Raw genomic sequence first — 271749 nt, forward strand, 5'->3', positions numbered from 1 at the left:
CGATGTTTCTCGGAGACAGCGACTCGAATGGTAAATACGCATTTCTCAAGTCGGCGATTTAAAATAACAAACTACCTAATCACACATGCAACGATTCTGCATCATTGAGATGAGTATTGGATATGATGGTCGAGTTTGGGGAACTGTATCGATATCCCACATGTATGAGTGTTTGCTAGATAGAATACTCTTGTTAAAATGATTGAACTTGCACACCGTCGCAGAAAAGTAAGTGTAGAATATGATGTTTCATGAATCTGCTGTATGGAAAGTACTATTTGGGTCTATGTATTCTGGATTACTAGGTATGGTTTCGATGGGTGGTGGTGTAGGGTAACAATGCAAGAAGCGTAGTTAATACGAGCGATACAAATGGGATTTTCACGAGGAAAATATGACATGGAGTGATTTCCATATTGACACTGATGGTGTAAGAAGACGCCACGAACGGGATTTCGCCCCCTCATCCTCTGGCAAAAAAATCATTCTCGCTACAACAAGAATTCAAGACTCTGTCTCCTTGATTTTTACCTAGCCCCTTTCTCATGAATCGGCTAACACTGTGAATAATAGCTGTTTTTAATACGATAAGCTCCCTCTACACACTACTCATGAGTTCCCCCACCTTAGCTCCCGCCGTAAGTCTCGAGTAACACGAAGGTCCGCGACAATTCAAATCAAAATAATCAATCACCACACTCTCATTCGTCGGAATATTATGCGTCACCCCCTTCGCACTCGTGGCTCTGAATTTCGCCCCATAGTCCCACGTCGTCCAATTCGCATCCGGCCAATTCGATTTCGTCGTGAGAGGAGTCTTCGACTGACCCAGTACCGTCGTCCACTCTTTGATTTCCTCCTGGAGATTCTGTGGATAAAGTACCGCATCGTCTGTGCCATGTAACACCCACATCTTTGGTCTAAATCCCTTGTAGCCCGGATACGCAGCCTGAACAATACTCTTCCATTGCGAACCTGTCTTGATTATTTGGCCCGTCGCGCAGTCGTTAGACCAAAGATCTACGGCACTGCTATTTGCGGCAAAACATCCTAATGCCACACCAGCCCATGCAGAGCCCGCAGCGAAAATATCAGGGTAAACGCCCACGAGTACATTCGTCATCATTGCTCCGGACGAAGTGCCCATCGAGAACACGCGATTGGGATCAGCTTTGTAGGTCTTGAGTACATATTTGACCATATTCACAATGGCCAAAGAATCTCCTCCGCCATTGTGCGTAAGTGACGCTTTGGAAGAAACGTCCCAGCATTGATCTACGGCATTTGGAGAGTTGGGAAAAATCATAATGTAGCCGTAGGTATCGGCTAGCGTTGCGAATTGTGTGCCGGCAAACGCATCTTGCGCCGTTCCATGGCACCAATGTGGATTGACGAATATTGGAGGGTTAGGAGCGAGTTTGGTTGGAACATAGAGATGCATTGTAACATTTGAGGGATTGTAGCCAAAATTGGAGACCACGGTTAAATTATTGGCGGCACCTGAAGCTGCAGGTATCATGTAGACGGTAGCAGCGAAGGCAACTAGGCCTCTCCGCAACAGGTTGAAAAACACCATGGTGAATTAAGTCGGTAAAAGAAATCAATGCACATACAGAGAAGTTGCCAAACTGGGGGATAAGCCACATATATATAGACCTTGGCTTGGTATGACGACAAAATAAAGGCTAATCCTGATTGCCACTTGACAGCTCATAGGTCGTAACTCCGGTGTAGAAACTCTTATTCCATTCCTAGGCTCGCTAGGTATATAATCCCTCAATAAGAGATGTAGAAATCTTATCGGACATCCAGATTATGCACCATATTAGCCATTAGAATTTCCGGCACCAAAGTACCCCGCAATTCATCCCCGGCTGTTGTAGCCGAAGTATTTATCCGCGTGAAATGCATCACATGGCCGTTTTCGATGACTAGGAGCGAGGTACTATCATACTGAAGCCAATTGGAATTCGAGGGAACATATTGCATCCCACTTGAAGATTCTGGAAGTCGACTTGCATGGCCTTGAGGTTTGCAAGTTGGATGGATGTAGGTTTATAGCCACATATCAAAATGATATAAATGATGGGTATTCTTAGCTACTGCAGCCAATGGAAGCAAAGCGTAGAATGGAGGTTACAATTCATAAGCTTCGTTATCTCTGCCTACTTGCAATGCTAACTTATAAACCCAACCAAATGAACAAAATCAATTAACAAGAACTAGTGACAGAAGAGAAGAGAATAGAAGACAGACATAAGACATACACCACAGCCACAGGCCCAGATCCTTCGATTCACAAAAAGATTCATCAAAACCATATCCCATGCCGAGCTAAAATCAAACACCATCACCACAAGCCAACAAGAAATGAAATCGTAACCCATCCATTCAAGTGTGCCTTCGTTTCTGAGCCTTCAAATTCAATAGTAATCCACCACAAGAATCCTCGATCCCGAAAACCCATGTAAGTAGAAAGCCTCTAAAGACAATTCTTCGCCCTCCTCACTGTCGTCTCTCAATGTAAACATTCACTCTTCTTTCACTGTATCCCCATGGTGTGTTATTACTCGGCGGACCGGGCAGTGATCTCTCAGCACCGATGAACTTCCTGCAAAAAAGGTAGGATTAACAAAAGTCCAGCCCGCCATCTCATAGTACATCTTCATCACTAATTTTCAAGTCCAACTCCATCCATTCAAAACATAGGTATCAACAGATACCAGCAGCAAGAAAAGCACTCACCAATTAGCAAACTCTCTATTCATCAACGTCGTCAATTTATCCTGCACCAAGCTTTGCAAATTGTTCCTACCGACTACCCCGCTAGTCGGAAGATCTGTCACCATGCCCCGATTCGAGTGACGAAAGCGCCGAACATAAGGTAGATTATAGTCTTTATGATAGCTCCTGTGGTCCAAAGATGCGTAGCGGATAGTTAGACAACGAACTTCCGCTTGTGGAGGCGAAGACAGGTGCTGTCTTGGAGGGGGTCGATGTTTGGGTTCGGACCCGCGGTGAGGGGTTTGACGATGATGAGAATGATGACCTGGCATGCTGGATCTGTTTCAAAGACGTGATAGCAAGAGGACTTGGTGCTGTTTGATTTTTCAGTTTTCTGACACTAGGAATTTTTTGTTGTATCGAGCTTAACCTATCGAAGAAGAAGAAACACGCGATGTCAACAAGAACTCCATGGAGCAGAAAAGCAGATACATATATATATTCCTAGCATGCCACAGCCTTACTCGTAATCTTAAGCAACTCACATTTATCTTCAGCCACGACTGGATATGACTTCATCGTCTGGAAACAAATCGCTAAAAGATGTGACAGAGATAAATATCAGTTAGGTATGATGCTTATGAAGAGTATTGCACATGTGCACCAGTTATTGTGACTGCAAGTCTGCCTCATGATGCGCATGGAAATATCCATTGGATTATAGATGACGAGAAAGTAGTCGACCCATGTAGCGACCCTAGCTGTGGGGGCTATTTGATAAAAACCATGCTTTATCCCAGCAGTGGCTTAGCAAGAATCCTGCTAATACATGTCGAATGTAGAGCATCTGAGGCTGAATGTACACGCCTCTGTAAGAAGAGGTGTTCTGGAAAAGATATAAGATGCGTTGGGGAAATATTCAATAAGTTAAGGTTAACTGAAACGACAGCGCGACACATATAGTATTAATCAACTGCTATCAGCCGAAATCCATTTTCATACTAAAAATCGGCTTTTTACTATATTTTCAAATACAAAAATCTTTATTATTTATAATTCAAATTATCTGAAAATTTATTTTTGGAAAGTTTTTATAATGATAATTGATATTTTCAAAATTTTAAATCTTTTAAAAATTTACATTGTGAAAATTTATATAATTAAATTAAAATATCAAAAAAATTGCTTGATTTTTGCTTATTTTATTAATAAATCAAATTATTTTGAAAATACTCTAATTTTCAATCTATATTATATAATCAAAAAAAAATCAAAAAAATAATCAATCTTATTTTTATTAAATTTCAATTAAAAATAAATTAACAAATACAAAAAAAGATTTATTTATATTAATATTAAATAGGAAAATTTAGGATTATAAATGATAAGTTTTGGTGTGAAAACACATTTCGGCTGATAGCAGTTGGCACTTACTGTAAGGCCGGCGGCACAACAAGCCGTCCGCTATCGAACCTATTCGTGTAACGGTAAGCTTTATATTTGCTTGCATCCAGCCTCTTCAATGGTCAATAATTGAACTGCGAAGACACAGAATTATAAAACTGAATTTCTATCTGAGTTATGGATGCATGATTAGGAGCCGCAATATTTCACAGCCTCCTGCATCAATTCGCTAGCGTCTGCCTGTAACGGTTAAGCAAATGAAGCATGTGACATGACACAATTATTATTATGATTGGCGTACTTCTCAAAAAAGGGTATCGCGTGCATGCAAACGGATATAGATATATCATGGCTAAAAAATTAAATTCGATGTCTGCCTGTAAAAGATGTGAGGCATACTAAAAATTACAACCATCTTCACGCTCTGAAGTCCCTTGTATATCCTTTATAAATGTTACTAAGAAAATTACATGATCAACTGAGGACCATGATATTTGGTCTCTTCCTTCACTTTCTTTGCAGAAGCAGCACTAACGCTTTCCAGAGTTCTCTTTGGGAATCCCTCAAAAGAAGCCGCATAAGTAGCAACCGAATGAGCGATGAGTTGGGTGTTGACTAACCAAGCATCAAGAGCAAGGTTTGAAAGATCATCACAAAGTTGATGGTAACAAGGATCATACCAATCTCCAGCCTTACCACCAAACATTTCAACTTCAGCGGCAGTCTTGACACCTTCAGCACCAGTTGCGATTCCACCACCTGGAATACCGTTCTTGATGAAAGCATCATAGTCGCTTCGACCATCGAATGGGATATATGTGTAGTTGAGTTGATGAGATTTGTACCACTTTGTATACAAGTTTCTCAATGCTTCGGATCCATCAGGATTGGCGGCATCAGTGGCGTTGTACACCTGATAAGCATAGTTTGGAGAAGCCATCATGTCGTAATCCATGAAAAGGCGGATTTTTAAATTCTCCTCGTCGGAAAGTTGGGAAACATAGTAGTCTGAACCGAGAAGTCCCTCCTCCTCACCGGCCCACCAGCCAAATCGAACACAATTGTTGACTTTATACTTGGTCAACTGTGTAGCAACCTCAAGCAGAGATATAGTGCCAGTTCCATCGTCATTGATACCCGGTCCTGCCTCAACACTGTCTGAATGTCCTCCCAACATTACACAGTTATTTGCATCGCCTCCTTTGGTCTGAGCGATGATATTTGTGGTGTTGATTTCTTCAACCAATGCATCAACAAATGCAGATCCATCAATGGATTCCCCATTCTTCAATTTCTCGACATATGGAGCTGCTTCTTCGTCTGATATACCGAAAGTGGCGATATGATCTGCATTTGGTGCTCCCAGTGTTCCACTGAGAGATCCGTTTGCATTATTGTAGACAACTGCGGCAATGGCACCTGCTTTACCGGCATTCGCAGATTTGTCTCCAAATGAACAAGTTCCACGGAGGATCAAAGCGATAGAGCCCGCCACCTCTGCGGGATAGTCGGACGCATCACAACCACTGTTGCTAACCAATACTAGTGGGCCGAAAACCGCATCTTTGTTGGCTGTTGGAGGTGTGAGACTCATGGGGGTAGCAGTCTTTGGAACGGCATCGCCCAGTACGAGTCGATAGTCGAAGATGTTGCCCACTACTGCAGGAAATGATTGGTTGGAGATATCATAGTAGTCGCCGAGAGACGCAATAGAAGAGTAGATGTAATCAACAGTTGATTCGTGGCCTGTTACACAGAGTGAGTCAGAAAATGTCTTGAGCAGCTGAGGAGATGAAGGAATGGGAACATACCTTTAGACCCGATAACTCTCGTTGGGTGATTATACTCAGGAATACTTTCCTCTGCAATTTTGTAAAGCTGATTCGCCCGTTTGAGAAGGTTTTTTGTCTTTATATCGTTTTGGAGGGAAGAAGATTTGATCAATGGTTTATGTTTTTCATTGATGAGAGATTGAGAGCTGGGTTCCGCAATGGGTTGTTGAATAACTGCACCTGTAGCTAGAGATGCCGCTGCAAGAAATAGAGTAGAACGTAACATAATGAAGGGAATCGTGGAAGTTTACCACGGATTTGTTATTGAATTGATTTAATGATGTTTGTTGTTTTGAAGGATCAGAGATAGAGAGGTTGGGAATGACTGAAGCTTTAAGACTGAAGCTTAAAGCTACTCAGCTCAGATAGCGTATGCACGACGATATCGGCAAGCAAATTGATTGGCCAAATTTTGGGCGGTGAACTTTGGGTGATTCAGTTACCCCTTGCCCCTGTCACCCTCGATTGTTGTACTCCAGACCTGGTGACCTTGCCCCCGTTTCGGTTCTACCTTATTGATCGCTCATCTTCACGCCGAGGATGGATAAAGACATGACTCGGCACACGTGCTATCAGTAGATCTTGGAAGTTAATTTATATGTCTTGAGTCAATGCATGTCTGACACACTAGATAAGGACTCAGGCACGCCAGGCACGCCAGGTACCAGTTGCAATCACAATTCATGATGTTCGTCTAAAAATCTAACCCCCTTTAACCGTTCAAGTACGCCAAGATCTCTGCCGGAGCACCTGCATCTGCGGGGTTTCTCTACAACATTCCGGATTAGGTAGGTAGTCTCTAGCACCTAAGTCTTGGACTCGGCACGTCAGAAACTAATTCCCACAAAATTTATGATATTCGTTTAACAACTCTAACCCCCCTTTATCCGTTATCTATATATATGCTCGATCAGGCAGGTAGTCTCTAGAAACTCTTTTATCAATCAGTGCCAAGGTATAATACAATCATTTCACATCATCAATCCAATCCAGTCTCAATCCCAAGTCCCTTCTTATCCATTCTCCAAGGAATCGCCCGATACTACTATCAAAATACGCCATTTGGACCACCCAAAGAACCGTGAATATCCGTTTCAACAGACAAACTTCTGCGCCATTCACAGAACCAAGGCCGGTTCTTCACAGTTCCCCCACTACAACAGCCTCAGTTCCAACAGATTCGGTGTCCACATGCAACAATGAGACCACAATATGATCAGTGTGGACCAGCTGTTTCTGAATTCCCATCCCCACCATCTAGATCGCCGTCTCTCGATCCCCCATCCTGTGACCAAGTAGAATCCTCGTTTATCATGACAACGGCAGAATCGGCAGAATCATTTTTGCTATGTTTGCCATCAGAACTCGAGGCCCCCAGACTTGCAAGTTCTCGGACATCTATTGTTTTTTGTGCCCAGTATATCAGCGTTTCCTCCAACCTTTCCTTCTCAACTGGTTTACTCAAGTATCCATCCATTCCCGCCTCGAGGCACTTTTCTTGGTCTCCTTGGATCGCACTAGCCGTCATAGCTATCACTGGAAGATCTTTTAGTCTACTTTTCGTTTTGGTTTGTGTCTTGCCAGTCGGACTCCCCATTTCCGATCCATTCAGATTTGAGTGTCTCGCGGTGGCCAATTTTTTGGCTGTTTCTAACGGCCGTATATCATGCTCTAAATACCTTTCATATTCTTTATTCGTCCTTAGAATTTTCGTTGCTTCATAACCATCCATAATTGGCATCTGGACATCCATCAAGATGATATCTGGTCTCGGATTAGATGGCCCAGGATTGCTCAAGTAATTCAATGCTTCGCGTCCGTTCCAAACGGCTGTTGCTTGAAATCCTAGATTTCGGACAGTTTTCAATGCGATGGTTTGATTAATGGCACTATACTTGGTAAGCAAGAAATTAAAGGATGTGCTTATAATAGATCTGTCCAGCTTACTTATCCTCGACAACTAGAACAAGGATCTCGCCTCGTTCTTCCAGTGGAAGTTTTGGCCCATTATTTTTGTACTTGTCTCCGTTTCTTAGATATGGAGGGAGGACATGATTGGTTTCACTAGTCGAGATTTGTTGATTTATAAGTTGTTGTTTTACCTGCCCTCGGTGAGAGCTTGGTCGAAGAGCCAGTGGCGTACTCGGCAAAGATTGTGAATCAGAGTTATTGTTGGCGAAAGAAAAGTCAAGCTTAGCCGGAGTGTTGGAACGTCGGGGGTAACGGCAATAGGATGATATCTTCAATGGTATTGTGAATGTGGCCGTGCTCCCAACTCCTTCTTCTGAATCAAGAGCAATCGTTCCAGACATCAGAGTTGCAAGCTAGTCTTAGAATCAGTATCTCGAAGTAGGAATTTCAATAAATAAAGTGAGGTTCTCTGGTGGACAGGCATTGGAAGAATAGAAGAAGATACTTACATTCCTCGATATTGTCAGACCTAGACCCGTCCCACCATATAATCTCGCGGTTGAAGAATCCCCCTGGCTAAAGGGTCTGAACAACTTATCCAAGGTTGTTTTGGATATTCCAATCCCGGTATCTCTAATCACGAAACTGACCTCAATTGTATCTTTTCCAATGTTGCCTGGATCCGTTATTCTTTTTCCTTTCGCGCTTATTGTTATAGATCCATTTTCCGTAAATTTAAGCGAATTTGTTAAAAGGTTAGATAGGACTTGTCTGATTCGCCCAGGGTCTCCCAGGACTTCGAGGCTTTCGTCAACCTCATTCTCGTAATTGAATACCAAATTCTTCTGGTTAGCAAAAACGCATAACAATTTACATAGCTCTCCTACAATGGAACAAAGATTGAATGGAACTTCTTCGATGTCGAGACGACCAGATTCGATTTTCGAAAAGTCGAGGATGTCATTCACAATGGTCAGGAGTGCTCTTCCCGAAAGTTGGATGCTAGAAACATATTCGCGTTGCGAAGAAGTTAAGGTTGGGTCTTCGTCTAGTAAGTCCACCATGCCAATCACGCCCTAATACCAACACGTTAGCACAATAATCTTTTAACTTGGGCAAAAAATATGAGGGGGAAGACTCACCGCCGTCGGGGTGCGCATTTCATGCGACATCTTTACAAATCTTGTTAGCGTTCTGGAAGTCTTCACGAGGTACCAATAACTCACATTTGCTAAGAATTGACTTTTCATCTTGGATGAATCTTTGGCTGCTTGTTCTTCAATCATCAACCTCGTATTATCCATCTCTAATTGCGCCCGTTTTTCCATATCCGTAATATCAATACTCAAGCCCAAGCATCCGATGACCTTTGGTGCTTGTCCTCCGTCATCGCTGCTATGCTCGAGATCTGCCACCAATCGTGTTCGGTAACTTTTGTCTCCTATCTTCTCTTCGCATGTTGCCATTTCGACCTTTCCAGATAATATTTCCAGGACAGAATTTTCGTGACCTAGAAATTTGGAACATATTAGTAACGTGGGGTTATTCTCACAGAGGAATGGATGAGATAAACGAACCCGGTATACCCCCTGCCTGCGTACTTTGCATATGCTCAATAATATTTTTCCCAATCAAGTTTTCCTTACTTTGACACGTTTGCTCAGTTTTGGTACCCCATAGCATGGCTCCTTCCGCCATTGTCACTAGTCGATTTTTATCAACACAAAACATGTTGACTTCGGCATGAGCCAGAACTGTCAACATTTGATGCTTGTTCCTCTTGGCCTCAATTCGTGACATCACAGTATCCGTGATATCTGTATTTGTGCCATACCACTTCAGAACTTCTCCATTGTCGTCAAGTAGTGGGCAAGCTCTCGTGTGCATCCATCTGTATACCCCATCATGCCTTCGATACCGTACCTCAACCTCGCCATCTTTGCCATTTGCCAGTCCATAAGCCCAAGCTTCTCTAAGAATATTCAAATCTTCCGGATGAATCACTTTCTCATACCCGGTGCCAACGCTTTCCTCCTTAGACATGCCAGTGTATTCGTACCACTACGGCGCAGGTTAGTTTCTTATGAATTGTGAGCAGTTACTAGAATACATCCTCACCCGCCTAGAGTACCAATCGCAATATCCATCCGGTCTTGTAGTCCACACTAGATGTGGCATCAAATCGCAGATAGTTTCATGGCTTCGTAGTAACTTGTGTTGTTTCTCAACCAGGTATTGTTCGTATTCCTGTATATCTTCGCACCAGCAGATCGCTCCTAAGTAGATCCCAGCTTCGTCATAAAGGCATTCTCCAGAAATTAAACTTGTCAATCGATCTCCATTTATGGGGTTTATGAATCCAGATCTTTGATTCGCAAACGGCTGTCGAGTTCTTGCCAAGACTGTTCCAAAATATTCATCGGGTGGTAACTGACGAGTGTATCCCTCATCCCATATCTGTAGGGCGTCTCGGAACATATCCCCTCCACAGCCATTATCTCCCCCCATAGACTTTCCTAAGACATCTCGAACTTTGCGGTTCGATAGGTAATATTCACCATCTGCAGTTATCATGAATGCGGGGGTGTCAACATTGTCGAAAATTGCTTTTCGAAGAGAACAAAAAATGTCATCCCTTATGAAGGCTGGCTTATGTTGAGGCTCTTTTACTTTATTTGGCCACGATATTGAGCCTGGCCCGGAGTTGATGGGATTCCCATGCAAGAATATCGGAGATTCGAAGGTAAGAATGAAATGAAGGCCACGGTCCTCATTCAAAGCATCAATACAAGCCCGAAATCGTCTTTCCTTCTGATCATTCGACCTAGATGAATTGTTGACCACTACCTGGAACCCATCAAAAAAGCTCGAATCTTCATCATTTGGTGAGGTACCGCCACGTCGAAGATACTCTATCTCACTTAGAACCGGTGCCCATGATCGATTATCTAGTAATGTGACACCCAATTCATCTAAGTCCTTTCCGATCAATGCGCTCTCATCATTCCTACAAGAATCTGTGCTACCCAACAAAGCTTCTGCTTTCCAGTTTGACCATAGCACTTTCCGATACTGATCCAGGACTAGCACAGGCGTAGGCAAATGTTTCAATATAGATAATGGAAGGTCCATTTTATTCGGACTCGGATCCGGCGACCGAGATCCATTGGCGTGGTTTCTACCGTACATCATGTCCCACGTTGAAGTTGCCGGCATTGTTGAGATGGCCTCGAGATCAAGTGTTTGGGTTTCTCAGCTTCCTGTTGAGATACATTCTTCAGCATAACATTTATGGTATCAAGAAAGGTGCAAGTTGTAAAAGACAAGAAGTCAAGGTCAAGCACGCGATTGTATTTGGAATGGATCGAAAGGAAACTCACGCATGGACTCCCGGTTCACTGTCGATGGCGTGGGTGGGACACGCCTCTTACGTAGCTCTTTATATCTTTCGTCACTTCAAACTTACTGTTCCATTTTATTCTGGAGCTTTTGAGGTGAATTTTGTCCTTGTAATATTGATGAATTTCGATCAATGAACTGGAAACAGATTTGAGAACAAACAGACTTAGAAAACAAAAACAAACGGTCTACTTCTGGGTTTTCCACATCATATAAGATCGCCACTCTCGCAACTTTCTTCTGGAAATATCGTTGATCAACTAGCAACTAAGATATATGAATATGAATTGAGTTCTGGACTTCGCACAACTAGTCTTGAAATAAGAAAAAAATTCCAGTGGATTGCCCCTATCAGAAGTATACTAGTATTCATAAGGCATTGGAAATTTGAGGCACTATAAACTATTGTAGTATCAACACTTGATCTATAAAGAGTGTTTATTGGCTACCAGTACTCTGGTCTCTCCATTTCGGGGCATTTAGACCCTCAAGACCCTCAAGACCCTCAAGAGTCAAGACCCTCAAGATCCCGTGAGACTGGGGAATCGAGATAATCCACTAGTTTGATCTGCCTGGTATGGATTGAAATTGGTTCCACGTCTGATATCTACTATCTAGTCAGAAACGTATTGATGTATGACTCGGTATGAGCAAGGCCATAGGTAAGGCCAACTAGTCTCTGGCTGGTAACACACATAGGGACTCGCCACTCATGAGGGAGTAGAATCGAACAATCGAAAGGATCACACTTGATTTGAAGATCATCAAAAACAAATGTCAAAGCACAATCAATTCTTCGCCTGGGTTAGTGAAATAGACTTTAAGAAAATGAGACGGCGTGTTCTGCAAGGTCAAGAGATGCCGTCTTGGTGGGTGTGTCCTATTCCCCGAAGTTTAAGCGTGTCCAGGTGTATTCAGCTTCCCGAGGTCGATGATGAAAGTGTTGTGGCTGTGGCTGTGGCTGTGGCTGATCGCTAACTTCTCCCGAACCTCTCAATTTATCACAACAACCTGGAATCCATAGACAATAGTTGGTAAGTCAAAGCTCTTCCGTAGCATTGTATCTTTGAAAACTAATCAATAACTTCACGCAGTTAAACACTCCAATCTCCCACCCCCGTCTAAATCTAAGATTAGCACGCTATGGGCCTTTTCTCATCCTCAACCCCAGCTTCCTTACCACCCCCCAAAATTGGCGCGGATGGTGCGCCTATAGCCCCGGACCGCACACAAAGATCTAGGTGCTGGGAAGCTAGGGATGCTTATTTTAAATGTTTGGACAAAGCAGAAATCATCGATAGTATTACGGAGAAGGACAAGGCGGAGAAAGCATGTGCAGCAGAGAGCAAAGGATTTGAAAGTAATTGTGCTACGAGTTGGGTAAGTTTTCTTCATTGGGAGCTGAGTATGGGCCGGAGTACCTAGGAAAGAATGTACATGAGGGAATATTTGAGCTGACTTGGCGGTGGTGTAGGTCCAATACTTCAAAAAGCGAAGAGTTATGGAATACCAGCGCGATCAAACTTTGCAAAGACTTAAAGCCGAAGGAGCGCAGGAGATGCCAGGCCAAATAGGACCTCCAGGTCCAGGGCAAAGACCATGATGATATGAGGAAATGTAATAATTGTATAACAGCACATGGGTGGAGTAATTGGTTTACAAAAGGGATCGAATCACGACAACGACCATCTCCTAATTTACATCACCACCTTGAGTTTCAATCGCGTGCAGCAGTGGCGTATTTCGTCGAAGATTTCGCAAAGAAGTTTGTGTATTGGGACATGCAAGTGACAGACAGAATTGGGCCAATTCGGAATGTACACTGCAAATTTGTTAGGCATTTCCTCCAGGTCGTCGCAACAATCGGGCACTGGGCTCATGTCCCCAAGTTTCTATGTGCCCAATCAAACGTGCTCTTGCTGTCATAATGCTTGTTGAAATTGTGTCTCCATTCTGTCAACTCGTGGCGGCGTGGGGGACCTTCCAATTTAATGCCTGGCGACGCTGCACTGCATGTATACAGCCTTTGCATCCTGTATGTGGCACCATAATTGCGTGAATGAAGGACGTACCAGGGACCTCGTGACAGACTTTATATTAAACAGAAGGGCCCAGAATGACTTGATGGAAGAGAAGATTTGACCTTACTGTTCGAATCAGTCTTCATAAAGAGTAAACAGTATATTCCAGATGCATCAAACATGCGCAAAATAACAGGAACCTCTTCCCCTAAATGCTTTAAGTTTCGGGATCATAATACGAGCAGAAAGGCTTGAGACACGTACCTTTTAAACTTCCGTGTCATGTTCGTTCCCCGGATCTGCACTTCACATGTGTGAAACATTTTTATATTCGAGTTTCACGCCCAGACATCTTGTTTCGGTCTCTTTTAAATCTTCTCCTCCCCCCAAATATAAACACCGTATTTTTCAAATAAAGACTCGGATGAACGATAATTCAGATACCATTGCTACAATTCCTATTCACATCTAGAAGTCAGCTTAGTCACTCTAGATCTTTACCGCTTCCAAAATCACCCCCCTTCATCGGCAGAATAATCGTAATCTTAAACAACATCACACTCACTCGACTATCATGACCATATCCGCACCCCAGCGACCTCCTCCTCTCCAAACAGGCTCAACGCCACCAGCCTCCACGCACAAATCTCAGATTCGTGAAAAGGTTTGGGAAGAATTACGCCATGTAGCTATCCCAGACTCGAGATTCGACCACGACTACTCTTCATTCATATGCGATTTCGTGGGTTCCAATGATGCAGGTCGTCACTTAATTAATTTAGACTGTTATATGTCTGCCGAAACGATATTTATTGCTCCCGACAATTGTCTGCAAGAACTGCGATGCCAGGCGCTGAAAGATGGGAAGATTGTCATTTGTACAACGTATGGGATTAGAAGGGGATTTTTCCTGCTGAATCCTAAGGAAATTCCGGAACGCAAATGGGAGGTTGCGAGTTATTTGGATGGAATGGAAAGATATGGGAGACATGTTACATTGACTGCGATACGAAGCGAAGGATTAAGAATACCATTGATGGTAACCGGAACCGGCGCCATAAATTACAAAGGTCTTCGATTTGGAAAGGGTCATGGATTTTTCGATTTAGAATGGGGAATGTTATACTCGATAGGGGCTGTGAATAAGGATACGAGAATAATAGCGCTGGTTCATGAATGTCAGGTATTGGAGGAAGAATTCAAAGGCGATCAATGGGATACGGGATGCGACTATGTGATTACGAATAAAAGAGTGATTACTGTTGCTGGAGCGGCAAAACCGGGTTATGGCATTATATGGGATAAATTGGATAGAGGGATGCTGGAGGATATCGAGTCGCTGAGAGAGTTGAAGAATATCATCTCGCCGCCGGAATTGAAATCTCCGCAGGAGCATATGGATTTCTCGGAAGAGGCGAGGTTGTATATGGATTACGCAAGTTTTGATTTTTAGAGCGAGGAGTGGGATGGGAATACATATTGGGCAATTTGGGGTCAACGGGTGGCAATTCATTCATGCCAGATTTGCTTCGATATATTGCTTGAATGGCTACACTACTTCTATACAATATTCTCAATGTGAATGCTGATAGCAAGCGCTCGCTTATGAAGGTCTAGAAACTTCATATCTTTATATCACTGCTATTCATACACTTTCCCAGGGTATCCAAAGTCCAAAACTAGCAATCGAATACAGAAATCAAAAGCTTCTGATCGCAAGAGTGAAGTCCAGCCTATCAAAACTCCTACATTACCTTGAACCAACACAAAGCTTGACCATCATATTCCTCCTCAAATCCCAGTTCCTGCCTTGTCAAAAACCATGTAAATGCGCATTTCCCCAGAGCGCGAATGCCCGGCCCAGCGTCCCATCTCCTCTCCCCTCGTCGGTGTCAAAAACAAAAATGATTTACCCCTTGAACAATATAAATATACTTCCTCTCTACGCCATCCGGTGCTTAATCTAGGTAATCCTCCTTCCTAACCAGTAACACATGCGGCATCTAAATCCCCGTCGCCGCATTCCTAATACTTTCATTCGCCTTCCAGCATGACCAGGGACTCCCCTTACGCATTGTAGCCTTTTCCGGATTTAGAATTGAAGAACGAGATTTGGATAAATGTGGCGCAACTTTATATACTCTAGATAAAATCTCTTCAGCTTCCGCTGCCAATGATTGACCCCGACAAGCAGTTTTCTCAAGATCTCCATCTCATTCGTATATAATTTCTGTGTATATCTCATAGCCGCATCACACGTAGCATTTTTAGTACTCCTATGAAAAAGCTGTGGCTCGAGCCTTGATATTGTAATGAGTTGTGGTAGGTAGGTAGGTAAGCATCGAGGTTTGATTGTCGTTAAAGAGGGAATCGATGATCAAACATTAGAATGAGAATATCATCAGGCGACAGCACTGTACAGTTTGGTGTCTTGAAACTTGATGGTTAAAGACGTGTTGATGCACCAGTCATTTACGCGTCAAAACAAATACGGAAAGAAGTGTTGAAGGGCGGAGAACTCAAAATTTAAATTTCACATTCTGGGTTTGAGGAAAAGTAAAGGTGAATATTCTTAAAATTGCAAAATGAGAAATTGGGTACTGTCAATACATAGGTAGCCACGGCAAGGTGTCATGAATGATTGAATTCAGGATCGGCCAAAAATAACATTTCATATGTCTTCTATAGTTCACCAAATAACACCTGCCTGCAACGTCACCTTCGACATAATCCATAATTACAATGAAATCGAATCTCCAACGTCTCGAGTTCGAAAGCGAAGCCGAATTCAAGGAAATGATGAAAGCTTGTTGGGAAGCCTTTGAGAACCCTTTCAATTCCTATCTTCGAATAGTCTATTATCTCAAAGATAGCTCCCCGCAGGAACGAGAGCGATCTATTCAGATAGCCACAGAATCTGCAATAAGACACCATGCACAGAGATCTCCTAATAGTTATTGGATGAAAATCATTGAGCCTACGCATGGAAAGCTGATCGGAGCTGCCAATTGGATTTATTTCGAAGCGGTTGCAGACACTGTCAATAATGCAGACCCGGTCGTTGCTCTTTGGTGGCCAGAGGGAATCGGTCGAGAATATGCCAACAATTTCATTCGACAAATTGAGGCCCATAAGTATTACCTACATTGTAATCGACCATACTTGCGTAAGTATAAGCGTATCTGATGTTATACTCGCCGGAAACACAAGATCCATGCTAAAATCGCAATACCGCAGTCTTAAACATCGCGTTCACCATTCCGAAATTTCGTAGGAAAGGTGCTATGAAATTGGTGATGGATTGGGGTGTCGAAAGAGCTGATGAACTAGGTGTCGATGCATATGTAGAGGCGACCGAGACGGGAAGATTACTATACGAAGAGTATGGATTCATGACATACTACGAGGTGGTGGTTAACATCAGTATTGAAAATTCAAGTACGACTTGGAAAAATCTGGAGGAAACACTGTCTCCTGAGCCTCAGTGAGCACTACTCGGAATCTCGATTGTGTATGGGCAATGACTGATGTCGACAGGTACTTTATGTGGCGGCCCATTAAAGGAAAATCCGAGGTTGGAAAAACATGGCTACCATGGGGGACTGAGCCTTTTATTCCATTGGTTTATGAGACACTGAAATGAGCCGGAGAGACGTCCATTGACACTTTGCAAACAATTCTGCACAAACTATTGGCATGAGCAATTTGTATTTCATAAGAATACAAGACATCTCTGGGTAGTCACTCTGTGGCCAATACTAAGTAAGAACATCCCCTTACCAGAAACTAGAACCCATCGATGCACTTGTATTCGTCACACTTCGCTGATTTAAAATCCATAGGAAAGATTCTTTACATGGAGTGATCAACATAGACATAGTCAAGCTTCTCAGAATGTGAATCTTTACATTTAGTTTGATGTGTCTTGCTTGATGCCACCACGTCCCTCAACCCTATGAGTTTTGCTTCGCAGATATTGTATCGGTTTGCAAGTAACAAAGTCGTAATGTCAATGTCTTTGTGAGTAACTACTATCGTTGAATATCAGATGCCGCAGAGTTTCGCGAGAGCATATTTAGTTAAATACGAGCTGGAGTCTTGGCTCTAGGAGAGACAGAAATCTTCCGGCCCTCTTTCCCTGAACAAATACGTCTTCATTTGTCATGGAATCTCAAATGGTTTCTCGTATTTCGATTTGCTTTATATAAAGAGAGTACTGGTAGACAACGTCGAGAAGATTGTCGTTGGGCAGGCTCATCTATTCATGGTATGAAAGCGCGTATAGCCGTTTCATATTGAAGCTAACCTTATGGGCACATGTCGTGCGAGGAAACTTCGGATTACTTTCGCGCTTAATTGTGATCCAATTGCTACTCGTAGAGCCACCTGAGTTAAGATCTCTCTGAAAATAATTGTCATGGTAGCAAGGTTCCGCTTTTTGTCAATATGCCAATGCATGAATATCCCAATAATTGGAGATGATGAAAAAATGAACAAAATGAGCTCCGTACACCCAAATTAATAACGTATTTCCAAAAAAAATAAGCGATTTTTTCTACCTTATTAATTTTGAAATTTAATTTCAATTACTTCTAGACTTATCAATATATCTTCAAATTGAATAAACTCTTCAGAATAATTAATATCTTAATTAAAGGAATCAATAAATAGTTTTATAAATATATTAAATAAATAATTATAAAGTTGAAAATGAATAAAATATAAATTCGATTTTGAGATTGAAAATTAATATATTTTCAAACTATTTTCAAACTTTCGTTTTGAAATTTCTAATTCGATTAATAACGATTTAAAATAATCAAAAATTGTATAAATAATACAATTCATTATTCTCTATCATTTAATTAAATTTTCAATTGAATTAAATCACAATTAATAAAGATATTATAGATTGAAATTGGAAAATCTAATATTTAAGTGTTTTTGATAAAGTACTGAAATTTAAGGTTTTGGAAACACGTTATTAAATTGAGTGTAATCATTTTACGGATTAATATTTCACCGGTGTAATTTAAAGGCCCTCAAAATAAAGTCTTGAACACTGTAATAGCTCTTTTAGCCGCTAGTCTACCTTTAATTAGAACTTTAACCGTTCTAAATATATTTAATCCAGCGAGGTCGCTCTTTTGGATGACTATTGTATTAAGATATCTCTTTATCTTTTATACCCGATTTAATAACGTATGTTCAAAACCTTAAATTTTAGTGTTTTTTATAAAACACCTCAAAAAGTCGTAATATACATTTATAATCTATTTATTCTATTAAGAACTTCACAATTAGGCATTCAATTACTATAGTAAGTATATCAAATTAAAACTAGAGCTTGATTCTATTATTTAATTATATACAAAGTCTTTATAATACCCTTCTAACTTGATTTCTTCGATTCAAAGGTAATTGATTATATATTAATATATCGGGAAAGATTCATTACTTCTAATTATTACAAAATAATTGCTTTAATTTATAAAACATTTATATAAACAGTTAGAAAATATCTAAATCGTATTAGAAAGGGAAAGCCTAAGAAACAGCTATCAAAAGATCCTATTAATATTATTATATCTAAAACAAATAAAGTTGTAAAAAAGATTTATAACAAACTACTATAATTATATCAAAACAAAATTAAAGACTTTTTTTTATAAGATTTTTGATATAGATATATACAAAGTAATGATATATAATATATTCAAAAGAATTGATTTTACTTATAAGCAATTAGCTGTAGAGATAATTTAAAAAAATACTGAATTTAAAAACAATTGGATAAATAAAATATAGCTTTTTCAATAAAATCAGATTATATATATCAACAAGTCTGATAATATTAAATACACAAATAATTGGAAATATAGATATAACAAAAAAGGAATTAAAACAAAAATAAAAAGGTAATTGATAGATTATATAGGAGTTTCTATATTACCAATATATATAATTAAAAAATATATTATATCAATTATTTTTTTAGATATATTTAATACTATTCTTTTTTTTTGATTTTATTATTGAAAATATTCTATCTCTTTATAATCTATATCCTAATCCAAGATTTGTTATTTTAATAGATAATACATTTATATATTATACTTTTGCAAATAAAATTAAAGAGATAATAATAGAATATAGCATTCTAATTCAATACCTCCTACTATATTCTCCCAATTTATATTCAATTGAATTAAGTTTTGGAAATTTGAAAAGCTTTATTTATTATTATTACTATACTAAACACTCAAAATACTATACTTATCAACAGTTTTTTAAATAAGCTATTAAAAGAGTTATACAGATATAAAAACAATTATAAAGATAAGGGTATACTTCTTGAATTATAAAATATATCCATAATATTGTTTTTATTATTTAAAGTCTTTAAAAGCTTATTTTATACAATTATTAATTATTAAATTATTATTTTTAAATTATTATAAAATATGAATATTTATTATTTATTAATTATTAAATTATTAATCTTTTAATTTTAGAAAAACATTATTTGTTTCTTTTTATTATACTTTTTTATAATATATTTTAAAAATATTAATATCCTCTTTAATATTTATTATAATTTTAATTAGAATATCAGAAAGAAGTATAACATTAATAATCTTTAATTACTTTAAAATAAGAAATTCTTTACAAACTAGTTTTATTATATTCTCAATCGTTTTTCTTCAATTAAAATCTATTATTTTAGTATTTAATTATTGTTAGGGTTGATCCACTTTACCACTAACCCACAAAAGCATAAAGTATTCCGAATACTTTCGGAATAGTGAATCTATTATATAAACTCTATCAGATGGTTGCTTTCTGATATTTATTTCTGTTTTGTATAGACCTATATGGTATGTGCCAATTAGGAAGGAGCTGGTCTTATAAACATAGATCTATAAACATAGAATTATATTAGAAATATATATAGTTACAACTGAATCAATCATCGAGATTGAATTCAAAGTATAATTATCCTTGTTTAGATTTGCTTAGTGAATAAGAAGCTTAGAATAAGATACCTTTGTATTCGGAATATAATATTAGAATTGATTTATTTTATTATTAACTTACAAAAGTGTGAAGTGTTCTGAATGCTTTCGGAATAGTGGATCTACTATATAAACTCTGTCAGGTGGTTGCTCCCTGACAATTATTTATTATATTCTTATAAAATTTGAAAATCTTCTTGTATATATAAAGGTAATAAAATAAATATTAATATTATTTGAAAAAATAATAAAGTTATAAATTGATTACTGAATATTTGATTGAATATTTGTAAATATAATAATAGCATTTGAAAAGAAGGTGTTTATTGATAGTAAGTCTAAAGCAAAAAATATAATTGTTATAACAGTAAAGAAAGTTAATAAATATTGATAATAGATTATAATATCGGAATAAGAACGAAAACAGACTTTTCTTTTTCTTTCTTTTTATTATTATACAATTTAAACTTACAACAATTTTATTTAACAGTCTATTCCATAATCCATATATATGAAAAGAAATTAATAGTTATATTATTAGTTTTTTTAATAATATACTTTGCCTATTCAAGTTGTTTATTAATAAATATTATATAATAATTCTTAATATTAAAAATCTAATAATAACGATTAGTATTAGAATATTTGTATTTTAAATATTTCTAATATTTTGAAATCTTTTTTTAAAGCTTCTTTATCTTCGGATTATTTTTTCTTTAAGTATTTATTTTTTTCAATTATTTCTTTATTATAATATTATACTCTATATACTCCTTATTATTTGACTCGACCTCTAATTCATTATTATTATTATTATTCTTATTTTCATTTGAACTTGAATTTAGCTTTATATATTAAACATATTTCTTTTTAGAATCTAAATCCTTATTAATAAAAGAAATAGAAATACATTTTTCAAAATAAGTATAATAAACCTTTACTCTAATAATATTTTAATACTTTTTATTAAAGTATTCTTGTATATAAAGATTACAAAGAATATTCTTTTATTTTTTTTTATTAAAGATATTATTAAATTTGTTTTTATTCTTTTTTACTAATTCTATATAAACCATTTATTATTATAGAATTGATTTGTTTTCTATAAATATATATTTAATATCTATCCATTTATCTATTTTTTCTTATATATTGTTTGAAAATTTATCAAAATTCTTTTGAAAAAAATTATTGATATTGAAAATCTTATAAATTATAGAGATTATTCTTTTATTGATGTATTATTTGAAGGAGAATCGATAGAATATATTATATATTATATTTTCTATTTCAGAATTGAAAGCAGACTTGTATAGAGAAGATTTATTTTGTAATATTGATATACTAAATAAAAAAGAACTAATCTTAAAAAGCTTTAAAAAAAAATTATAGAAAAAGCAAAACTAGTAATGAAAATAATAGAAGCTTTTTTACTCTTTAATATACTTTTCTAATGTTTTACAATCTTTGAAAAAGATTCCTTAAGCTTTTTAGGTAATAGAATAGTAATATTTGATTTAGAAATAAGCGTTTACTTTATATCTGAAATTTTTTTAATTAATTTAAAGATTCTAATAAATCTTTTGAAAAAAGAAATAAATAAATCTTCCTACTCAATAAGACGTTTAGATTCTTTAATCTTTATAATCATTTTATATTAATTAATTATTAAGTTGGAATATTGATAATAGAGACATAAATAAAACAATATATATTACAGGGTATATATATAGTAGTAAGCTGTCAGGACTTCGATCCCTGATACTGTACCTTTTGTGGACAGATTGCGTGCGTGGCGTAGTGGTAAAGCTTACAACTCCTATTGTGTCCGCTTACGTAACAATATATATTAAAAAATTATATTGTATGTTTGAGCAGAAATCACACAAGCATTAAAATTTAAGGTTTTGGACACACGTTATTAAATCGGGTGTAAGATCATCCGAGACACTGCGCCGCCAACATACATTACACATGTCTCTGCCCTAGATCTTTGTATATTACTTGCAATTGCTTGCAATGAGCTTCTTTTACTAGAAAGAAAAGTTCCATCACACTACAATTCATTAATCCGGTCATTCCGAGTTTTGCTCCGGAAATTCTCTTTTGGTAAAGTTACCAAAGAATGAGGCAAACTCGTGCACTCGCTACTTTTGGCGCAATCGTTTTTATAGCTTTGATCGCTAGTCTTTCTCATTTAAACTCTGACGACTTATCGAGTTATATTCCGCAGAAAGCTCAGAATTATTTTCATTACGAGACACCACCAGATTCAGAAGAAATCTCAAGGTTGAATGGAATCTTGGAGCAGTTTTTATCACGCCCGGTTCTATCTTACGATGACGCTGTCTCATTAAATTCCCAAACCTGCCCGGTTAATGGAACTAATTATGACCGAGGTGCTGTTGACGGAAATGTGAAAACATGGGCAGATATACCTTCATCTCAGATTTATGCGTGGCGCAAAGGGATCACAACGAATTTACGTCGCAAACAAATTGAGGCGATAGGAAAAACGAGCTCATCATCATCTTCTAGCGCCGATGTGCCAGGAATAGAGAAGAAGATCAAAAGAGGAATTGTAATGGCCGCGGGAGATCGTCACGCCCTGATTCGTGCGCGAACTTCTCTTAGGCTTCTAAAATCTTACAACTGCAAGTTGCCAGTCGAAATATTTCATTTCGACTCCGAATTATCCGCACCTGCTCTTAGTAGTATTCTCTCCGATCTAAAAGAGTTGCAGAACTCTGATTCCGGTCCTAGCGGCATTAATGTTACAATGCGCGTAGTAGGAGACGTATCAAAAGGGTCGGGGTGGAAAGATTTTCAAATAAAGGGAGCCGCTATTCAGCAGTCTTCATTTGATGATATCTTGTATCTAGATACAGATTCTTATCCTCTGCGGAATCCCGAATATCTGTTTGAAGGAAGAGAATGGAGAGATACAGGACTTTTATTGTGGCCTGATTATTCAAAATCTCATCCCACCAATCCGATGTGGCGTTTGTTGGGTCAGCCATGTCGGAATGAATACGAGGGAGAATCTGGACAGGTCATGATATCTCGAACTCGTCATCAGGATATCCTATGGCTGATTGAGTATTTTGCACTTCATCATGAAGAATTCTATGGATTTATGGGAGGTGATCGGGATTCGTTTCGGGCGGCTGCACTTCTTCTTGGAAAGTCATGGACCGGCCCAGGAAGAATGAACGCTGTTGGCGCTGCCAAAATTCCCGGAAGTTCTCAATCGGGAGGACATACGATGCTTCAAGCAGATCCCTATGGAAAGTGGATGTTCGTACATGCGAATCTGATTAAGCATTCTCATTTCGAGAGGCCGCTTTGGTCGCAGGTTCATAGAATCCGCGATGATTCTTTCAAGGAAGGTACCACGTATGGTAATATTGATTCGCCAAATGATAGGATTGGGGAGGGTGTAAAATTAGATGTAGCGGTCAACCCTAGATTGGTAACGAGTATGTCTACTTTTGATGGATATGATGAAGATTTGGTGGTCGTTGAAGATTGGGATTCATACGACGAATTGAAAGGATTCGAAGAGAAGTGGTTTGGTTTTGGTGGTGTACATTAATTATATATAAGTGGTGCTTTGGATTTCTTGATTTCTGTGTATTCCCAATCGGGGACGAACAGGTACGCTGGGACAGATTGTATATAAAACGCACATATTGGATTCGGAGCGACGGGTAGCAATATAATTTCTTATCCAAACTCGGAAATCGATCGTATTGAACGTCATTTTTGGATATCCTTTCACTGAGAGTCCTACAATTAAGATTGAATCTATTCTGAATCTTGAACTGCGTACAGATAATGGGAGCTTTTAATTGTCAGATTGTAATCCGGACCATTGGCGATTGGAAACACTGTTCAGGACCCATCTATGTAAAATGACTAATAAGGCTCTTCAGGCGTGCATCAGTCTTATACGTCTCCAAAGCACTCTTCTTCAATGCGAATCGGCTGCATTTCCCCCTCTTCCCCCAAACGATTTCAATATCGCATTTTCTAGCGGTAAAACATTTTCTCATTCTAGGTCCAGAACCTGTCCTCATAAACACCTCCGCGTTCTTTCATCATTCACGCTATATAGATCAGAGAAGCCTCTTTTCTGCATTACAGCAACCATCACAAGATCATCGCCACTCCAAAATGAATTACTCTACTCAAGGTGATTACATCTACTGTGACCAGTACTTACCAGAAAGCTTCACGTTGAGACACAACAGTGCGCCTGGCGAGTTCGTTCCTCACCAAGTCCAGAACAGGACCATGGTCGAAAATCTAATCTATGCATCACACTCTCTCATGATCATTCATTCTGCCGCTTATCGACCAAGTTTTCCCTGCTCGTCGATCCTAGAACGCTGGCTGCATTAAAACGTAAGATTACTTTGCCAATTCTCGCTTTTGCCAAAATCGATATCGTGAGACGTGTTTTCTTCTTGTCTAGGTAGCTTTAGTTTTGCTCATGGAGTATAGATACATCTTACTTCTTTATAGCTAAGCTAAATCTCTACTATCGATTACAATGACATCAGTATGTTTGATTGGTTGTACGTGTAAGATGAATTTGCCAAAAAAAATAAAAATAGAAATAAAACAAGTCAGAAGTGTTCATTTGAGATGCCAGATTCAGATTAGATATAACTCATAAAAGCGGTTATAATCTTCAAACCTAGGGAGACGATTCAGAAGCCTTACTTCCATGATTGTCTTGATATGATTAGAGAATCATTTTGAAGATCTGTTGCATATCTGGATAGGTAATAAGAAGAATCAGCTTCAAGATAGATATCTCGAAGGCATGAGATAATGCTTCCTAAGCTCGCTTACTTGGTTAGTATACTTGAGCGTTTAGGGGATTGTAATATCTGGATTTGTTGCGCGTCTAGATAAGAGATGAGGATGATTAGTTTCGAATGAGTAACTGATATGCAGAAGGTCTATGATGTAATGTTGTGAGGTAGGTTTCGAGGTAGGATTTCGCAATTTTGGAAGTAGGAAGCTTAGCGGATTATCATTTTCTGTTAGGTAGAATGGCATTAGAGATAGTGCAGGATGAGCGATTCGTTCAGTCTTATTTTTAGAATAACTGATGATTTTTATTGGTCATACCTCGTTGTTTGATCATGCCATCGCCATGATATTGAAAATTATCATTGGAGAAGAAAAGTGTTGAGCACCTGAAACTTGGGCTCATCAAGTCTCGAATTCAAATCACTTTTCCTTAGCTTGTTCATTCAAATCACTCCCCTATTCAATCGAAAAGAATTGCAAATCATGTCTGGATGAACCAGCTCCATTAATCAGCTATTCATTTATGGATATACAAAGGACCAACAAACATAGACATCGTATATCTCAACCCCCAAGCCAACACTCACAAACCCGGGTATCGATCCTCAAACCCACATTCACTAAAAGAATAAGCCTTGAAATCTGCAGGAAACAAATCAAGATGAGACCTGACGAAGACTATTTCGTCCCATCCATTCCTCCCATATAGCAGTACAAATACAACAATCCTATCTCACTCTACCCGACACCATCTCAAGGATAGAAAGCATGGAAACCATAAAAGCAATCCATGCATTCCATGCATTTCACCAGAACCCAGAAAGAGATTCTCAAAACTCAAACTCCTCAAATTAAAACAAGAACAAGTTCGTTAAACACACCACTCCCAATACCACAAATGAAATCCTCACTTTATCCGAATCCGCCGAAATGGTAGTTTGTTGCGCCCCCGTTGTCCCGTTAATTCCCGTAGCGTCACTTGCTATTCCCGTGCTGGAAGGTGGATTGATGTAAAGTGTCGATTTAGACGTACTTCCCGAAGCAGGAGTCGCAGTGCTGAATGATAAGACGGAGGTATCATAGGCACCTGCAGTGGTCATGGCTGAAGATTCCAAAGCTGCAGTTCCTGTTTTTGTCTTGGTCGAGTTATTGTAAGGGCCGACTAAAGTCCCGGTTCCATAGTAGCCTGTGCCTGCTGAATAACCGGATCCGTAACCGGTGGCGTATGCGCTGCCAGTGGAGGCATCGCATGTCACAACGGTGAGCCATCCGGTCGTAGTGGTCCATACTGTAGACCCACTGGTCTTGGTTTGGACGGTGGAGGTGGAGTAAGTTGTGAGAGTGACTGATTGATCAGAGGTAATGTGGATGGTAGTGTGGGAGGTCATGTCGGAGGCATATGTTGGAACAATGGGGGCCGACGTTACAGCGGTTCCCCATGTGTATTTAGAGGAGGTCTTGGCTCCCGTTCCCCATGCTGCGGCACTGGTCCAGCTGGAAGCTAAGGATGTATATGCATGAGTAGATGAAGCTACACCAGAGGCAGCTGAATAAGTTTTAGTGGGTAAGTTTGAAAGAGAGGATGTGGGCAAAAATACCTGTTTCTGATGCTGGAGGCCACCACATAGAATTTGATGAAGTTGAACTAGCTACTTCGGATCCAACAGAAGCACCGCAATCTCCAGTCACAGTCTTGGTAACGGTTACAGCAGAGCCCTCTGCTGCTGGAGCTGTATATGCTGCAGGAGCTGAAGATGCTACCCAACTTGATGCTTTAGATGTGACTTCCGATGCCACGCTTGGAGTAGATGTCACACCAGCCGCATAACCGGAAGCGGTAGTTTTTCCTGGACAATTCGTCACAGTATCTGCGCAAGAAATTATGGTTGATGTATCCGTGATTGATACTACATCAGTGACCACTTGTGCTAAAGAAGGTGTCAATTGACCAAGGATAATCGTCCCAAGTCCAAGTATATGTGTAGCTCGAGCCATTCTTGTGACTTTCTTGAGGCTAACTATAGTATAACTGAAGAAGTATATTTGCAATTTGTTACTTCAATTTCGACGTATAAGAAGGAAGACAAAAGGAAAAGAGGAAAAGGAGCGTGGGAAGATACCAAAGTTTGTTAAAAGCAAGAGCTTGAGTATACTTGACAAACAGGTTATCTAAAGAAGCCTTTCAAGGCTTTGATGATACGATGAAGACAAACAAACGAAATGTTGGTGGTAGGATATAATAACAATGCTAAATAAAGACAGAAAATGGAGGCTTGTAAATGAGTGGCACGAGTAAGTCAGAACAAACTTATGCAAACAAAAAAGCAAGGCAGACGCAACGAATGTTGGCTTGTAATATGTAGACATACTTATGTTAGTTGGAGGTCTAGAATATGGAACAGTGATCCTACAAGTTAAAACCTTGATGAGGACACGAATTTGGTGGAGATTTGAGGTCTAACAACCCTTATATCATACGCCTCAGCCATAAGGTCTATCTGCCTTTCCGACGTTGTTCATCTACTTCTTCTTTGTATGATGTCTTTAAGGTCGGGGTCCGATAAGAAGGAATCACAGCCCTATTTAGGCGCCCGAATTGAGATATGAACCAATTATTTGTTTCTTCTTTAACAGGACGATGTATGACGAAAGATTACAATCTTCGCATTCGATACTAATATATAAAGATGAATTATTATCGTAGCCAGCATCATAGTTTTTGAGAAGAATTCTCCACTCTACAGAGCAGATTCTCCATACTAGCTGCCTGCGTAAGAGCAATTGGACGATCCACACCCTACTCCATCGGTCGTTTCAATATCTCGGAGGCTGCAGACAAAACATATCATGCTCCAATTAAAAGAATAAGTACTTATATGAATATGATGAAAACGTTGGTCTCAAATATCTCATATCTATAGAAATGTGGGTTTTCATGATCACGACAAGGTGCGGCTGTGAGGTCCTTTGAAGTAGGCATTGCAGCCGCGCGTTTGCAAACTAACCCAACCGGATATACCTCGCAGTGACCGATTATAATATTCCTACAGCGGGGAACTTCTTTTGACTGGAGTCGAATAATCATTATAAAACCGGGATTGCGAATAAATTATCGCAAGGGTTTTCAGGACATCTGTTGATTCATCATTCCTGTGAGTTCAATGTAAAAAGTGAATTGGTTCGAAAGTAGCCACAGAGGAGAAAACATAATGAAGAACACAAAAGTACAGGTAATTTGAATCAATTAGGGTCGCAAGTTGGGCCGGTGTTGGATTCGGCAAAATCCTTCGGTACATCACCAATGGCTACCCGCGAAATATAAATTGCTACAGCTGCACACACCTCGAACAGAAAATGTGAGGAGTCGTCTAATTGACAGCAAGTCATCTACCTAGCGAGCTAGCTTGGCCAGTAGTCGAGTGATATATGAAAAAATGCGAAAATCAACCCGGCGCGGTGTGATGAGATAAATGAATGATGAACAGAAAAAGTCTTCATGAACTTTACCGAAAAATGAAGAGATGAGTAGATTTAATAACTCGGCGTCAATTGATTTTCTACCAGAATCCGGACTTCGATTTTCTTGTCTCTTTCATGCCACTTGCAAGGGGATTACCTCAACGAATGTCTAATATTGCATCAAGCAAAATCAAAGGTGAACATATCAATGAGGAAGATGTGAATCGATGAGTGAAGCAAACTTATCTCAGTCCTATGACCATTATGTCAAAGTGGATTCTTCGCATCGCATAATTGGAATCGGTTGTTGATCATTCTTGACACTGGTCTATTTAATGGTCTGATTCCAAAGATTCAGAGTGGTCGATGTTGTGCAGTACCATGTATCAACAATATATATTCGTGAACATGATCTTTCCGCGTGTTGCCAAAATGAACTTCCTCAAAGAAACAGAAGAAGCGAAGGCTTTGAATTTCCTAAAATTCCAGTAAGTTCATAGTTGTTGAAACAACCCACTGAGAGCTACCATGGCTCTAGAGACAGCTATTGGAAACGTGACTTTAGAGCTCGTCGCAGAACGGTACCGATATTCAATATAGACAGCAAGACGTTCGAGATATACCATAGAACAGAATGAGAAGGGAAAAGCAAAATTTCTCTAGCCCACAAGGATTATGACTAATATGGGGAAGAAGTTGAGAAGACAGGATAAACAAATGTAACGGGAGAAATTTGCATCCAAATCACATACATGCATGCACATGCATGCTAAGCACATGCATTTCTACTACATCAAGTCCCTCAATCTGCATCCAGGTCGACCCGACGATTCGTAATCTTCCCACCTCAGCATAAACCCAGCTTCACATGCTGACTTCAGCATGCGGTAAGATACACTCACATGTATATCGGGTCCTTCACTCATTGCTGCTGAGCCAGACCCAGGACAAAACTGCATCGACGTTTGCAACAAAAGTCAATGAGTCCCTGGCATGAGATAAAGCTATACCCGTCGTATTATTCCTTGCGACTTTGAGGATTTCGCAAAGGAACTTCCCGTGTATCATGGCAAGACCCTTTGCATCCTCAATCTCATCTCATTCTAAGTTTCCACCGCCACGCCGATGAGTTTGCGAACCTTGCTCTGGGCCGCGTATTCCACGTTTCGTACATGAATCGAACAAAAGTCAAACCCCAACATTAAGAAAGACCCCTATTGAAAGTGAGGTGGGTCAAAGACCCCGAGATGCAATGCATTCCCTGCTGCATACTGCATGCACTATTGACATCTTCCACGTCGACAAGCCATCTCAATAAATCGTTTCAATATTCCGCCTTTGAGATATATATAATCCCCAGCCGTTGGAATTAGAAGCTATTACCAACGCCACGAGGTCCCTTCATGCATTGCACCACGCAGGTCCCGGATCCACATCTATATCCATATCCACCTTGATCGCCCCTCTTATCCCCCTCCCCTCTCTCCACGCGATGGAAGATTGAGATAACTCATACACTAAGATCATTTCCTAAACATGTTTAAGCCTGGAAGGGTATATGACTCCAAATCCGAGTTTGATCATCGGAGAGTACTATGAGGTACCTAGATTGTGATTTTTCCCAAAATCCAAATCTCAAGGTCCATTTCAATATTGGATACAAATTCTAAAATTAGAACTCGTTCAAGGCTAAAATAAAAGTCTGTTTAATCCTGAATATAGATTCGAGCATTGAAGAATGCTACGAGGCCTAGACAGTGAGTATTTTCGATCTCAATGTGCGGCATGCTTCGTCTGTCCGTCGCGCGCCATCTTCCTCTTTCACGCTGAGGAGTATCTTCCTAGAATTGGACCCTAATCTCGACTCTCAATCTAATTTAAGGTTCTTCCAGGTTCACACAGACTTCGAGTCTACCCTTTACCCACGTTGCCTGCTCCACCCTACCCGGATTATGTCTCAACTATTTTCTCACCCTTCCGCTTTCAAATTTGATCCACAACCCCCGATTCATAATTCGCAATCACCAATCCCTTACTCTACACTAACCTAGCTCAGCCTACCCTTTATCTATTTCATTTCCCTTTCCGTTTCGGTTTGGTTTATATCTCGGCCCGGTGCGGCGCGTGTAATTCTAGGCACCTATCAGCTCTCACGTAGCATTGTACTCGGGCCATACCCGCTCACCCTACCCGCATTTTTATATCCGCATGTATCCCCTACCAACCCTATATACCTAGATACCAGGCACCCTCTTCCAAGCCGTAACATAAGCTGACATGACATCGACGGCTTCAATTTATGCAGGGTCTGAGCATGAAGCCGTGCAATATATTTTGTCACATTTCGGGGGAAGCTTGCCGAATAAGGCAGGTTTCTGCACTCGCAAGTTGGGAATTTTTCAAAACCCAAAATCTGAAGGTGAAGGATATTTGATTGTCAGATTTGCATTTGGATACTGCAAGCTTCTGACTGTTGGCACAAATTTGTATGTTGTAATCCATTCAAACGGTGAATAGCAATAGCGAAATGTAGTGAGATACTTGAGAACTCGATTTTGGGATTCTGCTTCTCCCATCTGCGAGTCACCATCGGCAACATCACTTTTGCAAACATGCAATTGACACAATGAATCATGTAATCATACAACACGCGGAAAAATTGACGGTCTATTTTACAGCTTTGATTTTGATCTATCAAATCTTCCGCCGATCATTCATCACTCATCCTGCCTTCCATACCACCATAACTAAGTTTTTTCCTTTCCTCATCACAACGTTCAAAATACAGCTCGCCCAGGCCCACATGCTAAGGGACAAAAGAATAACGAGGAAATGACCATGATTTTATTTTAGCTATTTGATTTAGACGAAGCTCTTGGTGAAAGAGGTGACAACGTCCTTCAACTTAGCCTCAAGGTCCTTGCTGAGAGCACCCTCCTTATCAATTGTTGCCAACAAGTCTGACTCGTTGGTCTTAAGATGTGAGATGAAGTCAGCCTCCCATTGGAGAATCTTGTTGACTGGGACGGAGTCAAGATGACCGTTGACACCAGCGTAGATAAGAGGAACCATTTCGTTAACGGCCATAGGAGAGTATTGCTTTTGCTTGAGGAGCTCAGTCAACTATAAAAAAATTATTGTTAGCTTATGTACTTTGTATGATTTGTTCATGTATGAAAAACGAAGGATTAATGTACGACCATGAGCCGAACAATGATAAGTGAATCAATATACGAAAACAAGTCAAACAATAAGTAAATCAAAGTTCGAAAATAAATCGAACAATGATAAGTAAATCAATGTTCGAAAATGAATTAAACAATCATAGGCAAACCAATGTTTGAAAATGAGTCAAACAATGATAAGCGAACCAAAGTACGACAATTAGTCGAACAATCATGAGCAGATCAATGTACGACAACAAGTTGAACAATTGTGAGCAGACCAATGTATGATAATAAGTCAAACAATGGCAAGTATGGGGATGTGGTTTGGAATGCGAATGCGAATGGAAAACTTACTCTTTCACCACGGTTAAGAGTTTGCTTGGTAGCAGCATCCAAATCGGAACCGAATTGTGCGAATGCAGCAACTTCACGGTATTGAGCCAAGAAAAGCTTCAAGGAACCAGCGACTTGCTTCATTGCCTTAAGTTGGGCAGCTGATCCGACACGGGACACAGAAAGACCGACGTTGATGGCTGGACGAATACCCTTGTAGAAAAGTTCGGCCTCCAAGAAAATTTGTCCATCAGTGATAGAAATAACGTTAGTTGGGATATAAGCTGATACATCACCACCTTGAGTTTCAATGATGGGTAGAGCAGTCAAGGATCCACCACCAAGTTTGTCGTTCATCTTAGCGGCACGCTCGAGGAGACGGGAACTATCGAAAATGTTAGATTTTTTTGAATTTTTTGTTAACGACGGGAAAGGAAGCCTTGCTGTAAATAAAATACATCACCTGGGTAGGCTTCACGTCCTGGAGGTCTTCGAAGAAGAAGAGACATCTGACGATATGCAACAGCTTGCTTGGAAAGATCGTCGAAAATGATGAGAGCATGCTTGCCATTATCTCTGAAGTATTCACCAATCGATGTACCAGTGAAAGGAGCGATGTATTGAAGAGGAGCAGCCTCAGAAGCAGTAGCTGCAACAACAATGGAGTACTTCATGGCGTCGTTCTCCTCGAGGGTCTTGACCAATTGGGCAACAGTGGATCTCTTTTGACCGACGGCGACATAGACACAGTAGAGCTTCTTAGTCTCATCGTTTCCATCGTTCCAACGCTTTTGGTTAAGCATGGCATCGAGAGCAACAGCAGTCTTTCCGGTTTGACGATCACCAATGATCAACTCACGTTGACCACGTCCAATGGGTACCATTGCGTCGACGGACTTAAGACCGGTTTGGACTGGCTGGTTGACGGATTGACGTGGGAGAATACCAGGAGCCTTGAGTTGCGCACGGCGCTTCTCAGTAGTCTTGATAGGTCCCTTGCCATCGATTGGGTTTCCGAGAGCATCAATGACACGGCCGAGCATCTCCATTCCGACGGGAACATCGACAATCTCTCCGGTACGCTTGACGGTCTCGCCCTCCTTGACCAAACGATCAGAACCGAAAAGCACAACACCGACTTGGCCAGCTTCCAAGTTCATGCACATGCCCTTGACACCGGATGCGAACCTTTTTTTCCATCAGTACCCCAGATAATGATTGTCGAATTTCATAAACTTACTCGACAAGTTCCTCGGCTTGGACATTGCTCATACCATGTACACGAGCGATACCATCACTGTCATAACACAAATCAGCACTGCGCCCAAATAATCCATAATCCCGAATATCCATATCGACGTAATATGACTGCAGCGTTTTGGACCCGAGTATAAGAATATTGTTGGGGGAACCTACCCAACGGACAAAACACGTCCAGTCTCGGCGAGACCGGACTCCTCTTGAACACCTCTAATTCTTTGCTCAAGAATAGAAGAGACTTCGGTGGGGGATGCCTTAGCATCAGATGCGTAGCTTCGAACTGATCTTGATGCTGCGTTGAAAGTTGCTGGAACAGCAGTTCGCTGTGGTGCAAAAAACGTTTACGTTAGCCGAAGTCCGAAAAATCCTCGTCAACAAAGCTGGCAAAGCTTGCTAGAAGCTCAAAAGCCTCAACACCATGGCATCGCAATGTCAATTGACACTATGGACAATATCTAAGTAGATAGATATTGATAGCGGCGAAGTATGATAGTGACATAGTGACGTGAGAAATTTTGTTTTGTTGACGTACCGTGGCAATTCTACCGGAAGCAGAAATTGCGCCCACCGTCCTGCTGGACTGCTTAAGAGCGTTTCTGAACATCTTGACCAGCGTCTATATGTCAAAGGGTATTAAGGAGAATCAATTGCTGCAGATGTGCAACTGATGGAGAGGAGATTTAAAATGGTGGAGGTAGAGTGGGTGGTATCAAGACCTTGCTGGAGGAAATTGGTGATTAGACAGAGTACTCTCAAACAATCAGGAAAACTGAACTAGCGCGAAAAATCACGTGGCATTTGTCTATTCAGCCCACCATCCGTGTTATTTCGGTGTCGGGAGAAACCGTGGGAGCGTGGGTGAATAATAATGGAGTAATGGAGCTTTGGTAAGAAGAAATGCTGACATTGATATCAACCACCCAACGAGCCAATCAACCTACCAACGTCTTCACATATACTGACTGGATGGGATAGGGTCGAGGGCAGTGGGTTCGAACTCTCATCTGCTCAAAAGAGTGGTGGTGACCTCCAGCTACCCCAAGTACTCAAGTACCCAAGTAGCAAAAAGTATCCCTCAACCCAAGTATCAGAGTACCCACAACACAAGTAGTATACTCCTCGTATGTCCCGGGACTTCATCTCTTTTCAGACTCTTCCTTCATACCTACTTACCCACATATACATATACGTTCATCATGCTACTACAGATATCAAGAACCTCTCCTTTTTTGGTACGACTGTATATCAAAATCCCCCCTTGATTCTTTCGTACGTACATCATACTTTGAAACATTCTCAGACGGACCCGAATACTAACATTTATTAAACTCTTTCTTCAATTAATTCTTGAAAATATCACACTTTTTCATGAATTCATGAAACTTTTAGATCCCCTGGCCTCGGAGGGATCATCTGGGGTCATCTGATGAACGTCTGATAGGTAGCAAGATAGCAAGGGTAGAAAACTACTTTCTGCTTTCTGCACTATTGCTGCTGTCATCGCACATGTAACTGCTTCGTACAGCTTCCACAAAACGAGGACCAAGCGGGCCGTGGCTGTTGCCAAGGTGCAGAATCGGATGAAGATTGCACCCATGGAGACATTCAAATCTACCTACCTTACTCTTTTCTGCTTTCCAACAATATGGTCCATCAAGCCTCAAACTGGAGCTTATTCACGAAAGAAGTTGTCAATACTTCGGAACTACCTAATTGGGGGCGATTTGCATGTTCTATTCTACCATTTGAAGCCAGGTACAATGTTGATTTTATTTTTCATTGGTTCTACTCCACAAAGCACCTGTATCTCGTCAATTATCCAAGAAAAATGATGAGATAAGATGAATCCTTTCCATGCATATACCGTATTTTAATATTCTTAATTTATACTCCCTATTGAGATTTTTTTTCTGTACTACTCGGGGCTTGCTTTAAGTACAAGCATTATGCGAAGTATCATGCGAATACCATGACCCATCCAAAATTATCGTAAGTGTGCTGTTGAAAAGTGGCGGATCTTTCAATATCGCCGATAAACGTTTAGAAGTCCTTCAACGTCGAAAATTTAAGTGCTGACGCCTTTGAAATTCTATCATTTTAGTGAAATGAGAGACTACCCAATGCAGTAGCACATGCAGCTATCTTGTCGAAACAGGTGCAGTACCTCGTCGCCATGCCGCCTCATCCACATAAAGTAATCGGTAAAAATTGGAGGCTTGAAGCTGATCCTTCCTCCGCTGTTCCCAATTGAGGGTGGAAGCTTGTTCCTTCTGTTGGTTACTACCATGTAATTGAACGCAATTATATTTCCGAAGGCTAGAATTGCAATAACCATGTTCATCTTATTACGAGGTGGGAGAAAGCAACAGTGTGGTGGCTTTGGTAGGCGGTAATATTGTTTAGTGCAAATGTTGGTATTAAAGTTGAGCAATATCCTCTTGGAAATCTTGTTCTGATGGAAGTTGTCAATGATCGCCCTTGTTTGCGTGTTTTTATGCAGTTGCAGGTGTCGGGACGCTCCTCATTTGCTACCAGGGCATGATTCGCGCTTGCAAAGGTTGTACAGCATTGCATTCAACACTCACCTTTTTTTCTAGAATCGCCAATATCGATTTGTCCAATAAGGTCGTCCTAATTATCCAACAGACAACATAACTCACTGCAGCCGGCTTTACCTCCGCACGCATCACAACTTCCCCGGCCGGAGGCCCAAACTGCTGGGAAGATATCTTTGCACATATTGGAAAGTCGAGGCACGAATTTCATATCGACTGACCTCGAAGAGTCTGCTAGACTGTACGACCAACGACATCTCTTGCATCAGTCACATCTACGCACTTACGAATAAACGCATGCACAGTTCGATAGGCAACACTGTAGTGGGTCCTGAACTCCAGAAACTTTCCTATTCTCCTGGGTATTTCACCAATCAAGGGCGTCTCACGTCACATACTCATAAACTGTCCAACGTGCTCCTCTTTAGAGCCAATCTTCCTGTTCAATTGGGTCAGCTGGTCGTTCGAGGCTCCGAGCATAAATACCCCCCTTGGGTAGTTATATTTTCGAGTACAGCATAGCAGCACAGCTTTTGGGGAGAGAGACCTGCATTTAATATAATTGCTTGCTTCCAACATTTCGCCTCGTCACCTGACCTTGCAATCAGTCCATAATTTTGATTCACCTTTGTGTGCGTGGATTATCTTTTACATCGAGATAACAGTATTGTCTCGAATTAGAAAAATACGAGCTTGTGAGTATTCATCAACTTTCATACGCAGTACAACCTTGGTGGATGTTTGCCTCCGTGTGAAGCACCCCCAACAGATTCCTTCAGTTGCCTTGACTGTTCTCTATAAAAACCACCACTTTCAAGTCTATCCTCGCAATTACTGATCAATTACAGAACTCAATTAACTTTCACAAGCACTTTTCTGACTTGGAAGTCACATTTCAAAATGCTTGGAGGAATATCACGGACAAAATTTGCCCCAGCGGCGAAAAGCTGCCCCTTTATTTTCACAAGATCAGCAGGGGTGAAGAGTGATGCAGTACCTCGGAAATGCTTTCACGTCGCTGCACGAAACTTATCTTTGAAGCCTAAAGTACCTCTTATCTCAACAAGGCAATTTCGATCAAATGCGTCAGGTCGAGCAGCAGTAACCGACCTTCCTATGTTCCATGATGGACCTGTCCCAGCACCATACGAGCCTCCAAATACAGCAAAAGTACCTGGATTACCAGTCTATGATGCTTCCCTTACTGACAGGGCCGCGTACTGGCAAAAGATTCCTCGCTGGGCAAATGTCACAGAAGCCCAATTCTTAAAATACAAGTTTCATGTAAGTACCTCAGCCCTATGGCTATGTAGGGGTTGCCAATACTGATATATTTCTGCAGACAATCCATACCATATCCACTATAATGCAGTTAGAAGTTTTTATGTTGGAAGTTTTGCCCCCAGTCCTTCGAAGACACCCCGATTTTCCCGGAATTGTCACTCGCGAGGACTTCATCGAGGACGTCAAGGAAGGGATCAAGTTGGCACCTATGTCGATTCGCTTACCACCTCATGTTCTCAGTATCATCGACTGGGAAAATCCGTTTGAAGATCCCATTCGTCGCCAGTTTATACCTATGAAGTCAAGTAAGCTTGAAGATCATCCCAAAGTTGAGTTGGACTCATTGCATGAGTCTGATGACTCTCCGGTGGAAGGCTTCGTTCATAGGTACTATGATAAAGCTTTATTCTTAGGCAAGTCTTCTTTAGTTTTATGGTATTTATTATGACACTAACTTTTTCCTAGCAACATCAACCTGTCCTCTATACTGTCGTTTTTGTACTCGTTCATGGTCTATCGGGCCTGATATGCAAAACGTTAAGAAAACCACATTTAAGCCTCAACGAAAACGTTGGGAAGACATTTTCACTTACATTGAAGACACCCCTCAACTCCAAGATATAGTTGTTTCTGGCGGAGACTGCTATATCTTAACCGCTGATAATCTTCGTCTAATCGGCGAACGACTTATTTCTATTCCTCATATCAAACGATTTAGATTTGCCACGAAAGGTCTTGCTGTTTCTCCTGCGCGGATCCTTGACGATAGCGATGGATGGGCAGCTGAGATGATTAGACTCTCAGCATTGGCTAAGAAGGCCGGAAAGAGTATGGCTATTCATACACATTTCAATCATCCCAAGGAGATGACCTGGGTTTCAAAAATGGCACTCCAAAAATTACACGAGAACAATGTTACCGTGAGAAACCAAACTGTCCTACTCAAGGGTGTCAACGATGATGTGGCCACCATGAGTAGCCTCATTAAAACTGTGGCCGACAACAACGTCATTCCCGTATGTATATCTTACCTAGCTCATCTTTTCCAAGCCGGGGTACATGCTAACATTACCTAGTACTATGTCTATCAAGCTGACATGGTGCAATACGTGGAAGATCTCCGGACACCACTCTCCACAATTCTTCAACTCGAACGTCATATCCGCGGTTCTATTGGTGGTTTCGTAACACCCAACTTCGTCGTTGATCTTCCTGGTGGTGGCGGTAAACGTCTTGCCGCATCATACGATACCTACGATCCCATTACTGGGCGCTCAACCTTCACTGCACCCGCAGTCACCGGTAAAAACAAAGAAAACAGAGTCTACGAATACTGGGATCCATTACATTCTCTCCCAAAATCAACCTCGTCCTCCTAGAGAATAAAACAATCTCATCAAGTAAGGTGATGGCTGGTAGATAGATAGTTATTTACTTTGGTGGCACCCACGGAGTTATCATTTCGCTCGTTGGTACTTGGTACATATACCAAGTTTTCGAACTCTTCGCGAACGCATGCTTTACAGTCTAAAATTTTCTGTATCTGGTTATTATCCTGATTTGGTTTTATATGAGCGCGCGAATATAGATACTGGCTCTATTTTTGTTGTTGTTCTCTGTTATGTTTGTTATTCGGTGGCACGTTTGGCACTTTTGGGACATATGGCAACTTCACAGTACATGCTTCTTTTTTGAATGCGGATTTGATTCGTTTTTGCTTGTGCACGAATTCTGAGTAATTAATTAGGCTTGGTTTCTGGGGTGTTGGATGGTTGTGAATGATATAAGAGTGGTTGGAAGGGAGGAAGGGAAATACAGCGATACCAGCTCGAATAGGGCAAAGAATTGATACTGAGTCACTTTGTGATTTTTCCTGACTCTATCTTTAATGGTTCATATGGGTGGAGACCTTTGCTTGAGAGGAATTGACGAGAGGGGACGTAAATATCCGGTCATTAGTTGCCTTACCTACTCGTTTGAATGAGAATCAAAAGTTATTATTTCTTCCAATATCTTACGGTGATCATGAAGCTATCTTGTACTACGCAGTAAGATCCGAGCCTACCTGCCAGCGTAAACTTGAAGCGGCAGCATCATCGAATGTCGAATCTGGAGTCTCCTCCGATGTACTGGCTGCGCATTTAGCCGGCCGTGCCAGCCGTACACTATACACCACACATACATGCCAAGTTTCGCCAACCTCGTTTACCCTATAATCGATATTCGTAATCGCTAGATCTCAATGCCAGATCAGACGAATGACACAATACATCTTTCAAAAGAATTAAAAATTTCTTGGCGCCTCTTGCGCCCTTATTCGCTTTTCTGCTTACCTCCCTCCATCGAGGCTCAAAATGTTAAGTCTCAGACTGCACTTATGAAGATCCGATGACCCATCCATCGGGATCTAGGCACGTCGACTCGATGTAAGATTACGTTATGAGGATAGCCGTTTCGCATTCTCATTCTCGTCTCGCGTGCCGTTCTTATCAATATTTGGGGACCCCAATATCTCAGACGAGAATAGTAGACGGAATAACATTTATTATTTCGCGAGCCGCAGTCTGCGGGATAACTACTTCGGGTTGGATAAAATGTTGAAATCCACAATATTGTACGGAATATATCTTGGAGAATGAGAATTTAGTAGGAATAAGTGGCTTAAGACGTCTGAGATGTGTCCGATTCCGTATCATTGCATTTGGCGGAGGAGATGTGATTAACATATGATGCCGAGCATGACGCTTTATCTTTTCTGGAGAGGGGTTATTGGTGGGTTAGTGCCAACAGCATTGAAGTTATGGAATTTTATAGATGTGATTTGAATGGTTGAGAGCAACTTGAAATTCAATATGCGCGCTTACGGTATCCACCCTCCAAATGGACGAAAAAAGCCGTACACTCAATTACCCAAATGGATCCATACGTTGAGAACACTTATCTTGCAGTTTGTTTTTCCATACTATCTCTCTCTTTACTTTGAGATCTAAATGATTCAAACAGTATATTGTATAATAGCTTATCGATATATATGTTCAATCTTTGTATCAGAACAATAATTATCCGAGTTGGTATCGAATATTGAAAAGAGTAACTTGTCCAGTTTTCCGTCCTGCTGAAGCCACCTTGGGCAGCAACTTCGGACCAATTTTTACATATATACAAGAGAGTTATTTGCTACACATTCATTACTACTAGCCTCAAATGCCGTAGTATGAGATTTCTGGCGTGCGTGGTGAATGATACAAAATCGCTACGGAAGATTGTAAGATAGGGTTGCAATCACAATTTTGAGGAGGATATGGAGGGTTTCATCGGCGAGACGCAACTGATATCGTTATGTATGACTGCAGTGATAAGGTTTCGGCACGTACATATTGATTTACGGTGCATGATTTGCGGCTTCACAGCTTTGCAGGGCATCATGTGTACAGTCGTTTTGCTCGATGATGTATGTATAAAGTTTTGTGTGTGTGTGTGTGTGTGTGTGTGTGTGTGTTAGGGGTCTCGATAGCGGAGGAAAGGAAAGCACATCTGGAGGTTTGGATGTGGTTACGTTGATAGGCTTTGGTTAAGCATTGCCAAGATGTCAGATGGATATATGGATTATTTTGGAGGGAGTTCCTTGTTTGTTATACGACGAATACGCTGGATTGAATGCTTGGAATGGGCGAAGTTCTTCGGTTCTTTGACTGAAAGTATTAACGTTCATATCTACTTAGTCAGTACAACCTCTCAATCTCAAGACGACTTCACGCCATTCAACTGTTGGTTGCAACCTTCATTGATGTTTTATATTTTACTAAATATACCTTTCCCGCCCATTCACTCTTTCGCTCATGATGGAAGCCCCAGGAAATCGATATTGGCATTCGCCAATATAGCAACGGGAAGGTTCAAGGAACCAAATCAATCAATCACGAGACAAAATATATACCGAGGAACTGGATGCACTACAGATACCTAGCTAGCACAGCGTAGTTCGAAATTTCACGGGAAGGAATCCGAGAGAATCCTTCGCGACGTGTCTGTACAGTACCAAGATTTTGAGCGGATTTTTGACTTTGCATGGTAATTTATGTCTAACAGTTGGAACAGTCAGAACTAAGAGTTTAAATGTTGAGTTTGTGGAATTTGGAAAGATAGAGGGCTTGGAACTTGGAACTAAAACACGAGATAGAACATCTGGCAATGGAAGGAAGTTATGGAACCAGTGACGGCGATGACCGAGGAGGGGCTCGAGCACCTTATTTTGTTTGTTTGTTTATATTTGTTTTCTACGAATCTCACGTTCCAAAATTCATTCCATGGTACGCGTTTGAACTTTGAAAACATTGTTGTCTGAGATTACAATATACAGCAAAACCTCTCCATAAGGATCCCCCCTATAAGGATAACCTCTATTATCCTTAAATTTTTTTGGTCCCAAAAATTTTCAGGGCTAAAAAAGGCCTATATCCTTAAAACCTCTCTATTAGGATATCCTTATATTTCTCGGTCCCAAAATCACGTGAATATCCTTATTGAACCAGTAGAATCATCAGGATTAGCTATCACATGATAAATATACTGAGGTTTTTAAGAGATTCAATTGAAACTCTAAAAAATGTCACGGAAATGGCCCGATCGGGACTAATCGGAAATCAATTACTACCGGGTCGGGATTAGTCGGATACCTCTATACAAGGATACCTCTATATATCCTTAAAAAAGTCTACAAAAACCGGTATCCTTATGGAGAGGTTTTGCTGTACCGACGATCGATCATGATGCACTCACTTCGTGTATAGTGAGTACTGTACATTGTACAGCCACGATAGTGCACAGTATAATTTCAAGAAAGGAGATGATACGGTTGTCACGGCTAATTCGAGGAGCGGTGCTGGGATAAAGTGACACAAAGACAAAGATCAGAATATTTTTAGGAAGGTTTGGAGTGAGAGAAGAAGGTTCGGCTGGATCGAGTAAAGCGAGCGAAATGAAGGGGTAGATATTCGTGGACTTGTAAATTGGCGGTGATGACCTTGGTCAGATATCTTAGGGTATGGAATAAGATTTTCGATGAGGGGATGGACCTGGTAATCCGAGGAATCGCTCTTTGAGTTATACTGAGTATGGACGTTCTGCACAATCTATGAAGTTTAGCTACGCTCGTTCGGAGTCGTTGTATGCTGCTCTTTTCTTCTTTCGCTTCGGAAATCTTTTTACCAATGTCATTCGGAAATTTAAAACGCCCATATTTCTTTTTGACGTTTGGACGCCCCAATTTCAGCAAGGAATCCCGCTTGACACTGAGGCCATAGTCACTTGATTTCGTGAAGTTTCCGCGTTTTATATTCAATTATCAGAGTCTCTATCGCTAGCCGTGGGGAAGCAAGCGGGCGGAAGGATCTGACCGCTCCTCTCCTCGCCGCTGGAGGCTGGATCATTCCACACAACGCCCCTCTCCTGTACATCAACGATTCCACACCGACAGCAAGGACAATCCTATTTGTACATGACCTTACGTGAAACATTCTATTTACAGCGTACGAGTCTATTTTCGACAGATCGGATGATAATTGCCTGCTTGCGCGATTCTGGATACTTTCCACAATTTCCACGAACTCAATCGAATGCAAGGGGAGATTTATTTTCAGCTTCGACAGAGGGGAAATTTTTATATTCGCCCAACCGGCCTATCCTTGCTGCAGCACGCCTCTCGATTGCTTTGGGATCACAACCCACGAGGCTGACATTGCGTTGACGGCGTGTGTTTGCTGTGTCACATAAATAAAGGTGCATTACAAGTTGGGTGCGGCGCGGCAGGTACAGTTGGGTCAGTACAGAGTTGGGCCACCTTCATGAGCATGGCCTGAATAAATGGCGTGTTTGCATATACGTACATATGTACAAATTGCAATCATATCACAAGTATTCAATGTTACAGAATAACTGTTGTATAACGGGTTTATGTCCGTTATCCGTGAGAGCAATATGCTGTGCACAATATGTACTCTATATACGTACAATATGTCTTGTCTAACATTGGAAAAAAAGAGAGGAGACGAAAGACATACATACGAAGTACAAGGAGAAACAACTATTTCGGATTTGAGCATGAACAACTAAAAAATGGAATATCCAAAGAATTCGCCAAGGATTTTCCCTTTCTCGAGCAACAATATAAATGCCTGTATGTATGGTGGTTCTTTGCGAATCCGGTGAGCAGCCATTTGTTTGCTATATTGCTATGATCAAGACCTGGTCTATGTCTCTTAGAATCCTCTTCTTGTGGTCTTTTGTGCACTGGATCAAGTAAGGATCTTCCATGGATATCGCAAACAAGGTCGATTCATTGGTGAGAGCTCGTGCCTGCATACTAGGAATATCAAGACCCTTGAATCAAACCCCTTGTGCTTCCAGAATGGACGTGGAGATCTCTAGGCAAATCAAGAATCAATATTGATAATTTTGATTCATGACGATTAAAAAATACATAATGGGTTAACAACCGTACCTTACCTCAATGGAGGAAAAATGGACAAAGAGAGACAGCGAAAGAGAGGGACCCAGGGCCGGCGGTTACTGTGATCAGCGAAAGCAACGGGTCTCAATATCATTGATCAGAATCATCAGATGAACCTCTTGGGTCTTTCCAATCCTTCTGCTTTCTCTCCACATGTTCTCTGAACCGCTTTCTCCAGTCTTTCGAATTGCTCTTAATTGTGCAATATAATTTGTTCGATTCGACTGTTCGTCTGTTCGTCATCTCATATGCCAAGTAAGTCATAACGAAATCAAGTTACCTTACTTTTCTATGCCCATATCGATCCATAAGATCCATAGAACCATACCCATACCGTACCAAACTTTTGAGCTACCTGGTCGATTCAGGTCCGGGGTTGCACACACCATACGCGGCAAGAACCCAATAGCCTTTATATCTGGAGTCCCGTCGTAAGGAGATTCGTTCGGATCGTGTTGCATGATGCATTAGTTGGAGACAACAAATCTGAAAGAGCCACTCCAGTCTTACCATCTTCTGAATCCTTCTGGACTTGATATTCAGTCATGGCGTCCAATATGAAGGAACGAAACTTGAACATCACTCCCATCTACTCTCTCCCAGCTCCATCACACAATTCGACTTCGAATATCTTCTCACCGACTGCTCTTTCGAAACCGTCTTTCGATATTCGTCCCGAATCTTCGCCGGCTCTTCCATCGTCAAGTCTATATCGCAGGAATCACAAGGAAATGGCATTGTGCGGGGAATACTTTACAACTCATGAAGAGTTTCATGCTCTTCCACCTGCTCTAAAACGAAAGGTATATATATCACTTTCGCTGTTATACTTTACCACGGTCATCACAATTTAAAAAACAAGGTTGGGGGTTTCATTTCGTATTTCAGGGTTGAGCTATTGAAAAAAGTAAAGAGATGTAGTTTAGCCCGTGCCAACGAGACGCCGTCGAAAGTTAGGTCTCTCATTAGTACATTTAGTGGTGTCTTCCCGCGTGAATCTACGCTAGATCCTTCCATTCATACTGGCGGCGGGATCAGCAAACGCTATGAACACATTTATATGCAGGTACAAGAGACGGTGGTTTTGCAATTCTTCTCATGCGGTTGTCGACGGTATTATTGTTAAAAGATGGGTGCTAACCGGGCCCTTTCGCAGTATTTCTCAACTCTGGAGCGTCTTCGATTCGCACAAAGCTCGAGGTCAAATGCCCTCAATGATCTTCCCACACAGAATACCCGTAGAACTTCTATTGCCGACCGACGTGGCTTGAAGATTTCAGAGCTCGAGCCCCGACGCAGACCTTCGAGACGATTAAAAAAGAAGAAGGAACATTCAATATCCAATAGTAATGATAGATCTTGGTTTTTAAGCAATTACGAAACATTTCCGGAGACAATCAAAAGAAAACAATTCTCGAGCGAAGAACAAGCATTATTAGCAAGCAGGATACGTGAAGCAGTTATATTGGATGCGGCGGACGAAAATCTCATAATACGAAGACGATCTCGTCGCATGGCGTCAGATCCACCGGTATTATCTCCAAGCGTTAGAGGTTCTGTTTTCAGTGGAAAAACTAGCGGGACTCGAAGGAGAGCCTCGATGTCTAGTATGGCCGATACGTTTCTTGACAGTTTCCAATGGATCGACGATGAGTCTAAGTTAGATCTTCATTTGGATGATTATCATGCTTCAATATTTCCTTCTCTAAAAAGCGACCGGAAGCCATCATTTCGACGACAAATGTCGATTTCAAAGCTTCCTTTCGGGCGAAGCTCGATATCTTCTATCACACCCAAATCTCCGAATCCCACATCACCTGCCTTCAGCACACATTCCCGCTCGGCTACATCAATAACAGGACCAAGGCATGCCGCAAAACACAAAGTTAATTCATCGCTCTCGTCGATAGACCCTAATGCCACCTATTACCAAGACCCGGAAGCACGACTAAAGCTAAGAGTATACTTAGCGTCACCGCAAAAATTCGATGAGATAATCGAGTTTGGATTTCCATCCATGGATGCAGCGATGGGTGCATCAGAGAAGGAAAATAAACCCTCAAGATTAATATCGAAACGTTCGTCGAGAGATATGTTGAGGCGGAAGGCATCGAGTCCAGCATTTGAACATTCATTCTTTAATGACGATACTGCTTCACTATTCGAAGACGACAAATCGATGGCTGATTCTGAAGCACCCATAACACCCCTGGAATATGAAAGCGGATATCCACTACAGCGATCTCCATTTTATTATACTGGCAAGCCTCTTGCGGATTTTCAATCTGGGCCCAATAAACTACCTAGCAAACAACAAGACCCTTATACACAAGTTATGGCAGGAAATCGAGAACCTACGTTAAGAATGACGCTTACACGGCAGGATCTGAGAGATGAGAGCGCAATATATGGATGGCAATCGAAGGAGCCGCTTGTAATGGAGGATCTAGAGAATCATAGGTATCCGCGGGGACCTATGGGTGGAGCGGATGGTTGGGGGCCACCGGTCGAGAAGGAAAATGGGGTGGTAAAGAGGTTTTGGAAGAGGGTGAAGAGTCAGCGAAAGACTTCGTGATATGGTATCTAGAACAGAAGAAAAGGGAATCTTTGCAGATGGAGTTATTTAGCGGGCGAGCTTGTATCTTTAAAGAAGCGTTTGCTTTGTATTTACCTCTCTTTTGTTGGAGGCTCGCGTGCATGGCAGGCTGGTTTTGCATAGCGATTGAATGGATACTAGGGATTTTAAATCAATAATTGAGAACAAAAGTCTTGAATTGAAAGATTGTATCGTTTGGAATGATGTGAATGTTTGTGTATGTGCCATGCAATTCGCCTTCTTTACCTCGCCCATCAGTTGGATTGTCGATCAAGTTTGAAGTCGACATAATGTTCGAAATGGGCATAGCAAAGATCCATTCGCTGATGAAAATTGAATTGTGCTTTGACTTGTGGGAGGAAGTAAACAATTTATAATACCATCGATCACACCGTCATAGCGGCAAGGAGGCAAAGAGGCAAAGAAGGAATCATTAGTATTAGCCGCTGCTGTGATGTGACTGATGGTTGGTCAATTTTGTGCTTGACAAAGAACATTCCTTCCTATATCGTAGACGTTCACGGCAACCGTCATCATTCCATTCCTATTCCGTAGTGATGGTCGACGCCAGATAATGAAGTGAATATAAGAGAGTTGCCTGCTATTGATACTGTGAATAATAAGTGTTGAGAGGATTTCCAAGGTTATCAACATACAAATTTGAGTTGAAGAATCAATGAATGTTCTCCGTCCTGTCTCTGTTCTCTGTTCTCCCTCTGCTCCTCCTGCTCCTTCTCCATCTCCATCTCCACAGAAATTAATTCATCATACCAGAAATAGATTTTAACCCCCAACCAATAACCAATCGAGTCAATCCAACATTCAAGCGCGGAAAGTGCTGCTGGGTTTGGCGTGGGATCTGAGTGCTCTTGCTTGCTCAAGGTTATCATTGATAGGTCCGAGTTGTGAGGCACAGGTGTGGCGCAAAAGTGCCCTGAAACGAGTAGCTGTACCTACCTACCGGGCTAGGCTCACTATCATCATCATTGTTTCCAAAAGACACGCAATCCATTTACAATCTTTGCTTCTTCAAACCCTTTCCATTATCGATTCTGCCAAAAGTAACAACATCTAAACTATCACTACCATCGTCGAGTCGCCACTTGGTGATCCTTATCGAAGCTTCATGCGCTGCGGTATCACAACCAACCCGCGAAGATGAGGCTACGGAGCTCGGAGACAGGATGGCGGTGCCTCCTAATATCAACACTTCTCTATACTAGCGCGTGGGCAAAGAAAGATGCGCCTGGAGTTAGCTATGCCAAATTAAAAAATATCCCACACAATCTGCAGTACTTCGATGATTCCGATGTGTTGCTGTATGAGGATAGAGACGATGCGGTTGTTTACAGATCAGTGGATGCAGGAGAGACGTGGAAGAAAATCACCGCCGTTCCTGAAGGCAAAATGTTGGAGATTTCGATGCATCCATTCGATTCGAAAAGGGCATATATCATAACGTCGGGGAAGAGTCATTGGGCAACCAATGATAGAGGAGAGCACTGGGAGGAATTCTATACGGACAATCAAGCTAGTGTATTCAGACCGGCGCTGAGTTATCATGCAAAAGATCCAAATAGGATTATCTTCAATGCAATGGATTGCACGGGCATTTTCTGCGAAGAGTTGGTAAGAGGAGTGATAGTTCCTGCTGGGCGATTCAAATGCTAACTATTCTCACAACAGTCTATGTACACTACTAACGGATTTGACGAAACTACCAAGTTCCTACGTTCCGATACTGTGGGCTGCCGCTGGGCAGTCTCGTCACCGGAGTTTACAACTGGCCAGAAGGACCTTGACAAAGACAGGATTCTCTGTGTGGCTAAAGGCAGATATTCTGTATGGAGGTCAGACTACCGGCTCGTTGTCTCTGACGATTTCTTTGCTTCAGACGGTGAGGATATACAAGAATTTGAGCCCGAACTGGAGCCAGGTCGAACGGTCAAGGGAATTGTTGAAATCGCACCCCAGAAGAAGTTCTTGATCACAGCCGCGGGTGCTGACCGCACTGACGAGATGGCATTATATGTGTCTGATGATGCCATTAAATGGCACCGAGCCGAATTTCCACACGACCATAAATTGACCCAGGAGGCATATACCATCTTGGAAGGAACTAATTACAGTATTCAAATCGACGTTTTGAACACGCGCCCACTCAATGCTATGGGGGTCATGTTCACCAGTAATTCGAACGGAACGTATTTCACTCGGAACATCGAGCACACAAATCGAGATATGGGTGGTTTGGTTGATTTCGAGAAGATGGCGGGAGTGCAGGGAATTGTGATGGTTAACGTGGTTGATAACTTTGAAAAGGTCGAGAAAAGTTTCATGGAAGTGAAGAAGAAGAAGTCCAAAATCAGTTTTGATGATGGACGAACTTGGCAACCTCTCAAGGTCAAAGACAAAGATCTTCACCTCCATTCCGTCACAGAGTTGGACAATTCTGGTCGGGTCTTCTCTAGTCCGGCTCCAGGTTTGGTAATGGGAAATGGTAATACGGGAGACTACTTGGGGGAATGGGATAAATCTAACCTTTATGTATCTGATGATGCGGGAGTTACTTGGCATCATGCCCTCGACGGACCACACAAGTACGAATTTGGAGATCAGGGATCTGTTCTTGTGGCTGTACATGATGGTAATACAAAGGTGGTTAAGTACTCACTTAACCACGGCAAAGATTGGAAGGAACTCGAACTCAAGGGTAAAATCCGCCCGCTACAATTGGTCACAACCTCCGATTCAACAAGTCTTAAATTCCTTATGATTGGGGTGGATGAGTCGGACAAGAAGCAGACTTTCTACATGATTGCACTTAACTTTGACGAAATGCATGAAAGACAATGCAAAAAGGATGATGATTTGGAAAAGTGGTACGCAAGGCTGGATGATGACGGTAAACCAGCTTGTCTTATGGGCCACACCCAATATTATATGCGCCGCAAAGCCGACGCAGATTGCTTCATGAAACAAGAATTCAAAGACCCAGTTGTTCAAACAGACGATTGCGCTTGTACAGACGCCGATTTCGAGTGCGATTATAACTTTATCAGAAGTGATGATCTTAAGGAATGCATACAAAAAGGTGCTTTGATCGTTCCGGAAGGTCAATGCAAAGCATTTGGTCCCGATGACACATTTAAAGGATCTTCCGGGTGGCGTCTAATTCCAGGAAATACTTGTAAGCGAGACAGTGGCAAGCAGAAGGACGATTTAGTCGAACACAAATGCTCGACTTCCGCAGCGCCTCCTGCTTCGGGTAAAGGAAACTCGACTGATTTCAAATTCAAGGGCCAAGCATTCCTGGATAAACAATACCTTGAGAGAACTGGCGTTAGCACCCAAGTGGACGAAACAATCGTATTACAAACCGACCAGGAAACAGTCTGGCTCACTCACGATCATGGAAAAACGTGGAAGCAAATCTTGAAAGATGAGAAAATCGTTCGAATTTACGCCAATCAGTACTTTAATGATGTTGTATTCTTCTTGACAAAGACCGAAACTGTATTTTACTCTGTCGATCGTGGGGAGAATATCAGAAGCTTCAAAGCTCCCCATCCACCAAGTCGTGAAGCTCTCGCAATGAACTTCCACCCTAGAAACAAGGACTGGTTTATATGGATGGGTGAGAAGTGCGATGGTCCTGGTAACTGTCACACCGTAGCTTCACTCACCCAAGACCGAGGAGATAGCACCTGGAAAACGCTCCAGCGATATGTCCGAAAGTGCGAGTTCATCAAAGAAGCCGCAAACCAACAACGTGATGATAAATTGATTTATTGCGAAGTCAAAGAACGTGAAAACAACGACGCTAACAATCCGTGGCAACTTGTCTCGAGTACGGACTTCTTTAGTGAGCCGGCTAAAGTGCATTTCACCAACGTAGTTGATTTCGCTACAATGTCCGAGTTCATTGTTGTTGCAACAAAAGATAATGAGCACCAAACTTTGAAAGTCGATGCAAGTTTTGATGCGGTCAACTTTGCCGATGCCAAGTTCCCTCATGGTTTCAAGATGGATCATCAAGTTGGTTACACTGTGCTTGATAGCTCTACTCATTCTGTTTTTCTTCATGTTACAACGAACAATGAGAAGGGCAAGGAATTTGGAACCATCATTAAGAGTAATTCTAACGGTACTTCATATGTTCTAAGTTTGAATGCTGTGGATAGAGACAGCGCTGGTTATGTGGACTTCGAGAAGATGTTCGGAATCGAAGGAGTTGCCATGGTCAACGTTGTTGCAAATGCAGAATCGAAGAACTACAAGAAGGAGAATAAGAAGCTCAAGACCATGATCACCCACAATGATGGTGCAGAATGGGCTCCAATAAGAGCTCCTGCACAAGGTCCAGATGGAAAGAAGTGGGGATGCAGTGGTTCGGAGGAAAAGTGCTCATTGAATCTTCATAGTTATACCGAGAGAGTTGATAAAAGCCATACATTCTCTTCTCAATCGGCAATTGGTTTGATGATGGGCGTTGGAAATGTTGGCGAATTCCTCACAGATTACAAAGATGCCGACACCTTCATTTCCACGGATGCTGGCATAAACTGGAAGTGGGTCAAAAAGGGACCTTACATGTGGAGGTTTGGAGATCAAGGCTCAATCATCGTCATCGTGAAAGAACGCGCATCGGTTAATGAAGTTCACTATTCTCTAGATGAGGGAGATACTTGGATTCCATACAAATTCTCCGATGCGGAAATGAAGGTTGAGGATCTCACTACGGTTCCAAGTGACAACGCTCGAAATTTTCTCCTTTGGGGTACGGTCGATGGTGCCCTCACAGCTATCAATCTTGATTTCTCAGGTTTGAGAGATAGACAGTGTGATCTTGATGAGAAGGACGTTGAAGGTGGAGATTATTATCTTTGGCAACCAAAACATCCTCTGCAAAATGATGACTGTCTCTTTGGACATGTCTCGCAATACCATCGAAAGAGAACTGATGCCGAATGTTATAATGGAAGGTTGATTCCTTCGCTTCATAATATCGCCAGGAATTGCAGTTGTACTAGGCGAGATTTCGAGTGGTAAGTTCTATTTTCTGATATTAAATTTACAAAAACTAACACAAAATCAGTGATCTTAACTACGAGCGCCAAGGCGATGGATCATGTGTCCTCGTTAAAGGTTACTCACCACCAGACCATTCCGAAATCTGTCGCATCGATGAAAACGTCGTGGAATACTTTAAACCTACAGGATACCGTCGTCTTCCCCTCACAACATGCCAAGGTGGTAGAGAAATGGATATTAGTGATGAAGCACATTCTTGCGCGGGTCATGAAGATGAATTCAATAGGAAACATGCAGCTTCAGGTTGGGCCATCTTCTTTGCGGTTATGATTCCTATTGGTATTGCGGCTGCGGTTGGTACTTGGGTTTGGAGAAACTGGACTGGCAAATTCGGTCAGATTAGGTTGGGTGAACAAGGTATGTTTTTATCTCTCCCTCCTCCCCTTACTTTTCTCATCCCTCTTTCCCAATCTTGCCCGAGAATTTCCTACTAACACACCTCACAGCATCATTCAATGACGAAGCTCCATACATTAAATACCCAGTCATGGCCGTAGCAGCAGCAGTAGCAATCGCCCAAGCAATCCCACTCCTTGCATCGTCACTATGGCGCTCAGCTTCGGGGGCTTTGGGGAGAAATGTGCCGAATAGGAGATTCACGACTAGAGACAGTTTTGCGAGAGGCAGAGGAGATTATGCGGTTGTGGATGAGGATGAGGGGGAGTTGCTCGGGGAAGATAGCGATGAGGAGGTTTAGTTTTTTTTTTTTTGAAAGGAGGTGCGTGGAAAGAAAAGGGAGCGGAGAATCGAATGGTAGTATTGTTAGTGTCGTAAGATGGGAGTTTGAAGGAAGCTCAGGGGGGGTCTTGCAAGGGAGGAAGGGGGAGAAAAGGAATTGTATGAGTTAGATATAGGCATAGGAGTAGGAATTGGAATTGGGTATTTTAGACGATTGGAATTCATATGAATGTGCGAGGAGAGAAATGGAGATGGACGGATGGAAGGAAGGAAGGAAGCTAAAAGGAAGAAAGAAAGAAAGAAAGCAAGGGAGGGAGGAAGAGTTTGTATATTATGAACGCGAACGAGCGAGGGAACGAATGCATAGCGATGAAAAACGAGGATTATGAAATTTGTATTGTATTGTTTATCGTATTACATTGCATTGCACTGCTTCTTTAATATGAGTTTGGTTTTATTCATTTTTGGCTTTGTTGAATGAAGTCTACGTGATAATAAGATGGCAGGACAGGGCAGGGCAGGGCAGGGCAGGAAAAGAAATGATCGAGGAGGAAAGCAAAGCGAACATATCTAACTCTCATTCTATAGCACAGCATGGCACATTGAAGTTCACAGTCATTCGTTTATTCATTCATTCGCTCATTCGTGCATTCATTTTAAATAAATTAACTTTTCATTCCCGATGATTCTCTCCTATCTACCTAATAACTGGCAAATAGCCCACTCATCCATCATGTCATATATCAATCCACATGCAACGCATATCCACCAATGACTGCCATTCATCAGCTTCAACACAAAAAACATGCTCAGTAAATGACAACAGCAGACGACCGATCCGACTACGAGATTCCATGCATGCATCAATCCATATCAAGCAATGGAGATGTAAAATAAAGTAAAGAGATCAGCAAATCTGGAATCCTCTACAGAGATTGCCAACCATTTTCGAGACCTTTGTAGCTGCTTTTTGTCAAGTTTCGCCATACCTGTAACTACCGCCACATCATTTGCCTAGAAGCCTGTCATAGGTACCATATTTAAATTCCCATCCACTCCTTCATTCACTTCCCACAACGCCGAGCTTGGTATCTTTTTGGTTCATCCCCACCCTTTTTTCTTCACTCTATTGAGAGTTGGCTTTGTTCAGAGGTGGTAAAATTCGATTTAGTTGCCAATCAAATCATCAAATTGCGCTTTTCCTCAGAATTGCCTATCCTTCCATGTAAACAACAACGCCGTCGTGGATCCTCATAACTCAATAGTAGTCTTTTTAACAAAAGAAAATCAGTAAAAGAAATTGTATGCATTTGCAGAAAAAGACCGTATATGTGATGTCCATTTGAAAATATGTGAAGTCGAAATTTGAGTAACTTTTTATCGAAAGCCCGGCTGAAAAGTGAGCCAACGATGCTTTGAACATTATAAACACCGAGTGGCCAATCAATGAAGATCAGATTCAACGTAAACAAGTTTCTCTTGATGTCTGAAGCATTTTTCAGGAGATTGACCAGATCAAAAAGAGGAATGCTTGCTGTAATTTGAAGTTGAGCGTCTACTATAGTAGATCTGGCCAACTTCAGTAGCACCAATAATTGTTGGGGTACCCTTTCTTGGCGCCTTCTGCTTTGCAAGCAATTGAGTTTCTACATCTGTAATATCAAGATTAAAGAGAATAACTGTCATTGAAGTAGCTGCACAGTCTAATGCATGTGTATCCACCTCAGTTGGCTGAAGATTGTTATGAGACGACGCATTCGCCTTCCTAAACATGGCGTACACAATACCATGATCACGAGATCTGGTCTGGTGAACGGGGCAAAGTGGCATTAAAATACCGAACTTCAACTGAGCTCCCTCTTCTTGAGTTTGTGGTGCCTCGTCTGGAGTCCAGGTGTAGCGTAACTCATTGGTGCGCAAGCCTTTCAAGAAAGCTGCTTTCAAAGGTAAATTGTTGTTAAGCTCAGACTCATAGCCGCAAGGTAGACCATAAGATGCCAAGATTTTCAATTTAAGACCATTCGGTCCCAAAAGATCTCTATCCGACATACCGGGGTACGGACAATCAACTTGAACAGCATATACTTGATCAAAACCAAATTTACTGCCATTGAAGGCGCATGAGAAAACTGCTTCTGCCATATTTGACCAAGGAGCGTTGGGAGGAGTAACCTCATCGCCTTGATTAGGTCCACCAATCCTGCTGGAAAGAGTGGTTCCAATTGAGGTTGAACTCATTGATGAAAATGGTCTGGAGAGCAAGGTGCTTGGCGTTGCAGGTTCTTGTTCTGATAGCTCCTGTTGATAAGTACTTCCTACCATGCTATCATTCTCCATATACAAACGACCAAAGCTATTATTCAAGGAGACTCCGCTGGTTGATGGACCAAGGTTACGATAGATTGTATTTGGGAAGACAAACTTCGGTTGCTTGGGAGTCGCTGGTCCATCAAGGTCAAATTGGTGACTGTAACTATCTTCAGAATTGAAAGTGTCATTGAAAGTGTCGTTGAAAGTGTCATTTGGAGTGTTGTTTCGCGGCATATCCATTGATGTCAGGTCGCTTGTAGAATAAGGACGGCTATCAGGGTCCTCCGAAGCTGGGAGATTTTGAGGTCGGGGAGGGGTCAGATACTGGCGGAAAGCCTCTGGCGAATTCTGGGTAGGAAACGCGGACTCCGCAGAAATGCTTCGGTAATGTCCTGGAGCGGCCATATAAAGTATTTCAGAATCACGAATCGAGGATTCAGGAGACACGTTCCCAGAAACATCCTCTCCCTCTCTTAAGGAATCTGTTTGCTTCGCCAAAGGATTTGGGTGTTGAAATTGAAGTCCCATGGGAAAGTAAGCAGGCTGAGTGACCAGAGGAGACATTTGCCTCTGAAGTTGAAGTGGATTTGGAAGCAAATTCATCTTTGTATCCCTTCTTGATGAAACAACAGGAGAACGACGCAAATCTGGGTCAGACATACGTTCACTATGTAAACAGATATCCTTGACAGAAAGAGCTGCAAATTCAGCTAGCTCTTTTCGGTCCCCTCGAGCGAACTCATTTCTAGGGTTTTTGCTGAAAATTGAAAAGACCCCAATGATTTCACCAGAATCTGAGATCAGAGGTGCTCCAGCAAAAAATCGGATGTGAGGTGGACCAGTAACCCAAGGGCTTCTGGCAAAACGCCAATCCTAAACCAACATTAGCATTAAGGTTAACATGTAACAGCAAGCAGAGCAACAAACCTGATGTGTGTCCAAGATGACGAAGACGTCCTCTGAATAGAGAGCATGAGCTGAAATGCTTGTGGTGCGCTCCAGTGTCATGAGATTGTACCCAACTTCAACTTTCAATATCTCATGACGTTCATCAAAAATACTGACAGAAGCACTATTGAGGCGAAATCTCTTTGCTGCTGCTTCCATCAGAGCAATAGTCTTTCCACCTAATTCCGGAGTCCAGGGCACATTTATGGTATAGTGCTTTGCAATTCTCGTTTCTTCGTCATGTGGATATATGGCTGGCAGAAAATCAAACCTCGCGTTACGTGGGGGTGGAGCTGGGGGCTTTGAGATATTGAAAGAACCCTACAAATAAATTAGCTCGATCCAAATAGGATGTGGAGGAGAGAACTCAATAATTCACAAATCAGAAAATTGAGAGTGATTGCTTACGCTAGAGTATGACTTGATGTAGTTGATCCATTCAGCAATAGCAGCATCATCACCAGTTGGTGCTGATGCTATGGCTACATATTCATATTGCTCTTCAAGGTTGTTCATCACATTGGATTCACGAGAAGTTTCATCATAGAAAGATGATGAATCAGCTCTTGCGGACTCTTCCTCATCACCAGCATTAGTAGTTTGCCAATCAGACTCCGACACCCCAGCATTAGTAGTTTGCCAATCAGACTCTGATACCTCAGAAATCGACTCAGTCAGTCTGGCCGCAGCCCTGGCCCTGGCTCTTCCAATTTGTGTATTTGCAAGTGGGCTCAATGTCGCTTTATAAAGTGCATTTGGCTCTCTTCGAGGAATGAGTCTTTGGCCTGGTAGAGGACGAATGAAAGCTGGTGTTGGCAAGACACCCATTTCATCCATTGGATCGAATGGCTCGGCATCTGCCCCAGATTGAGAACGATCTTCACTACGACTATACAAGGTCTTTCCTCGACCGGGAAGATCCTCAATACTTCTTGCACCATCAGATCTTGAGTCTTTCTTAAAAAGCCGAAAGAAACCACCAGATTTCTTTGTACTTGTGGAAGCATCGCTGACGCCAGTGTGAAAGTTACTACTGTCGAATGAGCCTGCTGTTTGCAGTGATGGGGTTGATGGTAGTGGAGGGGTCTGAGAAGATTGGTGAACTTGTGCATTGATATATCCACTGAAGACACTTGATGATGAACCGGGTGTCGATGGGGTAGGTATCGAATTTTGTGTTGAAGCTCCGGGTATTGTTGCACCTCTTGCATGAGACTTCGGCTTCTTTGGTTTTGGTGTTGCTTGGTCTGTTTGAGTTAAAATTCGAACACGTCCAGGGAATATTTTCAGAGAACAGTGAGAGGATAATAAAGTGTGGAAATCAAGTGATTTTGATAAGAGAATATTGACAGGTCTATGGTGAGGTTGTGCTCGAGGATGGAATTTGAGAGTGTTGGTGCTCGGGGAATGATGGTGAGAGTATTGCAGTGCTCGGATTGCGGTGCCCGGGTAATGATGGTGATCAGAATTGTGAAAAGAGAAGTAATATTTATGACTGGATGCTAAGCAGAGCCATAAATCAAGTGACTATAGGTGCCAAAAACATAATTTAATGACACAATAAACTTACATGTCATGGGTCCAACTCCTAACATCTTGGCAGAATTTCAAATGAACTTTTGCTATGAGTGGTGAATCTGCAGATTGTTAGCTATCTTGTCAAGTGACAACAGATATGCTGCAGATACCAGGTGGCAAGAGCATGTTTCATTTGGTATGTAACTTACAGTGGCTCTGAGTCTTATCGTTTTTGCAGAAATTCGTAGGAAGGTGTTGGAGACTTGATTGTGTCAAAGGTGGCAGATTGTAGGAGGTCTACTAAAGTAAATCAAAGAGATCAGTATCAAGAATACTTCTCATTCATGCTTGTTATTTTCTGAAAGGATGACCGCAGTTAGCAGTTATAATGAAATGCGACTCACAGTTTTAACTTCTTAAAACAAGGCGCAGCTTGAGGGATTCTCGAGCAGCTTTGACTTGACAACTTCAAGAGAATTGTACAAGATTATGGTGTAATATTGCAATGCATGAACTTATAGCATCATTCCATGCTATGAGGAAGGATCTGATCAAATTAACAGTTGCTTCTCATAAGCTTTAAAATAGTTGTGTGTCGAGGAGAGAAAGATCAAAGTTTGAAATTGAGAAATTCAAATTGTTGAAGAAGAGGAGTGAGGAGTTCGACGCTAAGGTGGGTGGTGGGGAGAGAAAGTGAATCTCGGAATGTTCCTATTGGAATATTTCATAGATGGCTTACCTTTTGCTCAAACTCTTTATTTATTAGGACGCGTTCGTCAACAGTGAATTACTCTTGGTTCGAGCTGACTGAAAGAGGATGTAGATTAGGTTTGGTGATCAAGTCAAGGAGCGATAGTCTGAAATTATGTTAGCAATAATTTTGGGCATGCTGTAATAGGATGTATCCCCCAAAGACAGAAGAGGGGATGAATGAGATGTTTATTTGCCTTTTCTCCAAAAACCTCATAAAAGAGATAATGATCAAGGCAGGAGGATATTCAATCTCATCTGTATGATGAAGAGAGAGTATGAACACTTCAAGAATTACTTACTATGAGTGGATGTGCTTCCTTAGAGAATACTTTATCAACAATCTTTCAAATCATAGTTCCTTTGAGAAGTATTATGTGAAATCTTCAAGTTGAAGCAAACAATAAGCAGGGTTGCTATAGTGGAGTTCCCGTCTGAAGAGCAGGAGAACAACTCGGCTCGGAGAATCTTCAAGGCCGAGCTTGTTGACGATTTTGTTGATGAATGATTCAATCTTCACTTAAAGCACCCAGTCAATCCAATCCATCCAGTTGATTGTGTTGAATTTCAAAATTCGTGGATTTACAACTTTTCCCAGTCACCCTTGGAGAAAGAGAGCAAAGACTTCTAGATGCGCCAAATTTCTCGGACCACAAGTCAAGTCAATCTAACCATTTGACACAATGGCCTGTAGAGAATGAAGATTTATCTCTCCTTATATCGGTTTAGGAAATGCGGAAAAGGCTCCAATAACTCTGATAAGGCTCCGAGCAAGAATCGTGATGCTTCAAGTATCTAGACAAGAGATCGATTTCCAGTGCGAATATCGATCAGATCCTATTCCAATATTGCTGAGTTAAATGCATGAAAAATGCAAGTCCCTGATCCTTATCTTGGAATAAGCAAAATGGAACAGTATAATGCTTTTTTGGAAGTTCCAAGAGTCAAATCTTATGTAACGGCGTTTGCTTCCTAACTCGAGAATTTGACTGCAGTGCTACTTGGGTTCTTGGAGAGTTTGCCGACTGCTGTTTTTTGCTGCATCATGTATTTAGTACCGGCAGTGTAATGTGGGAAGAACTCTGAGGGGTGATTTTGAGTAACGTGGGGTTATGGAAATGTTGTGCATACAAGATGGTACAAGTACTCGTAAGTGGGTTCGAAGGGTATTCTATGAAACGATGGATATGAAGTCGAATTGAACGTCGAAGTCTCGAAGTATCAATGTATTGAGTACAGAGATGATGTTCTTCTCGATGGGATTCAATGTAAATAGAGAGGGTTTGGATATCGAAACGAATGTGTGAAAGCAGAAAAGTCTAGAATTTCGAGGGTATGAGAAGTTGATGAAAAGTTGATGAAGGGGAAATGGAAAGAAGCAAACGAGCACAAGAGCGATATGCATATGATGGATGATTAAGAACTTTCGAGCAAGTAAGACTTCTTTCTTTCTGCATGTATTTCATGAATAACGCCGAGAACACCAATGTAGAGACTTGGTTATTGTTTACTTTGCGATTCTTATGGTCGATAAAAGGAAGGATCCCATATCATCGTGACTTCTTCATTTGGGAGTCGAGACGGCAATATATCATGAGCATCCGCATCAGCGTCAGCATCAGATTAGAATCGGCATAAAACCTTAAATTTCGTGGTCCTCCGATCAACTATTGTTTCTTCCCCATTTCCCTGATTCAAGCTTTTTCTGTCAATACGATTGAAAGTATTATTAGTCCTCTAGGTATATAAGGAAGAGATGACTTCGTAGCGAGGGATGTTTGCCGGTCATTGATCACATAGTGAGACTGGAGTTGAGTGCATCCTCTTTTTGTATCCCTTGCCTCGCGGATCATTCTCCACCAACCCCATACCGGATACCGTCCATATCTATGCACAAATTGCAGCTCGGACGACCTACTATTGATTTGGGCAAGAGATGTCTCAAGATTCCTGGTACACTCGAGCTGGGTATGAGCTTTCCTCTGCCTAGCTAGGTAGGTAATTGCTGATAAGAGCAAAGAGAAGGGCAGAAGATTAGATTTGGTGACAGGTTTTCAAATACTGTACATAGATGTTTAACACTTAGGTAGATAGATAGGAAGGTAGGTAGGTAGGTCGTTCTAATTAATTACCGTGCTTAATTAGACAACTAGTTAGTTCGTTCTAATTATAATTTTTGATAGTCAAAACCCAATGAAATCCATTTATTCATGGAGACTTTCCATAAAATCGTCATTTTATCCAATCATTACATCCACTATACATCCGACTATATTGACAGCTGAAAGGGACAAAAATGATCCATGAAGGTGTGAAAGGTGGTACAAAACGATGTCTTGGCATGGTTGGATCTGCAGCTTCCACTTTACGATAATGTACCTCTTGAAATAACCTCGAGCTCAACGTCCAGCTTCCACCGCTCCTTCTGTACAACGTCTCTTGGGAATGCTCTCATCCATATGCCATCCGTTGGATTGGATTCAATCGTTCGGTCGTTCGTTCGTTCGTTCTTGCCTGGTCAGCTCTCTATTGATTTGTGTGTGCATTTTTCTGTCCGTTCAATCAGCCTACGGTTATCAATCGTTTCCTGTTATGTATCCATGTCTCATGGCAGTTTGACATCTCACATTTTGACTATCATCAAGATTACGAAGTATTTCAATATGTGGGTTTTTGGGGCCTTCAATGTCTGGCGCGTACATTCTTTCTGAATTGATAAATGCATCCTTGCCCCTCTCATTAGCAGCAGTCATGTCGCCTTGCGCCGGATACTGTACAATATCAATTGGTGCATAATCTGCATTTTGGCTCGAGTATTCCATGGAACGGAACGGACGTTGTGTTGTTCAAGATGAAAAATCTTCCGAGGAGAGCTTTACTCGACGCTACTTCGGAGGTCACCGAATCAACAGCTTGCTTCAATCAAGAATTGTTTCAGTGCCATGTTTCTCTCAAAGTAGCCGTTTTATTCTTTGCTCTTCTCTCTCATCACTGCTTTTCATTTTGTCAGCTGGCACAACAGCAAATCCTCCTCTTTGTGGCCATCCTTATATGCTGTAAGAACTTAAGCAGAAGATTCACTACATATCAAACAAACCCACCTTGTGTTTGTACTTCCACCATAGGGCTTACACAAATATCTGCCCTCTCAGCATCTGTTTCTCAGCCCTCCGATGATCGCCCATCATTTGTACAACTCATCTTATCTGGACATACGATACTTCTCCATCTAGCCCATGCAGCCAGCCGTCTATCGGGCTCTTGAACCAGAACGTAGGCACCTGCAATAACCCGGCATCAATCATGTGCCAAAGCAGCCTCATACTACTCCATGGACTATGATTTCCACAGATGATTCTCACACAATGTTTCAGATAGCTGTGGAAAGTTTCACACATCATAGGGCAGAGATGGTTCCATTCATTTCACGTCCAATCATGAACATCGCTTTAGCAAGTGATGACGTATCATTACCATGTCAATTATCACCTACCTTAGTTTCTCTAAATTATGGATTCAGATCAAATACATCGATAAGGATACCAAGGCAGGTTGCCTTTATTTTCACTGGGACAGAACAAGAATTGGCTGAAGTCTGAATGGGAGTCTTTGCCAAATTAACTAAGCTGCACACAAGAACGTATACATGAGTTGTCTTTCTTGAGGCAAAGCATTGTTTGCTTGGATATTTGAGCTATTTTTTCCCCCAGACTATACTGCTGAAGGATCTTTTGACTTCGATTTCAAGAGGCTCCATCAATGACTTGACAAATCACGAGAGTATCAACCTTTCTCTCTAGTTGAGGGTTAACAATGTATTTTCAATCTCTGGAGTGGCCATTCAACAAAAATCTATGCGAACGAAATGATATTATGAACTCATTTATTCATAAAAATTAGATGATTGCACCTTGGCATATTTATCCTTCCATTCTTTACTCGCTCTTCTATAACCTTCAAACCCGAATCCAAGAAAATTATATCAAGCAAGCCCTCTTTCCAAGCCCTTACCCATTTCACCATTCCACCTGATCCAATCAAAACTAAAAAATGAATTATCACAGTCTTTCATTCTCAACACTTCTTATCGTCCGCTCACCTTTGTTTTTCTTTTCCCAAGGATTGATCAACAAGTAGATTTCGACACCAAGTGGATCCTTTGACTACACTATACTAATGCACATACTAGATATCAAGAGAGAGGCTTGTCATTCTTCAAAAGTGGAAACTGGATGTAGGGAGAGTTGCTAAACTGTTTCCAAATTGTTTTTGTTTTTCTACTTTGGAACTCAGATTACTTATAACTCAAGCTTGTGAGATATCACCGATGGACCTTGAGTGGATGTTTATAAACAAAACAGAAATCGATCTTTATAATCATTGATGATGGATTAAATTGCTAAATTATTTCTATCGTTTCTATATTCTTAAAAAATTCCACATATCTTTGATATCATACCGAAATATCCAACCCGATTTTTTGACTGTAGAACAATCTTAACTTTCATGAAGCTATTCCGCCGCTGGAGCAGCAGTCTGTTCGGCGGAGCTTCCTCCGGTCACTGAAGCACCCGGAGGTCCCGATGATGGAGCTACATCATCATATGAAATAGCCATATACTTTCCAGGATAGTATTTAGCCACCCACATTTCTGCAAGCATACTCTTTGAAATATCTTTCAAGTAGTAATTGATCGGGACACCTGAAGTACCTTCTGCAGCTTTCTTGAGATAATCTTCAAATGCAGTCATCATAGAATTGATATCGATAATCGTATTCGAATCATCATCTATCTCCGCCAGAGTCGGAGGGAGGATTTAACATCGCTGGCTTTCATGGACATCATTTGGGCACCTGTGCGCGCTGCCTCTGCCGCCTGCGAAACTGTGCCTTGATTGGCTTGGGTAGCGTTTTGTAGGGCTGCTAGTCGGTCAAGACTTGATTGAGGATCAAATTTGGCAAATTTTTCAACACCCGGTTTGACGCCGTTGGACACCGTAGAGGGAATAGCTCCCATGCAGACCATGGTCACGCGAGAATTTATATTCTGGGAACTGAGCAGACTTTTGACGCTGTTTGCCATAGACGAGTTTGCGCCAAACAAACCCGCCAGCTTGACCTTCGTAGAACTTGGGAAGATCCATTTGTTGTTGAAGCGGTTTCACCACGCTGTTCATCTTGTCACTGGCCGGCCATCGTGCTTGTACTATTCAAGATATGCACCATACCCATGAAACTGGATCCAAACGACGTTCCTGAAATGATGCTGAATTTCTTAGCATCGGGAGAATTGGATTCGTCCTGTTGAGCAATTTGCAACATATTGCTTGTGCTAGTCGGGACAATCTTGTCGTCTTTAAAAAGATGATTCCAGACTTTAATTGCTCTGTCGACATTGAGCGCGAAAGGAGTTAGAACGGATGCATTCTTATGCGTACAAGAAACGGGAATCACACGAGTACCCGAAATACTATGTTTGGATACTTGATCACTAATCCGATTTGCAGCAGCTCGAGTCATCTGCGCCGCAACATCGTTGCCAAGCCATTTCATCGTGGCCGATACATATGCGGAGACATAACTCGCCAGCGATTTCGACTCTTGACTATTCGTATCATTGGTAAAATTCCGGACATCCATGTTTATCGAATCGGAAGCCAACGGCATGCTTTTGATTTGCGTTTTGACCTCGTCTACTGGATTTTCCATATTCACATGCACGCTTCTGATTTGTGCGCGAAGCGGCTGGATCTTCTCTTTGGAGTTTAGTTTTCTCCTCTGCGTATTTGGATGCGGCGTTTGCGAATCGATGCGGGAGTCGAGTTTCTCGATTGAGTGGCTGATGTTGCTGGTGTCGATGTCGAGATTCATTAGATTAGTTTTGTGCGGGACATTTCGAGACTGTGTTTGGCGGTTGAGAGGGTATTCAGTTCTTCTTGAGCGGCGTCGATGGGAGCTTGGAAGACGCAGATTTGAGATGCGATTTGGAGAGCTTTGTTGCTGATTATGTTGGCCATTACTAGTGATGGATCGTAGGGGATTGAAGAAGGGATTTTGGAGGATGGTTCTTTGGATTGTTCTTTGGATTGGTAGAGGGAGAGGAAATAGGAAAGAAAGCCAATTGCTTTGATGATGGAGATAGGGAGCTGTTTGTTTGTTATGCTTATTTAGAAGCTGTTCATCTAGTGGTGATGGTTTTGATCGTTGTGGGTTTTTGGGGGAGATTGTTGGAGGGAATGTGCGAGTCTCGAGGTAGGTAGTCTATATACTTTCGTTTCAGAGTGTTCGTTTTACATACTCACTTCAATGTTCGTGTCTTGGGTCTCCAGATGCTGTCATGAAATGAAAAATGTGCAGGCTGGCTGATTAGAATCGTCATCGGAAGCTGAAGGTAACGCTTACCTAGGTACTCCTAAGATGACGATCAGATTTCTCAGAGAGAACCTCTTTTGTTTATTCTCGTCAGATTTGGATTCCCTCTCATGTGTTTTTTTGACTGAATAAATTAGGGGGTGGAATTAACGATAGCAAATTCATAGAAAGAGAGTACTCAGCTTATTTGGAAAGTCACTCTCGAGACGGGATCTACCATGCATCTCACCATCTACTCTACCCTCACTATTCCCACCAAAGACTTTGATTACTACGAAGAATATCTCAGTATCTAATCTTTTTATATAATAACCAACAATCCTACGTTCCTTGATTCGACAATTTGTTCTATGAACCCGTAGTATATTTATATCGTTCGCTAAGTCTAGGCGTATGAGGCTGCTCATCATGATCACACGATAGACCCATGCGTAAGAGGCTACTCATCACTCGATAGACCTATCTATTCGTTTGAGTTGCTATAGTCGAAAGAAAGTCGCGTGTGAAAATAAGCGTGCTGGCAATTGTTGGGATGTTGGCTGGTTGTTTGTTTCACTGCTGTGGTTGCTGATGTGTATATATATATATATATATATATATATATATATTGGAGAGAAGAGGGCGTTGTGGTAAGAGGAGAGAAAAATTAAGGTTCTTAGCGTTTATTGGGGGGCTTACTGGGACTGAGATCAGGATTGAAGAGAGGAAAGTCTATATTTTCTTGTATCGGGTGGGATGGGTTATAGATGAGGCTTGATTCTTGAATGGGATTATATCGTTAAGTATTATAGTATTTTCGGATAGGAATAGTTTAGGAAATAGAAGAGGAGAAGTGAGAGCTATGGGTTTGGATTTGAGTTTAAAGTTAGGACTGATTGGTTTTTTTTAGTTGGAAGTGGTGGCAGTATAATTTAACGTGGTGAGGAGAATATTATGGGTCGGGCAATAGATGAGTTGAAGAATGATGAGAGGAGACTGTTGGTGTAAGTTATAAGGAAGATGGGACGGCTGGATGAATAGCAAGATAATGTGATGGGAGTGAAGTTATGCTACGCGGTATTCAGAGTTTTCTATATACTTGGGTATGTCAGGAACTTTGGATCATTTGTATTATCTCTCGTGATTCTCTCGGAATGGGGTTCTGTATAGTGAGAACTGAATGGGCTGAGGAAGTGAGGATTGAGTAGGTCAAGGAAGAACATCATGCAATATCCCTTCGAGGGTGTATAAAGCATTGAAGACAACATCAACCCTCTCCTCGAAAGTAAACGTTCGCCATGACATCGAATCGTGTCTCTCAATGTCCCAAGAGTACCACAGCTCTAGAAATTCTCTGAGACTCAGCATTCCACGAAATATATATATATGTGCTTTCGCCTCTCAAAATACTATGCAGTTCTGATACTTTTCAGATCACATAGTTACTACACCAAACCCTCACCTCGTCCAACAATATAACCCAGTAGTTCCAGCTAGGTTTTTCAAAGTACCTAGCTCATGAGAAGAAGATTGTTCTCTTTCTATAGCGAAGATTGAGAATTTGCATCACTCTCGACATCTCACGCGATGAAACTATTTCCGAAGTCCAATAGATCAGAGTACAAGTTACTCTACGGAGCTAAATAAGTATCGGGAAGAGAAACAGAACAATCGAAGACTTCAACACCAGGTTTTTCCTATTGCTAAAAGATTCAGAAAGTATGGATGGCCTTGTAACCACGTTGAAAAGAGTAGAAAGCTCTTCCTCAGAACACTGTGTATATTCATCAGGTAACACATCAAGTTCCAACTTTGATAGTTGTCTATATGTAAAATCTTACCTATCTGGATATTGTATAGATAGGTAGGAATCTAACATAACAGTGTTGAGTGAAGACATTATCGCGTTGAAGATATGAGATGCAAGTTCTTGTCAAGGAAGTCTGGAATGACATTTAGTATTTAGTCGTTGTATATGTATACAGATTCTGCATTCTTATCATCTGCTGAGGTTTCGAGTTGCGATTCTTTATTTGTTTTTTTATTCATTTTCTCATGCTTTCATATAAATATTCTTACAGTCGTTAATAATATATCTACCACAATTCACGTTTGTATCTTATACTTCCTTCCTGGATAAACTGTACACTCCCCTTCGCACAATTCACGATCTCAATCCATTCCAACCTATCCCCTCCCACCAGTTTCTTCTCTCCTCTCTCCTCCCCCTCTCCCTATCCCATCCACCACCCTGCAACCCCCCCCCCCCTCCCCCAAAAAACAAATCAATCCACCTACCAAGCAAACACACACCCCAGAAAATCCTCTCCAATCTACACACTAAAATCAAACATACTCACAATTTTCCATCTCATCCCCATCTCATCCATCTCTCACTTCTTTCTATATATCCGCACTATAAATCCCCCTCCCTCCCCATTCCTCTCCACCTCCCATTCAACCCCCCATCACCCCCCGCATTTTATGCTAAAATCCCGGATAAATGATAAATGATAAATGATAAATAAATCCCATCCCTAATTTTCCAATTCTCTCGACCTTCCTTTTCAAACTCCAAGTTTGGTTTATTTACTAATATAAGATTACATAGGTACTCAAATATCATATCATACCATACATACCGTACAAACTAAGAATGTAGATAGATAGATACATCATTACCTAGAATTACCTATAATCGTCACATTTATTTTCCTATTTTCCTATTTTCTATTTCCCATTTCCACATCCCCATTTCACTAAAACCAAAAACCAAAAGAAAAATCAAATCTACCTAGACACCTACCATACAAGGAGAAAAGGAAAGCGATCCTGCGGTCCTGAATCCCGAGAGTCGATAAATACCACCACACCACACCACACCACACCACACCACACCACACCACACCACACCACACGACATATCACACCCCATATATCCCGGAGAATTATACCTTTAGGTACCTACTCTATGTAGACTCGTGTGATGGGACATGCATTTAAGCATTCTAGATTTTAAGAATGATATTGTGATCTGGGGTGCATAGGCTAAATAGAATTTGGATGGGGTAACCTTACTCCGTAGAATGTCATTATTGCATTGCATTGCGTGGGGTACCTAGGCTAGGGTAGCGATAGATGAGTGTTAAGGTTACTGCGGGGTGTGATTTCTGTAACCGGTACACTGGTATGGATTTAGAATTGGGAGATAGGTGGAGATTTAAATGTAGATTGAGATTGAGATTGGAGAACTATGTACAATAGAGGAGGTAGAAGAGAAGAGAAGAGAAGAGAAAAGAAAAGAAAAGAAAAGAAAAGAAAAGAAAAGAAAAGAAAAGAAGCGGAAATGTAAACTATAAACTTCGTATCTGCCACGATTTCTCCTAGTCTTCCTCGTGCATCTCCTCATCTATTTCCAGGAATTTAGAGACACTGTGTGATGGGTTTGTTAGTCAAGAAACCTCATCGCATCACACACAAAGCAGAAAGGAAAACAATAGTTCAAACTTACCTGCCAGTAATATGAATTCCCAACCATACACTTATAAGGCGCGGCACACGAACCACCCTTCGTATAATCGAAACTCAGACCTCCGCATTGTGCGTATCGCGGAAGCGCTTTGAGTGCTGGTAATGCGAGGATTTTCTGGCTTGCGTGTTCGGCTGCGATGACTATGAGAGAGGAGGGGTTTGTGGAGGGCATGCCGGGGAAGATTGATGCGTCTGAATTGATTAGTGGATATTTACTCATGGAGAAAATTGGGGATTTGCTCTGTGGGAAAGACGAAAGAGATGGGGAGGAATAGGATACATACCAAGCACATGAATATTATCCGTGCCATAAACAAGCGCGTTGAGGTCAACCACAGAAGTACCTCCTGCTAATCCCGAATCCGTTCCCATCTTCGCAGTTCCTAGCCAATGGTTTGCTCTTCTCGCCCCAATATTCGCATATGTAAGCGGTACACTCGCCACGTACTGTGCGCCCGTCATCCCCGGTTTTGGATAGATAAATGTGAGATTCTTGACTGTTGAAAGTGCGGCTACCACATGATCAATAGCTGTAGCTACTGCTGCGAGATCATATGTATTTCCCCAAGGCATGGTAGAAACGGACATTGTGAGGCCCTTGCTGATTGTTGTACGTCCTCGTGGACCGACTTGGCCACGGCCAAGATAAGAGGAGAGAGTCATGGCGGTGGGAATGTCGCCTTCGACGCGAGCAGTCCACTGGATGGCGCGGGGAATTCCGTCGCCGGGAGTTACTTGGTCCCAGAATATGGGGCCGATGTCGGGAGCTGCTTGGGCGAGAGGACCGGTGCGTTTGGTGAGGTAGGAGGTAGCGTCTGCACTTATAGGTGTATTCCATGCTGCAACCCAATCATAATAGGAGATATTCGGATGCGAGATTTGTGTATCGGTATTGAGATGATCGTCGAGGTTATAACCGACTGGCAGGTTGTACCAGTAGCTGGAGTTTATCATTGTTGGTCCGTCGGTAGAGGTAAGGACCACATTTAGCTGATCTGTGGGACCTATTCCACTTCTGAAAAGGAGCTTGGGAGTTCCGAAAGCACCGGCTGATATTATGACTCGACCTGTGACTGGAGTCAGGCTGACTACTCCTTGTCTGCCTCCATTGTTTGTGGCTTCCACTTCTATACCAGTTGCATGTCCTCCATCACGAACAATTCTCTTGACACTAGTATTGAGCCACATGTGAAAGTTCGAGCGTTTGTTTGCATCCACTAGATAAGTTGCTAGTGGACCACCACGCTCTCCATTGATATACATGTATGGTGCATATGCAAATGTTCGATTCTTCTGAGCCGGTACACTGTTCGCCGTAACATTTGTCCAGCCAGCATTTTTGAGACCACCTGCGACAACATTATATCCTGATTGAACATATAGTTTACCATCCATTGAGGGATGATCCGTGCCGGGAATCGTGCTGAAGACTCTCGAGGTGGCGGCTGCTACATCTTTTGATTGCCACCCAGGGGGGAAGTTGTAATCCCAATCTGATGGATCTGGATTCCACCATAACCCTGCATTGACGGCAGTACCTCCACCTAAAACGCATCCAGCCATTTGATCGATATCATCACAGGCGACGCCAACACTTCCGCCGTGCCAGATCCTATTGCATTCTCCCGGAACATCAAACCACGTAAGATTACTTCCAGAAAGCCAACCACTTTCCGGTCGAATTGCTAAGCATTGTTAGCGGATGCAATACTGAGATTATCCTAGTACTTACTCCCACCCCATCTGGCTGAAGAAGCGACCCCCTTTTCGATCAAGAGCACGGACTTTCCACTTTGCGCAAGTTTATCTGCCATCGGTACACCTCCAGCCTAGAGCAAACAATTTCAGTATGCACATTTCCAATATTCGCACAAAAAAATGACGACATGAGAGCTAGTCCAAGAACCCATAAGAAAATGAAATCTTATGACTTCTCTCTTCAATGACGAGAAAGTACTGGGAAAAGTAGCCATACGTACCCCTCCGCCAACGACAATATAATCGTAGGATGTGGAAGTCGGTATCGGTGATGTAGAATAAGTGGCTGTCGCAGTGGCTGTACCGGTGGTTGCTGTGATAGTGGCGGTCATCGTAGCCCAGTTTGAATAGGATGACTGGGTTGCAGAAGCCACCTTGATGGAAAACTCGCCCATGCCATTATTGTGCTCTGCAGCTATTAGTAAATATATAGCAAAAGGTAGCTTTCAGAGGAAACTGTATTGTATGTGCCACCAAATGCACGCAACTATTGTTGATAATTCCAAAAGATGTCAAATTAAACAAAATTCTTACGATATAAAACCGCATTAGCAGGATCGGAAGGGTTATCTGGAGCGCCAATGTTTTGAGCCCACCCGTACTCGAAGCCACCTGCCGATGTGCTAACATTGTATGCTGTTTGAGTTGGATCATCGAACTTGAAGCAGTTTGTACATTTGTAAACGAGAACCCAGTGTGTGGAATTTATCGAGGTGTAAAGCTGTGTTACGCTTGCAGACCCGCCATATAGCACGGGTGTGGCATATGAACTATTCAAGATCTATTAGCTTATTGCATGCGATGGATGTGGATATGAAAGTACATAAAAGGACTTACCCATAACGGAATGAAGTAATTATTTTGCCATTATAAGGCCAAGCAATCAACAGCAAATGTCCAGGCATTGCAGCACTGAGTTGTTGACCATGAACAACACCACTCCATCCTGTACCATTTGGAAGTGATCCAATCTTGTTTCAATTAGCTGTTGGACCATTGAGGCAATGTATGGAACTTACAATCAAGCCAATGTAATCATAGGAGTCTGTAGTGAGTGCACTGGGTGGCAATGCCATTCCAAAGGTGTAACCCCCTTGTGAAACCAAAGAGAACTCCCCATCACCCACGATCGTGCCATTAGCTTCGGTACTTGTGTAGAATGTAATGCCAGTATTCGGCTCGGTATAATAGCCATGCGCCGCGAAATCTTGACTTGATACCTCACGAACGGCTAGAAGTTATTAGAATGTGTGTGTGAGTATTATATTTTGGGGTATAAAACCAACCATAAGAAGCAATGGCAACAATGCCATAGAGTAGACCCGAGAGCCGCATATTGGTACCTTTTCACAAAACTTTCCTGGAAATGTACATAGGGAGTGATCTCAGAGAAGGCGTTCTAACATGGGCAGACGATCCTACCTATATACAGGTTCAAGAAGAGCATGCCTAGTAGCCATTCAAAATTTCGTGATAAGTGCCGGATGAATTAAATCAAACTACTCGGCGGGAAATGGAGAAGTATGCATTTTTGGGAGACAAAAGGAAGGAGCCAAGATTTCTCCGGTTTTTGAAGGACAGGCAGGCCATTATCCGTTTGGTCGGTTGAGCAATATTTCTTACTATTGTAAATTATACGGATGGTCTTCCCGGAGAACGTGATACATGAAGGATGGAATTTTATTAAATCCCAATATATTTTGATATAAGTCGGCAGCGTACAGACTTTCTGCCGGTATTCATCCTGTTCATCACATACTCTCGAAATGACCACGAGGTACTCTGCCGGCAAAACTGTGGGGAAGGAGGCTTGACATCTTATAACTTGTGATATATACAAGGGAGTTTCAACCTCATTGCCACAAGTGAAAAGAAGGATTGCATCAGACTGAAGTGCCAAGAAAATATCAAATTATCCATCTAGTGCGCTGCATGTTGCCGAATGCTGGGGCATGAAACAACCACAACATATTTTGTACCACTCAGATCATCTCAAATATATGGTTCCAGAAGCACACATATATGATATATAATGGTAACGTGCAGGTTTACCGTCTAGATGAGACTTCAAGAGAGCATCCATGTGAATGAAGGCACTGTGCAGATCATATATATGTATATATATATGAAATGTTGCTCTATGGAGCTTGTCCCCATGAATAGAAATGAATCAAACGATTGGAATGACGCTCCGCTAGCCCTCCGGGAGCCACTGCCGTGGAGGCAGAATAATTGGCAAATATGGCATTGATTTGTTACCTACCGTTTTATGCTACAGTTAGTATTGTATGAGAAAACTGTAGCAGAATTCTTCTGGGAAAAGCGGCAAAAACTAATTCCGGTGTTTGATAAAACCACTTGGTATCCTCCTTGTTGAAGAGGTCCATTCTGAAGGCGACTACAGCTCGATGCTTCAGATCCAGATGCTAGCTGTCATGATGTCGATGTTCGGAAGCTTACAAATATCAAGATAAAGTATGATGTTGGTGGTATAAGAGGCGAAACTGTCTTGTTGATGTTACTCGAGGATACCTTGGGGGAAGTTCTCCACTTCAGGTGAGGGTCTTGCCGGTTTTTCCTTGCCCCATTCCCGAATACGAAATTTGCCTAGATGTGCAAAGGCCAAAACCATAAAACCATATCGATCTTCTGTGTGGAAATTGATGACAATCCAACCATTCAATATTTTTGGTTGAAAGTTGGATGAGACGATTCCTTTCCTCTTGATATAGAAGTAAGGGTGATCATGAAGATATTGGGCTCTTGACAGAATTATCACAACGGATTCAACCCAAGGGCTTCCTAATAACGTTGCAGTTTGGCAGATTCTGGTGTACGTTTTTTCCCGGCTTTCGGCTACTCGTGGTCGGAACGTTCAATGACCAGAATTGGAAATAGATTTCTCTGATTGGTTCGATTGATTAAAATTCCTGACTAAGCGAGCATCGAGCCATCATCGTTATGGTTTAATCCCGAATTTGAAGATTTGGAAACGCCCTTGGACTAACCTGAGTTGCCTCCATTGCCATTCTCTAAAAAGGTCCATAGTAGAGAAAGAGAAAGATATTAATTCTGGTGTTGCACACTCTTCTCCCCTCTTCTTTCTATCCATAATAATTCTACACAATGTCTTCATTTGCTATGCGTAGATTCACATCTGGTCCTTCGGTATGTTCCATTCTCTAACCTCGGGCCCCGCGTTCGTGGTAAGAACAGAAGAAGAAAAGAAGAATAACAATGCTGATCTGTTGACCATGATTGCAGTTCTCGAGGGCACTGAAGAATCAAACTAGATCCTTCTCATCGACGAGACCTGCAGGTAGATCTGCCACAACTCTCAATATTCAGACCATTGGCTAATATCCAATCTGCAGCTCGAATCATTACACATGCGCCACTAAGAGCAAAGGAAGCCTCGCCTTTCGTGAGCAATAAATACCCGGTCGTTGTACGTATCTCGAATTTTTCAGTGAAGGGTTGTCTGATTATTTGGCGCAGGATCACGAATATGATGCTATTGTCATCGGTGCTGGAGGAGCAGGTTTAAGAGCAGCATTCGGTCTTGCCGAGGCTGGTTTCAACACTGCATGCATATCAAAGCTTTTCCCAACTCGATCACATACGGTAGCCGCGCAAGGAGGTATCAATGCTGCTCTGGGTAACATGCACGAGGACGATTGGAGATGGCACATGTACGATACCGTCAAGGGTTCGGATTGGTTGGGAGATCAGGATGCTATTCATTACATGACAAGAGAAGCGCCAGCATCTGTCATTGAGTTGGAGAACTACGGTTGCCCATTCTCAAGAACCGATGACGGCAAGATGTAAGAATGACTCTGGTAGCTCATTTGTGGTATTTTACTAACAATGTCTATCTAGTTATCAACGTGCTTTCGGTGGTCAATCACAAAAATTCGGAAAGGGTGGACAAGCATACAGATGTTGCGCAGCTGCTGACAGAACTGGACATGCACTTCTCCACACTCTCTATGGTCAATCCTTAAGGCATAACACCAACTACTTCATCGAATACTTCGCGCTCGACTTGATCATGGAGGATGGAGAATGTAAGGGTGTTATTGCATACAACCAAGAAGATGGTACCCTCCACAGATTCCGCGCACACAACACTGTCTTGGCCACCGGTGGTTACGGACGTGCCTACTTCAGTTGTACATCCGCACACACTTGTACTGGTGATGGAATGGCTATGGTTGCTCGTGCCGGGTTACCTAACCAGGATCTTGAATTCGTTCAATTCCATCCTACTGGTATTTATGGCGCTGGTTGCTTGATTACTGAGGGTGCTCGTGGTGAGGGTGGATATCTCCTTAACTCACAGGGTGAAAGATTTATGGAACGTTACGCACCAACCGCCAAGGATTTGGCGTCCCGTGACGTTGTTTCTAGATCAATGACCATGGAAATCAGGGAGGGACGTGGTGTTGGTCCAGAAAAGGATCACATCTATCTTCAACTCAGTCATCTTCCACCTGATGTTCTCCATGAACGTCTCCCAGGTATCTCTGAAACCGCATCCATTTTCTCCGGCGTCGATGTTACAAAGCAACCTATCCCAGTTCTTCCAACCGTCCATTACAACATGGGTGGTATCCCAACCAAGTACACTGGTGAGGTTCTCACTGTTGACGCTGAGGGTAAGGATAAGGTCGTACCAGGTCTTTTCGCATGTGGTGAAGCTGCTTGTGTTTCCGTACACGGTGCCAACCGTCTCGGAGCTAACTCACTTCTCGATTTGATCGTTTTCGGTCGTGCTGTATCCCACACCATTCGCGATAACTTCGAACCAGGAATGCCACACAAGGAGATCAGCGCTGACGCTGGTGCTGAATCTATCAGTGTCCTTGACCAAATTAGAACTGCTGATGGTACCAAGAGCACACACGAAGTCCGTCTCGCCATGCAAAAGACCATGCAGACAGACGTCAGTGTGTTCAGAACTCAAGAGAGCTTGGATGAAGGTGTCACAAAGATTAACGCTGTTGATCAAACATTCAAGGATATTAAGACTCAAGACAGAAGCATGATCTGGAACTCGGATTTGGTTGAGACTTTAGAATTGAGAAACTTGTTGACTTGCGCGTAAGTTTTCCCTGCGTATATTTCCGGAACTTACCGAATTATATACTAATTTTATACAGTGTTCAAACCGCCGAGGCAGCTGCCGCTAGAAAGGAATCTCGTGGAGCACATGCTCGTGAAGATTACCCAGAGAGAGATGATAAGGAATGGATGAAGCATTCTTTGACCTTCCAAAAGAAGCCACAAGGAAAGACCGATTTGACCTACAGAGCTGTTGTAGGCCACACCTTGGATGAGAATGAGTGCAAGGCTGTCCCACCATTCAAGCGTGTATACTAGATGTTCAGATTTGCACATGGAGTAATGGCTTAGGATCTGGCTAGGGGTTAAAGAGGTGCTTATACGACAAGCGACCGAGAAAAGGAAAGGCAAAGGTCGCGAGAGGAGAAGATCATTAAAGATGAACATGGATATGACTCCAAGATCAGGAATGATCTATGAATCTTTGAGCTGGACATGAAGGGGCGTGGATTGTAGCATAGCCGGTTGGGAATTGGAGTGGATTAGTATGATATTTGTTGTTGTCGTCTGCGGTTTTTTGGCGTGCCAAGTTGTAGTACCCGTTTATAAGGTGTCGTTGTGGTTGTTGAATAAAAATATCTTTATTTGAATTTTGCTATGACTACTGGCCAATGTGCTTGAATGTTTGACGTTTAGATCATAATTCCATTTGTTCATCGGTAGTTTAAGGGGTCGAGTGATAGATTCTTTGACATTTGTGTGCGACTTCCTCTCCAATTTACATGTCCTTTGTTGTAACGAGAGCCAAGAGTCAAGAGCACAGTCACATGTCAGATGTCAGATGGCGGATGATCGAACGAGGTAGTTTCAACCGAGGAGATGTGGTGGGGGGCAATTTCTGGAATGCGGGATTGTTCGGTAATGGATTAGGCTAGAGGGAAGAGAATCAATGGGGGATGATGATGATATACGGAGGGGAGCTAAATACTAGGTAATTAAGTAATCGTCTAGAGTATTAATGACAACTACGATATTTATGTTGAGTGAACATTGTTGTGTTTTGGTTTTTCGATTGATTGATCGATTCTGTGATATTGATTTATTAAAGAACCTTGGAAAGAATCGTATACTTGTGTGTATGGTTTGATTTATCTAGTTATATCGGATGATATAAGATTATTAAATTATACCATCTCATCACATCATATCATTTTATTCAAACAACACATCGATAATTAAATATCATATCCTTATTATCTCAACACCGGAAAACATCACATCATGACCTCAAGCGATCCACAAGGGAAAGGGAAAGGAAAGGCTCCCAATCCATCTCCCGCTTCTGCTTCTACTTCCTCTACATCTGTACCTCCAGCGCAAATAACTTCAAACGATACTCCCAGTCGACTAGATGAACAACCTACTCCCTCTCTTCTCAACCGTATTGGTGCTTCGGCAGCAGGATTGGGTCGAGATGTTTTTGCGGGGGGAGCTGGTGTTGGAGGAGAGTCATTGAGGAGAGATGCGCAGGGGTTACTTGTAGCGGCTGGGAATGGGAAGGGGGGAAGCACGAGTGCGATTGCGAGGGGAAATGGAAATGGAGATGTAGGGTACACGCCAATGCACAGGGGAAATCCTAGGTTAACGGATGGATCATCTTCGATGTCTCGGGGTGTTGGGGATACTCTTGGGATGAGGAGCGCGGGGAATGTGGGGACTAGTGGGAGTGGTTTTCAGGGAGCTGGAGGGAGTGGAGACTCGAATGGGAATGCCGTTGGAGGGGATGAAAGAGCGAGATGGATACAGCAGAATGAGCATGCATTTTCTGAGTTTTTGGATGGGCTTCCTTCTCTTACTCCTGCGGGTGATTCGGGCTTTGGGGATGGTGTTTCGGGATCTTCCTATGGGATGTATGAGAGTATTCCGTACGGCGCTCCTTCGAATACAGTGGGGAAACAAGCTCTCGAAGACTCGTGGGCTCGATCTGCACAACGAGGCAACGATCAACGTGAGGGTTATTATGGGTCTCGCGCTGTAAATGCACGAGAACCAACGATCTACCATTTCGAGCCATTGCCGGCCTTTCATCCAGATAAAATGACGGCGGCGGAACATCGTCGAGAAGTTGTGAATGCGATTTCTCATAGAGATGCTGGGTATATGAATACCGATCACCACGATATATCCGTGCAAGAACAGGAAAGTAGAGATGGAGATGAAGTGCGCGATTTGTTATCGAGAATTGGAGGGGCATCTTTTGATGAGGAGATTGCTGGGATGGATCGGGGAATGAGCGAGATGGAGATAGAGGGAGAGGATATGAAAGTCTATGAGAGAGAATGGATGGGTATGAGTTCTGTGGAACGGGATAGGATTATACAGGCTACGAGGGGTTTGTTTCCGGAGGAGGTGAAGAATGGAGGGGGGGTGGTACATGGAGGTGTTGATGTGGAGAATTCGCTGAATTTGTTTCCGGAGTATGAGAGGGAAGCCGAGGAGAGATGGAGAGGAGAGAGAGAAAGAGAAATGCACAGAGAAGAAGAAGATGATGATGATGAGTTTGAAGGCGAAGTGTTAAATTTCCAGGGAATAGAATGGAGAGTGAGGAAAGAAAAGAAACATGGGGACACAAAAAAAGGGATAAGAGGAAAGGCGAAAGAAGAGTGGAAAAGTGATTGGGAGGGTGTACTGAAAGGGTATACTGATGAAGTATGGGGGGGGTTAATACCGCTAGTCCGAGAAGCGAGAGAGGAATTGCAAATCGAAGAGGAAAAGGGTGATGGGGGAGAGGGGAACGAGAAGGGGAATTTAAAAGCGCTGAGGAGATTGGGTGCTGTGTTGGGACATTTGAGAGGGTTGGATGGGAGTGGGAAGTAAGGATGAGGATGTTGATTTGGTGTGAGATAATTTGATGGGTAACTTCTGGATGAGATTTTATAATTGGAGGTTTTTTTATTACATGTATAGAGATCTCCGAACATCTGGAAGGAAATCCGAGGATTAATCAACTCTTTTATCAGATTAAGAAAATCCACATCATCAAAATCGAATCCATCAAAGTCTCACCATCATCTAGATGTCAATAATATTACTCCAAGAGGACAGCTCTCCACATCAATTATTCTATCAAGATCCATCCATGACAAGGTTCCTTTACTGCTTTGCTCCGAGTAGAATGAGTGAAATGAGGTATACATATAGAAGAATCAGCTAGATATTTCTCAATCCATGTAATCTTACTACACACAATAAAGCAGCAGCACACAAAATTCACAATCCCAAAACCGTGTGTATAAAAACCAACGCATCAAATTAGACCGACTATCAAAAACTACGAATATTAATCATATACAAGTCCTTTTCCACCCCCATACCCCAAAAGACATACCCCATAACCCAGGAGGAGAGCCCCATTTTGCAGTCCCACCTCCGTTTGCACCTCCCGCTTCGTCTCCTGTTTGATTCAGTCACTTCACCTATGCTCTTCTCTCCCTTTTCCTTCCCATTTCCTTTCCTTTCCCATTTTGACCCCGCTCTCACCCATACCCCGAATGCATATTTCTCGCCAGCGAACTCACTACCCGCTACCCGCAAAACGCTACGTTCACTCATTCCCCATCCCTCCCCATTCCAAGTCCCTTTTGTATGTTGAAAGAAATGTTAAAAAAATAGAAAAATGAAAAGTCATGTCTTGCAAATTTGGATATCCAGTAAGTGAGTATCCACTAGTAGACGAAACACCCCACTGTTTCATTGTAAATAGGATGAATAGCTTGAATAAATAGGAAATGCTGCGTGCCGCCGACGTTAATGATAAAATAAAATGTTAATGAAGAACACCATCCTCACCCGATGATGAAGAATGGAAATGCAAAGCAAAGTATGAGAACTAAAGAAGCAACGAGATTCCCTCCATTTTGATTAAAAAAAAAGTCGTGTATCGTGTCGCTGAAGTCATCTCCCTCCATTGACTGTTCTCTTTTTTTTGTTGTTTTGTTTCTCTCTTTTTCTCGTTTTTCTCTTTCTCATCAATCCTCCTTTCTCGTGTCCAAACTATGTATGTATAGTACACTACGTCTCATGTCTCATCAAGTTTCCGAGAAGGTGCCCAATTGCACTTCGTAAAACACACCGATAATGATTCACTCCACCCATCAGTCCACCTCTTCATCCCACCCCCAGTACACCTATATGAACTTTTGACCCTCCACCTTACTCTTTTTCGTGACCTGTACCCAGGAACCAATCTCCTCAACAGCCTTTCTAGGCGCCTTTTTCCTTGTCAAAAGGAATCCTTGAACCTCAGCTGGACTGAACATATAGTCCTCGATATGTTCCGAAAACTGCTTTGCTAACATCTTAAGTTCCCCCTCTTCCAATGTTTCTTCTTCAACATTTTTCTCAATATCAGCTATTGTGAGGGTCTTCTTTCCCGCAGGAGTAGTAGCTTCTGTTTCAGTTCCAGTGGCACAAGTTTCACTTATAATGGCGATAGGAGTATCTGGTGGAGTAAGAGGACGACTTCCCGCAAGTGGATTTGAAATCAAATTTGCATATGTCTTCTCCGACTCTGGGGTTGTGGTATCTGAAGTTGGGGTGAGAAGAGGGATTTTTTCTTCTTCTCTTTCAAGAGGAACTTGTGTTTTTTGGATAATGGGCTCAGTAGCTGGTGAGGTAGTAGCGATAAGTTTCTCCCGTGGCGGGTCTTTAGAGTACATCCGCTCGAAAATTTCTTTGATTTGATGACGAGTGGCATTTGTGAATGCAACCTGACAATCTACGCGGCCTGGTCGGATGAGAGCTTCGTCTAGCTTTTCGGGGTGGTTGGTAGTCATCACCAAGACACGACCTTCGTGCGAGGCTACACCATCAATAATCTATAAATACAGTCAGATTCTCAGACTCCTCAATGCGTGAAGAACTGTGGGAACTTACATTCAAGAGACCGGATAATGAGATTCCTTTCTTTTCACCATCATCTTTCTTACCTTTCTTGCCTTTCTTGCTTCGTTTACCCTTGCTCCGTCTACTCTTGCTCTTGCTCTTGCCCTTTCTTCGTGATTTTTTAGTGATCAGTTCGTCTTCATCTTCGCTGCTGCTGCTCTCGGAACTAGATTCATCCGACGACTCAACTTTATCTTCATTGACACGCGTTAGACCTGCGGTGTCGATATCCTCCAATAGTACAATGCATCTAGGTGGCAAGTTGGTAAAGAGATTCCCGAGTTCCTCTTCCGTAAGTGTAGGCTCTAGCAAGCTAACAACGTAGATATTCACCCCAAAAACGCCAGCAAGGGCAAAGGTCAAAGAAGTTTTACCGGTTCCTGGAGGTCCATGAAAGAGATACCCTCTGCGATAAGGTATACCACGAATGGCATACCAACGAGCAGTAGAAGGATTCAAGTATTCGTTAATGTCACGCAGTACTTTAGTTTTCATAACCTCATCCAAGACAACAGTTCTCATTGGACGACAAGGTCTTCTCGCCACCTCAATCCAAGAGCTTCGACCTCCCCATGCTCGACGCTCCTTGTTTGCAGGTCGACGAATGACAGTCTTTGCACTGTGATTTCTGTTTGAATAATCTTTAGCTTCTTGAAGAAATTCCTTGATAGGTGTTGTGCTACGACCATAACAAGAGATGAGCAGCACTTGTTGGTCAGATACTGGGTTGCCATACGAAGAGGACGAAAAGACCATTTTTTCCGATCGCCTGACCATGAAGTATCTACCATTATGCCAAAAAGTATGACTAGCTCCCATAGACGGTGTAAATTGCGGCTTAGTCTTGGAATCTTGATCAGCAAAATTGAGCCATTGTATAATACCGGTTCCGTCAAGCTGTGTCAAGGTGACTGAGTCCTCATTATCTAAGTCCCAATATCCCCGTCGTGCTGTTTCTGCCTGAAGAGAGCGAGAAGATTTCATTTGGTACTTGTGTGCCAGGAATTCTATAACTTCGTCGTGAATTTCATCTCTGCTACTGATAGAGATATCAGACATCCAGTATGATCTCACGAATGACCATGCCCATGAATATAATACATCGAAAGCCTTGTTTCCCAGCCATAAAGCAGCCCAGAGAGAAACAAGGACCGTGATATCAAAACCAACGGTTTGTAAAACAATCTTGTGAATGTAGCCATATCCGGGAACGAGATTTTCTAGAAGGGTAGTTGGTAGGAGTCCGCCGAGTAAAGCTGCCGTTGTGCTTGTGTTAGAAGATGACGCAGATGAATTCTGGTGCAGAGCTTCTAAAACCGCATCGAGATCCATGTCGTTCAATCTCTTCTCTTTATTTGATGGAGATCTTGTAGATTGAACGAACGAATGGAGAATTTGTCTGAGGGAATGGGATGGCGGAGGGGAGTGAAGAACGTGAACGCCTCAAGAAATGGTGATGAGTGTTGTGTAGAAGTGATCTGCAAGTTGTATGGTGGATCTTTGTTGGGCGTCAAGTATGTGTAATATTCGACAAGCAAGGTCAATAGTTTCTGTGTTAAGCTCTAAAGAAACACAAATCATAATTCAGAGGAGGGAAAGAGCGCATATGCAGTGTCCACAATTGGACCACGCGGCACGGTACAAACGGCGTGAATGGCGTGTAGTTGCCTCTTCTGATTCACTGGCTTAAATAGAACCCATATTACAATGTGATGTGTATGTAATATGGTAAGTTTAATTTTAAAGACAACCGGTACCATGTCACTGGGATATCGTCTGGGAACTTCCTGCGAATAGGACAACGAAATCGAGAGCCGCACCTTTCTCTTTGAATACCAAGCAACGAATGGGCGACCACAACGATCCCTTTTGTAGCTGGACAGCTTAACTTTCAAATGTTACTAGTGGGGCATGGGAGATTTTAAGAGAAAGTTCTGACATAAAAGTAGGCAACAGACGCGGAGTAACTTGCTGACTACCTTGTAGTTATTCTAGGCTCTAGTGAGATATAAGGAACCCGATACAAATGTGATGAGTGTAAAAGGAAACAGACAACAAACCCATGTGATTTGCCGCACTAGCTTGTTAAATTCCGACGCTGGTACCCGTCTGACAAAAACAGATGCAAGCAATTGTACCATCTGTACGAGTAGCTGGACCCAAAAACCAGGCTGAAGAGAGTTACGTCAAATATGTGGCAATGAATCAAAGGTGTGGAATAATGCAAGGAGTTGAAGAGGCGCTGGCCACGTTGTCCTGGGAAAATAGACCGGATGAAAAGAAAATAGCAGACACAAAGTATGAAGGAGTTTACATGGAAGAGTCATAAAAACGTCAAAGTTCGCATCAGGTCCAAATGCTTGGGATTTTGTTGAAGTCTCTTGTCAGCATATCTTTGGTTGGAGAATACGAGCTTATTGAAATTGTCGAACTAATTTCCAATATCTCAACAGTTGGACTTTCCAAAAAGGTTGGTGGTATCAAAAACTGCTAGACCATGGCTTCTTGGGTTGCCTTTAATGCAGTTGGTGAAATTGGCTCGTAGTGGTAATGCAGAAAATGCAGTCTACCGCCACAAAGAATCGATGGGAGAAGAGAATTGGGGGAGCTAATCAGAATGACTGCCAACCCACTCTCAATGCATTCTTATAGCACATCTTGTAACATTTCTCTTTTGATTCGCTGTCGCTGCTGCTTGTATTCCCCACCATTTCTGCAAGCAACATACATTTGCCTCTTTGCCTTATTTGTGTCTCATTGGAAACCTTGGTATGTTCACATGATGACGGGATTGGAGAGACGAAGATGATGGGAGGGTTGAAGAATAAAACTTCATTGGTTTCCATGTTTATCATAAACAGGCTGAAGAGTCCATTGGCTCTTGACCTACCCGGGTCACACGCCGTATGTAGGAGGAGATTCGAGTTTTTGCGTTGTGAAGATTCTAAGAAGATGCGTATACGACGAATGATGAGGGAGGTAAGACGGACGAGACGAGATATCGGACATTGTTACCGCTAACGGCGAAATATTGATGAATTTCCGTGCATATGTAAGCAAAATGTGGATTGTACTCAGCCCTTCGTACTAGGTAGTGTAGGTAGTTACTGATAGCTTCATGATTCATCAATCGTTGATCTGTCAGCCTTGTCATCAAAAACGTCCCAATCCCGGATATCAATATCACTCACTGCAGGATCCATCTTATCTGTTCTTTATTTATGCATACCATTCTACCTTAACTAAGCGCTTTGTCTCATAGCAGCCTATCGATTGATCCAATTCGTGAGCCGTATATCACTTCTGTGTCGATAAATCTGGTAGCTCGCCCTGTTGTGGAGAGCTCCTCGTATAAACAAGTTGCGGCTCAACCGACTATCGTTACATCAGTGTCTTAGATTTCGATTACATAAAGACAACATTGCCCGTGGAGTAGGCAATCGGCATTTGCGGCTTTGAGCTGCTCAATACTTTTTGAGAAAACTCTCGTTCAAGATGATGTCCGCTACGAATGAAGATGATCCTTTTCTCCAAGTACAAGCGTAAGTCTTTCTAGCCTTCTTCTGGGTCTCATTACCCTGCAGCTTTACCCCTCTGGGGGACCTCTGGGGATTGTTAGTTTTTCCGCAGTCTGCCTTACCCCTCATACATCACACCCACTCTCTTCGCGCAAGAGGCCTAGGCCTGCAATCTTCCTCTACGACCACATGTATGCAATGCATGCACATTTAGCCCTCTACTCTCCTCACTTCCCAATCATTTCGCGTGAACTTATCTTATGATCTCACGCGCATACTTCCTCCCCCGCATATGCTTCAGAACCGCGCATACTCTACTGTTCAATATATTCCGATTCGGCATAATTCATTACAATTCCCTCACACCCTCAACTAACACAACCCTCTAGCGATGTACACCACCAACTATCCCTTACACGCCCCCTCTTTACCTCCTACCTGCGTATCCACTCTCTAACCAAATCTCCGCATCCAACTCCTGAACTCCTCTCCGCCCGCTCCGACCTAACCACCTCTCTCTCCCTATTAACCGACGACCTGCAGGACCTTCGCGATTCCATATCCGCAATTCAAGCCGACCCCTACAAATATGGGCTACAGATCGAAGAGGTATCTCGTCGGGTACGGATGATAGAGGAGATCGGAGGTGAGGTAGATGACATGCGGGAAGAGCTTGAAAAAACTATGGGTGCTGCATCCAATTCCGGGGCTGGGGGAAATGCATATAATGATGACAATACCGGCTCACCTCTAGACGATGACTACGCCGCGGAATTCGAACATCAACAACAAATGCAAATGCTAAAGCAACAAGATGAGCAACTCGACAGTGTATTTCATACCGTAGGGAACCTCCGTCAACAAGCCGATGACATGGGCAGAGAGTTAGAAGAACAAACAGGAATGTTACAAGAAGTAGAAACGGTAACCGATCGAGTGAGCGGGAGACTTCAAGGAGGAATGAAGAGGATGAATAAATTAGTCAAAGAGAACGAGGATGGACTGAGTAGTTGTTGCATTGGGGTGTTAATTTTCGTGCTGATTTTGTTGTTGGTGCTTGTGCTTATTTTGTGAAGGAGGCGGGAAGGCAACGGGCAGGCGGAAGGAGAGGAGTACTTTTCCCTTTGAATTCATCTCATCTAATTTTTCATTTCCTGTCTATCTTTCTTTCGGTAACCAGAACAAGCATCGGAGTTCAGGCGTTGGATAGAGGTGTAATACACAGGGAGCTCAAAAGCTGATCAAAACCGATCAGGTCAGAAAGGACGGCAAGGCAAGGCAAGGAAAGGAGAATAATAAACTGAAATTTCGAAAGCAAGCGGCAAACAAAAATCTCAACAATCTTCAGAAACTCAAGAAGCTTTAGAAGCTCAAAACGAGCGCATGCATATAGAGGGAGATCAAAGATAAGAAAAAGAACAAATACAGTATCAAGACTTGCGCTTTAAATGAAACACCAAATCATAAATTCAACAGAGTGCCCAACATCGAGGTAGGTTGGGATCTTATTTTTGTACTTCCACTTTGTGTCCTGCACATTCGTAGCCATATTCACAACGGATCCAGAAGTCAGCATACCCATCACACACTCCCACAAAGCCAAATCAACACTCCAAAAGGATACTAATCAGCCATTCATATCTACTTTTTATTTATAACTCGTTCTCATTGATTTACTTTCATGCTAGTACTGATGAAATGCACTACCAATGCACTACTCCTTCCTAAAAGTTTTGCAATCCCAAGCCCATTCCATGCACGCATGTAGACATACATACATGCTTATATTCCTGTTTATTTTCCTATCAAAAGCATCCCATCCTACTACTGTGCATCCACAACACTCATCTTCTGCTTCAAGTCCTTTTTTCTCCCTGTCCCATAGCCACAACCAATATCAACCATCCATAGATATCACACCAATTCAGCCACACCAATCCCAACCTAACAAAATTAATCTGCATAATCCGACCATTTTTCTTCCATCCGTAACCTCAAGAGAGAAGACTAGCCTGGTCGTCGATAAAAGAACGATCGCTCGTTTCTGGGTCACCATCCAATCCCTTTTTCGGTACCGTTGAGGTCGATGACGAAACAAGTCCGACAACTGCGGTTGTAGAGGTGCCACTCACGGAACGATTAGCATGCGTGTCGAAATCGAAATCGAGACCCGACATGGAATTGCTCTGAAAATGTATTTCGTCAACGAATGGACTCTGAGCAGACGAGACCAAACGAGACTAAACAAGAAAGAGTTATGTGTAGGTATAGGGATGAACAAACATGCTTGCAGGCGAGAGGATTAACGGACGGAAAGACGAAGAGGACGAAGATTATGAAGACAAGGTACGCGTGAGCCAACAATTCTAATCAGGACAAATGACAACTCCTCACTCCCCCAGCAAGGCTCCTTGAAAGCAGAAACAAAGCGGCATGGTACTAACAACAATCATCGCTGACTTCTGGAAGATCCTACCGAGTTTTGTCGATCGTGATTGGGTCTTCGCTCTCGACGATCTCCATCTTGAAGTTTCAAGGAGTCTAGCCTCTTCTGATTGTCCTCTGTCATCGGATCCACATCATCTGCTCGTAAAGGGGTTGTTTTGGTTCTAGAAGGAGAAGCTGGACCTGTAGGTAAGGCGGCTCCATTAGTCTTCGACCTTCCTGCTTGTTCCTCCAAAGCCTTCCATTTGTTTCCTCTGGCTTGTTCTCTAGCTTCAGCATTATTCTGATGCTCAGTGTAGTCGTGAGAGCAATCATCAAAAAGTTGAGGGTTGATCTCCATGAATAGCTTCATTGCATTGTAAACCATGCCGTGGATCGTTCTAGATTAAATGGATTAGCTTGAGACAGCTTTTCATATAGTTTCTGAAAGTTTCTCACCTGTTCCAATGACCTTTGGAATTCTCATATAATGGTGCGAACATAATTGGTAAGATTATCTCGACATTGTCGCTGACCAGATTGCAAAAGTATTCGTTATTCCAGAAGTATAACGCACGTTCTGCAACTTGAAAATGTGGGCTCGCAACTGATTTTGCCAGTTGATGGAAGAGAGGCTCCTGAACTTTAGCGAATTCTGCTGGGTCCATTACCTCGAAAATATCCTCCACTTCGTTTAGGAACATGACTTCTTTCGTGCTGTTCACCTTGGGCCAGTAGCGGAGCAAGCCCAAAACGACCTAAAATTGTGAGTAAATCGAATCTTCAATAATGGTGCTAGACATACCTCTTCTGTTAAGGCTGCATCCTTTTCTAGGAATTGGACAATGCAGTAGGCAAGTTGAGGATGATACATGCTCAGACTCTTGACTTTATGTAATGGTATTAAGACTCTCGTCAAAAACAGTTTGTGCTCTTCCTTTAATGGCAGAGCAAAACCGTTAATGATAGACCCAAGAATCTCCAATAGCTCAGCAATGCCATTGAAACGTTCCGTCTCATAAACGAATTGAAAGAATACGTTGTTAATAGATCTTCTAATGTATGACCGGAGGTTGAGAAATTTTCCATATATTCTGTGAAGGGTTGTCTTTAAGAAATCTCGCTCGCGAGGGTCTTCAGAATCAAAGAGTTCAAGTAACTGTAATACAAAACTGTGATCTATGAATGCCTTCGCAATATTGGTGTTAAAGTCTTGACTCTCAATAAATCTCAAGAAGAATTCATATACGACTTGAATATGCGGCCAAGCAACTTCAAGAACTGGTTCATCTTCCTCGGGGTCGAACGCTTCACCTTGAGGGTTCATAGGAGGTGGTATGGGGCGGAAAAGATTTTTACTGAACATCTCGACAACCTTTGGATACATAGCCTCAGTGATGACTTGTCTATTGTTGGCAACGTAATCGAGAAGTTCATGGAGAGCCAATCGTTTGATTTCCTTGGACTTCATATCCGCGCTTGCATCGTTGAAATCAAATATGACATTGCATTGATCAATCTTTTGCATGAAGAGATCTTGGCGGCGATTGGGAGGTACCTCGTGGAAACCTGGCAGCTTTTCCAATTCGCGGAGAGGAGAAATATCAAATCTTGAAGAGTGTTGTCGCTTTGGTGTTCTGATGCCTTCTGGGACATCTTTTGGAGTTGTTTGTAACCGGTCGAACATTGATGACTTCGCACCAGCCTTGGGGGGGGCGAGGTCATGCGGCATTGTTTCTGCGGCACCTGGAGGAGGGATGTGCTGAAAGAATGACATTAGTATACAGAAGATGACCCAAGTGTGTGGCATAACTTACTGGTGCACTTGGACTGATAACGACACTAGGAGGAAGTGCCCCATGACGATTTGGTGTCCCAGGACTGGGGGAACCTCCTCCTGTGTTGAATCGATCCGGAGCAGACATTGCACCAAGAGCTGCCGGGTTCAAAGGCGGTTGTACAACTACACCACTTGAGGATGTACCATCATTAGGAGGCAGTGGTTTATTCCGCAAGTCATTAAGTGTGGTGCTCGAAGATGAGGGTGTTACTGCAGGCGATTGTCCCGCTCCCTGCGAATTTGATTGCGAAGGTGAAGATGTGCCATCTTTTGATGATTCCCCCTTCTTAGATTTTGTTTTGTTTGGATCTTTTGAGCGCGAAAGCTGCTCATGCTGAATGGGTTAGCAGATGATCACTTTCAAGATGGTACGGTTGCTATATGGAGAGTATTCAGCATCAAAATGACTTACAACCCTCTGTCTGAAACCTTTCATCTTGGACAACTACTCTCTGGAAGATGTAAAAGACACAAAATCTCGATTATTTGATACTCTTTGGATATTGCCGGTTTGCGAAACCTCTTGTTCTTGTCCACCAACGCTTCCAATTTCAAAGTAAAAAGGTCGCGTCACTTAAGATTGCTGTTGTGAATGTGCCGATCCTATCCTTGATGAGGCTCTAAAGACTGCGGTAAATTACTCGATAGCAGTGGCTTAACTCCCGTTTGTCGCTGAATGGCACCAAATACAAAATGGATATTCAACTGCAACGATTTGTTGATACGCAGATGGAAACCTCCAATAGCACCCTACTGGTGTAGCTTGAATTCCTTGCTTGTAAATTGATAGTGCGATGTTGGTAGGTTTTCATAAAAGATAATGGGAATTGCCAATGGTTTCTATTTGATCTGCCGAAGTTCTGTATCCCAAAGGTTCGTGAGGGGCTAGCCCCGGTTGTTGACTTGTTGCGCAAGCGTAGGTAAACAAGTTCTACCAGAACGATATCTGTCAGTGCGAGTTGGGAGAAGATAGGGAGAGTAGGATAGGTTTAAACACACAAACGAGCCAACAATGACGATTGACATACACGGTCGATCGTACAGCGGCAGCGGCTGTTGAAGTAGGTCGAGGCTGATCCCGGCGGTGAATATGGTACTCCTCTACGCCGAAGCACAAGCTATCAAATTATTGAAGAAGGCCAACGCGTTTGGGCGCTTTTCTATGGACAGCAAATAAATTGGCAGATGGATAATAATTGGTCGGGTATTAAAGATCTTGGAATGAGTTGTTAAACTCCTTCAAGTAGAATGGTTAATTAGGAGAGTTTTATTTATTTGACCTTCATTTCAAAGAGTCTTAAACAACACAGCAGCAGTATCAACAAGTGCGAGTGGTCCCCTCAGTAGATGGAATTAGCGCAAGTCAATGATAACCTAAATTCTAAGGCAATTCAATCAAATCTAATTGACTTTGGGGCTTTCACATTTTCACGCTTTCACTACCTAGGTAGGTACTACGTAGGTTCGGAGATTTCTTTGCTGCTGTCCGCGCCCCGGTGACGTGAAAGACTCGAAATTACGGCTCAAGGTTAAAAGCCATCATCCAAGCTTTAACAGAGGGAAAAAAATCATCTAAAAGTCGTCAACGGCCAAACGAGAAGATAGGATATCTGTCTGGGTATTGATTGGTCCAAGCCAAAATTAAACATTCCCCATATTGAGTACTAGACCTCGGTGGTCCGAAGAAAAGTCATCTACCAAATTCACGGGATTTGATAGAAGACATAAAGAATTCTCTAGTACTGGGTCGCTGGCTCGTTGAGGTTATTCGCATAAACCATTTAACGAGTCCAAGAGAAGGGTAATAACAGGATGGTCGAATATCGGCATTGAATCAAAGACAATTCAAGGATCCAAAATAAAAAAGACCCATTTTGCTTTACAATCCCGGTAACTTTTCATCTACTTACAAAAATATGGAAGAGTACGAAGATATGGATTCTGAGGAGGACGTTGAGGTTGGAGGGGAGGATGATGATGAGTATGAAGAGGCAGAAGACATGGAAGTGATTGAGGAAAATGATGAAGAGGAAGATAGAGATTTTGACTACGAAGAAGAAGACCAATCTGCTCCGGTGTATACAATCCCGCCAAGGGAAATTGTCGCTGTCGAGCATCCATTGATCGTTAAGAATCTTGAAAATGGTATCAAAACTTTTGGACGTCAACCACAATGGAATAAGGTACGTGGAAACCATTTTTCATGCGCTATACAACTTCACCATTCTTCTATTACTTGACAAGTAAATCTCATCTCATGATAGCTATGAAATCACAATCTTGATATCAACTATGGACTAACAACTTCAACAGATTCTTGAGGGCACTGAAGATGAATGTATTCCTCTTTTTCTTCGAATCAAGGATCCCACATGCGAACCAATTCTATCTTACAATAGCATCACCAACAATGTTCTCCTCAAGATCACCGTACCAAAACGTACTGGTAGAAAGCGCAAGCGTGGATCTCAGGACCCTTATACTGACGATGGGCATTCAACATCTCAGAATACCAGTGAAAAGAATTCGTTCGGTGAAAATCAATCCCACTCTTTGAATGACAAACCCAATAGTATTCTGAGAAAGCTTCGAGACAATGTTGGCAAATATACTGTCGAGGCTGCAGGAGCCATAGAACAGAGTCATCGCTATAGAGGTAGTGACCTTCTTCCCTTATGTTTGCAATACATTAACAAGATCCAGGACTTTCTGATTATCATCAATCTACATCTAGTGCAACTTTTATGTCACATTTCAAAGAAACTGCATTCTCTGCCAATTGTAAGTCCTCATATAAGTCATATTTCCATGATATCGCTAACTTTCATCAGGGGGCAAGATGCGAGAATTCAAGCTCGGTACTGACAAAGGCTGGAAACCAAATGAAGAAATTGTTCCTCCACCCACATTCACTCACCATCCATTACCATTCAACTGGGGATATCGACAAAATCCTTTAATCTCAACCGAAGTGGATGCCGAGACAGGAGAGACAAGCATAGTGAACCGTTCGAAAATGCCAAAGCTCGAGATGCAGTATGTACATTGCGACGAAGACGAAGATGTCCCCACAAAGCCATTTCGTGAAGTTCCAGATGATCCTGTTCTCAAAGACTTCGTAGCCGCACTTCAACTAGCCATGAACGAACGTCCAATTTGGACTCGTCGTGCGTTGCAAAATCGTCTCGCCAACGAGCCAGGATATTATCTGATGAAACCTGCACTTCAGTATGTGGGTTACCAATTCCGAAGCGGTCCTTGGCGTGATGCACTCATAAGATATGGAGTTGATCCCCGCAAAGATCCATCTTGTCGGATTTATCAAACAATTTTCTTCAAGTTATACGAAGAAGATGAGCGTGCTCCTGATGGTCAATGGAAAGATATGCGGAGTCAATACACAAGACATCAAGTTTTCGGCACGGGAGATTGTCCTTCACACATGTTCAATGGTACTTCTTTAACTCTCGACGGTAAAGTGTGGCAAATTTGCGATATTACAGATCCTCTTCTTGCTCCTCTTATACAAAATGCACCAATGGCTAAGCAATACGACAACAACCATGATGGCTATTACAATAATGGGACTCTCGCCAAGATCCGAGCCATCATGAAAACAAAGTTGATTGCCATTCGCAGCAAGAAAGTAATTCCCGAAAATGCATTCGATGTAGCGCTCAGCATACCTGATTTCGTAGAGGGAAAAGACGGAAAGAAAGTCCATGTGCCAGTACCAGATATGCGATTGACAGAAGAAGAAATCGAAAAATTAAGAGAAAAGGGTATTATTAGTGGAATGAGTGGAAAGGGAGTGAGACATCTTGATTCAAGGACAAAGAGGAAACAATATAGAAAGGGCGGAAAGTTACCAATAAAAGCTAAGAGAGCGAAGCAATATGGAATGATGAAGGGACCGTCAACATCGAAACCTAAAACTTCGACCGCGGCAGCGAAACCGAAAAATAAGAAGACAGCTGGGCCTTCCGAAAAGGATGAAGATGCCACGCCAGATATTGCTGCTGTGCGTGTACAGGGAGATATCTCGACGGAAGATACCATCAAGATGATGGATGCAGAGGGAGAAGAAGATGAGATAGAAGTCGATGCTGAGAGAGAATATGACGATGAAGAAGCAGAAGAAAACGAAGAGGAAGAATTAGTCGATGCGGAACTGGGATCTGAAGACGAAAGTACAGACTCGGAAGATGAATCAGAGGCGGAAAAGGAAAAGGAAATGTTTATTAAGAATTACGAGGCGAGGATGGGGGCTGGGAATGGTTCAAATGAGTAGTATGTAGGCTGTCTAGATAGGTTTTATCAGCCAGATTGATACCGGGGAGGAGATTGTATGATTTTGGGGGCTCTCTGCCGCATAATCTAATATCACATTGTCAATTCAAGCAATCGAGTTATATGGCTTGATCAGGCTTCACGTAGATCGCATCAACAATTCACTGTCACTTTTTATTGTCGAGTCATTTGATGGACCGACGCGCACGATGTTAAAGATATCAAAAAGACGAGCAATCTGTAATCAGGGGGTCCCTAATGAACGAATTAATGGCCAATAAAGAAGTCTCTGGGCGAGTTTGCTCCCTACAAACAAATTGTTTTAGGAGTATCCGACAAACCTGATACTATCTCTAGAACCAGACCACATGGCTAGATGCTCTAAACCATAAATGAGATAAACAAAATAGGTAGCCCTGACGCATCCACAGCTTTCTCATTGTGACTTTGAAACGGAACTATAATTATCCTCCCGCACCCCAACATTTGCAAGGCTACTTTACTACCGTCTATGTCCGGCACTCTTCTCTTAGTGAAAAGAAGAAAGCGGGCAATACGATCCTTCATATATTCGTCACATGGTTTTATGCTTTGTTAAATGGCCCCGTATGTTTGGAAATCGGGATAGGATGATCCATTTCCAAACAATTGGAAAAGGGTTTCCAATGGATAGGAAATCATTTTGTTATATCTACGCAATCACTGCTCACGCGGTGTTTCCAGGCGCTCAGATCACTTGATTCAAGGTCCTTGTGGGAGGACTATTTCAAGAGTTTTATTACTATGCAAATGTAGATGCGTTAGGACATTATATTCAGACGCTCTTGTGATATTCACGTAATGCCGCTCCGCTGGGCCACTGCCGTGGGGGCTTTTTCGCTTCGCTCGAGCTCTAGAAGGGGACGGAGAAGAAAAGGAGAAATGATTTGATAGATCGGATAGATCGAGCGTAGCGAGGATGGCGGGTTTGGGGGCTTGTCTTGTCCCCATAGAAGATAGAGAAATTCAGGTATGTTGATGTTTAAAAGCTATTGGACAAGATAAGATGAAGAGGGCTTTCGTGGGTACCTGTTATGGCGAAGAATGAGTAGGCTGAGCGTGTGAAGTGAGGGAGCATCATGTTCTTAGGGTTAGAGATTACTATCTTGACTTATAGACGAAGGGAGAAAGGAGAAAGGGGAGATAGATTGATCGTATTACAATCATCTCTTCATCATTGAGCATAGATCAGGAGTCACCGATAAAAAAGTTTACAACTCGGTAGCTAGCACCGCACCTAGAGGCTGGCACATGTTTGCAAAATAGTTGGAATAAATCTAGGTTTTAGTTTCTGGTAGCATGAGTAATAGGTTTCAAGGCTGATTGGACTCCAATTTTTTCCCGCATATTCCGTATTTTCTTTTTGCTTGATACCTTCCTTATAGTTCCTTATAGTTGAAGTATGGAGGGGCGAAGCTGAATCAGTATCATAAAGAAGACGAACTAGACACGCGAGACACGTACACTGAGAGATGATGGGAGTATTATATAAGCAGCAACACATGTTTCTTTGCTTACCTAATGAGACAACCCGAGTTCTTTCATGCCCGCATTTGGGTCATCATCGATTGAATGAATGAATGAACATCTTGTGTCGGTAGGATTCAGGAACGACCTTTTCTACTTCCCAAATTCTCTATATTCTTCAAAGAAGAGTGCCTAGATCTCGATGAAGATGATAATCAACAGCTTCTTATTTATCTTCCTTACAATTAGAATACAAATATAATATAATAAACCTCTTGGGAAATTCACATTGCCTTCACAATTATCATCAATCTATGGTATGGGCAAATGCATGATACTCGATCGTATTAAAGAAAATAGATTTTGAAAGCCTTAATTTTGTCATCAGATGGGAAGGAAAACCTTAAATTTCTTGATTTATTAACAGCAGCGCGGGCCTCACCTCAAGATTGTGGTGCATCATCTCATAGGTACCCGTGGACTCTCGTACTGTACCAGGTAATCAATCTCATAACGAAGGTTCAACCCCACGAATTTCGATAAATAAACGTACAACCTCACTCAGCCTACAACCTTCAATCCCAAAAACCCTTACCATACCATACCACCACCCCTTCGACCACCACCCCCCCCTCCAACACGAACAACAAACAGTCTTCTTGAAAAACCCAATAACAGGATTGATTCTCCAATATTCAATCTTGTCGCTTTCTTTATCTTGCCACCTATCAAGTGTTTTTATAGCTTGATTTATCTCGTACCTTGGGTAGTCTTGCCGCACACACCGTCGATAATACTTGATTACAATTTACAATTTACAACCTTTTTACAACTCCACCACCATCACCTACCCTAGCACGCACAGGATACCTCAGCCTTCCTTGCATCACAGATCGGCCGGAAAGTCAAACTTATACATTTTGACGCGATCGAGTTATCCTTTCAATATCGACTGCCTTTACCAAATAGCCCGCAATAGGAAGAGGATATAATCTCCTCCGCACAGCTCGTAAAAGATGGTAGAAGGGGAACCGAACTCTCCAACTTGGAAGTTCACTCAGTTAGTATACTCCTGCCATTGTACTCTTGTTTATCTGCCACTCGGGAATCCATGGATGAGGGGTTCTCAATGTGTTTGGTGGATTGATTGCACTACCGCTTTGAAATCAATGCTAACAAATTGTTATCAGATGTTTTGGTGATAAAGGCGATGTCGAAGATATAACAGAAGGTATGCCAATTTATTGATCCGTATCTTGATGGCGCTTTTCGCTTTCTGCGGATAGTGCAAACTTCTTTCTACAATTGCTAACACGACGGGTTACAGCGGATATCATATCGACAGTCGAATTCGATCACACCGGAAATTACCTTGCTACGGGAGACAAAGGTGGACGTGTTGTTCTTTTTGAAAGGAATGAGACGGTACGAATTTCAATCTCTGGTCTAGACCGTGCAAGTCGCCGAAATGCTGACGCTATCATAGAAAAAAACATGCGAGTACAAATTCCACACAGAATTTCAATCTCACGAGCCCGAGTTCGATTACCTCAAGTCATTAGAGATAGAAGAGAAGATCAACAAGATCAAATGGTGCAAACGACAAAACGCCTCTCATTACCTACTCTCAACGAACGATAAGACTATAAAGTTATGGAAAGTGTTTGAGAAGTCACTGAAAGTTGTTGCAGAGAACAATCTTTCCCACGATTTGACTCCAGGAAATCCTGCAGGAGGTGGTGGAGGTGTTCGACCCATATCAAACGTTCACTTCAACAGTGCTCACGACCTGAAATTACCCCGCCTTACTCATCACGACACTGTTGTTGCCGCAGTACCACGTCGAACATATGCAAATGCACATGCATACCATATCAACAGCATTTCAGTGAACAGTGACGGGGAAACATTCATTAGCAGTGATGATTTGCGAATAAACTTATGGAACTTGAATATTCAAGACCAAAGCTTCAATATCGTAGATATCAAGCCCGCCAACATGGAGGAGCTTACTGAAGTCATCACGGCTGCAGAGTTCCACCCCCAAAGTTGTAACTGGTTCATGTACGCAAGTTCAAAAGGAACAATCAAGCTTGCAGATATGAGAGAGAGCGCTCTCTGCGACCAACACGCAAAGCGTAAGTTTCATGTCGTTGTCCTTTGAATTCAACTTTGCTTACACCGTCTTTAGAATTTGAACAGGAAGAAGATCCCTCTGCTCGATCGTTTTTCTCGGAAATCATTTCATCCATTTCTGACGTCCGATTCTCTCATGATGGTCGATACATCCTTTCACGTGATTATCTCACTGTCAAAATCTGGGATGTTAACATGGAGAGACAACCTGTCAAGACTATTCCGATCCATGAGCATCTTCGACCACGTCTTTGCGATACTTATGAAAATGATAGTATCTTTGACAAGTTTGAGGTAGTGTTCTCTGGTGACGCTAAGAATGTCATGACTGGTAGTTATAACAATAACTTCATGATCTATCCATCAGATCCCGATAAGGAAGTGGAGGTGGTTCTCCAAGCCGATAAATCGGCTTTCAAGGCTAAGAAGGTTGGTGTTCCAACACCAATCAACCCATCTGGTAGCCCAACCGCCGCGAATGGTAAAAAGGGCAACTCTAGGGCAGGTAGTCCAGCTGCTGGTGTCGGTGGTCAAGGTGGAAGGATGAAGAAAGAAACAGACGCAGACCAAATCGACTTCAATAAAAAGATATTACATATGAGTTGGCATCCTTTCGAAGACAGCATTGCCATTGCTGCAACGAACAACGTAAGTAGTAAATATTCGATCACCCTAAGCATCTACTAACTATCTATTTAGCTTTTCGTTTTCTCCGCATTGTAGAAATTGGCAACACGCGGAAGCTGTCTTCAGGTCATATTCCATTTGCGTTTTAAGTGTGTACTGGCTACAGCAACCAGCCCAGCGTTGTCCTTGAGACCTATTCATATTCGTGGCATAGTTAATTTTATGTCACGAAGAAAGTATTATCATTGAGTAGCGAGACTGCTACACTCCATAAGTGTTGCAATAGAGGGTGACGCAGAAATAAGCGGGGGCTGGTGAGTTATCTTTTGGAGACTGTTTCTTTCTCCAATTACCTGAAGCTCTTACAATAGTTTTCAGGTTAAGTTGTTCAAGGCAATGGTGTGAGATGTGCCTAGAAGCAACTTTTTGATGATCGAAGTAGCCTAGTGTAGCCTAGTCTAAATCACAAATGAATAATACATGAAGTTCTGAATTAAACATATGTTTGTCAAGCTGATGGCTAGACCGGGTTTCCTTTCAGTCCACGATCACAACATGCCCCCCCTCCTGTTCTACGGTCAAAGTGATAGACAGTAGAGTGAACGCGCCAGAGCCGAACCGAATTCATATGTCACGTGATAATCCCCGCTAAACCCACCCGTACAACGGAACGGATCAATCCTTACCAAAAAAAAAGTTCGTCAAGAAATTTAATCCACAGAAGCTTCAGACCTCCAACCTTCAACCACCGACAATCCACACAACTCCAAGTCTCAATCCCGTATGTATGTTCCCTAATCACTTCAATCGCCCTGGCCATTTTCTCTATTGATCTCTCCTGTGCAATTGATTTTCTATCGCGCACGCGCTAACAATTGACCATCAGATTTTACCTCGACTCCCCGAAAACTCAGCACCCGCACCAAACGTAGAAACTCTCATCAAAATGCATCTTATGTACACCCTCGACGCAGCTGGAAAGCGCAAGTATACTTTGAAGAAAGTGATTGGAGGCGAGGTTACCAAGAGTGCGCATCCAGCCAGATTCAGCCCGGATGATAAGTATTCGAGACATAGAGTTACGTTGAAGAAGAGATATGGATTGCTTTTGGTGCAGCAGAGTGAGTGGTGTTTTTTTTAGTTATTGTGTTTTGTGTTTGGGGTTTGGGGTTGGGGTTTGGGGTTGGGGTTGGGATTGCGATCGCGATTGGAGGATTTCGGGGGTTATGGGGGAAGGGGAAGAGAAGGGAGATGGGAGATGGGATCGGAGATGCAATTGGAGGTAGAATTGGATGAAAGGAGCAATTGCTAATACGTGCGCAATCAGAGGATCTCAAGGTTTTGGGCCAATAAATATCTCTCACCACTTCTTGAGGTACAGATGGGGGGCTACCTACTTGACATGAGTAGCAGGCGAAGCGAGAGAAGAAGGGGAAAATGACAAATATGTGCATAACGCGCGCTGTGTCCAATCGACAAAATGTGTAGGAAGGGAAAGGCAGGGCTGAATTGAATAATTGGCTGCGAGAATGCTCAAGCTAGTGGATGGAATGGAATGGGTGGTTGAAAGGGAATGTGCGGAGTATACTGGCGTTTCTGGACGAGGGATTCTTGTATCTATCTTTCGGTTCTTCGTGCGCAAGAGAAAGAGGGAGAGAAAGTTCAATCTCTGTTAGTGGTAGTAGGGGACGAAGGAATTGCAATTCCACGCCCCTCTTCACTCGCTATAGAGATGAAATTGTTTTTCTAGCCCCAAATCGAGGAATTTCACAATTTCAAAAGCATGCTTGTTATGAATCTATAAAAACTGTGTTTGGTGCGAGTACTCGAGTCAATTTTGGGGGGGAATCAATTTTGAGATTACTTTTACTAATTCTATTCTATCTAATGTCGTTTCCTTGAATTGACATTCTTGCCCGCTCCAACTTTTGGTCTTCCACCAGCTCTTCCACGATCTCCCGTCAAGATACTAGGTAGATAATCTTCATCCATAAGATCCTTTTCCTTGCGCCTCTTCTCCGTCGCCATTTCCCTCACGTATTCTTTTTGATCCTCCGCCAATATCAAATCATTACCCCATCCTCCCTTGCCACCTCCTTTGATATTCTTTCCATTCGCCGTCCCGGCAACTGGCTTTGGGACACTGTATACATTTCCTCTGTTATTCCACTGCATATTTTTCTTGAGATGGATTTTCACCACTCCGTCTTTATCTGTTGAGCAGGAGGTACGGAGGAGAGTAGGTTTGCCGCAGCGGGAACAGAATTGTCGGGTCATTTCTCGAGTGATGGAGAAACAGGCGTGGCATCTTAGAACCCAGGTTTTGAGCTGGCGAATGCGTTGGAGAGAGGGGGAGAGGAGGTTGAGGTTCATGCGTAACATGACGTTTTGCATGGCGTAATCGGTGGTGATGGTTGCTACTTGGATGGTTTTGGATTCTTCTTGGGGGGAGAACGAGGAGTTTGTGTCTTTTTGTTGGTGCTTCTTTAGGTTGGAGGGGGTGATCCAGCCTTCGCCGTCGGATTCGGCGTCGGATTCGGAGGCGGGAACTTCTTCTATTGTTTCTGGAATGGTTTCGGGCTCTGTTGTGGAAGTTGGTTCTTGGGTTTGTTCCTCTGTGACTCCGTCTTTGGTCGATGCTTCTGTGACTGCGTCCTCTGCTGGTTCCTCTGCGCTCTTTGCATCATCGGCTGTTGATATATGGGTAGCCTCTAATGCTTCCTCAATGGGCTGTGTCTCCACTTTAGATTCTTCTGTTGCTTGAGGTATTGATGTTCCCCATGCGCCTCTGGTTTCGATTGCTGGTTGCGCCGCGGCATCTGTAGATGTTTGTGGTGCCTCTGTGACATCGGCAGGTCTTTCGCCACTCAATGATGCGGGAGGTGCTCCATTTAATCTCTTCTGTCCTGGTACACTTCGTAATCTCCAATCTCCATGATTTCGTTCACATTCAAGCTCATATGCTAAAGCCATCAAATGAATATCTTGTCTGCTGAGTACTTCCAAATCACCCGTTTTCCGCGCGAATTCAGTTATAACTTTAATGCTAGCTGATCTAGGCGCTCTTAATTTGAGAAAAGGTAATAATGTGGTCTCGAATCTGGCTCTTGTAACGGCATCTTTGATTTCGTCGATAACGAGGGGGATAGTATAAAGGTTTTCTGCTTGGCCAAGAAGCGTTGACACTGAAGGGTCATTCTTAATAATTGGTCCCGCGTCAATGATAAGACTATGTATGGGTTTGGTAGTATTTGTAGCCATTTTGAAGTCTACAATCTCGAGGATGCTGATTCTCTGTGTAATGCAATGCAATTGTCATGGCGGGGTGTGCGATAAAGATTATCGAAAAAAAAATAAGATACTGCCGGGCGGTATCGATAAGCGAAAAAGATATCGAGGCACGTGATGTAATTCCCTTCTCTAGTGTTTGAGCGGAAAATTTTGTTCATCTTGAAAATTTATTCAAGAAGATTTCCTCAACTTCAACTCCAATTTTTGATATTTTTGATATTCATAGACCGTGGAGTATTTCTCTCTTTAACTACGAACTCCAAAAAATTTAATTTTGAATCCAAATCCAACAATTTCGATTCCCAAACCCCACATTTTCAACCTTCAAAATGTTCTCCAACAACTGGCGCGTTAAGCAAGACACTCCTCAAAGCCCAAGCGGCGAAGAGAGAGTATCTCCTTGGTCCTCTTCAAGAAATCGTGGAGTTGGTGGTAAGGATGGTGGTGATCGACCATCTCAAGGCCAGGGGAGATTTTCTCGAAACGAGGCAGGTGACTCGCCAAGAAAATCTTCACAACTCACAGAGTCGGACAAGGCTATTGAGGAAGGTCGTCGCATTTACGTTGGTAACTTAAGTTACGATACCACCCCAGAGGACATTGAAACCATTTTCCAAGATGTTCCACGTGAATCTCGAACTGTTCATATGTCCATCGATTCCATGACAAAGCGCAACCCTGGTTACTGTTTCGTTACTTTCACCACCAAGGATATGGCTGAGGAGGCTTTGAATCGTTATGACGGTCAAGAATTCAAAAACCGTACACTCAGAGTTAAGCCTGGTGTGAGATCAGACCGTGAGTGAATCTCCAAGCATTGAATTTTTACCTGTCACCAAATTTATACCGCAACTCCTTAAAACTGTCACTAACAAAACACAGGTAGCACTCGTCCACAAGGAACCTCGTCAGAGACTCCTCTTTACACAAACGACCGCTGGAAGAGCTCTGACAGAGAAACTTCCCAGCGTCCAGAACGTCAAGTAGACTCTTCTTCTCAGGATGGTCGAAGACTTTACGTTGGAGGACTACCAAGAATTGATGATCAAGAAACAGCAAACCGCAAGATCAGAGAAATCTTTGAAGGTTTTGATGTTGAAGTTGTTAGCAAGTTGATCTCTCCACACCCTTCCAAGGTTGAGGAAGGTGGCAACCACTATTACTGTTTCGTTGATCTTGCCAACAATACTCAAGTCAATGATGCAGTTAAGATGTTCGATGGCAATGAGTGGGGTCTTAAGGTCAGTCGTGCGTCCGGAGGAGCCTCAGGAAAAGTTGTTGAGAAGCAAAGAATCTATGTCGGTGGTTTACCAGATTTCGGAGACGAGGCCGCAACCGAGGCAGAGATTAGAGAGCTTTTCAGCGAGTATACTGTTAAGTGGGTCAGCAAGTTGTGCTCCCCAAGAGAACCAAGAGAGGGCAATAGCCATTTCTGCTTCGTTGAATTACAAGATAGTCAAGAAGCTGATGGAGCTATCGTCAATTTGGATTGGTCTGAGAAATGGGGTGGAAAGATCAGAGTCAAGCCTAGTTTGTCCAACGCTCAATCCAAACAAGGAGAAACTCCAACCAGAGGATGGAGAGGAAAGAGTGACAGAGAGTAAGCATGATATGGTATCATCCAATCAGATATACCAACCTTAAATAGTTTGCATACCTCGCGCTTCAGTTATGATATGTATTAGCGATTTGCATACATCAGACTGCTAATGGGACATTTGATGTCATATCCACATTTCTTGAGTAACAAGATCTGTCAATGGCTACGATACACTTGCATAAATATTAGTTTCATACCCAGCTGCGGCTGTAATTTGCTGGATGCAAATAGGCTAGCAGGCGATACCCAATCTGAATACAAATATATTCAAATTACTTTCCTGTGCTATGTGTTCTGAAGATGACAATGTGTTAGATTAATAACACCGTCTCATGCATGATTGAAAAGGTACCTTCGTAGTTCCTTCACATTCTTGAACACCATTTCCTTGACGAGTGTTGATTTCATCCAGTCTCACGTGGGTAATTTTGGAACTTTATATAGTGGGAATACAAATCTCTTGCCAAGTCACGTTCTTTTCACAGTTCTGGTTTTCCAATACTTCAAGTTGTTCCAAGGAAGAACATTGCATTTTCAACTTTCAAGGTGGTGGATGCCTCACTGGATTGTTACGGGAGGAAAAGAGTTGAGCGACTCCTGCCTTGTATAGGTAATAGAAGGTTGTTTCCCCATACACACATGTATGGCAACCCATCTCAATGATCAACTATCATTTTAGTTTCTCCATACCAAATTCGTACTCCAAATATCAAGATTATTTCCAACTGTGTATCCCCACTCTCAAGATTCTTGTAATCGCCAATCGGAAATGATTTACGAGCACGTATTGGATCACCTTCAGCTTTCTTCAATCGGCAGGAAATTTACGTGCGATTATTTTCTTCCTCTTTTTTTTTGTGGATATGGCGTTCCTCAAAGTCTTGATCGAGTTAATCAAAATTTACTCTTGGGTTTTCACCAGGTTCGAGATCAAGCCCAAGGGCGGAGGCACCTTGACAAAGAATCTCCATCAACTAACGAATCCGGATTTGATTTTCAGGGTATTGTAAACAGCAATGGACCTCGACTAAGATATCCCACTGGTCACAGTCTAAACAAGTGAAACATACTGTCCTACATACGAAATTAGTTATCCAGATCACAACGACCTTTCAAACTCACATTTTAAAGCGATCGAAGCTGAATATCTTCAACGCCTTGCATTGGCGTCCGCAGATTATATAGAGCAATATTACATGCAATATTACATTACCACCATTAGGACAGTCTCCATCAACGTGTGCATTTGCAAACTCATTTGCCAGTACACCTAGTTCTTCGGCAAAATTAGGGGACCTAGAGAAAGTACGTTCAGAAATAAATCGCCCTAAGGCAATTACTTGATACACTTAGCCTTTGACTTTACGTCTGCTATCTCCAATAATTCCATTACGAAGACACGATCGGAAATCACTTATTTCGAGATCATAGATCTGTTGCCCAACCTTTCTACCAGCACTTATAATAATTCTTTCATAATTCCATTATAGTAAGACAATTGCCTCACAAACCCAACACTTTAAAATCTCACCTTTCATTCATGAATTCAGGGAGACTCAGTCCCTGGCTGGGAGAGTTCCTTGATTCTGCAGTCACAGAAACTTTAGACGACCGACCAGTTATTACTATTGTATGACTAATTCTGAGCAGAAATCTCGATGATGAGCATAGGTTAGTAATGACCGAGATACATGCTCCTAAGTTATGCCTTTTATTCGTTTCATCTGCAAAATGGTGCGTTGCAGTAGTTTCTTAGGAACATCAATGATTCGCTTGTTTTTGATCAGTGATTGGCATTATTTAGCGATGTATATGTAACTTCCTTTGTGTATATTTGAAAAGTACCACAGCAGTGGAAATATTTAGCTTAGAAATAAGATATTTCTCCTCCAGCAGTATCCGGAATACACAATTCTCTATTACGTATACAATACTAAAAAAAATCATGATATTCCTCCCAGTCTCCGAGGTTTGAAGTAACCAGCCAGCAGAAGTACCAATGTACACACTATCTTAAACACCCAAGCCTGAATAAAGAATCACAAAATGCCTCATCACAAAACATAACCCCAGGTTAGCAAACAAACTCCTCTACAATATCCAGGCACCCTTTTTGGCGATATCCCAACTGTTGATCTGTAGTCAAAAATGGACATACCGAGCGCTATCAATTGAATTAGATCAACGTACAGTCTTCAATACAACTTCGCTTCAGTGGGTGTATAGAATATAGAAACTGTGTCGCTCTGGTACTATTCTGTGGGGGTGACATCACATGGGAATGATCGAGCTGCTGTCTCCAGAGCATTTGGGTTGGCTTGGAGGGTGTTCATTAGCATGAGCATGAGAATCATCGGGAGGAATCATAATTAGGGTTATAGTTCCACTTCTGTCGGAGTGTCGAATACCTCAGATTATCATCTTCAAAATCACAATTCATGCATGCTTCACAAATTGTCTTCAAAAGAGGCAGTTAATAGTAATGTTTTCTGGTGCAGTCATTATATGTCATACTTCATATTCATAACACGTATCTTAAAACCTCATAAGTATGCATCTAGCTCAACCTGCAAAGAATTCCTTGTGCCGCAAATATTTGAGATAGCGATCATTTCGCAAACTGAATTGTGATGTGACTCTCTTCTTCCGTTCCTGACTCCCATCCCGATTTTTTCGTTCCTATCTAAACCCCTCCCAGACGTTGTGTTTTCCCATTTTACCTATCATAAATTCACAACCTTAATTAGCCTCCATCCCCTCCTTCGCAACCCCCAAAACATCCCACACCAAGCCAGATAGCTCCCTCAGCCCCATCCCCAACCTCTCCGCATAAACCTCGCCCAATCCACTAGCATCCTTTCCCCTAGCCGATGTTTTCAACGTCCTCCCTACCTCTCCATCTCCCCTCTTCTCCTGAATACTCTCCACATCCGTAATATCCACCTCCACTCCCCTCATAACCCCACTTTGTTTTCCCCAGCATCTGTTTCCTGTCTCTCTTAATCCATACATAACCAACTGACACGTACTAATCCAGTCGATATTCTTTAGACTCCCTCGCCTTCCTTTGTTCAGGTTCTCCGTCTCCCATTTCCCGAACTCTTCTGGGTCCAAGCTTGCAAGGAATTTACACAATCGTTGTAATGCTAGTATCCTAGTAACACGTTGCGGATGATATGGACTTGGGTAATTAAAGGGATCAGCTTGAATGATCAAAAAAATTAGTACGATAAGCGCAGAGATATAGTCCTCTTTTTCTAGATAAATAAGATAGATTTCATTAAGGACTGTTGGTAAAGGTTGTTGCGCGTAACGCTGTAAGAGGATGAAATCATTTAAATTCCTTAAAGCTTTATTGAAAAACTCTAGACGTCGGTCAATATTCTGGTAGATTTTATGAGCATTTGAGATCGTAACTTCGATATGTCGTAATACATGGAGTAGAGAGAAGAGCCTGGTGATTGTCTCTGGATTTTCGTCTGCTACTCTAGCCTTTGCAAACTTGTAAGTTTCTTGGAAATTGACGAGCTTATCAAGTACAGGCGTTGAAACCATGGGATAATCTACGAGATCACCATATATACTTTGGAATATTGTGCAGCGAGAACAAAGGCATTGAAAAAACCAAGTTTTCGCCAAGGCTTCTCGTCGAACTTCTCGTCGTTGTGTTTCGTCGATATAGGATATGAATATTTGCTCTCCTTTTGCGATAGGAGAAAGAGCTCGGAGGGTAGCACGCTTTCCATCGAATGTTATAGCTGAGTTTGGGTGACAGCGATGATTAGCGCGTGCCAGCAGGGGATCAAGACATAGTCCAATTGGACCATTGCCAATATTAGATTCGACACGAAACCCATTAGTAGAGAGCTGCAGGTCTGTTTTAGCAGAGATAAAATCAAATATGGAGGGTTGTACTTACCCGACAGAGAGACTCAAGAGCATATTTGACAAATTCTGGTTTCCGTTGAAGAAGATTCACTACACCATGGGCTTGTAATGATATATCATCCCATTTTGATTGGACGCTTCTGAGGTCGTCCTCGTGAGATTCAAGGTCCATTAAAGGTGAATCTTTTGCCAATACTGCCGGGTTGCTAACCAATTGGATGGTACCACGCACAGCTGTAGGAAGCATCTTGTTTAAAGAGTTCCCAAGACTTTGCGATTGGATGGCCTTGCATTGTTTCTCATGATGTGAGCGGTCTAGGTCTTCGCATTTTTTACCGCAGTAATTCACTGCCTTGCAGCCAATACAGTTCAAGGTTGCTTTTTTCAACCGACAATTTGAATAAGCACAGGCAGTATTTGTTACGGCTTGAGCGCTGATCTGTGATCTAGAATGTTCAAATGGCTTTCTTGATTTGAAAAGGTCACATTCTGCTCCGTGGGAACCCTCGGAATTCAGTGACAACTTTTCGCAATCACCACAACAAAAATTGACAACACCGCAACTCGAGCAGGGCTGTAGCTCCACTCCTTCTCCTGCTTCTAGAAAACAATTGGCGCACACTCGATGCAGTGCCTGATTCTCGGCAATCAATAAAAGGGGTTTTTGTATGACAATGATAGAATCTCCAGAATTTAAATCGACTGTTGAAAAGAGGCCATTTCCCAGGTCTTTTGCCGTGCCAATTATTGTATAGTCTATGTCCATTTGACTGGATTGTGTTTTTTTATGGGGTACGGTTCTTGAAGGACTTGGGTGTGCTTTTTGAATGATGGTGGAATCTGGCTGACCTATTTTGACCTTTAATCTAGTCTAGATACGGTTTGGTGCTTCCGATCTAAACCCCGCAACTGCATAGAGAAAGATCTAACAATTCCTCATCAAGAATCCTGAAGACATGGCGTTGAACAGATTCACCGTCCATGGCCGACTTTCATTCTTTTACCATGATAGACCACAATTCTCGGCCTTCATTTAAAGGGCCAGTGAATGTTCTAAGAAGTGAAATTCTCGAAAGGAATTACCTAGGCTAGGATTGAATAAATTGTATTTACCTTATCGCTTAGATAACAAAACAAATGATTGGTTGACTGCAATATACAATACTACAACTTTGGAAATCATTGTACATTCGTCACCTCAACTTTTTGAAAAGGCAATTGGAACTCTCAAAGTCGGCAAAAGGCCAATGTTAAGCAGAGTTGGAGTTGGCGTTGGAGTTTGGAAGCCCTCGCCGTTAGTTTGGGAATCAATTAGGCATTCTTCAACGTTCCTGTCTTATTCTTTTCTGAATTGTAGCAACTGAGTATTTGGCAGCGATCTCTTCTTTAGCATCACACTGACACTTGTTTGTATCTTCTCATCAGAGTTAACCAGGCCCGGTTGTAAAAGAGCAAGAGCTGATTGAGTAGTTAAAACATATATATAAAGGAAGCCATATTCAGTTCATTAGCCAACACATGATCTGATCTAACCAAGTACTTCATGGACTTTCTTGAGTTGCAATGACCTTGCGGATACATCACCCAGTATTCAATCTACCCTTCGTATTAGACAGATTCAGATGTATCTATTGCAGTGAAAGAACAGCCTGGCTTTACAGTGATACTTGCTGCTCAGTTCCGGACCTGGATATGGAACATTCAACTGCTGCCCATTGGACTCGCGATTGTGGAAGTAATATCTGGAAAGATATGGTGGCTCATGAGCTGTTCAAAGGATCAAAGTATTCAAAAACAGATTGCAGTTGCATACATGAGATATGCATTCCAGTATCATCTTCGACTTCAAGAGACATATCACCGCGGATGATAATGATGAAAACCACAAAATAGATATGGAAAATGAAAGAAAAGAGAGACCACTTACTTCCTGTCGATAAATTGATTGTTTTCATCCTTTCAACCACCTCCACTCCTGCTATGTAAGGTATATACAGCAAGTACAGCAAGTACAGTCAGTCAATGTTTTATGTTATCGAGACTCGAGTATCATGGATTGATTGAATCTGAAATCATGCGGGGGTGGACTGAGCTCTAAAAAGCAACAGGGTAGCGCTAAACCCATTCTGTACAAGCTTATCGAAGAAACAAAAATCGAAATAATATTTTTGGCCATCAAACTCAACATCACAACAATCTTCATTTTTGCCCCTCATTAAATAGAAATCTCTCATTAACCCGATTTCTCCTAACAAATCCGCAAATATGTAAGTTCACATGTAGCAATTTCATTATTTACAACTCAAAACTAATGATTGCTGAAGGCATTTCGTCCGTCGTGCCGCTCTCAGAGCTGCTTCCAACGCCTCTTTCGTTTCTAAACCTCGCACCATCAACACTACTTCCCCATTCGTTGTCAGAGCATCAAACGAGAGAATATCAACAGCAGTATTCCGAAGATTTGCAAGTGATGATGCACATGCCAGAGAAGAGAACGAAGATGCACAAGAGGAAGGAGCCGTCCGATCAGCTATCAATTCCGCCGCAGAGACCGTCTCAGAGTATGCCTCAGAGGCCAAGGAAACCGTTGCTCAAGCAACTGGATTCGGATCCAGAAGCGTTGGCTTTGGTAACAGGGACATAAACGTAGATCGTCTTAACATTGAGCCTAACAATGGTGTCTACATTGGTAACTTGTTGTTCGACATTACCGAAGAGGATCTTAAGAAGGAATTCGAGCACTTCGGAACCATTACCGATGTTAGAGTCACTAGAGATGCTAGAGGTTTGAGCAAGGGGTAAGTACTCGATATGTTGCTACTTTTTATAAACTATAATTAACAATATCTTCAGATTTGCCTACATTGACTTCGCAGATGTTCAGTCCGCAACTGCAGCCATTGAAGGCAAGAACCAAACTATCTTTGAGGGCCGAAGACTTGTTGTCAACTACGTCAACAGAACACCAAAGATCAGAGATCAAAACCCACCTTCCAAGTGCCTCTTCATCGGAAACCTCGCCTTCGAGATGTCTGATGCCGATTTGAACAGCTTGTTCCGCGAGGTTAGAAATGTCATTGACGTTCGTGTTGCTATTGATAGACGCACTGGACAGCCAAGAGGTTTCGCCCACGCAGACTTTGTTGATGTTGATAGCGCCATGAAGGCTCTTGAACAATTACAAGGAAAGGAGGTCTTCAACCGAAAACTGAGAGTTGATTACAGTCTTGGCGAGAGAAGCGCTGGAGGCCGTGAGCGCAACGACCGTGGATTCGGCAACAATGACCGTGGTGGACGTGGATCATACGGTGGTGGACGTGGAGGATATGGTGGTGACCGTGGTGACCGTGGAGGATATGGTGGTGACCGCGGTGGAAGAAGCTCATCATTCTAAGGAGAAGGCTGAATATTTGGGTGTTATGTTGACTAACGGGCGAATCGATTAACGAATGATCGAATGAATACTTTGTATGACGAGTTTGGGTAGGCGTTAGTCATCTATTAGAGGTGTATGGGAAGTCTCAAAAGTTGCTGGACCTTCTATGCAGCTTTACTTTTATGGACGCTTCCTCTTTTTCCACCTTGTATTATAACCCTCAGAAGCTTATTCGGTCGTAATATAAAGGCTTTGATCTGATCAGGCATGACGACTTGAAGATCTGAATCACAGTAAGAAATTATACAAAATTCCACTCAGTGCATCTTACAGAGTGTAACTCTTTTTATTCAATATATACAATTTTATGCCTCTCGCCACTTGCTACATACCTCAGCACCGCATATCTTATTAGTATGTGATATATATTATGTGATATCTGTTGATGCTATATGTTGCCTACTTAATAATCGTTTTCCGATTCAACTCCAAAGGCCAAAGTTACTTTGATCCAATACATACCTATTCAGTCAGCCCAACTCGTTTGTATACAGAAAGATCTCGAAAAAGAATTGAAAAAACAAAACATGTGACCCCTCACGATACAACAGTACAGAGCTGCACTCTAATCGGTGTTTGTGTTGTTCAACCGAGGTGGTCCGATTGAATTTCTAATGTACCGCGACCCCACAGTTCATCCACGTTCTCATGCATGTTAAGTATTCTCCTGCATCCACTCGACCATACCAGTCACGAAAACAATTATTAAACATCCACCTGGTGATCTATCATAATTACAAAGAATCTTAATTCCTTCTTGTATAATATATTCCTGTCTAATTACATTCCCATCAGAAGTCATCTCTTGAATAGTAGACGAAACTTTTAGCATTACGATCACTAAATAAAGTGACAACGCAAACGGCAAAGAGCGAACCTATCATTACGAGTTACAAGAGATATAAAATCGATTTTAATCAGCCATGTCTTTCATGGGCGGTGCAGAATGCTCGACAGCAGGAAACCCTCTCAGTCAATTCACCAAACATGTTCAGGATGACAAGAGTTTACAGAGAGATAGATTGGTCGGTAGAGCGCCTGGAGGCGGTATGCAGGGCATGCGCTCCGGTATGAACATGAACGGAAGTCAAGATCATGTAGGTAATTCAGGATAATACACCTTTGTCACCGCGGTGTATCTCTCGAGGATGTTGTTTACTGATTTGCAAATTGGCAGATGATGAACGATTTTATGCAACAGAATGGTCAACTCCCACCAGAAGCTTTCGCTATGCAACATGATCTTCATCAGAACGCGCAAATGAGAAATGGATCTCAATCTCCAGCTGTTGGAGGATGGGCTCAGGAGTTCAATCCTGGAATGCCAGAGCAGGCAATGATGGAGGCGGCGTTCCAAGCTCCCAAAGGTACAGCATTCAGTCCTGCGGATTTTGCTAGATTTCAACAGATGGGCCAATCAAGCTCCGCGCGTTCTGCGAGTCCTATGGCACAAAATATGTCGAATGGTTACTCATATCAAGGTCCTCAAATGGGTATGGGCATGGGTATGGGAATGATGGGCATGAACAGGATGGGTATGGGCATGAATATGATGAATCAACCACAGTATCAACAACCTGCGCAGGATTTACAACAAGACAAAGGAAAGGGGAAGATGGTTGAGCTCGACGATCAAAATTGGGAAGAGCAATTCAAGCAGATTGATTTGCAAGGAAAGGAGCTCGAAGAGAGTTTGGCGGCGGAAGGAGAATTAAATGAAATGGATAGGTCAGTCCTTGAATCCGAAACCAATGAATTTGGGGATTTTGAATCTATTTGGAAGGGCATACAAGCTGAAAATGCTGCTGCTAGGGAAATGGCCGGCGAACAAAGCCTAAACGGTATGAACATCAGCGAATTCGATCAATGGGACGGATTTGATGCTGTAGGAACACATCAATCACCATTCCGCGACCCACAACTCGGAGATTATATGTTTGAAAACGAGAACCTGTTTAAAGATATCTCCAACCCATTCGATGAGGGTGTGCGGATAATGCACGAGGGAGGTAACTTATCTCTCGCTGCACTAGCTTTTGAGGCCGCCGTACAAAAGGATCCCCAGCACGTCGATGCATGGGTATTATTAGGTTCAGCACAAGCCCAAAATGAAAAGGAAACACCGGCAATTCGAGCGTTAGAACAGGCTTTGAAAGTTGATCCTATGAATCTTACAGCCCTTATGGGCCTAGCAGTTTCCTACACAAACGAAGGTTACGATAGTACCGCTTATCGTACACTTGAGCGTTGGCTCTCCATCAAATATCCATCTATCATTGAACCAGGCGCCCTGTCTTCTGAGAATGACATCGGCTTCACTGACCGACATCAACTTCATGAAAAGGTTACTGATTTATTCATTCGCGCCGCTCAGCTTTCACCAGATGGCGAACACATGGATCCAGATGTGCAAGTAGGTCTCGGAGTACTTTTCTACGGTGCTGAAGAGTACGATAAAGCAGTCGATTGTTTCACCGCTGCTCTAGCCTCCACCGAATCTGGAACCTCGAATCAAAGAGACCAAGTTCATCTCTTATGGAATCGTCTTGGTGCCACCCTGGCGAACTCAGGCCGCAGCGAAGAAGCTATCGCCGCCTACGAAAAAGCACTCACGCTTCGCATCAATTTCGTACGAGCCCGCTACAACCTTGGTGTTTCTTGCATCAATATCGGGTGTTTTGACGAAGCTGCTTCTCATCTTCTAGGTGCATTAGCTATGCATAAGATTGTAGAGAATGAAGGTAGAGAAAAGGCAAGAGATGTACTGGGTGGTGGAAGTGTTAGTGAAGCGGATCTCGAGAGGATGATCTCGCAAAATCAAAGCACTAATTTGTATGATACGTTGCGAAGAGTTTTTAGTCAGATGGGGAGAAGAGATTTATCGGAACGCGTTGTGGCGGGGATGGATGTGGAGAGTTTTAGAGGGGAGTTTGATTTTTAATTGTGATGTTTGTGGAGGAGTGATGCTTGGGATGTACATGATGGATGAATTAGCAGGAGTCGGTTCTCGTTGAGTAAATACATGGGATGTAGTTGATTGGAATCTGAAAATGAAACTGATGATATGATATGATATATAATTGTGGATGTAAACAAAATAGCAAAATAGCAAAATAGCGTTGAATCGAATTGAGTCGGTTAAATTTAGGATCGGAAATGGGTATTTAGGCAGCGAATGAACGAATAGATAATGTTTGAAGGGGTTAATGAACTATCGATATGATGAAATATGATGAGATATTTAGAACGTAGTAAGAATGCAACTTGATATAAAAAGGAAGGGGAGGGTTTGTAGAGATAGAGAGAGACAAGGATAGATGCGGGTTAATAGGTGACATTACAAAACTTGATTATTGATTGCAAAATCGTATAGGTACCTAGGAAGAGATAACGTCTATTCTACCAATAGGTATTATACTCACTCCAGCTCCCCTTGATCTCCCAGATTTTGTCAATCATTCCCTCTCCAACGCTTGCTTGACCAATTCCTCTCTCCGTTCTATCTCTCTCCTTCGTGTACTTTTCCCTCTTTCTCTTCTTACTTCTTCTTTTGGATGTTCTCTCTCCCTTTCTCTTCCTCTGCCTCTTTCTCCTTCCCTCTCCAAAGCTTCATCGACCAATTCCTCTCTGCTCTCTACTTCTCTCCTTCGTATACTTTTCCTTCGTTCTCGTCTTTCTTGTTCTTTTGGACGTTCCCTTTCTCTTCCTCTTTCTCCTTGCCTCTCCTCTTCATTATCCTGTGCATCTCCGTTCTCATTACCCCTTCCTCCTTCTCGATCTTCTTTACTCTGCTCACTTTGCGCTCTCTTCCTCTTAAGATTCTCATAATACTTCACTGAACGAGGCGGCGTGTAGTTGTCATCATCACCCACCGGAGACCCTTTGAATTCCCTGGAACGTCTCGAGATCGATCTCGTCCGTCTTTCGTTTCCGGTATCCATAGAATCACTTTCTACCGCCTCATCGCTTGTAGTATTCCCAGATTCAGGTCTGGAAGCGAAAGCTTTGTCCAAATCAACGGAAGGTCTTTGATGAGAACTGCGGGTATTTCTTCGTTGTCTTTTGGCAGGATGAGATGGGGTCTCTTTTTCACCATTCAGGGGCACCGAGACGTGGGTCTTTTGCGGCCGAGTAGTTTGCATCAAGCTCTCATTAATGTCTCCAGGAGGCTCAGAACCCTCACGTTCGTTGCCAGAGGTCAAATCAATCACTAAATTGCTTTGTTTATTTGCAAATTCCATGACAAAAGGACTCGAATTTGGAACGGGAAGTATGCGGCCACGCAATGCTCTTCCTGGTGTAGATAGTTCTTCACTACTGGGCCCATTTGAGAAAGTGCTGGAAGTAGAGAAAGGTTTATTTGGGGCTCCCTTAGGACGGCCGCGACGTGGGTGGGATTGAGGTGTACTTTGCTTTTCTTTATTTGGAGCGTCCTCAGGATGGCCAAGACCTCGGGCATAGTGGTGTGTATTGGCAGCAGGATGATCTTGTTTATGTGGAGTGAAACGATTGTGTTCTTTTGGAGCGGCTCTAGGACGGCCAGGACCTCGACGGAAATTAGATGGAAGCTGTTTTTCTTGGGTGTTCTGTGATGATTCTGATTGAGAAGAATTGGGGATTTCCAATTGTTTTCGACTTCGGTGATGTTGTTGGGGTTGATCTAGGTTAGACGTTGACGGATTCCCATTTGAGTTTGCTGGAGAAATCGCTTGAGATGGATCCGGGAGTGTATTTGAGGTAGCTTGTGAGACGTGCTGCAGATTTTGATGTTCTTTATTATTGTTGTTTTCATCAGGATTATCTGTTTGAGTAGCCTTTGAGTTGTTCCGTAGATGTTGACGTCCTTCGTCATTTTTAGAGTTATGAGAACTACTCAATTCCGTGGCTTTTGACATAATCTGCAAATTTTGATGTTCGTCAATATTATCACTTTCGTCGGGAGTGTTCATTGCAGTAGCTGTTGCGATGTGTAGCACTTGTTGGCGTACGTCATGATTGTTATGTCCATTGGGAGTGTTCATTTCAGTTTCGATTTGTTGAGAGGGCGACTCCGAAATTTGTCTTTCGGTATCTTGTTCGATGTGCTGAATGTTATCGTCTTGTTTAGTACGGCCGACGTCACCATTCGTATCGTAACGACCAAGAATAGGCGATTCGATACGAGGTATGGAAGGAGTGGCGGGTTCTCTACTTGGTGAACGAGTAGGAGGTATTGAGAGAGATCTTGTGTCTTCATCTTGTTGAGCTTCCGTTTCTTTTCTGCGTTTGTATTTTCCAAGTTCTGCAAGCTGTGAAGTCTGGATCTCCATTTGATCATATTCGGCTTCACTGTACAGGCGCTTCCGGTGCAAAGACCTGCTGCCTTCAAGCATTGAAAGATCTCTTGCATTGTTAAGCGGACTGCATCTTTCATTAGATATTAGTTTGGGCAGAAGTTGTCCTTCCTGTAATTCGTCAGAAGGTGCAGGAGTGGTTATTGCTCGAGCGTCTGAGGTTGAAGCCTTGCGAGAGGCTCTCTCCATCTCCTTAACCCGGGTGCGTAGAGAATCAAGTTCTGTACGAAGATCGTTCACCACACTAGCTCCCTCCATTTCCTCGACTCGAGTGTGTAGCGAATCAAATTCTGAACGAAAATCATTTCCTCTACTAGCTTTCTCCATTTCCTCGACTCGAGTGCGCAGAGAATCAAACTCCGGACGAAGATTATTCCTTCTATTGGTTTTCTTCATCTGCTCGACCCAAGTGTTCAGAGAAGTAAGCTCTGCACGAAGATCATTCACCCCATCAGCTTTCTCGGTCACGCGGATGAGATCATGCTGAAGAGTTTCGACGGCACTTGTAGCTACAAGACGAGCGTTTTGAATCGCGGTCATTTCACGGCGCATATTTTCCATGAAGATCTTAACGCCCTGCATGTCATTCTCAAGGCGACCCACAACAGCATCAATCCGATCAATATCTTTTCGTTGCTCACAAATCGCTGACATGATTTTTGCCTCGCCCAGTATCGACGGTGAAGATGCTGCTGGAGTGAAAGGTTTTTCTACACTTTGGCGGGATATTTCGCTGGGGCCCAGAGCCCCGGGTAGGATTGACGATGGTCGCCTGGACAGTGAGCTTGACCTATTTGAGGATTTCTTCAAGTCATGTGTTTTTGTGACAGATAGCGTTGCTTTTCCCCCTGTTTGTTGCAATTTCATTGATATCTTCTTGGCACATATGAGTAATTGATCCCTATTTGCTATTAGTATGGACATTATCTTATAAATGTAAGCCTCTCATACTTTTTTAGTAGATGACCTTCTGGTGCATTATCGCATAGCAGGCCAAATACTTCACGGCAATTTGCGCAAGCCAAATCTTGGAGAGAACTAAGACGAATGAGTATGGTTGTATTGAACTTGAGAGTTTTAGATCGCATACCTATTTTCTATGACAGTTCCAACCTGTGCTGGACCAGTTGCTAACTTGACAGAACCAATTCCCTTTAATCCTGTGGCATCCCTTATGACTTTGGGTATATAATAAGTCTTCCCGAGACCTTCCCAAGAATTATCAAAGCTGCCGACCTTAAGTCCACACTTAAGACAATAGCATATAATGACTTCTGCGTCTGATGACATCTTGGGCGCAGTGTACTGATCCGAGCCCAGATTTGATGCAAGAATAGAATAGAAGGCTCGAGGTTCGAAAAATGAGAGATAGCATTAATCTTTTCATACAAAATAATGCACTTGCAAAAAGCTAGAGTTGGAATAAATCTGGAGTTTACAGTCGTTGAATGATTGAATATAAAATAGAAATTTGATATCAATCAACCGTACTGGTTAGTGTTGAAACGCGTGAGATCGCGAATTTTCGTGTTTTGCTGTAAGGTTATTAAAATGTAATTGTAATTGTACTGTTCGATTGATTCTTGTCACACAATCATATTGAAGAGGGTGAGAAACAATTATAATGATCAATGTAATAAAGAGATATATTCGATGATCTCTTCACCTACATAGTAGGAATCTCTGAATGTCTGCTTCTCCCCAAGTACTATGTATGTGTGTATGTAATCAGAGTAGATCTTTTGGAACAGGTGCAGCTGTTCATTCGTCGTTCTCACTAGTCCAAATTAGGTAAAGGGTCCGTTTCTGCCATTCACCGCCTAATTAGAATCCATAAAGTTATCATTGACATTTACTAAAATCTTGCGCATGCGACACACAATATATTTCAATAAATTTAACTACGACAATCCTCCAAAATGACTGTCGCAGATATTCCTTTGGTATCGCAGCAATCCGCTGGTGATATTAACCCTAGAAAGCGCAAGCATGAAGAAGATGATGATGAGAAAGAAGCAGAATCCAATTCAATTGGTATGGAAACAGTATCATCAGAACTTCGTCAACCAGATTTGCCAGAATTCAATTTAATACCTGCAAAGAATCCAGCTAAAGAAGAGCTTGGTGAGAAACCTTCATCTGAAGAATGGCAAACGATAGAAAGATATCCAAAAAAGAAAGCCAAGAAAATACCCAAGGCTGGAAATGGAAATTATCCTGCTATTACTTTCGCAGCGAAGGAGTCTAGGCTTTCAGGTCCAATTAAGATTGGAGATTTACAAAGCCTCGTTCTTTATCTTCTTGCAGATGGGATGGCTCCTCAATTTGTTTCTATTCGTCATCGACCACAATTCCGAAAAGTTGTCGTACTTATGGTCCCTGGACTTGAAGAATCTATGTTTGGTACCAAGCCTGTATCTGATTCACATCGACATTCCCCAGATGAATACCTCCCGCGCAAGTTAAAGTCTGAAACTTTGCCTCCAAATTTGAAGCTATTTGCGGATATGTTTGAATACATATGGCCAGTCAAAACACCGGGAGATAAGAAATATGCAAAGATGCATTCTCCTTTACATGCTATGCTAACAGCACCTGTAACTAAAAGCCAAGAAAATAAGAATGATCATGGAAAAGGCCCAAAGAAAGCTAGAGAGCCTAATGGTTGGCAAAACACTCGCACCCCAATTACACAATTCCTTACATCGCCCGAAGATCTTCAAGAAAATGGTTATACCCTTCATCCCGCAACCTATGACGATTTAGTCGATAAAAACAACTTGGCAGAACAGCGGAAGACTTGGGAGCTTGATGAGGCTCATGGATGGGTAGACACAAAAGTTAATAATTTTGATGAAGGATCAGTTCCAGATAATGACTTTGAGCAAGGGAGTTTAACAGTCGGCAGGGAGATCTTTGCTATGGATTGTGAAATGTGTATGACTGGCAAGAATGAGTTCTCACTTACCCGCATAAGTATCGTTGGTTGGGATGGGACAGTTGTTCTTGATGAGCTTGTAAAACCTGAGAAGCCAATCATCGATTATCTCACCCAGTAAGTCTTCATTCCGATGTATGATCATATCACTAACAATATGTAGATACTCTGGTATCACCAAAGAACTGCTTGCTTCAGTTACAACAACATTACAAGACATACAAAAAAGATTAGTCGAATTGTTTCATCCACGAACAATCTTGATCGGCCATTCTCTCGATTCTGATCTTAAAGCTCTCAAACTTACACATCCATATATCATCGATACTGCAGTCATATATCCTCATCCTCGTGGCCGACCACTCAAATCCTCTCTTAAATGGCTTGCCCAGAAATATCTTGGTAAAGAGATACAAAAGGGACATGGAGCAACTGGCCATGATTCAACTGAGGATGCGAGAACGTGTCTTGATCTCGTAAAGCTCAAGTGTGAAAAGGGATCTGATTGGGGAGCAAATGATTCACAAGGTGAGAATATCTTCAAGCGATTAGCTCGAACTGGGGTAAAATATAAAAGCCAAGGAGGAACAGCTATACCGGCTTCTGTAGATGGAAAATCGTCGGCAGCTGTTGATTGGGGTGATCCAAAGAGAGGACCTGGCGGTGCTGCAACTTTCTCGATTGGGTGTTCGAGTGATGAACAAATCCTGGAAGGTGTCATTCGAGCTGTAAATGGGGATCCTGACGGAAAGACGATTCCAGGAGGTGGAGTAGATTTTGTATGGGGAAGATTCAGAGAGCTGGAGGATTTGAAGGAATGGAATAACCAACGACTTCCTCGTGCACCAGAATCTAAAAGCTCAGCGGCAGATGGTAACGGTGCTGCAACCACCGAAGCCAACGATAAAGATGCTACCATGGAAGAGTCAACTTCTATTAACCCAGCAACTGCCGCCGAATCCACCACTACCGAATCTAAAACCCCTACCGAAACTCCCTCGGAAGATACCGCCACTGATCCTTTCGCACCCGCAACCCTCACCCTAACCCAACGTATCCATAAAATCTACCAAGCCCTCCCTCCATGCACAGCCTTTATTATCTACAGCGGTTCCGGCGATCCCAAGGAAATGGTTCGATATCAAAAAATGAAACAACAATTTCAACATGAGTACAAGACGGTGAAGTGGGATCAGCTGAGCGTTAAGTGGACGGATGTCGAGGAACAGGCTATGAGTAAGGCGGCGGATAGAGCGAGGAATGGAGTTGGATTTATTGGGGTTAAGTAGGTGGGTTGTTGGGTGGCTTCAGCGATATTAGGGGGAGAGGGGAGGGAAGAGGGAGGGGAGGGGAGAATGAATACTTGAATGCATGGATGGATGGATGATGTACAATTATGGAGAGAGAGAAAGATACGTTGGAAGAAGTACGAGGAGGGAATGAGGAAGGAATGGTATGGGATAGAGAAAATATGATGAGATAAAGATGTGTAAATCGAAATCGACGCCGATACCAAAAGATGATACCAAAACAGGATCAAGGTATAGGAAACAAACATATGTATGCGTGTATGTGTGCGTGTATGTATATCTCAAGTCCAGTCCCTATCCTATGTACATGCATGAACTATCCAATTCCTCAACGGTACGAGTATCATCAATCCATTTATCCGTTTATCCATCCATCCATCCATCCATCCATCCAGTCTTCCTCATCTCATTTAATATAAAAAACAAAAACAAATATAAATACACATATACACATATACACATATACACATATACCATACCATACCATACCATACCATACCATACCATACTCAAATAAATCATCAAGCTAACTCGCTTGCTCATCTGTTTATTTGTTTGTTTGTTTATTTATTTATTGTCGTCCATCCATTATATTCGTATGATCCCTCCCTACCTACCTACCTAGGTAGTATGTAGTACGTAGTTAGGTACGTAGGAAGTATGTAGGTAGGTAGGTAGATATATACATATACATATACATACATTTTCTCAAATAATCATCGATTCGTGACAAATCCCAAATCCCAAATCTAGAACCCCAAATCCAGAATCCCGAATCTCGAATCAAAAACCAAAAAAATATATAGTTCAAAAAGAAGCATGAGCAGAATAATGTTTCTACACCATTCGACTTTCTATTAATCAAGTCTCTCATAACTTTCTTATTACTTAATATTGATACTCACTCAAACTACCACTTCTATCTCTAATACCCCTTGAACCCTCGCCTCCCTTTCCATTTCCATTTCCATTTCCATTCCCCATCACCTGCTGCGCCACCCATTCCAAAACCGTTTCGTAACAAAGTACATACTGCAGTAGATTTTGTACCATGCTTAATCTCTGTCCTCTAAAATCCTCAACCGTTTTCTCCACCAAATCGGTATCTTGATCAAAAACCCAATCCATATCCGCTTTCTTCCCCGGTCTTCCCCGCCCCATATAATCCCCAGTACTAGAATCGTCGAATTCCATAGGTGTAGTACCATGTTTTTGTTCTTTGCGTTGACGTTTCAACATATCAATCACAGAATCAATTGTGCAAAAGGTTCCCGTGCGACCACAGCCCGCACTACAATGTACAAGCATTGGTCTTGTATTTTCTCCTTCTGGTTCACCCGACCGGGGGGTTTCGGTTACGGAAGCGGAGGCGCGTTGCATAGAATTGGCGAGGTGTATAAGAGCGAGTAAATGACTGGGTTTTGCCGGAGAAGCAAAATCTGGCCAGGAAGAATAATGTACTTGTGTAATTTCTCGCATTGGTGTAAAAGGATGGGCGGCATGGGAAAGTGTAAATTTACGGACGATGACATGAGCATCATCCGTTGTAGGAGATGGGGGTGTGACTTGAGTAGTACTTGCGCGCTTTCGTCCAGAATCTCGCCTGTCGGTTGAATTTCGATGCTTAGTGGCATCAAGGTGAACTTTCTTTTCGGATACCAATTTAAGCTTGAGGTGACCATATTCGTTACTAGACCAATATGAGTGGCATTTCAGTTGTCCCCCCTCTGCTTCCGCAGTCAACATGACAATGACTCGTACATCTTGGTCCCAAATAACACTCCAGAAATCCTACAAGGTGTTAGTACCAAAAAAGGGAAATAAGGGTAGCGAAAGTACTAACTTCAAAGGTTGCAGGCAAGGGCCCTTGAGAAGCAATGTAACGTTTATTACTCCTTGATGCTTTAATATGACTTGCGTTAACATAATCACACGTGCCTTCTGTACGACCTTGTAGTTTCACTCTGGCATGCTCGAACGGCCAAATATTGTTGTATCTGTTTTTGCTGCCCTTCTCAACACCAGCTATCTGAACATCATTGGAATTATTAGAGGCTTCTGGCCCATTTCCGTATCGAACGCCTTGTGTCAATGCTTTTGTCATCCTTGCCAACTCTGCTTGCTCAATATGAAGAAATCTGTCTGAAACGATCTTGCCATGATCTTCTTTCTTTGCAGCCTTTGATAACCACCTCGGAACAACACTCATAGCAGATGGGTCTCTCGCCAGATCCTCCGGGACTGCAATATCTCTCTGACCAACACCATCCATGAGATCTTGATTCTGTCGAATATTGCCAAAAAATGGATTTGCTGCATTCTTTGTTGCTGGCATGGCACATCCACCGGCTACTGGTGCAACTCCAGGCAATGTCGTTCCAAGCGTCAGGTTGATTCGGGATGGCTGCGAGGATTGTGTTGAACCCCGGTCAACTGACCTTGGGAAATTTTGAGCAAAGGTTTCGAATCCACCTTTCAATATATATCTTGCTCCGTTCCAGCCTTCATTGGTGAACTTTTTCAGGGTATTAATAGCGAGTGCTGCATCTTTTTTATCTGAAGATCTATTGTCATAAGCAACGATATATTTAGCTTGCCTCCATTTTGAAAATCTGGTTTTATCTTCCTCGTTTGTAAAAGTATCTTGAAGCTTCTGAAGATTGAATGAAGGCCGTTTTAACAAGGTTGTAGGTATGCATAAATTGAGGGCATTTCCAATTCTTGATTGTGAGAAGATGCTAAAAGTTCGGCAGTCGAGTAGCAATAATTCTATCGAGGGACAACGATCCATCATTTCCTTCAACTGTGCTGGCGTAATCATGGCTGGCCCATCTTCTAACATCGACGGGAGTGTGTCCGCTCGCTGGTGTTGACGCGGTTGTGGTACTCGTGGCGATGGAGAATCTGCTTTATTTTGAGGTAAGGAAAGTCTAGGGTGTCTTTCGTCTAGATGTGAGAGGTTGTTTCTTTGCACGGGTGACATTGAAGTTGAAAAACTGGCAGGTGACATTTGGCGTGGGAATTCGAAGAATGAAGGAGGGTTTGTGGAGGAAGTAGGGACTCGTTCAGACGAAGATACATATGCTGAATCCGCTCCACTATCAACATCAGATGGTGCATCCCTATTTCTTGGAATGGATCTAGGTGACGGAGGTCTATCGTGTGCATCGACTTTGGAGGGTTTTTTGTCGTTCTTGGGACGTAGTAAGGAAGGACCCGGAGACATTGAGAAATTTGCCAGGCCCCCATGACTCAGATTGAATCTGTTGTTAGATTCAGATTGCTTTTTGAAAGCCTCAAATTCAGGATTTGAGTTTATAGGTATATGTTCTGGTGTGGCACCACCAAATGAGAACTAAAGAGATCCAAAATTAGAAATGACTTCATCATGGGTATAAGTCGGATATTGGACTCACTATGGAAGACGTGGTAGGACTCCAATTTGCTTTGGGTAGGGCGTTGGTTTCTCTAGGATTACTTGACGGCTCAACAATGAGACCGAAGTAATTTGGACTGGCACTCCGAACTTGCTCGGCTTGAATACCTGGGGATCGTAAGGCGGAAGTAGGCGGCAGAGTTTGCCCTACGGATGCAGGTATTCTCCCTGTTGCTGGACTCATTGTTGGGCTCGTGGCAGATGGATTTGTAGCGGTTCTATGTGATTGCGAATGCGAATGCGAATGTGAATGTGGATGTGGATGTGACTGAGAAGACCTGGGTGAAGGTCTCGTTGCGGCTTTGACAACCATTTGAATTTGAGGCGCAAAAGCTTTATCCTTTTTGTTACAATAATATTCCTTCCCTCCGTGGGCGACTGACTCTGTTTACCAAATAACCAAGTGTATATTATTCGGACGTAATTGCCATCGTTTCTATTTACTGCGACGTAGAGTGGAAATGCGGTTCTTGAAATGAGGTTTGTAATTATCGAATTTGGTGCGGCAGGGTGATCGTGGTACTCGTAAATTGACCGACGGTTTGAAGGTGGATCGTGGTTGACTTTGCGCAGATGACAACGGATGACAGCAAATCTAATAATAAAGTCGAAAGAAGGTTTCTTGATTACTCTCTCAATGCTTGCTTGGTATCTTGATCGCTTGTTTGTTCGTATATCCTTTCCTGAAACAATATCCTTCTCCTTTGGGACGTGTGTGAGTTAAGATTTCGAAATGGGCGAAAGAAGTGGAAGAGATAGGGCTATAGGATTCGATGACGGACTTGAGACGGGGATCATTGACTTTTTGGGGCGAATGATCCGTAATAGGTAGAGAATTAAGGCAAAGGCAAATAAGAGGGAAGGAGAGAAAGAAAGTAAGTAAGTAAGTAAGAAAGAAAGAAAGAAAGAAAGAAGGCTGATGGTATTCAATTCAGGGTTTTTCTTTTTTTTTCCTTTTTTCTGACTAGAGGGGTGCTGTCACTTGGATGGTGGTGGGTGGGTTTGAAAGTTGAGTTTTAAGTTAGATGTAGTATGTGTGAATGTGTGTGTGTATGTCTTATGTATGTATGTATGTATGTGTGTATGTGTGTGTGTATGTAGGTGTGTATGTAGGTAATATGTACGATGGAGTTGTTGGAGTTGTAGTAATTGTCGTGAGTTGTCGTGAGTGGCCGAGCGAGTGGACCGGTGGATGAGGTGGATGATACGGTATGAGATGGTATGGGATGATGTGATGGTATAATATGATAGATTCTCGCTGGTCGTGAATAGGTAGGTAAGTAGGTAGGTAGGGACTCTGGGAGGTAGTTGGTTACCCAAGGACTGTAGATGTGTTTCGATATCTAATTCTTCCCTTCTCTTCTCCTCTCATATGACTGCGTAAGTGCTTTCGTTGAATGCTTTGGAGTGCTTGGAAGACTCGAGTTTGTGGTTAATTGTTAATTTATTTGAGTAAAGGGAAGCATGAGAAAGGTTGCGAGAGGGAGATCAGCAAGTTTATGCTACCGATTCGGAATAGAGGAGGGTCAGATATTGGACCTGCATGGGTCAGAACGATGATATCAACTGGTTGGCTCGATGGATTAGTTTCGTTCCGGTTAATCTGATTTTTCTTATGCTTTTCTACATTTCTAATGGTGACGGACAGTGTTGATGACGATGTTATTGAGTGCAGATCATTCAAGAAAAATCAAGGGTCGGACGGCTTAGATTCCGTTGAATGGGGGAGCTGATGGGTACGAATTGGAGATTGGAGATTGGAGATTAGAGAATCCAGAAAGCCAGAGGGAAGAGAGATTGAATTGGAAACCTCAGTATAAAGCATTATTTGATCATCAGTAGATATAATATATATATATATTGGTATATACAACATATATACACACGCATAATCTCTATGTCCCTGGGTATCTATCTCCCTCTATTCTACTCCGTATCTTCGTTTTATAGCCAAAGAGAAACGAGATGAGAATGAAGAAGAGAAGAAAAGGGGGGGCTATAGACTACTGGGTAGGTAGGTAGTACGTACTTGATTTGGGAAAGATGACGATGGAGTGAATGCAAAGCGCCTACCTACTACCTAGTCTAGTATCTACCTGCTAGCTACGAGTAGACATTGGTCAAAAAGTTAAATAAATAACAATTGTTCTAGAAGGGTTGGTGGTTTCGGATTTCTAATCTTTTCTTTTCCTTGGCCCAGTACGGGCTATAGATTGGTTTGTACGAGTATATTATCGATATTTCGTCTTGGAAGAACTACTGTCTACCTACGAGGGCGTGTTTTTGATAAGGGCCCGGATCTGTGTGCAAGCACTTTTCACACCAAAAATCACTTACTTTAGAATTCAATATCAAATTTAATTAATATTATTATATATTTGAAATTTTATAATATAATTTTAGATTTTTTATAGCATTTTTCAATATAATTAAAATCTATATAGAATTATTAGGATTTAAAATTGTTATATAAAATAATGTTTATTTTAAGAGTTAAAATTCTATATAAGATTTATCAATTAATGTCTAATCAAATTTAATAAAATTGATATAAAAATAAATATTTATTAAATTTTTAAATATATTTCAGATTTCAAGATTATATAATGAATATTCGAATTATATTTTATTTATAAAAATAGGGAATAAAGTATACTTTTGGTGAGGAAATTCGCTTAAATTCAACCCGGGCCCTCATCAAAAACACGCCCTCGTACTCGTCGATACAATGTAGAGTAGAAGTAGCAGTGGAGAACTTGACACTCATCGCTTTTCACTATCCGGAGCATGTCTCTAGGTATGTACAGAGTACTTCCAGGGCTATCTATAATGCCATCTAGATGTGGCCATTCAACTCGTCCAGGGTCATCGGCTGCACATCACTACCTACCTCGTACATCAATCAGTAAATCCAATCCTCACCATTTCTATATTCTGTATATACAGCCCTCTCTCTCTCTCTCTCTCTATTCGAGTACATACAGTACAGTACACTGTATATGGATATATCCCATCATCCCAAAATCACATTAGACAACAACATTCCTCAAATCCAATACTTTCAAAGTCTTCATCCCCAACATATTCGAAGACAATAAACTACAGTATTCACCAATCCCAACATCCTGCATCCTGCTGATTACAAAGGCTTTCTTGTCTTTGTTATCTTCCAGTACGTCATTTGTTTTACTTTACTTGGTCATCGTGTGTTAATAACAAACCCCCTTTATAGACCGAACAGCGGACCGAACAGGAGACCGAAGAGTAAAGACTATTCAAGACAGAATACGGGACACAGAATATCAGATCAAGACGAGTTGATTGATACGGAGGCAAAAGTCCATTCCATTCCATTAATAAATAAATACCCATCCACCAATTCAAGTATCCAAGTAATAAGACAGAAAACAAGTCTTAACTCCGATTTCCCTCTTACGCCCCCTCGCCTCTCTATCTAGTATCTCTCTTTCTCTTTCTCTTTCTCTCTCCCTCTTCCTTCCCTCAATCATATGATCCCCACAGCCAGCTTATTCCTCTCATGATATTCCCACTACGTACTCACTTATTATTACTGATCAGCAGTTTCTCCATCCATATTCCACGAAAATCCTCGTCAAGAATTCCTCAATCATCAGATCCATCCATCACCTGTTCAACAATCATTCCATTTCCAATAGATACCATCTCACAAATCTCACAAGAAACCGATGATCCAAAAGTCTAGACCATCAACCGTGAAGAAATACTCGAGTACAGCATACAAAATGTCTTGTAACATCATCTATTCGAATTTCCATGTCACACAATGGAGATTAGCCTCTTTTCTACATTCCATCTCATCCCATCTTGTAATCAATCACGAAATTGGAAATGGGGAATCCCCAGAATTATTAATATATCAAAGGATTTGATTTCGATCAAGAGACAAAATCATTCATTATTTTCCGTGAAATACCCAGTTCCTAAATTGAATGACGCTCCGCTGGGCCACTGCCGTGGAGGCTTCTTCGCTTCGCTCTGGATTTGATTAATGTACAGACTGTAGTCTGTATGGTAGGTAACATCCAGTACTGCAGGTATGCATACATAGTAGATAGTATTGCTTACTAAATAAACATCGAATTTTCTCTCCTCTTCTCGTCTCTTCTCTTCTTCTCTCCATCTCTCCCTCTCCTCTCTGCTCACTCCACAATCTCTCAGCCCTAGGTCTCAACGGCGAAGTGACGGTCAACTGCATACCAGATCAAATCTATTGACGTCATTCGCACACATCTATCTAGGTACCTAGCACAATCACATCACGTGTACCACCAGCATGTCTCACATCCCGCCTATCGGACGTTTTCTTTCTTTCTCCGATCGAATATTGAAAAATATGGGGGTTCGTTGCATTGGAGATTGGATATGATGGGCAAAACGTGAGTTCTTCAGATTGGGTGGCTCGAGGGTGGGTGCTGGGTGCACGGTGTGGGACATGGTGTACAAGTACTGTAAAGTAATGAGTTCGAGCGCAGCGAGCTATGGGGGTTTGGGGGCTTGCCCCCATGAAGAATGGGAGGACCGAGTATCTTCTCCAAGACTTATTAGGTGATGTAGGATGTAGTATCGAGTTTTCTATTGGATTATTATCTGAGAGGTTTATAGATCGATTAATATAGTCACGTAGCAGCTATGAAGAAGATGTATATACTCACACACGCATCTCACTTCCTCGAATGCTTACCATTCCATTGTGCTTCTATGTTACTATAGTACTGAAAACAAATTCAATGTTTACAGTACTCGAGTATCAAAAGATTAAATAATATCTATCTAAGGAGTTAGTCCCTGGTATACATTTCATGATTCTTTAATGTAAGTACATTGATCACATGACATGACATTCCATTCCATCACATAACCTTACCAACCTTATCAAAAGATAATCCCTTACACAATTTTTCACCTGATAGCTTCATTTCTTCATCCCCTTATCTCCCACCCTCATATCAAAATACGCGGGGTGACTTCGCGAAAATGCATCTCAGACACGCTAAATGTTAGATAAACAATTTCTCCGTTCGTGCCTCCGCAATCTTCCTTGTGGTGGGAGTTATCTGATTGGTTCTCGTCGTGCTTTTCAAGGGGATGGGGACGAACGTTCGGAAGACATGGGGCCATTGGCCTTGCGATAAGAATCGTTCGAAAAAAGTTTATGGAGACAGACGGGAGAGGTGTTTCTGGTGTAAGGTTGTGCTGCTGAGATGGCGAACAGTAATTTTGTCGGAAATAGTTTTCTTGATAAGGGATAAGGAATTAGACGTTTGCCTTTGCTATTATCGTATGAGATGTATATATATAATATGTAGGTAGGTAGGTAGGGTGTTGAGTTCTTCTGTCCAAGTGTGTCCTGTTTCTCCATTTACATCTCTCGATTTTCGCGTGCGTGCCATCATCCAGTCTCTCTATCTCTACAGATCTTTGGCACGGAGAAGCTCTTCTTATATTTCTATCTCCAAGTAGTGGCCATCACCAACACGTACTGTCTAGATACCATTGGCACCGGATATCCAATCCATTCTCTCTTCTCACTCCCCTCCGACCACCCACTCTGAACCCACCTCCTCTCCAAATCCAAAATGTCCCTCCACAAATCCCGCTCCCGAAGTTCGCTATCCGAAAACGGCGACGTGAAAGTAACCCCCGGCGTCACCCAAAAGATCGACGACCCCGAATCCAAACTCGGTCTCGCTTCCGAATCCGCATATGTCTTCGATCACCAAGCAGAGAGGGCTCTGTGTCGAAAGTTCGATTTCCGTTTGCTGCCCGTGCTAGCTTGCATGTACCTGTTCAACTCGCTTGACAAGGGAAATTTGGGAAATGCAAAAACGGATGGCATGGAAAAGGATTTGGGCTTCAAGAGTAATCAGTACAATATTATCTTGAGTGTATTTTATATACCTTATGTGTTATGCGCACTTCCTATTGTGAGTTTTTCTGGGTTTTACTTTTTGTCATCTAAGTACTTTGGGGGTTCGGCTGTTGGCCTAGTGTCAATGTCTGAGTTGATTGAATGCTTCCGATATAAGTTCATTTATCCAAGTGGGATCTGAACAGTCTATGGAGAGTTAAAGGGGCTTCAAATGTGCTCTATCGTCGTTTATCCATCAACAAAATTCTAACATCCCATAGGCTATGCTTGGAAAGAAGTATGGACCTGCAACAGTCCTACCCATCCTCATGATGTTCTTCGGATCATTCACCATTCTCGGAGGTAGATCATATCGTTCAACCCTCCAACAATACCAAACTAATCTCTTTCCACAGTCGCAGCTCAAAACTTCGGCGGTATGATGACTCTCAGATGGTTCCTCGGCATGTCCGAATCCGCCTTCTTCCCCCTCGTAATCTACTACCTCACCACCTTCTACCGTCGTGGAGAACTCGCTCGTCGCCTCGCCATCTTCTACGCAGCTAGTAACATCGCCTCTGCATTCTCCGGTCTCCTCGCCGTCGGATGTTTCCAAATTACCAACACCCCTCTCTACCCCTGGCGATACCTCTTCCTCATCGAAGGCAGCGCCACCCTCCTCTTCGCCTTCTTCGCCTTCTTCTACCTCCCCGCCTCGGCCGCGACGGCCAAATTCCTCACCGAATCCGAACGCACCCTCGCCTACCACCGCATCCAAGTCGACTCCTCCTCCATCGTCAACGAAGAATTCCACCTCCACGACTCCCTCGCCATCTTCAAACAACCCTCCACCTACGCCTTCCTCGCCATCGAAATCTGTCTCGGCGTCCCCCTCCAATCCGTCAACCTCTTCCTCCCCCAAATCGTCGCCCGTCTCGGCTACTCCACCATCAAAACCAACCTCTACACCGTCGCCCCCAATGTCTCCGGCGCAGTCATGCTCCTCATCCTCGCCTTCTCGTCAGACTACACCCGCCGACGCGGTCCCTTCATCGCGCTCGGTTTCCTCTTCACCTTCATCGGCTTCCTCATCTACGTCTCCATCGACGTCACCTCCCAACTCCACGTCGCCTATTTCGCCACCTTCATGATGTGCTGGGGAACCGCCGCCCCCAGCGTCCTCCTCAGCACCTGGTACAACAACAACATCCCACACGAAGGCCGTCGCGTCGTCATGAGCAGCGTGGGCGTCCCGCTCAGCAATCTCATGGGATTAGTCTCCTCAAACATCTTCCTGAACAAAGATGCTCCAAAGTAAGTCTTCCCCTCCCGCTTCACACACCAAACTCCCTCATCCTAACCCCCACCCCAGATACATCCCCGCCCTCGCCACCACCGCCGCCTTTGGCGGCATGGGCGTCATCCTCAGCACTTCCCTCGCACTCTACATGATTTTTGACAATCGACGCCGCGACGCCAAACTCGGACGCAAATTAGATATTGGCGAGACGCCGACTGAGTTGTTGAGGGATGGGCCGAGCGTGGAGGAGTTTAGATGGTTTTTGTAGATTTTCTTTTGGGATTTTTTATTTTTATGTTTTTTAACAAAAAGCGGGGAAAAAGTTGATGAAAAGAACGAAATAGAAGAAATAAATAAAGGGGAGAAGGGGAAAAATGTATAGCACTCTGGAACGAGAGGGTGGGCGTTTGTTTGTTTGTTTGTTGCGTTCATGAGATACCTAGATACCTGGATACCTTACTAGGTGCCTACCTATACCTATACCTACCTACCTACCTACCTACCTACCTACCTACCTACCTACCTACCTACCTACCTACCTACCTACCTACCTACCTACCTACCTACCTACTCATAAGTAGTTATACAAGATAATAATAATACATATATACATATATACATATATACATATATACATATACATATATACATATACATATACATACATTCTTCCTACAATCCTTCCTACAATCCTTCCTATAATCCTTCTTACAATTCTTTTTATAATTCTTTCTATAATCCTTTTATAATTCTTTTTATAATCCTTTCTACAATTCTTTCTACAATCCTTTTTATAATCCTTTTTATAATCCTTTCTATAATTCTTTTTATAATCCTTTTTACAATCCTTTCTATAATTCTTTTTACAATCCTTTTTATAATCCTTTCTACAATCCTTTCTACAATCCTTCCTACAATCTTTCCTACAATCCTTCCTACAATCCTTCCTACAATCCTTCCTACAATCCTTTCTACAATCCTTCCTACAATCCTTCCTACAATCCTTTCTACAATCCTTCCTACAATCCTTCCTATAATTCTTTCTACAATCCTTCCTATAATCCTTTCTACAATCCTTTCTATAATCCTTTTTACAATCCTTTCTACAATCTTTTTTACAATCCTTTTTACAATCCTTCCTACAATCCTTCCTATAATCCTTTCTATAATCCTTCCTACAATCCTTCCTACAATCCATTCCAATCCATTCCAATCCATTCCAATCCATTCCTCACCCCTCACTCCCTCAAAAAAGTAGTTAATTTTCCCTACCTTTTTTAGGAGAAGGGGGGGGGGGGGGCAGGGTTCACAATTATGTAGATATTGGTAGGTAGGTAGGTAGGTAGGTGTTTAAAAGTATGTTAGTTATACTTACTACTGACTGACTGACTGACTGACTGACTGTTTGTTATGAGAAAAGACGTGAGAGAGAAGAAATATAGAAAAGGTATCATCCAATATAATTGTCATTATTGATGCCATCCCATGCCATCCATCCCATCCATCCCCTGCATCAACACGACTACTTCCAAGAAAAAGACCCAACCTTCCAAGGTTTATTTAATAATTTTTGAGAAAACCACCATCCACACGATCCAATCACCCAAGCACCCACTCGCTATAAAACAACAACGTTACCACACCAAACTTTTATGAATTTCTATACCACCACATCTCCACCCCACACTAACTACACTACATCGAATATACACCACCCTCCCCCCCTCCGCACCTCCCACAATCCCACCACAGTTCATCCCTTTAAATCTCCTCTTCCTCCTCCTCCTCCCTACTAGCCCTCTTTCCCCTACTATCCAAAGTATTCAAACTAATCCCATCACTATCCCCGTGATCTCTTCCCTGCATGCCCAAAGCCTGTCTCCCCATCTCATTATCCTTCAAAAATTCTCTCAATTTCTCCTTTCCAATTTCGATTCCTTGAGTACTAGCCGCGTTCATCATGCGGATGATTGGACCCCAGAGATTAAGCGTGTAAGTGACATATCCAGCGATACCACAGAGAATGAGGAAGATGAAGTAAATTGGGTTACGGAGAACTAGAGATAATTGTTAGTTCATGATTTGATTCAAATTTTTAAAGGAAAGGGGGAAATAGAACATACCAGCAACAATTTCATTCCAACCCAAAGCCAACAAAAGACCATAGAAATACAACGGAACTTGAGCCACTCCACCAATAGCACTACGTTTAGCTTCAACGTATACACCATCCGCAGTTTTCTTGAATCTAACGACGAGATCTTGACGTTTAGCTTCACTCAGAACCGTCATTTCCTCTTCGAGACTCTTTCCTTCTTCCTCATCCACACCACCAATAGGAGTGAGATCTTCTTCATCCTTAGGATCGACACTAGCTGGGGTGCTACCAATCCATTCAGATAGTTCGGGAAGTGATGATGTTTCCGAAAGCTTGAATTTAGACAATAATGGGATGAGGGTAAGAGTTGATTCTCTTGCCTTCGTATAAATTCCCTCGATATCATCAGAAGGACGCCATATACGTGGAACACCCGCTTCATCATAACGGAACTTGTCCTCAAAGTTTTCTCGAAGTTTGAGAAGGATGTTGCCTTCCATGACTTCCTCGTCAATCTTGGCTCTGAGAACACCCCAACTCTTTCTTTTAAGACGCCATAGACCAACTTCAATTTCATCCTCACTAGCATCAAAGCTCTTTGCTCTATCGGTGAATTTAGACTCTGCTTCCTTGACTGTATCAACGAAAGTTTTCCAGATTCTGTCCCACAAGTCTTTCTCAGAAGCAGGCTTTTCGCCTGTCTCGGGGGCTCCACTACCACCTCTTCCAGAACCGAGTTTGTTAAATTCAAGTCCAATGGAATCATTCAATCGCGTTCTAACCCATCTCTCAACTCGTGTTGCAAGACGTCTCATTTCTTCTTTTCTGAGATTACCGCTAACTTCGTTGAGATCTTTCTCATAGAGGTCGTATTGTGACTTGAAATTAGTCCACGCTAATCCTTCAATATACAGACTCTTTGCTTCTGTCTCGAAAGTTTTAAGTGCAGCCTCTTTTTCACGTTCCACAATATCCGCAAATTCATATGAAGCTGCCCTCTTTTGACCAAGCTTAACAGCGTTCGAAACGGCATCACTAAAGGATGCGACTCCAGATTTATGAGCTGCCACAAGTTGACCGTGGTATAATGCCTTTAATCTCGTATCGATTTTACCTTCAAGCTCGGTACGCTTCAAAGCATATACACCTTTGTGATACCTGCTAGCTTGTGTCTCAAAGTTCTTGATAGTACTGGTGCGAGCCGTTTGACCGGTAGCACCCAAGTCCGCGATAACAGTAGGTTTGCCTGACCTGGTATCTTCCGCTTGCTTCTCTTCAAGTGGTTGAATCTTTCCATCGAATGAGATCAAAACTTCCCGAGAGATCTCATCGCAACGAAATTGTGCCAAAAGTTCTTGTTGAGTAGGAAGATCCAAATCTTTGTTACTCACGATTTGATCCCAGACACCTTCTGCGTATACTGAAAATCCATCTGCGGGAATTCGACGGTGGTATTCTGGCAAGAAAACACCCCCCTCAAATCCAGCATCTTCGGCTCGTGTAGATTTATGTCCAGCTCTGAATCTTGTACCAAGCTTTTGGACTTCCGTAACGAACTTGTCTGGTTGTAAGATCTTGTGTGGTAAAGCTGCGAAAGCGAAATCAAAATAATCTTCGATCTTTGAATTCTCGAGACCGGCAGGCTTAGAAAGGGAAGTCCAAATCGCAGTTAGATCCTGAATAAGAGTGTCTTTGAGGTTCGCGAGTGGAGTGGTGCCAAGATGATCTCGAATAACAAAGAATAGAAGGGATCGTGGGGTAGATCTGTGGAGTGTTACTAAATTTGTCAATGATCTTCCAAAAAGAAAACATACTGCTTGTCCTTTAGGAATAGTTGACAGTTGACTTCAAATACAGTTTTGAGTAAGCCCATATTTGCGCCCTGGTACAATCCTACTTGATGTTCCCAAATATTTACAATGAGAACCTCTGATGTGGCTAGAGCAAAGAGAGCACTTTTTCTTTCAAAGTCTTGGTCTTCACCCCGCTCTCTACCATCTGTTCCCTCAACATCCATAACCAAAATATTGTCGGCCATAGTCTCGGATTCAGAAGCGCCAGAGTTTTGATTCTTATTCTTTGACATCCATATTCCTTTTGTAGTTTGCCTCCTCTCCCTCTCGGACATTACCCCGAATTGTGTGCCAAACAAATGGTTGAGGAGCGTAGACTTTCCCGTGGATTGTGACCCGAATACTGATATAAGATGGTAGTTGAAGCCAGAGTGTGCTGTATCTGTGAATTGAAGATAGGGGTTGAGATTGGGACTACACAAATTCTGTCAGCCATGGTAGAGCTTCCAACTCGATTTTTGCGTACTTGAATTCCTTCTGCTCATCAATAACTTGTATGCCATGTTCATATTGTTCATTTGTCGGCGCATCGCCAACAGATGCAAAATTACCATTCATCGTCATGACTGAGGGAGCTGTAGGAAATCTTGCAGCTGCGGAAGGCCTTTCGCCATGACCATTTATGTTGGAAGTAGCCATGTCAGTGATTGGCTAGCTATAATATAGTAGTGATAGTGACGTTGAAAAGAATAGATACCCTTGTTTCTCTCAAGGGACAATTGGCATCTGATCTGAACCTATCCAACTTGATATATCAAGCAACTTTAGCCGATTCGATACACGTGATTGAGATGGAAATCAAGAATGGGTTGAGAGGAACTTGAAGTGCAACACAAACATTTCATCTAATCTATTTGAACAGCGGGCAGTATGATATACAAATATAAATCAGAAATTGTGTTCTCGAACATCTTCTTCATTTATAAATTATGCCACCGAATTTTTCTTCTTCCCCTTCATGGATACTCATTCATTAGATTGGTTAACTTCTAACACGTCACTTTGACAACATATAAGAAGGATGCATAAAATTCCCGTTCATCTAATCATATCATTGTTTGATGTGGATTCCCCAAATTCAACAATATTCATCGTTCCAACTTCCCATCCTCGAGCCATCCATCTGATATCTGTGCGGCTAGAAAGTATGCAGTTCCAATGCTCGATGCACACACCACAAGATGGCAAACTACAAGAGGAGCGAGAGGAGCAACCGGGTTGTCTTAGCGGCCGATTTGCATGCTTTCTGGCAACGTGTGAGTCCTTTGTAGGTTTGGTATGGTAGGTAATGAAGGGCTGAAGGATGGAGGATGACCCTATGTATCCCTCCCCCTTTCCCTCGCTCCCGTTTGATGCTCTTACCGGTCAGTACATGATATGTCTCGTGGGATTTCTCCAGATTTTCCCCTCAAGACCCTTTTTATATACCTTTGCTTTATACTTCACGATTAACATTTAGTGTACCTGCCTAGCACCTACCTAGTAGCCAGAACCTATCTACGACAACCATTGCCACAAATGGCGTTTGGGTTTTCACGGGATGAAGGTAAAAGCTGGTGTTTGGTGTGACAATTCTTTTACGTTATTCCTCATCAAATTAAGTTCTGGATCCAAGTTCCTTGTAAGTGACAGTTGCCATTGACAAATTTCCCCAAGACTTTTGGGTTTCCCCGACATTTAGACGCTATCACCATCGATAAGTTATCAATCCATTCTCTATCTCTCGGCCATCTCACGGTCTTTGGAGTCCCCAGTGTTTGACCCTTTATCAACACTTCCATATACTTCAACTCCCTCGATTGCTAGAGATTCAACCTCTCAGCATCTTTTTAATCAATCTTTTTGTTGCTTTTCAGCATTTTCCCACTTTGTTTGCGTGTATCTGTGTACTTTTATAACAATGGCGGCTTCAAATCAAGATGCTGCGTTGGCTAATATGGGATACACGGCTGAATTGCCTCGTTCCCTGAGTATGATGAGTATTCTAGGCCTGCACGTTATCCCCTCTTGCTCCAATGGCCAATACTGACTAAAGCACTAGATCATTCGCTATTATGGCAGTTCCTTTCGGTCTCAGCACGACACTCGCTTACTCGCTGACCGATGGTCAATCTGTGACCGTTTTATATGGCTGGATCTTCGTATCGTGTATATCACTTGCTATCGCTGCCTCACTGGCTGAGATATGCAGTGTGTATCCAACTGCTGGAGGTGTATAGTAAGTACAACCAAGCAATTTTTTTCTCTCATAAAATATCGACGTTGACATTTGTCAATGCCGAGCTTCCCCGAGAAACACCGAGGTCTTTGGGAAAAGTCTAGACTGACACTTTGAAACATAGTTACTGGTCTGCTATGCTTAGCACCAGGAAATATGCTCCTGTTGTTTCCTGGATCACGGGATGGTTGACCTTGGTGGGTAATTGGACTGTAACTTTGTCCATCAACTTTTCGGTATGTTAAGTCTTCTCGGGGTATGAACGATCGAAATACTGATATCTGAGGGCAGGGTGCACAATTGATTTTAAGTTCCATCTCGATATTTAATGATGACTTCGTGGCCAATGCATGGCAAACCGTCCTATGTTTCTGGGCCGTTATGGCAATTGCTTTCTCGGTAAATGTATTCGGTGCAAAATACCTGGATTTGATCAACAAAATCTGTATATACTGGACTTCGGCTTCGGTTATTATCATCATCATTACTCTTCTAGTAATGGCGAATAATCGTCGAGATGCCGAGTTTGTTTTCGCCCATTTCGATGCTTCGGCATCCGGTTGGCCTTCTGGATGGGCCTGGTTCGTTGGTCTCCTTCAAGCCGCCTACACCTTAACCGGCTACGGAATGGTAGCTGCCATGTGCGAAGAAGTACAAAATCCCGAGCGAGAAGTTCCTAAAGCTATGGTTCTATCTGTTTTCGCCGCGGGAGTTACTGGAATACTCTACTTAGTTCCTCTACTATTCGTTCTCCCCGATGTAACTTCAGTTCTTGGCCAATTAAACGGTCAACCCATCGGCTACATTTTCAAAACAGTCACTGGTTCCGCAGCCGGTGGGTTCGGACTTCTGTTCCTAATCCTCGGTATCCTCTTCTTCGCTGGTGTTGGCGCCTTGACCGCTGCAAGTCGTTGCACATATGCATTTGCGCGCGATGGAGCTATCCCCGGTTCTCGTATCTGGAAGCGCGTGCATCCTACATATGATATCCCATTGTGGGGCCTTGTCCTTTCTACTGTAGTAGATTGTGTGCTCGGATGCATCTATTTTGGCTCCACCAGTGCTTTCAATGCTTTTACCGGTGTGGCTACCATTTGTTTGTCGGTCTCGTATGGAATCCCCATTTTGGTTAATCTTATTCGGGGAAGACAGGCAGTCAAGCATGCTTCATTTTCGTTAGGAAGATTTGGATTTGCTATTAATGCTATCACCGTTGTTGTGAGTATCACAGATACTTTCTTCTGGCTAATTTACTAATCAATGACTATATAGTGGATCACTCTCGCCATCGTTCTTTTCTGCATGCCAACCGCTATTCCGGTCACTCCTACGAGTATGAATTACGCGAGTGTAGTTTTTGTCTTCTTCGCTTCTATCAGTCTTCTTTGGTATGTAATTAGAGGTAGAAAAGAGTTTAGTGGCCCTCCAGTTGTTTCGGCCGAGGAGGCAGAACATAATGGGGAGGTCGTGGGTGGTGTGGGAAGAGTTGTGACAGAGGATGGCAGTGGACAGGTTTCATATGGAAGCGATGCAGAGAAAGCGAGTCGGAAGTAAAGGTTTAGATTATTTGTAATTATGATTATGTGTATGGTATATGGTTTACGGGTTTCATGTAACAATACGACACGGATGAATTAAAATGCGACGGGGATTATTAAGATAGAATGATGTTGAAATTCGGGTGTCTTCTAAACAAAATCATAGTATGTTCATATTGGTGCAGATCAAATAGTATGCCCAAACCTAATATAGACAATTTACCTGATAGCTACTGTTAGTCTTCCGTGTCGACACTCATTTTTGACCTTTCTTCTCTCCTCTTGTCTTTTTTCTCTTTCTTCCTCTGGGCTTTCATAAGTTTCTTGGCTTCTTGCCTCGCCTTTCTCTCATCATCTGATGCCTGTTCAGTCTCAGGATCTCCTTCATAAGCTTTTTCAGTATCGGTAGGTGGATTATCTTTCGGAATCGCATCGACAGGTTTGCTGCGGAATAAATTGAAGTCTTCCTCGTCCACATCCATTTGATCAACAGCCTCAGGCGATTTATCTTCCAAATTACTCTGCTCATTATCCTCTTCCGCCAGCGCATTCTTTTGTTTCGACTTCTTCCTCTTCTTTTTCTTCGACTTCTTCGAGGTAACTTCGGTGCTTTCATCTGCATCTTCCAGATGGAGTAACAAAGCTTTGTTGACCAGTTCTTTTCCTTCTTCAACCTGATTTTGAGCAAGCAAGGCTTTGTTGATTAATGGTTTATCATCTTCACCTCCATTTGTCTTGCTGTGCTTCGTCTTCAGCTTCTTTGCTTTCCCTAGAGCAGTTCGTCCCTCGTCCTCATCACTACTAGCATCCGCCAAAGCCCTCTTCGCACTCGCAGCCTTCTCCTCGGCATCCCTCGCTTTACTAGCTCTTAACTCTTTCGAAGGAAGCATTTTATCGCGCAAAGTTTTCTGGTTCCGCTCCGCAGCCGGCTTCAAGAATTTCGCAAAAGCAGGATCTGTATTAAGTGGTTGATTTCCCGCCGGTGTAGGAAACCACAAGGCATCCTCAGCGTCGATTTCTTCCTGCGTCTTACGGCGTCTTTCGGCAGGGTATTTTGCTAGGATGTTTTCCGCAATGGCTTCACGTTTTGCGAGGGCCATTTGTATACGGTTCATTTTCGCATTGAATTCCTCCCATGTTTCTTTCTTGGGTGGAGGTGCTTCCGTTTGATCATCTGCGAATTTGGCCATGCTGCGCTATTCTGAATGGCTGTATCGTGCGATATTTGAATCCTCGTGCGGGGGGATTTAATTGCGTAGCTTCGTCCTGCGTTACCGCGTAATGCGGCGTATGTTCATTCGTTGTACCAAAACGAGTTTATTAATATTGAAAGACTTGACAAGGCTAAAGTATTCGTTCGTAGAATAAAAATAATTTGACAAGGCTCAAACTCAAATGTTTCAAGGATTTATCTTTTATCCCACCTAGCCCACGTGAAAGTAGCGTTATCGGTCCGTTACGCTTCCCGTACTAGCTTCGCGAATTCCCGTTTGACGGAAGGACAATCACTGAAAAAAAGATCTGGTTACGATAGAAAGACGGCATTGTGTCTTCCGCTTTTAATAAATATCAACATGTTCAAGCTAGCTAGAAGCCAACCTTTGGCAGCTGCCTTGAAGGCAAGCAGGGTAATTCTTCCACATATCAAAAAAGTCTCTTATCAACAAAGTTAACATGATCCTAGGCCTCAATGCCATCCCGCATGGTCGGCGCTGCGCAACAAAAGAGAGCTTTGAGCATTCACGAGTATCTTTCAGCGGATTTGTTAAGAAAGGTACGAAATAATCATGCGGGCGGAGACGAATCTGACGAGAATACAGTATGGAATTGGTGTTCCTGATGGATCTGTTGCGAAAACAGCCGCCGAGGCCGAGGCTATTGCAAAGAAGATTGGCGGAGATGACATGGTTATCAAGGCACAAGTTCTTGCAGGTGGAAGAGGAAAGGGTACCTTCGACAATGGGTTAAAGGGAGGAGTCCGGGTTATCTACTCTCCAACCGAAGCAAAGATGTTTGCAGACCAAATGATCGGACACAAGCTTGTCACCAAGCAAACCGGTGCCCAAGGACGTATTTGCAACTCTGTCTATATCTGCGAGCGCAAGTTTGCTCGTCGGGAATTCTACCTTGCTATCTTGATGGATCGTGCTTCCCAAGGACCAGTCATCGTTTCTTCGTCTCAAGGTGGAATGGATATCGAGACTGTTGCAAAGGAAAGCCCAAACGCAATCACTACTACCTACATTGATATCCACAAGGGTGTCACTGATGACATCGCACGAAAGATTGTCACTGATATTGGTTTCAGTGAGCAATGTATCGAGGATGCCAAGGATACCGTTCAAAAACTTTACAAGATCTTCATGGAGAAGGATGCTACTCAAATCGAGATCAACCCTCTCTCCGAGACCTCTGATCACAAGGTTCTTGCCATGGATGCTAAGCTTGGTTTCGATGACAACGCCGAGTTCCGTCAAAAGGAGGTTTTCGAATGGCGCGATACTACCCAAGAGGATGCTGAGGAAGTCCGTGCCGCAGAGTCTGGTCTTAACTTCATCAAGCTCGGTGGTGACATCGGATGTTTGGTAAACGGTGCCGGTCTTGCTATGGCTACTATGGATATCATCAAGCTTAACGGTGGTGAACCAGCTAACTTCCTTGATGTTGGAGGTGGAGCCACCCCACAAGCTATCAAGGAGGCTTTCACTCTCATCACCAGCGACCCCAAGGTTACTGCTATCTTCGTTAACATCTTCGGTGGTATCGTTCGTTGTGATGCTATTGCTCAAGGTCTCATCAGCACTGTTGAGAGCATGAACCTTAGAATCCCAATTATTGCAAGATTGCAAGGAACAAACATGGAAGCTGCACACAAGTTGATCAACGATTCTGGTCTTAAGATCTTCTCCATTGATGACTTGCAGAGCGCAGCTGAGAAGGCTGTCCAATTCTCAAAGGTTGTGAAGATGGGTAAGTTCACTTTCAATCCATGATCGTTGATGATTAACGCTAACATAAATTAGCTCGTGATATCGATGTTGGTGTTGAGTTTTCTTTGGGCATTTAAGCGGTTACATAGATGGGTTTTCTCTTGTTTGTATTGATTCCCTCCGTCTTTAGATCAATGGGTGACCGGGGCTGAGTTACCATGTATAATGCATTGAGTTTCATGTCCACATTTATTATCTTTCAGTTTTTGTTCTGTGAAATATTTTGAAATTTGTGATAATCGTATTCTAGTTGAACCTTGGAATACTTCTAGGCAGGCATAATACGATGACCTATAGATAGAAATAATGGACGGTGATGGCTCTGCCGAAAACATGTTTAGGCATAATAGAACCAACCACGAATTTTTTGATTGAAACAAATCCTCTTGATTCCACGAGATGACCAATCCATCCATCCATCCATCATTGATTCATCTCTCCGTCTCAATCCCACCTCCAAAGACTTCAAATTCACAACCGACAAGTCCCCCATCCCCAACCCCTAACTCGAACTCGAGCTCAAACAACAAACACCTCTCCCATTTCCAGCCCCCATCAATCATCTCATACTCCTAGAATACCCAATCGCAATCACATATGCCGGTTCCATTCCCATCCCCATCTCCCTCTCTCCATTCCCATTCCCAATCCCCACATCCTCCCCCGCTCCACTCCACTTTCCCCTCTCACCCCTCCGCAGAAAAACAAATACCACGAAAGCAATCCCCAGCGCCATCCAATCAATCTCTCTCATTCTCGTCTCCAAACCCCGATAATACGGACGCAGCATCGCGAGGGTATAGAAAATAACCAAAGAGATGGTACTCCAGAGGAGCAAGGCCGCGGTGCGGAAACGGAGGAAGTAGGGCGCGAGTTTGGAGAGGAGAGTGCGGGAGAAAGAGGGAGGAGCGGAGGGAGAGGGGTGTGGAAAAGGATTGGGGATTGTGGGGGGACGGGAGAGGTGTAGTTGGGTGAGGTAGAAGGGGGTGGGTTGGAGGGGGTGGGAGGGTGATCGAGGGATGAAGTGAGGGAAGAAGGGGCGGGTGGTTGGGAAGTTAGAATATTGGGGATTGTGGAGGGGAGGGGAGAAGGGGCGAGTGGCGCGGTAGCCGGTGGTCCAGGAGAGGGGGGAGTATGGGGAGATAAATCCATTGTTTGCTTGGTTGAGAGACATTTGAGCTGGCTCTGTTTTGTGGGATGAGATGGTAGGTACGAGATGGTTGTGTGAGGTTGAATGAGAGATTTGAACTGCACGTGGCGCCTTTCGTGTGAAAGATGAGAGATGAGAGTCCGGTTTGAAGAGATTGCTATGAGAATTCGAGCGGTATCCTCTTTGCTTGTTAATGGAGCAGGAGAGGAAGAATGGAATAGGGAAGAGAGAAGAGAAATAAAATAGTTAACCTATAGATGGATACGAAATCCAGCGAAGAGGAGAGGGTGCTGGAATTTTCTAGTTTTTATTAGAGGACTCTACTATCTATTTTGAGTTCAATATCACAGCACCCTCAGCTTCGCTTCGCTTGATGCAGATTCGCTAGTCTGCCTATGAATCCAATTGTTCTTATGTTGTAGTGAATGTTTCGTCTAAGGTAGCGAAATTTCTATGCGGGATTGTGTTCTTTCTCGCTTAGATATCTGGGGACTGGTTGTCTTTGGGGTTTCTTATTGTGTTGCTTGTAGTGAGTGTTTCAAGGCGAGTTTGAAGGTGAAGATGGAGATGAAGGTAGAAAATACCACCCTGCAATTTAAGTAGATTCTTCGATGTTTAGAAATAAGAACTTCAACGAAGAGAATTGCACGGTATGTGAGAGTTACTTGAAGGGACAAGGATCTGCAGATGATGCAGTCAAAACGTGATGAGTTTGGATATTATATGTGGGATACATAACCTGTAAGAGAACCAGTTAGATCTTGATCATCGGATTGTTCTCTGAATGTTTGCGTAGAAGAAAAAGCTGATTGCCAGCGCTTCGGAATCATATGCTCAGTCATGTGTCTGGTAGGGGAAGAGTTTTCCTTTTCAGGATTGATTGATGGGTTGTCACGCTATGGTATCTTCCTGCTTGTGATCTTGACTATTAGATTGATGGTGAGCGAAATTGGGAAAGACTACATGAGCTGGTAAGTATAGAGGGAAATAGTAGGATCTTGACAAAGTGATCGTACCGTACATGTAATGTTCATAGAAGTGTGAAACCTCAGTCACTGTCAATTGCCTTCAAAATCATAACTTCTAGTTTATGTTTCCCAGCAAGAGGAAGAATTTACTCTGTTGTATTGACTTACTCTATATTGCCTCACGACGAAAATTAAGTCTCAGGGCAGTTAAAAATAGTCTCATCAAAATTTGCGATACAAAATCATCGTCACGACTAAATGCAGAGGACAGTAGCAACATAGCAGCCTCGAGACACTGCTGAAGATGAGCATACCAAGATATAATTGCCAGAGTGAAAGTGAACTTCATGACCAAAAATACCGCATATATGTTACGAATGATCACTTAGGAAACCACTCACAATGTAGAGATGTGAATAGTGAGAATCAGTGAAGAACGAACCCAAAAGATAATTGCTATTTGTAAAAATTTAAAAGCATGTCAAATATTGAAACAGTACCTCACATCTATTTTTAACACTAACATTTTCATTGATCTTCGGGATAACACTTTGCATTCAAGTCGAATAACCCACACCCAGAACCGCTTGCGTATTCGTCCACACACCAGTCTATTTGCTGACCCAAGGATTAAAATGACTCTGTAAGAAAATAAAGCTTGACTCTGAACTTACCAATCATTATGTTGTTTGGAAACAGCATGAACATTCTCCACAGCCTCTCGAGTCAAATTGTACTGTAGCCTCCGATATCCACGGATTGCATTATTGCAAGGGTGAGAATTCTCTGTGAATTATTTCTTCGCAAACATATCCTCCACCTGTTCCCACTAACTTGTCTACAACGTAAGGAAAAACTTCACATCGGATTATAGTGAAGTTCAAATCGGAGGCCAGAGTAAAGAAATCAGTTTCGATGGTCTGTACACAATTATCAGTTTGAGGGAGCGCAAACCTAATAGGTTTGCCGGAGCAGCCCTCTAGTAAGACCTCTCCTTATGGAGATAGACGTTGACCTTAGAAATCAATAGTCTGATAATAAGATCTCTGTCGAGAGGAAGATCTGAGAGCTGAGGATCGCAGCACAGAACATTCTGTGATTGGAACCAACAACTAATAGGGTATTGCGTCCTCAATAGCTTGCTCTTCCGAAGCCCAGTTCAGGTCTAATCTCAAGGCATAGACGCTGAAGTTTTGCTTCTTTTGATATTCTTCACGGCCGCTTTTTGATATCCATATTTCTTGCCCACCTGCACTCTCTTTCCCATCTCGATTCCCCCTCCCCCTCCATCCTCCTCAAATCTCATCTCCAACCCCCCATCTCCCGCCTCTACAATCCTTACATTTTGCGCCCAAGTCTCCGCACGACTAATCCCAGCATCCGTTCCCCGAAATCCTTTCGTCCTCCTGGAAATCAGCGCCAGCGCAACCAATTCTCCAATTGAGCCCCACGATTTCGTCGTCCAGCCTACGAAACATAGGTACACTATAAAAATAAGCGCCATGAGAGTATGTGTGAGGAGAGCAGCTAGTGCCAATCGAGTCGTAAAGCTTTTCATGCCGTAACTATAACCCCGTCTCTCAAGATCAAACTTCCACGAGCTGGTACGAGGGTTGTCACAGGGAAGCTCGAATGTATGGTAACCGAACACGTAGACCATTAGTATGCATGTGCTTGTGTCTGTCTCGGAACTAATAGACAATAAGGATATATCACCTTGTGTATACTGGACCAGAGCGTCGGTTATGAGAATGCTTAGGAATATTGATATGAAGGCTTGAACCTTCATTTCGAGAGTTGATGCGTTAGTCAGGTCTGGAGCATCGAAAAATATTGATATATCCGGAAACAACCCACTAGAAAGTAATCTTTGCTCTAGTAAAACTTCGATGCTAGTTGCGTTTGGCACACGAATCGTACTATTGGTTCGCATACCTACGCTCGAAGAATATTTGTGGTCGATAGGAGTCACAAGATTCATCAATTGCGCCCATTCAAGGTCAATTTTGATCATATCACTCACGAAAGAAGCCAAGCCTGGAGATCGACTTCTTTTGGCGTCTGAAATCAAAGCCCCCAAATCAGAGAAAGCTCCTAAACTCCCGAGATCACCAAAGACAATTTGGCTTGTTGCAGGCTCAATACTCAATTCGGCAGAAATCCATCTGGCATCGACAGCGCAGGGGACAATATAATTGTGCCCTATGCTATTTTCGTTGTCTGGAAGTTTCAGAACGGCACCGATGGATGCTGAGTTATGAAAGTCGTGCAAGTTAACCCAGGTTATATGGATGTTATTCTCTTCTTCGAAAATATCAAAGTCAAGTCCAGATATCGTGATGGTATTAATATCACCATACATATCCGAATCATGACTGGTGAGACTAGAAATTAACGGAAATGTTATATTGCTTCCGGGCCTCCAATTGCCGTCGTGATACTATCAGACTCAAAAATATTGCATTTAACTTGGATAAAGGGCTGGAGGATAGATGCTGCAGCTTGAGATGAAAGCTTAGGCTGTGATACGGGATGTCCACGTAGATTGAGGGGTGCGATTATGTTCCATAGGCCTTGTAAAGCTACATAGGGAAACAGCTACACAAAAGAAGTATATGAATAGCTCCAGTCTTGTAGCACCGACGAAGCAAGCTGTCGGTTGGTACTCGAATAAGGTTCATAAAATCTTATATTGACCAAGTTCCCAGTCGTCAATTCCGGTCCTGAGTGGAGGCCCCAGAACGACCACCTCTCCAACTCCGAAAATCCACCCGAAGGACATCTTGATTCCGTAGTGGCGTATGAAAAGTCGGAACACATGTCTGGAGTTGATGCAGAAAGCGTTTCTGGCCAGAATTTGCTCTGGTTTGTTGGGAAATGGACTTCGTAAGGTCCATGAGGCATTAGCCATGGATCTAAATCAAGCCGCGTCGCAATTGCAGACGACGGCCCTATGATATATAAACGCCACATCGTATGCTGGGCATTCAATTCTATATCAAATATGCCGCATGCTTTCTTGGGGCACAGCATTGTCAGGCATTTTCTTTCCTCTTACATGGAAGGCAAGGCTCTCTACATAGACTTCTGCTGAATAGATGAGAATGAACATTTTCGTGCTACGCTGAAGCCTGATAGTTCACGCGCGTAGAGAGATATTAGATCGAGAGACTTCCCATACCTGAGATATTCTTGAAACAGTCCAAGATTTCACAGAAATATATTTTCATTTCACATCACCACTTCTACTTGTGCACCACTGGATTTCCCCGAACGGTAAAAGTGAAGGTCTTAGTATACTTGATAACATGCCTTTATGAAAGACCCTAAAGACATAAGGTGCAAGGAATAGAAATGAGCAAAGCTTTGCAGAAACAAATAGACGCATAGAAAGGGATCGCTAAGAGGGACGGGAAAACCCCAATGACAGTGCTAAGGAAACAAGACGAGCAGGTGGAGAATAATACGAGGAAAGATGCACTTATATCCTACAGGAAGATGTAGGGATGCAAATTCCTACGTAATTGGAAAGGAAAATGTCACAAAAATTCGCGAGTGAAGGAACCGAAGGCGAGAGCCAACTGAGCTAGTCACAATTCTTTCCATATTCTCCAAACCTTCTTTCAATCTCAAGACAAAGTGTAGGGTTGGAGTAATGAGGAAGCAAACGGCTTCAACTAAATGGTTTCTCGCTTCCCGTGCATGTTAAATGGGCCGAGAGTTGTCCATACCGCAAACAAACAATTCATAATTTCATATGCATTGCATGACTCGGGACATGAAGCTAAGTGTATGATCGACAGACGCCTCCAAAGTGCGAGATGCAACAAAACATTCGTAAACTTGCTGAAGACCCATTTTCTAAAGTGCGATGTGCAACAAATGAGCGCTCGGAGGGGTGTGAAGACCTTGAACTGGGAAAATCCTATAGAAATAATTTTCCCTTGCATTTGTCCCTCCCTCCTGACACGAGGTATTTGCAAAATTGACAATATCGCGGAAAGGAATCCAATTGTCAAGAGGCACTTGAATGATTTTAACGGCTCCAATTCGTATTCTTCATTCCAAAAGCGGCTCGCGTATGCTCTAATGCTCGTGAAAATTGGAGATACTTGAATCCTGGAGTTCTTGGAATAAATCCCACAAGAGGCACAACTTTGTACAGTTTAAATCCAGGATCATGCCTTTGAAGTTTCAATCTTTTCTACACTTCGCTATTTATAAAAATACCATTCCACAATATCATACCAAGAATGTACTATCTAGCGATCGTACGATACTATAAGTAGTGAGTAAATATACCTGACGCGATAGAACTCTTCGGATGAGCTTCAAATAAAGTTGTTGATCCTCAAATAAAGTTTGAAATCCCTGAAAGTAGGTTTAATCAGTTGAAAAGCTAGACTCAAATTTTCAGAGTGAAATTCTTGGGTCTAGGTATGTGCGTGTAGACTTCCATATTATTTGGAGGAGTTGACCCACTGGGGTTGAGATCATCCAGGATTAATTCTCAATGGGTGTGGTGACGGAGGAGTGGAGTGTAGTTGTCGATATTGAATGATGGCGACGATGATGGAGACACTTCAAGTGGATGATGTCGTTGTTGTCAAAGTGACACCAAGATACAAGATGATGCTGTGTAGTTTTCTGATTTGTTCAAGTTATTTCTTGACATAAAGGAAAGTCGATGTGGCACTTCCCGTGACTCCCGTGAATCCCGTGCTGGTGCCGCAAGGTATGTGTGTTCTGTGAAAATTTGTATCTGGTGCCTGAAGCTTGAGCATATTGGGGATAGTCGAAAGAATTGACCCACTTGATCCCACTTCCCCATTTTGATGATTAAAGGGGCTTCTTTTCTTGGCATTCTCTCTTGGGTCGGTCTCTAGACTTTGAGGTGCGGTAGGATCACACGAGTGAAGGGGAAACATGCATTTCCCGGTATCGACTCATCTCCTCTATTTCACTTCGATTGTCAAGTAATCTCGCAGGTAAGAGCTGTTTTGTTCTCATTGCAGGTTTCCAGCTTCAGATGTCCAATCAACCCAAAAACTCATTAAGCTTAAATGTAAATCGATCTTTCTCGTCAAGATTGGATTCAATGAAATAAAATAATATTCCGAATCCCTGTGCGGATCAGACAATTGTATGTCAAAAGTCTGATGACTCCCATCATTCCCTAGCCGATGCCTATCCATCTAGACTTTAAGCGATGTAAAAACCCTACATCGTACATTTCGTAGTTCCTAAACGGGATCAAAGGGCCGTTGTCCTCTTAGTAAACGGGGACAAACATTGAAGTAGCCGCTGTCATACAAGAACAATCCATTAAATCCAATCTTGTTTATCCAATCGGAGGTTTATCAGATGCCCAGATATCAGTCTTGTGCTTATTAGTGGAGGAATACCTAGCAAGACAGGGGCGTAGGAGATAGCTTCACTCTCCAAGACAGGGCAAAAGCCGCTGCGAGTAATAAGTAAGGCGTAGATTTAAATACTCGGTCTTTCGTCTTCAGCTTCAACACCAACACCAACTTCAAATCCAACTTCAACTTCATTCCTTCTACAGACTTTCCAGCAGATCTCCAATAAAATAAAACTACCAAATCGACTCCTCTCGAGACTATAATCAAATCTTCGCCAATATGCACGCCATTGCCATCTCAACCTTTGCCGCTGCCCTTATGGGTACTGTTGTTACTGCTCAGACAACTACTGTAACAGATTTGTTCCTTGTTGGATTCGACTATGGTTACAACAGTTCTGAACAAGCTCCATACGTTGGTTCTGTGATTGCTTCCGTAGGTTATATCTGTAAATCACAAAACAGCAAAGATTTTCTAACCATAACGGTTATTTAGGACGCGACTGCTACCACCTACTCCATTGCCTGTGGTTCTAAAACCGCTGCTCCAGCTACCACTTCTTCCTACTACGATGACAGCTACGATTGTGGTGTTCCTCCTAACTTCACCTTTACGCAAGGCCCTTCAACAATCGCTTATACCTACACAATTGGCGATGCCGAAGACTTTGCCGTCACGGACAGTGCTTCCGGCTCATCATACCCAACCGGTGAAGCGTACGTATTCACATCACATGCTTGGAAACCCAAGACTAACAGTTACCCTAATAGTACAATGACACTTGGCTGCGTCCTCTCCGGCAGTTCTACTGGAGTTTGTAGCTACACCGAACTTGAAGCCGCAGCATCAACAACCTTTTCCTCCATCGAGACTACAACCATCAGTAGCACCGAGTACGCCGATATTTTTACCGCTGTCCCCGTCACCATCACCGCTGGTCCAGCAACCACTACCGGCTCTGCATCTGGTGCCTCCGCCTCCGCTCCGAAATCTGGTTCAGGATCTGCCGCAGGATCTGGTTCGGGATCTGCTATTTCTACCGGAGGTATGTCTATGATTACCGCCAAGGCACAATGGGTTGTTGGTGGTGCTGCTGCTGCCATGGTTATGGCTGCTTTGTGATTGTTGTGATTACTAGGCACTGATCACGGTAGTCTGAGAGAATTCGAATGTAAAATAATTGCATGTATTATGCGCCTATGGTGTCATGGTTGATTTGGAGATTCATGTGCATATATACCTTCTAGGGAGATGGAGTTATCTTTTAAAAAAATACTGGTAGCATGATATCATGATTCTATAGCGTCAAGGAATGAAAATAAATATTAATACATTTTATAATTTCATGTTGGATTGCTTTGATAGCCCTCTGAAGTGCTTCAGATACTAAGTTCAATTCGCTAGGAGTATATTATTCAGAAATTCTAAACTGTAATTAACATTCCAAACTACAGTACTTCAACTCAGCAATAGCCGCTATAAATCTTTCAGTATTATCTGAATTATCTATCTAATAGATACATCACTATCAACCCAACTACCCTCCAAACAACACACCACTCACAATACTCAACTGAACAAAACCAGACAAGAGAAACTCCAATATCCCAACTTCTTTCAAAATAAATAGATAAATCCCATTACCGCCGCGCCCCCAAGATTCCAAGATTCCAAAATAACAAACTTCGCCTAACCTTATCATTGTTCAAATCCGCTTACCGACATACCTCATAAACCCACGGCGCCTCCAGTCCTCATCACCCGCTGCAAAATTCTAATATCAAGCCAATCATTTATTTGTTAACTTACTCTATCCTCTAAAATCCAGCGTCTAATTCAAACACTGCATATATTGCCCTGCCCTGCTTCATTTACATTTTAGCTTGGATTCAATAGATGTGAGTAACCTTATTCAATGTAGCAAATGCTTGTTCTATTGAACTACATATAACCTAGACTAGTAATCTGATATATCACGTTCGTTTCCTTTCTCCATCACATTTTGCGTCTTTAATATTGTATTCACATCACAATTCCAGCCTAGGTAGTTATAAACAAACGCGAAGGAGTCGTTCGATCCCCAATTCAGCAAGTACAAAAGATATAAGAATAACAATAATCATATCCAATCCAAATATCCATCCATACATAATACATATATTTTCCCTACGCCGTACACACAAACACACTCCCCAAAATATCTAGGTAAGCATCCATCGGAATCTCACTACCCGAACCGCAGCAAGCGTCAGCCACCTCTGAATCACCAAAGAGAAAAAAGATTCATTACATTTTGGTGCTTTGGTGGCGCGCAAAACTCATCGTGCGGAGCTGAGAAGATGATTTGTCGGAAATCGCATTGGTAACTCTATTTTAGAGAGATAGACGTCTCACGTTAGATTTATGTTGGGGGCGGGGTAACCTATCTACCTACCGGTACTAATAAGGTGTCTGTCTATCTAGAATAGAAAATGTATTATGATTTAACATTTGTTTGTTTCCCAGGTGCATTTTTCGGAGCTGAATAAGTTCGTCTCATGTTATAGATCTCCAGTTTCATAGATGTTACTGTCGTATTAATTTTCCTTGCACTCCTTCATCGACTGCAGTATCTTGATCTTGAGCCTTTCCATCTATTTCCTTTTGATCGACCACTTATTAAACTTTACTTACAAGCATCATCTCGCATCATGTCTAAGAGGACCGTCTTCACAACGGTGACGCCGTTACCAGCAGGTATCACACGAGAGACAGTTATGGAAACTTTGCGCTCGCATGTCGAAATGATAGATTTAAATCCTCTAGTGGAAGAACGTCATCCGATCAAACCTCCACCAAATGCTACTGCCGAAGAATATCATTGTTTATGGTACTCTTTGACTGATCGAGTACAATACCTTCCCGGGGGACTGATGTCCGGAAAGGTCTCGTATACCTGCTGCTTTCATGATCTCGAAAATGGATTGCAAACACACTGTTATGCGCCTCTGGGATTAAATATCAGAGGAAAGTGGACTCTTGGTGGATCGCTACCCGGAGAACCAGTTGCGCCAGTCGAAATGGGAGCTAATGTACCTTTACACGGGTTATGGTTGAGAGAGGATGTCGATATGAAATGCAATATTGTTATGACAAGCTTTGTCAAGAAAACTCTCAAGAAATCACACTCCGCATTAGTAAACCGTCTACTGGTTAAGGCTCAACTTCTAGATCGGTCTATCAGCAATGCTCGACTGAATGAGAGAACCCTCAGTACGCCAGAATACGCTACACAGCGACAACGACCCTTTTCAACACAAACGCCCTTATCACAACCATCGACTGCATATTCTCCGATCAGCGACTATGATAACGATAGTGTATCTGCAGAGTCTGAAGTTAGATCACCACAATACGCTACATTTGCCGCGCAAAACACACCAGCTTCACAGACATCAAAGGCGTGCCCGCCAATAACCTTACAGAGTCCGCAACTACAGACTTCGCAAGTACATCCCGCTCTTCGAGTTGGCCCACCTCAACATCAAGCGAAAACCGAGTTTAACGAAAAGCCCATCTATCCCAAATACGATCCCTCAGCTTATCCTCGAGCCCTAGATGCCCGCCGCGAAAGTGCATCATCTTGGAACGATTCTAATCAGGGCTCAGGAAATTCAACAGGCCGCGTGTCTTACCAAAGCTCTGCTGATAGCATGCGCAATGATAACAGGACAAGGGTAGCGTCGTGGCAAAATCCAGTCGGAAGCAATCTGTGGAATTCATCTCGACCACTAAACCCGGGAACGCAGGGAGCCACGGCTCACTATCGCAGTGCCTCTTCCCAGTCTGTATATAGCAATCCGAATCCTGCGCATGAAAGGAGGGATGAATCAGGGAGACAAGATATAAGAAATAGAGCGATTCCGCCTCCGCCGACTTATCATGCTGAGTTGGAAGGATAAATTATACAGTGCAAAGTGATACGGAGCTGTTGGGGCAGAACAACATCGGTCACAGACTCACAGAGCCGAGGAGGGTGTTGAGCTCTGGAAATGGAATGATATTGAGGACGTAGTCGCAGCTACTTGATTTTATGGTGTTAAGGCGTGGATTGGTATGATACCCGTGGGACTTTATGGAAGAATATGATCCAATAAGAGAGAAATATTGGGACGGTTCCAAGCTCTGGAATACTTGTTGATTGTGAATTGATATACTTATATCTCAAACATTTATGCGAAGATTTCAAGAAATGGAATCCATTGAAGCTAAAAGTGATCCAGTGGTTGTGATAGCTGTAAACAAGAGAACCTACAGGTTTTGAAACTTGGAATGTCAGTTATTAGAATAAGTTCGATTATTACTTTGATAAAAAAGTATGCTTTATGGTTCTTTCTTTGAGTGTACCAAGATCATAATCCCGGGCTGACTTCGGGTCATTCCATCACCTTAGACGAGAATCAACTACAGCCACACTTGCTGTGACATTACATTTGAGTACCCATTTTATAATTTGTGATGTACATCGATGCTCTCTAATGTTCTATCGAGGTAGATAGCACCAACTTGCTCTGGATTTTGTCTGGCCATAGATAATTATTTTTAGCCAAGAAAACCAGCTATTCCACTATCAGCTCCGATACGATCGATATCTCCGCAGATCCACTCGAGCTTCCTTTATTGCTCAGCTTAGCTCAAAATCCCCAACCAGCAACTCATCCCACCATTCAGCACATTGCAGACATACTCTGAACTTTCGAACTCTCCCTTTTTTTAATATTTGAAGCGTAAAGCATCTAATTCTCACAATGTCTGATCAAACAGTCAATATCCCACAACTGCTCATCATAATCCTAGTCGGAGCGTTCGCAGTGCGATATCTGTTTTTCTCCGGGTCCAATAACGGTTCTTCAGGTTCGAATCGCAATAGCGCAAGCAATGTTCGAGCACGAGAGGCAGATGTAGAGCGTATACAACAGATGTTTCCGCAGGTACCGAGGAGGAGTATTATGTGGGATTTACAGCGGAATGGAGGGAATGTAGTGGCTACCACGGAGCGGATATTGAGTGGGAGAGGCTTAGAAGTTGTGAGTATTGCTATACCTTTACTTTGTTTCAAACATCTTGCGACAAGCTTTACATTTTACATATATTCTTCTCACTTAACCTGATATACATTTGCTAATATCATGCAAGCCTCCTCAATCTTTCCAACCTCCGCTCCCAGCACCCGCCGCCGCTTCTTCAACATCAATTCAATCTTCTAAGCCCACCCAGCCAGATTTAATAACACGATACAATCTGAAAGCGAAACTAGCTGAAGAACAAGCGGAAAAACGAGAAGCTGAAGAGCGAGAATCAAAACAGAAGCAAGGAGGGGGTGCAGCTTGGAGTTCTAATAAAAATGAAAGACAGGCGCTTTTGCAGAAGAGGAGAGAGGAGATGATTCTAGCGGCAAGGAGAAAAATGGAAGCGAGAGTTGCGAAGGAGGTTGAGCAGGGTGGAAGTGGGTAGATTGGAATGGGATGGGATGGTGGCGTTTTGAAAGGATATCGAGATGGGAGTGCGGGGATGGGAGGAGAGAAGAGATGATGGATGTGTGCATGGTAATGTACAACTTCTGTATAGCTTGTTCATAAAGATTTTGATAGCTGAGTTGATTCATAAAGTCTCAAAATCAAAGCAGTCGTTTACCAATTCAATTATGGCCAGTGCCAGGTAGTTCTTGAATGCTTGATTATTTAGAATTCACTCACACTCTGTGGGGGACGCTAAGTCCTAATTTCGGTGTTTAGTGTATGTTTCTATGTGATCTCATCTTGGGACGCAGAACTGAACCGTTTTGAAAGGGAGAAGGTACCTACCCAGTGAGTACTTTATGGGTATTGTCTCGCAACTATGAACTGTATCGACGCACCTGCCAAAGATGGCTGATGGATATAGTCTAATCCCAAAAAAAGCATCCACGACTTGCATTCTTGCATCTGCTAAGAGGCTGATCTCAGCATCATTGCAAATCAATACAGCCTTACTTCTCCCCCGTTTGTCCAACCTATTACAAATGTTCCTATATCCTTTATATCCGTTATACATCATTTAATGGCACATGCCCGAGTTTGAATATCAATAATCGTATGGCGCAAAGCGTCATGAGACGTCCAAGTCTCTGTCGATTTAAGCAAAGCACGGATGGGTCATCATCCCCTCCTGCAAATTCTTCTTGTACAGCCCCTTCCAGTTTCCGTGGCTCGTCGTATTTTACTTTAAAGGTGGTAAAGCGGGCAAAGAAGGCAAGCGAAGATTCACCGAATCATTCATCTCCTTTATCTTTCTGGACCAAGCGGAATTCACCAGAAATCGAAGAGAGCCCCCACGGAACCACCATTGTAAATAACCCTGGTTCTAAAGCAGAATCAAAGTCGCCAAGGAAAGATGTTCAAGACTGGAACATTACTAGGCTTTTTGATCCAATTCCCAGTGATTCGATTAATCAAACCCCGGTACAAGGTCCATCTCATAGCAACTCGGATTGGAATGAACCGAAATTTTTTGACACTAGACCAATTGTTCCACAACAAGGAATTGACCCGCCTCGACCTGCGCGTGAAGGTTATGAATGGGTATGGTTTCCAGCAGGATACTGGGCTGAGCGTGAACTACCAGCAGGGCTCAGTATAACAAATCCAGAAGGACTTAGAAGTAGCAAAACCTGTTTCTTTTCAAGAGCTGCTGAGAGCACGAGCAATGACTCTGAGGGGTCCACATCACCAAAAGGCTCTCGAAGATTTTGGGGTAGCTTCTCTTCCAGAGTCGTCAAACAGTATTCAGGGCAATCGTTCAAGGGGTCCATCAACTCCGCTATATCTTCAAGCAAAAGTGAGAGATTTTTGAATACCTTGCAATCGATATCACCGACCCAATCTCGGAACGATTCTCCTTCGGTTGAATCCGAAGGGCTGTGTGGCAAGACAAAACGCAACACACCTTTAAGACGCCATCTTGCAGTACCCTTCAGTAGAAAGAAAAAGGCCGTATGCAATGATGTCCTTTCTTTTGATATCGTTTGCTGATTTCCGTCCAGAAGCCTGATACGCCATCTGTTGCGTCCTCACAAGTTACGACATCTAGCCCTCAAACTGCACGGGTTCTCGAGGGTGCCATTGGCTATTTCGATACATACGGAGAGCAGCCAAATGCTACATCGTCATCCTCAAACGCATCAATGGGATCGAAGCCTCGGTGGAGATTTGGAACCCTTCCATGGCATCGGAGGTTATCTGACAACTCAATGTCAGCCTCTAGCTCCATATGCGATCTATTGGCCGGAAAAACGCCAATGGGAACACCAAGATCCGATCAACGTTATGTTGGAGCAGCGGGAAAATCATACGTGAAGGGTAACTGATACAGCGTGGAGTAATATTTTATTCTTGATACTAACACCTGTAGTTGAAATATCGGAACCTGATGCACCTACCTTTCTTCCGTCTGTAAGTGTAATTGTTAGCAACATCTCCAGATGGGATGATTTGCGACCCCAGTAGTCATCACATACATTTCATCCATTCAAAACCAATAGCTTTTAGACTTTACTAGACAATGCGGAATGTAAATTAACAACACAAATTAGGAAGCTCAACGTGTCGATACACCGCTGTGGTCCCCCAAGCGAGACCCACGGCGTGGCTTTCTTTCAAACATGTTTCCTTACGAGAGCGAGCAAAAGGTACCAGAGAAACACTCTAGTGGCACGGCGAGACAGCGACGTGATACAAACCGCTCGACCTTACGTCAATTGTTGAAAACGCCAACGCTGTTCACACCAGCTAGTCGTCATGGGTCACCAGAATCCGAAAGGCACTCCAAATCGAGATCTTCAACACCCATGAGATCTTCTGTATCGCAGCACTTTTCGAAAGCCCATGCATTTGAACTTAATGTTCCTGACCATTTACCTAACAGTCCACTATGCCCCGCAAATCCTATGCACCCGAGCAACGGCCAGGCAGTATGTCCAATGCATGGTCGCAATAGAACCCAGAGTCACTCGCCTAGTTTTAGTCAAAGTAGAACACCTGATATTGAGATAAGAGTGATATCAGATCAAGAGTGAGAAGGGACGATTCTGAGATGGGTTGCTGGATAGAGTTTGAGAGGAGCTTGGAGACCAATGACAGATATCGATTAGCCACTGCAGTCACTAAATTGATCAAAATTCTACTGTATTCTTTTTCACTTCCTTCTTGTTGATACTGGTTTTGGAACAAAGAGTTATAAATATTTTATGATTAACTATTGATCAATCCCCATCAACATATGCCTTCTGTGTTTGTAAATTTCGTGATATCATTGACGAAGAACGAAAAGGGTGAACTTCAAGCAACCGAGAAATTTCAGTTCGTCTGTGGCCAAGCTCGGCAACCGTATTTTCTTTTGGCTCACTCGCGACAAGCTGCAATAGCTCACCTTCCAGCAATCTTGCTTCTTCTTTAATCCCGAAAACAAAAACTCAAGGCAATACCATCTTTTGACATCGATCGAATCGATCATCATGTCAGCTTCCGATCAAGATCCTTTACTTCTCCTGCGACAATCGATAGCCTCAGAAAGTCCTTGCATACCCACTACCACAGAAGATGCAGCATCCTCAGTAGACCTGAGTCTGGCAACAGCAACCTACCTCCACTTTACTTCACCCCTCCAAGTATCAATTCCATTCACGACTGCCACACGTTTCATTTCCTCGGACAAACCTGTAAATCTTCGCAGCATCTATTTCGCATGGCAGCAACGCGAACTAGCAATCCCAGAATACAATGCATCATCAACGACATTGAGCGCGCAATTGGCGGCAGAGGGCGGCGCTGGTGGTGAAATCCAAAATTTGTCATTCGTAGAACGTTTGGATCTTATTACGTGGTTGGAGGGCGCGTCGGACGAATCGCAATATATTAAGCCTTTAGCTTCAGATACGTCAAATGCGACAGCCTCGGCGCAGGTTGCTTCTGGGGCGGCTGGAGGAATAGCACCAGTCCCGAGTGGTATGGGAGGTAGGCAGGGAAAGAATGTTGATCCTAGGCTGGCAGAGATCTACAATGGGGAAAGGCGGATGGGAGATAGGAATAGTGTATTGAGGGGGATTAAACCTACGGTATGTGCTTGTTATTATATGTTAATCTTCACAAAAACTCGGATTTGTGAGATTGAGAACTGACTTATTGAATTTAGGATTTCTCTCATGTCCGCAAACTTGCAGCTCCATTCCTCTCACGTAAAGCTGCACACGCTGCCGCACAAAATCTAGCAAACAACCCAGCACTCGCTCATAACCTCAAACCCGTCCGCCGCCCAGATCCTATCATACTTTTGTCTCCATCAGCGTCTTCTATTCTTCGCATGTCTAATATCAAATCGTTCCTCGAAGGTGGTGCATTCATCCCCCCCGATTCAGCAAGCTCTACCTCCAGTTCCTCGGCTTCAATTCTACATATTTCGCGTTTCATACCTTCCATAGATCCTGCGCGACCAATCCGTTTCATTATTGTTGATACACCAGAGCAATTTAAGCCGGAGTATTGGTCAAGAGTCGTGGCGGTCTTTACTACTGGTCAAGTTTGGCAATTCAAGAACTATAAATGGCCACTACCTACAGATTTGTTCAGGAACACTCTAGGCTTGTTCGTAGGATTCAGAGGAGAGAGTCTACCGGATACAGTTAAGGGATGGGGAAGTGGAGTTCTGGCTTCGCAAGTCGAAAGGTGGGCTCCACAAGCAGGTCCAGCTAGTAGATGGAGGGATAAGGAAGTGGTGGAGAATATTTGGAAAGCAATTGAGGGAAATATGAAGGCCAAAGGATGGAGACGGGATTCTGGTCCAGTCGTTTGAGTTGGACTGACTAAAGCCATGGGACAGAAAATTGTACTAACGAGCGGTTTAATGCGAATAAATAAAATCGGCGCTCAGGAGTTATTACTAGTTGATTTGGGAAGAAGAGTATCATGAGAATCACTGAACCGGTAATGGTAGAGAACTTGTGCTACATTACACATACCTAGGTAGTCTATAGGAGGCGTAGAGGTTATGAAATTTGATCAATCGAAGGACAACCAAATGAACTTGAATCAGTAAGGAGCTGAATTCGACTTTGTACTATACAGAAATACAGAAATATTAGAGGTGAATATAAAGAAACTCTTGAATCTAGAACTTGTATAAAGAAATTCTACTAGTATCTATGCAATTTAAATGTCTCGCTTCACTTCATACGTTTCATACATTTTTGGAAAAATTTCGATTGAGGGATCAGCTTTCTCGAATTTTAAAGTTCTCGGACAGAATGGCCCTCCCCTTCCCTTCCCTTCCCTAGATTCCCTAACTCCGCGTCATAAGTTTTATACGAAAACAACTCAACATTCGACATATCTTTTATTCTCAGATACAAGCAACTGTTCGGGAACATCGAATTATCTTTCATAATACTCCCGGGATACAATGTAATACTCCTTACCAAAGGAACACTCCACGATGATGGTGTTCTCGGGAATTCTCAAATCAACCAACCAAAACACTTCTCATCCCTCAGCCACAGCCACCCTGGATTCAACATCACAACAACCTGCAACTAGGGCTACTTCTGATGAAAGAAGCAAGAGTACCTCACCTACGGTGTCAGCGACAGCGGCATCTTTGATCACGGATCCAGTGGGAAGCCCGTATATCCGAGCGAAAGAAAACCTTCTACCCCTAGATGCCGAAATACCCGATCTCCGCGAGTTAAACCATAGCCTTGAAGCGCTTGCGGCTATCTTCCCCGATGTTCAAGTCGAGGTGTTCCGCGAGATGCTTTCGAGCTTCGAAGAAGAATCTAGATTGGCTGTCGTGACGGAAGCTTTGCTTAAACATAAGATGAAATATGTGCGGGGACGATATAGAGTCGCGTCGAAGGAGAAGGAAAAAGAAAAGGCTGATGGCAATGAAGATGAAACCAAGCTACGGGACTCAAAGGGGATTGTACCCGTGGAAGAGAAATTTAGGTCTGAAGGATATAAGAAGGCTGTAAAGACGGTTGCATATCATGAATTTAAGGGTCTGCCGCGGTCGACAATCAATGCAGTATTGGCGGAGCGTAACCATTCTTATACTTTGGCTCGACCCACACTTGTCGATTTATCTTCGAAGTCTTGGCGATTTTCTATATCATCATTCTTCTCTCGTCGAAAACCCCTGACGGCAGTGGAAGCAGGGCACCACCCTCTTGTGGTTTGGCAGTCGTCTGGACAAGGGTCTATAATGCCAACTATCAAGACTACGGGATCACCGGAATTGGACAAAGAATTATTTGATTCTCTCATTACACCATTACAGGAACGAGCATTATTGGAACGAGAGGAGAAAGATCATGCCCTAGCACTCGAAATAAATAACCACGAAGCGGAAGAGCAGGAAGCTTTGCATGACTGTGAATGTTGTTATACCGCATATGCATTTGAGGAACTCTCTGCTTGTGATATTGGAGGTCATTTTATATGCTTTCAATGTATCAGGCACGCAGGCAACGAAGCCATTTTTGGGCAAGGATGGCAGAGGAACATTGATCTCAATGGTGGAACCTTAAGGTGCCTCGCGGCCATGGCGGGTGAGTGCACAGGATGCATTCCACAGGAGCAGGTGCGACGAGCCTTCCTAGAAGATAAGGGTGAAGAGATTCTACGGAAATTAGACGAACGTCTAATTGAAGACAGTCTTCTGAAAACCGGACTACCACTTATTCGTTGCCCATTTTGCAATTATGCTGAGATTGATGAATTATATCTCCCAGAAGCTCAACAATCGTGGCGCTTGAAACGACTTGGTCCATCTTCTATTTATACTATTTTAATTGTGGTTTTGGGCGTTGGCATGATACCCTTCCTTTTACCTTTTTGCATTCTTTTTTCTTTCCTATTTTTATGTCTCTCCTCGAAACGCACATTTGGCGACTATGCTATCGATCAATTCCAAGAATCTGTTATTCGTTTGCGTAGGAAGCAACATGGTCTTAAATTCGTCTGTCAAAATCAACGATGTGAAAGATCTTCCTGTATTTCATGCTCGAAAGCATGGAACGATATTCATATCTGTCACGAGTCTTCTTTGCTTGCTCTAAGAACGCAAGTCGAACTTGCGATGTCGTTAGCGATCAAGCGAACTTGCCCACGTTGCAATACGTCATTTGTGAAGTCTTCGGGCTGCAACAAATTAACATGTGTTTGCGGTTATCAAATGTGTTATGTTTGTCGCAAGGACATTGGATCTGGGGAGGGATACCGACATTTCTGTGAACACTTTCGACCAAATGGTGGGAGACGTTGTACGGAGTGCTCGAAATGCGATCTATATCGATGTGAGGATGATGAGGTTGTAGTTAAAAAGGCCAAGGAAAAAGCAGAAAGAGAATGGATGGACAAGGAAGGTGGAGGAATAGGTGGTGATGAAAAAGTTCGAAAAGTACTAGAGCAGAAATGGAAAAGAGGCAGAGATGTTACTTGGTGGGAGGGTGAGGGGTGGTGGCAATGGAATTTGCCAAACAGTGAGCAAATACTTGATAGTTTGATTGAAGGTGTTATCGAATGATTACTGGGCATAGGGGGCTATGGTTTTTTTGGGAACACGGGTATCGGTGGGTAATTCAATATTGGGATAGGCATAGGAATGGGGGAAATAGGATAAGGATATGTTGAAACGGAGCGAGGGGGAGTTTTGGGGGACTCCGATTAGCGAGTAATATTGATTACTAAGATAATGAGGAGTGTAGTACAGAATGGATAAGATCATGATTGAAATTACAATTGAGTTTTAAGAGGGGAAATAGAAGTGGCAGAAATACTAGAAGCTCTGAAATGTGATTTGGCTGACTATTTATTGCTTGCTTTGCCTTTGAGCATGTGATGTAGAGTTGAATTCCCCATGGGGATACAGTCTTGGCGATAGCTTTACAAAGGGTACTTTAGGGAGATCTATTCTAGTATCAACAAGACAAGATGACTTCTACTGAAAGAGGTTGAGGTGTACAATTTGAAGTTTTCATTGACGATATTTAATATAAAGCTAGGTAACTCGAATCAAGTCATTCCGTGCCTTTGCTAGCAAACACAAAATCAGCCTTATTCGAATAAGTCCGTGCATGCAAGGCTAGCCAGCAAGACATCATCTCAGCCTTCACTCAAAGAAAGCCCGCACTCACTACAAACATGTCTCCAAGTAGAGAAGCCACACCACCACCACAGGAAGGATTCGCACTCCTCACCTCCACTCATCGTGATATTGTCGAAGCAAGCGCCTTCAATACCTACGGCACGCGCTTCGCAACCGGTTCCGCAGACGGCAAAATCAAAGTCTACAATCGCCATCACGACGGTTCGTGGATGCAATGCGATACATGGGGTGCGCATAACGGCGGGGAAGTTCTACAATTACAATGGTTGCCTCCTACTATCCATCCGAATCTCATCGCATCTATTGGTACCGACGGACGGTTTAAGCTGTGGGTTGAAGATCCTACGTTAGCGCCAAACAAGGGACGCAGATTTAACTCCCACAATAATCGGCCCGTGTGGGAAACACGATCGCATACTCGCGCGCCGTTTTTGAGTTTCTCGATTAAACATCATGCGGAGAGTAGGCATACCTATATTGCGCTGGTGGATCGCGATGCGCAATTGATTATCTATGAGAATGAAGAGCCGGAGAATATGACGGCGTGGACGGAACTCGATCGGGTAAATGTGTGTGAGAAGCCTGCGAGGGGAGAGGAGGTGAGTTTCAAGGTGGCTTTTGATCCGAATTTGGAACCCTGTTATAGAGCTATTCGAGAGGGGGTTCCGAGAGATGCGCTGGGATTGGTCGTCGCGAGTATGAATAAAGCGAGTATATGGCGCACGAAGGAAATATCGCATACGGTTAGTCTGGGGAGTGCGAGTACGAAGGAACTTTATTTGGCGGCGGAGTTGAGGGGGCATAGGGGCTTGGTGAGGGATGTGACGTGGGCGGCTGGGAATATTAGGGGGTGGGATGAGGTGGCTACAGCGTGTAAGGATGGGGTTGTGAGAGTTTTCCGGGTGGTGGCTGGTAGGGAGGGTGAGGGGTTAGAGGGAAGAAGTACTGATTTCGAGAAGGTGCCGGAAAAAACAGTTGCGCGAAATCCGGCACAAATGACAATTGAAAATGGAGCAAAACCCGCTCCTTCCGGGATTGGTGCAGGATTAGCAGGCCAAAGAACGAATCGAAGTAGACAGCAAGAAGCTCAAGGTAGAGATGGAGCGGTAATTCATGCTGTGAAGGAAATTTCTAGGTTGGAAGCAGATCGAGCGCCAGTTTGGAAGGTAGAATTTGATGCAGATGGGCAATTATTGGGGTCTACAGGGGATGATGGCAAACTAATGATGTGGAGGAGAGAACCGACTGGTCTTTGGAGTAGAAGCGCAGAATTGGCGATGAACAGAGCCTGATAATTATCATGATCTCGTTCAAAAGAGAAATTAGTCGAGAAAAAACAAACACTATTCACGTGGAGTATATCAATGGAGTCTGGGGATTATTCAGAAAGATACCGTAAATTTGGGTTTAGGAGTTAAGGGCGTTTTGATGAGAGGCTTGAGTCTAGGTGATTATGATAGTGGAGGTATAGAATACATAATAAGATGGTTTTAACATCTTTAAACAATACCAATTTCATGTACATTTCGACTATTTCAACTCACCTCTTATCTAACTCCTTAAATACCTCGCGTAGATCTTTTTACCCATTCTTAATCCGCAGTAAATAAAAGCCGTTGAAGCGGCATGCAAATCAACCCCACTAGCTTCGTCATCTATTCCCCTCAGCCCTGTCCCCCCACAATTTATGCGATATGAACTCGTGTCTTCTCAGCCTTGCACAAGGCTCCCCAAATAAAAATAAAAACCACATCTCCCATCCATCTCTCATCGCATATCCAATTCCTTTTTTCCCCTTCCATCCACCCCCAAACCACCCAATTGAAATGCACCCCATCTCCCCCTCCCACCCATCATGAAAAGCACATCTCCCACGCGCACGCGCTCCTCGCTCTCCCTCCCCGAATCTCTCTTCCACCTCTCCCTCACCATCCTCTGTCTCTCCCTCCTCCTCAAAACCCTCTCGCGCGAAAATGGCGAACCCCTCATCGCATCGCTCGCCTTCAGCGGCCTGGCTTTCTCCGCTACCTACAGCATGATTCGTTGGCTGGGCCCAACGTTCATGAAAGCAGGACTCAAGGGAAAAGATATGTCGAAGCGCGATAAGAAGGAGATTCCGGAGACGATGGGCGCGGTCTGCGCGGTGGTTTATTTGTTGATTATTATTGTGTTTATCCCGTTTCCGTTCTATAAGGATATTGTGGCGGCGACGAGTGGTGGTGGGAATCGGGATGTGGTTAGGGAAGGGGGACTGGAGGGGCTCGGGATGGATGTGGAGAATGGGAGGTTCTTGCATAGGTTTCCGCATAGTAAGGTGAGCATTATGAAGTGCATGATGGGAGGAGGTCTTTTAATTGGAGAATCGGGATTCTTTGGCTTCTGTTTTGGATTCGATGGGAAAAACAATGGACATATATGTTAACATAAAAATAGCTAGCGTCCTACCTCTCCGCGGTCCTCTCCCTCCAATCCGTCGTTATCCTCGGAATCGGCGACGACCTCTTTGATATCCGCTGGCGCCACAAATTTTTCATCCCCGCCATTGCCTCCATCCCCATCCTAATCGTCTACTTTGTCGATTTCGGCGTCACCCAAATCGTCATCCCCATCCCCCTACAACCCTATCTCGGCGAGCTCTTCCAACTCGGTCCTCTCTACTACATCTACATGGCTTCCATTGCCATTTTCTGCCCCAACAGCATCAACATTCTCGCTGGCATCAACGGCATCGAAGTTTCCCAATCCCTCATCATCGCCTTCCTCCTCGTCCTAAACGACACCCTGTATCTCCTAACCCCCTACCCTCACCCCGCAACCGACTCCCACCTCTTCTCCCTCTACATGCTCCTCCCCTTTATCGGCGTCTCCCTCGCCCTGCTCTCCCACAACTGGTACCCCTCCTCCGTCTTCGTCGGCGACACCTACTGCTATTTCGCCGGCATGGTCTTCGCCATCTGCGGCATCCTCGGCCACTTCTCCAAAACCCTACTCCTGCTGCTCATCCCCCAAACCTTCAATTTCCTCTACAGCGTCCCCCAACTCTTCCACCTCATCCCCTGTCCCCGCCACCGTCTCCCCTACTACAACACCAAAACAAATCTCCTCGAACCCTCCATCACCCCATGGCCTAACCCCCCGAAAAAACATCAACACCTCCTCCTCTCTCTCCTGCACAAATTCTACCTCATCCATCTCAAATTCAATAGCGAAGGCGACATCATAGAAAGTAGTAACTTCACACTCTTGAATCTATGGCTTGTATGGTTTGGCCCACGCAGAGAAGATCGATTGGCCATGGAGATCTTGGGAATGCAGATGGTGTGTGGATTGATCGGGTTGTTTGTTCGCCATCGCTTGGCGTTGTTAATCTTCAAGAGTGATAATTTGAGTGTGTAGATTTGAGGGAGATGGGTTGCTTTATGGGAAAGGAAGAGAAAGAGTGGAGAAGAGAAAAGGGAAATCGGGTATATATATTGAATCTCAAGATTCGGAGCTTATGTATGTATATATAGATGTACTCATATGGATATAGATAGACATTTACATTATTTTTTTACAACATTACAACACAATACCACATACCCGTCCACATCATCAAATAATACATTCATCATTTCAAAAGCCTCCACCCTCCAAGAAGAAAGATGTTGAAAGTTTTAAAGTTTTTTTTTAATTAAAAAAAAATACGAGTGATCTAATCACTTCACTACGTCGAGGTCTGTTTCCTCGCACGATCCGAGCACTACACAAAGCTCATCAATGAATATCCATCCATCAATCCCCACCATTTCGAAAACCCATGTCATGCATGTCATCCCATTTCTCCATCTTTCGCAGAGATCCCCTATCATGAATATATCCATTTCAAAAGGATCGTGTCATAGGACCATCTCAAGAACGAGTAGCATCCATACATAACATAGCATTCGTCCCGCTCACACCCAACCCTATCCACCCGTCCATCCATCCAAAAGCAAGCCATAAAAAAAACAAGACAGGAGTGATTGCAACTCGCTTCTCAGAATTCTTTTCCACAAGTCCGATCAACCCATCCACACGAAATCATCGTCAATCATCATCAACAAAGAAGCTACTCGTACAACAAAGTTTAGGTATGGTAGGTAAGGTATTTTGTTTTGCCATTGCCTGATGCAAAAAGAAAAAGAAGAGTCCAGTTTTCCGAACGAACAAAAGTAGTGATCAACTGTGATCAAGATGTAGAACAAAAAGAAAGAATTGAATAATCGAAGTAATTAAAACTTCTAAGACTCCACCCCAATGTATTACGCCAGCTACGCCCCTGAACCTTATAATAAGATCATAATCCGGACCCCATTTTGAACCCAAACCAAATGATACCGTCCGTCCACCGGTCCCAAACTTCCATCAGCTGAAACCTCACGCCGAAGTAAAAGGACAGATGAGGCAATAACACGCCTAAAGCGATATCTAAAACTGTATGTTACAATGCGCCATTCGAGTGTTGAGGGGGCATATTTTTTGGTGATGGTGAAATCTTGAGCGTATCAACAAGACCATGATCGACTTTCTTGTTCCCATCAACTGCTACAGTTTTGCTGTCAAGAAGAGCCCCCATGGAATTAATTTCGTCGATAGCCGAAAGTGTTGACTTGGGAACTGCTGGTGATATTGTAGGACTGCTTCCTACAGAAGCCTTGCGCCCACCTGAACCATTGGCACTCTGGCTCTTCTGTCGAGCGGTATAATCTTTGATTGAAATTTTTTTCCTGGCAGGACTCGGGTTGACAGTATTTGCAGAAGGGTATGATGGGAACTGAGTTGTGCCATACGGCGAGATCGCTGATGAGGGTACCGCGGAAGCCGGTGTGAGTGTGCCTGGAGTTCCGGACAGGTTAGGTGTTGTAAATGTTTGTGTTGGAGGCATTCGTACGTGCAGTTCAGGTGATTTGTGTGAATATCCATTGGTGGATTGTCCAGTCCAGGAAGGAGGTTTCATTGTCTGCCCGGTCACGAGTATTGGTCCATCTGTATGATAATCGCCAGAATTGGACGTGAAGTCGGCCGACGGAGTCGATGAAGAAATACTAGCATTTCGGACCCTAGTATCGGTGGGCGATTGAGTAATTGATCGATCTTCCTGGATTGGTGAGTCAATATCCATTGCCATTGTAGGCGAAGAGTGATTTTGAAGACCTCCGTTCATCAGTCCTGCAGCAACATTTGTCCGCTGCCGCTCCTCATTCTTAAATAACTCCTGAGCCTTTTCCTGTACTTTGAATTTTTTCATAAGCAAACGCCTCGAAAGTGGCAAGACAGGCCTCTTTGGTATCAACTTTGTTTTCTGCTCGTACCATGCATCTTTGTCCGGGCTTGTTTGTGTTGATGAATCTGCATACACGACATTCGAGGTTATTGAATTCTGGCGTGATCGGAAGCCCTCTGATTCATCTGATCGAGAGCCACTCGAATCATCGCGAGATCGAATGGGTTTCGGAGAGGCTATAACTTTTGAAGATGTCGCGCTGAGGGGTGACCCCGATTGTCGACGCGATGTGCTGGCGTCGACATACTGACGAGATCGGGATCCATTAGATTTTGCGTGAGCCGACTGTGAAACGGCAGTTCGTGATGCGACTGATTTCTGTCGGGGTTTAGAAGTTGTCTGTGATGCCGTAGCAGTCGCCGGGGAATTCACATTTGAACCATCCGATGGCCTCTTTTTTTTCCGTGGCGGTTCCTGTTCCTGTTCCAGTTGTTTGAATTTTTCTTCCAACAACATCAACTTTCGTTTCTCTCGTTTCGTCTCTGTCAAAACTGCATCGGCTTCAGGGCCATGTATTGGTGTGGGATCACGACTGTGAGGTTTGCTACGCCCGGAGCCAGAAATGGAGCGGCTATCATCGTCGTCGTTTGTCTCTGGCTGGCCTTCGCTAGCAGCTCGACTATTGGTGGCGTGGCCTGTACTTGTGGGAGAGACGTGCTGCTTGGGCTTGCGACCCTTCTTTGATTTCACCCCATTTACACCATTGGATGGCTGTTGGTGCTGACCATGCACTCTGCCGTAGTAATCACGGTGAAATCGTACAAAGGCGCACTCTTTACCGGCATTGCAAGCACAACCTCCGTGATCCGATAACACCAGGTTGATCGAATGCGATACACTTTGGTATTCGGCTTCAGTGATATCGGGTAGCCTATCGTCGTCATCGCCATCAAGATGAAGGGCACGGTCTAGCCTTGACTTGTCAACGAATTTGAAGTCCCAAGGCAACGTAATCTGCTCGTTTGGAGCCAGGGCGCTGTCGAGGGTCAAGTAGAAATGATACTCGCTTGTATTGGCAACAATATATGTTTCTAAGTTTGCGTTCGCCCTACAGCTTCGTCGAATGTATCGGCACTGGGATCCTCCCTTTCTTGTATCAATATACAAGGGTAATCCGGGAATGAAAAAGGTAAGAGGGCGTGGATGAGGACACTCTTCCCACCCATTGTCTGGGTTCTTATGATAGTCAGATTGAAACCCGACATGGCCATTCATCTCTCCAATTGGTTTGTTCGCCGGGGTTTTCGTTGTCGTGACGAGAGACTTCCATTGGACATTGGTATTGTTGATGTGAGCGGTCTTGACATCGACGTGCAACTTTGGGAATTGGTGCGGATCAAGTCGCATCTCGGTTTTTTGAACAACATCGTCGAATTTTTTGCCGACATCTTCTTCGAACAGCTTACCCTCTTTGATCCACAAAGCTAATTTGCTCGTGACAGATAGATCGACTAATGTATTTGTATTAATTTCTTGTGATTGAACGTCATAGAGCGAGTGGAAAATGACGGAGAGGGAATGAATTTCGAAATTATCTGGCAGATTTCCTGCTGTGTGGTTAGGGCTTGGGGGATGGTTATGATTTCGTTTGGTAGCTTGAGAGCTAACGGAATGATGCGACCGATGACCTTTCGCTCTTTTTTGCGTGTGAGGCACAAGAGAGCCAGCATTCTCGTGGCCCTCTTGGTCATTGAAACCATAATTTTCAGAGGGCTTCACGGTCTTCTTTTTGTGACTTTTTGCTGCCGGCCTTCTATTTTTTTTGTCATTGTTATCGTGGGTAGGTTTACTCTGTCGATATTGCGATCTTTCGTTCGCATGTGGACCGAGATCTCGTGGTGAGCAATCAACACAAGAATGAGCGAAGTCTGGCCTCAACACATCTACAGAGCGGTCGTAGTAGCAATCGATATGCTGCCACGTTGAGCAATCTTCGCAATATATCGTGTTTCCATCGTCCTCACAATTGTTGCAGATGCATTTGATGGTGTAATCTTCGTCCGCCAACTCGGTAGCGGGTTGAATATCGTGGGTAAGGGCCTCAACAGAAGTGAGGAAGACAGGCTTAGTCTGGGTCGCATTCTGCGTCGAGATTGATAGGGACCTTTCTGTCATAATCTAGGAGCCTTTGGATGGCTATTCGAGTGAGAGGATCAAGGTGCGTTCACTGATTCCAAGACCTGAGTCGCATGACGAAGACGACCACGACTCGAAGCAATTAATTATCGCAGAGCGAAAACGACACTCAATTTTGATGATCTCTTTCATCAGCTATTGAATTAAACATGTGAGTCTTCTTGGCTTCCTTCCACGTATGCCAACAATGTAAGAATCGATCAAGAGGAAGTGTGAGTCGAGAGGTGGAAGGATAGATCGACGATGGTAGTGCGGTTGGAGAGGATGGCCCGTTAGAAGATGATCTCTGCGAGTCTCGTGTATTGAAATGGATGTGCTGCAATTGAAACCGTGTTCCCAAATGAAAGGGTTTTCAAGTCCAGAGTGGAGGCGATGGGGACGAAGAGACAGGGCCCTCTTGGAAAAGATGATCTCGAAAGGACAAAGACGATTCAACCGAGTTTGCGCTTTGGAATGTTTACGCGTTATTGTACGATAATCGAATGGAGGCAAAGGATGGATAATAGATTTGTTGAGGTATCCTATTTGTAATGACGAGAATACATGAATTCGAGAAGAGTTGTGAAGGTAGAAGGGAGAGTGTGAGTGTGCCTGTATCTGTGGTAGAAAGTGGTAAGTGAGAGGGGAGAATTTGGTTGGGTGAGTGGCCCATTGCGAAGAGCGAACTCAGAAAGTTAGGAAGGAACCAAAAAAGCAGCTAATCCTGAGAGTATCTAAAATGCCTTGCCGCTTCAAGATTAGTCGTGAGAATGCGAGGAACGCTAGTGTCGAAGTAGATCCGTGAAGAGGACTCCAAGAACGAATCCAATGCTGCTTTAGGTTAGTGTGAGTGTGAGAGAAGGGTCGGTACTTGAGGGGAAGAGAGAGAGAGAGAGATTCTGTTGTATGTGTGTGAGGATGAGTGTTTATGTGAGTGTATGTCTGTGTGTATGTGTGTGTATGTGTGTGTAATAAGTAAGTGAAGGAGAGAGGCTATGGAAGAAAAACAAGCAAATGATGAAAAAATGAAAAAAAAAAATATAAAATATATAAAATAAAATAAAACAGTTAATAAATCAACATCAACATATCGAGGTAAGTAAGTAACGTTGGTTAGTGAATTAGCAAAGGAATAGTATAGTATTGTGTTGTGTGGTATTGAATTGTATTGATTGAATTATACCTAGATACGTAAATTGTAAACATCGTTCTCTTGATTACCTCGTAGGTACTTTTCTTGATCTTTCCTTTCTCCCGCTGTTTGCTTGTTATGTTTGGAGGGAGGGGAGGTGATAAGAAGGAACAAATGGTAAATGAGGGAGGAAGAGGTAAGTGAAGTGAGAGGTAATAATAATAATAAGGTTGTGCGTGATAAAAGCTGAGTATTGAAACGAGTGAAGTGGACAGGGGGGGGAGTGAAGGGTGAAGGGGTAATAGTAATAATAAGAGGGGGAGGGGGAAAGAGAAAGGGCAGATCAATAATAGGTAATAATAATAAATATGAAAACCATCCATAAATATAATAAGAATTGCGGCTGTGCGCACGTAGAGTTGATTATGATATCAAAGATGGAATATGGTTTTGGTTTTGGTTTTGGTTCTGGTTTGGCTTTGGCTTTGGCTTTGGTGAAATGTCGATATATAGATAGGTAGGCAGGTTCCGAGGTCGTGAGTACGAATAAGTAAGACTAGATTGACGAATGTTATATCAACTTATATGGAACCTGAGGTCGAAGGTGGGAAGGTGGGAGGATAATGTACAGAGGAGAGTACAATGTAAGATGGATTCGGTAGCATGTGGGAAAAGATCGAAAAAATAAAAATAAAAATGATAGAAATAAAAAGAAATAAAGGCGAGGCGCCTGTGTAGGAAGATTGATAGATCTCGTTAAAGTGGCAAGTAACTTGTGATTGGCTGCAACTTATAACTTATTGGGATGGATTATGGGATGGATTATGGGATGGATTATGGGATGGATAATGAGAGTAAGCTTGCTTCAGCTAGACTCGAAAAGGATTGTATGTATCTGCGTATCTAGTACATTGTAGGGAAAGTCGTCTGGTGTAAACCGCCGTTTGGAAGAGTCTATTATGTCCGGGTGTTCTCATGGTCTACTTGTACGGAGGATGTTGAATTTCGCGCTTGACTTTGAAAAAGAGACCGACCATCCGTTCGCTCAGATATGACCAATTAATAATAATTGGCTGGGTGCGGTCGATGGATGAGAAGAGGTGGGAGGGCAGACATCGATCGCTATGAAGAACGAAAATGTGTATCAGAGTATAAAACAACAATCCAATAAGTGTAGATAGACCTATGTAAAGAGTAATGACTACGTACCTGTATGATTGAAAAGAGGAGCATACCTCGAGCATCCCTAGCGAGAGTACGAGTAGATGAACATCATTGAGCGCGTAAGAGAATGGAATGAAGAGCTTCCGCCCTTGAATCACGTCAGCATACTGGTGCAGGGCGTATATACATCGAAAGAAAGGATTGTCGATGAGATTGAGCTTGTGCTTGTTGTATACTACTACCACTTCCTACTAACCAGTCAACGTGCCATATGGAGAAATCTCTCAAGCTGCACAATGCGTGCTATGTGCATAATGCAGTGAGCCCCAGTGGTCCTATCCTATGAGAATCTTCTGTCCGATGGACCATCCAGTATCCTGCAATATAGACAAGGGGTCCAAGTTTCAAGTGTCCTTTCCTGGATTTGGAGATGATTCAATACAAGGCCATTCCCAGGTTTCCCAGGTCGTGCAATATAAATCGAGCACAGTGCATTGCCTAGGCAATTCTGCTGACGAAACCAGCGTATCATAGAGGAGAAAATAATTATAGACTCGAACTTCCCCCCTTTTGATAAGAGCGATAAAGGTAAAGCGAGAAAAGTGGCTGGGGAAAGCGTCTCGTAAAAAGTAACAATCAAATCAAATCAAGTGCACGCAGGTGGCTGCTGCATTCTTTTTATATGCTTCACTCGTCAGAAAAGAAAAGCAAAGAGATGGCAGCCATACACAATCTGGCTTTCGAAGGTTGCCTTTACAACTCTTCTAGTTGAGTTTAGCACGGCGATTCTATAAGTGCTAACGTCTCCGAGGATACATAACCACCAGACTTCGCAAGTTAATTGGTACTTGGAATTGACTGGATCTAACTCTAAAGTGGCCGGACTCTTCCAATGACCTAAACATCGAATGAAAGCACGATGGTCACGTGATATGTCTCAAATATCACAATTGTAGATGCGTAAAGCTTTCTCACCAACGAGATTCGCAAGATTGGGAATACCGACCTGTATTCGTACAACTCGATCTTACTTACGAAAACGCTTGTCATGTCCCATCAAGTCCCTACCTATTCTTTGAATGAATGCCAACAAATCGGTCCCCACTAAAAGGGGTTGTGGGAAAATGCAGGGGTCAATATTCCATATCCGAGATGTCAACAATCCAATTGCTTTCTCGTGTTTTTATCAGAGTCTCACGTACGGAGCATCGCATGAGTTTACCTATCAACTAACGACAAGATGTCCAGCTACTTTTCTCGGATGACCTCATATCATCCATATCATCCTGTCGATATCAATCTTTCCGGAAAGTATGTGGAAAATAGTTTCAGTCCATCCATCCTCGTTGTCACCTTTGGAACAACGTGGGCTTTGGTGCTCGGCGCAACACTTTTTGCGGTGAGGAGATTTTATCCCAGACTCAGTATAAAGGATCAAGGACTTGTTCTATGGTTCATCTTGAGTAAGCTCAATATGCAATTCTATTTCTCTGTAATGAAACCTAACATATAAATAGCGGGGTCAATTCATATCTTTTTTGAAGGATACTTCGTCTACAATCATGCTCGAATGGCAAGCAGGACAGATTTCTTTGGTCAACTATGGAAGGAATATGCTTTATCCGATTCGAGATATATGTCCTCAGATTCATTTCTGTTGACCATAGAGACATGGACCGTCGTGCGTATGCCATTATCCGAATGCTGAATGTGTAGTATGCTAACGATATTGGCAGATACTCTGGGGACCGCTATCTTACCTCACAGCCGTATACATCACCCAAAACTCACAATTTCGGCACACCGTACAAGCACTTGTTTCAACAGGGGAACTGTATGGGAATTTGCTGTACCTTGGCACTAGTCTACTTGATGAGTACACCACTGGCAAACGATACTATCGACCGGAACCATTATACTTTTGGGTATACTTTGTATTAATGAATTCAATATGGTTGTTTGTTCCTGGGTGTAAGTACTAATCGCAATATCGACTCCATCATCGCTAACAATTCACGTTCAGTTGCCCTCTACGACAGTGTTATGGCTTCCGCAAGATCCTTCGAGTATTCGGATCCACCCTATGCAGCAAAGCGCACCAGAAAAGCCAAGGATGATGGAGGTAAAAAGGAAAAGGAATATCGCAAAGTTCCTGCCTCTCAAGAATCCGATACACGGTCGAGAAGGGGAAAGGCTAAATCATATAACGACGATTATTCGGGCTAGATTCGATCGATGATAAATATCGGCGGTTGGTATGTTGAAACGATGTTCCGCTAGTCGAGAACATATGCCTCGCCACGATAGTTGGATCCGATCCATCATGCATCATGCAGTTGTAGATCAAAAGGGTTCGGGGTTGGGGAGGGTGGAAATATTTGGGCTGGATTCAGCAAACGTCGTTATGAACTTATGATACCCTTTATGATTAATGAGTACATATCTTGAGATGGGATTTGGAATTGCCCAAATCAAGTCACATTCAAATGTCAAGTAGATATACTTCGTTCAGGGACTTTTGTTTAAAAAATGTTACATTTTCGATGGCATTCTACTTTGGATATCAACTATATATTTAGAACAAAGTACTAGGTAAATAGTTATATTTATATGTATTTGAGCAACTAAAAGCGTTTCGGATGACAGCAAGTCTTCTATTCTAATAAGTGCCGTCAAAAATTGTTCTAGAAAATCCAGAGATTACATTGTACCGTCTTGGAGTACCATCAATGTCTTCCAATTCAATTTCCATCTCCAATCTCCAATTTCCAATTTCCTATGGGCCGAACTACCGATACGCTTCTCGTAGATTTAATCAAAGCTAAATTAAGCTTACTTGTTTTCCGACCAGAGATGAGATGTGATTGGTTGGCACTTTCATACTTTATGAAACGGAGTTATGTTTCCGGATGTGAAATTATATGTTGCATTTCCAAGGTTGTTTGAGGGTTTCCAAGGTGTGAGTGAAGTGAAGTGATGGCATCATTGTGAAGGGAATAATTTCAGCTGATGCAGGTACCGTCTGATTGATATATGAATGGAAAGACTCTTACGTAACCACCCCCCCTCTCTCTCTCTCTCTGAGTTTCTGAGTCTCTGTTCCAGAAGGATTTGGGGAATGCAGAAATAAGATTATCCACATGTGAGGAATTGGAATGTCTTTCGCTAGGGAGGACGGAGGTACAGTAGGATGCTGGTCACCCTGGGGAAAAGGGAACCCGAGGTTCATGAATGAATATCTTTCGGATATGGATCCCTCGATGGAGGTAGAGGATCCATGCCAATGAATTTAGATGATAGGTCGAGGGGTTCTTTAATGAGGTTATTTTACGTGGGCGTGGGTAGGAGAGATAGACAGATGCTCGATAGATGCTCCTGCGTCTGTGTACCTAGGTACGCAGAAAGTTTAATCTTGTTGTTCGGAAAGACTTCTAGACGGGGAAATTGACATAGAACAGATTGTCACGAGAGAATGTGCAATGTTGAGGGTTGAGGGTTGAGGGTTGAGGGTTGAGGGTTGAGTTGAAACTGGATATCAACACCATCCATCTACCAGAAATCTACCAAAGATTCATGATTCAAGCCCTCTCGAAATATACCAAGCGATCAGATGGATCTCATACCGGTAGATGAGATTGAGTCAATGATAGGTACTAGTAGGTAGGTAGGTATGTAGGTAGGTATATAAAAATATCTTGCAAGGGAGTCGATTCAGTCAACTGGGAGACTGGACTGGACACTGGAGACGGGAGACTGGAGACTGGGAGTGCCGTACCTGAATCGCGAAAGCCTTGATAATAAGGTACTTTTTTATTAATTCATTACTACTACCACCTCCCATACTCCCAGACTTATTACCACGAGTTTGATTGATCCCGTCGGGTTGAGCAAGACATCCAAAACATTTCAAGGTTGAATGAAACCTTTGGAGAGGAGCAACCAACTTTATCAATTGCCCAACCGCTCATTCAAACTCGGATTCAATTGTGAAATTGGCTATTTCTACTTCATCACCTCCCCGTACCTAGTACCTACTCCCTAGTACCTATCGTAGCACATATCTGGTAGGACCGCTCTCATCAAGTTGTACCGCAATTCTATCCTATACCATTCTACGATACTACGTAACTTATTTCTCAGAAACACAACAGCCTTCACAACCTCCTCGTCCTCCTCCGCCTCCTCCTCCTCCTCCTCCTCCTTCTTCAAAAAAGTGACACCCATTCAGTCGCTCGATTTTACCTTCATCACAATATTCTATTACGAAGACCAATTGATATTCTGTTTTTGATTCCGGCTCCCTCTCCCATCTACACCGCCGACTTTTTCCCCCAAAAATCATCCCACCTACCTACCGACCGACCTACATACCCAGTATTTACTACTTGCTCAGGTGTCCTTCGATATCTTTCTGAACGCGAAAACAAACAACTCAGTCCTTATCGAAAACACACGAGCAGGACTCAATCAACACACATACTTGGTGATCTAGACTTTCTCTCATTCAGATATAAGATAAATCACAATTTGGAATATTCGGGGATCCAAAAGGGGGAAAAAAAGAAAAACGTTGCGAGATTAACATTTTTTTGGCTGCTTCTTAATTCAATCGATGGTTATTGTTTCATGTTCTGCAGGCTGAATGTTCCTTGAACTTTGAGTCGCCAACACATGCGGAGGTCAATTGAGTGGAACCCTTGCGACTCGACAACGTCAGAATTTCAAGCAACTCTCCATAGAGAAGATACGAACCATACGAGATTCAATCCATCTGCAAGGCCGAAGACAAATTATCTATCATCAACGATTTCCATTTCAATTATTCGCCCTGGCCACCGCGACTCGAAGTACTCGGTTTAAGCATTACTTCCAAATTACAATATAATAGGGGGCTCGAACAAGGTCTGGAGATAGTTGTGGGTAATAAACGTTGATCATCAAATAATGGGTCCTCAATCAGAGGCAGGCCCCTATGCCGAAGGCGAAAATTATGATCCTTCACATTCCGATGATGGGGGAAGACTTACAACTGAGAGGGATATCACAATGCAAGATCAACATCTACCGAGGCCTAATGGCCCAGACAGGAGGATGAATGCATCACCGGCAAACAGTGTGAGCGGTAGAGAAGGTCCCATGAGAGAGGGGAGTCGCAGACCAAGCAATGAGCGCACACGATCACGAACGCGAACTGGAAGGACTGGCAGCGGATCTTTGAGATTGTGTAAAAAGTGCGGTGAACCTTTGACAGGTCAATTCGTACGTGCGCTTGGAGGTACATTCCATTTGGATTGTTTTAGGTGTCGAGTAAGTCAATCCCATTTCGCCATCATCCAACGGCGTTCAGTTTCTGACTTGGGTCTTGTAGGATTGCGGTCAAATAGTCGCATCAAAGTTCTTTCCGGTAGACGAAGAAAATGGCGAAGGACAATACCCCCTCTGCGAGACTGATTACTTCCGACGCTTAGATCTGATATGCCACCAATGTAATGGTGCACTACGAGGATCATATATCACCGCCCTCGAGCGCAAATACCACATCGACCATTTCACTTGTTCAGTATGTCCAACAGTGTTCGGCGCACAGGATAGTTATTACGAGCACGATGGTCAAGTTTACTGCCACTACCATTATTCGACACGATTCGCGCAACGATGTAATGGATGCCAAACAGCAATCTTGAAACAATTCGTCGAGATATTTCGAAATGGTCAAAATCAACATTGGCACCCTGAATGTTACATGATCCATAAATTCTGGAATGTGAGGTTGGCATCTCCGCAGGATGTACAAGAAATTCAACAGGAATCTGAAGATACGACGAACGAGGAAGGTCGAAATAATGTGCGATTAGAAGAGGAGAGAATGGAAGAAAAGGTCTACAAAATCTGGAGCGTACTATCGACATTCGAAGAGTCCTCCGCGGCTTGCATATCCGACATGCTTTTACATGTTAGTAACGGTGCATATATGGATGGTGTGATGGTGGCAAAGAAGTTCATATGGCACGTTGATATCCTTTTCTGTTCTGCAGATAAATTGGATGGCATAATGATGAGAGATGGTTCAAAGGGTTAGTATTTCAATAATTTACGTCCTCACTGCTTTTACTGATCTTGTTAGGGCTATCATATTCGCGCGAAGCAAAATTATTATGCAAGAAAATCGTAGCATTCTTCTCACTCCTGTCCAAGACTCAGGAGACGGGAGTTCGAAAACTTGGCGTCACACAAGAACTTCTTGCCTTGGTTACTGGTTTGGCGCACTACCTGAAATTATTGATTCGCATCTGTCTTCAAGGCGCATTAAAGGTCGAACGAGATCAGAAGGATCCAGAAGGCCTTCACCAATTCCTTGATGACTTGGGTGATATGGATGCAATCAAGAATGATGATAGATCGTTGGAAGCTACCACAGGAACACCTGGACTTTCGGCTCCAAATTCGGATTCGTGCATTAAATGTCAAAAGCCGATCGAGGATGAATGCGCTCGCTTCGAAGAAAGGAGATGTCATTTAGCATGCCTGCAGTGCTCTAATTGTGAGCGAGATCTTGCTCAGAACCTCGAGGACATCAGGTTTGATGATGTAGAACAACGGGTATACTGTTGTAATTGTCAAAGTCAGTCTTCGGACGTGGTATCAGGATTCGTGCGAGTGACGAGGTTGCAACAGTATGTCTTCCTTCTCAGAGTTGCTTTAGCTCGATTGCTGGAAATATTACGTACCAAAGGTACTCTGCCACATACTTCGGATGACCCCAACCTCAATGGCTACAATTCGAGTGAGGGTCATAAAGTACCCTCGGATGACGACCCTCCTATGTTGAGGTCTGAAGCTCGTTCGAAGTCATTTGGTGGTCCAGCTGATGAAAATCCCCGTGAATCATCCTACGAAAATACCTTGAATGACGTAAGGCGACTACGAAGCACTCGAATGGACAAACATCTGTCTTCTACCATCAAAAAAGCGAGAACCTCGCGGATAATGGATGGTGTCGACAGTAAGAGGCCGGGTTCTGCAGGGGCTGATGGATCGGGTTCGAGAAACAACGAGTTTCAAGTCGTGGAAGACCGTGATGGTAACGGCGAATCGAGAACTGAATTAATGTTCGGTCATCAAGATGCTCTTACCCTGGACGATATTCCTAGAATTGTGGCTGCTGAACAAGCAAAGGAACAAAGACCAAATGCATACAAGCATGCCCGTCATGAGCTTTTCCGAACATCTATCACTGAACCTAAACTCATCAACGGTCACCAAAGGACCTTTTCTGCCGGTAATGACCTAGATGCACAAACACAGCGTCAACAACAGAGAGTTGCTGGAAAGAAATATTTCTCGGAATTATCCGCTTTGGAATACTTCATCGTACGTCATGTTGCAGTTATCGCCATGCAACCCATGCTGGATGGTCACTTTACTATGGAAGAACTCCTTAACCTGATCGAGACTAGAAAACCCACTTTCTGGGGTAAGATGGGTAAAGCTTTCAAGAATGATGGCAAGAAGACGGCCGTCAAGAAGAAGGGCGTCTTCGGGATACCACTTGATGTTATTGTCGAAAAGGATGGTGCCGAGTCGACAGATGGTGTTGGTCCTGGAGCTCTCAAGATTCCTGCTCTCGTCGATGATGCAATTGCTGCGATGAGAAAGATGGATCTTTCAGTTGAGGGTGTCTTCAGGAAGAATGGTAACATCAGAAAACTTAATGAAACCGTCAAGGAAATTGATAGCGGAGGGTGTGATGCTGTAGATTTGAGTCGACAAAATGTCGTACAAGTCGCTGCTCTACTCAAGAAATATCTTCGAGATTTACCAGATCCTTTATTGACCTTCAAGCTCCACAATTTATTTATCGCTTCGCAAAAGATTGCCGATGAAGATAAGAGGCGTCGAGTATTACATCTAACATGTTGTTTGCTTCCAAAGGTACACAGGGACTGTTTGGAAATTCTCTGTTCCTTCTTCAACTGGGTTGCATCTTTCCATCAAGTTGATGAAGAATCCGGATCAAAGATGGATACTCATAATCTTGCTACTGTCATCGCACCGAATATCATATACACGAATGCTAAATCTCCTGTCGATGATAATTTCCTTGCAATCGAGGTCGTTCACACACTCATTGAGTGTAACGAGCAAATGTGTGAAGTAAGTCTTCCCCCTGCATCTTCATTTATTCTATGACTAACAATATAAAAAGGTACCAGAAGATCTCCAATCAATACTGAATGACCCCGTCCTCTTCAATAACACATCCGATATCACAACCAAAGAAATTCTTAAACGCTATGGCGATATCAGTGCTTCCGGTGGTGTAAGACACACGGTCGAAACGACTGAAGCGACTGGCCATAGAGATGGGAATGGAAGACCGTTAGCTCCAGTGGTCACGAGAGTTGATGTTGATCCGGCGAATAATGCTTGGCAGAAGGAAAGTTCTGTGAGACATGTGCAGGATGCGCATGTCGGCGGGCAAGGGAATCAGAATATGAACCCAAATCGAGAGTGGCAGGGTGGTGAAGGGGCAGAATTACAACACCCACCACAGATTTATAGGGAGGAAAGGAATAGGACGCCAGATTTGGGGAATGGTAATGGACATGGACATGGTGGGGAGAGGAGTGGGGATAGGGAAAGGGGGGATAGGAGGGAATATAGAAATTCTAATAGTGGGTGGGGACCAGGGAGACCGCCGCAGAATGGTGGGGTCGGAGTTACGGGAGCGGGATGAGTCAAGAGAAAGAGATGAATAAGATAGGAGATGAGAAGAGATACGGTTAAATGGGAAGAAAAGAGCATATGTGGAGGATCAATCATCTTATTGGGATAACAAATAACATATCTTGATTAGAGATAAAGTTTCGTGCTTTTGATGGATGGGGCTTTGGGAAAAAGTAAAGGGAGAAAACTGGGAGGTGAATTGGTGGATTAAGTGGATAGTAGGGATGAAAGAAGGATGGATGTAGATGAATTACATCCACCACCACTTCTTTGATTACCTAGATAATAATGAATGAGATATTTATGTTATATTCTATATCTTACTTTTTGTTTCTGTGTGTGTGTGTGTGTGTGTGTGTGTTTGGTTATATGTTTGGTTATAATGCAGTTTATATGTATATATATACTAGCTCTTAAATCTCGAATTTTAGATTTTAGATTGGATTTGGATTTGGATTTGGATTTGGAAATATCAGATTGATGGCCGGGGCCGGGGATACTTGTCTTTACTTTTTGAGTGGAAGATGGTGTGGAATAGATTTGAATTGAATAGAGTGGGGTGGAGTGGAGAATAGAGAGAAGAGGAGAGGAAATGAAAGAAATGAAAGAAATGAAATGGAAAGAAGAGGGGAGGGTGATAGAGGAGAGGAGAGGAGAGGGGAGGGGAGGGTGATAGAGGAGTGAGTGTGTGTGTAAGTGGGTATTTAGTTATTGATTGATATATCCCTTTCCATTTCTATTTCTATTCGTTTTCTTAAAGTTATTCTTGCTAAGGCTAATGCTAATGTACTTCTCATTCTTCTTTATATAATGTACTCACTCGTACGCTGTTGAATGTAATGTAATGAATGTAATATATAACTCTCTTCGTTACTCTGTATCTCCTACTCTATATTCTGTATTCTGTATTCTACATTTCTATCCGTCTTATTCTCCACCCTCACCCTCACCCTCACCCTTACTCTCACCCTCTTTATTCTTTCCCTTTCTCTTTCCCTTTCTCTTTCTCTTCCTGATCCGTCGATTTTGCGTCTCTTTTTGTTTTCTGGGCTGGGGGGATTGTATCGCTGTTTTCGGGTTTGGGGTTGATTGCGGTTGCGGTTGCGGGGCGGTTGGGTGGTGGGTTTGCGAGGTCTGCTGCTTCTCCCTGTCCCTCTCCCTCTCCCTCTCCCTCTCCCTCTCCTCCGCACGAATAATCTCCAATACACTCTCCAACGACTGTCCCGGAGCAAAAACCATCATGCGCGTAATAAACATTTTAGGTTTTTTCTCCTCCTCTCCTTTTTCTCCTCCTCTCCTTTTTCTTCTCCTTCTTCCTTCTCTCCTTCTTCCTTCTCTCCTTCTTCCTTCTCTCCTTCTTCCTTCTCTCCTTCTTCCTTCTCTCCTTCTTCTCCTCCTTTCAATAATGCCGCCCATGTGGATTTTCCAGATACTTTTCTTTTCACGGGTCTGCATAGCCAGGGCTTGGATGTCACGGGTCTGGGCATCGAGGGCTCGTTGTATGGTCCTGCTAGAATTGCTGATGCTTGTCCTCTGGGGGAGTGAGAAGTATGTGTTATGTGTGTTTTTTTCGGGGGTGCGGGGATGGGAGTATTTTTCTTTTCTGTATGGGGAGGGGATTGGGTTAGTATAGTATCGTATATATTTCATGGTAATTGAATATACCACGCTAGAAATAAAGGAGGAAAACATACCAGGAGACAAAAGATGAGCGAACGTAGTCGCATCCCTCATGGTCCAAAAATAGGGATCCAACACGTTGGAAATGGGAGTGAGAGGGAACTCGTCTCCCAATTCTTTTTTCATAAGATCGATTTTGCGTTGCAGAAATTGTAAGTTGGGGAGTGCTGGAAGACCGGGATATATTGGTTCCTGCGGTGGTGGGAGATCGGCGACCCAATTGCGTGTTCGTGCGCGGCGATGGAAGCTTTCTGCGTATGAGGAAGAGGAGGGAAGACTGGATGCGATGATGGGAGTGGTGGGTTGGAGGGGAGTTTCTGCTGCGGATGACGAAGAGGGGGGAGGGGAAACTGGGAGGAGGTCGGGAGTCATGAGAGTTTGTTCTTCCTTTCCCTCCCATCTTTTCATACGACGCATCTTAAGGCGCAGACGTTCAGAGTCGGACATTGGTCGAAAAAGCCATTTTTGTGGAGGTGAGAGTTTATCGACCAATTGGAATCCTAGCGCCCCGCGCTTCATGTGTTCTGCGGATGGAGAAGAGAGGAGATGGGAGGCGGAGGGGAGATCGGGGAAGATGGTGGATTGGATGGGAATTTGTTCTTCTTTTCCTTCATCATCTTCTTCTTTTTCTTTCTCTTTTCCTTTTCCTTTTTCTATATTACTTTCTGGAATGATAGGATCTTTGGGTAGAACTTCGTCAAGACATGACGACATGACAAAGGTAATGTGACGGATCATGCTAAGTACCTCGACGACTTGAGCTACTTTTGAGATTTGGCCGCCCACGACTTCTGCGATTGTGGCTTCAGAGGTATGGGTAGGTGTGTCACAGGAGTCTTCTTCTTTCTCTTTTCCTGCAGAGGTATATGGGATTTCTTCCTCTGGAGAGTGCTCGCCAGTGGAGGTGGAATCATCGTGATAAGCTGTGCGAGTCTCTGGAACCCGTGTAAGAAGGGCGCGGAGATAAGTACTCAGTTGATCGAGTTTTGCGATTGTGTTGGTTATATTCACGTCAATGGTGGGTATGGCCTCAGAAGTATCGATAGGGATGATGTTGGTTGGGTCTTCTTTTGGGAGGGCGCTGGATGAGCTGTTGGGTTGATCTAGGTTTGAAATCGCGTTGTTTATCTCCGGTTTGATGACGATTCCAGAGTCAGCCCTAAAGATACCCATCTTTCTTCCTGCAGAATTTTTTGGGGGAGGCATTGGATGCATCGAATGATCATAGGATGGTGAAACCTGGGGAGTAGAGAGACTGTGAGACGTAGAAGGCGCCATGGTAGAGGGAAATGAAGGAAGAATGCTGGGTTTTTTCATTATGCCGAATATTGAGATTGTTGGTAAGTTCATGATGTTTTGTAGAAAGTTGGAATGAAATATGATAGAAAAGATTCTTGCGAGAAGTGTTCAAAAGATTTTTTTTCTACTAGGTAAACTAGCATTGAGTACTAATGAAAACTATCCTCTAAACAGAGGCAGAGGAGATGACCAAACTCCCTCTGACCAATAAAAATTGAATGGGGTTCAATTGGGAGTCGATCGACAGTTATCGAAGCTACTACAGCGAACAAGAGCTTGATTTTGTAAAACGTTTTGCAGCAAGCCTGGCTTTCAAGTGGTGATCGAACCCGAGAAAGTCTAGAAGACGTTGAATCTTGGCCCAGTCAATCTGATAGATCCCCCCTAGCGAATTTAGCGACAAGACTAAGTCGCTAGACTCTATGCCCAGCCAGAGACCACATGTCATTTTCCGACAAAAACATCGCAAAAACTTCCATAGGAACATTCACATATTAAAAATAAGAGAATATGAATGACATATACAGGCGAGAATGACCTAGGCCAAGTTTCTGTTTACAGAATAGAAAGAACTATAAACGAAAGAAAGATGACGCCAGGCGCCAATGATCAAAGAAAGAAGTACAGACATTGAGAGAAAAGCGACTTTCGAGGTTAGGATCATACCGGCAAAGACAATTTCTTCACGACGAAAAAGAAATAGGAAGCAAAATATGGAAAGATGATGATAGATTGCTCAAAAAAAGAACGAACTAATATTAAACAATTACCGGGCACATAAGACTCCTACACCGACATGCAAGCGCAGTAAGAAAGGCAAGGGACTGCTCAAACTATGACAGACAATAGGTATGAAATACAAGAGGGGCAGGCTGGTAGTATCGGAGAGCTAAAAAGTCTACGAATATGGGAACGACTTCCTCGTAAACCAAATCAAAACAGCATAGATCCAATATTGAGAGGTATGTATCTCTTTGAGAACTTCGTACCCTATACCCTATATTTCATACGTCATGCCGTATAACATAAGGCGCAATTCATTCTAGTAAATTTTAAACCGCCTCCATGATCCAAGGAAAGAAGTCAATTTGCCCTCTTTACCATCAAATGATATGGAAGGACAGTTCTCAAGCTCGTAATTTCCAATTATTGAAACCCTATTTCGAGTGGGCTGAAGTGAAGATTGATAAGGAATGGAGCCCAAGGAAAAGTCGAAGACGGACGAAGATGAGTTGTAGAAACATTGAATAAACTTTGGAGGATAGGGAGGATCACACCGGTGAAGAAAGAGAAGGCTATGGAAATAAAAGATGATGTGCTTGCGATGAGCGAGTACTCGAGGATGGGGCAGTATCAGAGGTCAACGGTCTATTTTGTGAAGACGAAACGAGCTGCGATTTTGAGGACTGTTGAGACTCTATGCAAGGAAACAGAACAGAAGGAGGTGAATGTGAGGAGTTCCAAATATCTGGACAGTATAAACACCCCTAGTGAAGGACAAGAAGAAAGTTTCAGGGAGGAAAGTATGAAAGATAAAGTGAAGTGATTGATATAATAGATTGATGACAAACGGTTCATAATGCATTTGAATACAAGGGCATTAATTTGGGGGATCAAATACATAGAAAGAACAAGCTTGGGGATACTTTGTTAGATGTGATACTCTTCTCATACTCCACGTCCCAGCCGAAAATTCTCTTGACTTCTACAAGTCCCACCAAACTCCATAACTGACGATACCAAACCCTTTTTTCACTCACCGATCCATATTGCAACCTTCTCAAATCTTCTTGCTTCTCTTCTTTCCTCCAGCTACCTTTTCTGCCCCAGAAGTCTCAACATCACCACTACTCTCCTTCAATAATGCTGCCCATTTGTCATCCATACTTAGATCTGCTTGGCCTTCTTGCTCAACCTTTTTCTCATCCTTAACCACTCTCTTTTGATCGACAGCTCCAATCACTGAGATATTACTCGCCAACATCTCCTGGAATGGTTGTACAATAAAATGACCTTTCACATCAAACCATTCTCTAAAAGGTTTTCTCAAGGTTCTCTCTTCCTTTGGTTGTCCGGATCTGCCTTTGGCCGCTTCATATATCTTGAATGTTAAGTTATAAATTGGTTGATGTTTTTTAGTCTGAGTAGAGATTTCGATGATGCTTTTCTTGTCTGGAGATGTGCCGATATATATAATTCCTTTCTCGACATAGAATAACCAGAAGGTAAGGAAGGTGTTGAGGATAAAGTAGATTCCAACCGCAATTGCTGTATAGGACTTTGTAGGCTCAAAACCATAGGTGTAGTCCCAGTAGAAACAGGCACCGCAGACTAAGACAGATGTATAACCAATTGCCAGACGAGCATCAGAGAGAGTATGCGACTGGGTGAATTTGAGGGAGTTTAGGTAGGTGGGGAGAGCATCGTCGGAGGTGTTTTTGAGATCTAGAATTGATTGTCAGTATTGTAATATTAGATCACTTTTTGCAAATAGATGTATATACTGACCAGGGAGAGAATGTACAGATACCCTTTCTGAAGCCATGGTTGATTTTTGTTCTTTTTCAGAATTATGTAGAGGGGAAAGCTGTTGTCGCAATGTACACAAAGAGACCGTGTCTTGATGAAGCTCTACTCGCAAGGGTCCGAGGTTAGCGTGAAAGCCACATTTGATGTCAGATTCAACCACAGATCTAGGTAGAATTCAACTCGCGACAACCCCTCATACATAATCTTCTCCAACAAAATAGATTAGGAAGATATTGCAAAGATGGCACAGGTTCCTGTGCAGACGATCCATAGGGATCCCCAGTTATTGTGAGCAAATCGCCATTTTCCATGTTGGATTGAGCTGACAAACATGTAGCTACTGGATCTTGATACCTATTACTATTGTTATGGTATGTAATTCTTACTCTTCTGATATTCGATCTGCCATCATAACTCATCATTCAGATTCTGACTGGTATCCTTCGTCACTATGCTACCGTTCTTATGGCCACTACTCCCAAAAAACAAGAACTTCCAGCTATTCGCGAACAACGATCCTTACTTCGAGGTATCAACCTTCGTAATAACGCTCATGTTCTTACTCCTGCCTCTTTCCAACCACGCAGAGATTATATCGTACAAGCCTTCGAGGAAGGAAAGTTCTTGAAGGAGCCAGAGAAGAAGGGACAAGCAGCTCCAAATCCAATGACCGATCCAGCCGCTATGGAGGGAATGATGGGCATGATGAAGGGAAATATGTCTATGATGATCCCACAGACTTTGATTATGGGATGGATTAATGCATTTTTCAGTGGATTTGTTATTAGTGAGTTGCTTGCTGGAGGTATCAGGCGGCTAGATGTACTAATATGAGACGTATAGTCAAATTGCCATTCCCATTGACGATTAAGTTCAAGAGTATGTTGCAAGCTGGTGTAGCTACCAGAGATATGGATCCACAATGGATGTCTTCCATTTCGTGGTATGTTCTTTGTATCTTTGGATTACAATCTGTATTCAACTATCTATTGGGCAGCGATAATGGTATGTTGATCCTCTCTGAGTGTGATGATAAGAGGCAATACTAAGTAAAAATAGCTGCAAGTCAAATGGCCCAACAAATGGGTCAAATGGGCCCAGGAGCAGGTGCACAAATGTTCGGACCAGGTGTAGACCCCGACAAGCAATTCCAAGGCGAGGCTGAGAATTTATCTGTCTTGGCTCACAAGAGTACATTAGAGGGCGTAGAACAGAGATTATTGGAAAGTGTGAGAGTATAAATCAAACAGTTGGCCTAGAGTATCTGATTAGCAGAAGTACTTCCTGTTGAAGTCAACGGTCCTTGATCGTACACAAAACATGCAAGAGATACCCTACAACTCGAGTCAAGACATGCACTCCTTCTGGGGACAGGAGGTATGAAAAGGGGCGCGAGTTAATCCTCTCATGCTACTTCATGTCACTGATAAGTGGTTAATTATATAAATCTATCTTCAACATCCACAGTTTTGTCAATGCGTCCCCCTACTTGAGAAATAGATGGTAGGTTTCTGTTATTTTCTAAAGGTGTGTATACAAGGTCACATGAGTGATCCAGACGTTCCTTCCATTTTCGACTTCACTTTTCACTCTCAATTCAGAAGTCACGCTAGATCATTACCTACACTTTTGACCGTGGAAGGTTTTCGTATTTAATTCTCATCTCTTCCATTCTCTATCCATCATCTATTATTCTATCTCCATTATTACTTGTCCATTATCGTCCAATCTACAAATCTCATCTCTCGAATATTTACATGGTATTTTATCATTTAAATCATGTATCGTTCTGCTTCGTTGGATCTTCCCGATGATAAAATGGATATGCCTCCACCAAGTAGAACTGGAAGCAGGTCTGCAAGCAGAAATACCACGTCGCCAGTTCTTAAGCTGTCTCGTCCTGCTGGAAACGGCTCAAGTTCGCCAAACACATCCACAGTCAGCATTGGTGTTTTCATTCGAGGATTTGAAGCTGACATTAAGGTTTCTAGTTGACTCCAACTCGTAACTATTCGATATTTGGTGATGTTGAGAAGGTTCCCAAACCCGCAGATTCCATAGTAAGTATTAAGTTTTTTATCCAGTGACTTCAAAGCTGACATTGAGCTTTCAGACTGTCAGTACCAAACCTGTTGAACCAACTGAGGCCATTGAGAATGGTTCTATTGCCAAGAGAAAAATCAGCGGAGTCGATATGCGCCCTTACAAAAAGACACGTTTGATTGAGTGAGCTTTCTCAAATCATAATTCATAACTTGTTATACATACTAACTTCCGACTACAGATCATTTTCCGAAACTGTGAAGTTGATTGTTGGACTTGCCCCCCTTTCCAAGACGTTTATTGTCCACAAGGATATGCTCTGTGCTGCAAGTCCCGTTTTTGAGGCTGGCTTCAAACCTGAGTGGCAAAAGGGAGGAGATGCCACCATGGAGCTACCTGAAGACGACCCAATATATTTTGCGCCATTGGTCTATTGGATTTACAACAATGAAATTGTCTATCCGCATAATAATACGGGAACACCAATGAGAGGGCTTGCTGGTGTCTACCATTTGGCCGAAAAATACCAAATGCCACGACTCCAGAATGATCTCATTGATTCTTTGGTTTACGAAACTGTCACCAACGACCGTCTTTTATTACCATGCGATATAACTTCGATTTTTGACAACTCCCCAGCAGCATCGAAGCTTCGTCTTTTTGTCGTCAACTGTAGTCTTAAGAACTGGGCTGTTTTTAAGCACTTGGTCTCAGAACCAAAAGACTACTGCGCGGACTTTCTCTTCGAAATATTCAAAGCTTTCGCAATGAATCCGGAGGTAGGTGTGAAATACACCTTCTTAGATTCCGAGAATCAGTATTGTGAACTGTATCACATCCACGAAGCCGAAGAGCAAGGAAAGTGCAAAACTCTCAAGCTCCCCGAACACGTAGCGTCGGATTAAATTCATTGAAATGCGTGGACAATTGCTTGGGATTCTTAAAACATATATCTCGCCAAATTAGCTATCCTCACCAGCACTACAATTCTTTGATTTTCTACGCGGCCATGAACCCATAATCTTTGCATTTTCAGCATAATTTCCTCCCTCAATGCATCAATGAAGATGTGATGATTCATCGCCAGACTTTATCTCTAGTTAAAATGCCCGACGAGTATCGTCGGATGTTCTATAATCAAAACCTAACAATTTAATGGCCTCATAGCTTCTTAACGCTCCCATGTCAAAAGTCTTTTGAATCTAACAATAAAATGTTCTTTTAGACTTTAGAGTGTCTACAATGATCCAACTCAAGTGGCTACCAAAAGGCCCTCCCGATTTGTGTTTCCGTGCGAGCTTTTTCTCCAGATCGCGAGGTAAATTGAGCATCATATTCACGGTATGGGATCGTCTCATCGAGCACACTTTCACTCTACCTTCACTCTACCATTGTATGTACTCAGGCGTACAACTTCAAGTATCTCTATAGACTTACTATGGTATTTGTAAGATATCATCTTGATTCTCAAAGAATAGTTTGTGTGAGCTTGTCATCCTGTTTGGCTAGGGCGTTGTTTCCTATTCTCGGTAATGGTATGTTTTCCTGTTCCTCTGTTTCCCCCCTGAGATTGTTACTTGCTTTTATTATGTGTAGTGTACTTGAGTAATGGTGCAGGTAGGCACTATGTGATGAAGCACTCTGATTTAGAAGATGCGGATTGGATTAGCAATGGGGACTGCCTGGGAGTCTTGAAAGTGTTGAAGAAAAGTATCACACGCTTAAAGAAAGGTATACGAGTAAGACGGTTTTGGAAGATGGGAGGTTCTGCCGTAGTTCCTGTTAAGATCACAAGTCGATGACGAATGGGAAGTATGAATTGAAGGCTACCGATAGCACCTGCAACGTCTGAAATCGGTATTGATAGGCTCAGAGAGATATACACAATGAAAGCAGTAGTTTGGTGGAAGTTACAATGCTTAGCTTTTATGTAATCTGACATTTAATACTTGAGCACAACCAACCACTCTTCGCGGAAGACCCTTTTCCATGCCTAAACTCCAAACACCTGATATCTTGATATTACTGCACAGAGTGGCAATGAATCATGCCTTCTTTGACCTTTTCACAGGCTCGTCATCACTAACAATATCCTCATCATCATCCCCACCCTCATCATCATCAGCTACATCTCTGCTTCTCTTCAATCCCTTCATCTTTCTGGTTTGCAACTCCTTCAAGTCTTGTTTACCAAGATGTATTCTACCCATCTTGTCACCAACAATATCCGTGGTGATATTCTTCTTTGGTCTCTCTGCACTTCCTCTTGCTCTTCTCATTGCCTCCTTCATTATGCTCTCATCGGCTTCCTTGACTCTGCCAACTCTGAAATCCATTCTTGGTCCCATCTCCTCAACCTCAACTCTTGGTAACTTGTGACCACTCTTCTTGGTCCTTATTAAGTATACTCTGAGATGAATCTTTGGTTTCTCTTCCTCTCCGTCTACGCTATCCCTGGCCGAGATGGAAACGATGTATTGAAGACCCTCCACATCCACCTTGTCTGCTGGCTCTCCCTTAAAGAAGTCGAGGAACATCGATTTCGCAAGTGTATATTCGTCGGAAACGGGGCTCTCGAATGGAGTACCCGAGAACAAAATCATAGGCTTTAATCCGACGGCGCATTTCTTGTTCTTGAATTGACTCAAAGTCCTGAACGAATCCGCATCAAGATTCAGCTCTAACAAATCCAAAACCTTATAATCGAACATTCTACAGAAAGTAATAGAATGTGGGCGTTTCTTAGATGAGGAACCGAAAACTAAGAGGGAAGCATCGTTCTTCTCGGAGAAAAATTCAAGGGAAGAAGGATCGTCGAATGGATGAATACTATTCTTCTTGGTGAATTTCTTTGCGAGAGGTAAATGAAGGGTGTGAAGATCCGTGAGGCAGTCTTGAGTAGGTTGAGAACATGTTGTATAACGGAGAAAGAGAGCGGTTTTTGGGTTCTCGACTGGCTTGGGTGCTTTTTTGGTGAGAGCGCGCTTGCTGCGAGCATTACGGGGTTTGCTAGTAGAATTTGTTAACATAAAAAGTTCAATTGGATTTGAAAGGAGAATTAAAAGTACTTACATTTGACGTAACATGATGAATTGATATTATGTGGTATTATGTGATTGTTCGAAGGGAATGAAGATATTAACAAATGCCTTCTTTACTTCTTCTCCAAGCTCGAACTTTTTTTTTGCGATCCGATAATAGATAAAGCACTAGCGCCGAAATTATTACATGAGGCATCAATGTCTGAATGCCTGAATGCCTGAATCTCACATGTTAATATTTCCACCCTGCGGACCTGAGCGGACGCTAAATGAATCCCGGTAAACTATGGATGAAAGTCTGTGGGGTAGCGAATGGATATCCGAATTCATGTTCATCCCCATAAACATGCCGAGCTTCATTCCTGAGTTTACTTTTTGCTTCATTGACTTTATTTCTTTGACAATACGTCTGCGATTTGAATACTGGATTGAATAGATACATATGAAGATACAGAGATAATATCTATTGCTTCTTTCTTTATTCTCTTCAAGGAAATTGCTGGAATTGGAGAATTAAGTTACCGAGGTTCGTTTTTGTGCCGGTAAGATGGAGGGAAGAATTGCTGTCATAAAGGTAATTATCCACCGTTCTCATAATAACTTTTGCAATATACTAATGCGATAATATAGACAGCACTTGAGAGCTTCATTCTCGATCCCAAAAATGCCGAATTTCTCGCTATTCTTAAAGCTGCTCGCAGCGGCGCTGTCTACGGTGCCAAAGTCAGATTTCCCCATGCATTGGTGTAGGTCCCCCCTTTTTGGTTCGCCTTTACCGATTCTTAGGCGCATAACTGACTGAATCCATATTCTAGTATGATGTTCCTATTCAGATCTGGTACTGTCCGTGAAAAGATAGGGCTGATACTCCGCGCAACGCGAACACATGCGCAAAATCTCGCGAAATATGCTACGATATATAAGACTACGATGTTAGCACTCAAATACTCAGGGGGCAATAAGGGGAAGGAGGGAAACTGGGATACATTCTTAGCAGGACTATTAGGTGGGTATGTGGTATTTGGAAGGAGGTCAAAGAAAGGGCATGTTAGCAGTGTTAGCAAACAGATTGTGATATTCGGTATGCTTCTCCTTTCCAATCGGGTCTCCAATAATCTACGTTCAAAAGATATGCTAATGTTTCGGCGCATACAGTATTCGCACGAGTATGTTTGTCATTAGCACAATTAGCTGTTCTACCTTCAGCGGGAATCATCCGAAATAAAGAGCTTGCAGATCGCATATCGAACGACGCATGGCCAGTATTTGCAGCACTGAGTTGGGGAAGTGTTATGTGGTTGTTCAGATGGTACCCAGAGACGGTGCAGAGTGGGTTAAGGAGTAGTATGGATTATATTTATGTGCAGAGCGATACTTGGGATAGTTTGAGGAACTTCATCATACATAATAAATAAAGGATTTCGGGAATGATTGGGCATGTGTCTACAAACGATGAATATACCGTTTAGTATGAAGGTCGAGGATGTCTAGGGAAGCGTATAAGATAATGGTATGGGAGCAAGCGAGCAGGTCATAGATTGGAGATTGTATGTTTGCATATTATACCATTATTAGTATTCATGGGACAAATACCTGGTGTAGAATTAGATTATCTCTTGGGTCATGGTCCTAATTTATTATATTAATCATATGTTTGATGTTTTGTTTTAGCTTTACAACATCGAGTTGGGGATTACGAGTAGATTCAGCTCAAATATACCTTCAGCTTACTTTGATTCTTTCCGTTCCTCAAAGTAATTTATAATATTTCAGCCAATATCTCAAATGATCTTGACTTTCCAAAAATAGCATCTGTTGTAAAGAAGGTAAATAATTCATTGATTGCTTTACCGGATCATCAGAACTCAACATACTAGAACGTGTTCTTTGTTTCGCTCTCCGGGGAAATCGTCCTTTGTAACCAAAATATAATCGCAGTTTGAATTCTATGGGAATTCAACATATCGTGAAACTCAAGAGGCTTTTACATAACATATTAAGGAAGATCTTGGTAATCTTTGTGGAATTGGCACGATTACGAAGTACATGGATGATCTTGGGTGTGTACCCGATAAGTGTCGGACTCCACGTATTGGGGAAGCTGAACACTAATAAGCCAGCCATCAACATATTGACAAAGGCGATTTCTAGAACCCTTCCTAATACTGTCCTCAATAGATAAATTTTACAATTCAGTCTTCTTTCTCTCTTTCAACTATTGGCCACTCTAGATCTTTCAAGATTGTTCAAAAGCAATGTGCATCTCGAATTGATACAATTTTATATATGGTATTGGCGTAGCTCTGGACTCCAAGACCCACTGAAACTCTCGTACCCTCAGATATGGCTGGGCACCCTGAAGAAAACGCAAAGCTCCTGTCAACAGAGCAGGAGTCTGTCTCCCGTAATTCATCTGATTCTATCGCCTCGACTGCTTCGACTACGAGTTTGGTCTTCGATCGAATCGGCGAACGTGTTGCTGCGAATGGGTCTGAAAAACCGACGATGGTGACACCCAAATTCCCTCCTCGAGGAGAGATGGCGTATGCGGATGATGAACATACGCAAATACATTTAGATGAGGAAGAGGAGAAGGATTATGATATGGAGGATGGCGCATTTCTTACAAATGGATCAACGAACAAGTCAGTCGACAAGAAATTGAGAAGATTGATATGGATTATCGGGGGAGTGTTCATTGGAGCCTGGGTGCTGGCATTGTTTATATTTTTGGGGAAACAGGCATACAAACATTCATCGGAAAGTCCTCACGATCCACAGGCGACCTCCTCGAGGGGAAGCGGGAAGAAGGTTACAATGGATCAGGTTATGGGCGGTCAATGGAGAGCGACTAAACACAGTATAAGTTGGATTGAAGGAGCCAACGGGGAGGATGGATTGCTACTCGAACAAGGTTCCGTCGGAAAGGATTATTTGATTGTGGAAGATGTCAGAACGCAAAGCCCTTCAGCTGTAGGGACTCTAGACACGATGACTTTGATGAAGAATGGATATTTCGAAGTTGCGGGGAGAAGCTTGACACCAAGCAAAGTATACCCTAGCAAGGATTTGAAGAAAGTTTTGGTCGCGACAGATGTTCAATCAAACTGGAGGCATTCCTTTTATGCGAAATATTGGATCTTCGATGTCGAATCTCAAACTGCGGAACCATTAGATCCTGTAGATTTAGATGGCCGAGTTCAATTGGCCAGCTGGAGTCCACAGAGTGATGCCATCGTTTTCACTCGAGATAACAATATGTACCTTCGAAAACTAGCTTCACCAACTGTTGTACAAATAACCGTGGATGGTGGTCCAGAATTCTTCTATGGTGTACCTGATTGGGTCTATGAAGAAGAGGTTTTTGCTGGAGCCAGTGCAACATGGTGGGACGACAGTGGCAATTATATTGCATTCCTTCGTACAAATGAATCCGAGGTACCCGAATACCCAGTTCAATACTTTGTTTCAAGACCTAGTGGGAAAGATCCTTTACCAGGAGAAGAAAATTATCCCGAAGTCAGAGAAATCAAATACCCCAAAGCCGGTGCTCCAAATCCTACTGTCGATCTTTTGTTTTATGATATTTCCAAGGCAGAAGTCTTCGAGGTCAAGATTGCCGGAGGCTTTGAGCCAAAGGACCTTTTGATTACAGAGGTAGTTTGGGCTGGATCGACAGGTAAGGCTTTGATCCGCGAGACGAACAGAGAAAGTGACATCTTGCGAGTTGTTCTCGTTGATGTTGTGGCTCGAGAGGGAAAGACTGTACGATTCACAGACATTGCAAAACTCGATGGTGGATGGTTTGAAGTCTCTGAAGACACTCGCTATATTCCTGCAGATCCTGCAAACGGTCGTCCTCACGATGGATATATTGATACTATCATTCACGAGAACTATGATCATTTGGGATACTTCACACCAATGGATAATCCTGAACCTATACTTCTTACATCTGGAGATTGGGAAGTGGTAAAAGCGCCTTCTGCCGTTGATCTCAAGAACAATCTTGTCTATTTCGTTTCTACTAAAGAGTCACCGATTACAAGACAATTATATAGCGTGAAACTAGATGGTACGGATATGAAAGCTATCACCGATACTTCGACGGAAGGTTATTATGGTGCTTCATTTTCTAAGGGTGCTGGATACGTTCTCCTTAATTACAATGGCCCAAATATTCCATGGCAGAAAGTTATCAGCACTCCCAGCAACAATAACCAATACACACATGTCATTGAGGAGAACAAACAACTAGCTGATATGGCAAAGAAACACGAATTGCCTATTCTGATCTACCAGACTGTTACCATTGATGGATTTGAATTGCAAGTCGTCGAACGTCGACCACCACACTTCAACCCAAAGAAGAAGTATCCAGTATTATTTTATCTTTACGGTGGTCCCGGATCTCAAACTGTTAGCAAGAGTTTTGGTGTTGATTTCGAATCCTACATCGCCTCAAACCTCGGATACATTGTCGTAACTGTCGATGGTCGTGGAACTGGATTCATTGGGCGAAAAGCCCGAACCATTATTCGTGGCAATATTGGTCACTATGAAGCACGCGATCAAATTGAAACTGCCAAAATCTGGGCTAGCAAAAAGTACGTCGACGAATCGAGAATGGCTATTTGGGGTTGGTCATATGGTGGTTTCATGACATTAAAGACCTTGGAAGAAGATGCTGGAGAAACATTTTCTTATGGTATGGCAGTTGCGCCCGTCACCGATTGGAGATTTTACGATTCTATCTATACGGAGCGATATATGCACACACCACAACATAACCCTAGCGGATATGATAATACCAGCATTAGCGATGTAAAGTCACTCGCTAAGAATGTTCGATTCTTGATTATGCATGGTGTCGCAGATGATAATGTTCATATGCAAAACACACTCACTTTGTTGGACAAACTCGACCTTGCTGGTGTGGAAAACTACGACGTACATGTTTTCCCAGACAGCGATCATTCTATCTATTTCCATAACGCGAACAGAATTGTTTATGATAGTAAGTAATTCCTATTACGATTGATTTATTCAAATGCTAACCACTCCACTCGCAGAACTTAATAACTGGCTTATCAATGCATTTAATGGAGAATGGTTACGTACTGCAAACGCTGTACCTTTAGAAATTGACGCAGCAAAAGTTTGAGATAACAAGTAAACGAGGAAGTGAATAATGAGATGAGAGTATCATAGGAGCACGGCGTTCACAGCGGATAGGAACACCTTTGAACATACGATAGATATGATATTATAGTTTCATTGGTGTTAAATTACTTTTTCATGAGAAATATTACATCTTTATCTCTAGGGCCCGAGCCTCTAATCTATTTATTCTTGGTGTTTTGTATATTGTGATGATGGGAAATTGCAATGACAAAGATGAGAGACAAAGAAAAAAAGAAAAAAAGGAATAACGGTATTTTCTTTGTTATAGAAATGTTACAATGCATTACTCCAGGTCAAGGGCCCCTACCTTTTCTCGATTTGATTTAACAATACTGCAAGAAAACCTATAAACGCTTGATTGAAAGGGGATAATGATAGTGAGAACCAGCTCACTAGAGATACATACCGCCCACACGTCGTCAATCAAACATCAAACCGCAATGAACCAAACGATGGAAGACTCGGAAGCAATCTCAAGCTACGCTTGGGTCGTACGCTCTTGAATTCTACATCATTGACATGTCGTGGCGGCCCATTGTTAGAGTGCGATCTTTGTTCGGGTTGGACATTGCGTTGTTGCAACTCACGCATTCGCTTGCTTTCGAGACTTTGACGTTTAAGTTCTTGATTTTCTGGAGTGCGTTGAGACATTCGGTCAACAGTCTCGTGTTGTTCGCGTGCTTGGACTCGCGGCTGGGTTGTGGAAACGCGAGGTGTCGGGATGGAAGTTCGTCGCATGTCGTAATGCGCGGGGAGTTGAGCGAAGGCTATGGGGCTGAATATCGCTGTCTGGATGAGAGATTCGGAACGGGTGGATGTGCCTGATGAAGGGGTGGATTCTGTATCTTGGGGTTCGATGGAAGATGACCTCTGTGGTGGGATCTGGAGTCTGAGTGCTGGAGATACGATGGAAGATTCCTCTTGAGCTTGACTTCTTTGATTGGTTTCGCCTGGGACCAAACGACTAAGTGTTCCCGACGGTGTAGACTCTGTTTGAAGTGATGCAGTTCGTGGTGCTGGTGCAACACCAAGTCGTCTATTCCTAGGGTTGTTGTTCCATGATAGTGGAGGTGAAGTAAACTTTGATCTCTCTGGCCGTGATCTCTCAAGTCGTTGATTCACAGGTGAAGGTCTCTGCTTGATTCCAGCCATCAAACACAACGGGAATCCATTGCGTTGACTTGGCAAATCTTGTCGATTCTTGACTTCTACACTGTGGCTTTGTGTGACGTGTTCGAAAAAGAGTTCGTCATCTTGAGCGCGAGTTAAAGTTTCGGAGTTCCAATTTGGAAGGATCCCGGGAATGGGCTCCTGTGGTGCTGTAGGATGCCATTCGGGAATTTTCAAACACATATCTTCGAGGATGTCTCGAGTGAGGGCCCTGGTGGGATTTACTGGCTTGTTGCGATTGTTGCATCGAATGCAAGGATTCATGGCAGTGATTTTGGTTGTACTGGGGGTGTGGGATGCGTCAGATCGGTCGGCGCACTTCTCGACTCGAGATGGAGCCGCAACCTTGGAGCAGGTTGGGCAAAAGGTGAGGGTTAGGGTGCACATGTTGAATTGATACTGGAAGAAGTTCGCTTTAAGGAGGAATGAAGGAAGTATGTATGGTATTGTTAAAATAAAAATGTTGATTTTGTGACGTGATTTTGTGTGTGGTTTATTTTGATGATTATTAGAAAAATGAAGAAGAGAATCCAACGGGTGAATGAAGGTATATTGTAGGAATAGCGTTTCTATTCGTTTATTTGAAGGATTTTCGAAAAATGAAGAAGAGACTTCAATTTGGGGGGGGAGTATATTGTAGGAACAGTGTTCATCTGTTCAAGCATTGTTCTGCCTTGCAAAGTACCAAAGTATCTTGGGGATTTGCGACCTATCATTTCTTCTCAGTGTCAGTCATTATTACCCCAAAGACAAAGAATGTACCTGGCTTTCTTTTCGAGAGCAAAGTAACAAAGGACATGACCGGACAATGCAATTGTTATTTCCAAAATAGAACGAATCATGTATCTCGCACAAAGAAGTCTTTAAGCTGCGTTCAAATTGCCAAGAAGCTTTGTTATCCAAAGGACAAAGAATGGCCCAGCTATATAGCCGAACAACGTTCCCTGAACAATCCAACTGTAAAGAACAGCCATCTACAGAACAGCACGTTCATTACACTCGCAATTCGAACTTTCGTTTTCCAACCTCAATTACATTTGAAAAGTCTACCCTGGTGGTAACTTATACACATTTACTCCAACCAATCATTCAAAAAACAAAAAAACAAACAGGTAAGCCCAAACTCATCTCCAACTAAAGAGTATCAGTCAATCAGCACCATGTTCCAAAACTCACGTCCCACTCCCCCTCCCAAAATGCCCTCAAAATTCTACACCAACCCCGAATACCAAAACAAAAAAGCGCCAGCACATCGTCGCACGGGCTGCATCACATGCGATGAAGGCTATATGGATTACATCCCTCCGGCCCGCGATCCTCATCTCCTCCGCCAGGAATTCCGTCGTCGTCCTGTGAATGCTCCGAAATTAGCACCGTTGTATATACCCGGCTCCCTGAATCATAATGATATCGCATCGCTGCGTCCGCAGGTTCAGCCGGGACAAGAGGGATATGCTTTTTTGACGGATTGGCAACAAAAAAAACTAGCGAAGGCGAGGGGGAAACAGGGGGGGTTTAGTGTACCTGAAGAGGATAGGTGGTGGGAAGAAATTTTCTCGAAGAAAACTTTCTGGAGGGGGTTGATAATTTTTGCGTTGATCTATTGTTTGGCTAAGAGTGGTCCAGGACCTGCATAGATAAATTGTTCAAAACTAAGATTTATTCGGGAAGATAGATTGGTAAGTAGGTTTGTTAGATTTTTCTCTTATCTTTTTCTTTTCAAAATATTTAATAAGTAATTTTCTTCTTCCACATTTAATGCTTCATGTAGGGAATTTGTATTATGTCTTTTTCTGATCTTTTGTTCTGTATGTAACAGCCATATTAGCCCTTCTCGAACAAAGAAAATCATTACACCATTCTCCCACCAATAATGAATTCGCTTGAAATTATCACACAGACACTGGTACTCAACTTATGATCAACGCTTCTGTCTGGATTGCCGCTTTGGTTAGTAATTTGAAGAACCTATCATGTTATGAGGTTCCCATGGTAATTACTCATAACACTCGTTGTTGTGAACACCCCTCTGAAATCGATTTGACCTCGCTAGTAAATTTTCTTGACGACATATGATCTTCCTGCAGGTAGGTGCCCAATAAGTGCGGATTGTTGATAATTATATGTTCACGTACATCAGCGTGACATTGTATATCTTTGTCCCCGATTGAAACGAGATGGAGAAGCGATAATTCTATCATACTTGGCATCATATGAAGTCGCATTCTGTACTTCAGCCTGTGTACCTAGGTAGTAAAATTGTATATGACCTTACAAAACAAAACTTAGATAGCTCGAGCAGTTCTAGGATTCGATTCTTGCCGGTTAAATATTTGTTAGCGAGATTTCACCTAAATCCCATACTGGGCCAAGTGTACTAGTAAGCTACTGAGGCTGCTTAAGTGAGTAATGGATTAGTAAAACCCGAAATGATTTTCACAAGTGTGTGGAGGACCGGGAATTAGCGTGGAATCTTTCAAGCTAAGGGCCTTAGTTCGTTTAAGCGAAGGGTCTGCCAGTACAAATTTTCGAGCTAAGGCTTTTAGTGTCGAGCTAAGGGCCTTAGTCTCAGGCTTTTAGCGCACCAGACTTTGGTTGGTCTTCAGATATATCATGTGACGTAATGACATTGTCTTTTCAACACAAAAGTGAGCGTTGATTTCCACATTAACAGACAGTTGTCAACGTTGAGTTCTACGATAGCAATGATGGGAAGTTGGCACAGGATTTATCGAGTGCTGCGATAATTTGGTGGAAAAATTGGCAAAAATGTTATTCTAGATTTAGTTCTAAGACTGTGGTCCCATAGGCAGTGAAGCGAGTACTAGAGAACATAATGCCAATATGTAATGCTCGGTCGCATATTTTAGACGATAGTATAAGTCTACATCTTACGTTCTATTATGATAACAGATGAATGCCTTTAGACGATAAATGCCACAAGCCCTCCGATTGATTTGGCAACTAGACCATCAGTGGGTGTACAGATTAACGGAACACTGCAAAAATGGACTTGTGAATATCTCTTGAAAAAAAAAATCCAGAATGAATGATTTTATATATCAAAAATATCGGAAGTTGGGAAGTGTCCCGTCAATCCGTACACTCCCTGGTGGACTAACAACTCCGACAAAATTTCACCATCAAATTGTAGTCATCTCATCTTTGATTCTAGAAAATTAACCAGAACTCATCTCATCATTCCAAGGGCGTTATCCAGTTCCTCAATTCTGTAATATCGACTCAGCATATTGGTCGTTTTTTCACTACTACTAATCACATACGTATGCGTTGCATGATAATCAGCCTTCACTAATGCACACCAGAACATTCTGAAGCTTCAGCAAACTATTGCTTTACTGAGACCTCTTTTCGCGACTCGGAGCGCTAATTATATACACATAGTTTGGCTTCAACCGATTTAAATTTGAGACTTGCGAAGCGTGACTGGATCCCGAGGCTGATTTGTATACACTCTAGGGCTGAGCCAATTATTGCTAATCTAGACTCTCACATGTTCAGGTAAAGGAGGTGAAGGATACTTCAGTGAATACCTGTCTACCTAGTACTTGCTTTCAGTATCGCTTTCGCTTCTTTTTACGTTGTCTACCTCGTCTCCGCGCTGCCCACGCAACAATCTTAATGCGACCACTCAAACTACCAGGCATCGTGTTCTGCAATAATTTTCTTTCCAAAAATGCTATAGTTGATTTTGGGGGGGGAGGGGGCAACACAATCCTCGTAAACTAGTCATCATGAAAGAATGACCGATATGGGTAACTATTCTACGAGGTTTCCGACCTTGCGGAACCACTGGAGCCAAACAATACTCATCTAATAACTATAGTATTTTTTTAATTTTTTTTTGGGAAATCGGATAAGTTGAATTGCAATATAAGACGATAATATGAATTCGACACTTAATATTACACAGCAAAAAAAGAGCAAGTTTTTGGGATTATTCCCTATGATAAATTGTCTTAGGTGACCAACCTGAGTCCTTGTGTAAAGCACCTGGGCATACCAAGCATTTCCGTTGCGAAGTTCTATCAGAACCTGAATACTGTGGGAGGTTGACTTTGATTTTTGATGCATCCAGATCTTACTTTCGAGATAGATGAGAGACTTATAACCTTAATTACCTGTTTGATTCACTTCTATCACCGGATTATTGAGGGGCGCAATTTCGACCGATTCACTCATATTTTGACCCCTCATCTTTAGCATTCACTATTAAAATCAGAGCGCAACCGAGGCCAGACCGTGACCAGGACGAGGAATCTCGGAGTGTCCAATGGTTCGGATTGCAGTTTAGAAATGATTATCAAATCTCCAAACCAATTACTATATTCAAATCATTTAAAATTATTGAATTTTATTAGAAGATTGAATTATTTTTCAAATCTCTAACTACTTTTAGATATTTAAATCCTTATATGATTAGACTGCAGTCCGGACTATTGGATACTCTGCTGGCACGATGACCTCTGGTCACCCCATAAAATTTACCGATGCATGATAACGTCTAATATTGGAAAGACGACCTTCCAAATGTTGTGTTCATCTTTATCTTGAAAAGGTCTAATTGCTAAAGATATGTCGATGAACTGGATTGGATAATTAGCCTTCAGTACCGAGTCAAGTCAGTCTACATAGATGGTTTGGAAACCTTGGAGCACCGACGTCGAGTGTGAAAGGCCCAGAGATTAGGTTTTATTAGAGCAAGTTTGTGGACCTAGAAAGTATGATTGAAGCCGGGAATCTTTTAACAAATAATAGAAGTAGAATATTTCGATAGTCATGCTCGTTCAACGTCTTTTCATGCTCGTCAGGAAACAGTATAAATGTGAGTAGGTCAAATGACCTCGATGGTTAAGTCACAATGGGGCTGTCACGTTTTATCCAGCTTTAGGCGAACTCTATTTAAATTGATAGTAAGAAGTTGTCGGCCAGCCGACCCTAATAACTATCCAAACGCAAAAACTACAAACACATCTGCAAACCCATTAGAACATACATTACTCCCAAATCTTCCCTAAATTGTGATACCAAGGACCTTTTCTAATAGGAGCATCAGTCTCAGTAGCCAAAACCTCTTCTAAACCACTTGTCATATCAACATCAGCTGGCTTCAACATCCATTCATCTGACCGATGAAATATGCGATGGCAAAAGTAGATGGTAAGGAAAATAGGAAGACCGATATAAGCAGTGAGAAAAGACGACACACTCCATTTACCAGGAAAGAAAACGCTAAATCCGTTACAAAGAAGAAGAATCGTAAAAGCGCAGATCGAGACGTAAGCCAAATAAGGTTGAAAACGCGATCTGTATGGTAGATCCGTGATCTCGTGTGCAACGCATGCCTTGCGAAACCGGAAAAAGACTACACAACAACAAATCCAGGAGATGAATCCAGACGTATTGGTGAGATTAATGAACCAGTTGAAAACTTGTATTCCATTACTAGCGCAGTTGAGATAGGCCAGGAGTGAGAACATGGAGCTGGCGATTAGCGCTGGATAAGGCACACCCCATCTGTTACATCTCTTGAATACCTTTGGTGCATTGCCAGAAAGTGCGAGGGAATACAAGGATCTACTTGACATGTAGAGGTAGGAATTCCCCGAAGACCATGCAGAAGTAATGATTACCGCATTGATGACACTGTCTAACCCGGAGATGCCAGCGTTCTTGATTGCTATAACCCAAGGCGATGATGTTGCACCGGCTCCACCGCCAATTAACCCTGGTGCATTGCTACTCACAATGACGCCTATTGCAAGAGTTCCACCAACGTAGAAGATGAGGAGTCGAATGAAGTATCGTTTGGCGGCAGTTGGGAGATTGCGACGTGGTGATTCCATTTCACCTCCAGTAATAACAAGTAATTCGGGTGCGAAGTTGAAGGAAAAACAGGAGAAGACTAGAACATACAAAAAAGCGCAAAATCTTCCCGCGGATCCGCCGACAAGATATTCTTTAGTTGCTCCTGGATCTTTCCAGTAATGAAATCCAAGTGGCTGATGAGATGGTCCTCCACCACAAAAGAGGATGAAAGAAAGTATCAACAGACCGATGATCATGAATACTTTCAGAGATGCGAACCAAAACTCAGTTTCTCCATACACTTTAACTGGAAAGCAGTTCAACCCGATGATGATCAAGAGAAGGATGGTGATCCACACGGCGATATTTACATCATTCGGCCAATAATCGATAACCAACCCAGCCGCCGTAATCTCGTAGGGAACAACGATAGCGAAAGAATACCAATACAGCCAACCCATAGCGAACCCAAGACTGGGAGACACGTAACGAGAAGCATATGACGCCATTGTACTTCCATGAACCGGCATATATGCACTGATTTCTGTTGTCGCCGTCACAATACCATACACAAACAAAGTGATGAGACAATAAGCAAGAAAGAGAAAGGCAGGCCCTCCAGCGAAAAGAGCTTGTCCACTCCCGACGAATAGTCCAGTACCAATGGTACCGCCCAATGCAATCATTTGTGCATGTCGAGATTTTAAACCGCGTCGAGTGCTCCCTTCGGATTTTGCATCGGGTACCGGATCGAAACCTACCTCTGATTCATCAGAGGCTTTACGACTTTGCTTATCGGTGGAATTCGCATTTTTGACATGGGAAACATTGGAAGCTTCGTAAACTTGTTTGTCGGAGTAGTCTCGATCATGCAAATCAGTCGCATCGGACAAGGCCGGTTGATTGGATTGATCACCCATCATGGAGTCTCAGAGGAAAATTATTGATGGAATGTCAGTCCAGTGGCCGTGAAAGATATTGGTACTACCTAGACTTTGGATCTGAAAGCTTGTAGAATTCCTTGTAACTGATAATCTGATTACCGTGCTAAATATATATTCACCAGATACTTCGTATACGGGGAGGGCTTAACTTTAAAGCGCCACCACACAGTTACACGAAGATAGGTATAGTACCTACTGTGTCACTAGGTAGTGACACCACTCTAATCGTGTAACCGCCAATCAAATGCTTATGGTACGATGAAGAATGATGGAGATCGTGAAGATACTGCCAGACCATTGATAGATAGCTGGGAAAGAATCGTGGTAAGACTTGAATTCCAGCCTTGTTCAAGTACAGCATGATTTCATTGAAACTGAAGAAGACCATAGATCAGTCTCTATTTCCCTTGTTTCTTGGATCAGAATGTTCAATAGTCCGAACTATAGTATAGAAATAAAGATTATCAAATCTTCAAATCAACTAATATACTTGAATTATTTGAAATTATTGAATTTTTTAAAAGATTGAATTATTTTCAAATTTCTAATCGCTTTTGAATATTCAAATCCTTGTATTATTTCACTGCAATTCAACTTATTCAATACTCTATTTCGAACACCAAATAAATAAATCTTATCGTTATTCGAGTAAAACTAAATATTTGACAAAAGGAGGGAAGGGATTTGAAAATAAGCGAAGATTCTCCACATTAGGAACCAATCATGAGAGCCCTTCGGATCAAATCCCAAGAGGAATAGGCAATCGCACTAGGAATAATCAAGAAAAAAATAGCATACATACATAGTACTGAACTTTAAATGATAAGATAAATTAATCCCCCTCTTCCCCAGGCTTCGCACAACTTTCCAACTTGTTTCTTGAGCTCCTTTCAATAACACCTACATCCATCTCGGAAGACGAAATCTACTGGGTTTTGACGAACAATGAATTTGATCATGATGGCTTATGCTAACTTATTGACCGCAAAAGACCTCAAAACTACCACGCACATCCAGATCCCCATCCTAACTGACTGTTTGCGTAGCAGCCCCTCACCGCTTCACCCCTCCACCACCAAAACCTGATAATTAAGACTCCCCAAATTCATACACAGCGCCGTCCGAGCCTGAAAATGGTTATCTGCAGTAACATTCCCACGTTTGCGGGGAGATAATCGCACCAGTTTTGCGCTGAGAAGATTGCGCCGAAATATACTGATTAAAAGTAGTCGTTCCCACAATAGACGGCTCAATAAGACGTTGGTTTTCCCAGACAGTATAGCTTGATACGTTGCTCGTGACGCTGCCTTTTATGGTTCTGAAGCTAAGAGGAGAAGTACTGGCCTCGATGATGTAGTATTCTACGAGTGAGTCTTCGAACCTGCCGGATCCCATACCAAAGGTGCCGCTGAAGTTGAGGGGACTGGATGTCAAGTGATATCAGCATTTATAAACTTTTTCATTAGTAAATGAGCGTCACTTACTTGGTAGACTCAGTTGTCCAACCAAAACCGACAACAAAATCATCCTCAGTCGACCAATCTACAGTGAAAGAACTATCGGATAGTATGTAGAGTACATCTTCACCAGTCTTATAATCATATTGGTAAATTGTTGCACGATCATTGAGAGGGCTTTGGTTGTGTTGAAGAATAAAATCCATTGGGCTCCGCTTTGGGAGAATGGAATTCGGAGTGGCGAGTGAGGCAGAAACTGCCGAGAATGTGATGAGAAGATTGGAAAATGCAACCATGGCGTTGGATGTTATGCTGTCTGATATTGGCACCGAAAAGAAATGGAGAATTAATGATTATAAAACAGAAATTGATGATTGCTACAATGATCACAAGGTTTGAGTCCGTCGCAAATGTAACATCTAGCATCCCCCACAAACTTTTACATACAAAATCAATTTAACAGAATATCAACAATTTTATCACACGAAACACCAGCATTATATGATATTCAAGTAAATTTCTCCACGTATCGCAATCACTGTTCGAGTTTTGCTAGCGTAGTAACGGGTAGGAATTTTGATATATACACTCATCTTTGTATCCGGAATATAATTATCACAACCGAGCTGAATTATCTATCTCTACACAAATGTAACCTTATGTGAAATCAGATTTTTGAAGATACACACATATAAGAGATGCTGAAATATATCAGATTCCTTACACCTCGACGCACCAAAACCCATCACTCACTCCAAAATGCCATCAACGGAGACGATTGAGATAGTCAGGCATTACACTAGCATCCATATGGGGCTGACATCCCGTGTGGCAGTCGTTGATGCGGTCGCTACGACTTCTGTAGCTCTTCCGTCATCTAGTGACATCTGTGAAATTTCTCATTTTCACGATATTGAAATGTGCACTCGCGATCGCAACGTGATTTCTATATTATTCATAGTGTTCTTTATCATCTTATGGATGAACATCATCTTTGCTGTGTTTGGTTCGCAGAGAGAGGTCAGGTGGTTGATTGATGATTTTATGGAAATTCCTTTAAAGGATTGGAAAAAGATTGTAAGATAGACAAACGAGCAAAGTCTTTGGTCAGGTGGAGTCCTCCAAAAGGCAGGTGGATTGATCGGAAAAACAGGTCGTGCAAACTTTCGGAGTATTTGTTATCCCCCATATGTATATAAAGTTGAGCCTATCACTAACTGTTACGTGATAGTTGAGGAAGAACTGAAAGAGATGAATCTGGAGAGTGATGTTAATGACTATGTACGGGATGTGAGGGGTTTGAGCAAAAGTACCAAGGTGCTTCCCGATGAAACTCTCTCACCAAGAACCATTCAAGATGATTTCGGTAGTCCATGATAAATCAGAGGTTAGCTTGTTTAAGGCCAAGTGCGACTTGAGATTTTAAAATCGAATAGAACAGGATAAATAGGAAAACTAGATGATAGATGAATAGATGATAGGATGAAGGATTGTTCAATTTTTCTAGTAAGTAGTCGCATGTAAAGTACGTGGCAATATGTTCATAGCGAGTGAATATTTCTTCTTCTTAGCCAGATATAGGCAAGGAAGTCAGTTATTCAAGTAAGAGTACCAAACTGAAGAGGGTTCTGGCTTTATTATCACATAATTATTCTCATCCAAGAACCTTTTTATTAGAGCAAGATAACAATTCTTCTATTATTCCTCTTTATCACCATACCATATTCTCTGGTAAACGTCCTCATCAAATCAATATCTCAAAATACCTTCCCACCTATTTTATGTGTATAATAACCTAATTACTGCGCCCCAAACAATCATATGCAACGGCAACCACCCAAACAATCTCTCAACACCACAACACACCGTGCCAATATAAAGCTCCAATTACAAATTGAACCAAATCATTTTACATCTATCAGCTCTCATTCTCACCTCTCTCGAGCAATCATCCAACGCGACATCAAGTTCCTTCAGTACTGCATTTTTCCGCTTCAGAAGTAGTCCATTCTCTACCAAAGTTGGAAGCATAGCAAGTACATCCAAAGCCTTAGATCTGCCCTCAACATTGGCATCCGAGGGAGAATCATACGTATTATGCGTACGATCCGTCATTCGATTGATTATTGAATCAAGGTGCTCTTCAATCAAACCAGGATTTTCCGGCATTAAAACGATCATAATGTTCATGCTTGCATCTTTGGTAGTCTTATCCGGAACGTCTGTGCCAGCTAGAGCAATTGGGAGGATTTGTGCAGCATTGCCTTGCATGATCTTTGCTGGCATATATCGAAGGATACCAGCAATGGCAATAAGATAGTTTTCTTTGCTACGGCTGTCTTCATTGGATCGCCAGAGAGTGATAAGTTGATTGACAGTAGTGCTGTAAAGGCGACCAAATCGAAGAGGACGAAGAATACAGAAATTGCTTTCGTTTATCATGTTCGATGGAGCCAGGAGGATTGCGAAACTGCGGGCAATCTTTCGACCACGTTTTGGGTCAGAAATACCTTTCATCATGGCATCGATGAGTGCCGTACTACATGGTTCATATGCTGCTACTGCGGCCGCAGCAAAATAAGCCAGTGCTTGATATATTTGATATGCTTCTAAATCTGGCTTTGATGCTGCTTCATTGACCAGCTCGAGCATAACGTCATGAAGTTGTTTCCCGTCTTCAAACATTTTCTTGTCTGCACCGAATTTGTTTACGAGAAGTTGAAGCATCTGTAACATACTAATGCGAGCTTGTCTTGAACACTTGTTTTCCACAGAAATTGCGTTGAAAAGCATTGACTTGGCAATTTCATGAACCACTAGACCTAAACGATCGATATCCTAGAACAGATCAGTCAAAGTTTACATGGAAAAGGAATGAAAATCGGCTCACTTCTTTACGGATTCCAGCTATTAAGGCCGTGGAAAGAATGTTGGCGGAACATTTATTAGAGGGGCCAACACGAAGGTCCTGTTGACAAGCACCTAAGTCTGCTCTAGTGTGTGCTCCGAAATTAAATAAAGTCCAAACACGACTTGGCTCAGTTGGATTGTCTGCATTAGCTTTGAGTAAAAAGTTGTTTTCGTGTGGAGTGGTGTTGGATCGGAGTATGTACGTTCCAATCGTTCCAACGAGTGTGATAACGGAATCGTCGAAATATTCTCCTTTGTTAACCTCCGAGATACCTACAAACCAACTACCTTTCAAATCACCAGTCTCGTGTTGAGAGAGCCCAATGACTCGCTTGAATAACGCAATTGCGATGAAAGCATAGGGATCGATGATATCATTACTGTTTGATAATAGGTCACCCGCCGTTTTATCATTAGCAAGTGCATCATCAAACACCTGCAATCCTTGATATATTGCGGCTAAAAGGGCCATCTGATAGGATGTTTGATTTGCATATTTACAAATATGATGTGTAAATTTCATGACAAATTCGGATTGTAAAGCCTTAAACAATCTGAATTTGAAGTGAGTCTTGTCTTCGGAGTCAGGAGTTTCCAGCTCACGTTGGCAAGTCGACTTGCACGCAATTTCCACGAGTGAGTCCAGGAGCCAAACTACTTGAGACAATTCAGACTCATCACCATTCTCGGTTTTCAACTGATCTGGAAGTTTGCTAATAAAATTGGGGAGTGTGATGGTGATAAATGTGTCTGGATATCGAACTGATAAAATGGACAAGGAAGCCACAGCCAACGCACGAAGATCGTCCGCCTCTTTCAAATTGAACGCTGTCTCGTTGAGTTTTTCAATGATTGTTCCTTGTTCGAAAGAATTCAAAAATGGACGATTGACGGAATCATTGCGAATCGATGCCAAAAGTGTAAGTCCTTTGGTGGTGGCGATCTTTGATTCGAGATCACTTGAAGACATGGAGGTGGCGCCAAAGTAAAGTTCTATGAAGCTTTCGCGGAAATTGTCAAAATTTACATCCATGACGGCTAATCGTTGAGCCATGTATGCATCTTCACTAGATTGAGTGGATGATTGTGAGATGTTTGCACGCGTTTCGAGAATAATATTAAATGACTCGAGCAATCGTGTTTTGTCGGCTATAGTATCTAGCCCTTGCCATAAGGTAAAAAGGGTCGGTAGAGTATTTCGAGCAGTAAGTGTAAAAGCTTGAGGAGATGTGCTCGAAATTTTGCCCAAAATACGAGTACATGGTAGGATCATACGCTTCTTTGTATCATCGGTAAATATTGTAATGCATTCCTGAGTGACGTAGTTGACAAATTTCTCCAACTCGACATTATCGTCTTCGGTGCTAGAGGATTGTTGGCCCAGTCTGCCGGCAATCGCAGCAATGTTTTCTATAGAACGATTAATAAAGTCATCATTTTCGCCGTTCCAGACCTCCCATTTCAAAGTGTCCCATATTGTGACTGAAAACTCTGAAACGTTGGTGTAATTTCGTATGCATTCAAGCATGGAATCGAATACATCAATCTAACTCATTAGCATACAACGGAACAGAGGATGGTGGATTTGACTACCTTTATATCTGCTCTAACGCTTTCGGAGTCTAATTTCTGGAATAGTGCTGGGAAAACGAAAGGTGCATATCTATCGTTTGATATTAAACAGTCCAAAAGGCCGCGTTTTAGATCCTCCTCTGGCTTCAAGGGCGTTGCTGATTTAGTAGTTGTAATGGGAAAATAACGAAAGAATGATCCAAACAAAGTTTCAGCTTCATCAGAATTTATATCCCAACTTTTGCCCAATTGACTATAAATCTTGAAAATAGCAAGTATACATGATGGATTTCTCTCAATTGCCGCCATGGAAGCCATACCATCCACGAACTTGCTTCCCAGCGAGGATTTAAGTGCTGTTGGATATGCTTCCAGCAGACATTGGAGAAGATTGAGTAGACTTAATCGCGTAGAATGAGGGAAGTCATTTAGAGACTGCTTGTTGTCTGGGAGACGGAAAACTGCCGACGCTATATCAGGTGCATTTGATTTAATAAACCTGGGCATCTTTGCAATGGTGGTCAGACATTTAGCAATTTCCAGGAGACCAGCTCGGTATATCTGAACCTCCCCAGCCTGGGATACCCGATTTGTCAAATACTCCACAAGAGCGCTCACTGGTGTATATTAGCACCTGTGCCCAATACACATATCACTCGCTCTACTTACGATCATGCCTTGAGAGCTTTCCGGGGTCAACAATTTGTAGTACAAGAAACAGGAACTCCAACCCTGGACGTAGTCAGCACTGAAATACGTTCCAACCCAATCTACTCAAATGGGTTGCACCTTTCTGACAATCTTCCATTGAAGCCTCGCCATCTATATATGGACCAAGCTCCGCAATAAGACTGCTAATTGCAGCGAGATCTATCCAAAAGTTTAGCGAAAGTTGAACCCAACACGTTTGGCTGAAAGCTTCGAAATCGTACTTTCTACTTTTCGATTGACAATCGCTGACTTGTCCTCCTCTGCCTGCGCAGCCATAAACTCAACCACCGTAGATTCCATATTGTTTTTATTTATCGTAGCCTGCTAATGGGAAGTAGACTATCCGAAAGGGAACTTAAATTGGGCGACGGTAGTTGGAAGCGCCTAATCTATAGAAAACCCAATATTAGCTACCTAAGAACATGCACATTCTGTATTAGATTCAACTGCTAGCCGGTGCCCAGTAAAATGTGTACCAATTCAAGAGATCGAGTGATTATAGATATGTAGTCTTTTTGTGCGCCTAGGTAGCCGGTGCTTTGGAGCAGGAGAAAAAGCATTTGTCTGGATTGTAGTCCAGGTCGCGACAATACGAAGAGGGCTAGTGGGATGAACGATAGCGTACGTATTGTCCACAAGGGTAGGAAAGATGTCGCAGAATTTCGGAGAGCAATTTCAGGTGCCATGTCTCACCCCAAAGTCGAGATCGAGGTCCGGATTGGTAGAGAAGGGGGAAATAGGACGAAACATTCTGGCAAGAGGATCGGTCAAGGACCGAAGTCAATTGAACTCGAGGGGCTGAAACTCAGATAACCAGGTACTTGGAAAGAGTTCCAGATAACCCATCTAGTAAGATCGTGGACATAGGTTGAGAAATGCTAGGTAGCTTTGAAGCCTCTTCGAATAATGGAAACGATATATACACTCGCGCCCCGCCGCATCTAGGAATAGTTCCAGAAAAGAGCCAAACAAGGCATGTTTGTCGCCATCAACCAGCGCATAAGATGGACTAATACATGAATAAAACAGAAGCGACTCACTCTGAAGGAATACGTTTGTCGTGGAATGTAGCACCAGTTCGAGTCACCAATAAGAAAAGCGAGGTATGTAGGCTTGTAGAAACAATGGTATATGGCTGATGAATAGAAATGGTATCAAAACGAACAGTTCTCCTTATACAAGAGAAGAGGGTAAAGACGAGTGAGATATAATACTGATTGCAAATCATGTACTCTTGAATGGCAGGTTCTTTTCTACCTATGTAAACTCCGATCGATGATTATGATTCTCAGACAACCATAATAATAATTGAGCTTCTAGAATTGATTGAGGGGAAATTTTCTGCCGGTAAGGCGGTCAACGGAGAAACATCGGGAACTGTGTGAGGTAACACTTCGAATTCCCATCATGTTTGTTCTGATTCATGATGATTCACATTGTACATCCATCAGGAGAAGAGACAGTCTTCCAATGAATCGAGTACTTGTTGTTACTCTTTTTATACATCATCTTTGTATTGTCCCCTTCACTGACTCCGGTGAGGTAAAAGAGCTCCAATCAACACCCCTGACTTACCCCTCTATTTCCCCTCCAAAAAAAAGTGCGATAAGATAAGCATTGGGAAGAAAATTTTATTTCACACATGTTTCATTAAAACTTCTCCCCTGATTTGTTACCTTCCAGAAGAGGATTTTCCTATCAACAACCCAAGTGTACACGAGACCCTTGTCGAAACACTGTGATTCTATCGAAAATTGTGCCACGATCTTCTCCAAAATCCTTCGCTGCAAGTCATTCCAAATCTAGTCGAAGATGTCCTCTTCTCCTGTCCCAGCGACCTGCAAGGTCATCTTGGCTCAAGGAATTGCTAAAAAGTTGCTTGGAGAGGTTGCGACGGATCTAGAGAAGTTAACCTTCAAGCCCAAGCTTGTGGGATTGTTGGCAAATGAAGATCCTGCAGCCCAGCAGTATGCGGACTGGTCAATGGCCACATGCATTGAGAAGTGAGTATTCTTCCATTCGTTTTCCATTTGCTATACACCAGAAGATTTGCAGCCAAACGTTTGCTATACTATACCATATCTTCCTTCAAAGATGGGAGTGATTTAACGATTCACAAATCAAAAGATCTGAAAAGCACAGAGAAATTGGATATTAGATTACAAGACATTGAAATGGAAATCATTTGCGCCCACGAACTATCAATCTTCTAGTTCAAGACTTGGGAATTTTCACGATCTTGTCGAAGCTACAAGTAGTTGGACTTCGATAGTTCCACGAACTGACTTCTTTTATCCAGTGGTTTCGATTTCGAACTCCGAAAGTTCACCAAGGAAGACATCGAAGATGAAATCCTCAAAGCGAACAACGACGATTCCATTCACGGTATCATCGTATACTACCCAATCTTCCCTGCCCCTTCTCTACAAGATGGATATATCCAGCAAATAGTTGCTCTCAACAAAGATGTGGAAGGATTGGCGCATACCTACCGTTTCAACATGTACCAAAATATTCGATTCCTTGACGCTCCTCACAATACCCAAAAATCGATTTTACCTTGCACACCTTTAGCAGTCGTCAAGGTTCTCGAACACCTACAGATCTACAACTCAGTTCTCCCATATGGCAACCGTTTATACGGAAAGACGATCACAGTATTCAACCGCTCAGAGGTTGTTGGTCGTCCATTGGCTGCTTTACTTGCAAATGATGGTGCTACAGTCTACTCTTGCGATCTCGACGGCGTAAAGCTCTTTACCCGTGGCAAGGGTATCAAGAAGATCCATCACGAGGTACACGACATGGAAGGAATGAAGAATGATGAATGTTTGCCCAAGAGTGATGTGGTCATCTCCGGTGTGCCAGGAGAAAAGTTCAAGATCAACACTGAATTGATCAGGGATGGCGCTGTCTGTATCAATTTCTCATCTCAAAAGAATTTTGACGGTCCTGCTGTGAAGGAGAAGGCTTCGATTTATGTACCTTCCATTGGAAAAGTTACAATTGCTGTTTTGTTGAGAAATCTTTTGGTTAGTTCTCCCGTATCTCGACAAATAAAGACATTTACTGACGAATTCACAGAGATTGGTAGAAAACCAAGGAAAGGGGGCTGCAAAGCCAGTGGAAGAGTTAAACTAAAATGGAATTGGGCTATTAAGGAGGAACCGAAAAATAGAATGGCGTTTTTGGAATATTTATACCAAAGAGGAGTTGAAAATGATAAAGGATAGGATAAAAATGATAAAGAAAGTCATAATTGAATTGGATTTGGTATTTTTACTTTCGTTTGTCTAACAATTTTTTTGATCCAGCGGCAGTGAATCGAACTTTTCTCGTTTACATACCTACCTAGGTAGGCACTTCTTGATTGTAGAGTTGAGATCTGGGTCAGCAGTTTAGACAATAGTCTGAATGACATACCCGGATTCCGAGTGCATACATTGATATTCACCCCGTGTGGAAGACTCTTGAGTTGATGCGATGGGAATAACAAATAGGATGTGGATAGTCTAGTCTGTACTCGTCGTTATCATCTCTTTAGTTTAGAGTCATATTCATCTTGTGCTGTATGTTATCCACTCATTTATTCATTCATCCATTTTCATTTTTATTTTCATTTTCATTTGTGAAAGATTTATGAGATGTTATGTTGAATGTGAAATATTAAACTAAAGATTAAATATTGAAGGAATCTATTTGCATCTGAGGTTGAGGTTGAGTTTGAGTATGAGTATGAGGACAAATTTAAGCGTGAATTGTATATCTATCATGTGAGATTGGGGGGAGAAAAGGGGGGGGTGGAAGAGAGAGAGAGAGAGAGAGAGAGAGAGAGAGAGATCAGAAAAATAACCGAGAGGATTTCTAGATGATTAGGGGGTGAGGAAGGAGGTAGATTGGGGATTGGGTTTTGGGTTTTAGGTTGGGGTAGCGAGGAGAGTGAAGTATGTAATGAGGATACATAGATGGATAGAAAACCTCTAATTTTTTTGAATGATAAGGATAAGTTATTTGGTTATTTGATTATTTATTATATGTATTGAGATTACTGGACTGGACTGGACTGGACTGGACTGGAGAGCTCACTTCTGATGATGTGGGAAATAAATAGCTAGGTAGGTAAGAAAGGAAGGAAGGAAGGAAGGAAGGAAAGAAGGAAAGACATCGATCTAAATCTCGTTATTTCACTCACCTACCCATCCATTTGCATATACATATACAAAAACAGCACCTCATAAATCCCAAACACAACCCCCCAAATCCCTCAAGAAATTTCGTCACACATCTACTTCCATACCCAGCACATAGCATGATACCAAGAGTCATGCATATGTGTGTGGTACTCTGTACCCAGGTGATACTACCTAGTACCTTCTCATGATTCTGCGCGCGCATATTGGTTAGAAAAGGGGGACAGTTGTTTTGTTGCGTATCTGTATTTGTGCCCAGAGAATCTGGCGTCGTGGTAAGGACTTGGGGGTTGGCTTTGGAGTGTGAGTGTGAGGAGTTTGTAGATGTATGTGTACGAGGTATTTGAAGGGATTTGTCGCATATCGCTTTTCGTGCCCAGTATGCACAGTGCACTGGCGGAATGTGGTATCACTACTTAAGTCTCTTGGTTTTATGTAGAACGGTGTGGAGATTCCAGAGAGAGGGTTTTGTTGCATGTCTGTTTTTGAGCCCAGAGTTTAGTGTGGTACTAGGGGTGTAGTGATTCGGTGTACGTGTATCTGGAGAGCTTTTGTTGCATATCGGTTTTCGTGCCCAGTGTGCCCAGAGAGCTGGGCGGAATGTGGTATAACACTTGAGTGAGTATCTTGATGTGATGGAGTGGTGTGCAAATACTTTTGTTGCATGTCGGTTTTTATGCCGAGAGAATCGAGTGCATGAGTTTGTACATCGAGACTGGTTACATATCTATATTTATACCAATGCTTCGTCACCTTGACACAAAGGTACTAAATATGGTGATATGAATGATAATCTGAGTGCGCAGTCTGTCGACTCGAGAGTTTTGTTGCGTATCGTATCTCATGCCCAGAGGAGCCATGTCTTGGTCTGTATACCGGAGATTTCTTTTTGCATGAAGTTTAATCTCATTTTCACACAGCATAGTCCTTATGATACTCTAGCATGATAAATCTAACGATCAAGAGTCTTGCTGTTGCATATCGTCAATCTTGCCCAGAAAATCAGCCATGTTATCACTGGTTCATCTGTCCCCCAAAAGGAACGTTGCATATCTTTCTCCTCGCCCAGATTCTTGGTCTACGTATTCGCCAATATCGTGGTGTCATACCAGACCCCTCTCTGTATGCCGCGGATATCGCGGGTACTATTTGGCAACTGAATCACATTGTTGCACATCTGAATTCTTGCCCAGGAACCTAGAGACTTTGGTGACCTCGCCAATTTCTTGGGTGTGCGACCAAGATCCTCGGATATAAGTTTTCGGGAATAATCAGGGGGAGAATCGGTGTTGGAAGGCCTTTTGTTGCATATCTGTTTTTCTTGCCCAGAGAACCTAAGATGCTAGTCTGTGTCTTGGTGTTGTGTGGAAAAACTTTTGGAAAAGTTGAGAAACCCGAGTTGGACGAGCTGCTTGGCTATTTTTCCGTCCTCGGTACCGAGATGAACCCAAGATTATGGAGAATCTTGGAAGAAGAGATAGGCTTTTTGGGAACGGGGCATTGGAAATTGCTGGACTAACTTTGGATCTGGTGGTTGACAATACAGAGTACATTGACTGATATATATATACAGACACATATATATATATATATATACAGACATATATATATATATATATATAGGTATATATACTCCCTATCAATTGTATCTCAATATTCAAAATTCGACAAAGAAAACAACAATACACCCTCGCACCTTCGACACCCACGCCAAGATTTACCCCTTGACGATCAAGAAAAAGCAAAAAAAGGAAAAAAATCTTCAAACCTCCGAAATGACCGGCAAATAAGATAATCCCAAGACGCCGCGGGTATCCAAGATCAAAACGCAAAGACAAGCAAAGACTTAGTAAAAGCTGGGCAAAAATACAGACATGCAACAAAAGCAGCAAAAACGAGATGCAAAAATCACGAGAAGAGGAGGTGAAGGTGGACGCAAAAATACGACTTGGTACTAGCCTCGAGGTTTGTGTTTCAAACGGTTGGAAGAAGCTTGGGGTCTGTCGAACATCAAACGTGCCCAGATATGTACCGAGGCGGACGCCGATGCCCGAGAAATGGGATGGATGGATGGTACTTACGATGCAGAGTCTTTGAATCAACTTTGTGACTATCGAGGATTTGCTTGGCGCATATATGATTTGCCAATTGGTTTCAGGACATTACTCGTGTTTGGTTTGGAAATTGTTGGTAGCGTTCAATGATATGTCTCTCGAGAACTCTGTTTTTGACACCACCACACTTGTGTAGGTAGGTGTACATGTAAGATTACTATCAGATAAGATGAGGGATTAAGGTAAGCGGATGGATGGATGGATGGTGGAGAATCCAAGCCAAGATCCCAAGTTCCCAAGCAAGCAAAAGTTGCAAAATGTCAAAAGAAGGTTTGTAGGCACGATGCACCGAAATTACTCCACGGGAATCTGACGAGTGGAAGTCGAACAACGTTTTGTTCAAGAGTACCGGGGATGTATCATGTATCTGGATTCTGGATTCTGGATGGATTCATTCTGCATTGGTGGGCGGAAATTTAAAGTTACTGTACAGTGTACAGACTATTGCTAATGAATTTCCGGGGTATGAAGGATCTTCTTAAGTGTTTGCTTCCCCGAGATTTGGAGGTCATTCTTTGATTTATTGAGATTCTTATATCATATTCAATTTGTCCATTTTGATTTGTCGTCTTCAACATCAAAATCACCAGTATCAACACAACTCTCATCCACAACCCCTCTCTCAAGACCCCTCCATCAACACCCCTCCATCAACACCCCTCCATCAACACCCCTCCATCAAAAACCACAACCACAACCCCAACCATGGTCTCCCCCATCCCCACCCTCCTAACCACCCAATTCCTCTTCTCCCACCTCCTCCAATCCGCGCGCCTCCCCCGACTCATCCTCCACAAAACCTCCAACGCCGCCCCACGACAAGATCTCGCCAACTTCCCCCCCAAAGATCTCTCCCCTTCCACCATCAACATGCTTTTGCGCTGGGAAGCCGCCCAACAAAACGCTCTAGACAATTTCCCCCTCTTTGCGGCGGCAATCCTCTTTGCATCTTTCAGAGGCGTCTCCGAAGACACCATTGCGAGCGTGGGCTGGTCCTATGTGGGGATCCGATTGGCGTATTGGATTGCCTATGTGGGAACCGAGAGTGTGAAGTGGAGTTATGTGAGAAGTAACATTTGGTGGGTGGGAAATGGACTTTGTTTTTGGTTGTTGAGGGAGGGGGGTCGGGCTTGAGTTTTTAGGTGAGGAGGAAAGGAGATTGAAATTGTAGCTGGATGGGTGGAGGAGGAAACGATTAAAGGTTGCGAAGATGCAGGACAGTGCTCTGTAGAGATACGGAAAAATGCCTATAGCATACGCTTTTTCGTCTTTGGTATATTGCTTCATATGGTAGCAATCTCGAAATTTTAAACCCATTTCTGTCATGTCGTGTCCTGAAATATCGAATGTTCAGAAATTTACAAATGCAAGGCTATTAACGTGATTAAATATCTACCAATACCTAGGTATGCATATATTTAAATCCCATAGTGAACCAGAAGACACTATTATACATAAAAAGTATCCCAATAAACCAACCCAGGGTATCATTACAAAAAAACCACGGTATCTAGAAATACCAAAAGGAAAAGTTAGAAAAACCTGCTACTTCCACTGTCCTCGCTTACTTCTGTCAGGTCCTCTCCTTTCCGTATTGATATACAGAATATTTTATCCACCCGACCCCGCTGGCAACACCCGCTACACTCTAATCCACACCCCATTAAACTTCATAGTAATAATCCTCATCTAACCCCTCCCGACTCGGCACTTTACCCTGTCCTACCTGGGGACCTCCATACCCATTTCCTTCATCTAACCTAACATTCAAAAGCCTAATCTTCAATCCATACTCACTAACCAAGCTCACAAGTTTATTGGTTTCACTAGTAATCGGCGCCTGGTTCAACAACATCAACAAACCATCCAACCATTCCGAAGCAAGACTATGTGTAGGAGGCATGAGTGTAAGAATAGCTTTCTCAGCCGGATCTGTATCATCTTGCTGTGCTTTAGTCTCTGTGACGTAGCTATTGATAGTAATTTTGGTGGTGGTATTTGCTTTTGATGGATTTGTATCTTTGAGGGTCGAGGAGCTGGAGATACTTGAACCGTCGTCATGGGACGCGGAGACATTGGAAACGACTGAACTAATGGTACTCAAGTCAATCTTTTCGAGCAATTGATCAAGTGTCGGCTCTTTACTCAATTGATGGTCAAAATCGAAGTAATGAAGATAACGCCGATTGTGTGAAAGTTTGACATAACGCCAACTCGTTGTTGGTATTCTTCTTCCTAGACTTTTGGTAGAAGATGATCCTTCTTCGCTAACGGTTTTCGGGTGAATAATTCTTGGAAACCATGCTCCTTCAAGCAGACATCTTATTCTCTGTTCCTTAACAAATAAAAGAGCTTCATGTTTAAGCTCATCTCGCACTTGCTGTAAATGTTGACCCCATTCGTCTTCGAAAGTCAATTCCAACAACTCCATTTGTAGCTTTCGTAATTTCGAATATTCGAATTCTGCCAATTCTTCTTCTACCTCTAGAACATCTTTTGTTCTTGAAGCTTGACCAACCACTTGCTCAACCAAAATGCGTACAAGTTCCGCAACTTTTATGAAATCATCCTGCTCAGCACCAGTAGCTTTCCATAACCTAAAGAAAGCTTGCAAACTCGCTGAGTGTAGCCTTGACCACTGGAGTAGTAGAGGCCGGAATATCTTATCGTAATTCTTTACCCCGTCCAATACCAAATAAGTTTTCGCATCCTCTGCATCTGATTTGTCGACCTCGAAATGGTCATACAAGATAGATGTAACTATTAGACTAGCCCTTGCAATAGGACATCTCTCATTTAATGGCTTAGAAGATTGCTCTAACAAAAGCTTTTGAAACCCGTCTTCATTTTTCCTGACGTAATCGGTCAAGTCCATCATACCAAGGAATCCAGTCGCTTCGAACTCCCAAGCAGGACTTTCGGTCTCGAAGCCCAACCTTCTCCACTTTTCAGGATTGTGTTTCCGACTCCCCTTTTTGTCGCCATTCTCTAAAGTATCTATCTTCTCTGAAGCTCCATTGCTAAGATCTTTCTTTTCGGGTGCGCTGGCTAGATGTAGTCCCTTTAGTGCTCGTCGATGTTCTGGTCTTTCCAAATCCACCTTCACCTCCTTCCATTTACCCAACAAAACCTTGGTCAAACTTTGAAATTCCAATAGCGGATGCGACAAATCTTGTAATGCCGAGCTTTGCATCAAATTATATGCAGCTTTAATAACCCCCAAATCTTGTAAACGTTTGATGAATTTTGGCCACTCCTCTCCCGTCCCGCTACTTTTACTAACATTATCCTTTCCCTGTCCGTTATCATTTGTAATCGAATCTCGCATTAATGCATTCAGCAGCATCAGTGCATTTGCACAAAGTAAATGATCCGCAGAATTCAGTTGGGAGACTACCATTTCGAAGAATTGAGGATAAACCGCGACGGCAGGTTTCAGAGCTCGAAATCCAAATGCGCCAGGTATTTTTATACGCCCCCCTGAAGATTGTGGATGGCTCACAATAGCAACCAATATCGACATGGCTCCTCGTAGAATGTTAACCAGTGGATGTGTAACGATCAATTCGACAACACGTTCGACCAATTCCCCGGCACCTGGTGACTCGAATATTTCCCAACCCATATCGACTTCCAGTAGGCGACTCAGACTTTGTAGGGAGTATGCGAGAGTATTCGCATTGGTCGTCATGATCAGTCGACGCAGGATAGTGAGGCCCCCTGAGGAAATGAACACATCTGCGAATGATGGATCATTAATGGAAGATTGTAGCTTAAATACTGCCATTTTGCGCATAGCATCCTCATCGCTATTGAGCCTCGAGAGCAACGAAGGTATATCTGCTTGATCCATTTTAATTGTTGTGTCTTGTACTTTCGAGATCGATGAAGCTGGGGAAATTTGGAGAGTTTAGTCAAGGCGCAATTGGCTTTTGATATCCCCCGATTTTCAGTTATTCGACAGTCACATTTGCTTAAAACCTTTGCCAAAATTTACTACAGATTCTAGGTGTTCGTGTCTTTTTCCCTCGAGGGAAGGGGTCACAATAGTGTGAGGAGATTAAAAAATTAAGGGTGCGTTAAAAGTATAAAAGCACCAAGGATCCGAATCATTGGAGAAAGTCGGGTTTATTAGTCTGTGCTTCAATGGCTTTTGAGACTTGATAACGGCAGGTACTCTCGGTGCCGGAAAACTTAAAGCCCCAAAGCCGTCTTATCATTCACCAATGAACTATACGGAGTATATTTTGGTGCACTTGAGTGAGTGGGTAAGAATGGGACAATTCGACGATAATCATACAATCATATAATGCAACCTTTGAGCAATCGATCTGAACAGTCAACACGTAGGTACCTAGGTGCGCAAGAGGCATTTTTTTTTGCCGATTTTGTCATTCATAGCTATGGATTCCCTTAATATGATCCACAAGTGTCCCAGATATTTCACGCCACACAGTGAAGATGCCAAAACTCCATCGCTGATGTCAATATGCTACTGTATTCATAACTTAGAGCAAACATTCTCACTGATCATCCTCGTCTTCATCCATCAAACTCAAGCAATCCAACTCTGTTCGAATCAACCTGTCAAATTCGGCCCTCTCAATCCCTGATACTTTCGCCAATCTGTAGAGACTCTTCACGCTTGTCGAAATATGTTGTTTGATGCCAACCTCACTCTGTTCCCGAGCGTGTGCTCTCTTCTCGAGTTTCGCCACTGTCTCACTCCCACTTGAGCTAGTTCTACTTCCTGGTCGTGGTTGTACAACTTCAACATAATCCCCTCCATTGATGATCCCGCTACTAGACTCTGACCATGGTTTCGCCTCATGAGATGATGTGTGATGTTGTAGATTTTGTTGTAGCGTGGAAGTTATTTGATCATCTTGACCAAGAGACGTTTCGACGGTACCATTTTGTGCTGCCTCGTCTGGATCATGGCTATCCATGGCAGGTTGTACATCCGCATATTGTGCGTAGTATGAGTCTTCATCGTCTGCACTCCTCGAGACGTTTTGCATAGACTGGGGTGCGGGAGAATGTTTTGGTGCGGGCGTACGAGCGGGCGTGTTGTCGTACTGAGCCCAGTAATCATCATCATCGTCATTCTCTGCATCGGTATCTTTAGCTGCATTCGAGACACTTGAGAGACTGCCATTTGTCTGTGTAGATGTTTTCGAAGTCCCCGATGTAAAGGCAGTTTCTGCAGAAGCTATGTCTTTCTTTCCCCATTCTTCTTGGGTTTCAGATTCGTATGCTCCCACTTCTCCAATCCTCCATCCATCACCACCGCCGAGTTCATCGCCAACACACCATACAAGTCGTGCACTTAAAGCAAGATCTCTAAGTACAACTAGAGCTTGTAAGGTCTCTTCATCGAGTCGTCGATATTGGATTTCCACCTCACTCTCCCAATCAACCTCAACCTCACCAGAAACGGGATGTGCTTCTAATCTGTCATTTTTTATAGCTTGTTGTAATTTCGAGACATTTGAATCATCGTAGCAGAGTAATGGCAGCCATGGCTCGTTCGAAGTCGAAGATAATATTTGGACTCTCTGACGTAAAATCGGCGAAAGTAGAGGAAGCAGCGCCGTTGGAGGTTGAGGAGATACAGAAGCCGCGGGTAGAGATGCCAATAGGGGCGATAATAATTGCTCTGCTCTGGGAGCTGAAATAGTTGTCGACATTCTGACAAGATTGATATTGATGTGTTGTTAGGTTGACTATCACATGCAAATGAATTTACTTTGACGAGGGGTGTTAATGGCAATTGTAAGAGTTTTGACTGGGCGAAAGGACAGTTCAAAACACTTGGAGATTTTGAATAACGACAACAACAACAACAACAGTACAGAAGAACTCAGATTGATGAAATAAATAAAAACAAACTTAATCTCATTAACTAAGATATACCTCTAGAAGTTCTGTGGAGAACAGCTGCAGTGTTGAAAGCCATAATGAATTGTGATACGGCGAGGATAAACTGACTGAATCAGTTTCCTTCCGCCCGAGAAAGAGAGAGAGTGGTACCGCAAAATCTGGCATACACACGTGAATTCTGAGGCTTGTTTAGTCGCGATGCATTGATGTCGTTTCATCCACCCGTTTCTGTCCATTTATCCTTTTTATCATTTGTCTAGCTATTTTACCCCCTTGAAGTAATTTCTTTTGCGGAGTACATTTTGGTAGATATGGGTAATTCACGGTACTAATTATGTATTCTATGTCTATGGTTGTCTAAAAGTCTATTGTACCCCTCAGAATCACTACAACCGTCTACCCCTCTACAGACTCCACTGCTCTTATGTACTCTAAAACACCCTTAAATCACTTTGAAAGTTCCTGGGATTTCTCCCATTTCAGTAAAATTGCAAGAACTCGTTCGTATGTCCACATAGTAACGGCACTTGCTGGAGCAGACTTGAAAAGACTATTGATATTAGCATCAGAAGATCCTGAATTATTCTTTCACATACCTGACCGTCAATCCTCGATAGAGTCCTCGATAGCCCTCATTGTGTAATATGTGTCGCATTGTTTGAAACACACCGTTGTAAACTGGGATGTTCTTGTGAACGTATCTTTCTCTTGTTGGTCCCTGTACTTGCAACCTCTTCCGAATCAAATCAAAAGGAAATATGCCAGTCTTTGCTATGACTGAAGCTATAACCCCGGCACTCGCATCCGCAGATCCAAAGGGCATGTTTAGAGTTCCCATTGGGAGACGGAGACTCTCGTATGTGGCGAAAAAAATACCCATATATGGTATGATTTGCCCAACGCCAGCACCAAGTCCTTGAAAGAAGCCTCTCGGCCCTTCATTAATGGCGATATCACGGATCGACGATCGGAGAGAAGTGTATACCCTCTCAACGCCTTGCGCAGCGAATCGTGTGCGGAGTAAATCAAGAGGATAAGTTGCGGTCGTAGCAACAGCTCCTGCAGATGCTCCAGCAATAAAGCTTTCAGCAGCAGCTGGTAGTCGATGCTCCCCAAAAGCGTCTTGTAGGCCCAGCGTAACAGATCTATATGTCGTGAATTGGATCGCACTGTATGAAACATACATCAACTCTGCTGGAACATTCCCCTTCCATAATGCCGACAGCCCTTCCTCTCGAAAGATACGTTTGATCGTCGGAATCGTCCCTTTATAGATTGGAGATCCTCGCAGATCCCGATGTGAAAGAGGGTCGGATGCAGAGTGCGATTGCAATTGAAGGCGAATTTTAACAACATCCAAAGGAGCAATCACGAATCTGATTGAAAGATATGAGCGCAAATAGTTTTAATCTCGATCAATTGTAGATTTACCTAGCAATCAAACCAGCTGTCGCACCAGCTATCATTGATTGGGTCTTGGAGCCCTAGATAAGTATCAGTCCCTGATTCTGTGAGACGCAAGTAACAATTGTAAAATGTTAAACCTCACCTCATCCTTCAGATGCTCGGCGCTTTCAGACATACATCTGACGTTCTCGAAGTAGTATTATTAGAGTTTGACGTTTGAAAATAAATACCAATCCACACGCCTATTTGCACACAGGGGGGGTATAGAAGTAGAAAATCAACAAATAATAAAAGCACACTATGTTGAAAGAAGGTTAGCGGCAGCTACCTTGATCTGGTGGGTCACCGGAAGGACGATTACATAATTGAGCTTGTCAAAATCGTCCAAGCTCCAAGCTCCATTTGATCAATCATGTAGCTTGGTGGAGGGGCTCACGTGGCATCGAAGCTATAATCACCTCGGTAAAGGCTGATTGATATATGTTTCCTCGGTGAAGAATAAGTTCTCATATCAGTATTGTTCAATTCTCATTCATCAGGCGATCGATCCTTCACTCGCGCCGTGAAAGAACGAAATTTCAAATATGAGTGCCTTGCGTCTTGGTCTGAACTGTGGTCACCGAGCTGCCAGATCATGTTGCTTTCTAGCTGCCCCGCGCATCTCTCAAATTAGTCGAAGGCTATTTTCAGCTCAACCAGGTCTCCGGATCGCATCTCCCACATCCAAGCAGACACGTGTTCCACAGGTATTCTTGAGCACCCCTGGCGATCGACTAAGATTTATGTTAACCTGAGTCAGGATGTAAAATCCTCTTCCAGCCCTGAGATTACATCTCATGACATTCAGGCCATAAAGATCAACGGTGTATCTTATCCTCTATTGTTCCTCCGCGATTCTTGTACCTGCCATAGATGCGTTGATCCTTCCACAAAGCAAAAGAACTTTCAAACTTCTGATATTCCGTCTAATATCAAAGCTACCGCTACCACAACGGGCGAAGACGGGGATTTAACAATTTCTTGGGAAGACGATATTCCAGGCTACGGACCAGATCATGTTTCGTCGTTCTCTAAGAAGTTCTTTGATACCCATTCTTCACTCAAGGCTTATCATTCCGATCGTCACAATGATGTAAAACCAATCAGATGGGATTCGAAAACCATTGCTCAGAAGTTGCAATATGTAACTTTTGATGACTACATAAACAGTGAAGAAGGTTTATTCAGAGCTTTGATCATGCTTCGGGATTATGGGCTACTCATACTTAGAGATGTACCAGAGTCAGAAACTTCAGTTGTTGATATTGCAAAGCGCATTGGCAATCTTCGGGACACTTTCTACGGAGTTACCTGGGATGTCAAGTCTGTTCCTCAACCTAAAAATGTAGCATATACTTCTCAATATCTGGGTTTACACATGGATCTTCTCTATATGGCTAACCCCCCGGGATTTCAATTTCTTCACTGTCTACGGAATACCTGCTCAGGCGGCTCATCCATCTTTTCTGATGCTTTCCACGCTGCCAGACAACTCGATAAAGATAATTACATTCAATTGAGTACTAAGAAGGTTGGCTACCATTATCGCAATGCTGGGGAGCATTATCACTATAAACATCCTGTAATATCGAAACACTCAGAGGAGGGTGGGAACGCTTCATCCCCCAATGACAACAACATTCAATACATCAATTATTCGCCGCCATTTCAAGCGACATTTGACGAGCCATTTGGCTCCCTACCAATAGCTAAAGCGTTGAGGCAATTTGCATCCAGAGTAGAGGCACCTGAAAACATGTATGAATACAGACTACAAGAGGGGGAGTGTGTTATTTTCAACAACCGGAGGGTACTTCATGGCAGAAAAGAATTCGATACATCAGTTGGGGAGAGATGGTTTAAAGGGGCTTATATCGACACCGACGTCTTCAGGAGTCGTTATCGAGTTTTAGCCGAAAAGTACAAGAATAAGGATCAGGCGTTTCTACGTACTCATGCTAGGCACATTTGCTGGGATATCAAGAACCCCGAGACTGGCAGAATGGAAAGCGATCCACATAAAGTTTGGAAGAGAAGTAGAGATCTTCCACAAACTGAGGCGTATGCAAATATTATCTAGGGACAATCGAAACTTCTCGAGAAGCCCACAAAATTCTGCAGTGCAGTAACTCAATGAAGAGTATTCGCCGTTCGAGTTATATGTTCATGTTACATATTTGTTCTGAAAGAAATTTGGAATGTGGAGTTCATTTGGGACTCTAAAAATTACCCAGACATTCCGGGTTTCCAATGTTAAATATTATCCAGATTTGGAATGCGGTTCGGACTACTGAAACCCCTGATTGGGGTTTGAAAATATTAGTCTTCCGAGTTGTATGTCGCATTTCTGCATTCGCATTCTGTCGAGTCTTTGGTATACCCCTGAAACTAAAAGCTGTCCTTTGGCCATGCACACTTCTAAAGCGTTGCGAATTCATATTTTACTGCATTATGACATGGATATTTTTACCAACCTATTTCCAGCAAAATACACTGCATTGTTGGTGAAGCATTGCAATTTGTTGATTTTATGAGTTTTGTATATGTAGTGTCTCCTTGTGTCCAAGTTCACTGTATCGCCTCATTTTGATACCTTACCTTCCTTCAACATGCCGCTTTTTTTACTATAAAAACCCACCCGCATCTTTCCACCGTTCTGCCTGATTTACTACGTTACCTCTTTGCAATGTTCTACGGTGTTTGTTGAAATGCAATTTGCATCTTGCTTTGTATTACCATGTTGCAAATTTGGCTTTCATAATTTGAGGATTGTAAGATCATGTTTTGATGCTAGACAATCTGTTGGTTGAATCGTTGGTTTTTGTGGGATGCTTCATCTCTATTATTACAGGAAACTTCCGGTTAACTGTCACCAACTCGCTTACAGCTAGGAGAGTGAATAGCTTTGGAGTTCTGCTGGACGGTGTACCTCAAGAGTAATATCAATTAGAATGCTGGGCCCAACAGCCGAAATAAGGGTGTGTTTGGATCGATTTATTTTAAATTATTAGGCCTTATTAGACCTCATTTATTTACTAAATAATAGATTTATCGAATGCTTAAGATTATAAAATAAATTATTTCAAATTATTTAATAAATAAATATGTTTATCAAATACTCAAGATCATTAAATAAATGATTTGCAATATAACTTTTTGAAGTATTTCAAAGATTTATTTGCTAAATCTTCAACAAATATTCATTTTCATTCACCTCTACTACTTTTCAATATTATTCAAATATATTAGTGTGAATATCCTTACTGTATTAATGTTACTAGAGATTTCATTAAATAAATCAAAAATCGATCCAAACGCACCTAAGTATGATAGTATTTGAACTTGGAATTCTGTCTTGGGGCTCGACAGATATTTGCCATGAAAGAAAATACAGTAGCAATCAAAATTTGAGCTGTATCTCGGTGATCACGGCGACATCTCACAGCAAGTAAATCGACCCAGCAATCGCCAATTTGACAAATAAAAAAGGGGTAAAATGGTGACTCGTTCTCAACATTGAAACCCCCCTGCGGAACGATGACCACTAGTCTCGTCAAATTCGTCTTCGTATCTCTCGCATCAGTCTTGAATAACTGTTTGGTCTCAAGCGGAAATTAGACTAGCATCACTACGGCCACAAAAACTATGAGTATCGCAAAAATATCAAAAAAAAGCCTATCACGGGATCAATGAGAAATTTACTTGAAAAGTATTATACCGAGAACTCTCGTGAAGAGGATGAACGACAACTCTCTTTGCATGAACTGACAACAGTGGACAATTCGGAGCGGTACGATATAAAGGTTGTTTTATTCTAGGCCCGAAAACTCTTGACTCGGACAAAGACGAACAGAGCGAAGATACTATGGCTAAGCAGGTTTTAGAAGTGAATTCGGCGAGTTTGCAACCCCATGGCAATATCTCACGAAATTTTTATGCTGAAATGATGACAGGAGTCCGATTGTTCAGAAGCTCAGAGTCATACCGTAATAGAGATGTATAGACAGGCACTATCTTAAGTAATGACTATCCAAGTAATGTAGATGAATGATGTTTTCTTTACACGTAGTTAAAGTGTTCTATGTAGAATCGAGTGGGTGATAAAGTGGAAAGTCTATTAAGTTGCCGGAGGCGAAAGTATTCGGGAAGTGGTGGTGGAGGCGGAATTTCATGAGAGGGACTTAGCATGTAGGGGTGAAGTGGACGGTGTTCAGAAGGTGCAGATGGGATGTTACATCGTTGTCTTGAGCATTTCGTATTTGATTTGAAAGCTCAGATTTGATGAGTGCATGGATAATGTTGGAAAATGCAGGTTTGATCAAGAATGATGATTGGTAAATGTCTGGGTATTGGATAACAACTATGCCCTTTATACGGGCCTCTTATACACAGTGAGTTTGTGAATCAGTTTGTTGTTAGAATGAGCCTCGTTGACATAGGCTTTGTACTGGACAGAGTTTTATGTTCACTTCTAGACTATTTTTACACACATCTTGGTAGAGATCTGAATGCGTCAAAAAGCAGTCATAGGTTAGAAATTATTTTACATCTATCTCTGACTTTTAAAAGCAAGAGGTCCTATTTAGGCTTTCGGCAAAAATATCCATGTCTCGGCACTCAGAAGTCAAAATATTTACGCTACTCATCTGGTCTTCCCACCGCCCTGAAATCACCCGTGTGATATATCACCTCCGGCTTAATAATCGAAATCCTCCACTGCCCCTCTACCCTCGCAAATGTCTGTTGCATATACGATCTTCCATCCGAAGTCTCCCCAATCTTACAATGCGGGTGATTGTAATCCTCGCCTGCTACTTTCCGTGCATGACTTGCTAGTTGTTGCCATTCTACGACAATTTCCGAGTCGGTAACACTTTTGAAATATGGTGCTCCTAACAGATGTTGGGTAGCGAGAGCTTTCACTCCGAGTTTTATAGAGCCGAGCCATTCTTCTACGAAAGCGTCTGCAGTGAAGATTTGTTGGCCCCATTCAGGAACGACGAGTGTATAGTCTACTATGATGTTTGGTGCGAGAGATGCCCGAAGTCGTGCTTTGTCCTGGGTGTTTATGTTAGTAGGAAGAACTTTGATGACTAGATCACGAGTTTAATACTTTTCGATCATATCCATCAGCTAGAGTTCTACTACATTGTGTGATAGCAATGTAGTCTTGAAATGTGAGGTTTGAAGGGATATAGATTTCGAAAGCCATGGTCGTTTTAGTTCAGTACTTTGATGTATGTCAAATGTCAATAGCAATGTGGAATTTCTATTAATACTATGGCGGGGAATATCTTTAGCAACGAACTTTAATTTTGGTCGAAACTCCAATCAATGATATAATTGGCACTTGCCGATACTAGTTGCCGAAAATTCGAGTCGTTACTCGGTCTCGTTTTGAATGAATGCCGACCTCAAATTTAGACGAATTCTTCACTCAAATTCGTGATTATTCAGTATTTTCAAAATTCAATATTAAAAGAATTAATATAGATATTTTATTGAATTTTTTTTTAATAAAAACAGAATCTATTAATATATTATACATCAAGATTTTAAATCTTTAAATATAATATTAAAGAAATAATGATGAAAGAAAAATCACTTATAAAAAGTAGTATTTTAGGCCTTAGTTTTAAGGAGTTGAAGTCTGAAAATTAGCGAGTTCTAATTTTTATACTTCTGCTTTTTTAATTGCTTGAATAATTAAAGATTGGATTAAGATTATTCTATTTTTGAAAAAATAAATATAGAATTTGATTAAATATTTAATGATTCCTAAAATCTGATATCTTTAATCTTATTAATTGAATTGATATAGAATTTTGAAATGGGTGACTTTTAGTGGTTTTTGGTGTGATATACACTGGCTAAATTGAGGTCGGCATTCATTCAAAACGAGACCGAGTAGTGGGGCGGGTGAAGTAGACTACATCCCCCACATTCCACTCCCGCTTACCCCAAATTGCATCACCAAGAAAGTGGATTGCCGAAGAATTTATTCTGCTTTATTGTTTCCATGGTGCTATTATTCAGTCGCACTCATTCTGTAGGAGTAACCTCGGAAGATTGTTACACGAAATGAAAAGATGTCGAAACCAGAGTTTACCTTGAGAATCTCAATATATCCTTCAATCGAGCCTAAGCAATTCGAACAGTCCTTGACTGGCAAAGTTGCGCTAGTCACAGGCTCAGGTAGAGGTATTGGAAAGCATATCGCATATGCTCTTGCAAAATCGGGGGCTTCGGTCGCAGTAACTGGAAGGACCGAAAGTCAGGTAGACGAAACCACTCAAGAACTTTCGAAATCTTTCCCGGATGTGAAAGTAATCGGAGTTGTCGGAGATGTCTGTAAACGATCTGATTTGGAAAGTTTGGTTGGAGAGGTATGGTTGAGAGTTTGTTTGGTCCATCAATGGAACACATACTGATGAAATGACCTATTAGGTTACTAGCAAACTTGGTCCCATCGATATTCTTATCAACAATGCTGGCACAAATACTTTCATGCCCTTTCATATCACAGACGCAGACGAATGGTGGAAACAAATGGAAATCAACGTTAAAGCGCCAACAGAATTAACAAGAATTGTTCTTCCCTCAATGCAGAAACGGAATTCCGGTACGATAATCTTCACGAGTTCTCGAGCAGCAGGTGCGGACTTGCCTTGGGCTTCAGGGTACTCGTGTGCAAAGACAGCCATTACAAGATTTGGAGGTGTTTTGCAAACAGAATTGAATATGCTTCAAAAAGATACTTTCGGCTTCGAGGAAAACGGTATCTCAGTATTCTCGATTCATCCTGGTGAGATCAAGACCGGGTTACATCAGACCGCTTATCCGGAGAAGACGAAGGTTGAGGCACCATATGTTATTGAAATGATGGCCAAATTACATAAATCACACCCAGAGTTCAGTATCGATTTACCAGCTTGGACGTGTGTTTATTTGGCTGCTGGGAAAGGGTCAGCTTTAAGAGGTCGATTGGTAGATTGCACCAGGGACTTGGAAGAAGTAACAAATTTTGTGACGTCTTCGCCTAAGCTGAAGATCACAAATGCTTGTAGTTGAAAATTAGAGATGACTTCTCCATAATAAACTTTGTTGCTATGATAACAAACCCATATGCGAATGGCGGTGTAATCAATTGGCTTTTGACACGGAGCTACCCTGACATGCTTGATTTAAAATCTTTCAAACTTTGAGAGTTTTAATTTGTCTCGTTCTTCAGCCTCCAGAATTGCAGCCTTCGTCCCAGTAGGCAATCTCCGACAATTGCTTAACCATAACAAGCCAAGTCCCCGCATTGATAGAGAATATATTGACCCTAATGTATGATTTTGACCACTACTAAAAAGTGGATTATTAGTTTGACGGTTTCTTGATATCTCAACATAATGCTATTTGTCGGGGGTTTCACGAATGAAAGTGGACGGAATGGATCTAGTACGCGCGTGCGGGGTACCCCGTACCCTAATTCCAAATAGTAGGCTTTTCCGATTCACATGGAGAGAATTCGTAGTGGGCCATCCACTTCCCGACGGGATTATCAATCTGTATATCATGAATTTGCCCATGCTTAATTAAGACTCTGCAAGTATACGAAATTCGGGAAAGACGCAAATATCATACGTTTTTTCACTCCCTTTTTCATCCATCATGTTAGATCTAAAACCCGAAGCCGACAACGTGGAGTATAGCGAGAGAGGGACTATTGAACAGCACCACAGACGTCATCATCAAGCTGTTGTGGTGCAAGGCAATGAAGATGAGCCGGGGAGTGTTTATCAACTGAGTTGGAAGACTATAATAGCTTTTATCTCTCTCTCGATGGCGAATTCTTGTGCTGCTCTAGCCAATACCGTAGGCACCTTCCACGATCTTAGCTGATCAACGACTAATAACACCTTTGCGCAGGCCAACACCGTCATAAAATTTCAGGTCGCCTCTGTTGCTAAAAGTCCAGCGGATGCAGCTCTCTCGTCATGGATTGCCAACGGAAGTTTCCTCGTCGTTCTCGCTCTTGGTCCGATTTTTGGTAGTCTGAGTGACAGAGTAGGAAAGAAATGGTTTATGGTTTGCGGTGCCATTCTTGGTTTGATTGGTAGCGTAATTGCAGGAAAAGCAGAGAAGATACTTCAAATCATAGGAGGCAACATCTTGTGTGGAGCTGCTAATGCTGGATGTGTGAGTTAAATTTCACATTTCCTGACATGCCTTGGACTAACGAGCACATGGATTGTGTCAATCTCAGCAATCCAGGAGATTATTCCAAACAGACTTCGTCCCTGGGCTATGGGAGCCTCACAAGCCATGGCTAGCGCCTTCGTTGTTCTTGGCACTTTTCTTGCTGCCGCTTTTGTCAAGGTGAATGCCGGAGGAGCTGGTGGATGGAGATGGGCGTATTATTTCAACGGCATCATCTATGGAATAACAGCTGCTATGATCGCCTTCTCATACTTTCCACCTCTTCCTAGACTTGGCCGACACAAGATGCTCAGTTCTATCACAAAAGAAATTGATTATATTGGAATTCTCCTCATGTCAGGGTCGTTCGCTTCCCTCATCATCGGCCTTACCTGGGGTGGAACTACTCATCCATGGAACTCGGGACAATGCATCGGAACGCTTACTGCTGGGTGTATTGGCCTCTTGATTTTCGGACTTTATGAGGCTTTCGTCGTCACCGAAGGAATCTTTGATCATCGACTTTTCGAAACCATCAACTTTCCCATTTTGCTTTTCGTTTGCACAATAGATGGTATGCTTCTTCTCGGCGTTAATGTCTTGTACTCACAGGAGATCTACGATCTTTTTACTGCCGATGCTGTTCGTATTGCTGTCATTCTCTCTCCATTTTTGGTTACATCAGCATTTGGGTGTATTCCAGCTGGATGGGTAATGGCTTCAACGAAAGCATACCGTTGGATGCTGGTCGGATCCTTGTTTTGGTGTGCTTTATTTACAGGTCTTATGGCCATGGTAACTTCAACCAGACTCCCTATGGCATTTGCTTTCACCACTCTCTTCGGCCTCGGAACTGCTGTGACTACCACCATTCCAACTGTGGCTTTGGGGTTGTCAGTTCCAGCATTCTTAATCGGAACAGCGGCCACTGTCAGTAGCAGTTGTCGTGCATTGGGAGGCGTTATCGGCATCACCATGTTCACTGCTATATACAATAACAAATATGCAGAGCTGGTAGGACCAGAAATTGCTGCCAATACCAATGCACCTGTTCTTATTGATGAGAGTGTGGAGGCGTGGAAATATGTTTGGATCGCGGTGGCTTCTCTTCTTGCAGCAAGCGGTGTAGCTGCATGCTTCTTGAAGAGCGTTGCACCGATGATGAACCACCACGTAGAATCTGCGCTGGAACCATCGAAACTTCGTGAAGCTCAACTTTCTTAATCTCTTTCTGGTCCACTTTTAGTCTAGCGCGGCGCTTTACCTGTATGTTATTATGGTCTTGATGAGTTAGCTCTCAATAAATGAAATGAGTATCCCACACACATACCTCATCTATCCTTGTGACCGTGAAACTCTTACTGCGTATCAAGGATAGAATGAAAAGATGAGGATAGAATGAAAAGCTCATGAGGATGAGCATTGAGGATTTTTTTCGGATTGGGCCCGTGTGAATCAATCACATGACCGTCCATCATTAAGGTTACTCGCCATTCTCTGTTGATGTCTTGGCATGATTGTTTGTTTTATCTGCCACCGCCTTTTCTGTCACCTCGCTGGCTTCGGATTCACAGACTGATGAAGAAATCTGCACCAAACCCGGGAATGTTTTACTTGCTAAGTGGCGGGAAAACATACGCTAGAACTTCATTTATCTCTTATCCCATCTACGGTTAAATCATCTTGCGGCACCGTATTGCAATAGTTGTAAAATCGGGGTTTGAACCTATGATGTCAATCAAACAGATTTCTCTGTGTGTCGAAGGAAGCCTAAGCTGCGTGAGAAGTAGACCAACTGTTGATGGGCATGGGAAATCATATCCATCGCAGCCTTTTCTGATATCAGTACTCCCGATACATACCTCTTATTCCGGTTGTCAAATATGACGCAAATGATATGTCTCACGTCGTTTCCATTAGTTGTCTCGGTACTCTACTTTCTCTTTTCAATTTTACGCCTTTGGAGAAAGCGCCAGCAAATCAAAAGCGAACATGGCTGTCAACGTCCTCCCAATTATCCGCATACAAAGCAGTCCAAACAACTAGAAAGATGGACCATTCGATTTGAACAGTATGGAGACACATTTGCCGCGATTCTACTTGGTGCTCCTATGATTGCTACTATTGACCCTTTGAATGTACAGACAATGCTTGGTTTAAACTTCAAAGATTATGGAGTACAGGCTCTGAGGAGATCTACAACCCTTTCTTTCTTAGGCGAGGGTGTATTCACAATGGTGATCATAGTTCCACTTCAATGTCGAGATTTTCATTGCCAGTCTTGATTCGGCGACGCGTTTCGTAGGCCCATGTGCTTTTACGAAAAGTTCGCGTTGCCTTTACTTATGGAGAATATTCTTTCAAAAATTATCAATGACACTGAATGATAGGATGGTCCATTTTGGCAGCATTCACGTACTCTGATGCGCACAACCTTCACCAGAACTAATGTTGCCAATCTACCTGCATTCGAGAAGAATCTGTAAAAGTTCTTGAAACTGTTACCGGAAGATGGATCCACTGTTGATTTGAAACCACTGTTATGCAAAGTAGTATTTCGACTTCCAAAAATCTTTGTGAATTGAGCTTCTTTGATGTGATTCCAATGCTTACATTTCTATGTATCTAGTTCATCGATACGTCTACTGAATTTCTCTTCGGCGAATCCATGGACATGCTTTCTCCGGAGCAACCTACTCGATCCCAGTAATTTCTCGACGCTTTCCACTACGGTCAATTTGGCACTGGACCACGCCTACAGCTAGGAAAACTGGCCTTCCTGGATTGTGACAAGAAATAACTATGATTCTATCAAAGTAGTACATGCATTCGCCGACTTTTACGTTGACAAAGCGATAAAATACCGTGCCAATCGTCTGTCAAAAGAGCGAGCTGCCGAAAAAGATAGATCTGGATATAAGTCTGTTCGACTACACGATATGGCTATGCAGACCGACAATCGTAGCGAACTTCGAAGTCAAATTCTACATGCGTTCCTTGCGGGACACGAATCTAGCGCTATCACCAGCGGGAATGTACTACTCCAACTCTCTTGAAACCCAAGCGTGTGGGAAAAGCTTCGTCAAGAAGTATTAGAAGCTCATGGTACCTCGATCTCGAGATTTACACATGATAATTTGAGAACATTGAAATATTTGCAGAATGTCATCAAACAAAGTGAGTAACCCCGGTCGATCTTTACCGGAAATCGCTAAATAGATACTCTTAGGCACTTCGTCTTTATCCGGTAGCTAGTATCGCTTCACGAAAAGCATACAAGGATGGGGTTCTTCCAAGAGGTGGCGTCCCGATGGTAAATCTCCCATATTTATTCGAAAAGACACTGTGATTATCACCCCTCTGTATAATCCTCACAGACTAGCAGATTGCTTTCAGCTAGATGGAGATAAATTCATCCCCGTAAGTCGAGCAGATTTCTCATTCCCCATGGCCGCACTCTGTCCACCCCATAAGACGTACATCCCCAAAACATTTCACCGAACCCATCAGTGGGTGCACAGATTTATAGTCAGCCCCAAGTTTTCCATGTTTTTGATGCATCCAATGTCCCGTTGATACATCTCTAAGTCTGTAATCTCCTTATTCAATCTGGAATGACTTTCTTTTTCCTTTCCGAACCTTTCGAAATTCGAATCAACATTCGCATTCCCGAATTCAGCTCTCCCGAATTCAACTCTCCCGAATTCAACTCTCCCGAATTCAGCTCTCCCACTTTCATGTCACCCATCCAATCATTAATGTCCTCTCTCCATTCGCACGCCATCTCTTAGCCCTCCCTAAATTGATTAACAACCCCTCCAGTCCCGCTGGGAAGACCCATCTCTCCGTCCAGGAGCAGCCTACATACCTTTTGGATGTGGCATTCGTACATGTCCCGCCCAGCATCCCGCAGAAATAGAAATCGCATACACATTAGCACGTATGGCTCAAAAATGGAAGTATCTGGAGTGTAGAGACGAGGTGAAAGAATGGGTGGAAGAGTTGCGGGTTTCAACAAGTAGTCGGAATGGTGTTAAGGTTGCTCTCATTGCTGAGTAGAGTCTATGGTCGCCTGTCTCGAGCTCTGATTCTCTGTGGAATAGCTTCAGTGGTGATGCTGCAACTTTGAAATAGGCTAAGAATATGTAATTCTTCGCTGCTGGTAAAGGTGAAATTCCTGTCATTGTGGAATGTGGTGCTCTTGGTACAATTTATTCGAATCAGTTTGTTGAGATCATGGCTATTACACATTGCACACATGAGGATACATCATTTCTACAGTCACAATCATCAAGCTTGAACGACGAAGTATTTAGAAATCGTATCATTTTATTATTAGTGGACAGCTGTCTAACTAATTTCCGGATACTGTAACAGGATGTACCCGAAAACTCTAGTATCTATGGTCTACATTTATTGCAGATAATTGAGAACCCAATCGAGTCATTATCTATCCGGGTTTATTAATTCTGGGCAGTTGATACCACCCTGATCGAAACAACATGGAGGATCAGTGCCTGCGCAATTACCATCAGGTCTACAGTTGCAAATTGGCCACATTGGTCCGCACGAATGGTCTAAACAGCAAGCGGGTGAGCCAGGACCTCCAGCTCGTTTTTTACATCCATCCTCGAAACACTGTCCGCAATCATTGGTCGTGGTCCAGTATCGCTTTTCGTAATATTGACTTGAGGGTGCCAAACGAGTAGCTCCGACAATGGGAGGAATGATGAGGACGGTAGGATATGCCGGCAAAAAGCTGCTGTATATCGCGGAGGTGACTGTACCACGCTCCAACATCTCAGGAGGCAGCATGACCTCCGTGCGCTTAGGAGGATAATACCAATACCACCCCTTTGGGCTGGTTGGGGCATAGTAGATAGGATGACGATCGCCTCCCACGCCGCCCACGATGACGACACCATTTTGGGGCATACCGGCAATTTCTTTACCGTAGACGACAGGAGCGTTATTTACATTGTCTGTGTCTTCCTCTTGCTCACCAGGAACTCCAGTTGGACACCAAGGTGCTTCCTACAACAGAGCAAAATTAGTTGCTGTTTGCTATAGAACTTTCGGTGCGGAATGAGGGGATGTTAAGCGCAAAAAAAGTATTTTACTTACAGTAGTAGTTGTTGTTGCAAACACAGTACATCCTGAGACCAGCGATGTCTTAGTAGTTGTACATGAGCCAGTTTTGCATGAGACTATGAGATCGACAAAGTTAGTGATTGCCCAAGTAAAAGTTCAAGATCAACTGAGAAATTCAAAGCTGTCTCTGCCTTGAGAAGTGAAGCGGAGACAAAAAAGGTATCAATAGATACCTATGAAGGGGACTTACCAAATTCATCTGTAACAGTCGAAGTCTCACACTCAGACTCAGTCTCGGACTCGCTACTGGGCTGACCGGCGGTATCGCAGTTTACAGTGCAGATAGTACCGCAATGTTGTGTGCAAGTGGACTTTGGCGGAGCTTTGTGGAAACTAGTTGTGGGATGTTTCTTATCTGGGGGGCAGTTAACCTTGATGAGTCCAAAGTTTAGACAAGGCAACTTTGGTACTGGAGGCCATGGAAGTGGAGGGAAGGTTGGGAAAGGAATTTTAGGGTCCACGGGGTTAGGCTTACTAGAGAATAATGGGTTAGTGATTGCTCTTTGAACTTTCTGCACCAGAAAATGAAAACTGCGAGGCTAAAACTTGGAGTGAGGATTTTGACTTACGGGCGCCAATAGTAACCATACGATTGTACCGGCACTGTAATTATGATAATAGGAGAAGTAGTCTGTCCTGAGGTCGTCGGTACCGGAATGGATATGATGGCTGTTGTGCGGCTAGGATCATTGAAGAGACTTGTAAACTGATCTATAGAGAAAGTTTGACAGATTGCATTGGAGCAATAAGTGGTCTCCGATGGACCCGGCCATTCAACAGGAGGGAAAATGATAGCGCCATTCGTTGATGTAGATGTGATAGTTGCTGACGCTTCGCCACCAATTTGCCAGTTGGATGGCGAAGTGACAGGATTGAACCACAATTGAGTTGTGTACACAATCGAGATCATATTGACTGTAATAATCACAGGAGATGGCTTGAACATCGAAGTCATAGAAAACGAGAAGTCGGAAGCGTCAGTGACGACCATGTCGAAGAAACTGACCGTCGATCCTGTACTTGGTTTTGGGGTAACAACAGTGGTGAGCACAGTAGCGTCATTACCTTTGCCAAGAACCAAAGTAGTTTTGACTGGTGGAAAAGAGAAGACAGTTTCACCATGATATGTACTGGGTGGGAATACCTGTATGGTGAGGGAGAGTTAGTGAATAGTTCTCACGAACATTTCCTGATTCAATGGAAAGTATGGGACAATTAATTCGATGTGTAACTTACAAATGTACAAGGAGGATTGCAATCAACTTCAGGGTCCTGAGCTGTAAATATGGCTGGGTCAATATACACTGGACCTGAACCATCTTCAAGTTTTGACTATGGGATGTTAGTGGTGGAACTTCCAAAATGGAACAGAAGATAAAAGCCAGCTCAAGTGGTCCATCGAATTGATCGATTCAAACCATCGTGAGTGTTCATGCAAGTCCAACATGAGATGAAAAACTGGAATCAACTTACGCAAACATCGCTCGGACACCATCCATGCCAGCAAGCAAATTGGCAGAGCGGCCCAAAAGTAGCATGATCGAGACCAGCTGCAGGGACGCCCACAATATCGGGGTTTGCTTTAGGTGGTACATTAAGTGGACCTTGTGCAGTGCAAGTCTGTAGATTGAATGTTTAGTAAATTTTCACCAGAGTCGAGGGGAAACAAAATATAGGTAGTCTCCTTACGCAAGCGTTGATTGGGCAATATCCAAAGTTGCATGCAAAACTGCAAAGACCTTCGAGTAAGCCAGCACCAGTACCAAGGACACAAGCTGGAGGCGTAAAAGGCGAAACTGTTGGTGTGGCCATCGGCAGACCGGATACGGTACCACACTAAAAAATGTTGACGTTAGTAATTCCGCATGAAGTGAAAGAGTGAAGCATAGCTAGCCTCCTTAGGAAAAGAGGACATGAAAGAACAGCTTGACGTTAGACATTGAGAAAGGAGATTTTCTTACATGTTCTGGAGGACAGTAGCCATAAACACAAGCAAAGTTGCATAAACCCTCATAATTTGCATCGGCTCCAGCGATAGGATAGCCAACTGGTCCTGAGACCTTTGGAAGCTTTGCCTTTCCCATACCGGTACAGTAACAAGCGCCTTTCGGACAGTAACCAAGTGCACAAGAATATGCACAGAGCTTTTGAAAGTCGCCAGCGCCAGAACCACTGGTACAGTTCAAGTTGCAGATACTGGCGTCAGGCAACGCAGGGGATGAATCACCCGTTGCACCCATGACATATGCGTTATAGTTTGCGAGTCCTAGTTGGCCACAGTCATTGGAGATGTGGACGTCACCAATAGCTGAGCATACGACTGTGCCGCCTCTGCTGATGACAATAATCACAGGTCCAGTGCCCTTGATGTCAACACTTCCGTGATAGATACCCACACCTCCATATGGTTTCTTCAACCATTTAGCGCCAGTATCAACACCACCGATGGTAACGATGACATCTGCTTCGGAGGAAAGAAGTGCGGAGTAGAAGATTTTGTCTTGCGCCACCTTAGATGGTGGAAACTCAATCAACAGTCTAAATTCATTCAATATTAGCAACTGTGTGTTGACAATGAGAAGTGGAAGGAGGGATTTGATTTATACTGACTGGGAAGCAGTGTTTCCTGTTGTGCCACCTGTGCTGCAGCCTGCAGAATTTGGATTGGGACGATACCAAGCTTGGACTCCTTCTTGGCCTATACTTGAGTAGCCAGTCTTGTAGGTTTCGATGATGTAAGGAAGAAACAAAAGCCAGGCGTCATGGGGCATTCCCAAAGCATAACTGTTAAAAATCATGGTATTAGCGTTGTCTATCAAGGACAGAGTTGTGATAGGTAAAAGAATAGATGTGCTTAAAGAAGAGGAAAAATGTGCTCGAGATCGGGGAGTAAAGCTGGGTGAAAGCCAGCAAAAGTTGAGGACATTGTACGTACTTGTAAGGGGCAGAGCGCATTGCACCCATGGTTGTTTCATCAATAGGTCCAACTGTCACGTAATATGATTAGCAAAATGTAGTAAAACGCATGAATCACAAAGATGAAAGTTGAGACTTACCGTAATGAGATTCTCCCCAGTCGTTCCATGATATGATTTCAACGAGATGAGGTTGCCAATATATGACTTCTTCCCATCTGTCATACCATAAATCGTCGCCTCGCCAAAGCCAATTCTTATGGAACTGTGGCAGATTGGTGTAGAACCAAGGGCTTACAGGCATCATGTAAGGCATTTTACCAAGAAATTGGCTGTATGAGGCGTCAACATATGTATTCATGTCTGTGTTTCCCCAAGGCCAAGCTATTTTGTGTCAGAAAAGGAAACAAATTGAAGACTCATTACTTACCAGCCCAACTGAAGAGACCATCTGCAACACCAAGTTTTACAGCAGCTTGAGCACCTAGAGAAGACCAATCTGGAATGAAGACAATGCCGGTCTGTGCCTTGATTTGACGCCAAGCATCAGCATTTCCTGCTCCCTCGAAAGTGGAAACCAAAGGCTTTCCCTTATAGATGTAATATGCATCGTTTCCAATGTATTGATTGAGGTAACCCATGATGGCGTCATATGACCAGTTACTAGTCTCGTCAAACGAGAAAAGACACTTGAAACCGACTTTCTTGGCAGCAGCAAAAGCATAAGCTACTTGGGTCAGTAAGTTCTAATCTGTACTAGCCATATTCAAGACAAAAGCATCAATGTGAGCCTGCTTTGCCCTCTGTAAAAACAAGTCAGTGCTGTCCAAGAGTATCAAGAGTTCATGCAAAGGAGGGAAAACTTACGGTCATGTCTCGAGTCCATTGTGAAACTCCCCAAAATGGAACGTTGCCGACCTAGTTCAAAGGGTTAACATTCAACAACAAAGCTACGTGCAAGCAGATGTGAGTTTTTAAACTAACCATGAAATGAGCAAAAACGGCTTTGCCATCAACAATACATATTGCTGAATCGGCAGCGGCAGCGCGTCGAAAGTGATTGAGATCAGTATAACCGGGAAGGGAAACTGCAGTCTGTAACTGGAGTGTGATAGCTAAAAGCCAACTGAATAGGTGAAGAATCTTCATGTTGGCAATTTGAAGACTCTGGAAAGAGTGAAAGTTAAACAGTCTCTAGCATCAATTGGATTTCCAATAGATGTAGGGCTGGGTATTTTTGTTAAGACAAATCAGAAAGTAAAGGAATGTAAAGAATTGGGAAGTAAAGGAAGGTAAAGAGAGAACTGGGAGGAAAGTTGGAGGAAAAGGTGGGAGAGAAGGTTGAAGATTTTGTAGCTGGGAAGGAAAAGTATATAAATTTCTTCAAGATACACTAGTTCTCATGGCCCTCAACAATTCTTACAAGCTAGACCCGATATGATTGCTACTTAGGTTGCGAAACTAGAGAACAATGAGCTCAATCCAAGGTTGATCTTCGGGAAAGGAAGTAGATCGAGGTCTAATATCAGAATAGATGGCTGCCCTGGAAACCGATGAAAGAAAGAAGAGAATGGTACGAGTGTCTCGGGTTTTGGTATTAACATTCACTAGGTTCCGAACTTATGAAATCCACTAGTCCTTAGTATGGAAAATATTTGTCTGTCTATCCAGGTAGGTATACTGATTTCCCCATGAAATAAAGGAATTTAGATAAGTTGAATATAAGGAATGCTAGTACCTAGTCCTCAATAATTTAGTTTCTGTCTAGTTCCTTTTAATAAAATTCAAATGGTTTGTCTAATTGCTTATTGAAAGACCCTTTTTTGACTGATGAGGCTAAATCAGGAATATTCGACTTTCAAATTGTTTATATATCAGATAGATAGTTTACCACCAGTAAACTATAGAGTTATTAGATCTACTATGATGTGCTTTTTTGCTCTAATAATTTGGTCATGAGCCTTGCCTATGTTGATAACCGGCGATATCATCTACCAGCAAAATCAGAATTGAAACAGAAACTTTCAATGTTAGGATTGAAAAAAAGAACCTTTGATCTGAATATTAGGAACTGTAGATTTGATCGTAGTTTTTCATAAATACTGTGTGCCGTGAATACCCTTCTAGCGTAAAGTTGACAGATGAAGAAATGAGGATCTAAATGATATCATTGGACTCACAAAATCTCATTTCCCAACAAGCACCATCAAGGTCCCTCAACTTTCTTGAAGGGAAGGCGCAGTCACATATTCACTTCTGAAAATATTTTCAACAGACAAATTGTAAAATGAGGTTTCTCGGGTACCCGGATCTTGCCGTATGTTATCTCAACAAAGGTTGATATCAAAGTTTCACACTTTCTCCAAGCAAGGCTTGACGTTCTCCAAGAGAAAAGCCCTTCCTTCCTCTCCTTCTCTTCTTCCTTGATTTAAAAAAAAACACACACAGACAAAAAACATTGTACAAAAAACCTCAATTACCATTGACAAAAGCCAACATGACTTCTTTGTTTGGTATTGTCATTTCTAAGAGCTTAATGCTCTTATTTGTTTACACCATCCTAATTGCTCCACTTGTCAGTTTCACAAGCGCGGAAGTCAGCCACAATGCAGCAGCTCTCCCAATTGATCAACTTGCTTCTCAAATTGCTCAGACTAAGGTTGATAATTTCACACAAGCAATGACTTCACTCGTCCATCACCACCACAGCCGCCGCCACAACAATGACCATCACAACCATGCCTTCAACATCAGCGCACGTGCAGATCCAGCCCTCTATGCTGCACGAATTCTGAAGGGTAGACAATTGTATTGCACCATGCAGGACAGTCTTGCTCTGACAACCCAGAAGAATGGTGGTGTATCTCAAGAGGCATTGATCTACGATCCGTCAAACCTATACACTGAAGGATTTAGAACTTATGTCATGAAAGAAGATGATGAGGAAGGACCTGTCTTTGGAGAAGCTTTGGATGAAACACTAAATTTCCTTGGATCAGATGTTTGGGAACATGATGAGCCTATGCCAGTCTTGGTTCGTGAAGCACACACTGCAAAAGGATTCTCTCAGATCGACACACTTGATCATCAGTTATGGCATGATAGTTCTCGTCTTGTAGAAGTAAGTACCATCAATGACCACATATTTCTAATGGAAACTAATATGTGAATTTCAGCCAACAGGAGCAGAATGGGAAACTTTGATCAACTGTGATCCTGGAATTCTTGTAGCAGACAGAAACGTCAGTCCAGCCTCACTGGAATTTAACAAGAATGCCGACGATGTCCCACGTATATGGAGTTGGTCTGATGCAGTTTTCCTATACTATAAGAGAGTCTGTGGTTTGTTATCCCATGAAACCCTTACTTGATGAACAATCACTGAATTTCTTTATTGCAGGTGCGTCTGCAGTCAAAAACCTAGAATGGATAATCCGTGCAGGAATCGTCAACATAGACACCAACACAATGGTCAAGATGGCTTTGAGAGCAAGCGGACATAATACTATACCACTTTGGGGAGATAGGATAACTATACACCCAACTGATGATCCCTTCTTTGCTATTCTTGGAAGCAAGAATGGTGCTGGTGTCGGCTTTCTACTCAACCAACACAAGGATGTAGTCACTGGTCTGGGTGTCAAGAAGGTGAACAGTATAACCATTTGGACTTACGGAGAAGAGGCCCTTGACATCAGCAGTACAAGAACAGACGACTTTCCTGATTTTACTCTTTGTTTACTCTTTGAGATTGTTCCTGTTGCTTCACCAAATCAAATTCCTCCACCAACCGTCTGAGAGGAACAAACAAGAAAGCATCTAGAGCATTGAAGTCTTCATATCCTGAAGGGAATAATGCTCAGAAAAGGTTGCTAGTTAGACCGCAAGGATAAAGTTCATCAAGAACAGCTATCAGAACGAAACGCTCTGAATAGAATTAATTTAATGAAACAAGAACATGAAAACCCCTTCTCGAGATTTCTCCACTAGTGATTTGTAATTGTGCGTAGATTCGAAAAGCTGCCAGCTTTACTTATGATCATAATGAGAGTGATGTTGAAATAAACATTTTGATGCTCCGGCATCCCTGATCATGGGCTGATTAGTCATCAGATCCATACTAGAAACGGCGGATGCAGGTGAGACACTTTCCAAAGTCAAAATCGCATAATGCATCCAAAAATCATTTGATTTTGATGTTGATAAAAACATACAATCTGATTACTTGTCGCAAAATGAATCTTTCAGTGGAGTTTCAAGGCCCTCGAGATAATAGTTCAAAAGCCTTCGCCAAGTTGAAGTTTCTCATCAGCTCATGAATCCGCTAGTATTTCATGAAAACTGGTTCATGAAACTCCAACATTTTGCATCCATGATGTTCGGTTTCGAGCTACTTCCAACCCTTCTAGTAAGATGGTTATCGCACGACGACAAAAGGCTTGGGAATGCGATAATTTCCCAGGCATTATTTTAAGCTTATGTATGATCATGATCATGAACCGACAGCAAGCAAGGAAATGACATGGAACCCTTCATTCAACACATTGTAGAAGAGAAGTCTCTTCCTCATCATGAATGTTTGTTCACTCGAGGCTTCATGGTACAGTTCCGATGAATATTGGTCAGAAAATGAGAAAGAGGCCAGATACCAGGAAAGGGACGACTAGTCCAAAAACTGCTGTGAGGACATGCTTGTGTGTATCTATCTCCAGAATTTCCTTGAATTTCTGCAGACTTTCCAACGTCCTATGAAACGGTTACCATATCCAAGCGGCGTTGTGTGAAAAGATTCTTGGCAATGCAGCAATTCAAAATCAGCAGTAACTGAGCCATAAAAAGACGGCTGTGTGGTTAAAATTCCAACAAATCTAGCCGTACCAACTTCCATGCAGAGCGCCCAACTTTCCGAAGAATATGGAAATCCCTTCTCGTACTGATAGATTATACAAGAGAAACGATGGTTTCTTAAGGAGTTCGGATATCGTACGAGAAAATAGCCCAATAGACATGCTCCGACCAACCACCGGGAACATTATCGTCAGTAAATGTCTTTCTTCCCCGGAAGAGTAAAACAGACCGACTGACAAAAAAGAACGGTAACGGCGAGACTTTTACCTGATCCAGAGAGCGATTACCACTTACCGAAGCAATTACCCAAAACTACGCCCCCGCACCTACGGAGATTCAATTTCCGGAACACAATAACCAACATCTACTAACCTGACCAACCAACCAACCAACAAACCAACAAACAAACAAACAATACCCAATATTCCCTTACCCAATTCACCATCCTCTACTCACCACACTCCGCTCTTTCACCAACCACAAACACAATACTGATATCCATACCTATCATCTATTCGTCATCGGCCTGTCACCGTCGTCACGTTCCAAACACACCACAGCATGCGTAGCACAGCATCAGCTGAAACATCCACAACCGCTATATCCGCAGTATACCGTATGATTACCCGTCGAAGACCATTTCTGTGTAATCTGTACACGACATAAAACACATGATGAGTTTGTGTAATCTTTAGTATTAAGCCGAGACCCTGAGCTGCAGGTTTGGAGCCTCGTGGAGATATGTATACAGCAAAACCTCTCTATAAGGATCCCCCCTATAAGGATAACCTCTCTATAAGGATATATTTTTCAGTCCCAAGAATTTTCAGGGCTAAAAAAGACCTATATCCTTAAAACCCCTCTATTAGGATATCCTTATATTTTCCGGTCCCAGAATCACGTATATCCTTATTAGACCAATAAAATCATTAGGATCTGAGCTATTATCTGAGCTATTATATGGAGAATCTAGTTACATTTTGTGAAAATAGAAAATTTTCCGAAATTGTCACGGAATATGACCCGATCGGGACTAATCGGGGCTAATCGGAAGCTAATTACTACCAGGTCGGGATTAGTCGGATACCTCTATATAAGGATACCTCTATATATCTTTAAAAAAGACTACAAAAACCGGTATCCTTATAGAGAGGTTTTGCTGTAACTAAGCTTAACAGCCAGGAGAAGTTTGGGAGCTTGAAATGAACAGACTGACTAATAATCCCGGTGGAATGATTGAAGGGATCATGGAGAACGAGGACCAAAAACAAATATACCATTCATTGGATTTCTGTACCGCTTGTGAAAAATTCATGAATTACTATAATCAAGCCTCCTTCCATTCTGTATACATCTAATTAAGTAGGTACATTAATTTCCAAAGAGTGTGGTATCAAATCAAATCAAATCAGACAAAATCATGAATAACCCTCAGCTGTCTCGCCCCGAGCACGAGCACGAGCACGAGCACGAGCGCACCAAGCTTTTCATCCCTCCCACTCCTAATCCTGCGAAGTGAATTGACAATACCTTTCCTCCATTAAACTCCATCCTTATTATCCGTCAAAGGTCATCATCGGTAGCCTTTACCCACTTCGTTTCTCATCATTCCTGCATACCCACTCTCGCTATCTGTGTACGAAAACGGCCTTTCTCTTTCCGGGGAAGGCGCGCCCGCCGTCATACTCGCGCTTCTGCTTGGAGCTGGGAGCTCGATCGGGCCCTGGCCTTGGTTTTGCCTTTCTTTCTCTTGTAATCTGCAGTGGATTGTTCAGCATACGCGCTTTTCACAATATTTCCAGACATGGATTGAAGGAAAAATAACAGTGGAATAAAACATACCTCAAAGCGTCTTGTGCACTCCTATCATCCATCTCACTCAATGTCTGTCCTCCATACCCCTGAGAACTTAAATGTGACTCGTGATTATGCGCCGGGCTAGGGAATCCAGGACTTCCCATCGGACTTCCAACCGATACACTCTGATACTGGCCATTTCTAACCGTCTGCATACCCACTTCATCAATCGGCGGACTTCGGCTTCTAAAACTATTCGTATCGGGATCCGTGTAAGCACCATGATGAGGTGAAAAGCGTCCAGATGCGGTATCTAAGCCTGAAAGACCAGATGCGAACTTGGACATGTTTGGATAATTGGCTTCGGAAACTGTACGGCCGCCTTGCGACATATATGAGTTATGAGAATCATCATAAGGGTTGCTGCTAGCTGGAGGCCCAGACGATGGCCCATTGTGAAATACTTCTTTCATGGTTCGGTGGCGACCGCACATGTAGAATAGAGCGCCTGCTAGAGCTATTACAGCGACTGCACCAACGACGATACCGGCAATGGCGCCAGCCGGTAATGATTTATGAGAGGAGCCAGAAGCGACGGCTTTTGCAGTTTCTAAGGGAAAATATTCATTGGGAGAGAACTCCATCGTTGCATTTTCAGCATACGCAAACTGAACATCGAAGGTTTGCGTAGCATTGGCATTTATAACCCCAACCATACCCTCTTGACAAGCACCAGGAGCGGAACAATAGAAGAATATAGGTTCCGTGTCGTTAATGCGTAAGTTAAATATAGGCGGCTAGTTAAGACTCGTTAGCATCATTTGATCAATCTACAGGAGATGGCGAGTGTCTAACATTATTCGAGACAATAGCAGTAGGTTCGAAACCACTCCAGAATCCAATCTTTCCTGCCCCAGTGTCTTCGTATGGTATACATGGTTCTGTAAGGTTGAAATTAACTATTGTCTATCAACAAAAGATTTGGGGTAAAATACGTTTGTATTCTGCTCTCGCCACAGAATGATTTAATGGATAAAAGCGAAATTCTACAGAGGCCCGTTAGTCCAACATAAATGCGATGTTCATCATAATGACTTACCAATAATATCTCCAACATCCGCCGTTAATTCTCTAGGATCGTAATTGAGGCCATCCTGATATTCATTAACATTCAATCGTAGCACAATTGCAATCGCAAGATCAACTTACTGCACCAACTGATACAACATGCGTCGTGACAGCCGTCTTCGAAGCGCTTATCGATGAACTTGTGGTTGATGCCGATGAAACAAAGCTTGTTTTTGACGCTGAAGCCGTGGAAGAGCTATCCGCAATTGAACCCTCCGTACTAGAACTTTCAGCCCGGACCGAAGCAAGGATTGATAGCCCTAAGAGAGCGAAAAGCCTCGACAGCATCATTTTGAACGTCAAGTCGTCAATTAATTAATACGATTTGTAAAGAACGAACCTTATCATGCTGCAAGAAAAACAAAACAAAGAATAAAGAATGTGAAAAAGGTGTACCAGTACAGAAATCAGGCGGAAATCTTACTTACATGCGGGGTGGTTGTCCATATCAAGAACCGACCAGTGAAGCCAGCCCCCCCCATGAACAGATAACTTGGGACAGTATTGTAAGAGCAGTAATAGTGTGCGGCTGAGTCAGAGAACAGCCTGGCAAATCTTGCAAATCTTTCCAAATTTTCACGTAGTATCGACTGAGTGAACTTGGCATGGAGTACAGCGGTGTATTACCCGGTAGGTAGCTATGGGGGACTTGGGCCATCATAATTCACGTTTATCTTGAGCCATCCATACACACCAAGTGCTTCAAAAAGTGCGGAAGTTCTGAGGCGTTTTTGTCGGCTGCATTCACCCATCACGTAAATAATCCCCATGAAAAAAAGAGGACCCGATGTTAGCAATGTAGCATGTATGTAATTTATCCACAAGGAAGTTCATATCTTTAGAAATACCATTCCTAACTAGGGAAAATCAGAAAAAATCGATATCGGACGCAGCCTCCACTTGTAGGATTCTGCAGGGAAAGAATGGGGGCTGGAATCATTGATTGACGGAATCCAGGCTTATGGCCGATGCTTGTCGGTAACCGTGCCAATGGTAACCGAACTTCCACAAGCCTTACGCATTGACCGAATGGACCCCTGAGGGGCCCCTTGCCTGCTTACATCTCTCGTATTGCCTAATTTCTTGATTGAGATTCGCGTGGAAACGTGGTGGAAATGGTGTGACTGCGTAATCTTTGACCAATAAAGTACATAATATGTTCATAAAATTGACAAGAATCTAATCTTGTATATGGGTATATGGCACACCTTTAAAACCGATCACTGAACCTTCTTCGCTTTCGCCTTTGTCTTTTCCATCTTAGAGGACTGTAGAAGACCACTTTCAACAGCCAAGGACCATAGGCACCATAGGTAACATATACCAAACCCAGAAACTCCAACGGCGACATTCATGACTACCCAAAAATCAGGGAAAGGAGCAGGTGGCGTCCAGAAAATTTCTCCCAAATGCCAAGCGACCATTGCTTGATAAAAGAGCGTGTGTATCAATGTTGTTCCGAATCCTATCCAATTGCCATCATTATGCTGCGCATACACCTCAAAAGAAAAGGGTGGAAGCCCAAGAAGGTATAGCCACAGGAGAACCAGAACAAAGTAAGGAACACGCAACTCTACTCTTTGCAACAATGGAAACATTGTAAAAGCACCCAGAACATTGGCAAATGCTATCCATGATCGAGTTCCTTTGCTAAGTCCTCCTCGACCAGCCAGCATCACAGTCATTGGCATTAGAGGTAACAAGACGCTTTTCTCATGTACCTGGAAACTGAATAGGAAGAATCCCCACGCTGATGTTGCCAAGGCCAAGGGTAATAGATCCTTTCGTGGTTTGAAGAATATAATCAAGCATGGAGGAGTGATGGATGCTAAAGTGATAAGTAGTGAAGCTTTCTGAAGAAGACCCTGATCGAAGTTTCGGAGCTTGATAGCGACATTTAACGCGCACCAGAAATTGGCCACTTTATCTTCAAAAAGGCCCCGCGCAAAAGGGAACACTCGGTATATGACCTGTGCACTTTGCTGTATGATAGGATAATACCAAGCGCGATAATCAAGTTTGTATGAAAGATGGCTAAGAATGGGCAATGGCGCTGCGAAACCATCAAGCTCTGGTCGGGCACTGATACCTTGACTTTTCTCGTAGAGAGCACCCAAGAACAGGGGCAGAAATAGGACCGCAAATGATACCAAAGTAACAATCGCGATTCCTAAGAACCTAGGAATATTGATAGGAAATATGCAGACTCCTAGTAGGTATGCAAACATCGCAGGAGCATAATATAAAGCCATCTGCTTGAATCCCAACGCCATGACAAAAAATACACAGCTCCACATGTATCTGCCAGCTAGTACACTAGACATGCTAGCAAGAACCAATCCAAGCATTACTGTATTGTATTGAAAATGTGCATGGTCGATGAGAATCGATCCGGGTTGCATAAGTATCGCTGTCAGAGCAATTGATGCTGTCCATATATTTACAGCTTGAAGCTTACTTAATCGTCGAACAAAGATGACCGCTGCGGGTACAAACACTAAGTATTCGGAAATGATAACTGTAGCCCTCATGAAAACCTTCATTGTTGGATCATCGAGTCCCCGCGACGTGTATAAGGCGAACCACGATGGGTTTATAAGTCCTCCGATCTTTCCAAGAACCCAACTATGATATGCGGTTAAGGGCGGATAGTCCAATCCCCACCATTCGAGATCATGGAAGTACCATTGTGAAATCGGAAGTTGCGTTGTAATCTCCATCCAGTGCCTCTGAGCTTCGTAGTCGCCATGCATCGGTGGGCTTTGAAATCCTGCCGTGGAGAGTCAGTAACAGAGCTCAGGGTAGTTGGCAGATTTTACAAACGTACCAGAATATCCCCAAAGTCCAGCAGCCCACCTAAACAGACCTACGGCCATCAATATTAGAGGAAGTACCACCCATTGCGACGTTGAACTACGCGCAGACCAAAGTAGAGAGGCCAATGGATACGTGGGTTGATTTCCACTCATACGCCTGGCTGTTGGCGTGGTAGGAGTAACTATCGAATCACTTTCAGACATAACTTTTTTGGATCGTTGACCTCGCGATCGAGTTTTGTACGGTGAGGGAGAAGGTCCAGCCATTGTCACCGAAAGATTGAAGCCGAATAATGGACTATTATCATTGCTTGAAGTAAATTACAAGATTGGGTCTGGAATATGTTGGGTCGGTCATGTATTAAATTTGTGGGGTGGTGTGCGAAGAACACCACGATATTTATTTTATCCTTGCGCTTAGCCATGATGACACGCTTCAACTTTTGCATCTGTGTACCAACAACATCTACGCCAACTCCCAATTGAATGTTTTATTTAAGCGCTTCACATCCTCATGTTTTCCACATCCTTCTTCAGAGTCAGAAAATCCGTTATAGAAATTACCTGAGTAGTTGTAGCTAATCGCTCAAGAAACTCTATATGAACCAATGTACGTAGGTGAGTAGGAAACCTTCAAGTCGAGGTGGTCCAACTTAGAAACCGTTCACTTCCAAATTTCTCGAGCATAACCATGTTGCGATGGTGAACCTGCTCACAGCTTTCGAGTGAAAGAAACAGCTTAAAAACAACGCAGCCGATATCACTAAAATCACTATGCAGTTTATAGCTCTTGAATTAGATACAGCGGATATACTAGGAATTTTCTTCTCATCAGCTTTCAATCCCCAAAGTCTAGCATTAAATTATAGTTGCCGCCCATCTGGGTGTACATAACTGCATACGCAGTTGGAGCGATACGATAAGCGTTATCTAGGAGGATTACGATTCCTTTAATATCTGACATGTAGATCCTGCACAGTATCAGGATAGCGCAGCTCTTTGGGGGATTGCCTTCAAATGAGTTATCCAAGTCGGCGCTTGGAGCCTGACATTAGCAAACGATGTTCATCGAGTAGTTATCGATGACACTGCTATGGCACTTTCCGATTTGCTGGCGTGGACTTCAATGTCTGATAATACTCATTGGCAAAACAGTAGTTAATTACAAGGAAAGATATCACGTATAACACTACGGTATACACAAGTCGGGTCCAGCGATTCACATTCCATTCGAGCGCTGAAGCTCCCAAAATCCCATGAGACCGGCATGCTATGGGCGACCAAACCAGCAATCTTCTGCGTTTAAACCCCGCCTTAAAAATGGCGGCTTCAATATCCCGAACTTAGTTCCTATAAAAATTCTAGACATGATTTGTAGCGCCCTATACTCCCACTCAGAAGCCTTATAACATCCCTCCGAAAACGTGATAGTTTGCGTGCAATTTCGACAACGATTCGAGCATTTGAAGCTCAAAAACACGCTCGTGTTTTCCTTTCTTTTTTCGAAACGCACAATGTCATCCAGTAAGCTGCATCATCTAACATTCAATCCAAGAATATGATGGTTCTTTGTCCTCTGTATTGCCAGATATCCCGGAGACTTTTGCGATTCTGAGATTTTATAGTCAGCGGCCACTCTTCAACATTTCCGGTCAGCCTTACCATTGAAGCGCTTTTCTGTCTCTAATTCCGTTTTTATAAATTTGGCGCTCTTGGGTTCAACAGTGAGAAGTAATGGTTCCTTGGCTACATGCTTTGTGTATACTTGACGGCAGCATGCTCCGACGAAAGCTAATATCAAGACCAATAAACCCATGCCAAGGTTCACAAGGACCGTTGGCTCAAGATTGGCCTTGAGTGCTATTAACATTGTGGCTAGACACATATTGATGGTTGACAGTTGAATAATGTGGTAGATACGTATAATTCAGAGAGTACAATTGGTATCTGATGGTTAAAGAAACGATATGTGATGCAAGAATTTCCGCAAGAATATAATGGGCAAAGGAGTCTCAAGAACACGGTTAAGCGTAGGAATTTAAACATCGGAACTGTTGGTTAGTCGTTCGACACTTCCCCATTGTTCAAGACATATATTTCAGAAGCGCTTCCCAAGAATCTCTAGGATACTGCCGCCGATAGCCTGAATCCTTCCCAAATCCTAAAGCTTGGGCCAGCTAGACAATGTGGATGCTATTCGCGGGAAGGTACACGATACTCGACATCTCTATAAAAAAATGCTTCGAATGCTGTTGATTAACGTTTCAGATAGGAAATCGTGCGAAGTGGATGTGTGATGAGCAACTCAAGGACAGTAGATCTTAATTTAACATCAAAGTCACGTGCCGACCTGTCATCTCGTATGTTCATCATACATCTCCTTCCACAAACCTGAGCTGGACAAACAAAACTTCGAAAGATTTTCAGTCTCATCTAAAGATACGACAGGAAAAATTCATGATACGGAGTGGGTGTAGCGGCTGGCCATGTGCAGTTCTGTCGCTTTTGCATGTTTGCTTTTCGATAAGCCATGTCCTCTGCACCTCAGCGCAATGTAGCTACACCAAATTTCCTGATGTCATTGAGCATTATTTGAGGATTCCCTTGATTTCTTAAGTCTACTTAGTTTGAGGACTATTTGAGCGGCAACCTACATAATCTATAATCTCCACTTAGTTTGAGGACTATTTGAGCGGCAACCTACATAATCTATAATCTCCATTTCCACTGCTAGCGGAACGACATACTTTTATTCCACCACCCAACCAATTTCACGATTATCCTTTCTAAAGTTAAAGCTAATTGACTACATGCATCTGAGACCAATGTCTTTCAACGACATTTGGCAATTCTCTGAAATGAAATGCTCGAGTCTCTCAGAGGGCTTTGATCATAGCCACATGAAGTCGTGAAGTCATGAATAAATGATTTATATGTTCATTTATAATGAACATAAATTCCGATTTTTATTTTCAAGTTTCTGAGAACTTTTTATGACTAAAAAGCGTCTTGTCCCTAATTGATTTTTGATGATTTCAAACACCATAGCATTTCCTCTCTTATTTTGTCATAATCATCATCAAAGTCTCGTTATCACATTTGCACAGCACGGGTAAAGTTATATTTAAAGTTTAAAAAAATGTACTATTTTTTGGTTTGAGTTTTTGGGTCGAATCGATCTAATAAAATGTCAAATTAGCCAAGTGGAATCGTAGGAATAGGTTATGGAAATGAATGGAAAAAGATTTCTACTCCTCCCTCTTCTTTAAAACTTCTTCTTGATTGATCCCCAGAGCGACTTGCCGATTTTCTTGGCCTTCTCCCTTTTGCTGTCTCTTCTTGAGGGGGTGGGGGGATGATCGAATGTGGCGAGAGCCTCTCTTTGTCTTGTCTGTCTGGTCAAAGTTCCCATGTCCATGTTGTCGGCAATTTCCAAGTCGGATCCATCGAGTGGAACGTATGAAGCTTCGTCTGGTTGGCTTGCGGAGCTGGTCTGGTCGTCTGAGGAGTTGTCTTGGATTCCGTTTGCGATGCACCGGGGGCAACGTTTTTTCGACCGAATCAACAAGAATCCGAGCTTGTCGACTCCGAGAACGATGCACTCCTTGTCATCTGATGAGGAAACTTTGTGGTGTCCGCAACGAAACTCTGTGAGGGCGCCTCGTCTGTCTTCGAGATCTTCTGGTGCAGCAAGCAAAGGACTTATTGGACGAGAAAGGATGACTGGATCCGTGGGAGGCACCTTGTTTCTGCAATCAGGACACTCCTTGTCGAGTTTGGTCCAGGTCGTATCGGGTCCGGTGATGCATCTCCAGTCTTCCTCGTCCCCAGCTTGGTGCAAAGTTAGGTTGGCGAAGTACTGATGTTCGCAAGAGAAACTTGTTACGGCGCCGACTAAAAAAAGCATGATTAGGTTTGGTTTTGGGTTTGGTGTTGAGCTTGAGAATGAAGATTATTCTCGGGTCAAAAAGTCTTGGTAGAAAAGATTGGTTTTGGTTATCTAAGCTCTAGGACTGATTGGATGGAGAATAAACAATTCATTTCAAGAGAATTATGGAAACTTATATAAGTTATCGAAAGCAGTTGTTCCGAACTTGTTCAGGCATTTTAATTGTGGTTTACATTGTTTGTGTCCAGTTCAGTTCACGATCTCGCCTCGAATCCGCAGAACATAGCAGTGTATTGGTATTGAACAATGATAGGAATTCTTCGAGGTGCAACACAAACTAATAGGAGGTGCAGCGTACCCAAGTCTGTTTTTCCATAACGTCGTCATGTTATAAGTTCGCCAGTGAGGTGAGGGAGGGATTCATATTGATCACGTGACACTTAATCCCACATAAAGGTTTCCATCGTTGGCTTCAGTCATCACTTTATTTATCATTTCGTGTCAATTTTCGTCCAACATCCATCCTAGCTTTCATTGTGGTTAAGATTTTGGTGAGATTTTTATTTTGCTTCCTAACGCTAGATTGAGCACATGCTTGACTATAAGGATGTCTTCAATACCTACTCATTTTTTTTTTTTGAAATGCTCGAAGAGTAGTACCTCGTAGCATTATACACAAAGAAATAAAAATTTGGTATGTTTGCAAAGGTTTCTCTCCACTTAGCTATGCAGTAAGTGTTTTATTTGATCATAATCGGGTCATGGTACATGGGGACATCATCACGAAAGAGGTATATTAGTCACACATTTGCAGGTAAAATTTGGTCCAATTTTAAATTTAGTTTATTTTTTATTATTCTAGAATTTTGAAATCCATTCATGTAAAATGGATTTTGCTGAATTTTCAAACAGGTCGCTTCTCCTCATTACTTCAGTCCACTGCTTTTCCGAAATCATCTCGATGACTTCATAGCTCAATGGACATCATCCGTGGAGGAGGCGATCGGAACTAGTGGCCGGCGGCAGGGTTTTCTATCTACATCATCTGGGTTCTTTCGCGTAAAGTCATGTGCGCCATACTTCGGAAGCTCAGCAAATTCGTTGGCATACGGATTTACGCCATCATTGTTAAACTGTCTCGGCTCTCGCGGATGGATGATAATAACTGGATGAGATCTAAGTGGTTCTGGATGTGGCTTTTCCCGACATGTTGTACACAAAAGTGCGGAGTCTGCAATCACAGCCGCAGATTTACTTTTGCAGCTCATTCGTCGGATGATTCCCATCACTCCCGGCTCTTGTTCCTCGCCGATTCGAGTGGCCGAACGTTCTTCGTGTCCGCAAGCGTACGTGGTGAGGAGTGTCGTGGACATGATTGCGATGTCCTTGTTCTTCTGTGTATAAGAAAATTCAAATGTAATCGTATGGGCGTGAGTCGATATGGAGAGAAAAATTCGTCAACTTCAGGTGTCCAATCCAGCCACTTATGAACAGCGTAGAGAGACTTGTTCAGGCACTGTTTTGGGATCGTCCATCTCGGGATGGTTTGAACCACTAGAAAATAATTAAAGTTCTAGAAATCACTTATTGAATATCAGATGCCTCGGGAGACATCTTCGTTGAAGCAAAGTTTCTACATCCATGCAATAGTTCATTGTTTGTGGTCACGTGATTGATCTCGAAATATCCGGAGGATTCGAGCGACATCTGATTCAACGCTCGATTAAGTTTCATAAGTCCTCAATGATAAGCAAGAACCAAAAGTCTCTGTTTTAAAGGAACTTTATGTAGAAGAATTAATGCCGTATATAATCCATTGAAAATCTGAAGAAGCAATATTATTCCAGAAATCCAATTCTCTTGTTCGTAGTCAAAGGTTGTGGTATCCAATTGTTGCACGAATTCCAAGTCGCTTTCGTAAAGTTGGCATATCATAAGGGTAGCATGGGGTCTCATATTGATGGTCGTGTTTTATTGTATGGAATCGATTGTATTGAAGTAACGCCTTTATCCGGGTGTCAATTTAGTTTTTTTTTGTGTTTTTTTCCTTTTAGGTTCCCTGTTGGTCCCTTGTTCCCGCGGCCGAGGTCTGTCCGGTTCGCTCTAGCTACTCACCGTGTGAGTTAGCTATCTGCGATGACTGCCTATTCTTCTGAGTCCTTGGCGAGAAGCCACTCCGTGCCGTCGTCTTCCTCTTCGTCGGAGAGTTCGACGTATCCGGATCCCGGGACGGGCTTGCGTTGGAGGTGATGATGGGGTGTTGGGTGTTGGGGTGTGGGAGTCTTCTCTTCTTCCTCCTTGGCTGCCTCCCTGGCTGCCTTCTCTTCTTCCTCCTTGACTGCCTCCTTGGCTGCCTTCTCGGCGAGCGCGATGGTTTCCTTGACGCGCTCTTCTCGAAGCTCTGCGAAGGTCTTGTTGGCGTTTCCGGGTTGGGTTCCTGCGGCGAGGAAGTCTTGAACCGAATATTCTGCGCAAATATCGCAGAGGCCTGCTCGTCCGATGTCTTTGGGGACCTTTGCTTTCTTGCTGAGAGCTCTGCGAATACTTAAGGCTCTCTTAAGTTTCTTGAGCTTGGAGGGGAATTCGGGGAAGCGGTGGCCGCATTCGTAGACGAGGTGATTAACCATGTTGTTTGTTTGTTTGTTTGTGGGTGAGTGGTTTGGTTTGGTTTCTTTGCTTTTCTGTTGGTTATTATGAGAAGCTTTGAGGATGAGGAAAGAAAAATAAGAGAAGGATTTCTGAAGCTTTATATATTATTTGAATGGAGTTGTTCTGAGAATCACTGTCATTGTTCACTTGACTGTTTGGTGATGGAGTCCAAGGTAATCAACTGGTCAAGTGAAGGTGCATCTGCTCAAGCTCATTTGCTTTCTGAGCGTTATCGTGCTCGACAAACTGCAATTGTCTTATTCAACGGCACATCAGACCTGTTATTCCATTGTAGAGTATCCATTTACATGCTGTTCAGTTCCTGTGCTCAAAATGGTGGATTTAAATCTCCTCGTACCACGTGGAATTTGGGTTCGTTTCCCCCGCAAATTACCACAAACTAGTTCGCAGCTAGTCAAAGCTTATCACCCGGGTATAAATAGATGTCGTTATTTTGATGTTGTTCAGCACTTGTTTCACATGCCTATTGCGCAATCTATTCTCCGGCTAACCTCACATTTTTCACATTTGCACATTGGTTGATTTCAGGGGGTGGGTCACGTGTCAATTCCTCGGCTTTTTTTACAGGGATGCTTTCTTTCAATTGTTGACTTCTGTTGATACATTGTAATTATATTGATTCAAATTTACATACTGTGATGAAAACGTGATATCTTTTACTTGCGGATAGTCGATAAGTAATTTTCATCCATAATTCTATATGTCTAGTCGTACAGATTCTGGGCCCACCACGAATCACTCGGCTACCGAATACCGAATGCAGATGCTAAATTTTCGACTTGCTCAATTGACCTTTCATGAATCCAATAGATATCAAACAAGCTGATACCATTCATTGTCTCTCAGCACGATAGTAAATGCAGTCTTATAAGCTTTCGAAACTCCACCCAGCAATAACTCAGCATCACACACATTCTATTAAGGTTCAAAACACTATTTACTATCATTTTTAATTTTATTTCAAATCACATTTTCATTATGTACTATAAGGTACTGGTCAAGTTTATTTTAATAATTTCTATATTTCTTATATTCGAACCGTGCTATATACTAAAAAACAAGATTCTATTTGACTTCTAAACAAAACTCCTGAGTCCGTGGTATGTGGTTCCTTTCTATCCTAGGTCCGATTCTGGCCTCACCCCCCCTCCTTCACCGGTCGCTCAAAGCCAGTTCGGAAACCTCATCCCCGGATCCGTTGGCGACTCAGCTCGGCCCTCCTCACCACGAGTGGTAGAAGGAGTCAAAGTGAGAGGATCGGGGATTAAGATGACCGGAGTCCTTGGTCTGGACTCGGAAGACTGGGATTCGAGTGGTCGGGTGATTCGCTCGTGGTGTCTCCTGAGCGTCTCGGAGGTTTGTTGTCTGACCCAGGCGTTCACCCGGGGGTGTAAACCATGGTCCTTTGGTGGAGGCGAAGGTGGGGATGATCTGCGTGGGAAGTCGGTTACACTTCTCTGAAGCTCTTGTCCTGCAAGATTTCGTTGGTGTGCAGCTCGACGCCTCACCGCATCCCATCCCCGCATGAGAACGTCTGTGCCTGGCAAGCCGGTGGTACTCGCGGGGAGAGGCCATGACTCTGTATCGGCCTGTGGCTGAGACGCGGGGGTGTTGGGAAATTGAAGAACAGGGAGGTCCGGTGGACCTTCCGCCATGTTCCACAACTGTGCGTTGGGTTGTGGTGGGGGAGTGATCGTGTTTCGAGGTGGAAGTAAAACTGGTAGATCAGGCGGACCATCGGCCATGTTCCACGGTTGTGGAACTTGGGATTGGGAGTCGGTTGAGTCTGGCGAGCCGCGAGCTGGAACTTGAGGTCTTACCTGGGGTGCGTGTACCGGATGCGTGCGATCTTGTAGGGTCTGTCCGCGAGGACGTGGGCCGGGCTGCGCTTGCGGTCCTGGTCGAGAACGCTGGCGGGCCTTTGCCTGGCATACAGGGCAAAGATCCATGCTTGGTCTTCTGATGGTTTCGTTTAAGGAAAAGGCTCTCCTTAAGCGATTTACGATCGGGTGTCGGTATTGATAGGGTGTGGCCTGGGCCCGCTCTATGTATGCCTGGGTGTCTGGGAGCTCGTGTGTACAGCTGTACACGACGATCCGTTTCGCTGTCATGGAGACGGTGGACTGTTGGTTTGTTGAGGTAGTAATGTGGGTAGCTACTTTGATTGATTAGATCTGAATACTGTGGTTTCGATCCGATTGTTTGTGTAAAGGAGGGAAGTGGTATTCAAATCTAGTCTGACTGGGAGAAGAAAAATATAATGTTTGATCGAGGATAACATTCCTCATATACTTCCCGTCCGGGATTGTTCTTCTATAGTTATGTAGCTATTACAAAGAGACTCTGAGCTTTGTTGGTAACTCTAGATGTAGAGCCAATTCATTGACGATTGTGCAGTAAATTCTTCCAACTTCACCTATTCCTAACCGTCCAGGAGAATAAATTACAATACATACAGTTGTTCTATCACTATTACCTCACTATTCAGGCGCTGTTTAGCAGTCGTTATTGTAATTCAAACGCCAACAGTAAACGTGCAGTCAATTTCAACGGAACCTGTCTATTCTAAACCACCGTCTTCCAATTTCTACCTACTCATTCCAGAGCTCACCATTGTTTCATGCCTGTCCACGACTTGTTCTGATACTGTTTAGGGACTGTTTCGATTCTGTTGGCTTCTACTCTATCGAAAAACAGTTAATGCTAGGTTTCACTTTCTTCACCTGATTGATTCCTGGTGACTAGAATTCTTCACTTTCCTCTAATCGGGGCAGATGTACACATTATGACACTTTTCATGTACTTCAAAGTATGGGATAATTAACTCGAACGAAATTCCAATTGCAAAACTATTCACATCCAGCTCCAAACCCCTCGAATCCAAAGATATCGACAACCCAACATTCTCCATTTATAGTCACGTGACAAGCCGACGTCACAACCATCCAAACCGAAAAAGAAGCTTTTCGCGAGGAGAAGCGACAAATTAGCTCCGAAGGTCAATATGCCAAGAAAGATTAAACGACCAACCCTATTCCAACCTTATCCAGAGCTAGAAAGATAATAATTCTTCCTACCGCTATCTATGTATCCTCTGTACATAACTTTGATATATCGGAATTCTAGTAGCAGTTATAAGATGTAACAGCATGACTCTCCAGGGTAAAGCAGGAAGTTTAGACTACAAAACGAATGTACTCAGAGATAAACTAATCAAGCAAACTAACAAGCTATGAGAATAAGAACTCTGATATGTTTACATCAAAGTTTTTAGTAATGCTAATCGGGGCTGGCTACCCCGGCTCTAGCACCACAAGAACCATATCTTGACATATTTCAAAAGATTCTCGTATCGTTCGTCTCTACTGAATTATCTCCGTAGGATTCTCTTCCTGACTTCGATAATGTGTATCCTTTACACCGGGGAGGGGGGGTTCTTACCTACTTATAGAGCTTTCAAGTCGATAACCCAGGGAGTATGGACCATGTTCATCTCACCCGCATCATAACATTTCATTCGTCACACAATTTCACAACATCACAATTTTCAAAATTCGAAGTACACAAGAGCAAGTTTTTGGTTTGTTTAAGTTTTTAATATTTTAGTAATTTTTTTAAGTGTTTTAATTGTTTCGCTGTGTTCCAACCAATGATATATTATTACATCACTCCCTTGAGATTCGCAAGATAATAATTGCCATCCTCATGAAAAAGATCGCTATCGCTATCTCCCTATACAAAAGAAAGAAAATCATTAGTCTTAAGCTCATAAAGAATCATAACGCCAGGGATGACAAAGGAAATCGGGGGGTGACTTACTCCTTCCGCACGAGTTGACAACGAGCCTTGGTCCTCTGCTCCTTTATCGCCTTCTCCTCTTTGATCTTCGCCGCTCTGGCGCGTAGATCTAGTCTCGGAGATTCGGCTTCTTTTGGAGGCGCTATCGAGGTATGAGGAGTTCGAGCTTGTATAAAGAGCTCCTTGAGATCCGTAGGACGAGCAGCCGGTGGCGCTTGGTCCTGGATAAACTCATTATAGTCTCTTGTCGCACTCCTCGCTGTCCACTCCTTGCGGACCTTCTCCTCCCGAAACAACCGCGCTCTCCTATCCGCCGGCGACTCCCGTGCAAGACTTTCCCTTAACCGTTCTTCCATGTCCCGTGCATGGAAATCTTCTCGAAGAAGTTCCATGTTGGTATCCCGGTAGGGATTCCGGGGAGGAAGAACGGAGTCGACGTCCGAGTCGAATCCCATTTCCGAGACAGGCGATACCGGTGATACCGGTCGTCGCGCAGCCACAGTGTTGTAGCGTCTAGGTTGGGTGGGGATGGTTTGCGATCGTGGTGCAGGTGGTAAGGGGTGGCCGTGCGGGGGGCTCGTCTCCGCCCGTATAGGCGCCTGTGGTCTGTAATGCAACTCCGCCTCGCGTTGCGCCTTCTCCTCTCTCTCCCGTTCACAATAAGGACACAACTCCAAGGAGGGTGTGCGGATTGTTTCAGTAAAGGTTAGAGCTCGCTTTATTCGATTGATCACCGAGGGCTTTTGCGGAGCTTGGAAGCTCAGGTTGGGCAGCTCGTGACTGCAGGCGTACACAATCTTCCTGATTGTGACAGGCATGATTGCTTTTGTAATTCGTTTGTTGGGGGTGTTATTGTTGTTGGGTTGGTTCGTCGATAACTTCAATCCAAAAACAGACTTTTTGCTTGAGATGTAAGAGTATGTAGATGAGATGAAGAGATGGATGAAGATAATAAACTAACATCCCATCCCGGAAACTCTCGAACTTTATACCCCCAGAAACGGATTGTTCTGCGACTCCGTAGCATTGTTCAGAAAATCATTGACGAAATAAACAATAATATCGACGCATATGATCTCATAATACAGTCTAAGAGCATCGAACAGACTTTGAAGTAGATTTCGTCCTTCGCTTTCCACATCCGGGGAGTCGAGTGTAATAGTTTTGGTATTTTGTTGGCGTGGATTTGTATTTGAATTGTACTTTCTCATCTAGGATGAAGATATATGCACATTATAGTGAACAAATCCAAATTGATAGCGTTAATGATAACTACCCAGAGAGTGTAAGTCTTCTAGGTAGTGAGCGAGGAGAGGTAACTCCAACGCTGAAGAGGAAAGAAAAGTCATAACTAGGGGAAAACATGCAAAGTCATATACGAATGTATGCTCAAAGAAAGAAAATTATTTTCGAGACAGGCGAGTTTCAGCCAAGGACGGGAATAAAATTGCGTATGTGGCGCTTAAGTTCTGGAATAGAGTAGAAGATAGGGCTGAGATGATCTCACAATAGTTTCTCTTTGTGTTGTGACATGTTCTGAGACAATTCTCATGCTGTTCTAGAATATGTACGTGAAATATGAGATATTTGGTTGTTCCAATGGGGGCTCCACGTTGTTTTGACGGTGATATTAAATTGAAGACTTGATCTATTTTAATGCATGTCTTAGAGACACGAAGAGTGCGACTCTTTTCTTTCAGTTCTTTGTAAATTGCATGTTTGAGGATAAAGAAGTCAATCCGCGATAAAGAAATTCCATAATCTTTATCAAAACCCTCAAGTTCGAACAATGGCCAGAAGAATCTACTTAATTCGGACAATAGCCATTGTAAATCTTGCAGCTCATCCTCTCAGAAACATCAAGTCCAGTCTTCGAATTACATAGTCATACAACTTTATATATACCTTTATACTTTAATTAAACAAACAACACCACACAAACACAAATCCACTTCCAATATGTCTTCAAGAACATCGTTCAAGCCAGTCGAGGTGCAGGTAGTATATGGAGAGTGCGGACACGTTTTGAGAAAGACCCAGGTAATCCCTATCCAAGTCCCCACAGGAGAGACGTCCAAGAATAAGAAACGCAGCGGCTCTACCTCATCTAACACATCTAAATCATCTCGTCGCAGCAGCTGGAAATCTTTCCTCTGCACTGGCGCAGAACAAGCTGAGAGTGACTCTGACAATGAAGCAGATCTCGAATTCCAGTGTGCAGGAATTGAACTCGTCGACCATATTGCCGGCTTGTGTCCAGACTGCACTACCCGACAAAGCCGCTTAATTGCCCAGCAACAAGCACGAGGCGCCGAAATCATCCGCGCTCAAATTGCTCAAGAGCAAGATGATGAGCGTGAACGACAACGTCGAAGCTATAGGCGCATGGAAGACAGACGTACCCAGTTCAGATGCGGCAAATGCGTCAAAGAAGATCGTCATCCTATTGACCGATCAGCAAATGACGGATTCTGCTGCGAATTCGGACAATCGTTCTGGAATGCCAAGATACCCGATGCTGAACACTTTTCAGTCCCTACCGCGGAATTGAAGCGCATGACACTCGGCACAGCTGAAGCACGACACGCCGCGACCAAGGCAGCCAATTCCTATGGATGGAAATCCCAACCTGATCGGTTCAACGGGATTGAACCAGAGGTTATTTCACAATTCATCGGAATCCCAGGAACCCAGCCTGCGTCTTTACCTGCTCCAGTAGTCCCCAGATACGAGGACGCTAACCTAGACATCGATCGATGGAACTCTCAGGTACAAACATATCGAGGCACTGCGCCCGCACCAAATAGACCACTCCCTCCAACCCCATTGACGAGAAAGCCTCGGGCTACGCCAGTGAGATTGCAACCATCTGATGGAAGACAAGGAGCTAGCAATGTAATTCCGCTCAGGACCAAGGACTCAGATGTGTCAGTCATGACATCCCCATTGAAGAGTGGTGAAGTGTCACCAGTGTCACCCACCAACAGCCATTGGCCATCGAGCCTTTCTAGACCATCAAGCCTTACTAGACCCAAGACCCAAGATGAGGAATACAACTTGGAAAGAGAGATGTCAAATCTTGAACGCGAAATTGATGGTGCATTAGAGAGTTGGACACAGCCACAAGCAGAACCAAAACCACAACCACAAGAGAGAAGACGCAGAAGATGATTTTCCTTTGTATAAGATAGAGCGACCGTAAGAGAGGATGCAGAAAACAATTACACTCATTAGTTTCATTTGTTAGTTTCCTTTGTTGGCTTTTCCTGGAAGGAACACTGTCTCACTTTCCTTTGTTAGATTCTTTCATTTGTTTCATACTCTTCAGGAATAAATGGCGGAGAAAAAGATCTGGACAAGCAAAGACTTATAATAATTTAAGAAATATATTTACAGTACGAAACAGAATTAGCTATATGAAATGGTGATGTATAGAATGTGAAATGAATGAATAGTGTATGCCGTGAACGATATAGGAGCACCGGTTTATTTGAATGTAAATTCAAGCAGTATATTCGTCGCAAAGAGCGCACTGTGACATTGTATATAACATTGGAAGGTGTAGATATGGTTGCATGTTGCGTGGTTCTCTTACCCTTGCGCCGTAAATTTAGTTAGGTCAAGCAGTCGGTCTTGTTGACATTGGTCATGATGTAGGTAGGTATGTAGTGTAAATCCAAACACATTGATTTATCCAGGCATGCAGAGTGGTATTCGAGGGACTAAACATGGTATTCTCTGCATATCAAAAACTCGCTTGCAAATGTACAATTGAACCAAGAAATTAGGAAACGCCTCGCACCTCAAAAATAACTCCACCAAATGGGCTTATCCTTCCGGAAAGACTTCACTTCCTGCGAAAGCTATTCTGAACTTTGCTACCAATCTAAGGCGAGCTCCGTTGACCTTCTGAATAGACTACCGCCTCTACCATTGCGCTCATGTCCACCTTTCCTTCCCTTGCCCTCCATGAAATTTTCCATGCGTTGCTCGTCTGTGTGATATGTCTCGGTCCTATATCGGGATTTCAATTGGCTTTGCCGTTCTTGATGTTACCGTTCGACTGCTCAGCTTTGAATTTGGCGACCTCTTTTTCAACTGCAACATCGATCCTTTTTTGCAATTCTGGTCTGTATCCGAAGATAAATAGCAACTCCATAAATACGAAGAATGGAGCGAGGACTAAAGCTTGTACGAGGTTGTCGAGTAATGCGGGGGCACGCTTTTCGAAAGCACCATGGCCTACAAATTGCATAATCCACGAAACAAAGAATACAGCACCAGCGATTTGGTTTGCCAAAGTAACATTTGAAGAAGTAGCAAGGATATGATTTGAGAATGCGGTCCATCCGATGATGAATGGGAGAAGGATACTGCCTGCGACCGGTTCGAGAAGGATGTAAAAACCGCCATAGCATATTGATCCGATTGTGCTAAAGTTCAAAGGTAAATTTGGAATAGTAAGCCATGATGGCAGAGGTATCAATGTGGGACTGTTGGAGCACTGTTATATATTGTCAGTATGCCTGTCGTCCTCAATCTCAAGATCGCGAAAACTTTGGGGCCATACAAGGAACAGGCTGGTGGCCAGAATCAATGGCACACATATCATATGAATGAAAACATTTGTAGGATTGTGATGGTAGGCTCCGTACTATATTTAACATTAGCCTATGTTTAGTAGAGTCGCAATATTCGCAATATTCGCCCGGACTTACAAAGGTAAGCTGTTTCTCAAGGTTGAGAGACATTTTGAAGAAATGATCTGATGCGACAGGTTCAAAATCTTTGCGTATGTCTGCGATATTCAGGAATGAAGAAGCAAGTAGATTTTAAGCTTGATTTGATGGTTCAAGGTTGAGGCGCAGTCATTAACTCATCGAAAATGTAGGAGTTCTCGGAATGAGTACAAGATAGAGAGATAGAGAGATAGAGGGGGAGAGCGGGTAGGATATGATCTGATCTGATAGAGAAGGTAAAGGAATTTAAGGTAATCAATACATCAATTCAGCCAATTTTGACTGTTTAAGCTGGTCGCACTGAAAAGGGTGGTTTGAATGGATGCGTATCAAGGTGAAAGCATGTGTTGAACAGTGAACCTCGGAATCAGAATGTGAGGGTGTATGGTGGTGGGTTGGTGGGTTGGTACTTCGGAATCCTCGCTCGTAGAATGGAAGTAATGAGTGGTCGAGTGGTAGAGCAGAGTGGCATGTCATTTTCGTAATTTGTATTAGTAATCAATCAGTCATCAATTATTCAAAGTATTCACCATCCATACGACCCATGCTAGATAATGCATGCAGAGCATGCAGACAGTCAATACCTCATACCTCAATGTACGCAGCAGCCAGCGCACATTTCATCCTTAACGTCGCGGGAAAAGTCTCGAAACTCTTTAGATCGCGTAACCTTCAACGTCGGGGCAGTTGAGCTCTCTCTCGCTTTCTCGCTTTCTCGCTTTCTCGACTCTTCTTGTCTTCAATACTTTTACATTTCCCCCCAATAATAACAATCCCAACCCACAGCATCGACAAACCTTTGCGCATTCTCTGTAATATCTTTCAGGGATCTGCCAAAGTGTCACGTCTTTGCAATTTCATTCATTTTCAAACAATGTATGTTCAAAGTTGACTATTTCCGGCTTTGATGAACTTTGACTCGAAAACAAAGAAGACTGACAGTTCACAGAACAGTAAGATTGACTCGGCACATCCATCAAATTACAAACAACCTTTAGGCGGACTTTGCGTTCCGAAAGAGATTCAACATTTATATGGGATTGGGTGAATAACTTGGGCTTTGGAGCAGGCTGAATATTAAGAGTTGAAGAGGGAAGGCTCTCGAATTATCCGCACTGTCTCAATAGACAAATATATTTAAACTCCGCCTCCTTTCAATAATTTCACCTTCTCTCCGACATTACAAGTTTCTACCAAGAAGGAGGATTGTTGTGTTGCAGCGCAATCCCAAAGTTACATTAACTCGCCAGAAAGGGCTTTGATTCTACAATCCTGAAATTCCATCCACTTCGCTATCTCTTTCGCTCCTCACCATTAAAAATGTTTTTCCTCTACAATCTTGAGCGTCAGGTCACCCTGCACCCATCGTACTTTGGTCGCAATATGCATGAGTTGGTGACTGGCAAGCTATTGAAAGATGTTGAAGGAACATGTACTGGTCTTTACTACATCATCACAATCATGGATACCTTCAACATTTCTGAAGGAAGAATCCTTCCAGGAAGTGGATTGGCTGAGTTCACTGTTGGATATCGTGCTGTAGTGTGGAGACCCTTCAAGGGCGAGACTGTAAGAACTCGATTTCGTGAATTCATTTAACCTGCATTTCTCATGAACATATGTAGGTCGATGCTATTGTAACCTCAGTCAATGCTGTCGGTTTTTTTGCGGATGCCGGTCCTTTGCCCCTCTTTGTATCTGCACATGTAAGTTTTGTTTGTTGTTGTTGGTATGCGATCCATACTAATTCAACACAGCTGATTCCTCGTGACATCAAATTCGATGCAAATGCAACACCGCCCCAGTTTACAAACAATGAAGACTCTGTTATTGAGCCAGGTACTCATGTCCGAGTAAAGATTATCGGTACAAGACCTGAAGTTGGAGCCATGTTTGCTATTGGTAGTATCAAAGAGGACTATCTCGGGTGAGTTTCCTATCCTAGTTTGTTACATCGAACTATCCCAACTAACTTCATGTCTAGCTGTTTGCAAGCTTCGTGATCCTTGATATAACTCAGCCTTAACTAAACTCTCAACACCTTTCAAGCATGTTCCAGTCATAACTTCAGGTTTTTATGATGCAAGACCTAAGCTTTCTTGAACCACACCACTATTGTCATTTCATGGAGATATGACCTACCCCAGCGCATTAGCTCAATCCTTTGAGCTCTGAGGTTTAATAAAGTCCACCAGCTTCACTATGGCAGGAATTTGGGTGAGCTCAATGTTATAAATGGATAGATGAATGGATATCTATCTTACAAGTGTTTCTGCTATTATTTTTCAGTGACTGGTTCTGTGAAACTCTAGCTAGGTATTTTCATTTTTTTTGGTTCAATGGTCAGATAACAATCTCAAACATTTTCCTGGTCAAATATACCACATCATGCATTTAAACTTTACTTTTAAGGACAGCGCAATTTGCAACCCGTTTATTTGCATGTGTTATTCGATCGATTTGAAGAACTGTTTTTGTGTTCATGTTGGTGTTGCTACTTCTTGTTGATAGTTCAACTCAGCATGGAACCACGCCTTTTTTATTCTTGGTTCTACCATTACCAAGGGCCAATTTTGAAGTGTAGCTTTGGTATATGATTCTGAACAAATGATAAATCCATGTCAGCCCTATCTAGAAAAATGAAATTGTGTTTGAAATGCGAGTACAGAACTAGTGTGGTTCCCTGTGCAACGTCATATTTTCGTTGCTGTATAAATCATGTTTGGAAAATGTATTTTTTTCAGTGAATGATAATACATCAATTAGCTTATTAGCGAGTAGAGCTCCAACTCTAATGGCATATCGTTTCTCGCAGACATGTCCTGAGTTCCTGTAAGAACTGTTTCTACACCTAGGCTACTTGTTTACGGGTCGTATACCACAACCTGCTCAATACGGCAGCTTTATAACCTCATGATTATTCTGTTCTCGATTGATATTACGGTCTATTCAGCATTATATATCACAACGTACTCAACACGTTAGAATAACTTTTCACTTGCTCATCGTTTGCTAGATGTTAAGTGAACTTCTTACCCATTTGGCTGCATCCAATAATCTACATTCGTCAGAGTCTGATTAGTCATTTTTCGAACTAACAGCGGTCACGACTTCAATATGGCCAACGCGGCAATCAGCGATAAATATATGAGACATATTGGGCAGCTAACCGCCAAATGTAATTGTCAAGATAACCACATCGTATGTCACCACCGCAGTTCCATCGCCACCGCTGCCGTCCAAAAAACCAAGATACTCGAGGAGACTAAAGACGGAGAAGTTAAATGCATTGCTATTGAGCCGACGATTCCCCCACCGCAGCCCGAGACATATACCGGACATCTCGCTGTGCTTCGCAACCCAACTCATAAAGAGTGGGAATCAAGACCTCACAGATATCTTTCACCCACGCTCTGTAATATCTCACCGTATTATGTCAAACGATTCGTCGAACCTCCAGTTCGTGAAAAGCTTCTCGAGGGAAAATGGCCGGGGAAACACCATGAATTTACCATGGGGAAGGCTCAAGAGGATGAGATTAAGATTATGCAAGATAGTGGAGTGGTGTATAAGAAGGAAAAAGACAAATATACCAGTCGAGTAGAAGCAGAGAGGAAGAGAATATATGACTTCGAAAAGCAGCTTGAGATTCTGATGACGAAGATACAGGAAATTCGATGGACGCGAGAGAAAGAAGAGGAATTATGCGATTATCTGGAACATCTCGTTGGGGTTAAGGAATGCGCGGAACAGCAGCGAGAATTTGAGGAGCAGAAGAAGGAATTTTTGGCCCAAGGGGAGAGGTTCAAAAAACGGATAGAAGAACGGGTTGAGAGCATGATGCTTTCGTTTAATTACGCGTGTGCAGCTGAAGTTCGAAGTTGGAGATTGCTTGATAGTATTGCGCAGGCGCATGAGCTGCTTTTGAGGGATTTGGGGGAGTGTTTGGAGGAGCAGGATGCGAAGAAGTGGAGGGATCTGGAAAGGGAAAGGGTGGAATGGGTGAAACGAAAGAGAGAGGGAGGGGAGGTGAGGGGAGGTGGAGGTGGAGGTGGATGTTGAGGATGAGTTTGTGTATGATTCTTCTTGATGTTTTTGGTGGCGGTGAGAAGATCTCGTGAATCTTGAAGGGTTGGATGGATCATGGACTTGTTAGGTTGGGTTGGGCTATATTTCTATTCCATAAAGTACATGAAAAATTACAAGTTATCCGAGCAAGTCTGTAGGATAGGATACCTACAACATGGTTAGTTAAGGAATTATCCAGAAAGAGTTCGATGCTTCAATAAACTTTTTAAAGTGTATATAAAGCTGTGATGTGATTACTTTCCTTTCTATCTTGTGAATGTAGATAGAATAAATCTCTACTTTGTATGTAGACATAGACTTGACATCAAAAGCGCATACCCAGTATTTACATCTGTGCGAGCACACCAGTAAAATCAAATTAACACACAATTATCCTAGACTTCAACCAGCTAGGACATTTCAATTTTTGCCTCGTATCTTACTCTGCTGAATAAAGAGGAGAGGAGTAGTACCATGGCAAGATTCATGATTTGTTTTGATATCTAGGGTTTTTATTCATAGTATATAGGTAGGTATTGTGTGATAAATTCTTGTGGAAATTTCTGATATATGTATGTACCGTATGTTCTGAGCTCTGAAGTAGAAATGAAGATGATGGGTTGTAGAACGATGTCTTGAATTGTTAATTGGAGTTTTGTGTTGTGTTGTGCTTTCAAGTGTGCTTTGAAGTGTGTTTGAGAACTAACTTAGTCCTGGTGTCCTGGTGTCCTGAATGCTAAAGCTGAATTGAGCTATGGAAGATTTGAATAATTTCAATTAACTTGTTGTTTGAGATTTGTGGGGAAGTTTTGCATGTTCTTGCAGATTGAACTTGGGTTTTAAAGAGGTTTCTTATGGGTGGATTTGGAACAAACGTTCATGGTTCTGGATGTAAGTGAGTGGTATACTTGTTGGCTATGTTGATAAATTCTGTAAACCATCTTGGGAGCCATGAGGATGATGAGATGACAAGTACATTCTTACATTTGGATAAAAGTTAAAAACTAAATGGCGATTTATCAAAGATTGTCACGGATAGGACCTATACATGAGGCAAAATACTTTGTGAGTTGTGAAGAATTACCATTTTATGATCATGGATTCTGCTCATCACATTTTATATATCCTTTGGGTACAAATTCAGAGATTTGGAAAATCCCTTAGCAGGTTGGAGATCTATATTGAGAGGGTTGCTGTCTATTAATAAGGTACTGAGGGTTTCTCTTGCCATGATTTACTTCATTATCATCATCATATAACATCGAAATAGACTTGTATCCAGAGTGTGAACAAATACGGTACATTAATTTTTTAAATTTCAGAGTATACAAATAGTTACAATTGGAATATTTATTCCCCAAAGAAAATAAACACATTGATTGCTTAAATCAAACCGTCATATCTTGAGTCCTGCCTTTTTACTTGTGCTCTTTGTATCCTGGTTTTCTCTTCATTCCTTCGAAATGCTGGTATGGTCTACCCCCGGTACCTTTTGTAAATGCCATATGAGTTAAATGTACATACAAATACCTAGCCGGCTCGCCATGCATGGTGAGGAGAGCAGATTCCGGGGGCCCGAACATAAAGTAGTTCTCCAGACCTTGGTGAGTCACGGCAAGTTGGAGTTCTCCATTTGTCATTCTCACAAGAGCGTTATTGAGCTGCTCTTCGTCATAAAAATTTACCCTTCCCTGGTCCTCCGCTCTTGGGATCGTTTCAACCCAGTCCCTCAAAAAAGCCTCATTGGTCAAGCCGCACGTCCATGGCTCGTTGGGATACTGGTTCTGAAGAGATAGTACCACAGCTGCAGCACCACATGTACCAAACTTGCCAGAAATTATAGCTGTCGTGAAGAGCTTCTCCCATTCATTCCTAGAGAAATTCTTTATCCTCAATCTCTCATGAATGGTGCCAACGTTGATACGTTCAAGCTCCTCTAGCCCAATTTTTGTGGGCTTAGGATGATCAACTCGGAGCTCGAGACCGACCAATGATGTTCCACGTTCTGCTGCTAGCCTGTCCTCTTCTTCCTTTAATAGCTTCAATGCAAGGCGCTCGTCTTCAGCCATCATCTGCTGCTTTTGAGCTTCTATCGCATCACTTTCTTCGGTGTGTGGGTTTGCGTAATCTGGAAGCCACGATTGATGGCTATCTGAAAAGATAGAGACGGCCGCTGCTATAATTGCTTTATTCGCGTCATTAGTGTTGTGAAGTTGCTCCATTGCTTCTCTACGGAGCTGTTCATCTTGCAAATATTTGAAACTCTCGAGTATCTCGAGGACCCCATCGACTGTTAGTGTCCCTGTAGGCTTAAAGGCACTGGATGGAGGAGAGATCTTCGGTCCAGGCGGAGGCCTAGGAATGGGTTTGATTCTCTTATGATCTCTCTCATCTATGGCCTCTTCTGCGGGTCTTTTCTCTGGAGTCTTTTTGTCTATATCCGGAAGTGAAGGATAAATAACTTCCGTGGTTGTTCCAGTGACTTGTGGTTTCACCGGTGTGGTTGGCACATGGTAGTAGGTCAAATTATGTATAGGGGCCTCATATCTGTCAGTAAAAGGGAATCACTCAAATGAAGGTTCTAGGCTACTTACAGTTGTGACTTTAGGTCCTACATTTGAAGCATTTGAAGTGGTAAGGCTACTAAACCAGCTAAGACCGCCCACCTTGGGAGGAATTTTGGTTACGGGTTCAGGCGGTGGGATCTTGACCTCGGTGGGTCTAGGTTTTGAAGGTTGAGGAATTCCTATGATCACACCTTCGTGATCGTCGGTGGTGTCATGTGGCGGCGGTTCCTCTACTGGCTTTTCGATTTTCGGTTCTGTGATTTTCGGTTTGATTTTGAAAGCAGTTGGTGTCTCTTGTTTGGGTACATAGACACCTGTATTTGTATGCTGAGGCTTATGTGGTGAAATATCTGCATATGTACCGACGCCATGTATAATATCGTGATCTGGATCATAATTTGGGTCTATCCAAGGTTTGGGGGATACAGGTTTCTCATTGTCATCAGGCACGTAATCTGGATTATCTATGTCTGTTTCGTCTGACGGAGTTTTAGGGGGAGGCTTCGGTTTTTGTGATGGTTGACTGGGTTGTGAACTTGGCCCTGGCTGGCCTACTGGGTGAACTTTTGGCGGAGGCTTCAATGGTGGAGGTTTTGGAGGTTTTTGTTGTTGAGGATTTATTGGACGTGCAGTAGCTAGATCGCTGATAGTCGTGTTGAAGTATGTAGCAAGTGATTCCATAGCACTTTCTGCTGGCGGAATACTGGATCCTCCACCGACGGCTACATCAAAATAAGGATTATTTCCGGTTTTCTCTTCCAATCTTTTTAGCAATCTCGCTCTAGCTTCCGAGATTTTTTTCGGTCTTTCAGGCTTTGCGGGTGTTCGTTTTGGGAGTTTCTTTATTTTCCGTGTTGGAGAGAAAAGTGGAGGTACTATCAAGGGGGTTGGCGGCTTTACAGGCGACAGTCCCGGTAAGGTAGGATATGACACCACACCTGTTTGACCACCCGGCGGCGGCGGAGGCATTCCACTAGGTGGCGATCCTCCAGGCGGCTTAGGTGGTCCCCCAGGCGGTCCCCCAGGTGGCCCCCCAGGTGGCTTAGGTGGTCCTCCAGGCGGTTTAGGTGGTCCAGGGGGCTTTGGAGGCTTGGGGAGTATCTTCTTCTTTTCCCCGGGAAGCTTTTCAATGTCACTTCGGTTGTCTTCCTCTCTAAATCCCATGTACTTAGCAACTTTGCTTCTCCAAAAGTTTACACTCCTTTCATTCAGCTTCATAAGATCCATTAATCTGAATATATCAACCTCTTCTATGGCATCATCATTTTCCTCAGGCCATTCTTGGATTCTGTCGTTTGGATTGGAAACATAATGTTCGGCAAGCTTCACCAAGCTCAAGCAGAAATCAACCCATTGAGTGACATCCTTTACATT

At 42.7% G+C, this 271749-nt stretch overlaps 88 protein-coding genes across 88 annotated transcripts in view; 45 read left to right on the top strand and 43 right to left on the bottom strand.

Moving 5' to 3' along the window:
• Positions 1–598: 598 nt before the first annotated feature.
• Positions 599–1576, bottom strand: EAE98_007360 (uncharacterized protein; the record flags this gene model as incomplete). The annotated part of the gene is made up of 1 exon (XM_038954983.1): positions 599–1576. One exon carries the CDS (start codon positions 1574–1576, stop codon positions 599–601), a length of 978 nt encoding a protein of 325 aa, XP_038808633.1.
• A 497-nt stretch (positions 1577–2073) lies between these two features.
• On the bottom strand, positions 2074–3609 carry EAE98_007361 (uncharacterized protein). Its single transcript, XM_038954984.1, has 3 exons — positions 3270–3609; positions 2746–3154; positions 2074–2611 (listed from the first exon to the last, which is right to left on the bottom strand). Exons 2-3 carry the CDS (start codon positions 3054–3056, stop codon positions 2506–2508), a joined length of 417 nt encoding a protein of 138 aa, XP_038808634.1. The 5' UTR covers positions 3057–3154; positions 3270–3609; the 3' UTR covers positions 2074–2505.
• A 985-nt stretch (positions 3610–4594) lies between these two features.
• On the bottom strand, positions 4595–6186 carry EAE98_007362 (uncharacterized protein; the record flags this gene model as incomplete). The annotated part of the gene is made up of 2 exons (XM_038954985.1): positions 4595–5874; positions 5940–6186. 2 exons carry the CDS (start codon positions 6184–6186, stop codon positions 4595–4597), a joined length of 1527 nt encoding a protein of 508 aa, XP_038808635.1.
• A 990-nt stretch (positions 6187–7176) lies between these two features.
• On the bottom strand, positions 7177–11087 carry EAE98_007363 (uncharacterized protein; the record flags this gene model as incomplete). The annotated part of the gene is made up of 7 exons (XM_038954986.1): positions 7177–7849; positions 7908–8284; positions 8381–8947; positions 9014–9043; positions 9098–9381; positions 9449–9932; positions 9990–11087. 7 exons carry the CDS (start codon positions 11085–11087, stop codon positions 7177–7179), a joined length of 3513 nt encoding a protein of 1170 aa, XP_038808636.1.
• A 1326-nt stretch (positions 11088–12413) lies between these two features.
• Positions 12414–12873, top strand: EAE98_007364 (uncharacterized protein; the record flags this gene model as incomplete). Its single annotated transcript, XM_038954987.1, has 2 exons — positions 12414–12650; positions 12745–12873. The coding sequence occupies 2 exons, from the start codon at positions 12414–12416 to the stop codon at positions 12871–12873; spliced, it is 366 nt and encodes a 121-aa protein (XP_038808637.1).
• Positions 12874–13865: 992 nt separating this feature from the next.
• Positions 13866–14744, top strand: EAE98_007365 (uncharacterized protein; the record flags this gene model as incomplete). Its single annotated transcript, XM_038954988.1, has 1 exon — positions 13866–14744. The coding sequence occupies one exon, from the start codon at positions 13866–13868 to the stop codon at positions 14742–14744; it is 879 nt and encodes a 292-aa protein (XP_038808638.1).
• Positions 14745–16033: 1289 nt separating this feature from the next.
• EAE98_007366 (uncharacterized protein) lies at positions 16034–16934 on the top strand (the record flags this gene model as incomplete). The annotated part of the gene is made up of 3 exons (XM_038954989.1): positions 16034–16457; positions 16529–16775; positions 16829–16934. 3 exons carry the CDS (start codon positions 16034–16036, stop codon positions 16932–16934), a joined length of 777 nt encoding a protein of 258 aa, XP_038808639.1.
• A 5498-nt stretch (positions 16935–22432) lies between these two features.
• On the top strand, positions 22433–23902 carry EAE98_007367 (uncharacterized protein; the record flags this gene model as incomplete). The annotated part of the gene is made up of 1 exon (XM_038954990.1): positions 22433–23902. One exon carries the CDS (start codon positions 22433–22435, stop codon positions 23900–23902), a length of 1470 nt encoding a protein of 489 aa, XP_038808640.1.
• A 2080-nt stretch (positions 23903–25982) lies between these two features.
• Positions 25983–27126, bottom strand: EAE98_007368 (uncharacterized protein; the record flags this gene model as incomplete). The annotated part of the gene is made up of 2 exons (XM_038954991.1): positions 25983–26677; positions 26730–27126. The coding sequence occupies 2 exons, from the start codon at positions 27124–27126 to the stop codon at positions 25983–25985; spliced, it is 1092 nt and encodes a 363-aa protein (XP_038808641.1).
• Positions 27127–31452: 4326 nt separating this feature from the next.
• On the bottom strand, positions 31453–33954 carry EAE98_007369 (uncharacterized protein; the record flags this gene model as incomplete). Its single annotated transcript, XM_038954992.1, has 6 exons — positions 31453–31713; positions 32112–32475; positions 32535–33278; positions 33331–33387; positions 33507–33673; positions 33883–33954. 6 exons carry the CDS (start codon positions 33952–33954, stop codon positions 31453–31455), a joined length of 1665 nt encoding a protein of 554 aa, XP_038808642.1.
• Positions 33955–36805: 2851 nt separating this feature from the next.
• Positions 36806–38568, top strand: EAE98_007370 (uncharacterized protein; the record flags this gene model as incomplete). Its single annotated transcript, XM_038954993.1, has 4 exons — positions 36806–37189; positions 37248–37602; positions 37655–38205; positions 38266–38568. The coding sequence occupies 4 exons, from the start codon at positions 36806–36808 to the stop codon at positions 38566–38568; spliced, it is 1593 nt and encodes a 530-aa protein (XP_038808643.1).
• Positions 38569–42254: 3686 nt separating this feature from the next.
• EAE98_007371 (uncharacterized protein) lies at positions 42255–46535 on the top strand. The gene is made up of 2 exons (XM_038954994.1): positions 42255–44500; positions 44854–46535. The coding sequence occupies exons 1-2, from the start codon at positions 44243–44245 to the stop codon at positions 46270–46272; spliced, it is 1677 nt and encodes a 558-aa protein (XP_038808644.1). The 5' UTR covers positions 42255–44242; the 3' UTR covers positions 46273–46535.
• A 302-nt stretch (positions 46536–46837) lies between these two features.
• EAE98_007372 (uncharacterized protein) lies at positions 46838–47183 on the bottom strand (the record flags this gene model as incomplete). Its single annotated transcript, XM_038954995.1, has 2 exons — positions 46838–46894; positions 46950–47183. 2 exons carry the CDS (start codon positions 47181–47183, stop codon positions 46838–46840), a joined length of 291 nt encoding a protein of 96 aa, XP_038808645.1.
• A 121-nt stretch (positions 47184–47304) lies between these two features.
• On the top strand, positions 47305–52578 carry EAE98_007373 (uncharacterized protein). Its single transcript, XM_038954996.1, has 4 exons — positions 47305–47922; positions 47980–51341; positions 51392–51744; positions 51834–52578. The coding sequence occupies exons 1-4, from the start codon at positions 47452–47454 to the stop codon at positions 52082–52084; spliced, it is 4437 nt and encodes a 1478-aa protein (XP_038808646.1). The 5' UTR covers positions 47305–47451; the 3' UTR covers positions 52085–52578.
• Positions 52579–53580: 1002 nt separating this feature from the next.
• EAE98_007374 (uncharacterized protein) lies at positions 53581–57380 on the bottom strand (the record flags this gene model as incomplete). Its single annotated transcript, XM_038954997.1, has 5 exons — positions 57246–57380; positions 56894–57138; positions 55732–56570; positions 55303–55644; positions 53581–55248 (listed from the first exon to the last, which is right to left on the bottom strand). The coding sequence occupies exons 2-5, from the start codon at positions 56916–56918 to the stop codon at positions 53581–53583; spliced, it is 2874 nt and encodes a 957-aa protein (XP_038808647.1). The 5' UTR covers positions 56919–57138; positions 57246–57380.
• A 5393-nt stretch (positions 57381–62773) lies between these two features.
• Positions 62774–63463, bottom strand: EAE98_007375 (uncharacterized protein; the record flags this gene model as incomplete). Its single annotated transcript, XM_038954998.1, has 1 exon — positions 62774–63463. The coding sequence occupies one exon, from the start codon at positions 63461–63463 to the stop codon at positions 62774–62776; it is 690 nt and encodes a 229-aa protein (XP_038808648.1).
• Positions 63464–67366: 3903 nt separating this feature from the next.
• Positions 67367–70567, bottom strand: EAE98_007376 (uncharacterized protein; the record flags this gene model as incomplete). The annotated part of the gene is made up of 9 exons (XM_038954999.1): positions 67367–67375; positions 67455–67666; positions 67759–69159; positions 69207–69303; positions 69454–69641; positions 69767–70002; positions 70070–70203; positions 70252–70463; positions 70519–70567. 9 exons carry the CDS (start codon positions 70565–70567, stop codon positions 67367–67369), a joined length of 2538 nt encoding a protein of 845 aa, XP_038808649.1.
• A 1664-nt stretch (positions 70568–72231) lies between these two features.
• EAE98_007377 (uncharacterized protein) lies at positions 72232–75019 on the top strand. The gene is made up of 6 exons (XM_038955000.1): positions 72232–72400; positions 72497–72551; positions 72607–72680; positions 72731–73059; positions 73115–74338; positions 74398–75019. The coding sequence occupies exons 1-6, from the start codon at positions 72359–72361 to the stop codon at positions 74615–74617; spliced, it is 1944 nt and encodes a 647-aa protein (XP_038808650.1). The 5' UTR covers positions 72232–72358; the 3' UTR covers positions 74618–75019.
• A 561-nt stretch (positions 75020–75580) lies between these two features.
• EAE98_007378 (uncharacterized protein) lies at positions 75581–77176 on the top strand (the record flags this gene model as incomplete). Its single annotated transcript, XM_038955001.1, has 1 exon — positions 75581–77176. One exon carries the CDS (start codon positions 75581–75583, stop codon positions 77174–77176), a length of 1596 nt encoding a protein of 531 aa, XP_038808651.1.
• A 417-nt stretch (positions 77177–77593) lies between these two features.
• Positions 77594–81127, bottom strand: EAE98_007379 (uncharacterized protein). Its single transcript, XM_038955002.1, has 2 exons — positions 79235–81127; positions 77594–79176 (listed from the first exon to the last, which is right to left on the bottom strand). Exons 1-2 carry the CDS (start codon positions 80573–80575, stop codon positions 78487–78489), a joined length of 2031 nt encoding a protein of 676 aa, XP_038808652.1. The 5' UTR covers positions 80576–81127; the 3' UTR covers positions 77594–78486.
• A 1270-nt stretch (positions 81128–82397) lies between these two features.
• EAE98_007380 (uncharacterized protein) lies at positions 82398–83948 on the top strand. Its single transcript, XM_038955003.1, has 2 exons — positions 82398–82785; positions 83151–83948. Exons 1-2 carry the CDS (start codon positions 82739–82741, stop codon positions 83833–83835), a joined length of 732 nt encoding a protein of 243 aa, XP_038808653.1. The 5' UTR covers positions 82398–82738; the 3' UTR covers positions 83836–83948.
• Positions 83949–84755: 807 nt separating this feature from the next.
• On the bottom strand, positions 84756–87461 carry EAE98_007381 (uncharacterized protein; the record flags this gene model as incomplete). Its single annotated transcript, XM_038955004.1, has 6 exons — positions 84756–84947; positions 85238–85586; positions 85645–85943; positions 85991–86947; positions 87003–87359; positions 87438–87461. The coding sequence occupies 6 exons, from the start codon at positions 87459–87461 to the stop codon at positions 84756–84758; spliced, it is 2178 nt and encodes a 725-aa protein (XP_038808654.1).
• A 1480-nt stretch (positions 87462–88941) lies between these two features.
• EAE98_007382 (uncharacterized protein) lies at positions 88942–91316 on the top strand (the record flags this gene model as incomplete). Its single annotated transcript, XM_038955005.1, has 4 exons — positions 88942–89208; positions 89339–89681; positions 89729–89806; positions 89857–91316. 4 exons carry the CDS (start codon positions 88942–88944, stop codon positions 91314–91316), a joined length of 2148 nt encoding a protein of 715 aa, XP_038808655.1.
• A 2521-nt stretch (positions 91317–93837) lies between these two features.
• On the top strand, positions 93838–95680 carry EAE98_007383 (uncharacterized protein; the record flags this gene model as incomplete). Its single annotated transcript, XM_038955006.1, has 6 exons — positions 93838–93881; positions 94012–94052; positions 94149–94246; positions 94308–94959; positions 95013–95605; positions 95657–95680. The coding sequence occupies 6 exons, from the start codon at positions 93838–93840 to the stop codon at positions 95678–95680; spliced, it is 1452 nt and encodes a 483-aa protein (XP_038808656.1).
• Positions 95681–96530: 850 nt separating this feature from the next.
• EAE98_007384 (uncharacterized protein) lies at positions 96531–96937 on the top strand (the record flags this gene model as incomplete). Its single annotated transcript, XM_038955007.1, has 2 exons — positions 96531–96705; positions 96912–96937. The coding sequence occupies 2 exons, from the start codon at positions 96531–96533 to the stop codon at positions 96935–96937; spliced, it is 201 nt and encodes a 66-aa protein (XP_038808657.1).
• A 531-nt stretch (positions 96938–97468) lies between these two features.
• EAE98_007385 (uncharacterized protein) lies at positions 97469–98845 on the bottom strand (the record flags this gene model as incomplete). The annotated part of the gene is made up of 1 exon (XM_038955008.1): positions 97469–98845. The coding sequence occupies one exon, from the start codon at positions 98843–98845 to the stop codon at positions 97469–97471; it is 1377 nt and encodes a 458-aa protein (XP_038808658.1).
• A 218-nt stretch (positions 98846–99063) lies between these two features.
• EAE98_007386 (uncharacterized protein) lies at positions 99064–100742 on the top strand. The gene is made up of 2 exons (XM_038955009.1): positions 99064–99673; positions 99758–100742. Exons 1-2 carry the CDS (start codon positions 99205–99207, stop codon positions 100477–100479), a joined length of 1191 nt encoding a protein of 396 aa, XP_038808659.1. The 5' UTR covers positions 99064–99204; the 3' UTR covers positions 100480–100742.
• Positions 100743–103214: 2472 nt separating this feature from the next.
• EAE98_007387 (uncharacterized protein) lies at positions 103215–105129 on the bottom strand (the record flags this gene model as incomplete). The annotated part of the gene is made up of 2 exons (XM_038955010.1): positions 103215–104342; positions 104395–105129. 2 exons carry the CDS (start codon positions 105127–105129, stop codon positions 103215–103217), a joined length of 1863 nt encoding a protein of 620 aa, XP_038808660.1.
• Positions 105130–106553: 1424 nt separating this feature from the next.
• EAE98_007388 (uncharacterized protein) lies at positions 106554–108208 on the top strand. The gene is made up of 3 exons (XM_038955011.1): positions 106554–106630; positions 106688–107161; positions 107217–108208. Coding segments are annotated over exons 1-3 (1017 nt in total). The 5' UTR covers positions 106554–106628; the 3' UTR covers positions 107758–108208.
• A 514-nt stretch (positions 108209–108722) lies between these two features.
• On the top strand, positions 108723–110740 carry EAE98_007389 (uncharacterized protein; the record flags this gene model as incomplete). Its single annotated transcript, XM_038955012.1, has 2 exons — positions 108723–108896; positions 108977–110740. 2 exons carry the CDS (start codon positions 108723–108725, stop codon positions 110738–110740), a joined length of 1938 nt encoding a protein of 645 aa, XP_038808662.1.
• Positions 110741–111254: 514 nt separating this feature from the next.
• On the bottom strand, positions 111255–114649 carry EAE98_007390 (uncharacterized protein; the record flags this gene model as incomplete). The annotated part of the gene is made up of 3 exons (XM_038955013.1): positions 114223–114649; positions 114084–114170; positions 111255–114033 (listed from the first exon to the last, which is right to left on the bottom strand). The coding sequence occupies exons 1-3, from the start codon at positions 114420–114422 to the stop codon at positions 111255–111257; spliced, it is 3066 nt and encodes a 1021-aa protein (XP_038808663.1). The 5' UTR covers positions 114423–114649.
• A 402-nt stretch (positions 114650–115051) lies between these two features.
• EAE98_007391 (uncharacterized protein) lies at positions 115052–117433 on the top strand (the record flags this gene model as incomplete). The annotated part of the gene is made up of 2 exons (XM_038955014.1): positions 115052–116187; positions 116234–117433. 2 exons carry the CDS (start codon positions 115052–115054, stop codon positions 117357–117359), a joined length of 2262 nt encoding a protein of 753 aa, XP_038808664.1. The 3' UTR covers positions 117360–117433.
• Positions 117434–117692: 259 nt separating this feature from the next.
• Positions 117693–122739, bottom strand: EAE98_007392 (uncharacterized protein). The gene is made up of 3 exons (XM_038955015.1): positions 120797–122739; positions 119224–120735; positions 117693–119171 (listed from the first exon to the last, which is right to left on the bottom strand). The coding sequence occupies exons 1-3, from the start codon at positions 121127–121129 to the stop codon at positions 118269–118271; spliced, it is 2748 nt and encodes a 915-aa protein (XP_038808665.1). The 5' UTR covers positions 121130–122739; the 3' UTR covers positions 117693–118268.
• A 3695-nt stretch (positions 122740–126434) lies between these two features.
• On the top strand, positions 126435–128274 carry EAE98_007393 (uncharacterized protein; the record flags this gene model as incomplete). Its single annotated transcript, XM_038955016.1, has 4 exons — positions 126435–126782; positions 126988–127069; positions 127123–128020; positions 128079–128274. The coding sequence occupies 4 exons, from the start codon at positions 126435–126437 to the stop codon at positions 128272–128274; spliced, it is 1524 nt and encodes a 507-aa protein (XP_038808666.1).
• Positions 128275–129767: 1493 nt separating this feature from the next.
• EAE98_007394 (uncharacterized protein) lies at positions 129768–132596 on the bottom strand (the record flags this gene model as incomplete). The annotated part of the gene is made up of 4 exons (XM_038955017.1): positions 129768–130063; positions 130130–131868; positions 131919–132371; positions 132424–132596. 4 exons carry the CDS (start codon positions 132594–132596, stop codon positions 129768–129770), a joined length of 2661 nt encoding a protein of 886 aa, XP_038808667.1.
• A 1261-nt stretch (positions 132597–133857) lies between these two features.
• EAE98_007395 (uncharacterized protein) lies at positions 133858–135729 on the top strand (the record flags this gene model as incomplete). The annotated part of the gene is made up of 5 exons (XM_038955018.1): positions 133858–133949; positions 133999–134175; positions 134300–134411; positions 134467–135393; positions 135448–135729. 5 exons carry the CDS (start codon positions 133858–133860, stop codon positions 135727–135729), a joined length of 1590 nt encoding a protein of 529 aa, XP_038808668.1.
• Positions 135730–135949: 220 nt separating this feature from the next.
• Positions 135950–136903, bottom strand: EAE98_007396 (uncharacterized protein; the record flags this gene model as incomplete). Its single annotated transcript, XM_038955019.1, has 1 exon — positions 135950–136903. The coding sequence occupies one exon, from the start codon at positions 136901–136903 to the stop codon at positions 135950–135952; it is 954 nt and encodes a 317-aa protein (XP_038808669.1).
• A 146-nt stretch (positions 136904–137049) lies between these two features.
• EAE98_007397 (uncharacterized protein) lies at positions 137050–139054 on the top strand. Its single transcript, XM_038955020.1, has 4 exons — positions 137050–137341; positions 137398–137487; positions 137534–138683; positions 138737–139054. Exons 1-4 carry the CDS (start codon positions 137288–137290, stop codon positions 138778–138780), a joined length of 1338 nt encoding a protein of 445 aa, XP_038808670.1. The 5' UTR covers positions 137050–137287; the 3' UTR covers positions 138781–139054.
• A 2938-nt stretch (positions 139055–141992) lies between these two features.
• On the bottom strand, positions 141993–143183 carry EAE98_007398 (uncharacterized protein; the record flags this gene model as incomplete). The annotated part of the gene is made up of 1 exon (XM_038955021.1): positions 141993–143183. One exon carries the CDS (start codon positions 143181–143183, stop codon positions 141993–141995), a length of 1191 nt encoding a protein of 396 aa, XP_038808671.1.
• A 41-nt stretch (positions 143184–143224) lies between these two features.
• Positions 143225–143725, bottom strand: EAE98_007399 (uncharacterized protein; the record flags this gene model as incomplete). The annotated part of the gene is made up of 2 exons (XM_038955022.1): positions 143225–143419; positions 143462–143725. The coding sequence occupies 2 exons, from the start codon at positions 143723–143725 to the stop codon at positions 143225–143227; spliced, it is 459 nt and encodes a 152-aa protein (XP_038808672.1).
• Positions 143726–146284: 2559 nt separating this feature from the next.
• EAE98_007400 (uncharacterized protein) lies at positions 146285–147537 on the top strand. The gene is made up of 3 exons (XM_038955023.1): positions 146285–146619; positions 146680–146900; positions 146955–147537. The coding sequence occupies exons 1-3, from the start codon at positions 146464–146466 to the stop codon at positions 147304–147306; spliced, it is 729 nt and encodes a 242-aa protein (XP_038808673.1). The 5' UTR covers positions 146285–146463; the 3' UTR covers positions 147307–147537.
• A 1337-nt stretch (positions 147538–148874) lies between these two features.
• On the top strand, positions 148875–150125 carry EAE98_007401 (uncharacterized protein; the record flags this gene model as incomplete). Its single annotated transcript, XM_038955024.1, has 1 exon — positions 148875–150125. The coding sequence occupies one exon, from the start codon at positions 148875–148877 to the stop codon at positions 150123–150125; it is 1251 nt and encodes a 416-aa protein (XP_038808674.1).
• Positions 150126–150971: 846 nt separating this feature from the next.
• Positions 150972–151677, top strand: EAE98_007402 (uncharacterized protein; the record flags this gene model as incomplete). Its single annotated transcript, XM_038955025.1, has 2 exons — positions 150972–151250; positions 151360–151677. The coding sequence occupies 2 exons, from the start codon at positions 150972–150974 to the stop codon at positions 151675–151677; spliced, it is 597 nt and encodes a 198-aa protein (XP_038808675.1).
• Positions 151678–152312: 635 nt separating this feature from the next.
• EAE98_007403 (uncharacterized protein) lies at positions 152313–154276 on the top strand (the record flags this gene model as incomplete). Its single annotated transcript, XM_038955026.1, has 4 exons — positions 152313–153194; positions 153245–153560; positions 153613–153653; positions 153794–154276. 4 exons carry the CDS (start codon positions 152313–152315, stop codon positions 154274–154276), a joined length of 1722 nt encoding a protein of 573 aa, XP_038808676.1.
• A 438-nt stretch (positions 154277–154714) lies between these two features.
• EAE98_007404 (uncharacterized protein) lies at positions 154715–156048 on the top strand (the record flags this gene model as incomplete). The annotated part of the gene is made up of 2 exons (XM_038955027.1): positions 154715–155314; positions 155392–156048. The coding sequence occupies 2 exons, from the start codon at positions 154715–154717 to the stop codon at positions 156046–156048; spliced, it is 1257 nt and encodes a 418-aa protein (XP_038808677.1).
• Positions 156049–156687: 639 nt separating this feature from the next.
• On the top strand, positions 156688–158775 carry EAE98_007405 (uncharacterized protein; the record flags this gene model as incomplete). Its single annotated transcript, XM_038955028.1, has 1 exon — positions 156688–158775. One exon carries the CDS (start codon positions 156688–156690, stop codon positions 158773–158775), a length of 2088 nt encoding a protein of 695 aa, XP_038808678.1.
• A 617-nt stretch (positions 158776–159392) lies between these two features.
• Positions 159393–160649, top strand: EAE98_007406 (uncharacterized protein; the record flags this gene model as incomplete). The annotated part of the gene is made up of 1 exon (XM_038955029.1): positions 159393–160649. The coding sequence occupies one exon, from the start codon at positions 159393–159395 to the stop codon at positions 160647–160649; it is 1257 nt and encodes a 418-aa protein (XP_038808679.1).
• A 462-nt stretch (positions 160650–161111) lies between these two features.
• Positions 161112–163231, top strand: EAE98_007407 (uncharacterized protein). The gene is made up of 2 exons (XM_038955030.1): positions 161112–161671; positions 161791–163231. Exons 1-2 carry the CDS (start codon positions 161213–161215, stop codon positions 162751–162753), a joined length of 1422 nt encoding a protein of 473 aa, XP_038808680.1. The 5' UTR covers positions 161112–161212; the 3' UTR covers positions 162754–163231.
• A 588-nt stretch (positions 163232–163819) lies between these two features.
• On the bottom strand, positions 163820–166777 carry EAE98_007408 (uncharacterized protein; the record flags this gene model as incomplete). The annotated part of the gene is made up of 1 exon (XM_038955031.1): positions 163820–166777. One exon carries the CDS (start codon positions 166775–166777, stop codon positions 163820–163822), a length of 2958 nt encoding a protein of 985 aa, XP_038808681.1.
• A 2991-nt stretch (positions 166778–169768) lies between these two features.
• EAE98_007409 (uncharacterized protein) lies at positions 169769–171701 on the top strand. Its single transcript, XM_038955032.1, has 4 exons — positions 169769–170536; positions 170591–170754; positions 170810–171044; positions 171097–171701. Exons 1-4 carry the CDS (start codon positions 170314–170316, stop codon positions 171297–171299), a joined length of 825 nt encoding a protein of 274 aa, XP_038808682.1. The 5' UTR covers positions 169769–170313; the 3' UTR covers positions 171300–171701.
• Positions 171702–174017: 2316 nt separating this feature from the next.
• EAE98_007410 (uncharacterized protein) lies at positions 174018–177810 on the top strand (the record flags this gene model as incomplete). The annotated part of the gene is made up of 4 exons (XM_038955033.1): positions 174018–174380; positions 174442–175147; positions 175198–177227; positions 177280–177810. 4 exons carry the CDS (start codon positions 174018–174020, stop codon positions 177808–177810), a joined length of 3630 nt encoding a protein of 1209 aa, XP_038808683.1.
• A 1228-nt stretch (positions 177811–179038) lies between these two features.
• Positions 179039–180797, bottom strand: EAE98_007411 (uncharacterized protein; the record flags this gene model as incomplete). Its single annotated transcript, XM_038955034.1, has 2 exons — positions 179039–179403; positions 179495–180797. The coding sequence occupies 2 exons, from the start codon at positions 180795–180797 to the stop codon at positions 179039–179041; spliced, it is 1668 nt and encodes a 555-aa protein (XP_038808684.1).
• Positions 180798–182559: 1762 nt separating this feature from the next.
• On the bottom strand, positions 182560–183324 carry EAE98_007412 (uncharacterized protein; the record flags this gene model as incomplete). Its single annotated transcript, XM_038955035.1, has 2 exons — positions 182560–183224; positions 183288–183324. 2 exons carry the CDS (start codon positions 183322–183324, stop codon positions 182560–182562), a joined length of 702 nt encoding a protein of 233 aa, XP_038808685.1.
• A 225-nt stretch (positions 183325–183549) lies between these two features.
• EAE98_007413 (uncharacterized protein) lies at positions 183550–184549 on the top strand (the record flags this gene model as incomplete). Its single annotated transcript, XM_038955036.1, has 5 exons — positions 183550–183596; positions 183646–183679; positions 183735–184095; positions 184152–184313; positions 184368–184549. The coding sequence occupies 5 exons, from the start codon at positions 183550–183552 to the stop codon at positions 184547–184549; spliced, it is 786 nt and encodes a 261-aa protein (XP_038808686.1).
• A 538-nt stretch (positions 184550–185087) lies between these two features.
• Positions 185088–186256, top strand: EAE98_007414 (uncharacterized protein; the record flags this gene model as incomplete). The annotated part of the gene is made up of 4 exons (XM_038955037.1): positions 185088–185246; positions 185300–185368; positions 185422–185534; positions 185593–186256. The coding sequence occupies 4 exons, from the start codon at positions 185088–185090 to the stop codon at positions 186254–186256; spliced, it is 1005 nt and encodes a 334-aa protein (XP_038808687.1).
• Positions 186257–187396: 1140 nt separating this feature from the next.
• On the bottom strand, positions 187397–188437 carry EAE98_007415 (uncharacterized protein; the record flags this gene model as incomplete). The annotated part of the gene is made up of 2 exons (XM_038955038.1): positions 187397–188360; positions 188424–188437. 2 exons carry the CDS (start codon positions 188435–188437, stop codon positions 187397–187399), a joined length of 978 nt encoding a protein of 325 aa, XP_038808688.1.
• A 502-nt stretch (positions 188438–188939) lies between these two features.
• Positions 188940–189807, top strand: EAE98_007416 (uncharacterized protein; the record flags this gene model as incomplete). Its single annotated transcript, XM_038955039.1, has 4 exons — positions 188940–188966; positions 189023–189138; positions 189208–189473; positions 189548–189807. 4 exons carry the CDS (start codon positions 188940–188942, stop codon positions 189805–189807), a joined length of 669 nt encoding a protein of 222 aa, XP_038808689.1.
• Positions 189808–190735: 928 nt separating this feature from the next.
• On the top strand, positions 190736–193556 carry EAE98_007417 (uncharacterized protein; the record flags this gene model as incomplete). Its single annotated transcript, XM_038955040.1, has 2 exons — positions 190736–193409; positions 193465–193556. 2 exons carry the CDS (start codon positions 190736–190738, stop codon positions 193554–193556), a joined length of 2766 nt encoding a protein of 921 aa, XP_038808690.1.
• Positions 193557–193999: 443 nt separating this feature from the next.
• Positions 194000–195133, bottom strand: EAE98_007418 (uncharacterized protein; the record flags this gene model as incomplete). Its single annotated transcript, XM_038955041.1, has 1 exon — positions 194000–195133. One exon carries the CDS (start codon positions 195131–195133, stop codon positions 194000–194002), a length of 1134 nt encoding a protein of 377 aa, XP_038808691.1.
• Positions 195134–195942: 809 nt separating this feature from the next.
• Positions 195943–196383, top strand: EAE98_007419 (uncharacterized protein; the record flags this gene model as incomplete). The annotated part of the gene is made up of 1 exon (XM_038955042.1): positions 195943–196383. One exon carries the CDS (start codon positions 195943–195945, stop codon positions 196381–196383), a length of 441 nt encoding a protein of 146 aa, XP_038808692.1.
• Positions 196384–199764: 3381 nt separating this feature from the next.
• On the bottom strand, positions 199765–201495 carry EAE98_007420 (uncharacterized protein; the record flags this gene model as incomplete). Its single annotated transcript, XM_038955043.1, has 1 exon — positions 199765–201495. One exon carries the CDS (start codon positions 201493–201495, stop codon positions 199765–199767), a length of 1731 nt encoding a protein of 576 aa, XP_038808693.1.
• Positions 201496–202580: 1085 nt separating this feature from the next.
• EAE98_007421 (uncharacterized protein) lies at positions 202581–203272 on the bottom strand (the record flags this gene model as incomplete). The annotated part of the gene is made up of 3 exons (XM_038955044.1): positions 202581–202734; positions 202766–202942; positions 203004–203272. 3 exons carry the CDS (start codon positions 203270–203272, stop codon positions 202581–202583), a joined length of 600 nt encoding a protein of 199 aa, XP_038808694.1.
• Positions 203273–204863: 1591 nt separating this feature from the next.
• On the bottom strand, positions 204864–208469 carry EAE98_007422 (uncharacterized protein; the record flags this gene model as incomplete). Its single annotated transcript, XM_038955045.1, has 6 exons — positions 204864–205814; positions 205867–207432; positions 207480–208075; positions 208128–208190; positions 208248–208328; positions 208391–208469. The coding sequence occupies 6 exons, from the start codon at positions 208467–208469 to the stop codon at positions 204864–204866; spliced, it is 3336 nt and encodes a 1111-aa protein (XP_038808695.1).
• A 1162-nt stretch (positions 208470–209631) lies between these two features.
• On the top strand, positions 209632–211536 carry EAE98_007423 (uncharacterized protein). Its single transcript, XM_038955046.1, has 3 exons — positions 209632–210172; positions 210469–211201; positions 211254–211536. Exons 1-3 carry the CDS (start codon positions 209982–209984, stop codon positions 211308–211310), a joined length of 981 nt encoding a protein of 326 aa, XP_038808696.1. The 5' UTR covers positions 209632–209981; the 3' UTR covers positions 211311–211536.
• A 3642-nt stretch (positions 211537–215178) lies between these two features.
• Positions 215179–215607, top strand: EAE98_007424 (uncharacterized protein; the record flags this gene model as incomplete). The annotated part of the gene is made up of 1 exon (XM_038955047.1): positions 215179–215607. The coding sequence occupies one exon, from the start codon at positions 215179–215181 to the stop codon at positions 215605–215607; it is 429 nt and encodes a 142-aa protein (XP_038808697.1).
• A 529-nt stretch (positions 215608–216136) lies between these two features.
• EAE98_007425 (uncharacterized protein) lies at positions 216137–218326 on the bottom strand (the record flags this gene model as incomplete). The annotated part of the gene is made up of 1 exon (XM_038955048.1): positions 216137–218326. The coding sequence occupies one exon, from the start codon at positions 218324–218326 to the stop codon at positions 216137–216139; it is 2190 nt and encodes a 729-aa protein (XP_038808698.1).
• A 670-nt stretch (positions 218327–218996) lies between these two features.
• EAE98_007426 (uncharacterized protein) lies at positions 218997–220163 on the bottom strand (the record flags this gene model as incomplete). Its single annotated transcript, XM_038955049.1, has 1 exon — positions 218997–220163. One exon carries the CDS (start codon positions 220161–220163, stop codon positions 218997–218999), a length of 1167 nt encoding a protein of 388 aa, XP_038808699.1.
• Positions 220164–220680: 517 nt separating this feature from the next.
• Positions 220681–222003, bottom strand: EAE98_007427 (uncharacterized protein). Its single transcript, XM_038955050.1, has 4 exons — positions 221906–222003; positions 221788–221840; positions 220953–221732; positions 220681–220906 (listed from the first exon to the last, which is right to left on the bottom strand). Exons 1-4 carry the CDS (start codon positions 221936–221938, stop codon positions 220804–220806), a joined length of 969 nt encoding a protein of 322 aa, XP_038808700.1. The 5' UTR covers positions 221939–222003; the 3' UTR covers positions 220681–220803.
• A 200-nt stretch (positions 222004–222203) lies between these two features.
• EAE98_007428 (uncharacterized protein) lies at positions 222204–224869 on the top strand. The gene is made up of 2 exons (XM_038955051.1): positions 222204–222509; positions 222563–224869. The coding sequence occupies exons 1-2, from the start codon at positions 222348–222350 to the stop codon at positions 223880–223882; spliced, it is 1482 nt and encodes a 493-aa protein (XP_038808701.1). The 5' UTR covers positions 222204–222347; the 3' UTR covers positions 223883–224869.
• Positions 224870–226440: 1571 nt separating this feature from the next.
• Positions 226441–227014, bottom strand: EAE98_007429 (uncharacterized protein; the record flags this gene model as incomplete). The annotated part of the gene is made up of 2 exons (XM_038955052.1): positions 226441–226860; positions 226916–227014. The coding sequence occupies 2 exons, from the start codon at positions 227012–227014 to the stop codon at positions 226441–226443; spliced, it is 519 nt and encodes a 172-aa protein (XP_038808702.1).
• An 877-nt stretch (positions 227015–227891) lies between these two features.
• EAE98_007430 (uncharacterized protein) lies at positions 227892–228873 on the top strand (the record flags this gene model as incomplete). Its single annotated transcript, XM_038955053.1, has 2 exons — positions 227892–228188; positions 228250–228873. 2 exons carry the CDS (start codon positions 227892–227894, stop codon positions 228871–228873), a joined length of 921 nt encoding a protein of 306 aa, XP_038808703.1.
• Positions 228874–229461: 588 nt separating this feature from the next.
• EAE98_007431 (uncharacterized protein) lies at positions 229462–231213 on the top strand (the record flags this gene model as incomplete). The annotated part of the gene is made up of 3 exons (XM_038955054.1): positions 229462–229665; positions 229720–229989; positions 230065–231213. 3 exons carry the CDS (start codon positions 229462–229464, stop codon positions 231211–231213), a joined length of 1623 nt encoding a protein of 540 aa, XP_038808704.1.
• A 1883-nt stretch (positions 231214–233096) lies between these two features.
• EAE98_007432 (uncharacterized protein) lies at positions 233097–234048 on the top strand (the record flags this gene model as incomplete). The annotated part of the gene is made up of 4 exons (XM_038955055.1): positions 233097–233166; positions 233219–233334; positions 233367–233409; positions 233812–234048. Exons 1-4 carry the CDS (start codon positions 233152–233154, stop codon positions 234046–234048), a joined length of 411 nt encoding a protein of 136 aa, XP_038808705.1. The 5' UTR covers positions 233097–233151.
• A 122-nt stretch (positions 234049–234170) lies between these two features.
• EAE98_007433 (uncharacterized protein) lies at positions 234171–239204 on the bottom strand (the record flags this gene model as incomplete). The annotated part of the gene is made up of 15 exons (XM_038955056.1): positions 234171–235023; positions 235114–235196; positions 235331–235614; positions 235710–236284; positions 236377–236472; positions 236614–236760; positions 236830–236976; positions 237102–237678; positions 237751–237924; positions 238076–238127; positions 238197–238439; positions 238486–238782; positions 238813–238858; positions 238923–238973; positions 239040–239204. The coding sequence occupies 15 exons, from the start codon at positions 239202–239204 to the stop codon at positions 234436–234438; spliced, it is 3525 nt and encodes a 1174-aa protein (XP_038808706.1). The 3' UTR covers positions 234171–234435.
• A 1348-nt stretch (positions 239205–240552) lies between these two features.
• Positions 240553–241853, top strand: EAE98_007434 (uncharacterized protein; the record flags this gene model as incomplete). Its single annotated transcript, XM_038955057.1, has 3 exons — positions 240553–241176; positions 241232–241397; positions 241456–241853. The coding sequence occupies 3 exons, from the start codon at positions 240553–240555 to the stop codon at positions 241851–241853; spliced, it is 1188 nt and encodes a 395-aa protein (XP_038808707.1).
• Positions 241854–244120: 2267 nt separating this feature from the next.
• On the bottom strand, positions 244121–246222 carry EAE98_007435 (uncharacterized protein). The gene is made up of 6 exons (XM_038955058.1): positions 245910–246222; positions 245800–245854; positions 245696–245746; positions 245556–245641; positions 244746–245497; positions 244121–244660 (listed from the first exon to the last, which is right to left on the bottom strand). Exons 1-6 carry the CDS (start codon positions 246117–246119, stop codon positions 244477–244479), a joined length of 1338 nt encoding a protein of 445 aa, XP_038808708.1. The 5' UTR covers positions 246120–246222; the 3' UTR covers positions 244121–244476.
• Positions 246223–247048: 826 nt separating this feature from the next.
• EAE98_007436 (uncharacterized protein) lies at positions 247049–248911 on the bottom strand (the record flags this gene model as incomplete). Its single annotated transcript, XM_038955059.1, has 2 exons — positions 247049–248598; positions 248656–248911. The coding sequence occupies 2 exons, from the start codon at positions 248909–248911 to the stop codon at positions 247049–247051; spliced, it is 1806 nt and encodes a 601-aa protein (XP_038808709.1).
• Positions 248912–250178: 1267 nt separating this feature from the next.
• EAE98_007437 (uncharacterized protein) lies at positions 250179–250529 on the bottom strand (the record flags this gene model as incomplete). The annotated part of the gene is made up of 2 exons (XM_038955060.1): positions 250179–250255; positions 250307–250529. 2 exons carry the CDS (start codon positions 250527–250529, stop codon positions 250179–250181), a joined length of 300 nt encoding a protein of 99 aa, XP_038808710.1.
• A 1380-nt stretch (positions 250530–251909) lies between these two features.
• On the bottom strand, positions 251910–252551 carry EAE98_007438 (uncharacterized protein; the record flags this gene model as incomplete). The annotated part of the gene is made up of 1 exon (XM_038955061.1): positions 251910–252551. The coding sequence occupies one exon, from the start codon at positions 252549–252551 to the stop codon at positions 251910–251912; it is 642 nt and encodes a 213-aa protein (XP_038808711.1).
• A 956-nt stretch (positions 252552–253507) lies between these two features.
• On the bottom strand, positions 253508–253906 carry EAE98_007439 (uncharacterized protein; the record flags this gene model as incomplete). Its single annotated transcript, XM_038955062.1, has 1 exon — positions 253508–253906. The coding sequence occupies one exon, from the start codon at positions 253904–253906 to the stop codon at positions 253508–253510; it is 399 nt and encodes a 132-aa protein (XP_038808712.1).
• Positions 253907–254677: 771 nt separating this feature from the next.
• Positions 254678–255160, bottom strand: EAE98_007440 (uncharacterized protein; the record flags this gene model as incomplete). Its single annotated transcript, XM_038955063.1, has 1 exon — positions 254678–255160. One exon carries the CDS (start codon positions 255158–255160, stop codon positions 254678–254680), a length of 483 nt encoding a protein of 160 aa, XP_038808713.1.
• Positions 255161–256366: 1206 nt separating this feature from the next.
• On the bottom strand, positions 256367–257314 carry EAE98_007441 (uncharacterized protein; the record flags this gene model as incomplete). The annotated part of the gene is made up of 1 exon (XM_038955064.1): positions 256367–257314. One exon carries the CDS (start codon positions 257312–257314, stop codon positions 256367–256369), a length of 948 nt encoding a protein of 315 aa, XP_038808714.1.
• A 1704-nt stretch (positions 257315–259018) lies between these two features.
• On the bottom strand, positions 259019–259819 carry EAE98_007442 (uncharacterized protein; the record flags this gene model as incomplete). The annotated part of the gene is made up of 1 exon (XM_038955065.1): positions 259019–259819. The coding sequence occupies one exon, from the start codon at positions 259817–259819 to the stop codon at positions 259019–259021; it is 801 nt and encodes a 266-aa protein (XP_038808715.1).
• A 1141-nt stretch (positions 259820–260960) lies between these two features.
• EAE98_007443 (uncharacterized protein) lies at positions 260961–262172 on the top strand (the record flags this gene model as incomplete). Its single annotated transcript, XM_038955066.1, has 1 exon — positions 260961–262172. One exon carries the CDS (start codon positions 260961–260963, stop codon positions 262170–262172), a length of 1212 nt encoding a protein of 403 aa, XP_038808716.1.
• Positions 262173–263028: 856 nt separating this feature from the next.
• On the bottom strand, positions 263029–263752 carry EAE98_007444 (uncharacterized protein; the record flags this gene model as incomplete). The annotated part of the gene is made up of 3 exons (XM_038955067.1): positions 263029–263505; positions 263572–263655; positions 263720–263752. 3 exons carry the CDS (start codon positions 263750–263752, stop codon positions 263029–263031), a joined length of 594 nt encoding a protein of 197 aa, XP_038808717.1.
• A 1308-nt stretch (positions 263753–265060) lies between these two features.
• Positions 265061–265743, top strand: EAE98_007445 (uncharacterized protein; the record flags this gene model as incomplete). The annotated part of the gene is made up of 4 exons (XM_038955068.1): positions 265061–265309; positions 265366–265446; positions 265498–265667; positions 265725–265743. The coding sequence occupies 4 exons, from the start codon at positions 265061–265063 to the stop codon at positions 265741–265743; spliced, it is 519 nt and encodes a 172-aa protein (XP_038808718.1).
• Positions 265744–266857: 1114 nt separating this feature from the next.
• On the top strand, positions 266858–267802 carry EAE98_007446 (uncharacterized protein; the record flags this gene model as incomplete). Its single annotated transcript, XM_038955069.1, has 1 exon — positions 266858–267802. The coding sequence occupies one exon, from the start codon at positions 266858–266860 to the stop codon at positions 267800–267802; it is 945 nt and encodes a 314-aa protein (XP_038808719.1).
• Positions 267803–269226: 1424 nt separating this feature from the next.
• Positions 269227–271749, bottom strand: part of EAE98_007447 (uncharacterized protein) — a gene marked incomplete at both ends in the record, with an annotated part of 3672 nt that continues 1149 nt past the window's right edge. The window contains 2 exons of the mRNA XM_038955070.1: positions 269227–270348; positions 270403–271749. The exon at positions 270403–271749 is cut by the window's right edge and continues 1149 nt beyond it. Of these exons, the coding sequence (XP_038808720.1) occupies positions 269227–270348; positions 270403–271749 (2469 nt within the window). The remainder of the gene's footprint in view (positions 270349–270402) is intronic.

This window comes from Botrytis deweyae (genome assembly GCF_014898535.1).
Source record: "Botrytis deweyae strain B1 chromosome Unknown BDEW_017, whole genome shotgun sequence".
Taxonomy (NCBI): Eukaryota; Fungi; Ascomycota; class Leotiomycetes; order Helotiales; family Sclerotiniaceae; genus Botrytis; species Botrytis deweyae.

Bases quoted from the DNA above. Each gene is read 5' to 3' on its own strand.
- EAE98_007361 (XM_038954984.1), bottom strand. From the start codon at position 3,056: ATGCCAGGTCATCATTCTCATCATCGTCAAACCCCTCACCGCGGGTCC. The intron at 2,612-2,745 runs GTGAGTGCTTTT...CCTTTTTTGCAG, and splicing joins AATAGAGAGTTTGCTAATTG to GAAGTTCATCGGTGCTGAGA.
- EAE98_007371 (XM_038954994.1), top strand. From the start codon at position 44,243: ATGGCGTCCAATATGAAGGAACGAAACTTGAACATCACTCCCATCTAC. The intron at 44,501-44,853 runs GTATATATATCA...GCCCTTTCGCAG, and splicing joins CACCTGCTCTAAAACGAAAG to TATTTCTCAACTCTGGAGCG.
- EAE98_007373 (XM_038954996.1), top strand. From the start codon at position 47,452: ATGAGGCTACGGAGCTCGGAGACAGGATGGCGGTGCCTCCTAATATCA. The intron at 47,923-47,979 runs GTAAGAGGAGTG...TTCTCACAACAG, and splicing joins GCATTTTCTGCGAAGAGTTG to TCTATGTACACTACTAACGG. The intron at 51,745-51,833 runs GTATGTTTTTAT...CACACCTCACAG, and splicing joins GATTAGGTTGGGTGAACAAG to CATCATTCAATGACGAAGCT.
- EAE98_007377 (XM_038955000.1), top strand. From the start codon at position 72,359: ATGTCTTCATTTGCTATGCGTAGATTCACATCTGGTCCTTCG. The intron at 72,401-72,496 runs GTATGTTCCATT...CCATGATTGCAG, and splicing joins GATTCACATCTGGTCCTTCG to TTCTCGAGGGCACTGAAGAA. The intron at 73,060-73,114 runs GTAAGAATGACT...ATGTCTATCTAG, and splicing joins AGAACCGATGACGGCAAGAT to TTATCAACGTGCTTTCGGTG.
- EAE98_007379 (XM_038955002.1), bottom strand. From the start codon at position 80,575: ATGGATCTCGATGCGGTTTTAGAAGCTCTGCACCAGAATTCATCTGCG. The intron at 79,177-79,234 runs GTAAGTTCCCAC...CTGTATTTATAG, and splicing joins CATTATCCGGTCTCTTGAAT to ATTATTGATGGTGTAGCCTC.
- EAE98_007380 (XM_038955003.1), top strand. From the start codon at position 82,739: ATGATGTCCGCTACGAATGAAGATGATCCTTTTCTCCAAGTACAAGC. The intron at 82,786-83,150 runs GTAAGTCTTTCT...ACAACCCTCTAG, and splicing joins CCTTTTCTCCAAGTACAAGC to CGATGTACACCACCAACTAT.
- EAE98_007386 (XM_038955009.1), top strand. From the start codon at position 99,205: ATGTTCTCCAACAACTGGCGCGTTAAGCAAGACACTCCTCAAAGCCCA. The intron at 99,674-99,757 runs GTGAGTGAATCT...AACAAAACACAG, and splicing joins GCCTGGTGTGAGATCAGACC to GTAGCACTCGTCCACAAGGA.
- EAE98_007388 (XM_038955011.1), top strand. The intron at 107,162-107,216 runs GTAAGTACTCGA...CAATATCTTCAG, and splicing joins GCTAGAGGTTTGAGCAAGGG to ATTTGCCTACATTGACTTCG.
- EAE98_007392 (XM_038955015.1), bottom strand. From the start codon at position 121,129: ATGGTTGTCAAAGCCGCAACGAGACCTTCACCCAGGTCTTCTCAGTCA. The intron at 120,736-120,796 runs GTGAGTCCAATA...GGATCTCTTTAG, and splicing joins GTCCTACCACGTCTTCCATA to TTCTCATTTGGTGGTGCCAC. The intron at 119,172-119,223 runs GTTAGTACTTTC...AACACCTTGTAG, and splicing joins CCTTGCCTGCAACCTTTGAA to GATTTCTGGAGTGTTATTTG.
- EAE98_007397 (XM_038955020.1), top strand. From the start codon at position 137,288: ATGTTCAAGCTAGCTAGAAGCCAACCTTTGGCAGCTGCCTTGAAGGCA. The intron at 137,342-137,397 runs GTAATTCTTCCA...ACATGATCCTAG, and splicing joins CTGCCTTGAAGGCAAGCAGG to GCCTCAATGCCATCCCGCAT. The intron at 138,684-138,736 runs GTAAGTTCACTT...AACATAAATTAG, and splicing joins CTCAAAGGTTGTGAAGATGG to CTCGTGATATCGATGTTGGT.
- EAE98_007400 (XM_038955023.1), top strand. From the start codon at position 146,464: ATGCACGCCATTGCCATCTCAACCTTTGCCGCTGCCCTTATGGGTACT. The intron at 146,620-146,679 runs GTAGGTTATATC...ACGGTTATTTAG, and splicing joins TTGGTTCTGTGATTGCTTCC to GACGCGACTGCTACCACCTA. The intron at 146,901-146,954 runs GTACGTATTCAC...TTACCCTAATAG, and splicing joins TCATACCCAACCGGTGAAGC to TACAATGACACTTGGCTGCG.
- EAE98_007407 (XM_038955030.1), top strand. From the start codon at position 161,213: ATGAAAAGCACATCTCCCACGCGCACGCGCTCCTCGCTCTCCCTCCCC. The intron at 161,672-161,790 runs GTGAGCATTATG...ACATAAAAATAG, and splicing joins ATAGGTTTCCGCATAGTAAG to CTAGCGTCCTACCTCTCCGC.
- EAE98_007409 (XM_038955032.1), top strand. From the start codon at position 170,314: ATGTCCAGCTACTTTTCTCGGATGACCTCATATCATCCATATCATCCT. The intron at 170,755-170,809 runs GTGCGTATGCCA...CGATATTGGCAG, and splicing joins CCATAGAGACATGGACCGTC to ATACTCTGGGGACCGCTATC. The intron at 171,045-171,096 runs GTAAGTACTAAT...ATTCACGTTCAG, and splicing joins ATGGTTGTTTGTTCCTGGGT to TTGCCCTCTACGACAGTGTT.
- EAE98_007423 (XM_038955046.1), top strand. From the start codon at position 209,982: ATGTCCTCTTCTCCTGTCCCAGCGACCTGCAAGGTCATCTTGGCTCAA. The intron at 210,173-210,468 runs GTGAGTATTCTT...TCTTTTATCCAG, and splicing joins ATGGCCACATGCATTGAGAA to TGGTTTCGATTTCGAACTCC. The intron at 211,202-211,253 runs GTTAGTTCTCCC...ACGAATTCACAG, and splicing joins TTTTGTTGAGAAATCTTTTG to AGATTGGTAGAAAACCAAGG.
- EAE98_007427 (XM_038955050.1), bottom strand. From the start codon at position 221,938: ATGTCTGAAAGCGCCGAGCATCTGAAGGATGAG. The intron at 221,841-221,905 runs GTGAGGTTTAAC...ATACTTATCTAG, and splicing joins CCGAGCATCTGAAGGATGAG to GGCTCCAAGACCCAATCAAT. The intron at 221,733-221,787 runs GTAAATCTACAA...TCTTTCAATCAG, and splicing joins ACAGCTGGTTTGATTGCTAG to ATTCGTGATTGCTCCTTTGG.
- EAE98_007428 (XM_038955051.1), top strand. From the start codon at position 222,348: ATGAGTGCCTTGCGTCTTGGTCTGAACTGTGGTCACCGAGCTGCCAGA. The intron at 222,510-222,562 runs GTATTCTTGAGC...AACCTGAGTCAG, and splicing joins AGCAGACACGTGTTCCACAG to GATGTAAAATCCTCTTCCAG.
- EAE98_007435 (XM_038955058.1), bottom strand. From the start codon at position 246,119: ATGATGCTGTCGAGGCTTTTCGCTCTCTTAGGGCTATCAATCCTTGCT. The intron at 245,855-245,909 runs GTAAGTTGATCT...AATGAATATCAG, and splicing joins ATGTTGTATCAGTTGGTGCA to GATGGCCTCAATTACGATCC. The intron at 245,642-245,695 runs GTATTTTACCCC...TCAACCTTACAG, and splicing joins GGCGAGAGCAGAATACAAAC to AACCATGTATACCATACGAA.